This window comes from Octopus sinensis, linkage group LG30 (genome assembly GCF_006345805.1).
Source record: "Octopus sinensis linkage group LG30, ASM634580v1, whole genome shotgun sequence".
Lineage (NCBI taxonomy): Eukaryota > Metazoa > Mollusca > Cephalopoda > Octopoda > Octopodidae > Octopus > Octopus sinensis.
In genome coordinates, this window is record NC_043026.1 from 8803931 (window position 1) to 9092288 (window position 288358).

The 288358-nt window shown below is 39.0% G+C and overlaps 18 protein-coding genes and 1 long non-coding RNA gene across 28 annotated transcripts; 10 read left to right on the top strand and 9 right to left on the bottom strand.

Moving 5' to 3' along the window:
• Positions 1–22455: 22455 nt before the first annotated feature.
• On the bottom strand, positions 22456–50056 carry LOC115226713 (zinc finger protein 708-like). Of its 6 annotated transcripts, none has more exons than XM_036515301.1 (4): positions 49173–49394; positions 46607–47137; positions 34882–35301; positions 32190–34713 (listed from the first exon to the last, which is right to left on the bottom strand). In XM_036515301.1, the coding sequence occupies exons 2-4, from the start codon at positions 46779–46781 to the stop codon at positions 34472–34474; spliced, it is 837 nt and encodes a 278-aa protein (XP_036371194.1). In that variant the 5' UTR covers positions 46782–47137; positions 49173–49394; the 3' UTR covers positions 32190–34471. The 6 variants fall into 6 exon arrangements, with proteins under 6 accessions (XP_029653593.2, XP_036371194.1, XP_036371193.1 ...); XM_036515300.1 differs by having other exon boundaries at positions 32190–34659; positions 34828–35301; positions 49173–49393; XM_029797733.2 differs by lacking the exons at positions 32190–34713; positions 34882–35301 and adding an exon at positions 22456–22704 and having other exon boundaries at positions 45849–47137; positions 49173–49389.
• Positions 50057–50685: 629 nt separating this feature from the next.
• On the top strand, positions 50686–53022 carry LOC118768554 (zinc finger protein 32-like). Its single transcript, XM_036515322.1, has 2 exons — positions 50686–50967; positions 52227–53022. Exon 2 carries the CDS (start codon positions 52590–52592, stop codon positions 52953–52955), a length of 366 nt encoding a protein of 121 aa, XP_036371215.1. The 5' UTR covers positions 50686–50967; positions 52227–52589; the 3' UTR covers positions 52956–53022.
• A 51-nt stretch (positions 53023–53073) lies between these two features.
• Positions 53074–54540, top strand: LOC115226776 (zinc finger protein 253-like). Its single transcript, XM_036515123.1, has 3 exons — positions 53074–53081; positions 53116–53135; positions 53238–54540. The coding sequence occupies exons 1-3, from the start codon at positions 53074–53076 to the stop codon at positions 54089–54091; spliced, it is 882 nt and encodes a 293-aa protein (XP_036371016.1). The 3' UTR covers positions 54092–54540.
• Positions 54541–57576: 3036 nt separating this feature from the next.
• On the bottom strand, positions 57577–71425 carry LOC115226711 (zinc finger protein 665-like). The gene is made up of 2 exons (XM_036515265.1): positions 70723–71425; positions 57577–58974 (listed from the first exon to the last, which is right to left on the bottom strand). The coding sequence occupies exons 1-2, from the start codon at positions 71315–71317 to the stop codon at positions 58145–58147; spliced, it is 1425 nt and encodes a 474-aa protein (XP_036371158.1). The 5' UTR covers positions 71318–71425; the 3' UTR covers positions 57577–58144.
• Positions 71426–77997: 6572 nt separating this feature from the next.
• LOC118768497 (zinc finger protein 239-like) lies at positions 77998–79979 on the top strand. Its single transcript, XM_036515124.1, has 3 exons — positions 77998–78012; positions 78309–79076; positions 79161–79979. The coding sequence occupies exons 1-3, from the start codon at positions 77998–78000 to the stop codon at positions 79179–79181; spliced, it is 804 nt and encodes a 267-aa protein (XP_036371017.1). The 3' UTR covers positions 79182–79979.
• A 1328-nt stretch (positions 79980–81307) lies between these two features.
• LOC115226768 (zinc finger protein 479-like) lies at positions 81308–85990 on the bottom strand. The gene is made up of 2 exons (XM_036515303.1): positions 85416–85990; positions 81308–83281 (listed from the first exon to the last, which is right to left on the bottom strand). The coding sequence occupies exon 2, from the start codon at positions 82923–82925 to the stop codon at positions 81921–81923; it is 1005 nt and encodes a 334-aa protein (XP_036371196.1). The 5' UTR covers positions 82926–83281; positions 85416–85990; the 3' UTR covers positions 81308–81920.
• Positions 85991–93174: 7184 nt separating this feature from the next.
• On the bottom strand, positions 93175–97887 carry LOC115226714 (zinc finger protein 479-like). Of its 3 annotated transcripts, XM_036515304.1 has the most exons (3): positions 97379–97887; positions 97137–97231; positions 93175–95103 (listed from the first exon to the last, which is right to left on the bottom strand). In XM_036515304.1, the coding sequence occupies exon 3, from the start codon at positions 94745–94747 to the stop codon at positions 93743–93745; it is 1005 nt and encodes a 334-aa protein (XP_036371197.1). In that variant the 5' UTR covers positions 94748–95103; positions 97137–97231; positions 97379–97887; the 3' UTR covers positions 93175–93742. The 3 variants fall into 3 exon arrangements, with proteins under 3 accessions (XP_036371197.1, XP_029653594.1, XP_029653595.1); XM_029797734.2 differs by lacking the exon at positions 97137–97231; XM_029797735.2 differs by lacking the exon at positions 97379–97887 and having other exon boundaries at positions 97137–97235.
• A 7873-nt stretch (positions 97888–105760) lies between these two features.
• On the bottom strand, positions 105761–142123 carry LOC115226715 (zinc finger protein 271-like). The gene is made up of 5 exons (XM_036515125.1): positions 142062–142123; positions 137695–138096; positions 136822–136985; positions 118111–118278; positions 105761–107224 (listed from the first exon to the last, which is right to left on the bottom strand). Exons 1-5 carry the CDS (start codon positions 142121–142123, stop codon positions 106395–106397), a joined length of 1626 nt encoding a protein of 541 aa, XP_036371018.1. The 3' UTR covers positions 105761–106394.
• LOC118768547 (zinc finger protein 678-like) lies at positions 122606–127430 on the top strand. Its single transcript, XM_036515313.1, has 3 exons — positions 122606–122702; positions 124953–125655; positions 126746–127430. Exons 2-3 carry the CDS (start codon positions 125308–125310, stop codon positions 126896–126898), a joined length of 501 nt encoding a protein of 166 aa, XP_036371206.1. The 5' UTR covers positions 122606–122702; positions 124953–125307; the 3' UTR covers positions 126899–127430.
• A 596-nt stretch (positions 142124–142719) lies between the features above and the next one.
• On the bottom strand, positions 142720–169350 carry LOC115226781 (zinc finger protein 208-like). The gene is made up of 6 exons (XM_036515126.1): positions 169214–169350; positions 165439–166092; positions 152683–153801; positions 145785–145849; positions 143244–144894; positions 142720–142751 (listed from the first exon to the last, which is right to left on the bottom strand). Exons 2-6 carry the CDS (start codon positions 165734–165736, stop codon positions 142720–142722), a joined length of 3165 nt encoding a protein of 1054 aa, XP_036371019.1. The 5' UTR covers positions 165737–166092; positions 169214–169350.
• A 2415-nt stretch (positions 169351–171765) lies between these two features.
• On the top strand, positions 171766–174210 carry LOC115226705 (zinc finger protein 271-like). Of its 2 annotated transcripts, XM_036515261.1 has the most exons (2): positions 171766–172371; positions 172540–174210. In XM_036515261.1, the coding sequence occupies exons 1-2, from the start codon at positions 171868–171870 to the stop codon at positions 173359–173361; spliced, it is 1326 nt and encodes a 441-aa protein (XP_036371154.1). In that variant the 5' UTR covers positions 171766–171867; the 3' UTR covers positions 173362–174210. The 2 variants fall into 2 exon arrangements, with proteins under 2 accessions (XP_036371154.1, XP_029653583.1); XM_029797723.2 differs by having other exon boundaries at positions 171766–174210.
• Positions 174211–176988: 2778 nt separating this feature from the next.
• Positions 176989–181776, bottom strand: LOC118768537. Its single transcript, XM_036515215.1, has 2 exons — positions 179718–181776; positions 176989–179672 (listed from the first exon to the last, which is right to left on the bottom strand). Exons 1-2 carry the CDS (start codon positions 181738–181740, stop codon positions 177007–177009), a joined length of 4689 nt encoding a protein of 1562 aa, XP_036371108.1. The 5' UTR covers positions 181741–181776; the 3' UTR covers positions 176989–177006.
• A 25835-nt stretch (positions 181777–207611) lies between these two features.
• LOC115226784 (zinc finger protein 665-like) lies at positions 207612–226742 on the bottom strand. The gene is made up of 6 exons (XM_036515254.1): positions 226608–226742; positions 223537–224112; positions 223151–223200; positions 222513–222646; positions 208425–209325; positions 207612–208256 (listed from the first exon to the last, which is right to left on the bottom strand). Exons 2-6 carry the CDS (start codon positions 223741–223743, stop codon positions 208046–208048), a joined length of 1503 nt encoding a protein of 500 aa, XP_036371147.1. The 5' UTR covers positions 223744–224112; positions 226608–226742; the 3' UTR covers positions 207612–208045.
• Positions 212043–219216, top strand: LOC115226300 (zinc finger protein 724-like). 2 transcript variants are annotated; one of them, XM_029797294.2, is made up of 2 exons: positions 212043–212196; positions 216494–219216. In XM_029797294.2, the coding sequence occupies exon 2, from the start codon at positions 216847–216849 to the stop codon at positions 217849–217851; it is 1005 nt and encodes a 334-aa protein (XP_029653154.1). In that variant the 5' UTR covers positions 212043–212196; positions 216494–216846; the 3' UTR covers positions 217852–219216. The 2 variants fall into 2 exon arrangements, with proteins under 2 accessions (XP_029653154.1, XP_029653153.1); XM_029797293.2 differs by lacking the exon at positions 212043–212196 and adding an exon at positions 214572–214840.
• Positions 220457–239194, bottom strand: LOC118768544 (zinc finger protein 239-like). Its single transcript, XM_036515289.1, has 3 exons — positions 238678–239194; positions 237650–238425; positions 220457–220934 (listed from the first exon to the last, which is right to left on the bottom strand). The coding sequence occupies exons 1-2, from the start codon at positions 239177–239179 to the stop codon at positions 237839–237841; spliced, it is 1089 nt and encodes a 362-aa protein (XP_036371182.1). The 5' UTR covers positions 239180–239194; the 3' UTR covers positions 220457–220934; positions 237650–237838.
• Positions 228231–263562, top strand: LOC115226785 (zinc finger protein 845-like). The gene is made up of 3 exons (XM_036515127.1): positions 228231–229559; positions 247310–247800; positions 262890–263562. The coding sequence occupies exons 1-3, from the start codon at positions 228568–228570 to the stop codon at positions 263507–263509; spliced, it is 2103 nt and encodes a 700-aa protein (XP_036371020.1). The 5' UTR covers positions 228231–228567; the 3' UTR covers positions 263510–263562.
• Positions 263563–268758: 5196 nt separating this feature from the next.
• Positions 268759–274993, top strand: LOC115226787 (zinc finger protein 98-like). The gene is made up of 2 exons (XM_029797808.2): positions 268759–269705; positions 274079–274993. The coding sequence occupies exon 2, from the start codon at positions 274397–274399 to the stop codon at positions 274991–274993; it is 597 nt and encodes a 198-aa protein (XP_029653668.1). The 5' UTR covers positions 268759–269705; positions 274079–274396.
• Positions 274994–275051: 58 nt separating this feature from the next.
• On the top strand, positions 275052–276067 carry LOC118768548 (gastrula zinc finger protein XlCGF49.1-like). The gene has a single exon (XM_036515314.1). The coding sequence runs from the start codon at positions 275079–275081 to the stop codon at positions 275568–275570; it is 492 nt and encodes a 163-aa protein (XP_036371207.1). The 5' UTR covers positions 275052–275078; the 3' UTR covers positions 275571–276067.
• A 129-nt stretch (positions 276068–276196) lies between these two features.
• Positions 276197–277775, top strand: LOC118768571. The gene is made up of 2 exons (XR_005004381.1): positions 276197–276587; positions 276632–277775. It is a non-coding gene; the product is annotated as an uncharacterized LOC118768571 (long non-coding RNA).
• The last annotated feature ends 10583 nt before the right edge of the window (positions 277776–288358 follow it).

Below are 288358 nucleotides of genomic sequence, written 5' to 3' on the forward strand. Positions count from 1 at the left end.
CTATAATCTTTTAAAGTTTAATAGGATGTTTAACTTTTATAATGTCAGAATACAATTTATAAAGTTGAAATAAAAAAATTATTTTTATAAAAATTATATTTGAAATGTAACAAATATATTTGTTTAAAATCAATTAAAATTATGGCTTCTGTTGATGAAAGTTAATTCTTATCTAGTCACCCTATAGTCAGACATTCTAGCCATGACCTCACCAATGTGTTATTATCTAATATGTTTTTAAGGGCATTTTTGGGGGACTTTGTTGTTGGTTTGTAATAGAGTTTATATTAAATGCAGACAATGTGAAATATTTCCCAGAAGCCATCCATCTGATAAATAATATCGAAGATGGTGAGAAAACATATTTAATGCATTGCACATTAAAATGTTGATGTAGGATAAAGATGTGCTGAGAGAGAAAATATATGTTGTCACCAAATTGTTTAATATTTAAACAATTCTTCTTGTTTGCTTCAAGATATAAAATAGAAATGAAATCACCAGAACAATTCCATTTATATACAAAGTTTAATATTAAAATCAAAAAATCAGTTTAAAAAAATTTCATTGATTGAAAAAAGAAAATGATCAATTAGTAGAGTCGTTAGAACATATGGACTTAATACCTTGTGGTATTTATTCTCTTTGTCTGCTGAATTCAAATCCTGCTGAGATTAATTTTGATTTTTATTATGCTAGTGTCAATAATTAAAATGCCAATCTGAGGTGGTGGTCTGATGGAATTATATATTTGACAGGATTCCTTGTATTATTTAACCCCTTCGCTACTGTATTTATTTTGAGATGATCTGTGTTTCTTTTAATTACTTTGGATAAAACAAAGAAGTTAGTAAAATAAATTCGTTATTATGAAGTTAGAGTTAGGAACATAAATTGTGACTAAGTTTTGGTGGAAGATTTTAATTTAAAACTTATGAAAATAAGACATTTGTACTCAGAGCCAGTTTCAGCTGGGTTGTTAATGAAAGGGTTTATGTGGTTCTGTGTGATCTGAGTTCAAATCCTTATGTTGCCGCCCTGGGTTTCACACTTAATCTATAACATTTTTCAACACCATCACCTGGCCCTTTTAGCGGAGGATTTCTCTGATGTATATTAGGTCTCTTGTTTTGAGAATGTCTTTCTTCCATTCCCCACTCTTGAAGACCCTGGAAATATAAAGGGCCATCAGCAAGGCCCTTCTCCCTTGACTAAACTTTGAAAAAATTAAATTTACTAAAAACAATTTAACATCCATAAAATTGATTTACAAACTTTAAATTTCACTTGAGAATTAGAAATCTACTGGAAACAACTTAAAATGCTGTATCCTTAGATGAACATTTCCATTCCCTTAATTTCCATCAAATAGTTTTGACCTTGTCATAACCAAACTATCCTTTATATTATATTCTGGAAATGAAATGTTTTGCTTATAATGTAACTCTGTGAAATGTTTGAACAGTTCCTAGTATGAAAAATACTGCCTGAAAATAAAACAATTTTCAACATAACAGCATAATTATGTTTGAAATAGTTGTAAGGAATATTGTAAAGACTGTAAATGTGTTAATGAAGTTGTTAATGAAGATAATTATCATAAAAGTACTTACTTGAGTCAATAATTGCGTTTGAATTTCAGCCTGAAGTCTTTCTGTCTGTGAGTTCAGTTGAAAGAACTGGCAAAAATGTGATAATCCCTACTAGTGAGGCTTATTTATAAATAGCAGGAAGAAGTGGGCGTTAACGCCTCCTGTGTGTGTGTGTGTAGTGTGAAATTTGCACACAAGCTGTTATGTATTTGATCACGTAGACAAATGATAAAGCCTAGACATGTCCTACATGTGTGTCTCTATATTATGTCTATATATATATATATATATATATATATATACTCATATATATGGATGTGTGTGTGCTAGGTTCCCACTACAGGGAAAAAGAGATAATTACTTGCAAACACACACACACACACATATATAAATGTATATACAATTATTTCTGTGTGCATAGATAGATGCGTATTTACATATATATATAAATATAATACATACACATATATACTTTGATACTTTGATAGGTTTCGGCCATTATTGGCCCAGGCCATGTCTAACTTAATAGCACCACCTGGTGAAGTCTTTCAAGTCAGAATTTGGGCACTATGGCCCACTCAAGTAGAGAGTTATTGTTTACAGAGACATATCCGGGTGTAGGGTGTTTATCCGGGATTTCTTGAAGGAATCTGTCCAAAGACTTCTTGAACCCTATAGGGTCAGTTTCTGTTTTAATGTGTTTTGGTGTAATGTTAAAGAGAGCGGGGCCAATTGAGGTGAAATAATTGTGCCGTATTGTTGTTATGAGATGAGAGTGCGATTTTTGTTTTGGGCGGATATAATATATTTAGTGTGTGTGTGTGTGTGTGTATTGTATCTGCCTCCAGTCTAGTGATTAAGCAACTGCTATAATTAACAGTATTACTAATTACGGCATACAAAGCAAATACACTGAGTAACTATTTATATATATATATATATATAATATATATATATATATATATATATATATATATATATATATACGATGGGCTTCTTTCAGTTTCCATCTACTAAATCCACTCACAAGTCTTTGCTCGGCCCAAAGACACTTGCCCAAGGTGCCATGCAATGGGACTGAACCCACAACCATGTGGTTGGGAAGCAAGCTTCTTACTACAAAGGCACTCATGCCTATATATATATATATATGCAGACGTGTGTGTGCATACTTACATATACATAGATAGTCACACACACACACACACACACATGTACTGAAGAGCCTTGTGGTTTGCTAGAAGCCTTGTCATTGGAGACTGACAGCTTCTTACGATGTAGAAAGGCAAAAGTCATCTTTTTATATTTCGGGAAAGATGTAAATGTTACTTAACTGACCCTTTCCACATTGGAAGGGGCTCTCCATCTTCATCATTTTATTAGTTTCATATGTGTGCGTGTGTGTTCAGCTTCATTTATATATCATCATCATCATCATCTTCATCACTGTACATATTTGTTTTGTCCACTTGTATGGATTGGAGGGTCAGCGGTTCTCTCCCAGATGGGTCTCAGGATGTCATTTAGCCTTTAATATTTATTTTGGGTTTCGTTTCTATGGTGTGTTGTCCTTCACAACATCAACTGTCTTACAGTGTCCTTGGTGCCTTCTTGTTCTGGATCCAGCCCTGGAGGGGATTAGAAGTGAGAAAGAGCGAGATATAAGGCATCTCAATAAATGATGAGAGTGAATGGTTGATGTCAATATCAAATGGACATTGGTGGGAGCGAGTGTATGGGGTACATGTACATCTGATGAGCTCCCTTATATGTGGACCCCAAACAGTAGCAGAAGACTGATGTGCATGAGAGGGGTGTTGGGTGGGGGTGATATATGTCTCTTGGCTCTCTTGTTACAAGGGAATTGATGTAGAGGGAGCCATCGGAAAGATCCAGTGCTATCGTTAGTCACATCAATATGAGAGAAGAGGAGAGTGGCAGAAATGGAGATGAATAGGGGTATGTGATTGGAGAGGGGAGTGGTAGAAGGGGTAGTAGACCACTGATGGGGTGGGGGTATCTATATATGTGTATAAATTACATATACTTGCATACATTGTTCAATTTATTGTTTTGGTTTTCCATTTCTGATTTATATTTATATGTATGTATCTATCTATCTATATATATATATATATATATATATATATATATATATTGTGCCCATGCTGGGGCACTGCCTTGAAACGGTTTAAACACATAAATTGACCCCATTTAAAAAAAATCTTGATATTTATTTTATTGATTTTTTTTTTGATGAACCACTAGGTTACAGGAATGTAAACACACACCAGTTGTCAAGCGATTGTGTGGAAGAAATACTCACAAAGATCTATGCATTTAGATGTATGTATACATATGATGGGCTTCTTTCAGTTTCCATCTACAAAATCCTCTCACAAAATTTTGGTGGGCGTGAGACTGTAGTAGAAGACACTTGCCCATGGTGGCACACTGTGGGACTGAAACCAGAACCATGTGGCTGGGAAGCAGACTTCTTACCACCAACCCACGTCTGCACCTAAGTACTCTCTCACACACACATATCTATATATATATATATATATATATATATATATATCTATATATATATATATATATATGGCTGTATCATCCTTTGCCTTTGCCATGGACAACATTGGTGACATGGAGAGCAGAGGCTGGAATGCATGGGCAACTGCTGGACTTGTACCTCAGAGGGGAACTTTCTAAGTGCAATCCCATGGTCATTCATGACCGGGAGGGAGCCTTTATACTTTTACCCCCTTTCTCTCTTTCTCCCCCTTTCTCTCTCTCTCTCACTCTCTCTCTCTCTTTCTCTCTCTCTTTCTCTCTCTCTCTCTCTCTCTCTCTCTCTCTTCTCTCTCTCTCTGATTGGGATTCATGATCAAAAGCATTCCATCCATGACCATCCCAAAATTTTACATCTATTTTCAACTGCACTGTCTAAGGGGTCTTATGATATAAGACAAGGGTGTGATTAACAGCAAAATTGGCTGCTATTTCTTGTGTGTTGATTTACCACGTACATAGCCCCTCATTAGCTGAGAGTGTATGTTCTGTTTTGCTGATAAGAGAAGACTTTGGTCAACATTGTTAATCTAATCTGCTAAAAACAACAAAGAGAGAAGAGCATTTTATCAGGAGATAATGTCATGCGTTGGTAACATTGCTCATGTGTTGCAAGGTTGCTTAGTGATTGAGTTGGCGAGGGTGGGCATGGATGGCCCCATTGTCACTGCTTAACTCAGGACATAATGGGAACAAAGTCATTCCAAAGAACATATTTCAATATCTGAAGTGGTATTTAAAGTGGTGTGTGTCATATGGAGAGGTGTCTGATAAACAAGTACAAGAAAACTGTGTGTATGTACGTGTGTGTACATGTGTATGTATGTTGTATCCATGTGAATGCATATATGTGGGTATATATGTGTATGTATAGATATATATATATGTACATGTGTGTGTGTATACACACACACACACACACACACACATATATACATATATAGATAGATGTATGAGCTTACGATCGAGAGATTGTGAGCTCAAATCCCGGACTGGGCTGTGTGTTGTGTACTTGAGTAAGACACTTTATTTCACGTTGCTCCAGTTCACTCAGCCTTAGAAATGAGTTACAGTGTCACAGGTGGCAAGCTGTATCGGCCCCTTTGCCTTTCCCTTGGATAACACTGGTGGTGTAGAGTGGGGAGGCTGGTATGCATGGGTGACTGCTGGTCTTCCATAAACAACCTTGCCTGGACTTGTGCCTGGGAGGGTAACTTTCTAGGTGCAATCCCATGGTCAGTGTCGTGACCGAAGGGGGTCTCTCAGATATATATATGCATGTACGTGAAGGGATTCATGATGTGTCTGACTTCTATTTACTAAGATTTTGGTAGGTTAACTCTAAGGCCCTTCTATTCTAGACCTTGCTTCCATACCTGAAACTTTTTCTCTAGTTCTCGAAGTGATTCATCTATTATAGCAAAGACATCAGCTTAGAGGAGCTCCCAGGCACAGTCTGTCATACATTCCTCTGTTATTGCCTGGAGAACTCTGATGAACAAGAGGGTGCTGGGAACCGATCCTTGGTGAATACCTACTTATACCCTGAATTCTTCACTGTACTCCTGGCCAACGATCACCTTGCTGATTGTGTCCCTGTACACTGCTTGAACGGCTCACCAACAACTCGTCTAACCCTAGTTTCAGCATTGACGCCGAGATAAGGGATCGGGGGCCCCTGTCAAAGGCTTTCTCCAAGTCAACAAAAGCCAAGTACAGAGGTTTATTTTTGGTTACATATTTCTCTTTGTTGTGGAGATCACTAGCATCTAAATCTGTCCAATAGAATCGAATGGATAGTTGTAGAACTCTCTAGAATATTCTATTGGACAGATTTAGATGCTAGAACTCTCCATAATACTCCTGAAGCTTCCCTTCCAGAAATATAGCATCAGAGGTGCTTCTTCCTGGCACCACAAAACCAAAGTGCATCTCTTCTAGACTAACTCTCTCCCTAATTTGTTTGGTTAGGACCCTCTCTGCAACTTTCATCATTTGATTCAACAATTTGATACCTCTGCAATTATTCCTATCTAAAGCATCACCTTCCCATTTGTAGCAGTTCACTATGGTGCTGCTACACCAGTCATTGGGTATGACTCCTTCGTGAACAACTTGATATGAGTGAGTAGACCATTACCCACACACGCCAAGATATTTTAAGGATCTCAGCAGTGATTCCTGATGGGCTGGGGCCTTTCCCTGTTTACATATTCTTAATTGCTTTATCTATCAAGATACTGTCGCTTTGGATAGCTGGTCCCTCACTTGGGTCAACATTTGGCAGACTCTCCTCCCATTCATTCTCCACGTCCAGCAGTCTTTCATAATGGAATTTCTAAGCCTCTTTCCTTGCCAAATCCTTAAATGCTAGTGAACCATCATCCATGTGGACACATTTCTCTCCTATGACATCACAAATCTCTCTCATACACTGTCTTGCATTCAAAAACACTTCAAGACTCTGGTTCTCATGTCGCTAAACATAGGCAAACTTCTTCTCTTCTCTCTGGCTAGATAGACCTGTCCCCTAGCTTTCCTTCTGGTTATCTGATACGGTTTCCTCCTACCCCCAATCTTCTTTGCTCTAATGGCCTTGTCAACAGCATTGTTCCTCTACCATGTCACCCTAGGTCTGGATGGGACTTTGCACCAGCTGCAGATTTGGCACGTACATATGTAAACATATATGTTTATGTATGTATGTATATGTATATGTACAAATATACGTATGTATGTGTATATGTGTGTGTATTAAATTACTGGACCAGGTTATAAATGTCCCTGCAAGAGCCGTAGCCCAGTTAATGAAGGAGACAGTTAACAATGAGTCCAGCGAGATGAATTTAGTGTGCGAGTGGGAGTTCAATCATGGGTCAGTCATGAGACCTCTCTTATTTTTCATAGTCGTCAAGGCCATAACGGAGGAATTTAAGACTGGTTACCCATGGGAACTCCTCTATGATGAAGATCTTGTTCTTACAGCTGAAACTTAGGAGAATTAATTTGAGAATTCCAAATGTGAAAACAAAACCAGGAATGAAAGGGTCTTAAAGTTAAGTTGGCAAAGACCCAAGTTCAAGTTAGCAGAAAAATAGGGCAGTAATCCGTTTGGGTAAATGACCCTGTTCCATGTATAGAGAAGGTGTAGGCAGAAATTGCTTACAATGTCCTCAGTGCAAATCATGGATGCATAAGAGGTGTAGTGGTATGAGAAGAATGTAAAGAGAGAGAGAACAGAAGTTGTTTGTGGCAGATGTGCAGGAGCAATAAGTAATAAGAGAACATGGGAAATAGATGTTGTGGAATACCTAGGCAGCTCCCTAGAAATAGTAGGCAGATTCTGTTATCTAGGTGAGCTAATTAACAGTGGAGGAGGATAGACTGAACAGATAGTTACTGGAATAAGATGTGAGTGGAGAAAGCTTAGAGAACTTTTACGTAAGTTGGTAATGAAAGACTTTTCTCTCAGAGTGAAAGGTAGGTTGTACGATGCCTATATACAAACAGCAAAGCTACACAGTTGTGAAAGTTAGGAGTTGAATGCAGAAGATATAGAAAGAGAAGAAACTAGCATGCTCCACTGGATGTGCAATACCAGGGTGCTTTTAGGACAAAGAAATGTGCTGAGAAAATTGGAGACATCGGATGTGGTGTACAAGATAGATGACTGCGCTGGCATGGTCATGTAAGGTGGACAGAGGTGGAGGAAATGGTCTGATGACATTTTGGCACCTTGGACTGGCAGGTTCTAAGGATCGAGGAGCTCATTCTGTGAACCATATTGACTTTAGTGTTGATGAGAACACTCCAGTCGAGACTGTTTCCAACAGCTACTCCTAAGTCTCTACTTTTGGATGCTGTGAGTAGTTCCTCTGATGGAAGAGAATATGGTCGGCTGAGGGCATTCTCTTTTGCAAACTGCACGTGTTCAGTTTGGTCTTCTTTGCTGCTTCAGTGTGTGAGACAGTTATGGTCGAGATAATATGCTGAGGGTTGACCTCGTTCACATCCCTTGCATCAATATCAGTGGGATCGCTAAAGGCAGGACAGTATTGTTTCTGTAGTACTTGAGCCATGTCTTTAGCGTTGTGGTGGAGAATCCTGTTATTGTCTCTCAATGGACCTACGGGTGGGGCAGCGGTCTTATGCTTGCTATGCATCAACAATGAAGTCAATGTAGCTTGCAGGACGAGCTCCTGGATCCTCGGAACTTTCCAGTCTGGAGAGCAAGATGCAATTGTTCCCCTACTCTCCTCTTTTGAGCAGCCACTCCTAAAATGATGCTGCCCCTACGGTTCCCCTGCCCCACACCAAACAAAACATTGAGAGAAATGAGTCACTCCAGAGAGCAATCATTAAAGAAATACAAAGTATGACTCGTCTTGATTATTGGGACCACATTAAAGCATTGAAACTTTATTCTCTCCAAAGCCATCTTGCACGATGTGGCGAATACATGACCAGCATTGCTGAAACAACATTAATATTTGATTCAGAATACATCCAGGGCTAGGGTGGCCACGTGCCACATGGCCCCTACACAATTCAGGATCACAACACATAAATCCATAGCAATATAATTCTTTTCCTCAACAGGACCCTATTCCATATAATGTTATCCAAAAACAATTAAAAAAAAAGAAAATACTATCCCATTCCCTTTAAATGAAACCTGGACAAATTTTCTTAGGGGATACCAGAGAAACCCCCAATACCTGGGTACATCTCACTCAACAGCTCCCTACGTAAATGGGCCCTGATACCACAAAATATGACTTGAAAACGATTTAATAGATCCTATGAGGGGATGCTATTAAGTCAGACATGGTTGGGGCTAGTCTTTGGCCAAAATGTATTTCAGTTTTTAAATTGATACATACATATATAGACATACGTACGTACATATGTATGTATGTATCATAATCATCATCTAACATAGCTTGTTTCTAGTTTATGTGTGTGTGTGTACTATACTAGTTTCAGTCATTAAACTACGCCCATGATGGAGCAATGCCCTGATGACATTTAGTCAAACGAATCAACTCCTGTACTTACTATGTTTTAAGACTGGAACCTATTCTGTCGATCTCGTTTTGCCAAGTCGCTAAGTTACAGGAACATGAACACACCAACACTGGTTGTCAAGCAGTGGGAGGGGACAGACTTGGAGATGAAACACACACTTGGAGATGATGGGCTTCTTTCAGTTTCCGTTTACCCTATCCTCTCACAAGGTTTTTCTCAGCCTGTGGCTGTAGTCGATGACAACTGCCCAAGGTGCCATGCAATGGGACTGAACCCAGAACCATGTGGCTTTACAAAGTGATACTACACACACACATACACAGTTATCATAGCTGTTGCTCTTGTATACACACACCGTACACCCATTAACGGCCCCTTACCTACCCCCAACTCCTCTTTATATATCTTCTGTGATATTGCACCCCTATCAGCTCTTATCCTGTTTGCAGACCCTCCTCCCTGCCACCTGCCATCATTTATTGTGAAATTCTCTTCAACTTTGAGATTTGCCAAAGAAATAAGAGATTGCAATATCAGAGGAAACAATGACTCCTTGCCATTATCTCCTTCACCTCAACTGCCAACACCACTGCATTGCACACACGCCCTTGCCTACACATCCATCTAGCTAATAGTCTCTTTCTGTCTGTCTCTCTTTCACTCCCCCTCTCTCTCTCTCTCTCTCTCTCTGTCTCTCTCTCTCTGTATATATATATATTATATATATATATATATATATATATATATATATATATGTGTGGTTAGGGAGCTTGCTTCCTAGCTACATGGTTTCGGGTTCAGTCCCCCTGCGTGGCACATTGGGCAGGTGTCTTCCACTATGGCCCCGAGCCAACCGAAGCTTTGTGATTGAATTCGGTAGGCGGGAGTTACTGCCATGTGTGTATGTGTGTGTATAGCTGCTCAGTGCCTCTGAGCAAGGTATGAACTGTAACTGCACAACATTGTGTAGTATATTTGCCACCTAAATGTGGCTAACCCTTAAGGGTTGATGCTACTGTAGCTTGTAGCCCCAGGAAAACATCTCCTCCAGCTGGCTATTGACAAACTTTCAGTGCCTATCAGTATTTGCAAAGGGAAGCCATCCATCCCATCTTCAACCTGACGTGATACACACGGACCCGAGTTTCTGGACATTGACCTGTCCAGAAACTCCGGTCCATGTGTATAATGTCAGACTGGAGAAGGGAAGGATGGCTTCCCTTTGCAAATACTGATAGGGCACAGAAAGTGTGTCAATAGCCAGCTGGAGGAGATGTCGTCCTGGGGCTACAAGCTACAGTAGCATCAACCCTTAAGGGTTAGCCACATTTAGGTGGCAAATATACCTCACGGTATATATATATATGTATATTTATATATATTTTAGTGGGGTAGGTCGACTTCATTGACCCTGCTGCCTCACTGGTACTTTCTTTATCGACCCTGAAAGAATTAAAAGCAATGTCAACTTTGGCAGAATGTGAACTGAGAGTGCAAAGATGGACGGAATGGCGCTAAGCATCTTGTCCGATTTGCTCACGACTCTCCAAGCTTGCCACGGCAGAATCGCTAGCACAGCGGGAGAAATGATTAGCAGTATTTCGTTCACCTTCACATTCTGAGTTCAAATTCCGTCTACCAAATCCACTCAAAAGGCTTTGGTTGGCCCGAGGCTATGGTACAAGACACTTACCCAAGGTGCCATGCAGTGGGATTGAACCCAGAACCACACAGTTGGGAAGCAATCTATACAGATATACACATGTATTCTTTTATTCTTTTATTCTTTTACTTGTTTCAGTCATTTGACTGCGGCCATGCTGGGGCTTCACCTTGAAGCGTTTTTGTCAAACAATTCGACCCCCTCCCCAGGTAAGTATTTTATGGGTTCCCATTGCCGAACCGCTAAGTTATGCAGACATCAATACACCGACTCCTGTTCTCAAGCGCTGATGAGTGGACACACACACACACACACACACACGTTTATATTTGTGTGTGTGTCTGTGTTTGTCCTCTGACCAGCGCTTGATAGCCGATGTTGGTTTGTTTATATCCCCATAACTTAGCGGCTCTGCCTGTAAGCATTCAGTGATGCTCTACATATCACCAATAGCTTACCGGCTGCTATTTCTAGCAATGATCGTACTTCGTGTACGCCTGCTTTCTATATTTATAATTCTACCTTTTATGGTGCTTTATTCTTGCTGAGCAATAAAATTATTTTCAATAATATTTATATTTGTATATATATACACACACGTGTATGCATACCACTTCTACATACACTCATTTATGTGTGTAAGCATATATACATATATGCATTTACGCGTGTAGAATCATACATCTCCCTCTCTCTGTATCTATCAACTCACTGAAAATGTTCAACACTTGATATTTCCTTTATAGTGAATTCTTGTGTAGTAAATACACACACACGCACACACACACTTTATCGGTCGCATATTGATAGTGTATGTGTTTTGTTTATCCGCCAGTTTGTTGCGGGATAGCATTCTGGGGAGACTCCCTACATAACGACAGGTGTTAAAGAACACTGAATGCATGGTACCTGGGAACTACAATAATGGGGAAATATCGATATCTACCATTCTAGCTCATGTAGGGGACAGTTGTCTGGCCTGTTCGGAGACATTCAGTGTTCTTTAACACTCGGGGTCGCGTAGGGAGATTTCCCTCAATGCTATTCCGTGATAAATGTGTGTATAAAGATAATATATACACTATGCATGTACAGCCGAGACTGCTTGTATATACAAGAACCTGGATGTCTGGGTTATATTTGACGATCTGCTATGTCTTGTTTCTTAAGGAACCACTTGATATGTTGGCGAACAGTGAAAGGTATCATTGAGAAAAACAAAGTTAGCTGAGATGGAGGTGTGGCTGGCATCTGCATATTAGAAACGAGTTACCTGTATCATGATGATCCAACCCAGGTACCCAAATGCCAACATCCTGACTGGTGCTCAACGCTTTGTGAACATTTTTAAGGCTGTAACACGTGACATGGAGAACTGCAATGGAGACTATGACACCATGGCCAGAAGGAAAGGGTACATCAGTGGTCCTGACTGGATCTGAATGCCAAGGTTCATCCCACAACGGCAAGGGAAGGGGATGTAAGACCCAAACAAAGGAATGTGGGCTTTGGTGAGCGAGGTGGGTGTCAGAGTTGCCACTGTGAAGCTGATCCTGAAGAAGGACCTGTGCTACCACTACACGACTGGTAGCAAAGGACAAATTCTGATAGCCAAGTTCAAGGAGGACCTCCTGACCAAGGCCAAAAGATCTCCTGAACAAGGTAAGGCATCCCGTTGAACCAAGAATTGTCTGGTTATTCACAGTCGTAAGAAAACAAATCCACGTGATGTGCTGTGTATCATGAAAAACAAAGTTGCCCAAAACAGTGATTGTCTTTGAGGGTATCTTGAGTGAGGGTGACATCGTGCTACCCCTCAGGGCTTTTGGGTCAATTCAAACGGTTATGTGGAGACTCTGTTGAAACCCTGGCTGGAGAAATTTCTGCTGGAATGCCATATGTGTGGAAGCAGGATTACTATGTCCCCATACTTCCAGAAATAATCAAAAGTGGTTGTCGGAGAATTTATTTAACTTCACCAGCCCCCATTTCTTAATTTCTAAACCCCCTGATAGCAAATCCATGGATTATTATTGTGCAGTGCAGTTGGGAAAGACATGAACCTCTCTCTCTGCAACACAAAGTCTGAGCTGATGGCCAAGATGAAGAAGGCATTCGAAGATCATCTGAGAAACTCAACGAGGAACACAAGGGCTAGGTTCCAGAGACACCTTGAGGCCCTGGTGGCTACTTTGATTAAACACACACACACACACATATATATATATTCTACGTTGCTTTTTCATATGCTAGTCTGTGGCCATGCTGGGGCACTGCCTTCATTAATTTAAATAATCAAATTGACTGCAGTATTATTATTATTTCCTTATTTGGACTGAAAGTCTGACAGTTATTCTATTGCCCTGGTTCGCCAAACTGCAAGGTTACATGGACGTAAACAAACCAACACCTGCTTCCAAATAGTGCAAAGGAACAGACAAAAACTCATCAGCCTTCTTTTTAGTTTCCAACAAAGAAATCCCTTCTTGAGGATTTGGTTGGATTGGGGCTATAGTAGAAGACAATTATTCTATTGCTCTGGTTCGCCAAACTGCAAGGTTACATGGACGTAAACAAACCAACACCTGCTTCCAAATAGTGCAAAGGAACAGACAAAAACTCAACTCATCAGCCTTCTTTTTAGCTTCCAACAAAGAAATCCCTTCTTGAGGATTTGGTTTGATTGGGGCTATAGTAGAAGACACTTCCCCAAGGTGCCACTTCGTGGGACTGAACCCAGCAACGTGCGGTTGGGAAATAAGCTTCTTACCAAGTAGCCATTACTGGAAGCAGCCCAACACTGATTGGGATTCATGATCAAAAGCATTCCATCAATGACCGTCCCAAAATTTTACATCTATTTTGAACTGCACTATCTAAGGGGTCTTATGATATAAGACAAGGGTGTGATTAACGGCAAAATTGGCTGCTATTTCTTGTCTGTTGATTTACCACGTACCACAAGAAAACCATCCGAACGTGGCCGTAGCCAGTACCGCATCGACTGGCCTCCGTGCTGTGGGCACGTAACAAACACCATCCGATCGTGGCCGTTTGCCAGCCTCGTCTGGCACCTGTGTCGGTGGCACATAAAGAAACACCATCCGAGCGTGGCCGTTTGCCAGCCTCGTCTGGCACCTGTGTCGGTGGCACATAAAAAAACACCATCCGAGCGTGGCCGTTTGCCAGCCTCGTCTGGCACCTGTGTCGGTGGCACATAAAATCACCCACTACACTCTCGGAGTGGTTGGCGTTAGGAAGGGCATCCAGCTGTAGAAACACTGCCAGATCTGACTGGACTGGTGCAGCTTTCGGGCTCCCCAGACCCCAGTTGAACCGTCCAACCCATGCTAGCATGGAAAGCGGACGTTAAATGATGATGATGATGATGATGATAGCCCCTCATTAGCTGAGAGTGTATGTTCTGTTTTGCTGATAAGAGAAGACTTTGGTCAACATTGTTAATCTAATCTGCTAAAAACAACAAAGAGAGAAGAGCATTTTATCAGGAGATAATGTCATGCGTTGGTAACATTCCTCGTGTGTTGTAAGGTTGCTTAGTGATTGAGTTGGCGAGGGTGGGCATGGATGGCCCCATTGTCATTGCTTAACACAGGACGTAATGGGAACAAAGTCATTCCAAAGAACATATTTCAATATCTGAAGTGGTATTTAAAGTGGTGTGTGTCATATGGAGAGGTGTCTGATAAACAAGTACAAGAAAACTGTGTGTATGTATGTTGTATCCATGTGAATGCATATATGTGGGTATATATGTGTATGTATAGATAGATATATGTGTGTGTGTGTGTGTGTGTGTATGTATATATACACACACAGAACGCAAAGATGGACGGAATGGCGCTAAGCATCTTGTCCGATTTGCTCACGACTCTCCAAGCTTGCCCCGGCAGAATCGTTAGCACACCGGGAGAAATGATTAGCAGTATTTCGTTTGCCTTCACATTCTGAGTTCAAATTCCGTCTACCAAATCCACTCAGAAGGCTTTGGTTGGCCCGAGGCTATGGTACAAGACACTTACCCAAGGTGCCATGCAGTGGGATTGAACCCAGAACCATACAGTTGGGAAGCAATCTATACAGTTATACACATGTATTCTTTTATTCTTTTACTTGTTTCAGTCATTTGACTGCGGCCATGCTGGGGCTTCACCTTGAAGCGTTTTTGTCAAACAATTTGCACACACCCCCCCCCCCCCCCCCCCCCTCCACCCCACCCTCACCCTGGGTACTTCACCAAAGCAGTGGCAGAAGCAAGTGAAGTCCTGGGGCTGAGGAGAGAGAAGAGGAGGAGGAGGAGGAACGTCAGCTCTGCAGACCCAAAAGTGTGTCCCTTGATCCCTTATCTGGTGGTCATTCTGGAAACTAGGGATAGATGAATTGTTGGTGAGAGCTGTACAAGCCATGTACAGCGATGCTGTCAGTAAGGTGAGGGTTGGCAATGAGTATAGTGAAGAATTCCAGGTGGATGTAGGGGTTCACCCTCAACCCCCTCTTGTTCATCATAGCCCTCCAGGCAATAACAGAGACATTCAAGACAGGATGACCCTGGGAGTTCCTCTATGCTGGTGACCTTGCTCTAATAGCTGAGTCACTGTGAGAACTAGAGAAGTTTCAAGTGTAAAAGCAAGGTCTAGAATCGAAGGGCCTTAGAGTCAACCTAGCAAAAACCGAAGTCTTAGTAAGTGGGAAGGCAGACAAACCACAAAATCTCTTCAGGTAGATGGCCCTGCTCGATCTGTAGGAAAGGCATAGGTAGAAACTCCATACGATGTACCTGGTGTAAGCTATGGACACACAAGAGGTGCAGCAATATCAAAGGTATGTTAATAGGGAAGATAAATTTTGTGTCACAGATGCACAGAGACAATAAACACTGAAGATGTACAGAAAACAGATTCCATCATATGCCAGGGGGAGAAACTAGAAGTAGTTGATAGCTTCTGTTACCTAGGTGACCAAGGGAATAGCAGGGGGCGGGGATGCTCTGAGCGCATAGCTGCTAGGATAAGAATAACTCCTACCCCTGCTGGTAAAAAAGATCTCTCACTCAGAGTGAAAGGTAGACTGTATGACGCATGTATGTGAACAGCTATGTTACATGTCAGTGAAACATGGGCTGTGACTGCTGAAGACATGCTCAGGCTTCAAAGAAATGAAATTATTAGGTTGTCACCCATGAAATGTTGTATTTGAAAGGTAATAATAAAATGTTTCAGAAGTGTCAGAGAACCGATTTATTTAATCAAAGTATGATCCATTTTCATTTGTGATGTTTACCCAACGTTTCTCTGTCATATGGATGGAAGCACTCCATCGGTTACGACGATGAGGGTTCCGGTTGATCCGAATCAACGGAACAGCCTGCTCGTGAAATTAACGTGTAAGTGGCTGAGCACTCCACAGACACGTGTACCCTTAACGTAGTTCTCGGGGATATTCAGCATGACACAGAGAGTGACAAGGCCGGCCCCTTGAAATGGATGGAAGCACTCCGTCGGTTACGACGACGACGAGGGTTCCGGTTGATCCGAATCAACGGAACAGCCTGCTCGTGAAATTAACGTGTAAGTGGCTGAGCACTCCACAGACACGTGTACCCTTAACGTAGTTCTCGGGGATATTCAGCGTGACACAGAGAGTGACAAGGCCGGCCCCTTGAAATGGATGGAAGCACTCCGTCGGTTACGACGACGACGAGGGTTCCGGTTGATCCGAATCAACGGAACAGCCTGCTCGTGAAATTATCGTGTAAGTGGCTGAGTACTCCACAGACACGTGCACCCTTAACGTAGTTCTCGGGGATATTCAGCGTGACACAGAGAGTGACAAGGCCGGCCCTTTGAAATACAGGTACAACAGAAACAGGAAGTAAGAGTGAGAGAAAGTTGTGGTGAAAGAGTACAGCAGGGATCACTACCATCCCCTGCCAGAGCCTCGTGGAGCTTTAGATGTTTTCGCTGAATAAACACTCACAACGCCCGGTCTGGGAATCGAAACCGCGAGACCGCTGCCCTAACCACTGGGCCATTGCACCTCCACCTATGTCATATATTCCATCTTTAAAAAAAAAAATTTCTTCTTTTGCTGTGATAAACTGTCCGAATGCTTCAATTACCTCTTCTCTATTTAACAATGTTTTATTGCTTATGAAAAGCTCAAAATGCTTAAAGAAGTGATGATCCGTAGGAGAGATATCAGGGCAATAGGAACTGTGCAGCGGTTTGTAAGGCATCTTTCCATGCCAGCATGGAAAGCGGATGTTGATGATATACACATACATACATACATATATACATACACACATATATATGCACATACATACACACATATACACATACATACATGAATAGGCTTTCGATACAACAGCTGCACCCACAAAGCAAATTAAATAAAATTTGGGATTTTTCAGAGGGTCAAAATTAGTAAGAAAAACAGGACTCTTTTACTCGTTTTAGTCATTTGACTGTGGCCATGCTGGAGCACCGCCTTTAATCGAGCAACTCAACCCTGGGACTTATTCTTTTGTAAGCCCAGTACTTATTCTATCGGTCTCTTTTGCCGAACCGCTAAGTAACGGGGACATAAACACACCAGCATCGGTTGTCAAGTAATGTTAGGGGGACAAACACAGACACACAAACATACACGCACATACATATATACATACATATATACATATATATGACAGGCTTCTTTCAGTTTCCGTCTACCAAATCCACTCACAAGGCATTGGTTGGTCCGAGGCTATAGTAGAAGACACTTGCCCAAGGTGCCACGCAATGGGACTGAACCCAGAACCATGTGGTTGGTAAACAAGCTAATTACCACACAGCCACTAAATAAAAAAAAGGAAGGGCTGCTAAGCCTAAACAAGGTTGTGGTGGCAAACGCATAAATCAAGTTTGGACAGGAGACAAAATCCCTAATTTTATTAAATTTGCTTTAATAAAATTTGCGGGAGCAACTGTTTCGTCGAAAGCGGATCTTGTTGTGAAATGCTCGAAATATGAGAGTAGAAAAAACAGCCAACGACTGATGAAGGGTCGTTCTTTTGTGTTGCTTGTCTTGTTTTCCATTTGTGTCTTTTCGCTGTTTGAAAAAATACTTCGTATTCCATGTACTCGTACTTCCTGTTTTTTTTTTTAACGTTTCATGATGTCCTGTGCTTCACATATGCATCATCATCATCATCATCACCATCATCATCATCATCATCGTCACCATCATCATAATAATAATAATCGTCACCATCATTATCATTGTCATCATCATCGTCACCATCATTATCATCGTCACCATCATTATCATCGTCATCATCGTCACCATCATTATCATCATCATCATCACTATCATCGTCACCATCATCACCATCATCATCATCATCGTCACCATCATCATAATAATAATCGTCACCATCATTATCATTGTCATCATCATCGTCACCATCATTATCATCATTATCATCATCATCATCATCACCATCATCATCATCGTCACCATCATCATAATAATAATCATCACCATCATTATCATCGTCACCATCATCACCATCATCATCGTCACCATTATCATAATAATAATCGTCACCATCATTATCGTCATCATCGTCACCATCATTATCATCATCATCATCATCACCATCATCATCATCGTCACCATCATCATAATAATAATCATCACCATCATTATCATCGTCACCATCATCACCATCATCATCATCATCGTCACCATCATCATAATAATAATCATCGTCACCATCATTATCATCATCATCACCATCATCATCATCATCGTCACCATCATTATCATCGTCACCATCATAATAATAATCATCGTTACTATCACTATCATCGTCATCATCATCACCATCATCATCATCGTCATCATAATCATCATCGTTATCATCATCTTTGTCATCATCATCACCATAATAATCATCATCATCATCATCATCATCGTTTAACGTCCGTTTTCCATGCTGTCATGGGTTGGACGGTTCAACTGGGGTCTGGGAAGCCAGAAGGCTGCACCAGGCTCCAGTTTGATCTGGCAGTGTTTATACAAATGGATACCCTTCCTAACGCTAACCACTCCGTGAGTGTACTGGGTGCTTTTTACGTCCCACAGGCACAGGTGCCGGACGAGGCTGGCAAACGGCCACGATCGGATGGTGCATTTTACATGCCACCGGCACGGGGGCCAGGTGATGCTGGCAACGGCCACGAACGGATGGTGCTTTTTACGTGTCACCGGCATGGAGGCCAGTCGGGGCGGTGCTGGCAACGGCCACGTTCGGAATGGTTCTCTTACGTGCCATCGGCACTGGTATCTCAGCTACAATTTCCATTGATGTTGATCGATTTTGATTTTCATTTTCACTATATATATATAGGCGCAGGAGTGGCTGTGTGGTAAGTAGCTTGCTTACAAACCACATGGTTCCGGGTTCAGTCCCACTACGTGGCATCTTGGGAAAGTGTCTTCTGCTATAGCCCTGGGCCAACCAATTCCTTGTGAGTGGATTTAGTAGACGGAAACTGAAAGAAGCCCGTCGTATGTATGTATATATATATATGTGTGTGTATGTTTGTGTCTGTGTTTGTCCCCCTAGCATTGCTTGACAACCGATGCTGGTGTGTTTACGTCCCCGTAACTTGGCGGTTCGGCAAAAAGAGACCGATAGAATAAGTACTGGGCTTACAAAGAATAATTCCCGGGGTCGATTTGCTCGGCTAAAGGCGGTGCTCCAGCATGGCCAGTCAAATGACTGAAACAAGTAAAAGAGTATAGATGTAAGTATGTACATATATGTATGTATATATGCATATATATATCTATATATATATTATTTATATGATACACACATATACATTAACCTCAACCAGTCGCTCTTAATAATCTTGAATCATCTAACAATGGCCAGTGTTTCGTGTATGTTTGTGTCGGTATCTTTTATTTTGTACTTGTTTCAGTCATTTGGCTGTGGCCATGCTGGGGCACCACCTTGAAGAACTTTTAGTTGAATGAATCAACCCCTGAACTTAGGTTTCTGTGAAGCCTGGTACTTATTCCATCAGTCTCTTTGCTGAACTGCTAGGTTACAGTGACATAAACCCATCAGCATTCGTTGTCAAGCGATAGTAGGGGTCAAAACACAGACACACACACAAATATATATACATACATATATATATATATATATATATGACACATAAAAGCACCCTCCGTTCGTGGCCGTTTGCCAGCTCTGTCTGGCCCCCGTGTCGGTGGCACGTAAAAGCACCATCCGTTCGTGTCCGTTGCCAGCCTCGCCTGGGCCCCGTGCCGGTGACACGTAAAAGCACCCTCCGTTCGTGGCTGTTTGCCAGCTCTGTCTGGCCCCCGTGTCGGTGGCACGTAAAAGCACCATCCGTTCGTGTCCGTTGCCAGCCTCGCCTGGGCCCCGTGCTGGTGACACGTAAAAGCACCATCCGTTCATGGCCGTTTGCCAGCTCTGTCTGGCACTTGTGCAGGTGGCATGTAAAAAGCACCCACTACACTCACGGAGTGGTTCGCGTTAGGAAGGGCATCCAGCCGTAGAAACACTGCCAGATCTGACTGGGCCTGATGAAGCCTTCCAGCTTCACAGACCCCAGCTGAACCGTCCAACCCATGCTAGCATGGAAAGCGGAAGCTAAATGATGATGATGATATATATATACACACACACACAGATGAGCTTCTTTCAGTTTCTGCGTTCCAAATCCACTCACCACGCTTTGGTCGACCCAAGGCTATAGTAGAAGACACTTGCCCAAGCTGCCATGCAGTGGGATTGAACCCAGATCCATGCAGTGGGGAAGCAAGCTTCTTACCACACAGCCACACCTTTCATAACAAAATTCATGCAAAACAAATTCAAAATCTGGAAGAAATTGCTTTCATTAAAAAAAAGTATCCCACAGGTAAGTTACCTGAGATGTGGTGACATAAACTATAGAGTTGGGAGGTTGTTATCACACACTGCTCTACTTCCTCTCCTGTGCGAATACATTTATAGTTAAAGAGTGCCCCTTTTCTTTCTTTGGCCTAAAAGGAGCTTTGACAATTACAGCAATTCCCTGATGAGTAGCTTGGTTATTGCCATGGAGAAAGCCCACAACACTATCACCAATTTAGGAGGAGCTCAAAATGCTTATTGTTCTTATGAATTGTCACATTGATAGTCATACATCTATATGAATAGATACACATTTAGTTAACACCAGAAGTACCGAGCGGTCATTTATCACCAATTCTGCTTATTACATTTTAATTTCTACAACTGTATTGAATGTGCTATCATGAACATCATATCAAGTATATGTGCATAGATATATATTTTTATGGAGAAAGCCCACAACACTACCATTTTAGGAGGAGCTCATGTTTTTAAAAAGCATATCCCACAGGTAAGTTATTTTACAAACTATAGAGGTGGGAAGTTGTTACCACACACAGTTCTTTCTCCATTCCTGTGTGAATATACAGTTGTAGAAAGTGTCCCTTATTTATTTACTTTTTTGTCATAGAAGGAACTTCCACAATTACATCAATTCCCTGATGAGTAGCTTGGTTACTGCCATGGAGAAAGCCCAGAACACTATCACCAATTTAGGAGGAGCTCAAAATGCTTATTGTTCTTATGAATTGTCACATTGATAGTCACACATCTATATGAATAGATACACATTTAGTGAACACTACAAATGCCGAGGGGTCATTTATCACCAATTCTGCTTATTACTTTTTAATTTCTACAACTGTATTGAATGGTGCAATCATGAGCATCATTTCATGTGTATAGATATATAATTTTTGCATGCAAATAAATGCTAAAAGAATGCATTTTCAAATCCTTTATTCACTGCATTTGTTTATATTTAAAATAAATTCTATTACATAAAAATTTTCATTGGCAATCAAAAATGATTGCCATGGTCCTTGCACTAAGAAATATTGGTATTTCCTGTGTTAATCTTTTAGAATTTAAATCAGCCATATCCGGCCCAAATTCTCTACTTATTTTTTAATCAAACTAGCCAGACTTGGCCTCTTATGCCTACCCGACAATGTCATTCTAAAAATAAACACTCCATTCAAATTTGAAAGCTGTCAGATAATGCCCGATGAATTCAAAATAATGTGAATACGTTTGTGTATAGTTAAGCAACTACGTCAGGAGAACAATTTACCACAGGTATCACAGTGATAAGGCTTCTCACCTGTATGGAAACGTTTGTGAGAAGCAAAGTGGCTACCTTGAGAGAATGATTTACACAAGAATATGGCTTCTCTCCAGTATGAATACGTTTGTCAACTTATATACTTCAGGAAAACAATTTGTCACAGACATCACAGTGATATCGCTTCTCACCTGTATGGAGATGTCTGAGTTTAGATAAATTACAACTCACAGGGAATGATTTAACACAGATATCACAGTAATATGGCTTCTCTGCTTTATGGTCACGTTTGGCCACAGACATCACAGTGATAAGGCTTCTCTCCTGTATGAATACGTTTGTGTCTAGATAAGTCACATTTTTGAGAGAATGATTTACCACAAATATCACAGTGAAATGGCTTCTCCCCTGTATGAATACGTTTGTGTGTAGTGAAGAGACTGGCTGAAGAGAATGATTTACTACAGACTCCACAATGATCTGGTTTCTCTCCTGTATAGATATGTCAGTGACTAATTAAGTACTTATAGGAAATGATTCACCACAGATATCAGTCATATGGCTTCTCTCCTATATGGAAACGTTTGTGAGTAGCTAAGCTGTCACTTTGGCAGAATGATTTACCACAGACATCACAGTGACAAGGCTTCTCCCCAGTATGAATACGTTTGTGTACAGTCAAGTTATAATTTCGAGAGAATGATTTACCACAGATGTCACAGTCAAATGGTTTCTGCCCTGTATGAATACATTTGTGTTTAGTTAGGGTAATACTTTTAGAGAAAGACTTGCCACAGATGTTGCAGTGATATGGCTTCTCCCCTGTATGAACACGTATGTGAGTAGTTAAAACACTACTTTGAGAGAATGATTTACCACAGATGTTACAGTGAAATGGCTTCTCTCCTGTATGAACGCGTATGTGAGTAGTTAAGATACTTTGGTCAGAGAATGATGTACCACAGACATCACAGTGATAAGGCTTCTCTCCTGTATGAAGACGTTTGTGTGAAGTCAAGCTACCTTTCTGAAAGAATGATTTACCACAAATGTCACAGTGAAATGGCTTCTCTCCTGTATGAACACGCTTGTGATAATTTAAGGCACTTCGGTTGGAGAATGACATACTACAGACATCACAGGGATATGGCTTCTCCCCTGTATGCAGACGTTTGTGTCTAGTCAAGTTATGTTTTTGAAAGAATGATTTACCACAGATGTCACAGTGAAATGGCTTCTCCACTGTATGAATACGCTTGTGTTTAGTTACATGAAGTTTTTGAGAGAATGATTTACCACAGATGTCGCAGTAAAATGGTTTCTCTACTGTATGAATAAGTTTGTGCTTATTTAAGTAAGCCTTTTGAGAGAAGGACTTTTTACACACATCACAGTCATGTGACAATTTTTGTTTCCCTTTTTCTTCTGGAAAAATCAGTTCCTTTAATTTCCCACTCTTTTCCATTATTTTTCTTCGAAAATCACAATATATATATATATATATATATATATATATATATATATTTTCTTCTTTTCTGCTTCTAGAGTTTTTTTTTGGTTTTTTTTACAAATATTTCATTTACTGTATTTCAGTCCATTGTTACTTTTGTCTCAAAACTCTTTAGTGAATTTATCCAAGAGACACATCTTGTAGACACTCTGGCCAGTGATGTCCAGAAGGTTTACTAATAACACATTTCAGAGTAAATATATCAGAGGAATTCTGCCATAGATTTATAGAAACAATCTTATATATCTGTTCTGTACAATATTTCCATTTTGGTCTTTAAAAGATGATAAATAATGAGAATGTATCTTCAGTTATGCCAATGTCATCTGATATTCTGAAATAATAAAGAAACAACAGTGTAAGATATAGAGGCTACTTAAAAAAATACAGATTCAACATTTCCATAAAGGTAAGTTCTAGAAATAAACATTTACCTGAACAACAGAACTTTTTAATTTATTAAAATTGACATGAGAAAATCTTGTGTGTAGCTAATGTGTTTGTAAACTCCAGCTACACATTCACATTTATATATATATATGTAAAGTTGAAGTTGTCTGTGTATGGCAGGTTTGGTAGCCTTCAACTAACACTATCTCCTCTGAGACCCTGCAGCGCAAGTTGACCAAAATTGAGAGTATGATAGAAGAAGACTTGCTCTTCCTTCCCACCAAAAATTATTTACATCAAAAAGGTGCTTTTTTTCTATGAAACGAAAGATTGCCAAAATCGATATTTTAATCTGCAATCTCAATTACAATCGGGTTGAAAGTTGGGGAAAATTTTCTTGAAAATAAAAAAATGGACCTGCAACCTATTTTCAGTCCTAAACATAATGTAGCAATACCCACAGTATAACAATTGGGGAGGCACATGGCCTAGTGGTTAGAGCAGCGGACTAGCGGTCGACGGATCGCGGGTTCGAATCACAGACCGAACGATGTGTGTGTTTATGAGCGAAAACACCTCGGCTCCGGCAGAAGGTAATGGTGAAACTTCTGCTGACTCTTTCGCCACAACTTTCTCTCACTCTTTCCTCCTGCATATTGCAGCTCACCTGCGACGGACTGGCGTCCAGTCCAGGTGGGGAACCTATACGCCAGGGAAACCGGCCCTTATGAGCAAGGCATGGCTCGGGAAGGAACGAACAACACAGTATAACAATTACGAACACGTTGGGAGAAATAGGAAATTACTCATTTTGCCCCGCTTACTAATTTCGTCCCCTTCCCCATATCAAGTGACAAGCATTCGATCAATTATAATAAAGCATTGGATTCTCAGCATTTCTGTGGTTGGAGTTTATTTGGGAATATTTCCTCAACTAAAACACACAACAAACAAACGCGGAAAAATGATGGAGCGTGTAGGAGGTTGCCGCCATAGCTAGAAATAGCAGCCAAATTACGCACACATCAAAGGACATCTGAGATACGAATTATTAAAAGATTAAATGTTTTTATTGTTTAATACTCACGAAAATGTTTTTACAAAGGATGGTGTTGTCGTTGTTATGAGTGCTTCAGGTGGTTGAGAAATCTATTATAAATGTGTTTGGGAGTGAATTGAGAGAAATTCTGGCACCAGACACGTGTGTCAAGACGTAATGAATGGAGACGGAAGTACGTTTCGTGCGCATGCGTATAAAATACTGGCTTCAAATTTTAGCACAAGGCCAGCAATTTTGGGGGGGGGGGTGAAATATTGGTTTCAAATTTTGGCACTAGGCCAGCAATTTTGGCAGAGGGGTGGTGCGTAATTTGATTCCATGGACCTCAGTTGTCGAATTCCAGAAAAAAAAGGATATTTTCTAATGAAATTTTCAACAAATTCGCTTCAGATGCTGTAGATTACGACTGTGAAAAAGTCGTTTTGTCTTCTGCTATAGCCTCGGGCCGACCAAAGCCTTGCGAGTGGATTTGGTAGACGGAAACTGAAAGAAGCCCGTCGTATATATATGTATATATATATATATATATATATATATATATATATATATATATATATATACTAGCAGTATCGCCCGGCGTTGCTCTGGTTTGTAAGGGAAATAACACACATACACACACACATATATATATACATACATACGACAGGCTTCTTTCAGTTTCCGTCTACTAAATCCACTCACAAGGCATTGGTCAGCCCGGGGCTATAGCAGAAGACACTTGCCCAAGATGCCACGCAGTGGGACTGAACCCAGAACCATGTGGTTGGTTAGCAAGCTACTTACCACACAGCCACACCTGCGCCTATATATATATATGTATATATACGACGGGCTTCTTTCAGTTTCCGTCTACTAAATCCACTCACAAGGCATTGGTCGGCCCGGGGCTATAGTAGACAACACTTGCCCAAGATGCCACGCAGTGGGACTGAACCCGCAACCATGTGGTTGGTTAGCAAGCTACTTACCACACAGCCACTCCTGCGCCTATATATAAAAAAAATACAAATTTTACGGAAAGTGACGATGTTCTTCAAATGTAAACAAATACACATGATGTAAACGGGACTAATATCGAAAGAATACCCTATAGTAGAAGACACTTGCCCAGTGTCATATAGTGGGATTGAACCTAGAACCATGAGGTTGAGAAGCAAATTATTTACCACATAGCCACTCTTGCACCTATGTATATACACCATCATCATCATCGTTTAACGTCCATTTTCCATGCTAGCATGGGTTGGACGGTTCAACTGGGGTCTGGGAAGCCAGAAGGCTGCACCAGGCTCCAGTCTGATCTGGCAGTGTTTCTACGGCTGAATGCCCTTCCTAACGTCAACCACTCCGTGAGTGTAGTGGGTGCTTTTTACGTACCACCGGCACAGATGTCAGACGAGGCTGGCAAACGGCCACGATCGGATGGTGCTTTTTACGTACCACCGGCACAGGTGCCAGACGAGGCTGGCAAACGGCCACGATCGGATGGTGCTTTTTACGTACCACCGGCACAGGTGCCAGACGAGGCTGGCAAACGGCCACGATCGGAGGGTGCTTTTTACGTGCCACCGACACAGGTGCCAGATGAGTCTGGCAAACGGCCACGATCGGATGGTACTTTTTACGTACCACCGGCACAGGTGCCAGACAAGGCTGGCAAATGGCCACGTTCGGATGGTGCTTTTTACGTACCACCGGCACAGGTGCCAGACGAGGCTGGCAAACGGCCACGATCGGATGGTGCTTTTTACGTACCACCGGCACAGGTGCCAGACGAGGCTGGCAAACGGCCACGATCGGATGGTGCTTTTTACGTGCCACCGACACGGAGGCCAGACAAGGCTGGCAAACAGCCACGATCAGTTGGTGCTTTATACGTGCCACCGGCACAGGTGCCAGACGAGGCTGGCAAACGGCCACGATCGGATGGTTCTTTTTACGTACCACCGGCACAGGTGCCAGACGAGGCTGGCAAACAGCCACGATCGGATGGTACTTTTTACGTACCACCGGCACAGGTGCCAGACGAGGCTGGCAAACGGCCACGATCGGATGGTGCTTTTTACGTGCCACCGGCACGGAGGCCAGACAAGGCTGGCAAACAGCCACGATCAGTTGGTGCTTTATACGTGCCACCGGCACAGGTGCCAGACGAGGCTGGCAAACGGCCACGATCGGATGGTTCTTTTTACGTACCACCGGCACAGGTGCCAGACGAGGCTGGCAAACAGCCACGATCGGATGGTACTTTTTACGTACCACCGGCACAGGTGCCAGACGAGGCTGGCAAACGGCCACGATCGGATGGTGCTTTTTACGTGCCACCGGCACGGAGGCCAGACAAGGCTGGCAAACAGCCACGATCAGTTGGTGCTTTATACGTGCCACCGGCACAGGTGCCAGACGAGGCTGGCAAACGGCCACGATCGGATGGTTCTTTTTACGTACCACCGGCACAGGTGCCAGACGAGGCTGGCAAACAGCCACGATCGGATGGTACTTTTTACGTACCACCGGCACAGGTGCCAGACGAGGCTGGCAAACGGCCACGATCGGATGGTGCTTTTTACGTGCCACCGGCACGGAGGCCAGACAGGGCTGGCAAACAGCCACGATCAGATGGTGCTTTATACGTGCCACCGGCACAGGTGCCAGACGAGGCTGGCAAACGGCCACGATCGGATGGTTCTTTTTACGTACTACCAGCACAGATGCCAGATGAGGCTGGCAAACAGCCACGATCGGATGGTGCTTTTTACGTGCCACTGGCACGGAGGCCAATTGGGGCGGTGCTGGCAACGGTCACGTTCGGATGGTTCTCTTATGTGCCACCGGCACTGGTATCACTTTTATTCATTCACTTGTTTGTCATTTTTGACAGTGGTCATGCTGGAGCACCGCCTTTAGTAGAACAAGTCAATTCCAGAATTTATTCTTTGAAAGCTTAGCACTTATTCTATCAGTCTGTTTTGTTAAACCGCTAATACTGTAATTCTTTTGTGTGTGTGTGTCTAGGTGTGAGTATATACAAACAATAGCTTCTTTCAAATTTCATATACCAAATCGACAAGGTTTGGGTCAACCTCAGACTATATAAGAAGACATTTGACCAAGGTGCCATGCAGTGGGACTGACCCCAGAACAATGTATTTGGGAGCAGGGTTTTTACCACACATTTATGCTAATTGGTTTTGACACTTAGTGAACTGGCAGAATCGTTAGCACGCCGGCAAAATGCTTAGCGGTATTTCGTCTGCCGCTAAGTTCCGAGTTCAAATTCCGCTGAGGTTGACTTTGCCTTTCGTCCCTTCGGGGTCGATTAAATAAGTACCAGTTACGCACTGGGGTTGATATAATCAACTTAATCCCTTTGTTTGTCCCTTCTGTGTTTAGCCCCTTGTGGGTAGTAAAGAAATAGGTATTTCGTCAGCCGCTACGTTCTGAGTTCAAATTCCGCCGAGGTCGACTTTGCCTTTCGTCCTTTCAGGGTCAATTAAATAAGTACCAGTTACGCACTGGGGGTCGATATAATCGACTTAATCCGTTTGTCTGTCCTTGTTTGTCCCCTCTGTGTTTAGCCCCTTGTGGGTAGTAAAGAAATAGGTATTTCGTCTGCCGCTTAGTTCTGAGTTCAAATTCTGCCGAGGTCGACTTTGCCTTTTGTGGTCGCTTAAGTAAGTACCAGTTACGCACTGGGGTCGATATAATCGACTTAATCCGTTTGTCTGTCCCCTCTGTATGTAGCCCCTTGTGGGTAGTAAAGAAATAGGTTTTGGCACTTTTGTAACAAAACTCATGGAAAACAAAATTTTGCGATCTGAGAAAAATTGCCTTTATTAAAAAAATATCCCACAGGAAAATTGTCTTAGCTGTGGCGACATAAAACCCTGATTGGGAGGCAGTTACCACACACACTTGAACCACATCTCCTGTGTGAATACATTTATAGTTAGACAGTGTGTCACCTTTTTTCCTTTTCTGTTCTGGCATAGAATGAACTTTGACAAATCCAGCAATTCCCTGATGAACAGCCTGGTTTTTGCCATGGAGAATGCCTGCAGCACTACCACCAATTTAGGAATTTAAAATGGTTATTTTTCTCATGAATTGTCACGTTGATAGTCACACATAGGCGCAGGAGTGGCTGTGTGGTAAGTAGCTTGCTAACCAACCACATGGTTCCAGGTTCAGTCCCACTGCATGGCATCTGGGGCAAGTGTCTTCTGCTATAGCCCCGGGCCAACCAATGCCTTGTGAGTGGATTTGGTAGATGGTAACTGAAAGAAGCCTGTCGTATATGTGTATATATATATATATATATGTGTGTGTGTGTATGCGTTTGTGTCTGTGTTTGTCCCCCTAGCATTGCTTGACAACCGATGCTGGTGTGTTTACATCCCCGTTACTTAGCGGTTCGGCAAAAGAGACTGATAGAATAAGTACTGGGCTTACAAAGAATAAGTCCCGGGGTCGATTTGCTCGACAAAAAGGCGGCGCTCCAGGATGGCCATAGTCAAATGACTGAAACGAGTAAAAGAGTAGAGTACATCTCCCTCAACCTATGTCTTCCACCCACATGTAACAAGAAAACTTTTTACACACCCTACCCCCAACAAACCAATCTACATCTCTTCTTCACATTCCTTCCATACACTATGCCTACCTCTCACTCCCCCAATCCTGTCCTCATGGTGCTGTTCCTCTTTATCATTGCTATCCGGTAGCCCCCTGACCCTATATAATACCCAGCTTGTCATCACTCAACGCCCCCTACACTCTAATCATGCTTCCTTTGCAGTATCCTATTCCTTTATTACCCACAAGGGGCTAAACACAGAGGGGAGACAAACAAGGACAGACAAAGGGATTAAGTCAATTACATCGACCCCAGTGCATAACTGGTACTTATTTAATCGACCCCGAAAGGATGAAAAGCAAAGTCGACCTCAGCGGAATTTGAACTCAGAGCCTAACGTTTCTGCCAGCTCACCACCTTTGCAGTATCCTGTCCCTTATATTATGACGTTTAAACCTCAAGGGTATGCCCTGGCCCTTGCCACCATCTATATCTCTTTCTTCCCTTACTCAACCATCCTCATCTATGCTCTAATCCCCTCCCTAGTGAATACGCCCATCATTTTGCCACTATCTCCATCGTGTTGTCTCCCACCCTCTATCTCCTTCTCCTGCATTTCCCTCAGGCTGGGTAACCATGTATCTCCTTTGTGGCAGCACACCCGTTTCTGTCTTCATTCCACATCTCTCTCTCTCTCTCTCTCTCTCTCTGGCCTGGTAAACTTGTACTTCCTCTACAGCAACGGACAGATCACAACAACAGATGCTGCCCAACACACAGAACCAAACCATGAAGATGCTACAGAATTTCAACTATGATACAACTCCCACTGTTCCAGATAGAGTTCGTTAAAACTTGCCAAACCTGTTACTTCACAATATGTAAGACATTTGCCATGTATTTTTATAAGGGGTTGTAATAAATAATAGTTGCATTGAATTTACCTGGTTCTTCTTGTCATTCTTTTATATAAAGGTAACTCCAGGCACACAAACTAGACCAGCCACAGTTAACTCGCCAGCAAAACTCATAACCAATGCTACAGAATTTCAACTGTGATACAACTTCCACTGTTCCAGATAGAGTTCGTTAAAATTTCTGATGGTTCAACTGGGGTCTGGGAAGCCAGAAGGCTGCACTAGGCCCAGTCTGATCTGACAAAGTTTCTATGGCTGGATGCCCTTCCTAATGCCAACCACTCCGTGAGTGTCATGGGTTGCTTTTTATGTGCCACCGCATGGGGGCCAGGCGAGGCTGGCAACAGCCATGATCGGATGGTGCTTTTTACGTGCAACCTGCACGGAGGACAGACGGGCTGCGCTGGCAGCGGCCACATTCGGATGGTTCCTTTGTCTGTGTATATGTCTATAAACTACTCGTAGTAATACCTGTCATTAATTGGGTAATTGCTTTTATTCTTTCTTGAGAGCCCCATTCAGAGTATTATTATATGTATAGTTTACCCCTCCTGTATGTGTGTATTTTATAAGAGAAAAATGAAATAACTGAAGTAGGAAAAAGACCAGTTTCATACACAGGCTTCTGTTTTATTTATCAAAACACTAATGGCAATTATATACTCTTTACTCTTTTACTTGTTTCAGTCATTGACTTTGAGTAAGTCCTCAACACCACCGTCTTCCTTTCAAGCTCTTTTAACCATTTTTTGGGAGCTGTCAAGTCCCACACAAGAAATTCCTTTGCCATTTCAACACAAAGTTCAATTACAGTTCAAAATGTAAGAAAATAAAACAAGACACAAAAAAAGAAGGGAAGAAATAAAATAAAAAATAACAGTTCAAAAAAGAGTTCTTTTATTTTTTTAAATAAACGAAAGCTTTGAAGAAGAGAGTTCAAATCCAGGCGAAGAAATAAATTAATTTTCGGCTGAAAAGGTTCTCCTGGCCAAATGTACATAGGTTCCTTGGTATGAATCGTCTTTACCCGTAATTGGTAAAAGAAATCCAAACACAATACTGGCTACAGCCAACGGTAACTGTACCAGGTTCTAATCATTCGGGCGAGGATACGTCCCTCCACTGCTTTTTTTTTTTTTAATGAATCCAAAATATTCACACTAAATTCACAAAACAGCAGCCACCGAGAGCAGGCGAAATTTGTTAACAAAAAAGAACAATATAACAAATTACACCCAGCTCAGATAAAACAAAATCACTGGCCTCGACAACCTTCTCTGTTTTTGTCCTTTTTTCTTGTAATTGGCCAGAGCCAAAACACTCACGTCCACCTTGCAAAAACAGTCCTTCCTGCCTTGTACTCCTTGGTAATCCACAGACACTAAGATAATTTTCGCAAAGAAATTAATCTTTGCAGAGGGGCTACGCCTCCTCGAAAACACAATTCTCACTGCAAAGTGAGTCTTTATAGGCGGCCACAGGCAGGCAAATGTCTGGAGCAGACTGGAGTCTATTACTCACCAAAAAATATTAAATACAGGGCAACAAACTCCACTAAGCCCTCAAAAAATACGACAAACGCCTACCTGTAGTCAAGCCTCAAAGTTCAATATTTCACGACGAAAGACGTGACATCAAGCAGCAAGAACTCGCGGGCTGGACATAGACATTAATTAATGATGGTGATGGAACGAAGATGGTGATGGGAGAAGACGAAAGCGCCCGCCGACCCCTGCTTCTCTAAGACAATGTCCTTTTTTCAATAAGTTCAAAAATGTTCAAAATTTTACAAATGTCACAAGAGGCAACGAACCTCTTTTTCAATATGATGCACAGCATCCACAGGTTTCAGTTACCCGGCCGACCAGCGCTCTTGCTTCCTTGAAACACTCACCCGCTTCCAACCAGGCCGCACAAGTAGAAATGTAAAGGTATTCGCGATCCTGCACAGATCATTTTCCAATAGGAGCTCCGCAGCTACCTGCGAAGGCCACTTAGGGTCCTCTGTGCAGGACCGGAGACCCTTCCATTGGCCTCTCCATTTCATTTTCCTTATCTTGTTCTCCATGGTCCCTCCTTTGTGGAAGAGGACCACATAATTGACCTCCGACGGTTCATCCACCTGAGGAGGCTCGGGAGAGGCCGTCTGTGTGTCAAAATCTGCACGGCGGCGTCCCGTTTCTTTTCTTTTTTCCTTGGGCCGCGGGAGGTTTAGGTTCTGGTGTTGCACACAACGGATCCTCTTTTTCTCTCACAGCTTCCGGGTCTTTTGGTGGGTCACCATTGTTTCCCACTTTTCTTTTTCTCGTTGAGGAAGTTATTGCTTCCTCGTTCTGTTTCTCTCCCTCCTTTGAGGAGACAGGAAGAGGCTCCAACATCAACTGCTCTAGCATCCTACTTTGGTCCTTGGGGCAGTTCTTCTTAATGTGGCCGGTCTCCAGGCACAGGTGACACCTGGGGGGGGGGGGGGCGTCCCTCAAGCATCACCGGATACCTGGACACGGCCATCCTCAAGAAATCTGGGAAAACCAGACTTTTGGCTGATTGGGTCCACAGGGTCAACACAGCTTTTGCCCCTTCCCAATCAGCCGCAGGCAACACTTTTACATTCAGCAGCTTGGAACTGCTACCATCCAGACCCCAGCGGATAGAATCCTCTATCCACTCGGGTTCAACGCCGGGTGGTAAGCCGCAGATCCAGGCTCTCAATAATTTTTCTCCCTTGTAATTTGGGAGAAACAACACTTCTTTGCCCTCAAGGGGCTGGCTTGCAAAATCGCAAGCTTCTTTTGGGGAGTCAAACAGCAACCAGACCGTTGCGTATTTCACTCCCCGTGCGATAAATTTAAGGGCTGGCATGTAATCCGCCAGCTCGTTCAGTATGGTGGCCTTCGGGAAGACGGCTGTGGTGTGGAGCGACTTCGAGTAAGTCCTCAACACCACAGCCTCCTCCTCCAGCTCTTTTAAGTACTTTTTGGGAGGTGTCAATTCCCACACCGTAAATTCCTTTGCCATGGTAACACAAAGTTCAATAACAGTTCGAAGTATAAAGATATAAAAATAGACACAAAAAGGAGAATGAAAAATACAACAGAAGGGAAGAAACAAAATTAGAAATAGCAGGTCAAAAAAGTTCTTTTTCAAAAAATAAATGAGAGCTCGAAGAAGAGAGTTCAAATCCAGACAAAGGAATTAAATTTTTTCTTTTTTCTCTTTTCTCTTTTTTAGGCCAAAAAAGGTACTCCAGGCCAAATGTCCAGCTGGTAAAACACCTTGCAAAAAGAATCCATGGTACTCCGTGGTAAATCCGGTGGAAAACACAAAGACAATTTCAAAACACATTAATTTTTGCGGAGGGGCTACGCCTCCTCGCAAACACAATTCTCACTGCAAAGTGAGTCTGTAAAGGCGGCCACAGGCAGGAAAATGTCTGGAGCAGACTGGAGTCTATTACTCACCAAAATATATTAAATACAGGGCAACAAACTTCACTAAGCCCTCAAAAAATACGACAAACGCCTACCTGTAGTCGAGCCTCAAAGTTCAATATTTCACAACGAAAGATGTGACATCAAGCACCAAGAACTCTCCGCCAAAAACAAACACGTCCGTCTCCGACAAAGATAACCAAGCTACTTACCACACAACTACTCCTGTTTACTCAATTTGAAAACTCTTTGTATTGTCTTTTGTCTCTTGTGTCTGTGTGTGTGCGCCTAAGTTCATATATGAGTAGTGTCCATTTAATATCACGCAAAAATTGATAAAAATTTGAGAATTAAAATTAAATATCTTTTTTCTAATTGATAGAATTTTACTAAACCTTTGGATGGCAAATTGAAAATAATGTGAATAAATAAACATCACATTCGACAGAATAACCTGCATGGTAAAGAGTTTCAGTAACCCCTTAGAGATTATGATTTAGTTTAAATATCAGTGGGATTGCTTCTTCCCCTTATGAACACATTTGTGAGAAGTTAAGCTGCTATGTTGAGTGAATGACCTACCACAGATATCACAAGGAAATAGCTTCTCTCCTGTATGGATACGTTTATGGGTCATTAGGTTACTACTGGTAGAGAAAGATTTATTACAGACATCACAAGAATATGGTGTCTCTCCTGTATGAATACGTTTATGAGTAGTTAGGTGGCCACTTTGAGAGAATGATTTACCACAGATTTCACAGTGAAATGGTGTCTCTCCTGTATGAATACGTTTGTGTAAAGTCAAATAAATTTCTTCAGTGAATAATTTACCACAGATATCACAAGAATATGGTGTTTCTCCTGTATGAATACGTCTGTGTCCAGTTAAGTTAGAACTCACGGTGAATGATTTACCACAGATATCACAATGATAGTGTGACTCTCCTGTATGAATACGTTTATGATAAGTTAGAGCACTTTTACCAGGAAATAATTTACCACAGATATTACAGGAATATGGCTTCTTTCCTGTATGAATAGGTTTGTGATTAGTTAAAGCACTTCTTTGAGAGAATGATTTACCACAAATATCACACTGAAATGACTTCTCTCCTATATGAAGACGTTTATGATAAGTTAGAGCACTTTTACCAGGAAATAATTTACCACAGATATTACAGGAATATGGCTTCTTTCCTGTATGAATAGGTTTGTGTTTAGTTAAAGCACTTCTTTGAGAGAATGATTTACCACAGGTTTCACAGTGAAATGGCTTCTCTCCAGTATGAACACGTATGTGAGAATTTAAATGATTTCGGTCAGAGAATGATTTACCACAGATTTCACAGTGAAATAGCTTCTCTCCTGTATGAATACGTTTGTGCTTATTTAAGTTACCTTTACTTGAGAAAGACTTTTTACACACATCACAGTCATGTGACAATTTTTGTCTCTCTTTTTTGCTATCTTCTGGTAAAATCTGTTCCTTCACTTTCTCACTCTTTTCCATTATTTTTCCTTCAACTTCACCATATACCTTCTTTTTTTATTCTTTTTGCTTCTGTAGTCTTTTGTTTACAAATATTTCAACTGTTGTATTTCTGGCCACTGTTACCTTTGTCACAAAACAACTAAATTTATCCACATTCAATCTGCAAACAGGCTCATCTTGTAGACACTCCAGCCAGTGATGTCCAGAAGGTTTGCTAATAACACAATTCAGAGTAAATATATCAGAGGAATTCCACCAAAGATTTATAGAAACAATCTTATATATATGTTCTGTACAATATTTTCATTTTGGTCTTTAAAAGATGATAAATAATGAGAATGTATCTTCAGTTATGCCAATGTCATCTGATATTCTGAAACAATAAAGAAACAACAATGTAAGATATAGAGGCTACTTAAAAAAATACAGATTCAACATTTCCATAAAGATAAACTCTAGAAACAAACATTTAACTGAACAACAGAACTTTCTAATTTATTAATATTGACATCACAAAATCCTGTTTGAAGCTAACATATTTCTAAACTCCCGCTCCACATTCATAAATACACACACACACTTTTTTACTGGTTTCAGTTGTTTTCACTGTGGTCATGCTGGAGCACCAACTTTAAAGGCTTCAGTCAATAGAATCAATGCTAGGACTTATTTTTTGAGCTTAGCACTTATTCTATCAGCCACTTTTGCCAAACCACAGGTTTATGGGGACATAAACACACCAACACTGTTTGTCAAGTGTTGAATAGGTGGGAGGACAACACACCCACCCACACACAAATATATTGGGCTTCCTTCAGCTTCCATCTCCCAAATCCATTCACAAGGCCAGAGGATATTGTAGAAAATGTATGTCTGTGACTAGTTACCTAACAGCTCACAATTTCTTCTCTTTAACTCCATAAAGGGAAAAAATTACTGGAAATAGTCATTACTCATTTTGCCCCATGAGGAGATTTCACGAATGATTACAAAATGTTTATCAGCTAAGCAAATGGCCTTCCCTGAATGCATTGAAATCATTATAACAGAATCACTATTTCAGGAAATTATCATTGTTCTCTTTGAGTGTGTAGAAAGAGAAATTTGGCAGAGGCAAGAAAAGGTGAAATTGTCTCTTCAAATTATCCAGAATTACATTTGAAAACAAAGACTCAAACATCAATATCTATCCTTCGACATCTTAAAGATCAGAAATGCAAAAAGCTATTTAAGTATCGAATTCAAATGAAAGAGAATCAGAGAAAAATTGCAAATGATGTGAAATTAATGAATATCGAATAAATGGGGGGAAAAAAATCAACATAAAATATCATCAACAGTTTCTTCAAGATCTCTTCGTGGTTAGGGCAGCAGACTCGCGGTCGTAGGATTGCGGTTTCGATTCCCAGACCGGGCGTTGTGAGTGTTTATTGAGCGAAAACACCAAAAAGCTCCACGAGGCCCCGGCAGGGGATGGTGGTGATCCCTGCTGTACTCTTTCACCACAACTTTCTCTCACTCTTACTTCCTGTTCTGTTGTACCTGTATTTCAAAGGGCCGGCCTTGTCACTCTGTGTCACGCTGAATGTCCCCGAGAACTACGTTAAGGGTACACGTGTTTGTGGAGTGCTCATCGTCGTAACCGACGGAGTGCTTCCATCCACTAACAAGAGATTATTGAAAGTAGTCATTACTCATTTTGCCCCATCTTAGTCATGATTTTGATAATTGAAAATTACCAAATTAGACACTAAACGGGGGGTAAAAATTGATCTGGAATCTAAGAGAGAGAAGAATATTGATGGTTAAACACCGAACATCATCCAGATAATTTATTAGTAACCTCGATTATTATCGGATTGAGAGTTGAGGGAAAATTTCTTGATAATAAAAAGGACCTGCAACTCCAACAACTATAAGGACAAATTCCCAGTCCTAAATATATATTTCTTTACTCACCACAAGGGGCTACACACTGAGGGGACAAACAAGGCCAGAAAAACGGATTAAGTCGATTATATCGACTCCGAAAGGATGAAAGGCAAAGTCGGCCTCGGCGGAATCTGAACTCAGAACGTAACGGCAGACGAAATATCTATTTTTTTACTGCCCACAAGGGGCTAAACACAGAGGGGAGAAACAAGGACAGACATAGGTATTAAGTCGATTACATCGACCCCAGTGCGTAACTGGTACTTTATTTATCGACCCCGAAAGGATGAGAGGCAAAGTCGACCCCGGCGGAATTTGAACTCAGAACGTAACGGCAGACGAAATATGTCCACGCATTTCTGCCAGCTCGCCGCCATCCCCAGTCCTAAAATATAATGTAGCAATACTCACAAAAATCATAAATCCAAACAAATTAGGAGAAACGGGAAAATACTCATTTTGCCCCGCTTACTAATTATGTCCCTTACCTTATATCAAGAAACAAGGGTTCGATAAATTATAATAAAGCATTGGATTCTCAGCATTTCTGTGGTTGGAGTTTATTTTAAGAACATTTCTCCACCTAAAACACACAACAAACAAACTTAAAGAAGAAACGATGGAGCGTGTAGGAGGTTGCCGCCATAGCTAGAAATAGCAGCCAAATGTGGAACAGATCAAAGGACATCTGAGACACCAAAGTATTAAAAGATTAAATGTTTTCGTTGTTTAATACTTACGAAAATGTCTTTATAAAGGATGGTGTTGTTGTTAGATGTGCGTCAGGTGGTTGAGAAATCTATTACAAATGTGTTTCGGAGTTAATTGAGAGAAATTCTGGCACCAGACATCAAATGTTTGTCGTAACGTAATGAATGGGGGCGTACGTACGTTTCGTGCGCATGCGTATGAAATATTGGTTTCAAATTTTGGCACAACGCCAGCAATATCGGCGGAGGTGTTGGGGGGGGGCCTAAGTCGCTTACCTTGACCTCAGTAGACAACTAGTATTTATTTTATTGTGTCCCGCCCCAGCAAAGATATTAAAGGCAAAGTCGACCTCGTCGTAATTTACGCATATATACATAAATATCGATGTAGGCACAACACGTGCACCCCACCGATGTCTGGGTGTTTTTTTTTTAGGGGGGGGGGGTCCCAAAAATGTTTTCGGATTCTGATATCATCGATATAGAATACGATTTTGGCAAACTATCGCGTTTTCGTAGAACACCTATTTACTGTATCTGTAGAAAAAACGGCCGTTGAAGAAAATATCTTACAAATATCTTACAAATATCTTACAAACTACAGAATTTTCTCAATAAAGCCAAAAGGAAAAGGTGTTTTATGTAACACATTCTACCAGTATACGAAGTTTAAAATTTTTTAGTTACCTAGAAATTATGTTAAAAACTGCCGTTCAAACAGAAAAGATCCCCAATCTTTTTCTTAAACGAGGGACATATTCATACGGCACAGAATGTTTTTTTTACCTCAATAGACGTGAGTGATTGGTTGAAATTGCCGAAATGCTTGAAATTAAAGACGAAATATCTTACAAACTACAGAATTTTCTCAATAAAGCCAAGAGGAAAAGATGTTTTATGTAACACATTCTACCAGTATACGAAGTTTAAAACTTTTTAGTTACCTAGAAATTATGTTAAAAACTGCCGTTCAAACAGAAAAGATCCCCAATCTGTTTCTTAAACAAGGGACATATTCATACGGCACAGAATGTTTTTTTACCTCAATAGACGTGAGTGATTGGTTGAAATTGCCGAAATGCTTGAAATTAAAGACGAAATATCTTACAAACTACAGAATTTTCTCAATAAAGCCAACAGGAAAAGATGTTTTATGTAACACATTCTACCAGTATACGAAGTTTAAAACTTTTTAGTTACCTAGAAATTATGTTAAAAACTGCCGTTCAAACAGAAAAGATCCATTAAACTTTGCCTTTCACCTTTTTCTGCTAGGGTTCAATAAAATAAATACCAGTTGACTACTCGGGTCCATGAAATCGACTGACACTTGACCCTCCCCGAAATTTCTGGTTTTCTACCAAAATCTTTAAAAAACAAAAGAAAAAAAGAAGAAAAACCAGTATTTCATACGCATGCGCACTAAGCGTATTTCCGCCTAAATTCCTTCATTTTAACAAACTTGATTTCAGTCGGAATTTCTCTCAATTCACTCCCAAACACATTTATAATACATTTCTCAACCACCTGACGCACTTCTAACAACAACACCATCCTTTTTAAAACCATTTCCGTAAGTATTAAACTATTTAATTTCTAAATACTTCGTGTCTCAGATGTCCTTTGATTTGTGCGACATTTGGCTGCTATTTCTAGCTATGGAGGCTACCTTCTACACTTTCCATCATTTTCCCACGTTTCTTGTGTTTTCACTGTGGATAAATGCCAGAAACGGCCTCAGACTCACCGATATCTTAAATCGTAAACAGAAGCAACCAGGGGCGAAGAATAGGGTTGAAAAAAAATCATAAATGTGTTTATGAAGAGAAAAACTTCAAAAGATGGGAAAGTGAAACGAGGAGGGTTGTCTTAGGATGTGCTAGAAACAACAGCCAAATCTCCCTTAAATCACACTTTTTCCTTTGAAAATATTTACAATATTTTATTTTTTTGTTACCGAAAAGGTTTCTCCCATCGTTTTTAAGGGCAAAAATATGTTTGTTTTTTTTTTTTCAAGTGAAAAGTGAAGGGGCTGGTGGTAAATATATATATATACACACACACACACATATGAATGTTGTGCAGTAAGAATGTGTAACTGGAATTTAGAAATATGTTAACTTCACACAAGATTTTCTGATGTAAATTTTAATAAATTAAAAAAGTTCTGTTGTTCAGGTAAATGTTTATTTCTAGAGTTTATCTTTATGGAAACGTTGAATCTGTATTTTTTTCAGTAGCCTCTATATCTTACACTGTTGTTTCTTTATTATTTCAGAATATCAGATGACATTGGCATAACTGAAGATACATTCTCATTATTTATCATCTTTTAAAGACCAAAATGAAAATATTGTACAGAACAGATATATAAGATTGTTTCTACAAATCTGTGGTGGAATTCCTCTGATATATTTACTCTGAAATGTGTTATTAGCAAATCTTCTGGACATCACTGGCTGGAGTGTCTACAAGATGTGTCTCTTTGCAAATTAAACTTGGGTAAATTTACTAACGAGTTTTGGGACAAAGGTAACAGTGGACAGAAATACAGCAGTCGAAATACTTGCAAACAAAAGACTATAGAAGTACAAAGAAGAAAACATATATATATATATATATATATATATATATATATATATATATATATTGTGAGAAACTAAAGGATCTGACTTTTCCAGAAGAAAAAGGGAAACAAAAATTGTCACATGACTGTGATGTGTGTAAAAAGTCCTTCTCTGAAAAGGGTAACTTGTATAAGCACAAACGTATTCATACGGTAGAGAAGCCATTTCATTGTGACAACTGTGGTAAATCATTCTCTCAAAAGGGTCGCTTGAATATGCACAAGCGTATTCATACAGGGGAGAAACCATTTCACTGTGACACCTGTGGTAAATCATTCTCTCAAAATAATAACTTGACTAAACACAAACGTATTCATACTGGAGAGAAGCCTTATCGTTGTGATGTCTGTGGTAAATCATTCTCTGACCGAAGTGATTTAAATTCTCACAAGCGTATTCATACAGGAGAGACACCGTATTCTTGTGATATCTGTGGTAAATCATTCACTCAAAGTGGGAACTTAGCTAAACACAAACGTTTCCATACAGGAGAGAAGCTATATCAGTGCAACATCTGTGGCAAATCTTTCTCTGCCAGTAGGAACCTAACTACTCATAAACGTATTCATACAGGAGAGAAGCCATATCAGTGCAACATCTGTGGCAAATCTTTCTCTTCCTGTAGTAACATAACTAAACACAGACGTATTCATACAGGAGAGACACCACATTCTTGTGACATCTGTGGTACATCATTCTCTCAAAGTGGGAGTTTAAATGCTCACAAACGTATTCATACAGGAGAGAAGCTGTATTACTGCGACATCTGTGGCAAATCTTTCTCTCTTAGTAGTAACCTAACTACACATAAGCGTATTCATACAGGAGAGAAGCCCTATCACTGTGATGTCTGTGGTACATCATTCTCTCAAAGTGGGAACTTAACTGCTCACAAACGTATTCATACAGGAGAGAAGCTGTATCAGTGCGACATCTGTGGCAAATCTTTCTCTCTTAGTACGAACCTAACTAGACATAAGCGTATTCATACAGGAGAGAAGCCCTATCACTGTGATGTCTGTGGTACATCATTCTCTGTCCAAAGTGTTTTAAAATCTCACAAACATGATCATAGAGGAGAGAAGCCATTTCACTGTGATGTCTGTGGTAAATCATTCTTTCAAAAAGGTAACTTGACTACACACAAACGTATTCATACAGGGGAGAGACCATATTCTTGTGATATCTGTGGTAAATCATTCTCTGAAAGTGGCAGCCTAACTACTCATAAACGTATTCATACAGGAGAGACACCATATCACTGTGATATCTGTGGTAAATCATTCTCTGACCAAAGTGCTTCCATTTCTCACAAACGTATTCATACAGGAGAGACACCATATTCTTGTGATATCTGTGGTAGGTCATTCACTCAACATGGCAGCTTAACTTCTCACAAACGTATCCATACAGGAGAGAAGCCATATCCTTGTGATATCTGTGGAAGGTCATTCACTCAACGTGGCAACTTAACTTCTCACAAACGTGTTCATCAGGGGAAGAAGCAATCCCACTGATATTTGTGCTAAATCATAATCTGTAAGGGGTGACTGAACCCTTTACCATGCAGATTATTCTGTCGAATGTGAGGGTTATTTATTCACATAATTTTCAATTTGTCCTGCATTAACCCACAGCTTTCAAATTTTGATGATATGATTGTGTATTTTCACAATGACATTGTAGGGTAGGTGTAAGAAGCCAACTCTGACTACTTTGATCATAAAATAGGCAGAATATTTGGGCCAGATATGGCTGGTTTAAATTCTAAAGAGTGGACAGTAGATGTACCAACACTTCTTACTTCTCACAAGGACCATAAGGGGCCATTATTGACTGCCATTGAAAATATTTCATCATCATCATTTAACGTCCGTTTTCCATGCTAGCATGGGTTGGACGGTTCAACTGGGGTCTGGGAAGCCCGAAGGCTGCACCAGGTTGTCTGATCTGGCAGTGTTTCTACAGCTGGATGCCCTTCCTAATGCCAACCACTCCATGAGTGTAGTGGGTGCTTTTTACGTGCCACCTGCACAGGTGCCAGACGAGGCTGGCAAATGGCCACGATCGGATATTTTAAATACAGTCCTGCCCTGTCTCACTGTAGCATTGCTCTCCGCTAGTCCTGACCTGTATGTTCCACCCCCATTCCCTGTCTTACTGTATTATTGCTACTGGCTTGCCCTCAACCTATGTCTTCCACCCACATGTAACAAGAAAACTTTTTACACACCCTGCCCCCAACAAACCAATCTACATCTCTTCTTCACATTCCTTCCATACACTATGCCTACCTCTCACTCCCCCAATCCTGTCCTCATGGTGCTGTTCCTCTGTATCATTGCTATCCGGTAGCCCCCTGACCCTATATAATACCCAGGTTGTCATCACTCAACACACCCTACACTCTAATCATGCTTCCTTTGCAGTATCCTATTCCTTTACTCCCCACAAGGGGCTAAACACAGAGGGGACAAACGGATTAAGTCGATTACATCGACCCCAGTGCATAACTGGTACTTATTTAATGGACCTCGGCGGAATTTGAACTCAGAGCCCAACGGCAGGCGAAATACCGCCTTTGCAGTATCCTGTCCCTTATATTATGACGTTTAAACCCCAAGGTTGTGCCCTGGCACTTGCCACCATCTATATCTCTTTCTTCCTTTACTCAAGGATCCCCATTTATGTTCTGATCCCCTCCCTAGTGAATACGCCCATCATTTAGCCACTATATCCATCGTGTTGTCTCCCACCCTCTATCACCTTCTCCTGCTTTTCCCTCGGGCTGGGTAACCATGTATCTCCTTTGTGGCGGCACACCCGTTTCTGTCTTCATCCTGATCTCTCTCTCTGGCCTGGTAAACTTGTACTTCCTCTACAGCAACGGACAGATCTCAACAACAGATGCTGCCCAACAAACAGAACCAAGCCATGAAGATGCTACAGAATTTCAACTGTGATACAACTCCCACTGTTCCAGATAGAGTTTGTTAAAACTTGCCAAACCTGTTACTTCACAATTTGTAAGAAATTTGCCATGTATTTTTATAAAGAGTTGTAATAAATAATAGTTGCCTTCAATTTACCTGGTTCTTCTTGTCATTCTTTTATATAAAGGTAACTCCAGGCACACAAACTAGACCAGCCACAGTTAACTCGCCAGCAAAACTCATAACCAATGCTACAGAATTTCAACTGTGATACAACTTCCACTATTCCAGATCGAGTTTGTTAAAATTTCTGACGGTTCAACTGGGGTCTGGGAAACCAGAAGGCTGCACTAGGCCCAGTCTGATCTGACAAAGTTTCTACAGCTGGATGCCCTTCCTAATGCCAACCACTCCGTTAGTGTAGTGGTTGCTTTCACGTGCCACTGGCACGGAGGCCAAACGATGCTGGCAACAGCTACAATCGGATGGTGCTTTTTACGTGCAACCTGCACGGAGGACAGACGGGCTGCGCTGGCAGCGGCCACGTTCAGATGGTTCCTTTGTGTGTGTATATGTATATATACTACTCGTAGTAATACCTGTCATTAATTGGGTAATTGCTTTTATTCTTTCTTGAGAGCCCCATTCAAAGTATTATTATATGTATAGTTTACCCCTCCTGTATGTGTGTATTTTATAAGAGAAAAATGAAATAACTGAAGTAGGAAAAAGACCAGTTTCATACACAGGCTTCTGTTTTATTTATCAAAACACTAATGGCAATTATATACTCCTTACTCTTTTACTTGTTTCAGTCATTGACTTTGAGTAAGTCCTCAACACCACCGTCTTCCTTTCAAGCTCTTTTAACCATTTTTTGGGAGCTGTCAAGTCCCACACAAGAAATTCCTTTGCCATTTCAACACAAAGTTCAATTACAGTTCAAAATGTAAGAAAATAAAACAAGACACAAAAAAAGAAGGGAAGAAATAAAATAAAAAATAACAGTTCAAAAAAGAGTTCTTTTATTTTTTTAAATAAACGAAAGCTTTGAAGAAGAGAGTTCAAATCCAGGCAAAGAAATAAATTAATTTTCGGCCGAAAAGGTACTCCTGGCCAAATGTACATAGGTTCCTTGGTATGAATCGTCTTTACCGTAATTGGTAAAAGAAATCCAAACACAATACTGGCTACAGCCAACGGTAACTGTACCAGGTTCTAATCATTCGGGCGAGGATACGTCCCTCCACTGCTTTTTTTTTTTTTAATGAATCCAAAATATTCCCACTAAATTCACAAAACAGCAGCAGGCGAAATTTGTTAACAAAAAATAACAATATAACAAATTACACCCAGCTCAGATAAAACAAAATCACTGGCCTCGACAACCTTCTCTGTTTTTGTTCTTTTTTCTTGTAATTGTCCAGAGCCAAAACACTCACGTCCACCTTGCAAAAACAGTCCTTCCTGCCTTGTACTCCTTGGTAATCCACAGACACGAAGATAATTTTCGCAAAGAAATTAATTTTTGCGGAGGGGCTATGCCTCCTCGAAAACACAATTCTCACTGCAAAGTGAGTCTTTATAGGCGGCCACAGGCAGGCAAATGTCTGGAGCAGATTGGAGTCTATTACTCACCAAAAAATATTAAATACAGGGCAACAAACTCCACTAAACCCTCAAAATATACGACAAACGCCTACCTGTAGTCGAGCCTCAAAGTTCAATATTTCACGACGAAAGACGTGACATCAAGCAGCAAGAACTCTCTGCCAAAAACAAACACATCTGTCTCCGACAAAGGTAAGCAAGCTACTTACCACACAACTACTCCTGTTTACTCAATTTGAAAACTCTTTGTATTGTCTTTTGTCTCCTGTGTCTGTGTGTGTGCGCCTAAGTTCATATATGAGTAGTGTCCCTTTAATATCACGCAAAAATTGATAAAAATTTGAGAATTAAAATTAAATATCTTTTTTCTAATTGATAGAATTTTACTAAACCTTTGGATGGCAAATTGAAAATAATGTGAATATATAAACATCGCATTCGACAGAATAACGTACATGGTAAAGGGTTTCAGTAACCCCTTAGAGATTATGATTTAGTTTAAATATTAGTGGGATTGCTTCTTCCCCTTATGAACACATTTGTGAGAAGTTAAGCTGCTATGTTGAGTAAATGACCTTCCACAGATATCACAAGAATATGGTGTCTCTCCTGTATGAATACGTTTATGGGTCATTAGGTTACTACTGGTAGAGAAAGATTTATTACAGACATCACAAGAATATGGTGTCTCTCCTGTATGAATACGTTTATGTTTAGCTAAGTTGCCACTTTGAGAGAATGATTTACCACAGATTTCACAGTGAAATAGTGTCTCTCCTGTATGAATACGTTTGTGTAAAGTCAAATAAATATTTTGAGAGAATAATTTACCACAGATATCACAAGAATATGGTGTTTCTCCTGTATGAATACGTCTGTGTCCAGTTAAGTTAGAACTCATGGTGAATGATTTACCACAGATATCACAAGGATATGGTGACTCTCCTGTATGAATACGTTTATGATAAGTTAGAGCACTTTTACCAGGAAATAATTTACCACAGATATTACAGGAATATGGCTTCTTTCCTGTATGAATACGCTTGTGATTAGTTAAAGCACTTCTATGAGAGAATGATTTACCACAGATGTCACATTGAAATGGCTTCTCTCCTGTATGACAATGCTGGTGATTATTTAAAACACTTTGGTCAGAGAATCTTGTACCACAGACACTACAATGATATGGTGACTCTCCTGTATGAATACGTTTATGTTGAGTTAGAGCACTGTTATCAGAAAATAATTTGCCACAGATATTACAGGAATATGGCTTCTCTCCTGTATGAATACGTTTATGTTTAGCTAAGCTGCCACTTTGAGAGAATGATTTACCACAGATTTCACAGTGAAATGGCTTCTCTCCTGTATGAATACGTTTGTGACTATTTAAGTTACATTTACTTGAGAAAGACTTTTTACACACATCACAGTCATGTGACAATTTTTGTCTCTCTTTTTTGCTAACTTCTGGTAAAATCTGTTCCTTCACTTTCTCACTCTTTTCCATTATTTTTCCTTCAACTTCACAATATACCTTCTTTTTTTATTCTTTTTGCTTCTATAGTCTTTTGTTTACAAATATTTCAACTGTTGTATTTCTGGCCACTGTTACCTTTGTCACAAAACAACTAAATTTATCCACATTCAATCTGCAAACAGGCTCATCTTGTAGACACTCCAGCCAGTGATGTCCAGAAGGTTTGCTAATAACACATTTCAGAGTAAATATATCAGAGGAATTCCACCACAGATTTATAGAAACAATCTTATATATCTGTTCTGTACAATATTTCCATTTTGGTCTTTAAAAAGCTGATAAATAATGAGAATGTATCTTCAGTTATGCCAATGTCATCTGATATTCTGAAATAATAAAGAAACAACAGTGTAAGATATGGAGGCTACTTAAAAAAATACAGATTCAACATTTCCATAAAGATAAACTCTAGAAATAAACATTTAACTGAACAACAGAACTTTCTAATTTATTAATATTTACATCACAAAATCCTGTTTGAAGCTAAAATATTTCTAAACTCCAGCTCCACATTCATAAAAACACACACATACACTTTTTTACTGGTTTCAGTTGTTTTGACTGTGGTCATGCTGGAGCACCAACTTTAAAGGCTTCAGTCAATAGAATCAATGCTAGGACTTATTTTTTGAGCTTAGCACTTATTCTATCAGCCACTTTTGCCAAACCACAGGTTTATGGGGACATAAACACACCAACACTGTTTGTCAAGTGTTGAAGGGGTGGGAGGACAACACACCCACATATATATTGGGCTTCCTTCAGTTTCCATCTCCCAAATCCATTCACAAGGCCAGAGGATATTGTAGAAAATGTATGTCTGTGACTAGTTACCTAACAGCTCACAATTTCTTCTCTTTAATTCCATAAAGGGAAAAAATTACTGGAAATAGTCATTACTCATTTTGCCCCATGAGGAGATTCCACGAATGATTACAAAAAGTTTATCAGCCAAGCAAATGGCCTTCCCTGAATGCATTGAAAACATTATAACAGAATCACTCTTTCAGGAAATTATCATTGTTCTCTTTGAGTGTGTAGAAAGAGAAATTTGGCAGAGGCAAGAAAAGGTGAAATTGTCTCTTCAAATTATCCAGAATTACATTTGAAAACAAAGACTCAAACATCAATATCTATCCTTCGACATCTTAAAGATCAGAAATGCAAAAAGCTATTTAAGTATCGAATTCAAATGAAAGAGAATCAGAGAAAAATTGCAAATGATGTGAAATTAATGAATATCGAATAAATGGGGGGAAAAAATCAACATAAAATATCATCAACAGTTTCTTCAAGATCTCTTCGTGGTTAGGGCAGCGGACTCGCGGTCGTAGGATTGCGGTTTCGATTCCCAGACCGGGCGTTGTGAGTGTTTATTGAGCGAAAACACCAAAAAGCTCCACGAGGCCCCGGCAGGGGATGGTGGTGATCCCTGCTGTACTCTTTCACCACAACTTTCTCTCACTCTTACTTCCTGTTTCTGTTGTACCTGTATTTCAAAGGGCCGGCCTTGTCACTCTGTGTCACGCTGAATGTCCCCGAGAACTACGTTAAGGGTACACGTGTTTGTGGAGTGCTCATCGTCGTAACCGACGGAGTGCTTCCATCCACTAACAAGAGATTATTGAAAGTAGTCATTACTCATTTTGCCCCATCTTAGTCATAATTTTTGATAATTGAAAATTACCAAATTAGACACTAAACGGGGGTTAAAAATTGATCTGGAATCTAAGAGAGAGAAGAATATTGATGGTTAAACACCGAACATCATCCAGATAATTTATTAGTAACCTCGATTATTATCGGATTGAGAGTTGAGGGAAAATTTCTTGATATTAAAAAGGACCTGCAACTCCAACAACTATAAGGACAAATTCCCAGTCCTAAATATATATTTCTTTACTCACCACAAGGGGCTACACACTGAGGGGACAAACAAGGCCAGAAAAACGGATTAAGTCGATTATATCGACCCCGAAAGGATGAAAGGCAAAGTCGACCCCGGCGGAATTTGAACTCAGAACGTAACGGCAGACGAAATATCTATTTTTTTACTGCCCACAAGGGGCTAAACACAGAGGGAAGAAACAAGGACAGACATAGGTATTAAGTCGATTACATCGACCCCAGTGCGTAACTGGTACTTTATTTATCGACCCCGCCGGAATTTAAACTCAGAACGTAACGGCAGACGAAATACGTCCACGCATTTCGCCCGGGGTGTTAACCCTTCTGCCAGCTCGCCGCCATCCCCAGTCCTAAAATATAATGTAGCAATACTCACAAAAATCATAAATCCAAACAAATTAGGAGAAACGGGAAAATACTCATTTTGCCCCGCTTACTAATTATGTCCCTTACCTTATATCAAGAAACAAGGGTTCGATAAATTATAATAAAGCATTGGATTCTCAGCATTTCTGTGGTTGGAGTTTATTTTAAGAACATTTCTCCACCTAAAACACACAACAAACAAACTTAAAGAAGAAACGATGGAGCGTGTAGGAGGTTGCCGCCATAGCTAGAAATAGCAGCCAAATGTGGAACAGATCAAAGGACATCTGAGACACCAAAGTATTAAAAGATTAAATGTTTTCGTTGTTTAATACTTACGGAAATGTCTTTATAAAGGATGGTGTTGTTGTTGTTATGAGTGCTTCAGGTGGTTGAGAAATCTATTACAAATGTGTTTAGGAGTGAATTGAGAGAAATTCTGGCACCAGACATCAAATGTTTGTCGTAACGTAATGAATGGGGGCGTACGTACGTTTCGTGCGCATGCGTATGAAATATTGGTTTCAAATTTTGACACAACGCCAGCAATATCGGCGGAGGTGTTGGGGGGGGGGGCCTAAGTCGCTTACCTTGACCTCAGTAGACAACTAGTATTTATTTTATTGTGTCCCGCCCCAGCAAAGATATTAAAGGCAAAGTCGACCTCGTCGTAATTTACGCATATATACATAAATATCGATGTAGGCACAACACGTGCACCCCACCGATGTCTGGGGTTTTTTTTTTGGGGGGGGGGTCCAAAAAATGTTTTCGGATTCTGATATCATCGATATAGAATACGATTTTGCCAAAATATCGCGTTTTCGTAGAACACCTATTTACTGTATCTGTAGAAAAAACGGCCGTTGAAGAAAATATCTTACAAATATCTTACAAACATGTTACAAACTACAGAATTTTCTCAATAAAGCCAACAGGAAAAGATGTTTTATGTAACACATTCTACCAGTATACGAAGTTTAAAACTTTTTAGTTACCTAGAAATTATGTTAAAAACTGCCGTTCAAACAGAAAAGATCCCCAATCTGTTTCTTAAACAAGGGACATATTCATACGGCACAGAATGTTTTTTTACCTCAATAGACGTGAGTGATTGGTTGAAATTGCCGAAATGCTTGAAATTAAAGACGAAATATCTTACAAACTACACAATTTTCTCAATAAAGCCAAGAGGAAAATATGTTTTATGTAACACATTCTACCAGTATACGAAGTTTAAAACTTTTTAGTTACCTAGAAATTATGTTAAAAACTGCCGTTCAAACAGAAAAGATCCCCAATCTGTTTCTTAAACAAGGGACATATTCATACGGCACAGAATGTTTTTTTACCTCAATAGACGTGAGTGATTGGTTGAAATTGCCGAAATGCTTGAAATTAAAGACGAAATATCTTACAAACTACACAATTTTCTCAATGAAGCCAACAGGAAAAGATGTTTTATGTAACACATTCTACCAGTATACGAAGTTTAAAACTTTTTAGTTACCTAGAAATTATGTTAAAAACTGCCGTTCAAACAGAAAAGATCCATAAACTTTGCCTTTCACTTTTTTCTGCTGGGGTTCAATAAAATAAATACCAGTTGACTACTCGGGTCCATGAAATCGACTGACACTTGACCCTCCCCGAAATTTCTGGTTTTCTACCAAAATCTTTAAAAAACAAAAGAAAAAAAGAAGAAAAACCAGTTTTTCATACGCATGCGCACTAAGCGTATTTCCGCCTCCATTCATTCATTTTAACAAACTTGATTCAAGTCGGAATTTCTCTCAATTCACTCCCAAACACATTTATAATACATTTCTCAACCACCTGACGCACTTCTAACAACAACACCATCCTTTATAAAGACATTTCCGTAAGTATTAAACTATTTAATTTCTAAATACTTCCTGTCTCAGATGTCCTTTGATTTGTGCGACATTTGGCTGCTATTTCTAGCTATGGAGGCTACCTTCTACACTTTCCATCATTTTCCCACGTTTCTTGTGTTTTCACTGTGGATAAATGCCAGAAACGGCCTCAGACTCACCGATATTTTAAATCGTAAACAGAAGCAACCAGGGGCGAAGAATAGGGTTGAAAAAAAATCATAAATGTGTTTATGAAGAGAAAAACTTCAAAAGATGGGAAAGTGAAACGAGGAGGGTTGTCTTAGGACGTGCTAGAAACAACAGCCAAATCTCCCTTAAATCACACTTTTTCCTTTGAAAATATTTACAATATTTTATTTTTTTGTTACCGAAAAGGTTTCTCCCATCGTTTTTAAGGGCAAAAATATGTTTGTTTTTTTTTTTTTTTCATTTTCGTTTTCTACATAGTTACGGACAAAACCCTTTGTAACTTTCGTCCTGTGTTTTGTCCCTTTATGTTTTAATTGATTTTTGTTAGCCCTTGTGGCCAATAAACGAACGAATTATTATTATTATTATTATTTTGTTGTCTTTGAACGACGATAATTTCCTGAAACAGTGATTCTGTTATAATGGTTTCAATGCATTTAGGGAAGGCCATTTGCTTAGCTGATGTACTTTTTGTAGGCATTTAAACAAGAGGTCTATAAGTCCCCTATTCATCAAGCAAAGTATAAACTCAACCACATTTCAAACTTCACTTTCATAAATTTCACAATATCATCATCATCATCGTTTAGCATCCGTTTTCCATGCTAGCATGGGTTGGACGGTTCAACCGGGGTCTGGGAAGCCAGAAGGCTGCACCAGGCCCAGTCTGATCTGGCAAAGTTTCTACGGCTGGATGCCTTTCCTAACGCCAACCACTCCGTGAGTGTAGTGGGTGCTTTTTACGTGTCAGACGAGTCTGGCGACCGGCCATGCTCGGATGGTGCTTTTTACGTGATATATATATATATATATATATATATATATATATATATATACACACACATATATAAATGTTGTGCAGTAGGTATGTGTAACTGGAATTTAGAAATATGTTAACTTCACACAAGATTTTCTGATGTAAATTTTAATAAATTAAAAAGTTCTGTTGTTCAGGTAAATGTTTGTTTCTAGAGTTTATCTCTATGGAAATGTTGAATCTGTATTTTTTTAAGTAGCCTCTATATCTTACACTGTTGTTTCTTTATTATTTCAGAATATCAGATGACATTGGCATAACTGAAGATACATTCTCATTATTTATCATCTTTTAAAGACCAAAATAGAAATATTGTACAGAACAGATATATAAGATTGTTTCTATAAATCTATGGCAGAATTCCTCTGATATATTTACTCTGAAATGTGTTATTAGCAAATCTTCTGGACATCACTGGCTGGAGTGTCTACAAGATGTGTCTCTTTGCAAATTAAACTTGGGTAAATTTACTAACGAGTTTTGGGACAAAAGTAACACTGGACAGAAATACAGCAGTCAAAATACTTGCAAACAAAAGACTATAGAAGTACAAAGAAGAAAACATATATATATATATTTTGTGATTTTCAAAGAAAAATAATGGAAAAGAGTGGGAAACTAAAGGATTTGACTTTTCCAGGAGAAAAAGGGAAACAAAAATTGTCACATGACTGTGATGTGTGTAAAAAGTCCTTCTCTGAAAAGGGTAACTTGAATAAGCATAAACGTATTCATACGTTAGAGAAGCCATTTCATTGTGACATCTGTGGTAAATCATTCTCTCAAAAGGGTCGCTTAAATATGCACAAGCGTATTCATACAGGGGAGAAACCATTTCACTGTGAGATCTGTGGTAAATCATTCTCTCAAAAGGTTCACTTCAATATGCACAAGCGTGTTCATACAGAAGAGAAGCCATATCAGTGTAACATTTGTGGTAGACCATTCTCTCAGAAAAAGACTTGACTACACACAAACATATTCATACAGGAGAGAAACCGTACTCCTGTAATATCTGTGGTTATTCATTCTCTCACAGGAGTTCTTTAACTTCTCACAAACGAATTCATACAGGTGAGATCCCATGTTCCTGTGACGTCTGCGGTAAATCATTCTCTCGCAACAGTGCTCTTGCTTCTCACAATCGTACACATACAGGAGAGAAACCATATTCTTGTAATATCTGTGGTAAATCATTCTCTCGCAATAGTGCTTTAACTTCTCATAAACGTATTCATACAGGAGAGAAGCCATATCAGTGCAGCATCTGTGGCAAATCTTTCTCTCTTAGTAGGAACCTAACTTCTCATAAATATATTCATACAGGAGAGACACCATATTCTTGTGATATCTGTGGTAAATCATTCACTCATAGTGGGAACTTAACTGCTCACAAACGTTTCCATACAGGAGAGAAGCCATATCAGTGCAACATCTGTGGCAAATCTTTCTCTGCCAGTAGGAACCTAACTACTCATAAATATATTCATACAGGAGAGACACCATATTCTTGTGATATCTGTGGTAAATCATTCACTCAAATTGGGAACTTAACTGCTCACAAAAATATTCATACAGGAGAGAAGCTGTATCACTGCGACATCTGTGGCAAATCTTTCTCTCTTAGTAGGAACCTAACTATACATAAGCGTATTCATACAGGAGAGAAGCCATATCAGTGCAACATCTGTGGCAAATCTTTCTCTCTTAGTAGGAACCTAACTATACATAAGCGTATTCATACAGGAGAGAAGCCATATCAGTGCAACATCTGTGGCAAATCTTTCTCTCTTAGTAGGAACCTAACTACACATAAGCGTATTCATACAGGAGAGAAGCCCTATCACTGTGATATCTGTGGTAAATCATTCTCTCAAAATGGGTGTTTAACTGCTCACAAACGTATTCATACAGGAGAGAAGCCATATCAGTGCAACATCTGTGGCAAATCTTTCTCTGTCAGTAGTACCCTAACTACTCATAAACGTATTCATACAGGAGAGACACCATATTCTTGTGATATCTGTGGAAGGTCATTCACTCAACATGGCAGCTTAACTTCTCACAAACGTGTTCATCAGGGGAAGAAGCAATCCCACTGATATTTGTGCTAAATCATAATCTGTAAGGGGTGACTGAACCCTTTACCATGCAGATTATTCTGTCGAATGTGAGGGTTATTTATTCCCATTATTTTCAATTTGTCCTGCATTAACCCACAGCTTTCAAATTTTGATGATATGATTGTGTATTTTCACAATGACATTGTAGGGTAGGTGTTAGAAGCCGACTCTGACTAGTTTGATCATAAAATAGGTAGAATATTTGGGCCAGATATGGCTGGTTTAAATTCTAAAGAGTGGACACTAGATGTACCAACACTTCTTACTTCTCACAAGGACCATAAGGGGCCATTATTGACTGCCATTGAAAATATTTCATCATCATCATTTAACGTCCGTTTTCCATGCTAGCATGGGTTGGACGGTTCAACTGGGGTCTGGGAAGCCAGTCATTATCATCATTGTTCGACCGTGGTCGAGACAATGGAATTTACCATGCTACGCCAGACTTCACGGTCCATCATGGCATTACGGAGGTCCTGTTGCTGGATGCCTGTATCCCTGGAGATTACATCAGGGTAGGAGAGTGTGCGCCCTCTGGTATCGCGAGCAGATGGCTTCCAGAGGAGAAGAGCAGAAATTGCCTTATTTTCAGCTCTACAACAATATCCAGCCAACTGGACTCTCCTACCTTTCACAAGAGATGACACAGGTAGTAGTTTCCCATTTATTTGTACTTTGGTTGGATGACGCTTCCACGAGAGATTTTGAGTTCTCATAAGGAGGCGAGTGTAGGTTCCATCCAACCGCCTCTCAAGCTTCTTTGATAACGTCCAGGTTTCTGAGCCATAGAGTAGAATTGGTTAGTCTCTGCTTAGATTTGATGACCAGATGCCAGGCCGTCTGATCTGGCAGTGTTTCTACAGCTGGATGCCCTTCCTAATGCCAACCACTCTGTGAGTGTAGTGGGTGCTTTTTATGTGCCACCTGCACAGGTGCCAGACGAGGCTGGCAAACGGCCACGATCGGATATTTTAAATACAGTCCTGCCCTGTCTCACTGTAGCATTGCGCTTTGCTATTCCTGACCTGTATGTTCCACCCCCATTCCCTGTCTTACTATATTATTGCTATTGGCTTGCCCTCAACTTATGTCTTCCACCCACATGTAACAAGAAAACTTTTTACACACCCTACCCCCAACAAACCAATCTACATCTCTTCTTCACATTCCTTCCATACACTATGCCTACCTCTCACTCCCCCAATCCTGTCCTCATGGTGCTGTTCATCTGTATCATTGCTATCCGGTAGCCCCCTGACCCTATATAATACCCAGGTTGTCATCACTCAACACACCCTACACTCTAATCATGCTTCCTTTGCAGTATCCTATTCCTTTACTACCCACAAGGGGCTACACACAGAGAGGAGACAAACAAGGACAGATAAAGGGATTAAGTTGATTACATCGACACCAGTGCGTAACTGGTACTTATTTAATCGACCCCGAAAGGATGAAAAGCAAAGTCGACCTCGGCGGAATTTGAACACAGAGCCTAACTTTTCTGCCAGCTCGCCGCCTATGCAGTATCCTGTCCCTTATATTATGACGTTTGAACATCAAGGGTATGCCCTGGCACTTGCCACCATCTATATCTCCCTCTTCCTTTACTCAACCATCCTCATCTATGCTCTAATCCCCTCCCTAGTGAATACGCCCATCATTTTGCCACAATGTCCATCGTGTTGTCTCCCACCCTTATCTCCTCCTGCATTTCCCTCAGGCTGGGTAACCATGTATCTCCTTTGTGGCGGCACACCCTTTCCTGATCTCTCTCTCTCTCTGGCCTGGTATACTTGTACTTCCTCTACAGCAACAGACAGATCACAACAAAAGATGCTGCCCAACACACAGAACCAAGCCATGAACATGCTACAGAATTTCAACTGTGATACAACTTCCACTGTTCCAGATAGAGTTACTTAAAACTTGCCAAACCTGTTACTTCACCATTTGTAAGACATTTGCCATGTATTTTTATAAGGGGTTGTAATAAATAACAGTTGCTTTGAATTTACCTGGTTCTTCTTGTCATTCTTTTGTATTCGGTAACTCCAGGCAGACAGAATAGACCAGTGAATGCATAACCAACACACAGCTACATCAAGATGAACCAGCCACAGTTAACTCGCAAGCAAAACTCATAACCAATGCTACGGAATTTCAACTGTGATACAACTTCCACTGTTCCAGATAGAGTTCATTAAAATTTGTGATGGTTCAACTGGGGTCTGGGAAACCAGAAGGCTGCACCAGGCCCAGTCTGATCTGACAAAGTTTCTACGGCTGGATGCCCTTCCTAATGCCAACCACTCCGTTAGTGTAGTGGTTGCTTTCACGTGCCACTGGCACGGAGGCCAAAGGATGCTGGAAACAGCTACGATCGGATGGTGCTTTTTACGTGCAACCTGCATGGAGGACAGTCGGGCTGCGCTGGCAGCGGCCACATTCGGATGGTTCCTTTGTGTGTGTATATGTATATATACTACTCGTAGTAATACCTGTCATTAATTGGGTAATTGCTTTTATTCTTTCTTGAGAGCCCCATTCAGAGTATTATTATATGTATAGTTTACCCCTCCTGTATGTGTGTATTTTATAAGAGAAAAATGAAATAACTGAAGTAGGAAAAAGACCAGTTTCATACACAGGCTTCTGTTTTATTTATCAGAACACTAATGGCAATTATATACTCTTTACTCTTTTACTTGTTTCAGTCAGTGACTTTGAGTAAGTCCTCAACACCACCGTCTTCCTTTCAAGCTCTTTTAACCATTTTTTGGGAGCTGTCAAGTCCCACACAAGAAATTCCTTTGCCATTTCAACACAAAGTTCAATTACAGTTCAAAATGTAAGAAAATAAAACAAGACACAAAAAAAGAAGGGAAGAAATAAAATAAAAAATAACAGTTCAAAAAAGAGTTCTTTTATTTTTTTAAATAAACGAAAGCTTTGAAGAAGAGAGTTCAAATCCAGGCAAAGAAATAAATTAATTTTCGGCCGAAAAGGTACTCCTGGCCAAATGTACATAGGTTCCTTGGTATGAATCGTCTTTACCCGTAATTGGTAAAAGAAATCCAAACGCAATACTGGCTACAGCCAACGGTAACTGTAACAGGTTCTAATCATTCGGGTGAGGATACGTCCCTCCACTGTTTTTGTTTTTTTTATGAATCCAAAATATTCCCACTAAATTCACAAAACAGCAGCCACCGAGAGCAGGCGAAATTTGTTAACAAAGAATAACAATATAACAAATTACACCCAGCTCAGATAAAACAAAATCACTGGCCTCGACAACCTTCTCTGTTTTTGTTCTTTTTTCTTGTAATTGGCCAGAGCCAAAACACTCACGTCCACCTTGCAAAAACAGTCCTTCCTGCCTCGGTACTCCTTGGTAATCCACAGACACGAAGATAATTTTCGCAAAGAAATTAATTTTTGCGGAGGGGCTATGCCTCCTCGAAAACACAATTCTCACTGCAAAGTGAGTCTTTATAGGCGGCCACAGGCAGGCAAATGTCTGGAGCAGATTGGAGTCTATTACTCACCAAAAAATATTAAATACAGGGCAACAAACTCCACTAAAGCCTCAAAATATACGACAAACGCCTACCTGTAGTCGAGCCTCAAAGTTCAATATTTCACGACGAAAGACGTGACATCAAGCAGCAAGAACTCTCTGCCAAAAACAAACACGTCCGTCTCCGACAAAGGTAAGCAAGCTACTTACCACACAACTACTCCTGTTTACTCAATTTGAAAACTCTTTGTATTGTCTTTTGTCTCCTGTGTCTGTGTGTGTGCGCCTAAGTTCATATATGAGTAGTGTCCCTTTAATATCACGCAAAAATTGATAAAAATTTGAGAATTAAAATTAAATATCTTTTTTCTAATTGATAGAATTTTACTAAACCTTTGGATGGCAAATTGAAAATAATGTGAATATATAAACATCGCATTCGACAGAATAACGTACATGGTAAAGGGTTTCAGTAACCCCTTAGAGATTATGATTTAGTTTAAATATTAGTGGGATTGCTTCTTCCCCTTATGAACACATTTGTGAGAAGTTAAGCTGCTATGTTGAGTAAATGACCTTCCACAGATATCACAAGAATATGGTGTCTCTCCTGTATGAATACGTTTATGGGTCATTAGGTTACTACTGGTAGAGAAAGATTTATTACAGACATCACAAGAATATGGTGTCTCTCCTGTATGAATACGTTTATGTTTAGCTAAGTTGCCACTTTGAGAGAATGATTTACCACAGATTTCACAGTGAAATAGTGTCTCTCCTGTATGAATACGTTTGTGTAAAGTCAAATAAATATTTTGAGAGAATAATTTACCACAGATATCACAAGAATATGGTGTTTCTCCTGTATGAATACGTCTGTGTCCAGTTAAGTTAGAACTCATGGTGAATGATTTACCACAGATATCACAAGGATATGGTGACTCTCCTGTATGAATACGTTTATGATAAGTTAGAGCACTTTTACCAGGAAATAATTTACCACAGATATTACAGGAATATGGCTTCTTTCCTGTATGAATACGCTTGTGATTAGTTAAAGCACTTCTATGAGAGAATGATTTACCACAGATGTCACATTGAAATGGCTTCTCTCCTGTATGACAATGCTGGTGATTATTTAAAACACTTTGGTCAGAGAATCTTGTACCACAGACACTACAATGATATGGTGACTCTCCTGTATGAATACGTTTATGTTGAGTTAGAGCACTGTTATCAGAAAATAATTTGCCACAGATATTACAGGAATATGGCTTCTCTCCTGTATGAATACGTTTATGTTTAGCTAAGCTGCCACTTTGAGAGAATGATTTACCACAGATTTCACAGTGAAATGGCTTCTCTCCTGTATGAATACGTTTGTGACTATTTAAGTTACATTTACTTGAGAAAGACTTTTTACACACATCACAGTCATGTGACAATTTTTGTCTCTCTTTTTTGCTAACTTCTGGTAAAATCTGTTCCTTCACTTTCTCACTCTTTTCCATTATTTTTCCTTCAACTTCACAATATACCTTCTTTTTTTATTCTTTTTGCTTCTATAGTCTTTTGTTTACAAATATTTCAACTGTTGTATTTCTGGCCACTGTTACCTTTGTCACAAAACAACTAAATTTATCCACATTCAATCTGCAAACAGGCTCATCTTGTAGACACTCCAGCCAGTGATGTCCAGAAGGTTTGCTAATAACACATTTCAGAGTAAATATATCAGAGGAATTCCACCACAGATTTATAGAAACAATCTTATATATCTGTTCTGTACAATATTTCCAATTTGGTCTTTGAAAAGCTGATAAATAATGAGAATGTATCTTCAGTTATGCCAATGTCATCTGATATTCTGAAATAATAAAGAAACAACAGTGTAAGATATAGAGGCTACTTAAAAAAATACAGATTCAACATTTCCATAAAGATAAACTCTAGAAATAAACATTTAACTGAACAACAGAACTTTCTAATTTATTAATATTTACATCACAAAATCCTGTTTGAAGCTAAAATATTTCTAAACTCCAGCTCCACATTCATAAAAACACACACATACACTTTTTTACTGGTTTCAGTTGTTTTGACTGTGGTCATGCTGGAGCACCAACTTTAAAGGCTTCAGTCAATAGAATCAATGCTAGGACTTATTTTTGAGCTTAGCACTTATTCTATCAGCCACTTTTGCCAAACCACAGGTTTATGGGGACATAAACACACCAACACTGTTTGTCAAGTGTTGAAGGGGTGGGAGGACGACACACCCACATATATATTGGGCTTCCTTCAGTTTCCATCTCCCAAATCCATTCACAAGGCCAGAGGATATTGTAGAAAATGTATGTCTGTGACTAGTTACCTAACAGCTCACAATTTCTTCTCTTTAATTCCATAAAGGGAAAAAATTACTGGAAATAGTCATTACTCATTTTGCCCCATGAGGAGATTCCACGAATGATTACAAAAAGTCTATCAGCCAAGCAAATGGCCTTCCCTGAATGCATTGAAAACATTATAACAGAATCACTATTTCAGGAAATTATCATTGTTCTCTTTGAGTGTGTAGAAAGAGAAATTTGGCAGAGGCAAGAAAAGGTGAAATTGTCTCTTCAAATTATCCAGAATTACATTTGAAAACAAAGACTCAAACACATCAATATCTATCCTTCGACATCTTAAAGATCAGAAATGCAAAAAGCTATTTAAGTATCGAATTCAAATGAAAGAGAATCAGAGAAAAATTGCAAATGATGTGAAATTAATGAATATCGAATAAATGGGGGGAAAAAATCAACATAAAATATCATCAACAGTTTCTTCAAGATCTCTTCGTGGTTAGGGCAGCGGACTCGCGGTCGTAGGATTGCGGTTTCGATTCCCAGACCGGGCGTTGTGAGTGTTTATTGAGCGAAAACACCAAAAAGCTCCACGAGGCCCCGGCAGGGGATGGTGGTGATCCCTGCTGTACTCTTTCACCACAACTTTCTCTCACTCTTACTTCCTGTTTCTGTTGTACCTGCATTTCAAAGGGCCGGCCTTGTCACTCTGTGTCACGCTGAATGTCCCCGAGAACTACGTTAAGGGTACACGTGTTTGTGGAGTGCTCATCGTCGTAACCGACGGAGTGCTTCCATCCACTAACAAGAGATTATTGAAAGTAGTCATTACTCATTTTGCCCCATCTTAGTCATGATTTTTGATAATTGAAAATTACCAAATTAGACACTAAACGGGGGTTAAAAATTGATCTGGAATCTAAGAGAGAGAAGAATATTGATGGTTAAACACCGAACATTATCCAGATAATTTATTAGTAACCTCGATTATTATCGGATTGAGAGTTGAGGGAAAATTTCTTGATATTAAAAAGGACCTGCAACTCCAACAACTATAAGGACAAATTCCCAGTCCTAAATATATATTTCTTTACTCACCACAAGGGGCTAGACACTGAGGGGACAAACAAGGCCAGAAAAACGGATTAAGTCGATTATATCGACCCCAAAAGGATGAAAGGCAAAGTCGACCCCGGCGGAATTTGAACTCAGAACGTAACGGCAGACGAAATATGTCCACGCATTTCGCCCGGGGTGTTAACCCTTCTGCCAGCTCGCCGCCATCCCCAGTCCTAAAATATAATGTAGCAATACTCACAAAAATCATAAATCCAAACAAATTAGGAGAAACGGGAAAATACTCATTTTGCCCCGCTTACTAATTATGTCCCTTACCTTATATCAAGAAACAAGGGTTCGATAAATTATAATAAAGCATTGGATTCTCAGCATTTCTGTGGTTGGAGTTTATTTTAAGAACATTTCTCCACCTAAAACACACAACAAACAAACTTAAAGAAGAAACGATGGAGCGTGTAGGAGGTTGCCGCCATAGCTAGAAATAGCAGCCAAATGTGGAACAGATCAAAGGACATCTGAGACACCAAAGTATTAAAAGATTAAATGCTTTCGTTGTTTAATACTTACGGAAATGTCTTTATAAAGGATGGTGTTGTTGTTGGAAGTGCGTCAGGTGGTTGAGAAATCTATTACAAATGTGTTTAGGAGTGAATTGAGAGAAATTCAGGCACCAGACATCAAATGTTTGTCGTAACGTAATGAATGGGGGCGTACGTACGTTTAGTGCGCATGCGTATGAAATATTGGTTTCAAATTTTGGCACAACGCCAGCAATATCGGCGGAGGTGTTGGGGGGGGGGGCTAAGTCGCTTACCTTGACCTCAGTAGACAACTAGTATTTATTTTATTGTGTCCCGCCCCAGCAAAGATATTAAAGGCAAAGTCGACCTCGTCGTAATTTACGCATATATACATAAATATCGATGTAGGCACAACACGTGCACCCCACCGATGTCTGGGTGTTTTTTTTTGGGGGGGGGGGTCCCAAAAATGTTTTCGGATTCTGATATCATCGATATAGAATACGATTTTGCCAAAATATCGCGTTTTCGTAGAACACCTATTTACTGTATCTGTAGAAAAAACGGCCGTTGAAGAAAATATCTTACAAACATGTTACAAACTACAGAATTTTCTCAATAAAGCCAAGAGGAAAAGATGTTTTATGTAACACATTCTACCAGTATACGAAGTTTAAAACTTTTTAGTTACCTAGAAATTATGTTAAAAACTGCCGTTCAAACAGAAAAGATCCCCAATCTTTTTCTTAAACGAGGGACATATTCATACGGCACAGAATGTTTTTTTACCTCAATAGACGTGAGTGATTGGTTGAAATTGCCGAAATGCTTGAAATTAAAGACGAAATATCTTACAAACTACAGAATTTTCTCAATAAAGCCAAGAGGAAAAGATGTTTTATGTAACACATTCTACCAGTATACGAAGTTTAAAACTTTTTAGTTACCTAGAAATTATGTTAAAAACTGCCGTTCAAACAGAAAAGATCCCCAATCTGTTTCTTAAACAAGGGACATATTCATACGGCACAGAATGTTTTTTTACCTCAATAGACGTGAGTGATTGGTTGAAATTGCCGAAATGCTTGAAATTAAAGACGAAATATCTTACAAACTACAGAATTTTCTCAATAAAGCCAAAAGGAAAAGGTGTTTTATGTAACACATTCTACCAGTATACGAAGTTTAAAATTTTTTAGTTACCTAGAAATTATGTTAAAAACTGCCGTTCAAACAGAAAAGATCCCCAATCTTTTTCTTAAACGAGGGACATATTCATACGGCACAGAATGTTTTTTTACCTCAATAGACGTGAGTGATTGGTTGAAATTGCCGAAATGCTTGAAATTAAAGACGAAATATCTTACAAACTACAGAATTTTCTCAATAAAGCCAAGAGGAAAAGATGTTTTATGTAACACATTCTACCAGTATACGAAGTTTAAAACTTTTTAGTTACCTAGAAATTATGTTAAAAACTGCCGTTCAAACAGAAAAGATCCCCAATCTGTTTCTTAAACAAGGGACATATTCATACGGCACAGAATGTTTTTTTACCTCAATAGACGTGAGTGATTGGTTGAAATTGCCGAAATGCTTGAAATTAAAGACGAAATATCTTACAAACTACAGAATTTTCTCAATAAAGCCAAAAGGAAAAGGTGTTTTATGTAACACATTCTACCAGTATACGAAGTTTAAAATTTTTTAGTTACCTAGAAATTATGTTAAAAACTGCCGTTCAAACAGAAAAGATCCCCAATCTTTTTCTTAAACGAGGGACATATTCATACGGCACAGAATGTTTTTTTACCTCAATAGACGTGAGTGATTGGTTGAAATTGCCGAAATGCTTGAAATTAAAGACGAAATATCTTACAAACTACAGAATTTTCTCAATAAAGCCAAGAGGAAAAGATGTTTTATGTAACACATTCTACCAGTATACGAAGTTTAAAACTTTTTAGTTACCTAGAAATTATGTTAAAAACTGCCGTTCAAACAGAAAAGATCCCCAATCTGTTTCTTAAACAAGGGACATATTCATACGGCACAGAATGTTTTTTTACCTCAATAGACGTGAGTGATTGGTTGAAATTGCCGAAATGCTTGAAATTAAAGACGAAATATCTTACAAACTACAGAATTTTCTCAATAAAGCCAAAAGGAAAAGGTGTTTTATGTAACACATTCTACCAGTATACGAAGTTTAAAATTTTTAGTTACCTAGAAATTATGTTAAAAACTGCCGTTCAAACAGAAAAGATCCCCAATCTTTTTCTTAAACGAGGGACATATTCATACGGCACAGAATGTTTTTTTACCTCAATAGACGTGAGTGATTGGTTGAAATTGCCGAAATGCTTGAAATTAAAGACGAAATATCTTACAAACTACAGAATTTTCTCAATAAAGCCAAGAGGAAAAGATGTTTTATGTAACACATTCTACCAGTATACGAAGTTTAAAACTTTTTAGTTACCTAGAAATTATGTTAAAAACTGCCGTTCAAACAGAAAAGATCCATAAACTTTGCCTTTCACCTTTTTCTGCTAGGGTTCAATAAAATAAATACCAGTTGACTACTCGGGTCCATGAAATCGACTGACACTTGACCCTCCCCGAAATTTCTGGATTTCTACCAAAATCTTTAAAAAACAAAAGAAAAAAAGAAGAAAAACCAGTATTTCATACGCATGCGCACTAAGCGTATTTCCGCCTCCATTCATTCATTTTAACAAACTTGATTTCAGTCGGAATTTCTCTCAATTCACTCCCAAACACATTTATAATACATTTCTCAACCACCTGGCGCACTTCTAACAACAACACCATCCTTTTTTAAACCATTTCCGTAAGTATTAAACTATTTAATTTCTAAATACTTCCTGTCTCAGATGTCCTTTGATTTGTGCGACATTTGGCTGCTATTTCTAGCTATGGAGGCTACCTTCTACACTTTCCATCATTTTCCCACGTTTCTTGTGTTTTCATTGTGGATAAATGCCAGAAACGGCCTCAGACTCACCGATATTTTAAATCGTAAACAGAAGCAACCAGGGGCGAAGAATAGGGTTGAAAAAAATCATAAATGTGTTTATGAAGAGAAAAACTTCAAAAGATGGGAAAGTGAAACGAGGAGGGTTGTCTTAGGATGTGCTAGAAACAACAGCCAAATCTCCCTTAAATCACACTTTTTCCTTTGAAAATATTTACAATATTTTATTTTTTTGTTACCGAAAAGGTTTCTCCCATCGTTTTTAAGGGCAAAAATATGTTTGTTTTTTTTTTTTTTCAAGTGAAAAGTGAAGGGGCTGGTGGTAAATGAAATTTTGAGAATGCGATTTTTCAAAAAAGTTTTTTCAGAATCGGATCCTCCATAACCAAAAAGTGGGATTCCGTAAAAAAAAACAGAAATATATATATATATATATATATATATATATATATATATATATAAAATACAAAATGGGACAAGAACGCAAAACATCCAAATAGACGATACAAAAAACACGGACGGGTCATTGGAAGCCTTCTTCAGTCAAGAACCGGATCATCCTCGCAATCCATTTTACCCTAACTTATGACGGAAAAATCGGATCTTGTAAATTTTCCGAAAGTCCCCCACCCCCGGGTCGTTAGCACAGTTTTTTTTTTTTTTTTTTCATTTTCGTTTTCTACATAGTTACGGACAAAACCCTTTGTAACTTTCGTCCTGTGTTTTGTCCCTTTATGTTTTAATTGATTTTTGTTAGCCCTTGTGGCCAATAAACGAACGAATTATTATTATTATTATTATTATTTTGTTGTCTTTGAACGACGATAATTTCCTGAAACAGTGATTCTGTTATAATGGTTTCAATGCATTTCGGGAAGGCCATTTGCTTAGCTGATGTACTTTTTGTAGGCATTTAAACAAGAGGTCTATAAGTCCCCTATTCATCAATTTCACAATATCATCATCATCATCATCGTTTAGCATCCGTTTTCCATGCTAGCATGGGTTGGACGGTTCAACTGGGGTCTGGGAAGCCAGAAGGCTGCACCAGGCCCAGTCTGATCTGGCAAGGTTTCTATGGCTGGATGCCCTTCCTAACGCCAACCACTCCATGAGTGTAGTGGGTGCTTTTTATGTGCCAGACGAGTCTGGCAAACAGCCATGCCCGGATGGTGCTTTTTACGTGATATATATATATATATATATATATACACACACACACACATATGAATGTTGTGCAGTAAGAATGTGTAACTGGAATTTAGAAATATGTTAACTTCACACAAGATTTTCTGATGTAAATTTTAATAAATTAAAAAGTTCTGTTGTTCAGTTAAATGTTTGTTTCTAGAGTTTATCTTTATGGAAATGTTGAATCTGTATTTTTTTAAGTAGCCTCTATATCTTACACTGTTGTTTCTTTATTATTTCAGAATATCAGATGACATTGGCATAACTGAAGATACATTCTCATTATTTATCATCTTTTAAAGACCAAAATGAAAATATTGTACAGAACAGATATATAAGATTGTTTCTACAAATCTGTGGTGGAATTCCTCTGAAATGTGTTATTAGCAAATCTTCTGGACATCACTGGCTGGAGTGTCTACAAGATGTGTCTCTTTGCAAATTAAACTTGGGTAAATTTACTAACGAGTTTTGGGACAAAGGTAACAGTGGACAGAAATACAGCAGTCGAAATACTTGCAAACAAAAGACTATAGAAGTACAAAGAAGAAAACATATATATATATATATATTGTGAGAAACTAAAGGATCTGACTTTTCCAGAAGAAAAAGGGAAACAAAAATTGTCACATGACTGTGATGTGTGTAAAAAGTCCTTCTCTGAAAAGGGTAACTTGTATAAGCACAAACGTATTCATACGGTAGAGAAGCCATTTCATTGTGACAACTGTGGTAAATCATTCTCTCAAAAGGGTCGCTTGAATATGCACAAGCGTATTCATACAGGGGAGAAACCATTTCACTGTGACATCTGTGGTAAATCATTCTCTCAAAATAATAACTTGACTAGACACAAACGTATTCATACTGGAGAGAAGCCTTATCGTTGTGATGTCTGTGGTAAATCATTCTCTGACCGAAGTAATTTAAATTCTCACAAGCGTATTCATACAGTAGAGACACCATATTCTTGTGATATCTATGGTAAATCATTCACTCAAAGTGGGAACTTAGCTAAACACAAACGTTTCCATACAGGAGAGAAGCTATATCAGTGCAACATCTGTGGCAAATCTTTCTCTGCCAGTAGGAACCTAACTACTCATAAACGTATTCATACAGGAGAGAAGCCATATCAGTGCAACATCTGTGGCAAATCTTTCTCTTCCAGTAGTAACATAACTAACACACAGACGTATTCATACAGGAGAAACACCACATTCTTGTGACATCTGTGGTACATCATTCTCTCAAAGTGGGAGTTTAAATGCTCACAAACGTATTCATACAGGAGAGAAGCTGTATTACTGCGACATCTGTGGCAAATCTTTCTCTCTTAGTAGTAACCTAACTACACATAAGCGTATTCATACAGGAGAGAAGCCCTATCACTGTGATGTCTGTGGTACATCATTCTCTCAAAGTGGGAACTTAACTGCTCACAAACGTATTCATACAGGAGAGAAGCTGTATCAGTGCGACATCTGTGGCAAATCTTTCTCTCTTAGTACGAACCTAACTAGACATAAGCGTATTCATACAGGAGAGAAGCCCTATCACTGTGATGTCTGTGGTACATCATTCTCCTACCAAAGTGCTTTCATTTCTCACAAACATATTCATACAGGAGAGACACCATATTCTTGTGATATCTGTGGAAGGTCATTCACTCAACATGGCAACTTAACTTCTCACAAACGTATTCATACAGGAGAGACACCATATTCTTGTGATATCTGTGGAAGGTCATTCACTCAACGTGGCAACTTAACTTCTCACAAACGTGTTCATCAGGGGAAGAAGCAATCCCACTGATATTTGTGCTAAATCATAATCTGTAAGGGGTGACTGAACCCTTTACCATGCAGATTATTCTGTCGAATGTGAGGGTTATTTATTCCCATTATTTTCAATTTGTCCTGCATTAACCCACAGCTTTCAAATTTTGATGATATGATTGTGTATTTTCACAATGACATTGTAGGGTAGGTGTAAGAAGCCGACTCTGACTAGTTTGATCATAAAATAGGTAGAATATTTGGGCCAGATATGGCTGGTTTAAATTCTAAAGAGTGGACACTAGATGCACCAAGTTGTCTGATCTGGCAGTGTTTCTACAGCTGGATGCCCTTCCTAATGCCAACCTGTCTGTGAGTGTAGTGGGTGCTTTTTACGTGCCACCTGCACAGGTGCCAGACGAGGCTGGCAAACGGCCACGATCGGATATTTTAAATACAGTCCTGCCCTGTCTCACTGTAGCATTGCTCTCCGCTAGTCCTGACCTGTATGTTCCACCCCCATTCCCTGTCTTACTGTATTATTGCTACTGGCTTGCCCTCAACCTATGTCTTCCACCCACATGTAACAAGAAAACTTTTTACACACCCTGCCCCCAACAAACCAATCTACATCTCTTTTTCACATTCCTTCCATACACTATGCCTACCTCTCACTCCCCCAATCCTGTCCTCATGGTGCTGTTCATCTGTATCATTGCTATCCGGTAGCCCCCTGACCCTATATAATACCCAGGTTGTCATCACTCAACACCCCCTACACTCTAATCATGCTTCCTTTGCAGTATCCTATTCCTTTACTACCCACAAGGGGCTACACACAGAGAGGAGACAAACAAGGACAGATAAAGGGATTAAGTTGATTACATCGACCCCAGTGCGTAACTGGTACTTATTTAATCGACCCCGAAAGGATGAAAAGCAAAGTCGACCTCGGCGGAATTTGAACACAGAGCCTAACTTTTCTGCCAGCTCGCCGCCTATGCAGTATCCTGTCCCTTATATTATGACGTTTGAACATCAAGGGTATGCCCTGGCACTTGCCACCATCTATATCTCCCTCTTCCTTTACTCAACCATCCTCATCTATGCTCTAATCCCCTCCCTAGTGAATACGCCCATCATTTTGCCACAATGTCCATCGTGTTGTCTCCCACCCTTATCTCCGCCTGCATTTCCCTCAGGCTGGGTAACCATGTATCTCCTTTGTGGCGGCACACCCTTTCCTGATCTCTCTCTCTCTCTCTCTCTGGCCTGGTAAACTTGTACTTCCTCTACAGCAACAGACAGATCACAACAAAAGATGCTGCCCAACACACAAAACCAAGCCATGAACATGCTACAGAATTTCAACTGTGATACAACTTCCACTGTTCCAGATAGAGTTACTTAAAACTTGCCAAACCTGTTACTTCACAATTTGTAAGACATTTATATACTCTTTACTCTTTTACTTGTTTCAGTCATTGACTTTGAGTAAGTCCTCAACACCACCGTCTTCCTTTCAAGCTCTTTTAACCATTTTTTGGGAGCTGTCAAGTCCCACACAAGAAATTCCTTTGCCATTTCAACACAAAGTTCAATTACAGTTCAAAATGTAAGAAAATAAAACAAGACACAAAAAAAGAAGGGAAGAAATAAAATAAAAAATAACAGTTCAAAAAAGAGTTCTTTTATTCTTTTAAATAAACGAAAGCTTTGAAGAAGAGAGTTCAAATCCAGGCAAAGAAATAAATTAATTTTCGGCCGTAAAGGTACTCCTGGCCAAATGTACATAGGTTCCTTGGTATGAATCATTTTTACCTGTAATTGGTAAAAGAAATCCAAACAAAATACTGGCTACAGCCAACGGTAACTGTACCAGGTTCTAATCATTAGGGCGAGGATACGTCCCTCCACTGTTTTTGTTTTTTTTATGAATCCACAATATTCCCACTAAATTCACAAAACAGCAGCAGGCGAAATTTGTTAACAAAAAAGAACAATATAACAAATTACACCCAGCTCAGATAAAACAAAATCACTGGCCTCGACAACCTTCTCTGTTTTTGTTCTTTTTTCTTGTAATTGGCCAGAGCCAAAACACTCACGTCCACCTTGCAAAAACAGTCCTTCCTGCCTTGGTAATCCACAGACACGAAGATAATTTTTGCGGAGGGGCTACGCCTCCTCGAAAACACAATTCTCACTGCAAAGTGAGTCTTTATAGGCGGCCACAGGCAGGCAAATGTCTGGAGCAGATTGGAGTCTATTACTCACCAAAAAATATTAAATACAGGGCAACAAACTCCACTAAACCCTCAAAATATACGACAAACGCCTACCTGTAGTCGAGCCTCAAAGTTCAATATTTCACGACGAAAGACGTGACATCAAGCAGCAAGAACTCTCTGCCAAAAACAAACACGTCCGTCTCCGACAAAGGTAAGCAAGCTACTTACCACACAACTACTCCTGTTTACTCAATTTGAAAACTCTTTGTATTGTCTTTTGTCTCCTGTGTCTGTGTGTGTGCGCCTAAGTTCATATATGAGTAGTGTCCCTTTAATATCACGCAAAAATTGATAAAAATTTGAGAATTAAAATTAAATATCTTTTTTCTAATTGATAGAATTTTACTAAACCTTTGGATGGCAAATTGAAAATAATGTGAATATATAAACATCGCATTCGACAGAATAACGTACATGGTAAAGGGTTTCAGTAACCCCTTAGAGATTATGATTTAGTTTAAATATTAGTGGGATTGCTTCTTCCCCTTATGAACACATTTGTGAGAAGTTAAGCTGCTATGTTGAGTAAATAACCTTCCACAGATATCACAAGAATATGGTGTCTCTCCTGTATGAATACGTTTATGGGTCATTAGGTTACTACTGGTAGAGAAAGATTTATTACAGACATCACAAGAATATGGTGTCTCTCCTGTATGAATACGTTTATGTTTATCTAAGTTGCCACTTTGAGAGAATGATTTACCACAGATTTCACAGTGAAATAGTGTCTCTCCTGTATGAATACGTTTGTGTAAAGTCAAATAAATATTTTGAGAGAATAATTTACCACAGATATCACAAGAATATGGTGTTTCTCCTGTATGAATACGTCTGTGTCCAGTTAAGTTAGAACTCACGGTGAATGATTTACCACAGATATCACAAGGATATGGTGACTCTCCTGTATGAATACGTTTATGATAAGTTAGAGCACTTTTACCAGGAAATAATTTACCACAGATATTACAGGAATATGGCTTCTTCCCTGTATGAATACGCTTGTGATTAGTTAAAGCACTTCTTTGAGAGAATGATTTACCACAGATGTCACATTGAAATGGCTTCTCTCCTGTATGACAATGCTGGTGATTACTTAAAACACTTTGGTCAGAGAATCTTGTACCACAGACACTACAATGATATGGTGACTCTCCTGTATGAATACGTTTATGTTGAGTTAGAGCACTTTTATCAGAAAATGATTTACCACAGATATTACAGGAATATGGCTTCTCTCCTGTATGAATACGTTTATGTTTAGCTAAGTTGCCACTTTGAGAGAATGATTTACCACAGATATCACAGTGAAATGGCTTCTCTCCTGTATGAATACGTTTGTGACTATTTAAGTTACATTTACTTGAGAAAGACTTTTTACACACATCACAGTCATGTGACAATTTTTGTCTCTCTTTTTTGCTAACTTCTGGTAAAATCTGTTCCTTCACTTTCTCACTCTTTTCCATTATTTTTCCTTCAACTTCACAATATACGTTCTTTTTTTATTCTTTTTGCTCCTATAGTCTTCTGTTTACAAATATTTCAACTGTTGTATTTCTGGCCACTGTTACCTTTGTCACAAAACAACTAAATTTATCCACATTCAATCTGCAAACAGGCTCATCTTGTAGACACTCCAGCCAATGATGTCCAGAAGGTTTGCTAATAACACATTTCAGAGTAAATATATCAGAGGAATTCCACCACAGATTTATAGAAACAATCTTATATATCTGTTCTGTACAATATTTCCATTTTGGTCTTTAAAAAGCTGATAAATAATGAGAATGTATCTTCAGTTATGCCAATGTCATCTGATATTCTGAAATAATAAAGAAACAACAGTGTAAGATATAGAGGCTACTTAAAAAAATACAGATTCAACATTTCCATGAAGATAAACTTTAGAAATAAACATTTAACTGAACAACAGAACTTTCTAATTTATTAATATTTATATCAGCTTAGCACTTATTCTATCAGCCACTTTTGCCAAACCACAGGTTTATGGGGACATAAACACACCAACACTGTTTGTCAAGTGTTGAAGGGGTGGGAGGACAACACCCACACCCACACATATATATATATTGGGCTTCCTTCAGTTTCCATCTCCCAAATCCATTCACAAAGCCAGAGGATATTGTAGAAAATGCATGTCTGTGACTAGTTACCTAACAGCTCACAATTTCTTCTCTTTAACTCCATATAGGGAAAAAATTATTGGAAATAGTCATTACTCACTTTGCCCCATGAGGAGATTTCACGAATGATTACAAAAAGTTTATCAGCCAAGCAAATGGCCTTCCCTGAATGCATTGAAAACATTATAACAGAATCACTATTTCAGGAAATTATCATTGTTCTCTTTGAGTGTGTAGAAAGAGAAATTTGGCAGAGGCAAGAAAAGGTGAAATTGTCTCTTCAAATTATCCAGAATTACATTTGAAAACAAAGACTCAAACACATCAATATCTATCCTTCGACATCTTAAAGATCAGAAATGCAAAAAGCTATTCAAGTATCGAATTCAAATGAAAGAGAATCAGAGAAAAATTGCAAATGATGTGAAATTAATGAATATCGAATAAATGGGGGTAAAAAAATCAATATAAAATATCATCAACAGTTTCTTCAAGATCTCTTCGTGGTTAGGGCAGCGGACACGCGGTCGTAGAATTGCGGTTTCGATTCCCAGACCGGGCGTTGTGAGTGTTTATTGAGCGAAAACACCTAAAAGCTCCACGAGGCCCCGGCAGGGGATGGTGGTGATCCCTGCTGTACTCTTTCACCACAACTTTCTCTCACTCTTACTTCCTGTTTCTGTTGTACCTGTATTTCAAAGGGCCGGCCTTGTCACTCTGTGTCACGCTGAATGTCCCCGAGAACTACGTTAAGGGTACACGTGTTTGTGGAGTGCTCATCGTCGTAACCGACGGAGTGCTTCCATCCACTAACAAGAGATTATTGAAAGTAGTCATTACTCATTTTGCCCCATCTTAGTCATGATTTTTGATAATTGAAAATTACCAAATTAGACACTAAACGGGGGGTAAAAATTGATCTGGAATCTAAGAGGAGAAGAATATTGATGGTTAAACACCGAACATCATCCAGATAATTTATTAGTAACCTCGATTATTATCGGATTGAGAGTTGAGGGAAAATTTCTTGATAATAAAAAGGACCTGCAACTCCAACAACTATAAGGACAAATTCCCAGTCCTAAATATATATTTATTTACTCACCACAAGGGGCTACACACTGAGGGGACAAACAAGGCCAGAAAAACGGATTAAGTCGATTATATCGACCCCGAAAGGATGAAAGGCAAAGTCGACCCCGGCGGAATTTGAACTCAGAACGTAACGGCAGACGAAATACGTCCACGCATTTCGCCCGGGGTGTTAACCCTTCTGCCAGCTCGCCGCCATCCCCAGTCCTAAAATATAATGTAGCAATACTCACAAAAATCATAAATCCAAACAAAATAGGAGAAACGGGAAAATACTCATTTTGCCCCGCTTACTAATTATGTCCCTTACCTTATATCAAGAAACAAGGGTTCGATAAATTATAATAAAGCATTGGATTCTCAGCATTTCTGTGGTTGGAGTTTATTTTAAGAACATTTCTCCACCTAAAACACACAACAAACAAACTTAAAGAAGAAACGATGGAGCGTGTAGGAGGTTGCCGCCATAGCTAGAAATAGCAGCCAAATGTGGAACAGATCAAAGGACATCTGAGACACCAAAGTATTAAAAGATTAAATGTTTTCGTTGTTTAATACTTACGGAAATGTCTTTATAAAGGATGGTGTTGTTGTTGGAAGTGCGTCAGGTGGTTGAGAAATGTATAATAAATGTGTTTGGGAGTGAATTGAGAGAAATTCTGGCACCAGACATCAAATGTTTGTCGTAACGTAATGAATGGGGGCGTACGTACGTTTAGTGCGCATGCGTATGAAATATTGGTTTCAAATTTTGGCACAACGCCAGCAATATCGGCGGAGGTGTTGGGGGGGGGGCCTAAGTCGCTTACCTGGACCTCAGTAGACAACTAGTATTTATTTTATTGTGTCCCGCCCCAGCAAAGATATTAAAGGCAAAGTCGACCTCGTCGTAATTTACGCATATATACATAAATATCGATGTAGGCACAACACGTGCACCCCACCGATGTCTGGGTGTTTTTTTTTGGGGGGGGGGGGGGGGTCCCAAAAATGTTTTCGGATTCTGATATCATCGATATAGAATACGATTTTGCCAAACTATCGCGTTTTCGTAGAACACCTATTTACTGTATCTGTAGAAAAAACGGCCGTTGAAGAAAATATCTTACAAATATCTTACAAACTACAGAATTTTCTCAATAAAGCCAAGAGGAAAAGATGTTTTATGTAACACATTCTACCAGTATACGAAGTTTAAAACTTTTTAGTTACCTAGAAATTATGTTAAAAACTGCCGTTCAAACAGAAAAGATCCCCAATCTTTTTCTTAAACGAGGGACATATTCATACGGCACAGAATGTTTTTTTACCTCAATAGACGTGAGTGATTGGTTGAAATTGCCGAAATGCTTGAAATTAAAGACGAAATATCTTACAAACTACACAATTTTCTCAATAAAGCCAAGAGGAAAAGATGTTTTATGTAACACATTCTACCAGTATACGAAGTTTAAAACTTTTTAGTTACCTAGAAATTATGTTAAAAACTGCCGTTCAAACAGAAAAGATCCCCAATCTGTTTCTTAAACAAGGGACATATTCATACGGCACAGAATGTTTTTTTACCTCAATAGACGTGAGTGATTGGTTGAAAATGCCGAAATGCTTGAAATTAAAGACGAAATATCTTACAAACTACAGAATTTTCTCAATAAAGCCAAGAGGAAAAGATGTTTTATGTAACACATTCTACCAGTATACGAAGTTTAAAACTTTTTAGTTACCTAGAAATTATGTTAAAAACTGCCGTTCAAACAGAAAAGATCCCCAATCTTTTTCTTAAACGAGGGACATATTCATACGGCACAGAATGTTTTTTTACCTCAATAGACGTGAGTGATTGGTTGAAATTGCCGAAATGCTTGAAATTAAAGACGAAATATCTTACAAACTACACAATTTTCTCAATAAAGCCAAGAGGAAAAGATGTTTTATGTAACACATTCTACCAGTATACGAAGTTTAAAACTTTTTAGTTACCTAGAAATTATGTTAAAAACTGCCGTTCAAACAGAAAAGATCCCCAATCTTTTTCTTAAACGAGGGACATATTCATACGGCACAGAATGTTTTTTTACCTCAATAGACGTGAGTGATTGGTTGAAATTGCCGAAATGCTTGAAATTAAAGACGAAATATCTTACAAACTACACAATTTTCTCAATAAAGCCAAGAGGAAAAGATGTTTTATGTAACACATTCTACCAGTATACGAAGTTTAAAACTTTTTAGTTACCTAGAAATTATGTTAAAAACTGCCGTTCAAACAGAAAAGATCCCCAATCTGTTTCTTAAACAAGGGACATATTCATACGGCACAGAATGTTTTTTTTACCTCAATAGACGTGAGTGATTGGTTGAAAATGCCGAAATGCTTGAAATTAAAGACGAAATATCTTACAAACTACAGAATTTTCTCAATAAAGCCAAGAGGAAAAGATGTTTTATGTAACACATTCTACCAGTATACGAAGTTTAAAACTTTTTAGTTACCTAGAAATTATGTTAAAAACTGCCGTTCAAACAGAAAAGATCCATAAACTTTGCCTTTCACATTTTTCTGCTGGGGTTCAATAAAATAAATACCAGTTGACTACTCGGGTCCATGAAATCGACTGACACTTGACCCTCCCCGAAATTTCTGGTTTTCTACCAAAATCTTTAAAAAACAAAAGAAAAAAAGAAGAAAAACCAGTATTTCATACGCATGCGCACTAAGCGTATTTCCGCCTCCATTCATTCATTTGAAAAAACTTGATTTAAGTCGGAATTTCTCTCAATTCACTCCCAAACACATTTATAATACATTTCTCAACCACCTGACGCACTTCTAACAACAACACCATCCTTTTTTAAACCATTTCCGTAAGTATTAAACTATTTAATTTCTAAATACTTCCTGTCTCAGATGTCCTTTGATTTGTGCGACATTTGGCTGCTATTTCTAGCTATGGAGGCTACCTTCTACACTTTCCATCATTTTCCCACGTTTCTTGTGTTTTCACTGTGGATAAATGCCAGAAACGGCCTCAGACTCACCGATATTTTAAATCGTAAACAGAAGCAACCAGGGGCGAAGAATAGGGTTGAAAAAAAATCATAAATGTGTTTATGAAGAGAAAAACTTCAAAAGATGGGAAAGTGAAACGAGGAGGGTTGTCTTAGGATGTGCTAGAAACAACAGCCAAATCTCCCTTAAATCACACTTTTTCCTTTGAAAATATTTACAATATTTTATTTTTTTGTTACCGAAAAGGTTTCTCCCATCGTTTTTAAGGGCAAAAATATGTTTGTTTTTTTTTTTTTTCAAGTGAAAAGTGAAGAGGCTGGTGGTAAATGAAATTTTGAAAATGCGATTTTTCAAAAAAGTTTTTTCAGAATCGGATCCTCCATAACCAAAAAGTGGGATTCCGTAAAAACAAAAGAAATATATATATATATATATATATATATATATATATATATATATATATATATATATATATATATATATATATATATATATATATATATAAAATACAAAATGGGACAAGAACGCAAAACATCCAAATAGACGATACAAAAAACACGGACGGGTCATTGGAAGCCTTCTTCAGTCAAGAACCGGATCATCCTCGCAATCCATTTTACCCTAACTTATGACGGAAAAATCGGATCTTGTAAATTTTCCGAATGTCCCCCACCCCCCGGGTCGTTAGCACAGTTTTTTTTTTTTTTTCATTTTCGTTTTCTACATAGTTACGGACAAAACCCTTTGTAACTTTCGTCCTGTGTTTTGTCCCTTTATGTTTTAATTGATTTTTGTTAGCCCTTGTGGCCAATAAACGAACGAATTATTATTATTATTTTGTTGTCTTTGAACGACGATAATTTCCTGAAACAGTGATTCTGTTATAATGGTTTCAATGCATTTAGGGAAGGCCATTTGCTTAGCTGATGTACTTTTTGTAGGCATTTAAACAAGAGGTCTATAATTCCCCTATTCATCAATTTCACAATATCATCATCATCATCATCGTTTAGCATCCGTTTTCCATGCTAGCATGGGTTGGACGGTTCAACTGGGGTCTGGGAAGCCAGAAGGCTGCACCAGGCCCAGTCTGATATGGTAAAGTTTCTACGGCTGGATGCCTTTCCTAACGCCAACCACTCCATGAGTGTAGTGGGTGCTTTTTACGTGCCAGACGAATCTGGCAAACAGCCATGCCCGGATGGTGCTTTTTACGTGATATATATATATATATATATATATATATATATATATATATATATATACACACACACATATATAATGTTGTGCAGTAGGAATGTGTAACTGGAATTTAGAAATATGTTAACTTCACACAAGATTTTCTGATGTAAATTTTAATAAATTAAAAAGTTCTGTTGTTCAGGTAAATGTTTGTTTCTAGAGTTTATCTCTATGGAAATGTTGAATCTGTATTTTTTTAAGTAGCCTCTATATCTTACACTGTTGTTTCTTTATTATTTCAGAATATCAGATGACATTGGCATAACTGAAGATACATTCTCATTATTTATCATCTTTTAAAGACCAAAATGAAAATATTGTACAGAACAGATATATAAGATTGTTTCTATAAATCTGTGGTGGAATTCCTCTGATATATTTACTCTGAATTGTGTTATTAGCAAACCTTCTGGACATCACTGGCTGGAGTGTCTACAAGATGTGTCTCTTTGCAAATTAAACTTGGGTAAATTTACTAACGAGTTTTGGGACAAAGGTAACAGTGGACAGAAATACAGCAGTGAAAATACTTGCAAACAAAAGACTATAGAAGTACAAAGAAGAAAACATATATATATATATATATATATATATATATATTGTGAGAAACTAAAGGATCTGACTTTTCCAGAAGAAAAAGGGAAACAAAAATTGTCACATGACTGTGATGTGTGTAAAAAGTCCTTCTCTGAAAAGGGTCACTTGTATAAGCACAAACGTATTCATACGGTAGAGAAGCCATTTCATTGTGACAACTGTGGTAAATCATTCTCTCAAAAGGGTCGCTTGAATATGCACAAGCGTATTCATACAGGGGAGAAACCATTTCACTGTGACATCTGTGGTAAATCATTCTCTCAAAATAATAACTTGACTAAACACAAACGTATTCATACTGGAGAGAAGCCTTATCGTTGTGATGTCTGTGGTAAATCATTCTCTGACCGAAGTAATTTAAATTCTCACAAGCGTATTCATACAGTAGAGACACCATATTCTTGTGATATCTATGGTAAATCATTCACTCAAAGTGGGAACTTAGCTAAACACAAACGTTTCCATACAGGAGAGAAGCTATATCAGTGCAACATCTGTGGCAAATCTTTCTCTGCCAGTAGGAACCTAACTACTCATAAACGTATTCATACAGGAGAGAAGCCATATCAGTGCAACATCTGTGGCAAATCTTTCTCTTCCAGTAGTAACATAACTAAACACAGACGTATTCATACAGGAGAAACACCACATTCTTGTGACATCTGTGGTACATCATTCTCTCAAAGTGGGAGTTTAAATGCTCACAAACGTATTCATACAGGAGAGAAGCTGTATTACTGCGACATCTGTGGCAAATCTTTCTCTCTTAGTAGTAACCTAACTACACATAAGCGTATTCATACAGGAGAGAAGCCCTATCACTGTGATGTCTGTGGTACATCATTCTCTCAAAGTGGGAACTTAACTGCTCACAAACGTATTCATACAGGAGAGAAGCTGTATCAGTGCGACATCTGTGGCAAATCTTTCTCTCTTAGTACGAACCTAACTAGACATAAGCGTATTCATACAGGAGAGAAGCCCTATCACTGTGATGTCTGTGGTACATCATTCTCCTACCAAAGTGCTTTCATTTCTCACAAACATATTCATACAGGAGAGACACCATATTCTTGTGATATCTGTGGAAGGTCATTCACTCAACATGGCAACTTAACTTCTCACAAACGTATTCATACAGGAGAGACACCATATTCTTGTGATATCTGTGGAAGGTCATTCACTCAACGTGGCAACTTAACTTCTCACAAACGTGTTCATCAGGGGAAGAAGCAATCCCACTGATATTTGTGCTAAATCATAATCTGTAAGGGGTGACTGAACCCTTTACCATGCAGATTATTCTGTCGAATGTGAGGGTTATTTATTCCCATTATTTTCAATTTGTCCTGCATTAACCCACAGCTTTCAAATTTTGATGATATGATTGTGTATTTTCACAATGACATTGTAGGGTAGGTGTAAGAAGCCGACTCTGACTACTTTGATCATAAAATAGGTAGAATATTTGGGCCAGATATGGCTGGTTTAAATTCTAAAGAGTGGACACTAGATGCACCAAGTTGTCTGATCTGGCAGTGTTTCTACAGCTGGATGCCCTTCCTAATGCCAACCTGTCTGTGAGTGTAGTGGGTGCTTTTTACGTGCCACCTGCACAGGTGCCAGACGAGGCTGGCAAACGGCCACGATCGGATATTTTAAATACAGTCCTGCCCTGTCTCACTGTAGCATTGCTCTCCGCTAGTCCTGACCTGTATGTTCGACCCCCATTCCCTGTCTTACTGTATTATTGCTACTGGCTTGCCCTCAACCTATGTCTTCCACCCACATGTAACAAGAAAACTTTTTACACACCCTGCCCCCAACAAACCAATCTACATCTCTTTTTCACATTCCTTCCATACACTATGCCTACCTCTCACTCCCCCAATCCTGTCCTCATGGTGCTGTTCATCTGTATCATTGCTATCCGGTAGCCCCCTGACCCTATATAATACCCAGGTTGTCATCACTCAACACCCCCTACACTCTAATCATGCTTCCTTTGCAGTATCCTATTCCTTTACTACCCACAAGGGGCTACACACAGAGAGGAGACAAACAAGGACAGATAAAGGGATTAAGTTGATTACATCGACACCAGTGCGTAACTGGTACTTATTTAATCGACCCCGAAAGGATGAAAAGCAAAGTCGACCTCGGCGGAATTTGAACACAGAGCCTAAATTTTCTGCCAGCTCGCCGCCTATGCAGTATCCTGTCCCTTATATTATGACGTTTGAACATCAAGTGTATGCCCTGGCACTTGCCACCATCTATATCTCCCTCTTCCTTTACTCAACCATCCTCATCTATGCTCTAATCCCCTCCCTAGTGAATACGCCCATCATTTTGCCACAATGTCCATCGTGTTGTCTCCCACCCTTATCTCCGCCTGCATTTCCCTCAGGCTGGGTAACCATGTATCTCCTTTGTGGCGGCACACCCTTTCCTGATCTCTCTCTCTCTCTCTCTCTCTGGCCTGGTAAACTTGTACTTCCTCTACAGCAACAGACAGATCACAACAAAAGATGCTGCCCAACACACAAAACCAAGCCATGAACATGCTACAGAATTTCAACTGTGATACAACTTCCACTGTTCCAGATAGAGTTACTTAAAACTTGCCAAACCTGTTACTTCACAATTTGTAAGACATTTATATACTCTTTACTCTTTTACTTGTTTCAGTCATTGACTTTGAGTAAGTCCTCAACACCACCGTCTTCCTTTCAAGCTCTTTTAACCATTTTTTGGGAGCTGTCAAGTCCCACACAAGAAATTCCTTTGCCATTTCAACACAAAGTTCAATTACAGTTCAAAATGTAAGAAAATAAAACAAGACACAAAAAAAGAAGGGAAGAAATAAAATAAAAAATAACAGTTCAAAAAAGAGTTCTTTTATTCTTTTAAATAAACGAAAGCTTTGAAGAAGAGAGTTCAAATCCAGGCAAAGAAATAAATTAATTTTCAGCCGTAAAGGTACTCCTGGCCAAATGTACATAGGTTCCTTGGTATGAATCATTTTTACCTGTAATTGGTAAAAGAAATCCAAACAAAATACTGGCTACAGCCAACGGTAACTGTAACAGGTTCTAATCATTCGGGCGAGGATACGTCCCTCCACTGTTTTTGTTTTTTTTATGAATCCAAAATATTCCCACTAAATTCACAAAACAGCAGCCACCGAGAGCAGGCGAAATTTGTTAACAAAAAATAACAATATAACAAATTACACCCAGCTCAGATAAAACAAAATCACTGGCCTCGACAACCTTCTCTGTTTTTGTTCTTTTTTCTTGTAATTGGCCAGAGCCAAAACACTCACGTCCACCTTGCAAAAACAGTCCTTCCTGCCTTGTACTCCTTGGTAATCCACAGACACGAAGATAATTTTTGCGGAGGGGCTACGCCTCCTCGAAAACACAATTCTCACTGCAAAGTGAGTCTTTATAGGCGGCCACAGGCAGGCAAATGTCTGGAGCAGATTGGAGTCTATTACTCACCAAAAAATATTAAATACAGGGCAACAAACTCCACTAAACCCTCAAAATATACGACAAACGCCTACCTGTAGTCGAGCCTCAAAGTTCAATATTTCACGACGAAAGACGTGACATCAAGCAGCAAGAACTCTCCGCCAAAAACAAACACGTCCGTCTCCGACAAAGGTAAGCAAGCTACTTACCACACAACTACTCCTGTTTACTCAATTTGAAAACTCTTTGTATTGTCTTTTGTCTCCTGTGTCTGTGTGTGTGCGCCTAAGTTCATATATGAGTAGTGTCCCTTTAATATCACGCAAAAATTGATAAAAATTTGAGAATTAAAATTAAATATCTTTTTTCTAATTGATAGAATTTTACTAAACCTTTGGATGGCAAATTGAAAATAATGTGAATATATAAACATCACATTCGACAGAATAACGTGCATGGTAAAGGGTTTCAGTAACCCCTTAGAGATTATGATTTAGTTTAAATATTAGTGGGATTGCTTCTTCCCCTTATGAACACATTTGTGAGAAGTTAAGCTGCTATGTTGAGTAAATAACCTTCCACAGATATCACAAGAATATGGTGTCTCTCCTGTATGAATACGTTTATGGGTCATTAGGTTACTACTGGTAGAGAAAGATTTATTACAGACATCACAAGAATATGGTGTCTCTCCTGTATGAATACGTTTATGTTTATCTAAGTTGCCACTTTGAGAGAATGATTTACCACAGATTTCACAGTGAAATAGTGTCTCTCCTGTATGAATACGTTTGTGTAAAGTCAAATAAATATTTTGAGAGAATAATTTACCACAGATATCACAAGAATATGGTGTTTCTCCTGTATGAATACGTCTGTGTCCAGTTAAGTTAGAACTCACGGTGAATGATTTACCACAGATATCACAAGGATATGGTGACTCTCCTGTATGAATACGTTTATGATAAGTTAGAGCACTTTTACCAGGAAATAATTTACCACAGATATTACAGGAATATGGCTTCTTCCCTGTATGAATACGCTTGTGATTAGTTAAAGCACTTCTTTGAGAGAATGATTTACCACAGATGTCACATTGAAATGGCTTCTCTCCTGTATGACAATGCTGGTGATTACTTAAAACACTTTGGTCAGAGAATCTTGTACCACAGACACTACAATGATATGGTGACTCTCCTGTATGAATACGTTTATGTTGAGTTAGAGCACTTTTATCAGAAAATGATTTACCACAGATATTACAGGAATATGGCTTCTCTCCTGTATGAATACGTTTATGTTTAGCTAAGTTGCCACTTTGAGAGAATGATTTACCACAGATATCACAGTGAAATGGCTTCTCTCCTGTATGAATACGTTTGTGACTATTTAAGTTACATTTACTTGAGAAAGACTTTTTACACACATCACAGTCATGTGACAATTTTTGTCTCTCTTTTTTGCTAACTTCTGGTAAAATCTGTTCCTTCACTTTCTCACTCTTTTCCATTATTTTTCCTTCAACTTCACAATATACCTTCTTTTTTTATTCTTTTTGCTTCTATAGTCTTTTGTTTACAAATATTTCAACTGTTGTATTTCTGGCCACTGTTACCTTTGTCACAAAACAACTAAATTTATCCACATTCAATCTGCAAACAGGCTCATCTTGTAGACACTCCAGCCAGTGATGTCCAGAAGGTTTGCTAATAACACATTTCAGAGTAAATATATCAGAGGAATTCCACCACAGATTTATAGAAACAATCTTATATATCTGTTCTGTACAATATTTCCATTTTGGTCTTTAAAAAGCTGATAAATAATGAGAATGTATCTTCAGTTATGCCAATGTCATCTGATATTCTGAAATAATAAAGAAACAACAGTGTAAGATATAGAGGCTACTTAAAAAAATACAGATTCAACATTTCCATGAAGATAAACTTTAGAAATAAACATTTAACTGAACAACAGAACTTTCTAATTTATTAATATTTATATCAGCTTAGCACTTATTCTATCAGCCACTTTTGCCAAACCACAGGTTTATGGGGACATAAACACACCAACACTGTTTGTCAAGTGTTGAAGGGGTGGGAGGACAACACCCACACCCACACATATATATATATTGGGCTTCCTTCAGTTTCCATCTCCCAAATCCATTCACAAAGCCAGAGGATATTGTAGAAAATGCATGTCTGTGACTAGTTACCTAACAGCTCACAATTTCTTCTCTTTAACTCCATATAGGGAAAAAATTATTGGAAATAGTCATTACTCACTTTGCCCCATGAGGAGATTTCACGAATGATTACAAAAAGTTTATCAGCCAAGCAAATGGCCTTCCCTGAATGCATTGAAAACATTATAACAGAATCACTATTTCAGGAAATTATCATTGTTCTCTTTGAGTGTGTAGAAAGAGAAATTTGGCAGAGGCAAGAAAAGGTGAAATTGTCTCTTCAAATTATCCAGAATTACATTTGAAAACAAAGACTCAAACACATCAATATCTATCCTTCGACATCTTAAAGATCAGAAATGCAAAAAGCTATTCAAGTATCGAATTCAAATGAAAGAGAATCAGAGAAAAATTGCAAATGATGTGAAATTAATGAATATCGAATAAATGGGGGTAAAAAAATCAATATAAAATATCATCAACAGTTTCTTCAAGATCTCTTCGTGGTTAGGGCAGCGGACACGCGGTCGTAGGATTGCGGTTTCGATTCCCAGACCGGGCGTTGTGAGTGTTTATTGAGCGAAAACACCTAAAAGCTCCACGAGGCCCCGGCAGGGGATGGTGGTGATCCCTGCTGTACTCTTTCACCACAACTTTCTCTCACTCTTACTTCCTGTTTCTGTTGTACCTGTATTTCAAAGGGCCGGCCTTGTCACTCTGTGTCACGCTGAATGTCCCCGAGAACTACGTTAAGGGTACACGTGTTTGTGGAGTGCTCATCGTCGTAACCGACGGAGTGCTTCCATCCACTAACAAGAGATTATTGAAAGTAGTCATTACTCATTTTGCCCCATCTTAGTCATGATTTTTGATAATTGAAAATTACCAAATTAGACACTAAACGGGGGGTAAAAATTGATCTGGAATCTAAGAGGGAGAAGAATATTGATGGTTAAACACCGAACATCATCCAGATAATTTATTAGTAACCTCGATTATTATCGGATTGAGAGTTGAGGGAAAATTTCTTGATAATAAAAAGGACCTGCAACTCCAACAACTATAAGGACAAATTCCCAGTCCTAAATATATATTTCTTTACTCACCACAAGGGGCTAGACACTGAGGGGACAAACAAGGCCAGAAAAACGGATTAAGTCGATTATATCGACCCCGAAAGGATGAAAGGCAAAGTCGACCCCGGCGGAATTTGAACTCAGAACGTAACGGCAGACGAAATATCTATTTTTTTACTGCCCACAAGGGGCTAAACACAGAGGGAAGAAACAAGGACAGACATAGGTATTAAGTCGATTACATCGACCCCAGTGCGTAACTGGTACTTTATTTATCGACCCCGCCGGAATTTAAACTCAGAACGTAACGGCAGACGAAATACGTCCACGCATTTCGCCCGGGGTGTTAACCCTTCTGCCAGCTCGCCGCCATCCCCAGTCCTAAAATATAATGTAGCAATACTCACAAAAATCATAAATCCAAACAAATTAGGAGAAACGGGAAAATACTCATTTTGCCCCGCTTACTAATTATGTCCCTTACCTTATATCAAGAAACAAGGGTTCGATAAATTATAATAAAGCATTGGATTCTCAACATTTCTGTGGTTGGAGTTTATTTTAAGAACATTTCTCCACCTAAAACACACAACAAACAAACTTAAAGAAGAAACGATGGAGCGTGTAGGAGGCTGCCGCCATAGCTAGAAATAGCAGCCAAATGTGGAACAGATCAAAGGACATCTGAGACACCAAAGTATTAAAAGATTAAATGTTTTCGTTGTTTAATACTTACGGAAATGTCTTTATAAAGGATGTTGTTGTTGTTGTTAGATGTGCGTCAGGTGGTTGAGAAATCTATTACAAATGTGTTTGGGAGTGAATTGAGAGAAATTCTGGCACCAGACATCAAATGTTTGTCGTAACGTAATGAATGGAGACGGACGTACGTTTCGTGCGCATGCGTATGAAATATTGGTTTCAAATTTTGACACAACGCCAGCAATATCGGCGGAGGTGTTGGGGGGGGGGCCTAAGTCGCTTACCTGGACCCCAGTAGACAACTAGTATTTATTTTATTGTGTCCCGCCCCAGCAAAGATATTAAAGGCAAAGTCGACCTCGTCGTAATTTACGCATATATACATAAATATCGATGTAGGCACAACACGTGCACCCCACCGATGTCTGGGTGTTTTTTTTTGGGGGGGGGGGTTCCAAAAATGTTTTCGGATTCTGATATCATCGATATAGAATACGATTTTGGCAAACTATCGCGTTTTCGTAGAACACCTATTTACTGTATCTGTAGAAAAAACGGCCGTTGAAGAAAATATCTTACAAATATCTTACAAACTACAGAATTTTCTCAATAAAGCCAAGAGGAAAAGATGTTTTATGTAACACATTCTACCAGTATACGAAGTTTAAAACTTTTTAGTTACCTAGAAATTATGTTAAAAACTGCCGTTCAAACAGAAAAGATCCCCAATCTGTTTCTTAAACAAGGGACATATTCATACGGCACAGAATGTTTTTTTACCTCAATAGACGTGAGTGATTGGTTGAAATTGCCGAAATGCTTGAAATTAAAGACGAAATATCTTACAAACTACACAATTTTCTCAATGAAGCCAACAGGAAAAGATGTTTTATGTAACACATTCTACCAGTATACGAAGTTTAAAAGTTTTTAGTTACCTAGAAATCATGTTAAAAACTGCCGTTCAAACAGAAAAGATCCATAAACTTTGCCTTTCACTTTTTTTCTGCTGGGGTTCAATAAAATAAATACCAGTTGACTACTCGGGTCCATGAAATCGACTGACACTTGACCCTCCCCGAAATTTCTGGATTTCTACCAAAATCTTTAAAAAACAAAAGAAAAAAAGAAGAAAAACCAGTATTTCATACGCATGCGCACTAAGCGTATTTCCGCCTAAATTCCTTCATTTTAACAAACTTTATTTTAGTCGGAATTTCTCTCAATTCACTCCCAAACACATTTATAATACATTTCTCAACCACCTGACGCACTTCTAACAACAACACCATCCTTTTTTAAACCATTTCCGTAAGTATTAAACTATTTAATTTCTAAATACTTCGTGTCTCAGATGTCCTTTGATTCGTGCGACATTTGGCTGCTATTTCTAGCTATGGAGGCTACCTTCTACACTTTCCATCATTTTCCCACGTTTCTTGTGTTTTCACTGTGGATAAATGCCAGAAACGGCCTCAGACTCACCGATATTTTAAATCGTAAACAGAAGCAACCAGGGGCGAAGAATAGGGTTGAAAAAAGATCATAAATGTGTTTATGAAGAGAAAAACTTCAAAAGATGGGAAAGTGAAACGAGGAGGGTTGTCTTAGGATGTGCTAGAAACAACAGCCAAATCTCCCTTAAATCACACTTTTCCTTTGAAAATATTTACAATATTTTATTTTTTTGTTACCGAAAAGGTTTCTCCCATCGTTTTTAAGGGCAAAAATGTTTTTTTGTTTTTTTTTTCAAGTGAAAAGTGAAGAGGCTGGTGGTAAATGAAATTTTGAAAATGCGATTTTTCGAAAAAAGTTTTTTCAGGATCGGATCCTCCATAACCAAAAAGTGGGATTCCGTGAAAAAAAACAGAAATATATATATATATATATATATATATATATTAAGGTATGTAGAAAAATACAACATGGACAAGAACGTATAACTCATAGAAGACGATACAATAAACATATATATATATATATATATATATATATATATATATATATATAAAATACAAAATGGGACAAGAACGCAAAACATCCAAATAGACGATACAAAAAACACGGACGGGTCATTGGAAGCCTTCTTCAGTCAAGAACCGGATCATCCTCGCAATCCATTTTACCCTAACTTATGACGGAAAAATCGGATCTTGTAATTTTCCGAAAGTCCCCCACCCCCGGGTCGTTAGCACAGTTTTTTTTTTTTTTTTCATTTTCGTTTTCTACATAGTTACGGACAAAACCCTTTGTAACTTTGTCCTCTGTTTTGTCCCTTTATGTTTTAATTGATTTTTGTTAGCCCTTGTGGCCAATAAACGAACGAATTATTATTATTATTATTATTTTGTTGTCTTTGAACGACGATAATTTCCTGAAACAGTGATTCTGTTATAATGGTTTCAATGCATTTCGGGAAGGCCATTTGCTTAGCTGATGTACTTTTTGTAGGCATTTAAACAAGAGGTCTATAAGTCCCCTATTCATCAATTTCACAATATCATCATCATCATCATCGTTTAGCATCCGTTTTCCATGCTAGCATGGGTTGGACGGTTCAACTGGGGTCTGGGAAGCCAGAAGGCTGCACCAGGCCCAGTCTGATCTCGCAAAGTTTCTACGGCTGGATGCCCTTCCTAACGCCAACCACTCCGTGAGTGTAGTGGGTGCTTTTTACGTGCCAGACGAGTCTGGCAAACGGCCATGCTCGGATGGTGCTTTTTACGTGATATATATATATATATATATATATATATATACACACACACACACATATGAATGTTGTGCAGTAAGAATGTGTAACTGGAATTTAGAAATATGTTAACTTCACACAAGATTTTCTGATGTAAATTTTAATAAATTAAAAAAGTTCTGTTGTTCAGGTAAATGTTTATTTCTAGAGTTTATCTTTATGGAAACGTTGAATCTGTATTTTTTTCAGTAGCCTCTATATCTTACACTGTTGTTTCTTTATTATTTCAGAATATCAGATGACATTGGCATAACTGAAGATACATTCTCATTATTTATCATCTTTTAAAGACCAAAATGAAAATATTGTACAGAACAGATATATAAGATTGTTTCTACAAATCTGTGGTGGAATTCCTCTGATATATTTACTCTGAAATGTGTTATTAGCAAATCTTCTGGACATCACTGGCTGGAGTGTCTACAAGATGTGTCTCTTTGCAAATTAAACTTGGGTAAATTTACTAACGAGTTTTGGGACAAAGGTAACAGTGGACAGAAATACAGCAGTCGAAATACTTGCAAACAAAAGACTATAGAAGTACAAAGAAGAAAATATATATATATATATATATATATATATTGTGAGAAACTAAAGGATCTGACTTTTCCAGAAGAAAAAGGGAAACAAAAATTGTCACATGACTGTGATGTGTGTAAAAAGTCCTTCTCTGAAAAGGGTAACTTGTATAAGCACAAACGTATTCATACGGTAGAGAAGCCATTTCATTGTGACAACTGTGGTAAATCATTCTCTCAAAAGGGTCGCTTGAATATGCACAAGCGTATTCATACAGGGGAGAAACCATTTCACTGTGACACCTGTGGTAAATCATTCTCTCAAAATAATAACTTGACTAAACACAAACGTATTCATACTGGAGAGAAGCCTTATCGTTGTGATGTCTGTGGTAAATCATTCTCTGACCGAAGTGATTTAAATTCTCACAAGCGTATTCATACAGGAGAGACACCGTATTCTTGTGATATCTGTGGTAAATCATTCACTCAAAGTGGGAACTTAGCTAAACACAAACGTTTCCATACAGGAGAGAAGCTATATCAGTGCAACATCTGTGGCAAATCTTTCTCTGCCAGTAGGAACCTAACTACTCATAAACGTATTCATACAGGAGAGAAGCCATATCAGTGCAACATCTGTGGCAAATCTTTCTCTTCCTGTAGTAACATAACTAAACACAGACGTATTCATACAGGAGAGACACCACATTCTTGTGACATCTGTGGTACATCATTCTCTCAAAGTGGGAGTTTAAATGCTCACAAACGTATTCATACAGGAGAGAAGCTGTATTACTGCGACATCTGTGGCAAATCTTTCTCTCTTAGTAGTAACCTAACTACACATAAGCGTATTCATACAGGAGAGAAGCCCTATCACTGTGATGTCTGTGGTACATCATTCTCTCAAAGTGGGAACTTAACTGCTCACAAACGTATTCATACAGGAGAGAAGCTGTATCAGTGCGACATCTGTGGCAAATCTTTCTCTCTTAGTACGAACCTAACTAGACATAAGCGTATTCATACAGGAGAGAAGCCCTATCACTGTGATGTCTGTGGTACATCATTCTCTGTCCAAAGTGTTTTAAAATCTCACAAACATGATCATAGAGGAGAGAAGCCATTTCACTGTGATGTCTGTGGTAAATCATTCTTTCAAAAAGGTAACTTGACTACACACAAACGTATTCATACAGGGGAGAGACCATATTTTTGTGATATCTGTGGTAAATCATTCTCTGAAAGTGGCAGCCTAACTACTCATAAACGTATTCATACAGGAGAGACACCATATCACTGTGATATCTGTGGTAAATCATTCTCTGACCAAAGTGCTTCCATTTCTCACAAACGTATTCATACAGGAGAGACACCATATTCTTGTGATATCTGTGGTAGGTCATTCACTCAACATGGCAGCTTAACTTCTCACAAACGTATCCATACAGGAGAGAAGCCATATCCTTGTGATATCTGTGGAAGGTCATTCACTCAACGTGGCAACTTAACTTCTCACAAACGTGTTCATCAGGGGAAGAAGCAATCCCACTGATATTTGTGCTAAATCATAATCTGTAAGGGGTGACTGAACCCTTTACCATGCAGATTATTGTGTCGAATGTGAGGGTTATTTATTCACATTATTTTCAATTTGTCATGCATTAACCCACAGCTTTCAAATTTTGATGATATGATTGTGTATTTTCACAATGACATTGTAGGGTAGGTGTAAGAAGCCGACTCTGACTAGTTTGATCATAAAATAGGCAGAATATTTGGGCCAGATATGGCTGGTTTAAATTCTAAAGAGTGGACAGTAGATGTACCAACACTTCTTACTTCTCACAAGGACCATAAGGAGCCATTATTGACTGCCATTGAAAATATTTCATCATCATCATTTAACGTCCGTTTTCCATGCTAGCATGGGTTGGACGGTTCAACTGGGGTCTGGGAAGCCCGAAGGCTGCACCAGGTTGTCTGATCTGGCAGTGTTTCTACAGCTGGATGCCCTTCCTAATGCCAACCACTCCATGAGTGTAGTGGGTGCTTTTTACGTGCCACCTGCACAGGTGCCAGACGAGGCTGGCAAACGGCCACGATCGGATATTTTAAATACAGTCCTGCCCTGTCTCACTGTAGCATTGCTCTCCGCTAGTCCTGACCTGTATGTTCCACCCCCATTCCCTGTCTTACTGTATTATTGCTACTGGCTTGCCCTCAACCTATGTCTTCCACCCACATGTAACAAGAAAACTTTTTACACACCCTGCCCCCAACAAACCAATCTACATCTCTTTTTCACATTCCTTCCATACACTATGCCTACCTCTCACTCCCCCAATCCTGTCCTCATGGTGCTGTTCCTCTGTATCATTGCTATCCGGTAGCCCCCTGACCCTATATAATACCCAGGTTGTCATCACTCAACACACCCTACACTCTAATCATGCTTCCTTTGCAGTATCCTATTCCTTTACTCCCCACAAGGGGCTAAACACAGAGGGGACAAACGGATTAAGTCGATTACATCGACCCCAGTGCATAACTGGTACTTATTTAATGGACCTCGGCGGAATTTGAACTCAGAGCCCAACGGCAGGCGAAATACCGCCTTTGCAGTATCCTGTCCCTTATATTATGACGTTTAAACCCCAAGGTTGTGCCCTGGCACTTGCCACCATCTATATCTCTTTCTTCCTTTACTCAAGGATCCCCATTTATGTTCTGATCCCCTCCCTAGTGAATACGCCCATCATTTAGCCACTATATCCATCGTGTTGTCTCCCACCCTCTATCACCTTCTCCTGCTTTTCCCTCGGGCTGGGTAACCATGTATCTCCTTTGTGGCGGCACACCCGTTTCTGTCTTCATCCTGATCTCTCTCTCTGGCCTGGTAAACTTGTACTTCCTCTACAGCAACGGACAGATCTCAACAACAGATGCTGCCCAACAAACAGAACCAAGCCATGAAGATGCTACAGAATTTCAACTGTGATACAACTCCCACTGTTCCAGATAGAGTTTGTTAAAACTTGCCAAACCTGTTACTTCACAATTTGTAAGAAATTTGCCATGTATTTTTATAAAGAGTTGTAATAAATAATAGTTGCCTTCAATTTACCTGGTTCTTCTTGTCATTCTTTTATATAAAGGTAACTCCAGGCACACAAACTAGACCAGCCACAGTTAACTCGCCAGCAAAACTCATAACCAATGCTACAGAATTTCAACTGTGATACAACTTCCACTATTCCAGATCGAGTTTGTTAAAATTTCTGACGGTTCAACTGGGGTCTGGGAAACCAGAAGGCTGCACTAGGCCCAGTCTGATCTGACAAAGTTTCTACAGCTGGATGCCCTTCCTAATGCCAACCACTCCGTTAGTGTAGTGGTTGCTTTCACGTGCCACTGGCACGGAGGCCAAACGATGCTGGCAACAGCTACAATCGGATGGTGCTTTTTACGTGCAACCTGCACGGAGGACAGACGGGCTGCGCTGGCAGCGGCCACGTTCAGATGGTTCCTTTGTGTGTGTATATGTATATATACTACTCGTAGTAATACCTGTCATTAATTGGGTAATTGCTTTTATTCTTTCTTGAGAGCCCCATTCAAAGTATTATTATATGTATAGTTTACCCCTCCTGTATGTGTGTATTTTATAAGAGAAAAATGAAATAACTGAAGTAGGAAAAAGACCAGTTTCATACACAGGCTTCTGTTTTATTTATCAAAACACTAATGGCAATTATATACTCCTTACTCTTTTACTTGTTTCAGTCATTGACTTTGAGTAAGTCCTCAACACCACCGTCTTCCTTTCAAGCTCTTTTAACCATTTTTTGGGAGCTGTCAAGTCCCACACAAGAAATTCCTTTGCCATTTCAACACAAAGTTCAATTACAGTTCAAAATGTAAGAAAATAAAACAAGACACAAAAAAAGAAGGGAAGAAATAAAATAAAAAATAACAGTTCAAAAAAGAGTTCTTTTATTTTTTTAAATAAACGAAAGCTTTGAAGAAGAGAGTTCAAATCCAGGCAAAGAAATAAATTAATTTTCGGCCGAAAAGGTACTCCTGGCCAAATGTACATAGGTTCCTTGGTATGAATCGTCTTTACCCGTAATTGGTAAAAGAAATCCAAACACAATACTGGCTACAGCCAACGGTAACTGTACCAGGTTCTAATCATTCGGGCGAGGATACGTCCCTCCACTGCTTTTTTTTTTTTTAATGAATCCAAAATATTCCCACTAAATTCACAAAACAGCAGCAGGCGAAATTTGTTAACAAAAAATAACAATATAACAAATTACACCCAGCTCAGATAAAACAAAATCACTGGCCTCGACAACCTTCTCTGTTTTTGTTCTTTTTTCTTGTAATTGTCCAGAGCCAAAACACTCACGTCCACCTTGCAAAAACAGTCCTTCCTGCCTTGTACTCCTTGGTAATCCACAGACACGAAGATAATTTTCGCAAAGAAATTAATTTTTGCGGAGGGGCTATGCCTCCTCGAAAACACAATTCTCACTGCAAAGTGAGTCTTTATAGGCGGCCACAGGCAGGCAAATGTCTGGAGCAGATTGGAGTCTATTACTCACCAAAAAATATTAAATACAGGGCAACAAACTCCACTAAACCCTCAAAATATACGACAAACGCCTACCTGTAGTCGAGCCTCAAAGTTCAATATTTCACGACGAAAGACGTGACATCAAGCAGCAAGAACTCTCTGCCAAAAACAAACACATCTGTCTCCGACAAAGGTAAGCAAGCTACTTACCACACAACTACTCCTGTTTACTCAATTTGAAAACTCTTTGTATTGTCTTTTGTCTCCTGTGTCTGTGTGTGTGCGCCTAAGTTCATATATGAGTAGTGTCCCTTTAATATCACGCAAAAATTGATAAAAATTTGAGAATTAAAATTAAATATCTTTTTTCTAATTGATAGAATTTTACTAAACCTTTGGATGGCAAATTGAAAATAATGTGAATATATAAACATCGCATTCGACAGAATAACGTACATGGTAAAGGGTTTCAGTAACCCCTTAGAGATTATGATTTAGTTTAAATATTAGTGGGATTGCTTCTTCCCCTTATGAACACATTTGTGAGAAGTTAAGCTGCTATGTTGAGTAAATGACCTTCCACAGATATCACAAGAATATGGTGTCTCTCCTGTATGAATACGTTTATGGGTCATTAGGTTACTACTGGTAGAGAAAGATTTATTACAGACATCACAAGAATATGGTGTCTCTCCTGTATGAATACGTTTATGTTTAGCTAAGTTGCCACTTTGAGAGAATGATTTACCACAGATTTCACAGTGAAATAGTGTCTCTCCTGTATGAATACGTTTGTGTAAAGTCAAATAAATATTTTGAGAGAATAATTTACCACAGATATCACAAGAATATGGTGTTTCTCCTGTATGAATACGTCTGTGTCCAGTTAAGTTAGAACTCATGGTGAATGATTTACCACAGATATCACAAGGATATGGTGACTCTCCTGTATGAATACGTTTATGATAAGTTAGAGCACTTTTACCAGGAAATAATTTACCACAGATATTACAGGAATATGGCTTCTTTCCTGTATGAATACGCTTGTGATTAGTTAAAGCACTTCTATGAGAGAATGATTTACCACAGATGTCACATTGAAATGGCTTCTCTCCTGTATGACAATGCTGGTGATTATTTAAAACACTTTGGTCAGAGAATCTTGTACCACAGACACTACAATGATATGGTGACTCTCCTGTATGAATACGTTTATGTTGAGTTAGAGCACTGTTATCAGAAAATAATTTGCCACAGATATTACAGGAATATGGCTTCTCTCCTGTATGAATACGTTTATGTTTAGCTAAGCTGCCACTTTGAGAGAATGATTTACCACAGATTTCACAGTGAAATGGCTTCTCTCCTGTATGAATACGTTTGTGACTATTTAAGTTACATTTACTTGAGAAAGACTTTTTACACACATCACAGTCATGTGACAATTTTTGTCTCTCTTTTTTGCTAACTTCTGGTAAAATCTGTTCCTTCACTTTCTCACTCTTTTCCATTATTTTTCCTTCAACTTCACAATATACCTTCTTTTTTTATTCTTTTTGCTTCTATAGTCTTTTGTTTACAAATATTTCAACTGTTGTATTTCTGGCCACTGTTACCTTTGTCACAAAACAACTAAATTTATCCACATTCAATCTGCAAACAGGCTCATCTTGTAGACACTCCAGCCAGTGATGTCCAGAAGGTTTGCTAATAACACATTTCAGAGTAAATATATCAGAGGAATTCCACCACAGATTTATAGAAACAATCTTATATATCTGTTCTGTACAATATTTCCATTTTGGTCTTTAAAAAGCTGATAAATAATGAGAATGTATCTTCAGTTATGCCAATGTCATCTGATATTCTGAAATAATAAAGAAACAACAGTGTAAGATATGGAGGCTACTTAAAAAAATACAGATTCAACATTTCCATAAAGATAAACTCTAGAAATAAACATTTAACTGAACAACAGAACTTTCTAATTTATTAATATTTACATCACAAAATCCTGTTTGAAGCTAAAATATTTCTAAACTCCAGCTCCACATTCATAAAAACACACACATACACTTTTTTACTGGTTTCAGTTGTTTTGACTGTGGTCATGCTGGAGCACCAACTTTAAAGGCTTCAGTCAATAGAATCAATGCTAGGACTTATTTTTTGAGCTTAGCACTTATTCTATCAGCCACTTTTGCCAAACCACAGGTTTATGGGGACATAAACACACCAACACTGTTTGTCAAGTGTTGAAGGGGTGGGAGGACAACACACCCACATATATATTGGGCTTCCTTCAGTTTCCATCTCCCAAATCCATTCACAAGGCCAGAGGATATTGTAGAAAATGTATGTCTGTGACTAGTTACCTAACAGCTCACAATTTCTTCTCTTTAATTCCATAAAGGGAAAAAATTACTGGAAATAGTCATTACTCATTTTGCCCCATGAGGAGATTCCACGAATGATTACAAAAAGTTTATCAGCCAAGCAAATGGCCTTCCCTGAATGCATTGAAAACATTATAACAGAATCACTTTCAGGAAATTATCATTGTTCTCTTTGAGTGTGTAGAAAGAGAAATTTGGCAGAGGCAAGAAAAGGTGAAATTGTCTCTTCAAATTATCCAGAATTACATTTGAAAACAAAGACTCAAACATCAATATCTATCCTTCGACATCTTAAAGATCAGAAATGCAAAAAGCTATTTAAGTATCGAATTCAAATGAAAGAGAATCAGAGAAAAATTGCAAATGATGTGAAATTAATGAATATCGAATAAATGGGGGGAAAAAATCAACATAAAATATCATCAACAGTTTCTTCAAGATCTCTTCGTGGTTAGGGCAGCGGACTCGCGGTCGTAGGATTGCGGTTTCGATTCCCAGACCGGGCGTTGTGAGTGTTTATTGAGCGAAAACACCAAAAAGCTCCACGAGGCCCCGGCAGGGGATGGTGGTGATCCCTGCTGTACTCTTTCACCACAACTTTCTCTCACTCTTACTTCCTGTTTCTGTTGTACCTGTATTTCAAAGGGCCGGCCTTGTCACTCTGTGTCACGCTGAATGTCCCCGAGAACTACGTTAAGGGTACACGTGTTTGTGGAGTGCTCATCGTCGTAACCGACGGAGTGCTTCCATCCACTAACAAGAGATTATTGAAAGTAGTCATTACTCATTTTGCCCCATCTTAGTCATAATTTTTGATAATTGAAAATTACCAAATTAGACACTAAACGGGGGTTAAAAATTGATCTGGAATCTAAGAGAGAGAAGAATATTGATGGTTAAACACCGAACATCATCCAGATAATTTATTAGTAACCTCGATTATTATCGGATTGAGAGTTGAGGGAAAATTTCTTGATATTAAAAAGGACCTGCAACTCCAACAACTATAAGGACAAATTCCCAGTCCTAAATATATATTTCTTTACTCACCACAAGGGGCTAGACACTGAGGGGACAAACAAGGCCAGAAAAACGGATTAAGTCGATTATATCGACCCCGAAAGGATGAAAGGCAAAGTCGACCCCGGCGGAATTTGAACTCAGAACGTAACGGCAGACGAAATATCTATTTTTTTACTGCCCACAAGGGGCTAAACACAGAGGGAAGAAACAAGGACAGACATAGGTATTAAGTCGATTACATCGACCCCAGTGCGTAACTGGTACTTTATTTATCGACCCCGCCGGAATTTAAACTCAGAACGTAACGGCAGACGAAATACGTCCACGCATTTCGCCCGGGGTGTTAACCCTTCTGCCAGCTCGCCGCCATCCCCAGTCCTAAAATATAATGTAGCAATACTCACAAAAATCATAAATCCAAACAAATTAGGAGAAACGGGAAAATACTCATTTTGCCCCGCTTACTAATTATGTCCCTTACCTTATATCAAGAAACAAGGGTTCGATAAATTATAATAAAGCATTGGATTCTCAGCATTTCTGTGGTTGGAGTTTATTTTAAGAACATTTCTCCACCTAAAACACACAACAAACAAACTTAAAGAAGAAACGATGGAGCGTGTAGGAGGCTGCCGCCATAGCTAGAAATAGCAGCCAAATGTGGAACAAAATCTGATTCACAAAGTATTAAAAGATTAAATGCTTTCGTTGTTTAATACTTACGGAAATGTCTTTATAAAGGATGGTGTTGTTGTTGGAAGTGCGTCAGGTGGTTGAGAAATCTATTACAAATGTGTTTAGGAGTGAATTGAGAGAAATTCTGGCACCAGACTTCAAATGTTTGTCGTAACGTAATGAATGGAGACGGACGTACGTTTAGTGCGCATGCGTATGAAATATTGGTTTCAAATTTTGGCACAACGCCAGCAATATCGGCGGAGGTGTTGGGGGGGGGGCCTAAGTCGCTTACCTTGACCTCAGTAGACAACTAGTATTTATTTTATTGTGTCCCGCCCCAGCAAAGATATTAAAGGCAAAGTCGACCTCGTCGTAATTTACGCATATATACATAAATATCGATGTAGGCACAACACGTGCACCCCACCGATGTCTGGGTGTTTTTTTTTTAGGGGGGGGGGGGTCCCAAAAACGTTTTCGGATTCTGATATCATCGATATAGAATACGATTTTGCCAAAATATCGCGTTTTCGTAGAACACCTATTTACTGTATCTGTAGAAAAACGGCCGTTGAAGAAAATATCTTACAAATATCTTACAAATATCTTACAAACTATAGAATTTTCTCAATAAAGCCAAGAGGAAAAGATGTTTTATGTAACACATTCTACCAGTATACGAAGTTTAAAATTTTTTAGTTACCTAGAAATTATGTTAAAAACTGCCGTTCAAACAGAAAAGATCCCCAATCTTTTTCTTAAACGAGGGACATATTCATACGGCACAGAATGTTTTTTTTACCTCAATAGACGTGAGTGATTGGTTGAAATTGCCGAAATGCTTGAAATTAAAGACGAAATATCTTACAAACTACACAATTTTCTCAATAAAGCCAAGAGGAAAAGATGTTTTATGTAACACATTCTACCAGTATACGAAGTTTAAAACTTTTTAGTTACCTAGAAATTATGTTAAAAACTGCCGTTCAAACAGAAAAGATCCCCAATCTGTTTCTTAAACAAGGGACATATTCATACGGCACAGAATGTTTTTTTACCTCAATAGACGTGAGTGATTGGTTGAAATTGCCGAAATGCTTGAAATTAAAGACGAAATATCTTACAAACTACACAATTTTCTCAATAAAGCCAAGAGGAAAAGATGTTTTATGTAACACATTCTACCAGTATACGAAGTTTAAAACTTTTTAGTTACCTAGAAATTATGTTAAAAACTGCCGTTCAAACAGAAAAGATCCCCAATCTGTTTCTTAAACAAGGGACATATTCATACGGCACAGAATGTTTTTTTACCTCAATAGACGTGAGTGATTGGTTGAAATTGCCGAAATGCTTGAAATTAAAGACGAAATATCTTACAAACTACACAATTTTCTCAATAAAGCCAAGAGGAAAAGATGTTTTATGTAACACATTCTACCAGTATACGAAGTTTAAAACTTTTTAGTTACCTAGAAATTATGTTAAAAACTGCCGTTCAAACAGAAAAGATCCCCAATCTGTTTCTTAAACAAGGGACATATTCATACGGCACAGAATGTTTTTTTACCTCAATAGACGTGAGTGATTGGTTGAAATTGCCGAAATGCTTGAAATTAAAGACGAAATATCTTACAAACTACACAATTTTCTCAATAAAGCCAAGAGGAAAAGATGTTTTATGTAACACATTCTACCAGTATACGAAGTTTAAAACTTTTTAGTTACCTAGAAATTATGATAAAAACTGCCGTTCAAACAGAAAAGATCCATAAACTTTGCCTTTCACATTTTTCTGCTGGGGTTCAATAAAATAAATACCAGTTGACTACTCGGGTCCATGAAATCGACTGACACTTGACCCTCCCCGAAATTTCTGGTTTTCTACCAAAATCTTTAAAAAACAAAAGAAAAAAAGAAGAAAAACCAGTTTTTCATACGCATGCGCACTAAGCGTATTTCCGCCTCCATTCATTCATTTTAACAAACTTGATTTCAGTCGAAATTTCTCTCAATTCACTCCCAAACACATTTATAATACATTTCTCAACTACCTGACGCACTTCTAACAACAACACCATCCTTTTTTAAACCATTTCCGTAAGTATTAAACTATTTAATTTCTAAATACTTCCTGTCTCAGATGTCCTTTGATTCGTGCGACATTTGGCTGCTATTTCTAGCTATGGAGGCTACCTTCTACACTTTCCATCATTTTCCCACGTTTCTTGTGTTTTCACTGTGGATAAATGCCAGAAACGGCCTCAGACTCACCGATATTTTAAATCGTAAACAGAAGCAACCAGGGGCGAAGAATAGGGTTGAAAAAAATCATAAATGTGTTTATGAAGAGAAAAACTTCAAAAGATGGGAAAGTGAAACGAGGAGGGTTGTCTTAGGACGTGCTAGAAACAACAGCCAAATCTCCCTTAAATCACACTTTTTCCTTTGAAAATATTTACAATATTTTATTTTTTTGTTACCGAAAAGGTTTCTCCCATCGTTTTTAAGGGCAAAAATATGTTTTTTTGTTTTTTTTTCAAGTGAAAAGTGAAGGGGCTGGTGGTAAATGAAATTTTGAAAATGCGATTTTTCGAAAAAAGTTTTTTCAGGATCGGATCCTCCATAACCAAAAAGTGGGATTCCGTAAAAAACAAAAGAAATATATATATATATATATATATATATATATATATATATAAAATACAAAATGGGACAAGAACGCAAAACATCCAAATAGACGATACAAAAAACACGGACGGGTCATTGGAAGCCTTCTTCAGTCAAGAACCGGATCATCCTCGCAATCCATTTTACCCTAACTTATGACGGAAAAATCGGATCTTGTAAATTTTCCGAAAGTCCCCCACCCCCCGGGTCGTTAGCGCAGTTTTTTTTTCATTTTCGTTTTCTACATAGTTACGGACAAAACCCTTTGTAACTTTCGTCCTGTGTTTTGTCCCTTTATGTTTTAATTGATTTTTGTTAGCCCTTGTGGCCAATAAACGAACGAATTATTATTATTATTATTATTTTGTTGTCTTTGAACGACGATAATTTCCTGAAACAGTGATTCTGTTATAATGGTTTCAATGCATTTAGGGAAGGCCATTTGCTTAGCTGATGTACTTTTTGTAGGCATTTAAACAAGAGGTCTATAATTCCCCTATTCATCAATTTCACAATATCATCATCATCATCATCGTTTAGCATCCGTTTTCCATGCTAGCATGGGTTGGACGGTTCAACTGGGGTCTGGGAAGCCAGAAGGCTGCACCAGGCCCAGTCTGATATGGTAAAGTTTCTACGGCTGGATGCCCTTCCTAACGCCAACCACTCCGTGAGTGTAGTGGGTGCTTTTTATGTGCCAGACGAGTCTGGCAAACAGCCATGCCCGGATGGTGCTTTTTACGTGATATATATATATATATATATATATATATATACACACACACATATGAATGTTGTGCAGTAGGAATGTGTAACTGGAATTTAGAAATATGTTAACTTCACACAAGATTTTCTGATGTAAATTTTAATAAATTAAAAAAGTTCTGTTGTTCAGGGAAATGTTTATTTCTAGAGTTTATCTTTATGGAAACGTTGAATCTGTATTTTTTTCAGTAGCCTCTATATCTTACACTGTTGTTTCTTTATTATTTCAGAATATCAGATGACATTGGCATAACTGAAGATACATTCTCATTATTTATCATCTTTTAAAGACCAAAATGAAAATATTGTACAGAACAGATATATAAGATTGTTTCTACAAATCTGTGGTGGAATTCCTCTGATATATTTACTCTGAAATGTGTTATTAGCAAATCTTCTGGACATCACTGGCTGGAGTGTCTACAAGATGTGTCTCTTTGCAAATTAAACTTGGGTAAATTTACTAACGAGTTTTGGGACAAAGGTAACAGTGGACAGAAATACAGCAGTCGAAATACTTGCAAACAAAAGACTATAGAAGTACAAAGAAGAAAACATATATATATATATATATATATATATATATATATATATATATTGTGAGAAACTAAAGGATCTGACTTTTCCAGAAGAAAAAGGGAAACAAAAATTGTCACATGACTGTGATGTGTGTAAAAAGTCCTTCTCTGAAAAGGGTAACTTGTATAAGCACAAACGTATTCATACGGTAGAGAAGCCATTTCATTGTGACAACTGTGGTAAATCATTCTCTCAAAAGGGTCGCTTGAATATGCACAAGCGTATTCATACAGGGGAGAAACCATTTCACTGTGACACCTGTGGTAAATCATTCTCTCAAAATAATAACTTGACTAAACACAAACGTATTCATACTGGAGAGAAGCCTTATCGTTGTGATGTCTGTGGTAAATCATTCTCTGACCGAAGTGATTTAAATTCTCACAAGCGTATTCATACAGGAGAGACACCGTATTCTTGTGATATCTGTGGTAAATCATTCACTCAAAGTGGGAACTTAGCTAAACACAAACGTTTCCATACAGGAGAGAAGCTATATCAGTGCAACATCTGTGGCAAATCTTTCTCTGCCAGTAGGAACCTAACTACTCATAAACGTATTCATACAGGAGAGAAGCCATATCAGTGCAACATCTGTGGCAAATCTTTCTCTTCCTGTAGTAACATAACTAAACACAGACGTATTCATACAGGAGAGACACCACATTCTTGTGACATCTGTGGTACATCATTCTCTCAAAGTGGGAGTTTAAATGCTCACAAACGTATTCATACAGGAGAGAAGCTGTATTACTGCGACATCTGTGGCAAATCTTTCTCTCTTAGTAGTAACCTAACTACACATAAGCGTATTCATACAGGAGAGAAGCCCTATCACTGTGATGTCTGTGGTACATCATTCTCTCAAAGTGGGAACTTAACTGCTCACAAACGTATTCATACAGGAGAGAAGCTGTATCAGTGCGACATCTGTGGCAAATCTTTCTCTCTTAGTACGAACCTAACTAGACATAAGCGTATTCATACAGGAGAGAAGCCCTATCACTGTGATGTCTGTGGTACATCATTCTCTGTCCAAAGTGTTTTAAAATCTCACAAACATGATCATAGAGGAGAGAAGCCATTTCACTGTGATGTCTGTGGTAAATCATTCTTTCAAAAAGGTAACTTGACTACACACAAACGTATTCATACAGGGGAGAGACCATATTCTTGTGATATCTGTGGTAAATCATTCTCTGAAAGTGGCAGCCTAACTACTCATAAACGTATTCATACAGGAGAGACACCATATCACTGTGATATCTGTGGTAAATCATTCTCTGACCAAAGTGCTTCCATTTCTCACAAACGTATTCATACAGGAGAGACACCATATTCTTGTGATATCTGTGGTAGGTCATTCACTCAACATGGCAGCTTAACTTCTCACAAACGTATCCATACAGGAGAGAAGCCATATCCTTGTGATATCTGTGGAAGGTCATTCACTCAACGTGGCAACTTAACTTCTCACAAACGTGTTCATCAGGGGAAGAAGCAATCCCACTGATATTTGTGCTAAATCATAATCTGTAAGGGGTGACTGAACCCTTTACCATGCAGATTATTCTGTCGAATGTGAGGGTTATTTATTCACATAATTTTCAATTTGTCCTGCATTAACCCACAGCTTTCAAATTTTGATGATATGATTGTGTATTTTCACAATGACATTGTAGGGTAGGTGTAAGAAGCCGACTCTGACTAGTTTGATCATAAAATAGGTAGAACATTTATGCCAGATATGGCTGGTTTAAATTCTAAAGAGTGGACAGTAGATGTACCAACACTTCTTACTTCTCACAAGGACCATAAGGGGCCATTATTGACTGCCATTGAAAATATTTCATCATCATCATTTAACGTCCGTTTTCCATGCTAGCATGGGTTGGACGGTTCAACTGGGGTCTGGGAAGCCCGAAGGCTGCACCAGGTTGTCTGATCTGGCAGTGTTTCTACAGCTGGATGCCCTTCCTAATGCCAACCACTCCATGAGTGTAGTGGGTGCTTTTTACGTGCCACCTGCACAGGTGCCAGACGAGGCTGGCAAACGGCCACGATCGGATATTTTAAATACAGTCCTGCCCTGTCTCACTGTAGCATTGCTCTCCGCTAGTCCTGACCTGTATGTTCCACCCCCATTCCCTGTCTTACTGTATTATTGCTACTGGCTTGCCCTCAACCTATGTCTTCCACCCACATGTAACAAGAAAACTTTTTACACACCCTACCCCCAACAAACCAATCTACATCTCTTCTTCACATTCCTTCCATACACTATGCCTACCTCTCACTCCCCCAATCCTGTCCTCATGGTGCTGTTCCTCTGTATCATTGCTATCCGGTAGCACCCTGACCCTATATAATACCCAGGTTGTCATCACTCAACACACCCTACACTCTAATCATGCTTCCTTTGCAGTATCCTATTCCTTTACTCCCCACAAGGGGCTAAACACAGAGGGGACAAACGGATTAAGTCGATTACATCGACCCCAGTGCATAACTGGTACTTATTTAATGGACCTCGGCGGAATTTGAACTCAGAGCCCAACGGCAGGCGAAATACCGCCTTTGCAGTATCCTGTCCCTTATATTATGACGTTTAAACCCCAAGGTTGTGCCCTGGCACTTGCCACCATCTATATCTCTTTCTTCCTTTACTCAAGGATCCCCATTTATGTTCTGATCCCCTCCCTAGTGAATACGCCCATCATTTAGCCACTATATCCATCGTGTTGTCTCCCACCCTCTATCACCTTCTCCTGCTTTTCCCTCGGGCTGGGTAACCATGTATCTCCTTTGTGGCGGCACACCCGTTTCTGTCTTCATCCTGATCTCTCTCTCTGGCCTGGTAAACTTGTACTTCCTCTACAGCAACGGACAGATCTCAACAACAGATGCTGCCCAACAAACAGAACCAAGCCATGAAGATGCTACAGAATTTCAACTGTGATACAACTCCCACTGTTCCAGATAGAGTTTGTTAAAACTTGCCAAACCTGTTACTTCACAATTTGTAAGAAATTTGCCATGTATTTTTATAAAGAGTTGTAATAAATAATAGTTGCCTTCAATTTACCTGGTTCTTCTTGTCATTCTTTTATATAAAGGTAACTCCAGGCACACAAACTAGACCAGCCACAGTTAACTCGCCAGCAAAACTCATAACCAATGCTACAGAATTTCAACTGTGATACAACTTCCACTATTCCAGATCGAGTTTGTTAAAATTTCTGACGGTTCAACTGGGGTCTGGGAAACCAGAAGGCTGCACTAGGCCCAGTCTGATCTGACAAAGTTTCTACAGCTGGATGCCCTTCCTAATGCCAACCACTCCGTTAGTGTAGTGGTTGCTTTCACGTGCCACTGGCACGGAGGCCAAACGATGCTGGCAACAGCTACAATCGGATGGTGCTTTTTACGTGCAACCTGCACGGAGGACAGACGGGCTGCGCTGGCAGCGGCCACGTTCAGATGGTTCCTTTGTGTGTGTATATGTATATATACTACTCGTAGTAATACCTGTCATTAATTGGGTAATTGCTTTTATTCTTTCTTGAGAGCCCCATTCAAAGTATTATTATATGTATAGTTTACCCCTCCTGTATGTGTGTATTTTATAAGAGAAAAATGAAATAACTGAAGTAGGAAAAAGACCAGTTTCATACACAGGCTTCTGTTTTATTTATCAAAACACTAATGGCAATTATATACTCCTTACTCTTTTACTTGTTTCAGTCATTGACTTTGAGTAAGTCCTCAACACCACCGTCTTCCTTTCAAGCTCTTTTAACCATTTTTTGGGAGCTGTCAAGTCCCACACAAGAAATTCCTTTGCCATTTCAACACAAAGTTCAATTACAGTTCAAAATGTAAGAAAATAAAACAAGACACAAAAAAAGAAGGGAAGAAATAAAATAAAAAATAACAGTTCAAAAAAGAGTTCTTTTATTTTTTTAAATAAACGAAAGCTTTGAAGAAGAGAGTTCAAATCCAGGCAAAGAAATAAATTAATTTTCGGCCGAAAAGGTACTCCTGGCCAAATGTACATAGGTTCCTTGGTATGAATCGTCTTTACCCGTAATTGGTAAAAGAAATCCAAACACAATACTGGCTACAGCCAACGGTAACTGTACCAGGTTCTAATCATTCGGGCGAGGATACGTCCCTCCACTGCTTTTTTTTTTTTTTAATGAATCCAAAATATTCCCACTAAATTCACAAAACAGCAGCAGGCGAAATTTGTTAACAAAAAATAACAATATAACAAATTACACCCAGCTCAGATAAAACAAAATCACTGGCCTCGACAACCTTCTCTGTTTTTGTTCTTTTTTCTTGTAATTGTCCAGAGCCAAAACACTCACGTCCACCTTGCAAAAACAGTCCTTCCTGCCTTGTACTCCTTGGTAATCCACAGACACGAAGATAATTTTCGCAAAGAAATTAATTTTTGCGGAGGGGCTATGCCTCCTCGAAAACACAATTCTCACTGCAAAGTGAGTCTTTATAGGCGGCCACAGGCAGGCAAATGTCTGGAGCAGATTGGAGTCTATTACTCACCAAAAAATATTAAATACAGGGCAACAAACTCCACTAAACCCTCAAAATATACGACAAACGCCTACCTGTAGTCGAGCCTCAAAGTTCAATATTTCACGACGAAAGACGTGACATCAAGCAGCAAGAACTCTCTGCCAAAAACAAACACATCTGTCTCCGACAAAGGTAAGCAAGCTACTTACCACACAACTACTCCTGTTTACTCAATTTGAAAACTCTTTGTATTGTCTTTTGTCTCCTGTGTCTGTGTGTGTGCGCCTAAGTTCATATATGAGTAGTGTCCCTTTAATATCACGCAAAAATTGATAAAAATTTGAGAATTAAAATTAAATATCTTTTTTCTAATTGATAGAATTTTACTAAACCTTTGGATGGCAAATTGAAAATAATGTGAATATATAAACATCGCATTCGACAGAATAACGTACATGGTAAAGGGTTTCAGTAACCCCTTAGAGATTATGATTTAGTTTAAATATTAGTGGGATTGCTTCTTCCCCTTATGAACACATTTGTGAGAAGTTAAGCTGCTATGTTGAGTAAATGACCTTCCACAGATATCACAAGAATATGGTGTCTCTCCTGTATGAATACGTTTATGGGTCATTAGGTTACTACTGGTAGAGAAAGATTTATTACAGACATCACAAGAATATGGTGTCTCTCCTGTATGAATACGTTTATGTTTAGCTAAGTTGCCACTTTGAGAGAATGATTTACCACAGATTTCACAGTGAAATAGTGTCTCTCCTGTATGAATACGTTTGTGTAAAGTCAAATAAATATTTTGAGAGAATAATTTACCACAGATATCACAAGAATATGGTGTTTCTCCTGTATGAATACGTCTGTGTCCAGTTAAGTTAGAACTCATGGTGAATGATTTACCACAGATATCACAAGGATATGGTGACTCTCCTGTATGAATACGTTTATGATAAGTTAGAGCACTTTTACCAGGAAATAATTTACCACAGATATTACAGGAATATGGCTTCTTTCCTGTATGAATACGCTTGTGATTAGTTAAAGCACTTCTATGAGAGAATGATTTACCACAGATGTCACATTGAAATGGCTTCTCTCCTGTATGACAATGCTGGTGATTATTTAAAACACTTTGGTCAGAGAATCTTGTACCACAGACACTACAATGATATGGTGACTCTCCTGTATGAATACGTTTATGTTGAGTTAGAGCACTGTTATCAGAAAATAATTTGCCACAGATATTACAGGAATATGGCTTCTCTCCTGTATGAATACGTTTATGTTTAGCTAAGCTGCCACTTTGAGAGAATGATTTACCACAGATTTCACAGTGAAATGGCTTCTCTCCTGTATGAATACGTTTGTGACTATTTAAGTTACATTTACTTGAGAAAGACTTTTTACACACATCACAGTCATGTGACAATTTTTGTCTCTCTTTTTTGCTAACTTCTGGTAAAATCTGTTCCTTCACTTTCTCACTCTTTTCCATTATTTTTCCTTCAACTTCACAATATACCTTCTTTTTTTATTCTTTTTGCTTCTATAGTCTTTTGTTTACAAATATTTCAACTGTTGTATTTCTGGCCACTGTTACCTTTGTCACAAAACAACTAAATTTATCCACATTCAATCTGCAAACAGGCTCATCTTGTAGACACTCCAGCCAGTGATGTCCAGAAGGTTTGCTAATAACACATTTCAGAGTAAATATATCAGAGGAATTCCACCACAGATTTATAGAAACAATCTTATATATCTGTTCTGTACAATATTTCCATTTTGGTCTTTAAAAAGCTGATAAATAATGAGAATGTATCTTCAGTTATGCCAATGTCATCTGATATTCTGAAATAATAAAGAAACAACAGTGTAAGATATGGAGGCTACTTAAAAAAATACAGATTCAACATTTCCATAAAGATAAACTCTAGAAATAAACATTTAACTGAACAACAGAACTTTCTAATTTATTAATATTTACATCACAAAATCCTGTTTGAAGCTAAAATATTTCTAAACTCCAGCTCCACATTCATAAATACACACACATACACTTTTTTACTGGTTTCAGTTGTTTTGACTGTGGTCATGCTGGAGCACCAACTTTAAAGGCTTCAGTCAATAGAATCAATGCTAGGACTTATTTTTTGAGCTTAGCACTTATTCTATCAGCCACTTTTGCCAAACCACAGGTTTATGGGGACATAAACACACCAACACTGTTTGTCAAGTGTTGAAGGGGTGGGAGGACAACACACCCACATATATATTGGGCTTCCTTCAGTTTCCATCTCCCAAATCCATTCACAAGGCCAGAGGATATTGTAGAAAATGTATGTCTGTGACTAGTTACCTAACAGCTCACAATTTCTTCTCTTTAATTCCATAAAGGGAAAAAATTACTGGAAATAGTCATTACTCATTTTGCCCCATGAGGAGATTCCACGAATGATTACAAAAAGTTTATCAGCCAAGCAAATGGCCTTCCCTGAATGCATTGAAAACATTATAACAGAATCACTCTTTCAGGAAATTATCATTGTTCTCTTTGAGTGTGTAGAAAGAGAAATTTGGCAGAGGCAAGAAAAGGTGAAATTGTCTCTTCAAATTATCCAGAATTACATTTGAAAACAAAGACTCAAACATCAATATCTATCCTTCGACATCTTAAAGATCAGAAATGCAAAAAGCTATTTAAGTATCGAATTCAAATGAAAGAGAATCAGAGAAAAATTGCAAATGATGTGAAATTAATGAATATCGAATAAATGGGGGGAAAAAATCAACATAAAATATCATCAACAGTTTCTTCAAGATCTCTTCGTGGTTAGGGCAGCGGACTCGCGGTCGTAGGATTGCGGTTTCGATTCCCAGACCGGGCGTTGTGAGTGTTTATTGAGCGAAAACACCAAAAAGCTCCACGAGGCCCCGGCAGGGGATGGTGGTGATCCCTGCTGTACTCTTTCACCACAACTTTCTCTCACTCTTACTTCCTGTTTCTGTTGTACCTGTATTTCAAAGGGCCGGCCTTGTCACTCTGTGTCACGCTGAATGTCCCCGAGAACTACGTTAAGGGTACACGTGTTTGTGGAGTGCTCATCGTCGTAACCGACGGAGTGCTTCCATCCACTAACAAGAGATTATTGAAAGTAGTCATTACTCATTTTGCCCCATCTTAGTCATAATTTTTGATAATTGAAAATTACCAAATTAGACACTAAACGGGGGTTAAAAATTGATCTGGAATCTAAGAGAGAGAAGAATATTGATGGTTAAACACCGAACATCATCCAGATAATTTATTAGTAACCTCGATTATTATCGGATTGAGAGTTGAGGGAAAATTTCTTGATATTAAAAAGGACCTGCAACTCCAACAACTATAAGGACAAATTCCCAGTCCTAAATATATATTTCTTTACTCACCACAAGGGGCTAGACACTGAGGGGACAAACAAGGCCAGAAAAACGGATTAAGTCGATTATATCGACCCCGAAAGGATGAAAGGCAAAGTCGACCCCGGCGGAATTTGAACTCAGAACGTAACGGCAGACGAAATATCTATTTTTTTACTGCCCACAAGGGGCTAAACACAGAGGGAGAAACAAGGACAGACATAGGTATTAAGTCGATGACATCGACCCCAGTGCGTAACTGGTACTTTATTTATCGACCCCGCCGGAATTTAAACTCAGAACGTAACGGCAGACGAAATACGTCCACGCATTTCGCCCGGGGTGTTAACCCTTCTGCCAGCTCGCCGCCATCACCAGTCCTAAAATATAATGTAGCAATACTCACAAAAATCATAAATCCAAACAAATTAGGAGAAACGGGAAAATACTCATTTTGCCCCGCTTACTAATTATGTCCCTTACCTTATATCAAGAAACAAGGGTTCGATAAATTATGATAAAGCATTGGATTCTCAGCATTTCTGTGGTTGGAGTTTATTTTAAGAACATTTCTCCACCTAAAACACACAACAAACAAACTTAAAGAAGAAACGATGGAGCGTGTAGGAGGCTGCCGCCATAGCTAGAAATAGCAGCGAAATGTGGAACAGATCAAAGGACATCTGAGACACCAAAGTATTAAAAGATTAAATGTTTTCGTTGTTTAATACTTACGGAAATGTCTTTATAAAGGATGGTGTTGTTGTTAGATGTGCGTCAGGTGGTTGAGAAATCTATTACAAATGTGTTTGGGAGTGAATTGAGAGAAATTCTGGCACCAGACATCAAATGTTTGTCGTAACGTAATGAATGGAGACGGACGTACGTTTAGTGCGCATGCGTATGAAATATTGGTTTCAAATTTTGGCACAACGCCAGCAATATCGGCGGAAGTGTTGGGGGGGGGCTAAGTCGCTTACCTTGACCCAGTAGACAACTAGTATTTATTTTATTGTGTCCCGCCCCAGCAAAGATATTAAAGGCAAAGTCGACCTCGTCGTAATTTACGCATATATACATAAATATCGATGTAGGCACAACACGTGCACCCCACCGATGTCTGGGTGTTTTTTTTGGGGGGGCGGGGGTCCCAAAAATGTTTTCGGATTCTGATATCATCGATATAGAATACGATTTTGGCAAACTATCGCGTTTTCGTAGAACACCTATTTACTGTATCTGTAGAAAAACGGCCGTTGAAGAAAATATCTTACAAATATCTTACAAACTACAGAATTTTCTCAATAAAGCCAAAAGGAAAAGGTGTTTTATGTAACACATTCTACCAGTATACGAAGTTTAAAATTTTTTAGTTACCTAGAAATTATGTTAAAAACTGCCGTTCAAACAGAAAAGATCCCCAATCTTTTTCTTAAACGAGGGACATATTCATACGGCACAGAATGTTTTTTTACCTCAATAGACGTGAGTGATTGGTTGAAATTGCCGAAATGCTTGAAATTAAAGACGAAATATCTTACAAACTACAGAATTTTCTCAATAAAGCCAAGAGGAAAAGATGTTTTATGTAACACATTCTACCAGTATACGAAGTTTAAAACTTTTTAGTTACCTAGAAATTATGTTAAAAACTGCCGTTCAAACAGAAAAGATCCCCAATCTGTTTCTTAAACAAGGGACATATTCATACGGCACAGAATGTTTTTTTACCTCAATAGACGTGAGTGATTGGTTGAAATTGCCGAAATGCTTGAAATTAAAGACGAAATATCTTACAAACTACAGAATTTTCTCAATAAAGCCAAAAGGAAAAGGTGTTTTATGTAACACATTCTACCAGTATACGAAGTTTAAAATTTTTTAGTTACCTAGAAATTATGTTAAAAACTGCCGTTCAAACAGAAAAGATCCCCAATCTTTTTCTTAAACGAGGGACATATTCATACGGCACAGAATGTTTTTTTACCTCAATAGACGTGAGTGATTGGTTGAAATTGCCGAAATGCTTGAAATTAAAGACGAAATATCTTACAAACTACAGAATTTTCTCAATGAAGCCAACAAGAAAAGATGTTTTATGTAACACATTCTACCAGTATACGAAGTTTAAAACTTTTTAGTTACCTAGAAATTATGTTAAAAACTGCCGTTCAAACAGAAAAGATCCATAAACTTTGCCTTTCACCTTTTTCTGCTAGGGTTCAATAAAATAAATACCAGTTGACTACTCGGGTCCATGAAATCGACTGACACTTGACCCTCCCCGAAATTTCTGGATTTCTACCAAAATCTTTAAAAAACAAAAGAAAAAAAGAAGAAAAACCAGTATTTCATACGCATGCGCACTAAGCGTATTTCCGCCTCCATTCATTCATTTTAACAAACTTGATTTCAGTCGGAATTTCTCTCAATTCACTCCCAAACACATTTATAATACATTTCTCAACCACCTGGCGCACTTCTAACAACAACACCATCCTTTTTTAAACCATTTCCGTAAGTATTAAACTATTTAATTTCTAAATACTTCCTGTCTCAGATGTCCTTTGATTTGTGCGACATTTGGCTGCTATTTCTAGCTATGGAGGCTACCTTCTACACTTTCCATCATTTTCCCACGTTTCTTGTGTTTTCACTGTGGATAAATGCCAGAAACGGCCTCAGACTCACCGATATTTTAAATCGTAAACAGAAGCAACCAGGGGCGAAGAATAGGGTTGAAAAAAATCATAAATGTGTTTATGAAGAGAAAAACTTCAAAAGATGGGAAAGTGAAACGAGGAGGGTTGTCTTAGGATGTGCTAGAAACAACAGCCAAATCTCCCTTAAATCACACTTTTTCCTTTGAAAATATTTACAATATTTTATTTTTTTGTTACCGAAAAGGTTTCTCCCATCGTTTTTAAGGGCAAAAATATGTTTGTTTTTTTTTTTTTTCAAGTGAAAAGTGAAGGGGCTGGTGGTAAATGAAATTTTGAGAATGCGATTTTTCAAAAAAGTTTTTTCAGAATCGGATCCTCCATAACCAAAAAGTGGGATTCCGTAAAAAAAAACAGAAATATATATATATATATATATATATATATATATATATATAAAATACAAAATGGGACAAGAACGCAAAACATCCAAATAGACGATACAAAAAACACGGACGGGTCATTGGAAGCCTTCTTCAGTCAAGAACCGGATCATCCTCGCAATCCATTTTACCCTAACTTATGACGGAAAAATCGGATCTTGTAAATTTTCCGAAAGTCCCCCACCCCCCGGGTCGTTAGCACAGTTTTTTTTTTTTTTTCATTTTCGTTTTCTACATAGTTACGGACAAAACCCTTTGTAACTTTCGTCCTGTGTTTTGTCCCTTTATGTTTTAATTGATTTTTGTTAGCCCTTGTGGCCAATAAACGAACGAATTATTATTATTATTATTATTATTTTGTTGTCTTTGAACGACGATAATTTCCTGAAACAGTGATTCTGTTATAATGGTTTCAATGCATTTCGGGAAGGCCATTTGCTTAGCTGATGTACTTTTTGTAGGCATTTAAACAAGAGGTCTATAAGTCCCCTATTCATCAATTTCACAATATCATCATCATCATCATCGTTTAGCATCCGTTTTCCATGCTAGCATGGGTTGGACGGTTCAACTGGGGTCTGGGAAGCCAGAAGGCTGCACCAGGCCCAGTCTGATATGGTAAAGTTTCTACGGCTGGATGCCCTTCCTAACGCCAACCACTCCATGAGTGTAGTGGGTGCTTTTTATGTGCCAGACGAGTCTGGCAAACAGCCATGCCCGGATGGTGCTTTTTACGTGATATATATATATATATATATATATATACACACACACACACATATGAATGTTGTGCAGTAAGAATGTGTAACTGGAATTTAGAAATATGTTAACTTCACACAAGATTTTCTGATGTAAATTTTAATAAATTAAAAAGTTCTGTTGTTCAGTTAAATGTTTGTTTCTAGAGTTTATCTTTATGGAAATGTTGAATCTGTATTTTTTTAAGTAGCCTCTATATCTTACACTGTTGTTTCTTTATTATTTCAGAATATCAGATGACATTGGCATAACTGAAGATACATTCTCATTATTTATCATCTTTTAAAGACCAAAATGAAAATATTGTACAGAACAGATATATAAGATTGTTTCTACAAATCTGTGGTGGAATTCCTCTGAAATGTGTTATTAGCAAATCTTCTGGACATCACTGGCTGGAGTGTCTACAAGATGTGTCTCTTTGCAAATTAAACTTGGGTAAATTTACTAACGAGTTTTGGGACAAAGGTAACAGTGGACAGAAATACAGCAGTCGAAATACTTGCAAACAAAAGACTATAGAAGTACAAAGAAGAAAACATATATATATATATATATATATATTGTGAGAAACTAAAGGATCTGACTTTTCCAGAAGAAAAAGGGAAACAAAAATTGTCACATGACTGTGATGTGTGTAAAAAGTCCTTCTCTGAAAAGGGTAACTTGTATAAGCACAAACGTATTCATACGGTAGAGAAGCCATTTCATTGTGACAACTGTGGTAAATCATTCTCTCAAAAGGGTCGCTTGAATATGCACAAGCGTATTCATACAGGGGAGAAACCATTTCACTGTGACATCTGTGGTAAATCATTCTCTCAAAATAATAACTTGACTAGACACAAACGTATTCATACTGGAGAGAAGCCTTATCGTTGTGATGTCTGTGGTAAATCATTCTCTGACCGAAGTAATTTAAATTCTCACAAGCGTATTCATACAGTAGAGACACCATATTCTTGTGATATCTATGGTAAATCATTCACTCAAAGTGGGAACTTAGCTAAACACAAACGTTTCCATACAGGAGAGAAGCTATATCAGTGCAACATCTGTGGCAAATCTTTCTCTGCCAGTAGGAACCTAACTACTCATAAACGTATTCATACAGGAGAGAAGCCATATCAGTGCAACATCTGTGGCAAATCTTTCTCTTCCAGTAGTAACATAACTAAACACAGACGTATTCATACAGGAGAAACACCACATTCTTGTGACATCTGTGGTACATCATTCTCTCAAAGTGGGAGTTTAAATGCTCACAAACGTATTCATACAGGAGAGAAGCTGTATTACTGCGACATCTGTGGCAAATCTTTCTCTCTTAGTAGTAACCTAACTACACATAAGCGTATTCATACAGGAGAGAAGCCCTATCACTGTGATGTCTGTGGTACATCATTCTCTCAAAGTGGGAACTTAACTGCTCACAAACGTATTCATACAGGAGAGAAGCTGTATCAGTGCGACATCTGTGGCAAATCTTTCTCTCTTAGTACGAACCTAACTAGACATAAGCGTATTCATACAGGAGAGAAGCCCTATCACTGTGATGTCTGTGGTACATCATTCTCCTACCAAAGTGCTTTCATTTCTCACAAACATATTCATACAGGAGAGACACCATATTCTTGTGATATCTGTGGAAGGTCATTCACTCAACATGGCAACTTAACTTCTCACAAACGTATTCATACAGGAGAGACACCATATTCTTGTGATATCTGTGGAAGGTCATTCACTCAACGTGGCAACTTAACTTCTCACAAACGTGTTCATCAGGGGAAGAAGCAATCCCACTGATATTTGTGCTAAATCATAATCTGTAAGGGGTGACTGAACCCTTTACTATGCAGATTATTCTGTCGAATGTGAGGGTTATTTATTCCCATTATTTTCAATTTGTCCTGCATTAACCCACAGCTTTCAAATTTTGATGATATGATTGTGTATTTTCACAATGACATTGTAGGGTAGGTGTAAGAAGCCGACTCTGACTAGTTTGATCATAAAATAGGTAGAATATTTGGGCCAGATATGGCTGGTTTAAGTTCTAAAGAGTGGACACTAGATGCACCAAGTTGTCTGATCTGGCAGTGTTTCTACAGCTGGATGCCCTTCCTAATGCCAACCTGTCTGTGAGTGTAGTGGGTGCTTTTTACGTGCCACCTGCACAGGTGCCAGACGAGGCTGGCAAACGGCCACGATCGGATATTTTAAATACAGTCCTGCCCTGTCTCACTGTAGCATTGCTCTCCGCTAGTCCTGACCTGTATGTTCGACCCCCATTCCCTGTCTTACTGTATTATTGCTACTGGCTTGCCCTCAACCTATGTCTTCCACCCACATGTAACAAGAAAACTTTTTACACACCCTGCCCCCAACAAACCAATCTACATCTCTTTTTCACATTCCTTCCATACACTATGCCTACCTCTCACTCCCCCAATCCTGTCCTCATGGTGCTGTTCATCTGTATCATTGCTATCCGGTAGCCCCCTGACCCTATATAATACCCAGGTTGTCATCACTCAACACCCCCTACACTCTAATCATGCTTCCTTTGCAGTATCCTATTCCTTTACTACCCACAAGGGGCTACACACAGAGAGGAGACAAACAAGGACAGATAAAGGGATTAAGTTGATTACATCGACCCCAGTGCGTAACTGGTACTTATTTAATCGACCCCGAAAGGATGAAAAGCAAAGTCGACCTCGGCGGAATTTGAACACAGAGCCTAACTTTTCTGCCAGCTCGCCACCTATGCAGTATCCTGTCCCTTATATTATGACGTTTGAACATCAAGGGTATGCCCTGGCACTTGCCACCATCTATATCTCCCTCTTCCTTTACTCAACCATCCTCATCTATGCTCTAATCCCCTCCCTAGTGAATACGCCCATCATTTTGCCACAATGTCCATCGTGTTGTCTCCCACCCTTATCTCCGCCTGCATTTCCCTCAGGCTGGGTAACCATGTATCTCCTTTGTGGCGGCACACCCTTTCCTGATCTCTCTCTCTCTCTCTCTGGCCTGGTAAACTTGTACTTCCTCTACAGCAACAGACAGATCACAACAAAAGATGCTGCCCAACACACAAAACCAAGCCATGAACATGCTACAGAATTTCAACTGTGATACAACTTCCACTGTTCCAGATAGAGTTACTTAAAACTTGCCAAACCTGTTACTTCACAATTTGTAAGACATTTATATACTCTTTACTCTTTTACTTGTTTCAGTCATTGACTTTGAGTAAGTCCTCAACACCACCGTCTTCCTTTCAAGCTCTTTTAACCATTTTTTGGGAGCTGTCAAGTCCCACACAAGAAATTCCTTTGCCATTTCAACACAAAGTTCAATTACAGTTCAAAATGTAAGAAAATAAAACAAGACACAAAAAAAGAAGGGCAGAAATAAAATAAAAAATAACAGTTCAAAAAAGAGTTCTTTTATTCTTTTAAATAAACGAAAGCTTTGAAGAAGAGAGTTCAAATCCAGGCAAAGAAATAAATTAATTTTCGGCCGTAAAGGTACTCCTGGCCAAATGTACATAGGTTCCTTGGTATGAATCATTTTTACCTGTAATTGGTAAAAGAAATCCAAACAAAATACTGGCTACAGCCAACGGTAACTGTAACAGGTTCTAATCATTAGGGCGAGGATACGTCCCTCCACTGTTTTTGTTTTTTTTATGAATCCAAAATATTCCCACTAAATTCACAAAACAGCAGCCGCCGAGAGCAGGCGAAATTTGTTAACAAAAAAGAACAATATAACAAATTACACCCAGCTCAGATAAAACAAAATCACTGGCCTCGACAACCTTCTCTGTTTTTGTTCTTTTTTCTTGTAATTGGCCAGAGCCAAAACACTCACGTCCACCTTGCAAAAACAGTCCTTCCTGCCTTGGTAATCCACAGACACGAAGATAATTTTTGCGGAGGGGCTACGCCTACTCGAAAACACAATTCTCACTGCAAAGTGAGTCTTTATAGGCGGCCACAGGCAGGCAAATGTCTGGAGCAGATTGGAGTCTATTACTCACCAAAAAATATTAAATACAGGGCAACAAACTCCACTAAGCCCTCAAAAAATACGACAAACGCCTACCTGTAGTCGAGCCTCAAAGTTCAAAATTTCACGACGAAAGACGTGACATCAAGCAGCAAGAACTCTCCGCCAAAAACAAACACGTCCGTCTCCGACAAAGGTAAGCAAGCTACTTACCACACAACTACTCCTGTTTACTCAATTTGAAAACTCTTCGTATTGTCTTTTGTCTCCTGTGTCTGTGTGTGTGCGCCTAAGTTCATATATGAGTAGTGTCCCTTTAATATCACGCAAAAATTGATAAAAATTTGAGAATTAAAATTAAATATCTTTTTTCTAATTGATAGAATTTTACTAAACCTTTGGATGGCAAATTGAAAATAATGTGAATATATAAACATCACATTCGACAGAATAACGTGCATGGTAAAGGGTTTCAGTAACCCCTTAGAGATTATGATTTAGTTTAAATATTAGTGGGATTGCTTCTTCCCCTTATGAACACATTTGTGAGAAGTTAAGCTGCTATGTTGAGTAAATAACCTTCCACAGATATCACAAGAATATGGTGTCTCTCCTGTATGAATACGTTTATGGGTCATTAGGTTACTACTGGTAGAGAAAGATTTATTACAGACATCACAAGAATATGGTGTCTCTCCTGTATGAATACGTTTATGTTTATCTAAGTTGCCACTTTGAGAGAATGATTTACCACAGATTTCACAGTGAAATAGTGTCTCTCCTGTATGAATACGTTTGTGTAAAGTCAAATAAATATTTTGAGAGAATAATTTACCACAGATATCACAAGAATATGGTGTTTCTCCTGTATGAATACGTCTGTGTCCAGTTAAGTTAGAACTCACGGTGAATGATTTACCACAGATATCACAAGGATATGGTGACTCTCCTGTATGAATACGTTTATGATAAGTTAGAGCACTTTTACCAGGAAATAATTTACCACAGATATTACAGGAATATGGCTTCTTCCCTGTATGAATACGCTTGTGATTAGTTAAAGCACTTCTTTGAGAGAATGATTTACCACAGATGTCACATTGAAATGGCTTCTCTCCTGTATGACAATGCTGGTGATTACTTAAAACACTTTGGTCAGAGAATCTTGTACCACAGACACTACAATGATATGGTGACTCTCCTGTATGAATACGTTTATGTTGAGTTAGAGCACTTTTATCAGAAAATGATTTACCACAGATATTACAGGAATATGGCTTCTCTCCTGTATGAATACGTTTATGTTTAGCTAAGTTGCCACTTTGAGAGAATGATTTACCACAGATTTCACAGTGAAATGGCTTCTCTCCTGTATGAATACGTTTGTGACTATTTAAGTTACATTTACTTGAGAAAGACTTTTTACACACATCACAGTCATGTGACAATTTTTGTCTCTCCTTTTTGCTATCTTCTGGAAAAATATGTTCCTTCACTTTCTCACTCTTTTCCATTATTTTTCCTTCAACTTCACAATATACCTTCTTTTTTTATTCTTTTTGCTTCTGTAGTCTTTTGTTTACAAATATTTCAACTGTTGTATTTCTGGCCACTGTTACCTTTGTCACAAAACAACTAAATTTATCCACGTTCAATCTGCAAACAGGCTCATCTTGTAGACACTCCAGCCAATGATGTCCAGAAGGTTTGCTAATAACACATTTCAGAGTAAATATATCAGAGGAATTCCACCACAGATTTATAGAAACAATCTTATATATCTGTTCAGTAAAATATTTTCATTCTGGTCTTTAAAAAGCTGATAAATAATGAGAATGTATCTTCAGTTATGCCAATGTCATCTGATATTCTGAAATAATAAAGAAACAACAGTGTAAGATATAGAGGCTACTTAAAAAAATACAGATTCAACATTTCCATGAAGATAAACTTTAGAAATAAACATTTAACTGAACAACAGAACTTTCTAATTTATTAATATTTATATCAGCTTAGCACTTATTCTATCAGCCACTTTTGCCAAACCACAGGTTTATGGGGACATAAACACACCAACACTGTTTGTCAAGTGTTGAAGGGGTGGGAGGACAACACCCACACCCACACATATATATATATTGGGCTTCCTTCAGTTTCCATCTCCCAAATCCATTCACAAAGCCAGAGGATATTGTAGAAAATGCATGTCTGTGACTAGTTACCTAACAGCTCACAATTTCTTCTCTTTAACTCCATATAGGGAAAAAATTATTGGAAATAGTCATTACTCACTTTGCCCCATGAGGAGATTTCACGAATGATTACAAAAAGTTTATCAGCCAAGCAAATGGCCTTCCCTGAATGCATTGAAAACATTATAACAGAATCACTATTTCAGGAAATTATCATTGTTCTCTTTGAGTGTGTAGAAAGAGAAATTTGGCAGAGGCAAGAAAAGGTGAAATTGTCTCTTCAAATTATCCAGAATTACATTTGAAAACAAAGACTCAAACACATCAATATCTATCCTTCGACATCTTAAAGATCAGAAATGCAAAAAGCTATTCAAGTATCGAATTCAAATGAAAGAGAATCAGAGAAAAATTGCAAATGATGTGAAATTAATGAATATCGAATAAATGGGGGGAAAAAAATCAATATAAAATATCATCAACAGTTTCTTCAAGATCTCTTCGTGGTTAGGGCAGCGGACACGCGGTCGTAGAATTGCGGTTTCGATTCCCAGACCGGGCGTTGTGAGTGTTTATTGAGCGAAAACACCTAAAAGCTCCACGAGGCCCCGGCAGGGGATGGTGGTGATCCCTGCTGTACTCTTTCACCACAACTTTCTCTCACTCTTACTTCCTGTTTCTGTTGTACCTGTATTTCAAAGGGCCGGCCTTGTCACTCTGTGTCACGCTGAATGTCCCCGAGAACTACGTTAAGGGTACACGTGTTTGTGGAGTGCTCATCGTCGTAACCGACGGAGTGCTTCCATCCACTAACAAGAGATTATTGAAAGTAGTCATTACTCATTTTGCCCCATCTTAGTCATGATTTTTGATAATTGAAAATTACCAAATTAGACACTAAACGGGGGGTAAAAATTGATCTGGAATCTAAGAGAGAGAAGAATATTGATGGTTAAACACCGAACATCATCCAGATAATTTATTAGTAACCTCGATTATTATCGGATTGAGAGTTGAGGGAAAATTTCTTGATAATAAAAAGGACCTGCAACTCCAACAACTATAAGGACAAATTCCCAGTCCTAAATATATATTTATTTACTCACCACAAGGGGCTAGACACTGAGGGGACAAACAAGGCCAGAAAAACGGATTAAGTCGATTATATCGACCCCGAAAGGATGAAAGGCAAAGTCGACCCCGGCGGAATTTGAACTCAGAACGTAACGACAGACGAAATATCTATTTTTTTACTGCCCACAAGGGGCTAAACACAGAGGGAAGAAACAAGGACAGACATAGGTATTAAGTCGATTACATCGACCCCAGTGCGTAACTGGTACTTTATTTATCGACCCCGCCGGAATTTAAACTCAGAACGTAACGGCAGACGAAATACGTCCACGCATTTCGCCCGGGGTGTTAACCCTTCTGCCAGCTCGCCGCCATCCCCAGTCCTAAAATATAATGTAGCAATACTCACAAAAATCATAAATCCAAACAAATTAGGAGAAACGGGAAAATACTCATTTTGCCCCGCTTACTAATTATGTCCCTTACCTTATATCAAGAAACAAGGGTTCGATAAATTATAATAAAGCATTGGATTCTCAGCATTTCTGTGGTTGGAGTTTATTTTAAGAACATTTCTCCACCTAAAACACACAACAAACAAACTTAAAGAAGAAACGATGGAGCGTGTAGGAGGTTGCCGCCATAGCTAGAAATAGCAGCCAAATGTGGAACATCTGAGACACCAAAGTATTAAAAGATTAAATGCTTTCGTTGTTTAATACTTACGGAAATGTCTTTATAAAGGATGGTGTTGTTGTTAGATGTGCGTCAGGTGGTTGAGAAATCTATTACAAATGTGTTTAGGAGTGAATTGAGAGAAATTCTGGCACCAGACTTCAAATGTTTGTCGTAACGTAATGAATGGGGGCGTACGTACGTGTAGTGCGCATGCGTATGAAATATTGGTTTCAAATTTTGGCACAACGCCAGCAATATCGGCGGAGGTGTTGGGGGGGGGGCCTAAGTCGCTTACCTTGACCTCAGTAGACAACTAGTATTTATTTTATTGTGTCCCGCCCCAGCAAAGATATTAAAGGCAAAGTCGACCTCGTCGTAATTTACGCATATATACATAAATATCGATGTAGGCACAACACGTGCACCCCACCGATGTCTGGGTGTTTTTTTTTTGGGAGGGGGGGGTCCCAAAAATGTTTTCGGATTCTGATATCATCGATATAGAATACGATTTTGCCAAAATATCGCGTTTTCGTAGAACACCTATTTACTGTATCTGTAGAAAAAACGGCCGTTGAAGAAAATATCTTACAAACTACAGAATTTTCTCAATAAAGCCAACAGGAAAAGATGTTTTATGTAACACATTCTACCAGTATACGAAGTTTAAAACTTTTTAGTTACCTAGAAATTATGTTAAAAACTGCCGTTCAAACAGAAAAGATCCCCAATCTGTTTCTTAAACAAGGGACATATTCATACGGCACAGAATGTTTTTTTACCTCAATAGACGTGAGTGATTGGTTGAGATTGCCGAAATGCTTGAAATTAAAGACGAAATATCTTACAAACTACACAATTTTCTCAATGAAGCCAAGAGGAAAAGATGTTTTATGTAACACATTCTACCAGTATACGAAGTTTAAAACTTTTTAGTTACCTAGAAATTATGTTAAAACTGCCGTTCAAACAGAAAAGATCCCCAATCTGTTTCTTAAACAAGGGACATATTCATACGGCACAGAATGTTTTTTTTACCTCAATAGACGTGAGTGATTGGTTGAGATTGCCGAAATGCTTGAAATTAAAGACGAAATATCTTACAAACTACACAATTTTCTCAATGAAGCCAAGAGGAAAAGATGTTTTATGTAACACATTCTACCAGTATACGAAGTTTAAAACTTTTTAGTTACCTAGAAATTATGTTAAAAACTGCCGTTCAAACAGAAAAGATCCATAAACTTTGCCTTTCACTTTTTTCTGCTGGGGTTCAATAAAATAAATACCAGTTGACTACTCGGGTCCATGAAATCGACTGACACTTGACCCTCCCCGAAATTTCTGGTTTTCTACCAAAATCTTTAAAAAACAAAAGAAAAAAAGAAGAAAAACCAGTATTTCATACGCATGCGCACTAAGCGTATTTCCGCCTCCATTCATTCATTTTAACAAACTTGATTTAAGTCGGAATTTCTCTCAATTCACTCCCAAACACATTTATAATACATTTCTCAACCACCTGACGCACTTCTAACAACAACACCATCCTTTTTAAACCATTTCCGTAAGTATTAAACTATTTAATTTCTAAATACTTCGTGTCTCAGATGTCCTTTGATTCGTGCGACCTTTGGCTGCTATTTCTAGCTATGGAGGCTACCTTCTACACTTTCCATCATTTTCCCACGTTTCTTGTGTTTTCACTGTGGATAAATGCCAGAAACGGCCTCAGACTCACCGATATTTTAAATCGTAAACAGAAGCAACCAGGGGCGAAGAATAGGGTTGAAAAAAGATCATAAATGTGTTTATGAAGAGAAAAACTTCAAAAGATGGGAAAGTGAAACGAGGAGGGTTGTCTTAGGATGTGCTAGAAACAACAGCCAAATCTCCCTTAAATCACACTTTTTCCTTTGAAAATATTTACAATATTTTATGTTTTTGTTACCGAAAAGGTTTTTCCCATCGTTTTTAAGGGCAAAAATATGTTTGTTTGTTTTTTTTTTTTCAAGTGAAAAATGAAGAGGCTGGTGGTAAATGAAATTTTGAGAATGCGATTTTTCAAAAAACTTTTTTCAGAATCGGATCCTCCAGAACCAAAAAGTGGGATTCCGTAAAAAAAAAACAGAAATATATATATATATATATATATATATATATATATATATATATATACAATATGTTACATTACTCGGTAGTCAAGATAAAACTCTGAGTTTCAGATGCCGAAGTGGAAATCCACAACACCATCTCTTCGGTTATCTGGCTATTTGAAAACGTTATGAAAAAATACCGTTAAAAATGAAGGGAAATTACTCTGTTATAACTCTGCTTTGCTTGCGTACTTATACATCGCTCGCATTTTTCGTCATAAAAATTATAAAAATACATAAAAATATATAAAATTATATAAAAATATATAAATTCTTCTTGGGACATAACACAGAAAGCATGTTCTATCCGTTTTCTTTAGGGGACCAAAAACGTAACAGAAATTTAGTCACATGTGGGCATGATCCGAAAAGCTCTGTCCTTGTATTTAGACATGTGGTAGGGTCTAAGCTGCTTTTCCAGATAAGCCATCTCTCCATGTCGCATAAACCGCACCTTCCGCTGCCGTTAGTATAGGGCTTACATCTGGCCAAAATCTTCCATTGTATGTTATAATCGACACCTTTATCTCTTAAAGACCAAATATGATTGGATAATTGTGTCGCTTTTCTTTGTTCCAGTGCCTAAAGCTCAAAGTGTGGTTATTGAACCTGGCTTTGAAATTACCCTCTGTAAGCCCACGTATTTCTTCGTCGAAACGGTGTCTTTAGTGGTTATAGAGTTTACGGTAGCTTCATATATGATGGTCTTGGACATACAAGCTCCATTTAGCGGGCACAATTCTTTATTCCTGCATGAACAGCTGTTTTCTTCTCGTGGTTTTTGTATGTTATGATTGATTATGTTTTTAAAATTGGTAGTTGAACTAAAACTAATTTTTAAATTGTGTCTATTGAAGAGTTTCCTATAAGCATGGTTAACTGGAAAATGTCTATCTATCAGTGCTAGGAAATATTTACCTATATTGAAGGCCACCTCGGGTGAGTAAGGGGGCGTAAACCAGATGACCTTCCTATTTCTATTATTCCTTTTCCTTACTGTTGGGCTAGTGATAGGTGTATATTTTATTTTTTCGCTAAAACCACTATCTTTTAAAGCTTTATTATAAACTGGGGCAACGCTATTGAAGATGTCCTCATTAGATGAGAGGCTAGAAATCCTCTTACTAATATTTTTAACTAAATTTTTGAATACTATAGGGGGATGGCATGAACCTACATTAATATAACTTAGTCTATCATTGGGCTTCCTATAAGGCTTATAAATATTATTATTAAGATCTAAGGAAACGTCTAAGAAATTGACAACCGTCAGGTTAGTGTCTATAGTTATACTAAGTCCGAAGTGTTTCATTAACTGGATAATATCTATGGCTGATAGAATAAGTGCTAAGCTGAAAAAATAAATCCTAGCATTGATTCTATTGACTGAAGCCTTTAAAGCTGGTGCTCCAGCATGACCACAGTCAAAACAACTAAAACCAGTAAAAAAGTGTGTGTGTGTGTGTATTTATGAATGTGGAGCTGGAGTTTAGAAATATGTTAGCTTCAAACAGGATTTTGTGATGTAAATATTAATAAATTAGAAAGTTCTGTTGTTCAGTTAAATGTTTATTTCTAGAGTTTATCTTTATGGAAATGTTGAATCTGTATTTTTTTAAGTAGCCTCCATATCTTACACTGTTGTTTCTTTATTATTTCAGAATATCAGATGACATTGGCATAACCAAAGATACATTCTCATTATTTATCATCTTTTAAAGACCAGAATGAAAATATTTTACTGAACAGATATATAAGATTGTTTCTATGAATCTGTGGTGGAATTCCTCTGATATATTTACTCTGAATTGTGTTATTAGCAAACCTTCTGGACATCACTGGTTGGAGTGTCTACACGATGAGTCTGTTTGCAGATTGAACGTGGATAAATTTAGTTGTTTTGTGACAAAGGTAACAGTGGCCAGAAATATAACAGTTAAAATATTTGTAAACAAAAGACTATAGAAGCAAAAAGAATAAAAAAAGAAGGTATATTGTGAAGTTGAAGGAAAAATAATGGAAAAGAGTGAGAAAGTGAAGGAACATATTTTTCCAGAAGTTAGCAAAAAAGAGAGACAAAAATTGTTACATGACTGTGATGTGTGTAAAAAGTCTTTCTCACAAAAAGGTACCTTAAATAGTCACAAACGTATTCATACAGGAGAGACACCGTATTATTGTGATATCTGTGGTAAATCATTCTCTCAAAGTAGCAACTTAACTGCTCACAAACGTTCCCATACAGGAGAGAAGCCATTTCACTGTGAAATCTGTGGTAAATCATTCTCTCAAAAACAGAACTTGACTACACATAAACGTATTCATACAGGAGAGAAGCCATATCATTGTAGTGTCTGTGGTACAATATTCTCTCACCAAAGTGTTTTAAATAATCACCAGCATTGTCATACAGGAGAGAAGCCATATTCCTGTAATATCTGTGGTAAAATATTTCCTGGTAAAAGTGCTCTAACTAATCACAAACGTATTCATACAGGAGAGTCCCCATATCATTGTGATATCTGTGGTAAATCATTCTCTCAAAGTTGCAACTTAACTACTCACAAACGTTCCCATACAGGAGAGAAGCCATACCACTGTGATATCTGTGGTAAATCATTCTCTCAAAAAATTACCTTGACTACCCACAAATGTATTCATACAGGAGAGAAGCCATATCATTGTAGTGTCTGTGGTACGAGTTTCTCTCACCAAAGTGTTTTAAATTATCACCAGCATTGTCATACAGGAGAGAAGCCATATTCCTGTAATATCTGTGGTAAATTATTTCCTGGTAAAAGTGCTCTAACTAATCACAAACGTATTCATACAGGAGAGTCCCCATATCATTGTGATATCTGTGGTAAATCATTCTCTCAAAGTTGCAACTTAACTACTCACAAACGTTCCCATACAGGAGAGAAGCCATACCACTGTGATATCTGTGGTAAATCATTCTCCGTGAGTTCTGACTTAACTGGACACAGACGTATTCATACAGGAGAAACACCATATTCTTGTGATATCTGTGGTAAATTATTCTCTCAAAAAAAGTATTTGACTTTACACAAACGTATTCATACAGGAGAGACACCATATTCTTGTGATATCTGTGGTAAATCATTCTCTCAAAAAAATAATTTGACTTTACACAAACGTATTCATACAGGAGAGACACCATATTCTTGTGATATCTGTGGTAAATCATTCTCTCAAAAACAGTATTTGACTTTACACAAACGTATTCATACAGGAGAGACACCATTTCACTGTGAAATCTGTGGTAAATCATTCTCTCAAAGTGGCAACTTAGCTGCTCACAAACGTATTCATACAGGAGAGAAGCCATACCACTGATATCTGTGGTAAATCATTCACCGTGAGTTCTAACTTAACTGGACACAGACGTATTCATACAGGAGTAACACCATATCACTGTGATATCTGTGATAAATCATTCTCTCACCAAAGTGCTTTCATTTCTCACAAACGTATCCATACAGGAGAGAAGCCATATTCTTGTGATATCTGTGGAAGGTCATTCACTCAACATAGCAGCTTAACTTCTCACAAACGTGTTCATCAGGGGAAGAAGCAATCCCACTGATATTTGCGCTAAATCATAATCTCTAAGGGGTTACTGAAACCCTTTACCATGCAGGTTATTCTGTCGAATGTGAGGGTTATTTATTCACATTAATTTCAATTTCTCATCCATTAACTCACAGTTTTCAAGTTTTGATGATGTGGTTGTGTATTTTCAGAATGGCATCGTATGGTAGGTGCAAGAGGCTGAGTCTGTCTATGTGCTATGTTAAAGGGATGTTTTGATAAAGGTTTAGTAAAATTCTATGAATTAGAAAAAAGATATTTAATTTTAATTCTCAAATTTTTATCAATTTTTGCGTGATATTAAAGGGACTCTACTCATATATGAACTTAGGCGCACACACACACACAGACACAAGAGATAAAAGACAATACAAAGAGTTTTCAAATTGAGTAAACAGGAAATAACATTGGTATGTAGCTTGCTTACCAACCACATGGTTCCGGGTTCAGTCACACTGCGTGGCACCTTAGGCAAGTGTCTTCTACTATAGCCTCAAGCCGACCACAGCCTTGTGAGTGGATTTGGTAGACGGAAACTAAAAGAAGCCTGTCGTATATATATATATATGTATATAAATATATATATATATATATATATATATATATATATATATATAGGTGCAGGAGTGGCTGTGTGGTAAGTAGCTTGCTTACCAACCACATGGTTCCGGGTTCAGTCCCACTGCGTGGCACCTTAGGCAAGTGTCTTCTACTATAGCCTCGGGCCGACCAAAGCCTTGTGAGTGGATTTGGTAGACAGGAACTGAAAGAAGCCCATCATATATATATATAGAGAGATGTAGGCGCAGGAGTGGCTGTGTGGTAAGTAGTCGAAGTCGGACGTGTTTTTTTGGCGGTGAGTCACACGTGTTATTGCACGTGGATAATTTTTCTGCTGTTGAACGTTTATTGTTAAATATTTTCGTGAACTTTGTGAATTTTTGTGCTTTCTTCCCGGTGACGGGAAAAAGTAATTATTGAAACATTGAAGTCATTAATATTGAATTTATTAATATTGTTGATATTGAGCTTGTTAAAGCCGTTGTATGTTTTATTGTCGCCCCCACCTCCCGCGGGGGTGGCATTTGAACTGTTATCCTTATTAAATGGGAAAAAAATATTATAGGCTTCCCATTTTTGGGATAAGCAAATTGTTGTTGTGAAGGAAAAAAAAAATTTTAGCCATTGTAGGCTCTAATGTGGCATCCGCCCGTAGCACGGGCGAGATTTGAACTGTTGTCGTCGCTGTGAGAAAAATAAAATATAGGTTTCCCATTTGGGGATTTCGTTGTTGTGTGAAAAATGAATTTCGAATCCCAGCGGTGTTGGGATTTGAACTTTGGACTGCGGATATAAAAATTATCTATTTTTGTTCTCTGTGAGAGGAAAATTCTTTCTAAAGGTCTCCCAGTCTTGTGGGAAACCAATTTCTCTTCAACCATGTCGGTTGAAATAATACATGAAAAATCTGCTCTTGTAGAGAGCAATGTTGATGTTGGCAATTGCGCCTACACTGTGAAAGAATTTTCAGCAGTTGCCGCAGTGGCACCAAAAATATTGATATATCTGCAGACATGTTGCAGGGATATTTTAAAAGGATGAAGGAAGAGGGAGGTGATGTTGTGATATCACACTCCTCCACCGTGTTAGAAACAGAGAAGAGGGCCGTGGTGTATAAAACCTTCTGCCGACAAGAGAAAAGGTTTAAACACTTCGTAAAAGAAACTATAGAAAAATACCTGGCCCCGATATGGACGGATATAGTGTATATCTCGAGGGGACAGGCATACAGTTCTGTTGAGGTCCAATTCTCAGAGGAAGAGGTGGCTCGCGGGCATTCCGTGTGTCCCCTGAAGACCAAAGAAGTGGTACTTCTGCCAACTTATATGGGATGAAGAACATCCCGTGTAAGAATCAACAAAGTCCCGCCTACAATAGACCGTAAAGAAGTGGTGGCTGCCCTGCTGTTTAATAGGATGGACCGTATAAACATACTACAATCTACTAGTTCCGTCCCACAGAATTGGTTAGGGCGGAACATCTCTGTTTTAATACAAGGGAAATAGGAGGACATTCAGGTCCTACCAGAGAGAGTGCTCATTGGGGAGAATGTGGCCCTTAGGATACAGGTGGAAGGCCGTAAGCCAACCTGTTACCAATGCGGAAAAAAGGGCCACATTCGAGCTGATTGTGAAGAAGAAAAAAAGTCGCAAACACCAGGCCCCTCAAATAACCCAAAAAAACCCAGCCCCTGCAAACACACCAACCCCCACAAACAAAAACTCCCAACCCCGTTGTTGAGGTGCTAGTCTCCAAACAAAGTATAGAAAAACCCAGCCCCGGCACGCACAAGTCCCTACAAAAATAAAATTACCCAACCCCCTTGGAAGATGCGGCACCAACAGAAAACACTGTGTCGGAAGAAATTGTCACCCACCCCTCAGATAATAACATGGAGGTTTCAGAGGGTGGATTTACACCAGTGGGAAAAAAACGTTCTCGTAGACCTTCCCCACCCACATCCCCCACACAAAACAGAAAAAACACACCACAGACAACGAAAAAGAAACCCTGCCCTACTGTCCCGGAAGAAAACCAAAATTTAATTTTAATAGAATATGATACAACGGACACGTACACTAATGACATCATTGTACAGCATAAAAAGACTATATTGTACCCCCTACTCCAAGAATGGAAGAACAGATGTGCAATGTTAGACGAATCCCTATACCGAGAATTAAGGGACAGGAAAATTGTGGACTTGCCAAACTGTGAAGAGAGACAAGAAGGGGACGGATCCACGTGTGGTGAGGTCAGCCCCCAAATCTCCAAAGAAATCTAAGTAGAGCTTTTACTTTTTGTAATGGCGTCTCTTAACCTTGGTTGTTTAATGTGCGTGGTCTGAGTTCAAAGTGGAAGCAGGCGTGTTTCCTCGACGATCTCAGATCACATGATATGCATGTGATGGTTTCTACAGAGACCAAGCTGGACAGTCTACAAACCTTCTCGCCTCTCCTGAATGGCTACGAGAAAATCATGTCTCCTGGCCAGACCGGAGGGCGAGGGGAAGTTGTGGTACTGATCCGTAAAGGCTTAGCTCTGCAGACAAGCACAGTCTATGTGGACCCTGAAGGTGGGCTGGTCGTCCTTGATGTGACATACAGCAGTAAGGCCTTCAGGTTGATCGGACTCTATGCACCTTGTGCTAGAGGCTTCCAAACTGAATTTTATCGTGACGTCGAAGACTTTAGTAGTATTAGGGGACTTTAATGCTATCGTTGACGTACACATTGATAGTGTTGGCTCGATCTATAGGAAAGTGAACTCACGTCTCGTGGATCTGCTTAAGCGGTTTCAGCTGGCAGATCGTTACAGACTTGACCATCTGAACGTCCCAGAGTAGACCTGGATGAGTGGTGACGGAAGCTTCAAGTCTTATCTAGACAGGATAGTGATAAGAACTAGAGATAAGTCTAGTTTTAGTTGTCCACAGCTCGTCCTGGTGCCCTATACTGACCATAGAATGGTCAAGTGTAGACTGGACATAGGTAGCACACTAAAGATAGGACCCGGCTACAAGTCTATTTTGACTTGTGAGGCATACCACAGTCGGATTAAGGAGTTAGTACAGAGGGCGTTAACCGGAGCCGTGGTTAATAACCGGTGGTGGTTCGCCCTGAAAAGAGCCATTCGATTCGAGTCCATTAGGTTTAGTAAGCAACTAAGATTAGACAGGGCTAGAATAGAAGGGCAATTAGTTAAGAACTTAGAGGAGGCGTTGAGGTTGGGCTCTGCATCTCGCGTTTTGGCGGCGAGAACGGCATTAGACCATCACCTCAAAACCAAACATGAGGGGTGTAGAGTTCTGGTTAAAGTGCGAGCATTGGGCCGGTAGAGAAGCTATTTCATTGTGATATCTGTGGTAAATCATTCTCTCAAAGGGTCACTTGAATATGCACAAGCGTATTCATACAGGAGAGAAGCCATATCACTGCAACATCTGTGGCAAATCTTTCTCTGCCAGTAGGAACCTAACTACTCATAAACGTATTCATACAGGAGAGACACCATATTCTTGTGATATCTGTGGTAAATTATTCTCTCAAAGTGACCACTTAACTGCTCACAAACGTTTCCATACAGGAGAGAAGCCATATCAGTGCAACATCTGTGGTAAATCTTTCTCTGCCAGTTGTAACCTAACTAAACAAACATATTCATACAGGAGAGACACCATATTCTTGTGATATCTGTGGTAAAACATACTCTAAAAGTGGGTACTTAACTGTTCACAAACGTATTCATACAGGAGAGAAGCTGTATCACTGCGACATCTGTGGCAAGTCTTTCTCTCTCAGTAGGAACCTAACTACACATAAGCGTATTCATACAGGAGAGAAGCCCTATCAATGTGATGTCTGTGGTAAATCATTCTCCTACCAAAGTGCTTTCATTTCTCACAAACATTTCCATACTGGAGAGAAGCTATATCCTTGTGATACCTGTGGAAGGTCATTCACTCAACGTGGCAACTTAACTTCTCACAAACGTGTTCATCAGGGGAAGAAGCAATCCCACTGATATTTGTGCTAAATCATAATCTGTAAGGGGTGACTGAACCCTTTACCATGCAGATTATTCTGTCGAATGTGAGGGTTATTTATTCACATTATTTTCAATTTGTCCTGCATTAACCCACAGCTTTCAAATTTTGATGATATGATTGTGTATTTCCACAATGACATTGTAGGGTAGGTGTAAGAAGCCGACTCTGACTAGTTTGATCATAAAATAGGTAGAATATTTGGGCCAGATATGGCTGGTTTAAATTCTAAAGAGTGGACACTAGATGTACCAACACTTCTTACTTCTCACAAGGACCATAAGGGGCCATTATTGACTGCCATTGAAAATATTTCATCATCATCATTTAACGTCCGTTTTCCATGCTAGCATGGGTTGGACAGTTCAACTGGGGTCTGGGAAGCCTGTAGGCTGCACCAGGCTCTTGTCTGATCTGGCAGTGTTTCTACAGCTGGATGCCCTTCCTAATGCCAACCACTCTGTGAGTGTAGTGGGTGCGTTTATGTGCCACCTGCACAGGTGCCAGACGAGGCTGGCAGACGGCCACGATCGGATATTTTAAATACAGTCCTGCCCTGTCTCACTGTAGCATTGCTCTCCGCTAGTCCTGACCTGTATGTTCCACCCCCATTCCCTGTCTTACTGTATTATTGCTACTGGCTTGCCCTCAACCTATGTCTTCCACCCACATGTAACAAGAAAACTTTTTACACACCCTACCCCCAACCAATCTACATCTCTTCTTCACATTCCTTCCATACACTATGCCTACCTCTCACTCCCCCAATCCTGCCCTCATGGTGCTGTTCCTCTGTATCATTGCTATCCGGTAGCACCCTGACCCTATATAATACCCAGGTTGTCATCACTCAACACCTCCTACACTCTAATCATGCTTCCTTTGCAGTACCCTATTCCTTTACTACCCACAAGGGGCTAAACACAGAGAGGACAAACAAGGACAGACAAAGGGATTAAGTCGATTACATTGACCCCAGTGCGTAACTTGTACTTAATTTATCGACCCCGAAAGGATGAAAGGCAAAGTCAACCTCGGCGGAATTTGAACTCAGAACGTCGCGGCAGACGAAATACCTATTTCTTTACTACCCACAAGGGGCTAAACACAGAGCGGACAAACAAACGGATTAAGTCAATTACATCGACCCCAGTGTGTAACTGGTACTTATTTAAACGACCCCGAAATGATGTAAGGCAAAGTCGACCTCGGCAGAATTTGAACTCAGAACGTAGCGTCTAATGTTTCTGCCAGCTCGTCGCCTTTGCAGTATCCTGTCCCTTATATTATGACGTTTGAACCTCAAGAGTATGGCCTAACCCTTGCCACCATCTATATCTCCCTCTTCCTTTACTCAACTATCCCCATTTACATTCTGATCCCCCTCCCTATTGAATACGCCCATCATTTTGCCACTATCTCCATCGTGTTGTCTCCCACCCTCTATCTCCTCCTGCATTTCCCTCAGGCTGGGTAACCATGTGTCTCCTTTGTGGCGGCACACCCGTTTCTGTCTTCATTCCTGATCTCTCTCTCTCTCTGGCCTGGTAAACTTGTACTTCCTCTACAGCAACGGACAGATCACAACAAAAGATGCTGCCCAACACACAGAAACAAACCAGGAAGATGCTACAGAATTTCAACTGTGATACAACTCCCACTGTTCCAGATAGAGTTCGTTAAAACTTGCCAAACCTGTTACTTCACAATATGTAAGACATTTGCCATGTATTTTTATAAGGGGTTGTAATAAATAACAGTTGCATTGAATTTACCTGGTTCTTCTTGTCATTCTTTTGTATTCGGTAACTCCAGGCAGACAGACTAGACCAGTGAATGCATAACCAACACACAGCTACATCAAGATGAACCAGCCACGGTTAACTCGCAAGCAAAACTCATAACCAACACTCTGTATATATAAGTGTGTATGTATATGTGTCTGTGTCTGTCTCCCAGTATTTCATGACAACTGGTGTTGGTGTGTTTACATCTTCATATCTTGGCTGTTCAGCAAAAGGGGCCATTAGAATAAGCACTAGATTTAATTAAAAAAGAAAAATAAGTATTGCGGTCGATTCATTCAACTGAAATTTCTTCTGGGCGGTGCCCCCCACTATGGATGCAATCAAATGACTGAAACAAGTAAAAGATGAAAGAAACACCAACACAGACACACATGAGACAATGGCCATTTTTAGACAATGCAAGATTAAGAGCAACTGGATGAGGCTGGATATAACCAACACTCATTATATGTATGTCTTCGATGTTGATCTCCCAGTATTGCTTGACGACTGATGCTGGTGCGTTTACGTCCCTGTAACTTAGCTGTTCAGCAAAAGAGACTGATAGAATAAGCACCAGGCTTAGCAAAAGAATAAGTACTGGGGTCGATTCATTTGACTAAAATTTCTTTGTGGCATTGCTCCAGGTCGGCCGCAATCATATCATTGAATTTGATAAAAGATGAGAGAAATACAAACAAAGATGATGCAAGATTAACCCTTTCGTTACAGTATTTATTTTGAGATGCTCTGTGTTTCTTTCAATTATTTTAAATATAACAAAGAAATCGAAATTGAACCAATCTTATGACTGGCACCCGGCAGTTGCCAGGACCGCTGGACTGACTCCTGTGCAGGTGGCAAGTGAAGAAACACCATTTAGACCCGGCCATCCTCAAAAAATCTGGAAAGACCAGACTTTCGGCTGATTGGGTCCATAGGGTCAAAACAGCTTTTGACCCCTCCCAATCAGCTGCAGGCAACACTTTCACATTAAGCAGCATGGTACTGCTACCACCCAGACCCCGGCGGATAGAGTCCTCTATCCACTCGGGCTCAACTCCGGCTGGCAAACCGCAGATCCAAGCTTTCAACAATTTCTTTCCACAGTAGCTTGGAAGAAACATTATTTCCTCGCCCTCGAGGAGCTGACTTGCAAAATCGCAAGCTTCTTGGGGGTAGTCAAACAGCAACCAGACCGTTGCATATTTGACACCCCGTGAAATAAATTTAATGGCTGGCATGTAATCTGCCAGCTCATTCAAAATTGTGGCCCTCGGGAAGACGGCTATGGTGTTGAGCGACTTTGAATAAGTCCTCAACACCACCGTCTTCCTTTCAAGCTCTTTTCACCATTTTTGGGGAGGTGTCAAGTCCAACACAAGAAATTCCTTTGCCATTTCAACACAAAGTTCAATTACAGTTCAAAATGTAAGAAAATAAAACAAGACACAAAAAAAGAAGGGAAGAAATAAAATAAAAAATAACAGTTCAAAAACGAGTTCTTTTATTCTTTTAAATAAACGAAAGCTTTGAAGAAGAGAGTTCAAATCCAGGCAAAGAAATAAATTAATTTTCGGCCGAAAAGGTACTCCTGGCCAAATGTACATAGGTTCCTTGGTATGAATCGTCTTTACCCGTAATTGGTAAAAGAAATCCAAACACAATACTGGCTACAGCCAACGGTAACTGTAACAGGTTCTAATCATTAGGGCGAGGATACGTCCCTCCACTGTTTTTGTTTTTTTTATGAATCCAAAATATTCACACTAAATTCACAAAACAGCAGCCACCGAGAGCAGGCGAAATTTGTTAACAAAAAATAACAATATAACAAATTACACCCAGCTCAGATAAAACAAAATCACTGGCCTCGACAACCTTCTCTGTTTTTGTTCTTTTTTCTTGTAATTGGCCAGAGCCAAAACACTCACCTCCACCTTGCAAAAACAGTCCTTCCTGCCTTGGTAATCCACAGACACGAAGATAATTTTTGCGGAGGGGCTACGCCTCCTCGAAAACACAATTCTCACTGCAAAGTGAGTCTTTATAGGCGGCCACAGGCAGGCAAATGTCTGGAGCAGAGTGGAGTCTATTACTCACCAAAAAATATTAAATACAGGGCAACAAACTCCACTAAACCCTCAAAAAATACGACAAACGCCTACCTGTAGTCGAGCCTCAAAGTTCAATATTTCACGACGAAAGACGTGACATCAAGCAGCAAGAACTCTCCGCCAAAAACAAACACGTCCGTCTCCGACAAAGGGAAGCAAGCTACTTACCACACAACTACTCCTGTTTACTCAATTTGAAAACTCTTTGTATTGTCTTTTGTCTCCTGTGTCTGTGTGTGCGCCTAAGTTCATATATGAGTAATGTCCCTTTAATGTCACGCAAAAATTGATAAAAATTTGAGAATTAAAATTAAATATCTTTTTTCTAATTGATAAAATTTTACTAAACCTTTATCAATACATCCCTTTAACATAGCACATAGCCAGACTCAGCCTCTTGCACCTACCATACGATGCCATTCTGAAAATACACAACCACATCATCAAAACTTGAAAGCTGTGAGTTAATGCATGACAAATTGAAAATAATGTGAGTAAATAAACATCACATTAGACAGAATAACCTGCATGGTAAAGGGTTCCGGTAATCCCTTAGAGATTATGATTTAGCGCAAATATTAGTGGGATTGCTTCTTCCCCTGATGAACACATTTGTGAGAAGTTAAGCTGCTATGTTGAGTAAATGACCTTCCACAGATATCACAAGGATATAGCTTCTCTCCTGTATGGATACGTTTGTGAGAAATGAAAGCACTTTGGTGAGAGAATGATTTACCACAGATATCACAGTGATATGGCTTCTCTCCTGTATGAAGACGTTTGTGAGTAGTTAAGTTGCAACTTTGAGAGAATGATTTACCACAGATTTCACAGTGAAATGGTGTCTCTCCTGTATGAATACGTTTGTGTAAAGTCAAATAAATTTTTTGAGAGAATAATTTACCACAGATATCACAAGAATATGGTGTTTCTCCTGTATGAATACGTCTGTGTCCAGTTAAGTTAGAACTCACGGTGAATGATTTACCACAGATATCACAGTGATATGGCTTCTCTCCAGTATGAAGACGTTTGTGAGTAGCTAAGTTGCAACTTTGAGAGAATGATTTACCACAGATTTCACAGTGAAATGGTGTCTCTCCTGTATGAATACGTTTATGAGTAGTTAGGTTCCTTCTATCAGAGAAAGATTTGTTACAGATGTTGCACTGATATGGTTTCTCTCCTGTATGAATATGTTTGTGTAAAGTCAAGTGATCTTTTCGAGAGAATGTTTTACCACAGATGTCACAGTGAAATGGCTTCTCTCCCGTATGAATACGCTTGTGTCTAGTGACGTGTATGGCTGAAAGGAATGATTTACCACAAATGCCACAATGATAAGGCTTCTCTTCTGCATGGATATGTCTGTGACGAGTTAAGAAACTGCTTACAGCAAATGATTTACCACAAATATCACACTGAAATGGGTTCTCTCCTGTATGAATACGTTTATGATAAGTTAGAGCACTTTTACCAGAAAATAATTTACCACAGATATTACAGGAATATGGTTTCTCTCCTGTATGAATACGTTTGTGAGGAGTTAAAGCACTTCTTTGAGAGAATGATTTACCACAGATTTCACAGTGAAATGGCTTCTCTCCTGTATGAATACGGTTGTGCCTATTTAAGTTACCTTTTTGTGAGAAAGACTTTTTACACACATCACAGTCATGTGACAATTTTTGTCTCTCTTTTTTGCTAACTTCTGGTAAAATCTGTTCCTTCACTTTCTGACTCTTTTCCATTATTTTTCCTTCAACTTCACAATATACCTTCTTTTATTATTCTTTTTGCTTCTGTAGTCTTTTGTTTACAAATATTTCAACTGTTGTATTTCTGGCCACTGTTACCTTTGTCACAAAACAACTAAATTTATCCACGTTCAATCTGCAGAATAACCTGCATGGTAAAGGGTTTCAGTAACCCCTTAGAGATTATGATTTAGCGCAAATATTAGTGGGATTGCTTCTTCCCCTGATGAACACGTTTGTGAGAAGTTAAGCTGCTACGTTGAGTGAATGACCTTCCACAGATATCACAAGGATATAGCTTCTCTCCTGTATGAATACGTTTGTGAGAAATGAAAGCACTTTGGCGAGAGAATGATTTATCACAGATATCACAGTGATATGGTGTCTCTCCTGTATGAATACGTTTGTGAGAAGCTAAGTTGCCACTTTGAGAGAATGATTTACCACAGATTTCACAAGAATATGGTGTTTCTCTTGTATGAATACGTTTATGGCTAATTAGGTTACTACTGTCAGAGAAAGATTTGTTACAGACATCACAGGGATATGGCTTCTCTCCTGTATGGAGACGTTTATGAGCAGTTAAGTTGCCACTTTGAGAGAATGATTTACCACAAATGCCACAATGATAAGGCTTCTCTTCTGCATGGATATGTCTGTGACTAGTTAAGAAACTCCTTACAGCAAATGATTTACCACAAATATCACAGTGAAATGGCTTCTCTCCTGTATGAATAAGTTTATGATAAGTTAGAGCACTTTTACCAGAAAATGATTTACCACAGATATTACAGGAATATGGTGTTTCTCCTGTATGAATACGTTTGTGATGAGTTAAAGCACTTCGTTGAGAGAATGATTTACCACAATTATCACACTGAAATGGCGTCTCACCTGTATGAATACGTTTATGATAAGTTAGAGCACTTTTACCAGAAAATGATTTACCACAAATATCACAGGGAAATGGCTTCTCTCCTGTATGAATACGTTTGTGCCTATTTAAGTTATCTTTTCTTGAGAAAGACTTTTTACACACATCACAATCATGTGACAATTTTTGTCTCTCTTTTTTGCTATCTTCTGGTAAAATCTGTTCCTTCACTTTCTCACTCTTTTCCATTATTTTTCCTTCAACTTCACAATATACCTCCTTTTTTTATTCTTTTTGCTTCTATAGTCTTTTGTTTACAAATATTTCAACTGTTGTATTTCTGGCCACTGTTACCTTTGTCACAAAACAACTAAATTTATCCACGTTCAATCTGCAAACAGGCTCATCTTGTAGACACTCCAGCCAGTGATGTCCAGAAGGTTTGCTAATAACACATTTCAGAGTAAATATATCAGAGGAATTCCACCACAGATTTATAGAAACAATCTTATATATCTGTTCTGTACGATATTTCCATTTTGGTCTTTAAAAAATTGATAAATAATGAGAATGTATCTTCAGTTATGCCAATGTCATCTGATATTCTGAAATAATAAAGAAACAACAGTGTAAGATATAGAGGCTACTTAAAAAAATACAGATTCAACATTTCCATAAAGATAAACTCTAGAAATAAACATTTAACTGAACAACAGAACTTTCTAATTTATTAGTATTTACATCACAAAATCCTGTTTGAAGCTAAAATATTTCTAAACTCCAGCTCCACATTCATAAATACACACACACTTTTTTACTGGTTTCAGTTGTTTTGACTGTGGTCATGCTGGAGCACCAACTTTAAAGGCTTCAGTCAATAGAATCAATGCTAGGACTTATTTTTTCAGCTTAGCACTTATTCTATCAGCCACTTTTGCCAAACCACAAGTTTATGGGGACATAAACACACCAACACTGTTTGTCAAGTGTTGAAGGGGTGGGAGGACAACACACCCACCCACTCACACATATATATTGGGCTTCCTTCAGTTTCCATCTCCCAAATCCATTCACAAGGCCAGAGGATATTGAAGAAAATGTATGTCTGTGACTAGTTACCTAACAGCTCACAATTTCTTCTCTTTAACTCCATAAAGAGAAAAAATTATTGGAAATAGTCATTACTCATTTTGCCCCATGAGGAGATTCCACGAATGATTACAAAAAGTTTATCAGCTCAGCAAATGGCCTTCCCTGAATGCATTGAAAACATTATAACAGAATCACTCTTTCAGGAAATTATCATTGTTCTCTTTGAGTGTGTAGAAAGAGAAATTTGGCAGAGGCAAGAAAAGGTGAAATTGTCTCTTCAAATTATCCAGAATTACATTTGAAAACAAAGACTCAAACACATCAATATCTATCCTTCGACATCTTAAAGATCAGAAATGCAAAAAGCTATTCAAGTATCGAATTCAAATGAAAGAGAATCAGAGAAAATTGCAAATGATGTGAAATTAATGAATATCGAATAAATGGGGTGAAAAAATCAACATAAAATATCATCAACAGTTTCTTCAAGATCTCTTCGTGGTTAGGGCAGCGGACTCGCGGTCGTAGGATTACGGTTTCGATTCCCAGACCGGGCGTTGTGAGTGTTTATTGAGCGAAAACACCTAAAGTTCCACGAGGCTCCGGCAGGGGATGGTGGTGATCCCTGCTGTACTCTTTCACCACAACGTTCTCTTACTCTTACTTCCTGTTTCTGTTGTACCTGTATTTCAAAGGGCCGGCCTTGTCACTCTCTGTGTCACGCTGAATGTCCCCGAGAACTAAGTTAAGGGTACACGTGTTTGTGGAGTGCTCATCGTCGTTACAGACGGAGAGCTTCCATCCACTAACAAGAGATTATTGAAAGTAGTCATTACTCATTTTGCCCCATCTTAGTCATGATTTGTGATAATTGAAAATTACCAAATTAGACACTAAACGGGGGGTAAAAATTGATCCGGAATCTAAGAGAGAGAAGAATATTGATGGTTAAACACCGAACATCATCCAGATAATTTATTAGTAACCTCGATTATTATCGGGTTGAGAGTTGAGGGAAAATTTCTTGACAATAAAAAGGACCTGCAACTCCAACAACTATAAGGACAAATTCCCAGTCCTAAATATATATTTCTTTACTCACCACAAGGGGCTACACACTGAGGGGACAAACAAGGCCAGAAAAACGGATTAAGTCGATTATATCGACTCCGAAAGGATGAAAGGCAAAGTCGACCTCGGCGGAATTTGAACTCAGAACGTAACGGCAGACGAAATACGTCCACGCATTTCGCCCGGGGTGTTAACCCTTCTGCCAGCTCGCCGCCATCCCCAGTCCTAAAATATAATGCAGCAATACTCACAAAAATAAGAAATTCAAACAAATTATAAGAAACGGGAAAATACTCATTTTGCCCCGCTTACTAATTATGTCCTCTTACCTTATATCAAGAAACAAGGGTTCGATAAATTATAATAAAGCATTGGATTCTCAGCATTTCTGTGGTTGGAGTTTATTTTAAGAACATTTCTCCACCTAAAACACACAACAAACAAACTTAAAGAAGAAACGATGGAGCGTGTAGGAGGTTGCCGCCATAGCTAGAAATAGCAGCCAAATGTGGAACAAAATCTGATTCACAAAGTATTGAAAGATTAAATGTTTTCGTTGTTTAATACTTACGGAAATGTCTTTATAAAGGATGGTGTTGTTGTTAGATGTGCGTCAGGTGGTTGAGAAATCTATTACAAATGTGTTTAGGAGTGAATTGAGAGAAATTCTGGCACCAGACATCAAATGTTTGTCGTAACGTAATGAATGGAGACGGACGTACGTTTAGTGCGCATGCGTATGAAATATTGGTTTCAAATTTTGGCACAACGCCAGCAATATCGGCGGAGGTGTTGGGGGGGGGGGCTAAGTCGCTTACCTGGACCCCAGTAGACAACTAGTATTTATTTTATTGTGTCCCGCCCCAGCAAAGATATTAAAGGCAAAGTCGACCTCGTCGTAATTTACGCATATATACATAAATATCGATGTAGGCACAACACGTGCACCCCACCGATGTCTGGGTGTTTTTTTTTTGGGGGGGGGGGTCCCAAAAATGTTTTCGGATTCTGATATCATCGATATAGAATACGATTTTGGCAAACTATTGCGTTTTCGTAGAACACCTATTTACTGTATCTGTAGAAAAACGGCCGTTGAAGAAAATATCTTACAAATATCTTACAAACTACAGAATTTTCTCAATAAAGCCAAGAGGAAAAGATGTTTTATGTAACACATTCTACCAGTATACGAAGTTTAAAACTTTTTAGTTACCTAGAAATTATGTTAAAAACTGCCGTTCAAACAAAAGATCCCCAATCTGTTTCTTAAACGAGGGACATATTCATACGGCACAGAATGTTTTTTTACCTCAATAGACGTGAGTGATTGGTTGAAATTGCCGAAATGCTTGAAATTAAAGACGAAATATCTTACAAACTACAGAATTTTCTCAATAAAGCCAAGAGGAAAAGATGCTTTATGTAACACATTCTACCAGTATACGAAGTTTAAAACTTTTTAGTTACCTAGAAATTATGTTAAAAACTGCCGTTCAAACAGAAAAGATCCATAAACTTTGCCTTTCACATTTTTCTGCTAGGGTTCAATAAAATAAATACCAGTTGACTACTCGGGTCCATGAAATCGACTGACACTTGACCCTCCCCGAAATTTCTGGTTTTCTACCAAAATCTTTAAAAAACAATACTGGCTACAGCCAATGGTAACTGTACCAGGTTCTAATCATTTGGGCGAGGATACGTCCCTCCACTGCTTTTTTTTTTTTAATGAATCCAAAATATTCACACTAAATTCACAAAACAGCAGCCGCCGAGAGCAGGCGAAATTTGTTAACAAAAAATAACAATATAACAAATTACACCCAGCTCAGATAAAACAAAATCACTTGCCTCGACAACCTTCTCTGTTTTTGTTCTTTTTTCTTGTAATTGGCCAGAGCCAAAACACTCATGTCCACCTTGCAAAAACAGTCCTTCCTGCCTTGGTAGTCCTCAGACACAAAGATAATTTTCGCAAAGAAATTAATTGTTGCGGACGGGCTACGCCTCCTCAAAAACACAATTCTCACTGCAAAATGAGTCTTTATAGGCGGCCACAGGCAGGCAAATGTCTGGAGCAGATTGGAGTCTATTACTCACCAAAAATTATTAAATACAGGGCAACAAACTTCACTAAGCCCTCAAAAAATACGACAAACGCCTACCTGTAGTCAAGCCTCAAAGTTCAATATTTCACAACGAAAGATGTGACATCAAGCACCAAGAACTCTCCGCCAAAAACAAACACGTCCGTCTCCGACAAAGGGAAGCAAGCTACTTACCACACAACTACTCCTGTTTACTCAATTTGAAAACTCTTTGTATTGTCTTTTATCCGTTGTGTCTGTGTGTGTGTGTGCGCCTAAGTTCATATATGAGTAATGTCCCTTTAATGTCACGCAAAAATTGATAAAAATTTGAGAATTAAAATTAAATATCTTTTTTCTAATTCATAGAATTTTACTAAACTTTTATCAATACATCCCTTTAACATAGCACATAGCCAGACTCAGCCTCTTGCACCTACCATACGATGCCATTCTGAAAATACACAACCACATCATCAAAACTTGAAAACTGTGAGCTAATGGATGGCAAATTGAAAATAATGTGAGTAAATAAACATCACGTTCGACAGAATAACCTGCATGGTAAAGGGTTCCGGTAATCCCTTAGAGATTATGATTTAGCGCAAATATTAGTGGGATTGCTTCTTCCCCTGATGAACATGTTTGTGAGAAGTTAAGCTGCTATGTTGAGTGAATGACCTACCACAGATATCACAAGAATATGGCTTCTCTCCTGTATGGATACGTTTGTGAGAAATGAAAGCACTTTGGTGAGAGAATGATTTACCACAGATATCACAGTGATATGGTGTCTCTCCTGTATGAATACGTTTATGAGTAGTTAGGTGGCCACTTTGAGAGAATGATTTACCACAGATATCACAGTGATATGGTGTCTCTCCTGTATGAATACGTTTATGAGTAGTTAGGTGGCCATTTTGAGAGAATGATTTACCACAGATTTCACAGTGAAATGGTGTCTCTCCTGTATGAATACGTTTGTGTAAAGTCAAATAAATTTTTTGAGAGAATAATTTACCACAAATATCACAAGAATATGGTGTTTCTCCTGTATGAATACGTCTGTGTCCAGTTAAGTTACAACTCACGGTGAATGATTTACCACAGATATCACAGTGGTATGGCTTCTCTCCTGTATGAAGACGTTCATGAGTAGTTAAGTTGCCACTTTTAGAGAATGATTTACCACAGATTTCACAGTGAAATGGTGTCTCTCCTGTATGAATACGTTTATGAGTAGTTAGGTTCCTTCTATCAGAGAAAGATTTGTTACAGATGTCGCACTGATATGGCTTCTCTCCTGTATGAATACGTTTATGGGTCATTAGGTTACAACTGGTAGAGAAAGATTTGTTACAGACATCACAGGGATATGGCATCTCTCCTGTATGGAAACGTTTATGTTTAGCTAAGTCGCCACTTTGAGAGAATGATTTACCACAGATATCACAAGAATATGGTGTTTCACCTGTATGAATACGTTTGTGTCCAGTTAAGTTAGAACTCACGGAGAATGATTTACCACAGATATCACAGTGGTATGGCTTCTCTCCTGTATGGGAACGTTTGTGAGTAGTTAAGTTGCAACTTTGAGAGAATGATTTACCACAGATATCACAAGAATATGGTGACTCTCCTGTATGAATACCTTTATGAGTAGTTAGGTTCCTTCTATCAGAGAAAGATTTGTTACAGATGTTGCACTGATATGGCTTCTCTCCTGTATGGGAACGTTTATGAGTAGTTAAGTTGCAACTTTGAGAGAATGATTTACCACAGATATCACAATGATATGGTGACTCTCCTGTATGAATACGTTTATGAGTAGTTAGGTCCCTACTGGCAGGGAAAGATTTGTTACAGATGTTGCACTGATATGGCTTCTCTCCTGTATGAATACGTTTGTGTAAAGTCAAGACATCTTTTCGAGAGAATGATTTACCACAGATGACACAGTGAAATGGCTTCTCTCCTGTATGAATACGCTCGTGTCTAGTGACGTGTATGGCTGAAAGGAATGATTTACCACAAATGCCACAATGATAAGGCTTCTCATCTGCATGGATATGTCTGTGAGTAGTTAAGAAACTGCTTACAGCAAATGATTTACCACAAATATCACACTGAAATGGCTTCTCTCCTGTATGAATACGTTTATGATAAGTTAGAGCACTTTTACCAGAAAATGATTTACCACAGATATTACAGGAATATGGTGTCTCTCCTGTATGAAGAAGTTTGTGTTTAGTCAATGTACCACTTGCAGAGAATGATTTACCACAGATGTTACAGTGAAATGGCTTCTCTCCAGTATGAACACGTATGTGAGAATTTAAAGCACTTCGGTCAGAGAATGATTTACCACAGATTCCACAGTGAAATGGCTTCTCTCCTGTATGAATACGTTTGTGCTTATTTAAGTTACCTTTTTGAGAGAAAGACTTTTTACACACATCACAGTCATGTGACAATTTTTGTCTCTCTTTTTTGCTATCTTCTGGAAAAATCTGTTCCTTCACTTTCTCACTCTTTTCCATTATTTTTCCTTCAACTTCACAATATACCTTCTTTTTTATTCTTTTTGCTTCTATAGTCTTCTGTTTACAAATATTTCAACTGTTGTATTTCTGGCCACTGTTACCTTTGTCACAAAACAACTAAATTTATCCACGTTCAATCTGCAAACAGACTCATCTTGTAGACACTCCAGCCAGTGATGTCCAGAAGGTTTGCTAATAACACATTTCAGAGTAAATATATCAGAGGAATTCCGCCACAGATTTATAGAAACAATCTTATATATCTGTTCTGTATAATATTTCCAATTTGGTCTTTAAAAAGCTGATAAATAATGAGAATGTATCTTCAGTTATGCCAATGTCATCTGATATTCTGAAATAATAAAGAAACAACAGTGTAAGATATAGAGGCTACTTAAAAAAATACAGATTCAACATTTCCATAAAGATAAACTCTAGAAATAAACATTTAACTGAACAACAGAACTTTCTAATTTATAAATATTTACATCACAAAATCCTGTTTGAAGCTAACATATTTCTAAACTCCAGCTCCACATTCATAAATACACACACACACACACACTTTTTTACTGGTTTCAGTTGTTTTGACTGTGGTCATGCTGGAGCACCAACTTTAAAGGCTTCAGTCAATAGAATCAATGCTAGGACTTATTTTTTCAGCTTAGCACTTATTCTATCAGCCACTTTTGCCAAACCACAAGTTTATGGGGACATAAACACACCAACACTGTTTGTCAAGTGTTGAAGGGGTGGGAGGACAACACCCACACCCACACATATATATATATTGGGCTTCCTTCAGTTTTCATCTCCCAAATCCATTCACAAAGCCAGAGGATATTGTAGAAAATGCATGTCTGTGACTAGTTACCTAACAGCTCACAATTTCTTCTCTTTAACTCCATATAGGGAAAAAATTATTGGAAATAGTCATTACTCACTTTGCCCCATGAGGAGATTTCACGAATGATTACAAAAAGTTTATCAGCCAAGCAAATGGCCTTCCCTGAATGCATTGAAAACATTATAACAGAATCACTCTTTCAGGAAATTATCATTGTTCTCTTTGAGTGTGTAGAAAGAGAAATTTGGCAGAGGCAAGAAAAGGTGAAATTGTCTCTTCAATTTATCCAGAATTACATTTGAAAACAAAGACTCAAACACATCAATATCTATCCTTCGACATCTTAAAGATCAGAAATGCAAAAAGCTATTCAAGTATCGAATTCAAATGAAAGAGAATCAGAGAAAAATTGCAAATGATGTGAAATTAATGAATATCGAATAAATGGGGGAAAAAAATCAACATAAAATATCATCAACAGTTTCTTCAAGATCTCTTCGTGGTTAGGGCAGCGGACTCGCGGTCGTAGGATTGCGGTTTCGATTCCCAGACCGGGCGTTGTGAGTGTTTATTGAGCGAAAACACCTAAAAGCTCCACGAGGCCCCGGCAGGGGATGGTGGTGATCCCTGCTGTACTCTTTCACCACAACTTTCTCTCACTCTTACTTCCTGTTTCTGTTGTACCTGTATTTCAAAGGGCCGGCCTTGTCACTCTCTGTGTCACGCAAAATATCCCCGAGAACTACGTTAAGGGTACACGTGTTTGTGGAGTGCTCATCGTCGTAACCGACGGAGTGCTTCCATCCACTAACAAGAGATTATTGAAAGTAGTCATTACTCATTTTGCCCCATCTTAGTCATGATTTTTGATAATTGAAAATTACCAAATTAGACACTAAACGGGGGGTAAAAATGGATCTGGAATCTAAGAGAGAGAAGAATATTGATGGTTAAACACCGAACATCATCCAGATAATTTATTAGTAACCTCGATTATTATCGGGTTGAGAGTTGAGGGAAAATTTCTTGACAATAAAAAGGACCTGCAACTCCAACAACTATAAGGACAAATTCCCAGTCCTAAATATATATTTCTTTACTCACCACAAGGGGCTAGACACAGAGGGGACAAACAAGGACAGAAAAACGGATTAAGTCGATCATATCGACCCCGAAAGGATGAAAGGCAAAGTCGCCCTCGCGGAATTTGAACTCAGAACGTAACGGCAGACGAAATATCTATTTTTTTACTGCCCACAAGGGGCTAAACACAAAGGGGAGAAACAAGGACAGACATAGGTATTAAGTCGATTACATCGACCCCAGTGCGTAACTGGTACTTTATTTATCGACCCCGCCGGAATTTAAACTCAGAACGTAACGGCAGACGAAATACGTCCACGCATTTCGCCCGGGGTGTTAACCCTTCTGCCAGCTCTCCGCCATCCCCAGTCCTAAAATAAAATGTAGCAATACTCACAAAAATAAGAAATTCAAACAAATTAGGAGAAACGGGAAAATACTCATTTTGCCCCGCTTACTAATTATGTCCCTTACCTTATATCAAGAAACAAGGGTTCGATAAATTATAATAAAGCATTGGATTCTCAGCATTTCTGTGGTTGGAGTTTATTTTAAGAACATTTCTCCACCTAAAACACACAACAAACAAACTTGAAGAAGAAACGATGGAGCGTGTAGGAGGTTGCCGCCATAGCTAGAAATAGCAGCCAAATGTGGAACAGATCAAAGGACATCTGAGACACCAAAGTATTAAAAGATTAAATGCTTTCGTTGTTTAATACTTACGAAATGTCTTTATAAAGGATGGTGTTGTTGTTAGATGTGCGTCAGGTGGTTGAGAAATCTATTACAAATGTGTTTGGGAGTGAATTGAGAGAAATTCTGGCACCAGACTTCAAATGTTTGTCGTAACGTAATGAATGGAGACGGACGTACGTTTAGTGCGCATGCGTATGAAATATTGGTTTCAAATTTTGGCACAACGCCAGCAATATCGGCGGAAGTGTTGGGGGGGGGGGCTAAGTCGCTTACCTGGACCCCAGTAGACAACTAGTATTTATTTTATTGTGTCCCGCCCCAGCAAAAATATTAAAGGCAAAGTCGACTTCGTCGTAATTTACGCATATATACATAAATATCGATGTAGGCACAACACGTGCACCCCACCGATGTCTGGGTGTTTTTTTTTTGGGGGGGGGTTCCAAAAATGTTTTCGGATTCTGATATCATCGATTTTGAATGGTTTAATGGAGAGAGAGGTATATCCCACACGGGGATGTATTCAGTTACTCCAGCGTTGCCTTACTGGCTCTTGTGCCCCGTGCTAGTAGGGTGCTAAGACCACCATCGGAACGTGATCTTTGCCAGAGTGGCTAACTGCCTACCGTGCCGGTGGTACTTGAAAGGCTCCATTCGAGCGTGATCTTTGCCATTGTAGCTAACTGCCTACCGTGCCGCTGGCACATAAAAGGCTCCATTCGAGCGTGATCTTTGCCAGAGTGGCTAACTGCCTACCGTGCCGCTGGCACATAAAAGGCTCCATTCGAGCGTGATCTTTGCCAGAGTGGCTAACTGCCTACCGTTCCGCTGGCACATAAAAGGCTCCATTCGAGCGTGATCTTTGCCAGAGTGGCTAACTGCCTACCGTGCCGCTGGCACATAAAAGGCTCCATTCGAGCGTGATCTTTGCCAGAGTGGCTAACTGCCTACCGTGCCGCTGGCACATAAAAGGCTCCATTCGAGCGTGATCTTTGCCAGAGTGGATAACTGCCTACCGTGCCGCTGGCACATAAAAGGCTCCATTCGAGCGTGATCTTTGCCAGAGTGGCTAACTGCCTACCGTGCCGCTGGCACATAAAAGGCTCCATTCGAGCGTGATCTTTGCCAGAGTGGCTAACTGCCTACCGTGCCGGTGGTACATAAAAGGCTCCATTCGAGCGTGATCTTTGCCAGAGTGGCTAACTGGCTTCTGTGCCGCTGGCACATAAAAGGCTCCATTCGAGCGTGATCTTTGCCAGAGTGGATAACTGCCTACCGTGCCGGTGGCACATAAAAGGCTCCATTCGAGCGTGATCTTTGCCAGAGTGGCTAACTGGCTTCCGTGCCGGTGGCACATAAAAGGTACCATTCGAGCTTGATCGTTACCAGTGTTGTCTTACTGGCACCTGTGCCGGTGGCACGTGTAAAAAGATTTGAGCGAGGTCGTTGCCAGTACCACCTAACTGGCCCCCGTACCGGTGGCCCGTAAATGCACCCACTACACTCACAGAGTGGTTGGCATTAGGAAGGGCATCCAGCTGTAGAAACTGTGCCAGATCAGATTGGAGCGTGGTGCAGCCATCTGGTTCGCCCGTCCTCAGTCAAATCATCCAACCCATGCCAGCATGGAAAGCGGACGTTAAACGATGATGATGATGATGATGATTTATATCCAGCATGTTTAAGGGCACAATTGTAATATTCAGCAGATTGATTGGATAAATCCTTATTGGCAGACGGTGAGGAAATCCGGGAGGAAGTGCCTTCCACAATAGACTTTAGGATGGTGGTGGGGTCTGTATTACTGTGCGTGTGCAAGTGTATGTGTATACTCTCTACTCTCTCTTTTACTTGTTTCAGTCATGTGACTGTGGCCATGCTGGAGCACCGCCTTTTAGTCGATCAAATCGACCCCAGGACTTATTCTTTGTAAGCCTAGTACTTACTTTATTGGTCTGTTTTTGCTGAACCGCTAAGTTACGGGGATGTAAACACACCAGCATCGGTTGTCAAGCAATGTTGGGGGGACAGACACATACATACAAACATATACATACATATATATATATATATATATACATATATACGACAGGCTTCTTTCAGTTTCAAACAATACTGGGAAACAAATACAGACACAAACACATAGATTTATATCATCATCATCATTTAACGTCCCTTTTCCATGCTAGCATGGGTTGGATGGTTCGACCGGGGTCTGGGAAGCCAGGAGGCTGCACCAGGCTCCAGTCTGATCTGGCAGTGTTTCTATAGCTGGATGCCCTTCCTAACGCCAACCACTCCATGAGTGTAGTGGGTGCTTTTTATGTGCCAGACGAGGCTAGCAAACGGCCACGATCAGATGGTGCTTTTTACGTGTCACCGGCACGGAAGGTAGTCGGGGCAGCGCTGGCAACGGCCACGTTCGGATGGTTCTCTTATGTACCACCGGCACTGGTATCACAGCTACAATTTCCATTGATGTTGATCGATTTTGATTTTTGATTTTGATTTTCACTTGCCTCAACAGGTCTTCACAAGTAAGAGTTTTGTGTCCCAAGAAAGAAAGGTATGCATAAGTGGACTGAGGCCATGGGTTATGGTCTCACTTGTCCTGCTAGGTCTTCTCACGCACAGCATACTTCCAAAGGTCTCGGTCTCTAGTGATTTCCTTGGTGAGACCTAAAGTTCAAAGGTCGTGCTTCACCACCTCGTCCCAGGTCTTCCTTGGTCTACCTCCTCTACAGGTTCCCTCAACAGCTAGGGTGCGGCACTTATTCACACAACTATCTTCATCCATGCTCGCCACATGGCCATACCAGCGCAAACGTCTCTCTTGCACACCACAACTGATGCTTCTTAGGTCCAACTTCTCTCTCAAGGTACTTACACTCTGTCGAGTATGAACACTGACATTATAATATATATATATATATATCACGTGATCACTTGACTGACCAGATCGTCAGATGTTGCTACACATCGCTGGTCACAATGCATTCGCATTGTTTTAGCCTTCGAATGACGCCACCCCACTGGCTAAGCGAGCAGGCCAACAAAAGAAAGAGTGGTGAAAGAGTACAGCAGGGATCACCACCATCCCCTGCCGGAGCCTCGTGGAGCTTTTAGGCGTTTTCGCTCAATAAACACACACAGCGCCCGGTCTGGGAATCAAAACCGCGAGTCCGCTGCCCTAACCACTGGGCCACTGCGCCTCCACAATATATATATATATATATTGGTAAAAACAGCAAGATAACAAAAGAAAGAGGCCTCAATATTATGTAAATAGAGGAATTATCACCAAATAATTGTCACATATTACATTTACAGATAAATTCCTCTATTAACATAATATTGAGGTCTCTTTCTTTTGTTATCTTACCGTTATTACCCATAAATTACCTCCCGAACGACGCTATTCTTCACTAAGAGCTAATATGGCTTTTTTGGATAATCGTCAAACATCGGTTGAGGACTCTAACACACAGAAGAATTTAATATGGACGCCTATTACATAGATTATTCTATGAAAAAGTTTTTCCAATGGCCGGATGACTGAAGAGATGGTGGTGTGGAGATCCACCTCAGCATCCGAAACTCAGAGTTTTATCTTGGCTACCGAATAATTGTCACATGTTATATTTACAGATATATATATAAGTTCAGCAAAAATTTAGATTCAAATGAATATGGTACTTAATTTAAATGCACCAGAATTCTGTATGGTGTTATCCATAAAAATCTGTGGGGGTGATTATAATCAAAATAAGCAACAAGAATGACTCCGGTAATTTGGTACGATCGTTTCGTGGGCTCCACTACCTCAAATGTTCTTAAAATTTGAATCCACATCTTTGTCTATATATCTACCTTCTCTATAATGTTGCCACTTGATATGAAAATTTTTGTATTAATGGAAAACCTCTGTAATTGACTGATGAGTGCTCAGCATTTTAAAACTGTTGTAATACTTCCAACATTTAATAAAATGATGTAGTACGAAACGATCGTACCAAATTACCGGAGTCATTCTTGTTGCTTATTTTGATTATATATATATGAGTGATGATTATGCATTAAATGGTTTAGTCTGTGTGCCTGGAATGACAAGAACAAGATAAATTCATGCAAAACAAATTAATAATCTGGATGAAATTGCTTTTATTAAAAAAATACCCCATAGGCAAGTTAACTTAGATGTGGTAACAAACTATAGAGTTGGGAAGCTGTTATTACATGCAGTTCTATTTCCTTTCCTGTGTAAATACATTTACAGTTACAGAGTGTCACCTTTTTTTTTTCATTTTGGCATACTAGGAACTTTGACAATTACAGCAATTCCCTGATGAGTAGCTTGGTTATTGCCATGGAGAAAGCCCAGAACACTACCACCAATTTAGGAGGAGCTCAAAATGCTTATTGTTCTTATGAATTGTCACATTGATAGTCATACATCTATATGAATAGATACACATTTAGTTAACACCAGAAGTGCCGAGCGGTCATTTATCACCAATTCTGCTTATTACTTTTTAATTTCTACAACTGTATTGAATGTGCAATCATGAGCATCATTTCATAAGTGTATAGCTATGTGTTCTCTCCAGCATGGAAACATTTGCGTGTAGCTAAGTTGCCACTTTGAGAGGATGACTTTCCACAGGTATCACATTAATGTGGTGAATTCCGCCAAGGTCGACTTTGCCTTTCATCCTTACAGGGTCGATAAATTAAGTACCAGTTGCGCACTGGGGTTGATGTAATCGACTTAATACTTATGTCTGTCCTTGTTTGACCCCTCTATGTTTAGCCCCTTGTGGGTAATAAAGAAATAGGTATTTCGTCTGCCGTTATGGTCTGAGTTCAAATTCCACCGAGGTCGACTTTGCCTTTCATCCTTACAGGGTCGATAAATTAAGTACCAGTTGCGCACTGGGGTCGATGTAATTGACTTAATACTTATGTCTGTCCTTGTTTGACCCCTCTGTGTTTAGCCCCTTGTGGGTAATAAAGAAATAGGTATTTCATCTGCCGTTATGGTCTGAGTTCAAATTCCACCGAGGTCGACTTTGCCTTTCATCCTTACAGGGTCGATAAATTAAGTACCAGTTGCGCACTGGGGTCGATGTAATCGACTTAATACCTATATCTGTCCTTGTTTGTCCCCTCTATATTTAGCCCCTTGTGGGTAGTAAAGAAATAGGTATTACATTAATGTGGTGTTTCTCCTGCATGAATACGTTTGTGATGACTTAGAGTAGTACTGGCGGAGAATGATTTACTACAAATAACACAGTGATATGGCTTCTCTCCTGTATGGATATGTTTATGATCAGTTAAAGACCTTTTGCGTGAGAATGATTTACCGCAGATATTACAGGAATATGGTGTCTCTCCTGTGTGAACACGTATGTGAAAAAGTAAAACGCTTCGATCAGAGAATGATTTACCGCAGATATCACAGTGATGAGGCTTCTCCCCTGTATGAATACGCTTATGTGTAGTCAAGCTATATTTTTGAGAGAATGATTTGCTACAGATGTCACAGTGAAACGGCTTCTCTCCTGTATGAACACGTATGTGAGAAAGTAAAACACTTCGATCAGAGAATGCGGTACTGCAGATGTCACAGTGATAAGGCTTCTCCCCTGTATGAATACGTTTGTGTAAAGTCAAGTTATATTTTCTAGGGAATGTTTTACCACAGATGTCACAGTGGAATGGCTTCTCCACTGTATGAACACGTATGTGATAATTTAAAGCACTTTGGTAACAGAATGATGTACCACAGATATCACAGTGATAAGGCTTCTCTCCAGTATGAAGACGTTTGTGTGTGGTCAAGTTACCTTTTCGTGAGAATGATTTACCACAGATGTCACAGTGAAATAACTTTTCCCCTGTATGAAGACGTACGTGAGAATTTAAAGCACTTTGGTCAGAGAATGACCTTCCACAGACATCACAATGATAAGGCTTCTCTCCAGTATGACGACGTTTGTGTGCAGTCAAGCCGATTTTTTGAAAGAATGATTTACCACAGATGTTACACTGATGTGGCTTCTCTCCTGTATGAATACGTTTGTGTGTAGTTAAGTAACTTTTTTGATAGAATGATTTACCACAGATGTCACAGTGAAATGGCTTCTCCCCTGTATGAATACGCTTATGTGAAGTCAAATTACTGGCTGCAGAGAATGATTTACCACAGACATTACAATGATACGGTTTCTCTCCAGTATGGCTATGTCTGTGACTAATTAAGTTACTACTTACAGAAAACGATTTACCACAGGTGTCACAGTGAAATGGCTTCTCCCCTGTATGAATACCTTTGTGCCTTTCCAAGTCACCCTTTTGAGAGAAGGACATTTTACACACATCACACTCATGTGACAATTTTTGTCTCCCTTTTTCACTATCTTCTGGAAAAATCAGTTCCTTTGGTTTCTCACTCTTTTCCATTGTTTTTCTTCAAAATCACAAATTTTTTTTCTTCTTTTTGATTTTATGGTCTTTTCTTTACAAATATTTCAACTGCTGAATTTCTGTCCATTGTTACCTTTGTCCCAAAACTCTTTAATGAATTTATCCAAGTTTAATTTGCAAAGAGACACATCTTGTAGACACTCCAGCCAGTGATGTCCAGAAGGTTTGCTAATAACACAATTCAGAGTAAATATATCAGAGGAATTCCGCCACAGACTTATAGAAACAATCTTATATATCTGTTCTGTACAATATTTCCATTTTGGTCTTTAAAAAGCTGATAAATAATGAGAATGTATCTTCAGTTATGCCAATGTCATCTGATATTCTGAAAGAATAAAGAAACAACAGTGTAAGATATAGAGGCTACTTAAAAAAATACAGATTCAACATTTCCATAAAGATAAACTCTAGAAACAAACATTTACTGAACAACAGAACTTTTTAATTCATTAAATTTACATCAGAAAAATTTTGTGTGAAGCTAACAGATTTGTAAACTCCAGCTCCACATTCACATTTTTAAATACATATTATAAAAATAAACAGAACACCATGTTGAATCGTTAGCTCCTACACACATTTTTTTTCTCTCCTTGTCTTTTTTTTCTGTGTATCTTTCTGTCGAAGAGCGTAGGCTCGAAACGTAAAAGACTTGTTTCATTTCTATTCCTGAGCGCCATACTAATACATCTGTTTCTTTGTACTCCACCTGCCTTCATCTTTTGTTTATTTTCGTAAACCTTCCCATTATAAAAATAAAGATGTGACAATCCATCTGTAACGAGAAAAGCTACTTCATCCATATTAAAATTAAAAGTTAATTCTTGTGTAAAATTTTACACCGAAGACAATGGAAGCGGTCCCCAACTCTATGTGCCCTGTTAACGAAGCTGCCTGCCATTTTCCAACAGCTTTTACCCATGGTAGATCCGAAATAATAATAATAATAATAATGAAATTATTGTATACAGTGCTCAGGTGCACCACAACTTGTCAAAAGTGCATATAAAGCATATGCAGTAATGTAAAAATGCCTGGAAAGCGAACAATGTATGAGTCAGACACATGCTTGCGTGTGTATGGAGGGGAGAAAATCAGGTGTAGTGTTGGCGAATCTCAGGAAGCATGGAAGTTTTGAAGGATGCAGTGCTCCGACAACTAACAACTGATGCCGGCAGTTTGTTCCATGCTTCACCGTGTGTATGGAGGGGAGAAAATCAGGTGTAGTGTTGGCGAATCTCAGGAAGCATGGAAGTTTTGAAGAATGCAGTGCTCCGACAACTAACAACTGATGCCGGCAGTTTGTTCCATGCTTCACCGTGTGTATGGAGGGGAGAAAATCAGGTGTAGTGTTGGCGAATCTCAGGAAGCATGGAAGTTTTGAAGGATGCAGTGCTCCGACAACTAACAACTGATGCCGGCAGTTTGTTCCATGCTTCAGCGTGTGTATGGAGGGGAGAAAATCAGGTGTAGTGTTGGCGAATCTCAGGAAGCATGGAAGTTTTGAAGGATGCAGTGCTCCGACAACTAACAACTGATGCCGGCAGTTTGTTCCATGCTTCAGCGTGTGTATGGAGGGGAGAAAATCAGGTGTAGTGTTGGCGAATCTCAGGAAGCATGGAAGTTTTGAAGGATGCAGTGCTCCGACAACTAACAACTGATGCCGGCAGTTTGTTCCATGCTTCAGCGTGTGTATGGAGGGGAGAAAATCAGGTGTAGTGTTGGCGAATCTCAGGAAGCATGGAAGTTTTGAAGGATGCAGTGATCTAACAATAGTAATTTATAATAATGATAACAACCCTCCCTTTCCTATTTCATATCCTTCATATGTCCTTCTCTTTCACTTTCTTCTCTCTTTACCTGTCTCCTTTTAAATGCCAACTTTAACATTTCCCTTCTTTTATATAAACATATATTATGTATGTGTGTGTGTGTTATATATTGTGTTCATGTATACGTATATTATGTATGTGTATATATGTATATACTTTTATTCTTGTACTTGTTTCACTCATAAAAAAATAATGAAATTATTGTATACAGTGCTCAGGTGCACCACAACTTGTCAGAAAGTGCGTATAAAGCATATGCAGCAATGTACAAATGTCTAGGAAGTGAACAGTGTATGAGTCAGATACATGCTTGCGTGTGTATGGAGGGGAGAAAATCAGGTGTAGTGTTGGCGAATCTCAGGAAGCATGGAAGTTTTGAAGGATGCAGTGCTCCGACAACTAACAACTGATGCCGGCAGTTTGTTCCATGCTTCAGCGTGTGTATGGAGGGGAGAAAATCAGGTGTAGTATTGGCGAATCTCAGGAAGCATGGAAGTTTTGAAGGATGCAGTGCTCCGACAACTAACAACTGATGCCGGCAGTCTGTCCCATGCTTCAGCAACTCTCAGCGTGAAAAAATGTTTCCTGAAGTCATGGGAGCTGTGCTGTTTTCTGACTTTGTAAATATGTCCACGGGTGTTAGACGGGTGGAGTTTGAAAAGGTGCTCAGAGTTATTGTTAGTAAGATGGTTAATAATTTTATGGGTGTCTGCCAAGTCAGCTGCCAGACGTCGGAGTTTCAATGTGTCCATGCCCAGGGAAGTAAGGCGTTCAGGATAGATCACTAAGGAAGATAATTTTTATGGGATCAACATATACGAGTTGAAAATACATGATCTGTCTAAAGGAGACCATTCTTATAAGATTATTATATTTCTTTTTGTTACAAACAAACTTTGCTTTCAATGACACAGACAATAACATGAGTGTGTGTGTGTGTGTGTAAAAGCACCCACTACACTCTCGGAGTGGTTGGCGTTAGGAAGGGCATCCAGCTGTAGAAACTCTGCCAGAGCAGATTGGAGCCTGGTGCAGCCATCTGGTTTGCCAGACCTCAGTCAAATCGTCCAACCCATGCCAGCATGGAAAGCGGACGTTAAACGATGATGTAATAAACTCTATTACTTATTTTACATTTGTTTTGGGATCTTTTCCGTTTGAACGGCAGATTTCAACACAATTTCTAGTTAACTAAAAAATTTTAAACTTCGTATACTGGTAGAATGTGTTACATAAAACATCTTTTTCTCTTGGCTTTCTTGAGAAAATTCTATAGTTTGTAAGATATTTTAAACTTCGTATACTGGTAGATTGTTTTTATAAAACATTTTTTTCTCTTGGCTTTCTTGAGAAAATTGTAATTCGTTTGTTTAACGTAGTTTAATTTTTCGAATTAATTCCGTCGAGGTCGTCTTTGCTTTTCATCCTTTCGGGGTCGGTAAATAAAGTACCAGTTACGCACTGGGGTCGATGTAATCGACTTAATCCCTTTGTCTGTCCTTGTTTGTCCCTTCTAAGTTTAGCCCCTTGTGTGTAGTAAAGAAATATATATCAGTTAACTAGTCACGGACTAGTTAACTAATTACCTAATTTCCCTTCAACACCATAAAGAAGAAACAATTGCGAATAGTCGTTACTCATTTTGCCCCATCTTAGACATGATTTTTGATAATTGAAAATTACCAAATCAGACACTAAACGGGGGGGGGGAAATGGATCTGGAATCTAAGAGAGAGAAGAATATTGATGGTTAAACACCGAACATCATCCAGATAATTTATTAGTAACCTCGATTACAATCGGGTTGAAAGTAGAGGAAAATAAATAGGACCCGACACCTGACTATGTTTCGGACTGCAACTTCGACAACTATGATCACCAATTTTCACTCATAAATATAATAAACTTTTTAAAATAGGGAAAACTAGGAAATTACTCATTTTGCCCCGCTTACTAATTTCGTCCCCTTCTTTTTATCACGAAATAAACATTCGATAAATTATAATAAAACATTCATTTCTCAACAGTTCTGTGGTTGGAGATTATTTGGGAACATTTCTCAAGCTAAAACACAACAAACGAACGTGGAAACGAGGAAAATGTAGGAAGAAATTAGGAATTACTCATTTTGCCCCACTTACTAATTTCATCTACTTCCTTTTATCAAGAAACAAACATTCGATAAATTATAATAAAGCATTGGTTTCTCAACATTTCTGTGGTTGGAGTTTATTTGAGGATATTTCTCCAACTAAAACACACAACAAACTAACGTGGAAAAACGATGGAGCGTGTAGAAGGTTGCCGCCATAGCTAGAAATAGCAGCCAAATGTCGCACACATCAAAGGACATCTGAGACACCAAAGTATTAAAAGATTAAATGTTTTCATTGTTTAATACTTACGGAAATGTCTTTATAAAGGATGGTGTTGTTGTTGTTATGAGTGCATCAGGTGGTAGAGAAATGTATAATAAATGTGTTTGGGAGTGAATTGAGAGAAATTCTTGAATAAGACGTTTGTCAAGAAGTAATGAAATGAGGCGGAAGTAGATTTAGTGCGCATGCGTATAAAATATTGGTTTCAAATTTTCGCACAACGCCGGCAAATTCGGTGTAGGAGTGAGACGGGGGGGGGCTTCAGTCGATTACTTGGACCTCAGTAGTCAACTGGTATTTATTTTATGTTCTGAGCTGGCGAGCTGGCAGAATCGTTAGCACGCCGGGCGAAATGCTTAGCGGTATTTCGTCTGCGGTTACGTTGTGAGTTCAAATTCCGCCGAGGTCGACTTTGCCTTTCATCCTTTCGGGGTCGATGTAATCGACTTAATACCTGTCTGTCCTTGTTTGTCCCCTCTATGTTTAGCCCCTTGTATGTAATAAAGAAATAGGTATTTATTTTATTGAACTCCAGCAAAACGATTAAAGGCAAAGTGGACCTCACTGGAATTTCCGCATGCATGCATGCATAAATGTGGGCCTACGTAAAAACGTGCACCCGTCCCACGATTTCTTCGGATTTTCTTGTTTTCGCCTTAGGAGAAAACGATTTTGCCGAAATGTCGCATTTTCAAAATTTTACTTCCAACCCCAAATCCAATTTCTTAATTTCGGTGCTACTAGGCGCAGGAGTGGCTGTGTGGTAAGTAGCTTGCTTACCAACCACATGGTTCCGGGTTCAGTCCCACTGCATGGCACCTTGGGCAAGTGCCTTCTACTATAGCCTCGGGCCGACCAAAGCCTTGTGAGTGGATTTGGTAGACGGAAACTGAAAGAAGCCTGTCGTATATATGTATATATAGGCGCAGGAATGGCTGTGTGGTAAGTAGCTTGCTTACCAACCACATGGTTCCGGGTTCAGTCCCACTGCATGGCACCTTGGGCAAGTGCCTTCTACTATAGCCTCGGGCCGACCAAAGCCTTGTGAGTGGATTTGGTAGACGGAAACTGAAAGAAGCCTGTCGTATATATGTATATATATATATGTCTGTGTGTGTATGTTTGTGCGTCTGTGTTTGTCCCCCTAGCATTGCTTGACAACCGATGCTGGTGTGTTTACGTCCCCGTCACATAGCGGTTCGGCAAAAGGTGACTGATAGAATAAGTACTGGGCTTACAAAGAATAAGTCCCGGGGTCGATTTTCTCGACTAAAGGCGGTGCTCCAGCATGGCCGCAGTCAAATGACTGAAACAAGTAAAAGAGTAGAGTGCTAGCGAAGACTGGACCTGCTGCGCGCACACGCACAGTGGCGCGTCCGCGCTAGCTAGTCGTAAGTAGTCGATCCTACAACGACTTGCGCGTATGCAAATGAGTTGATTTTACAGAATAAAATAAAAGAATTTTTTAAAGAAAGTAAATAAATTATTTCTTAGAACAATGTATATGATTTTTTAACACAAATCAAATAAAATGTGTGTGATATATTCTTTTAGTTTTCATATTCTTTAGTTTTTAATCATGTGTGTGTGTGTATATATATATACACACCGATACAAATAGATATTATATATGTGTTTATGTGTGATATATTCTTTTACTAGTTTTTAGTTTTTGGACGTGTGCGTGTGTGTATATGTGTGTGTATGTTACGACTAGCTAGCGCGTGCGCGCGCACCGGGTCCAGTCTTCGCTAGTAGTACCCTTAATTTCTAACTATTTACTCTTTTACTTGTTTCAGTCATTTTGACTGCGGCCATGCTGGAGCACCACCTTTAATCGAGCAACTCGACCCCGGGACTTATTCTTTTGTAAGCCCAGTACTTATTCTATCGGTCGCTTTTGCCGAACCGCTAAGTAACGGGGACATAAACACACCAGCATCGGTTGTCAAGCAATGCTAGGGGGACAAACACAGACACACACACACATATATATATACATTTATACGACGGGCTTCTTTCAGTTTCCGTCTACCAAATCCATTCACAAGGCTTTGGTCAGCCCGAGGCTATAGTAGAAGACACTTGCCGAAGGTGCCACGCAGTGGGACTGAACCTGGAACCATGTGGTTGATAAACAAGCTACTTACCACACAGCCACTCCTGCGTATCTATTTTAAATACATTATAATACGTACTGATTCCAACAGATGGTTTCAATTTTAATTCAAATTCAGTATTGTCTTTTCATTGGACATTTCTACTACTCATTCGCTCTACGCTCCTTATATGGAGCTAAAACTCCAATTTCCAAACTCATCTATAAAGGGAATGTCTCCGATACCTCTTTACTTATATCTTCAAATAACCATTGAAGCCGTTATGATTAAATATCCGACATGACACCCCATTGTTTAACGTCCGCTTTCCATGCTGGCATGGGTTGGACGGCTTCACTGAGGACTGGTGCGCCAGACTCAATCTGGACTGGCAGAGTTTCTACAGCTGGATGCCCTTCCTAACGGCAACCACTCCGAGAGTGTAGTGGGTGCTTTTTTCATATGCCACCGGCGCGAGGGCCAGTCAGGCAGCCCGGGTTCGATTCCCGGCATGGGAACGCTTATTTTGAAGGCAGCGAGCTGGCAGAAACATTAGCACGCCGGGCGAAATGCTTTGCGATATTTCGTCCGCCGCTGCATTCTGAGTTCAAATTCCGCTGAGGTCAACTTTGCCCTTCATCCTTTCGGGGTCGATAAATTAAGTACCAGTTACGCACTGGGGTCGATGTGATCAACTTAATCCGTTTGTCCCCTCTGTATGTAGCCCCTTGTGGATAGTAAAGAAATAGGTATTTCGTCTGCCGTTACATTCTGAGTTCAAATTCCGCTGAGATTGACTTTGCCTTTCATCCTTTCGGGGTCAATATAATCGACTTAATCCGTTTGTCTGTCCTTGTTTGTTCCCTCTGTATGTAGCCCCTTGTGGGTAGTAAAGAAATAGGTATTTCGCCTGCCGCTACGTTCTGAGTTCAAATTCCGCCAAGGTCAACTTTGCCTTTCATCCTTTCGGGGTCGATAAATTAAGTACCAGTTACGCACTGGGGTCGATGTAATCGACTTAATCCGTTTGTCTGTCCTTGTTTGTCCTCTCTGTGTTTAGTCCCTTGTGGGTAGTAAAGAAATAGGTATTTTGTCCGCCGCTGCGTTCTGAGTTCAAATTCCGCCGAGGTCAACTTTGCCTTTCATCCTTTCGGGGTCGATAAATTAAGTACCAGTTATGCACTGGGGTTGATGTAATCGACTTAATACTTATGTCTGTCCTTGTTTGTCCTCTCTGTGTTTAGTCCCTTGTGGGTAGTAAAGAAATAGGTATTTTGTCCGCCGCTGCGTTCTGAGTTCAAATTCCGCCGAGGTCAACTTTGCCTTTCATCCTTTCGGGGTCGATAAATTAAGTACCAGTTACGCACTGGAATCGATATAATCGACTTAATCCTTGTGTCTGTCCTTGTTTGTCCTCTCTGTGCTTAGCCCCTTGTTGATAGTAAAGAAATAGGTACTGGCAACGACCACACACACAATTACCAATATGACTCTCCTACATCCATTTTTTCTATATTTCCTTCTGTTCCTTGGATTACATTTTCTTTCTTTCCTACACTGAAGTGTACACTGATATTTAGTTAATTTCAATCAATCATGAATTTCTATGATGATGATGATTATATCACTGTACGAAACGGTTGTCTGCAAGAATTATATTTCTTATAAATTTTAACAACTTGTCTCCTCCACTTTTAAGAAAATTGATGGGATATATGGAACTTTATTCCATAAATTCATCATACATTATATATATATATCTGAGACCGCCTTCAGTCACGACACTGACAATGGGATTGCACCTAGAAAGTTACCCTCCCAGGCACAAGTCCAGGCAAGGTTGTTTATGGAAGACCAGCAGTCGCCCATGCATACCGGCCTCCCCTCTCCATGCCACCAGTGTTATCGAAGGGAAAGGCAAAGGGGCTAATACAGCTTGGCACCTGTGACATCGCAACTCATTTCTAAGGCTGAGTGAACAGGAGCAACATGAAATAAAGTGTCTTGCTCAAGTACACAACACGCAGCCCGGTCTGGGATTCGAGCTCACAACCTCACGATCGTAAGCTCAATGCTCTAACCACTGAGCCATATATATATATATATATATATATATATATATATATATATATGCATGCATATATGTGATGTGAGATAATAGTTTCACTATTATCTCAGTTTACAATAGAGATGTTATTGTTTCACTTTTGACATGTAATACCAAAACAGTGTAGGAAATAAGAGATTGCTCCGGGCTCGCAGTAGGCAAGAAGTTGAAAAGTTTTTCGATCCACGACACTCCATGGACCCTAAGTAGTGCATATGTAAAACTTGAATGAAATCAGTTGGGTATTTCTCGAGTTTTAGTGACACACTTTCTCAGTTTCATATATACACATACAATGAGTTTCTTTCAAATTCCATCCACCAAATCAATTTAGGTCGGTCAGCTTCAGGTGATATTAGAAGATAGCTGACCAAGGTGCCACGCAGTGGGAGTGAACCCAGAACCATGTAGTTGGGAAGCAAGCTTCTTACCACACAGCCACACTAATTGGTTTTAAGTTTCATAATAAAATTCATGCAAAACAAATTTAAAATCTGGAAGAAATTGCTTTTATTGAAAAATAATATCCCACAGGTAAGTTACCTGAGATGTGGTGACATAAACTATAGAGTTGGGAGGTTGTTATCACACTGTTCTACCTCCTCTCCTGTGCGAATACATTTATAGTTAAAGAGTGTCCCTTTTCTTTCTTTGGCCTAAAAGGAGCTTTGACAATTACAGCAATTCCCTGATGAGTAGCTTAGTTAATGCCATGGAGAAAGTCCAGAACACTATCACCAATTTAGGAGGAGCTCAAAATGCTTATTGTTCTTATGAATTGTCACATTGATAGTCATACATCTATATGAATAGATACACATTTAGTGAACACCAGAAGTACCGAGTGGTCATTTTTCACCAATTCTGCTTATTACTTTTTAATTTCTACAACTGTATTGAATGTGCAATCATGAGCATCATATCAAGTATATGTGCATAGATATATATTTTTCACATGTAAATAAATGCTAAAAGAATGTATTTTCAAATCCTTTATTCACTGCATTTGCTGATATTTAAAATAAATTGTATTAAATAAATATTTTCAATTACACTTAAAAATGACCGCTATGGTCTTTGTAAAAAGTAAGGAATTTTGGTACTTCTAAACCACCCATATTTGATCTAATACTCTACCTATTTTATGTTCAAACTGGCCAGAGTCGGCCTCTTACACCTACCCTACAATGTCATTCTGAAAATAAACAATCACATCATCAAAACTCGAGAGCTATGAGATAATGCAAAACAAATTGAAAATAATGTGAATAAATAACCCTCACATTCGACAGAATACTCTGCATGGTAAAGGGTTCAGTCACCCCTTACAGGGAAGGGTTTACTACAAATATCAGTGGGATTGCTTCTTCCCCTTATGAACACATTTGTGATAAGCCAAGTTGTTATGTTGGGCGAATGATCTTCCACAGATATCACAAAGATATGGCTTCTCTCCTGTATGGATAAGTCTGTGTTTAGATAATTGCAATTCATAGAGAATGATTTACCACAGATATCACACTGATACAGTTTCTCTCTTGTATGGAGAAGTTTGTGAGTAGTTAAGTTGCCACCATGAGAGAATGGCTTACCACAGATATCACAGTGATATGGCTTCTCTCCTGTATGGGAACGTTTATGAGTAGCTAAGCCACTACTTGTGGAGAACAATTTACCACAGACATCTCAGCGATATGGCTTCTTTCCTGTATGGAAACGTCTGTGAGAAGCTAAGCTGCTATTGCGGGAGAATGATTTACTACAGATATCACAAGAATATGGTGTCTCCCCTGTACGAATATGTTTGTGGTTAGTGAAGTTATATTGTATAGAGAATGATTTACCACAGATGTCACAGTGAAATCGCTTTTTCCCTGTATGAATACACTTATGTGTAGTCAAGTTTCTGGCTGAAGAGAATGATTTACCACAGACATGACACTGATATGGCTTCTCTCATGTATGGGAACGTTTGTGAGATTTTAAATCACTTTGGTTAGAGAATGATTTACTACAGATGAGACATTGAAATGGCTTCTCCCCTGTATGAATACGTTTATGAGTAATTAGGCTATTACTCTGAGAGAATGATATACTACAGATGTTGCACTGATATGGCTTCTCACCTGTATGAATACGTTTATGCTTAGCTAAAGTACTTCGGTCAGAGAATGATTTACCACAGATGTCACAGTGATAAGGCTTCTCTCCTGTATGAATACGTATGTGTGCAGTCAGGCTACCTTTCTGAAAGAATGATTTACCACAGATGTCACAGTGAAATGGCTTCTCCCCTGTATGAATACGCTGGTGTATAGTGAAGTTTATGGCTAAAGTGAATGATTTACCACAGACATCACAATGGTATGGTTTCTCTCCTGTATGGATATGTCTGTGACTAATTAAGTAACCCTTTATAGAAAATGATTTACCACAGATGTCACAGTAATAAGGCTTTTCCACTGTATGAATACGTTCATGTACAGTTAGGTTACTATTTACAGAGAAAGATTTGCCACAGATATTGCACTGATATGGCTTTTCCAATGTATGGATACGTTTATGGTAAGTTAAAGAACTGTGGCCAGAAAATGATTTGCCACAGATGTTACACTGATATGGCTTCTCTCCTGTATGAATACATTTATGATAAGTTAAAGCACTACTTTGAGAGAATGATTTACCACAGATATTACAGGAGTACGGTTTCTCTCCTGTATGAACACGTTTGTGAGATTTTAAAACACTTTGGACAGAGAATGATGTACCACAGACATCACAGCGATAGGGTTTCTCTCCTGTATGAAGACGTTTGTGGTTAGATAAGGTAAACTTTCGAGAGAATGATTTACCACAGATATCACAGTGAAACGGCTTTTCCCCTGTATGAACACGTTTGTGAGAATTCAAAGTACTTCGGTCAGAGAATGAATTACCACAGACATCACAGTGAAATGGTGTCTCTCCAGTATGAACACGTTTGTGTCTAGTTAAGTTATTTTTTGAGAGAATGATTTACCACAGATTTCACAATGATATGGTGTCTCTCCAGTATGAATACGTTTGTGTGTAGTTAAGTTACTGGCTGCAGAGAATGATTTACCACAGACACCACAATGATATGGCTTCTTCCCTGTATGGATATGTCGGTGACTAATTAAGTCACTACTTATAGAAAATGATTTACCACAGATTTCACATTGAAATGGCTTCTCTTCCATATGAATACGTTTGTGCCTATTCAAGTGACCCTTTTGTGAGAAAGACTTTTTACACACATCAGTCACGTGATAATTTCGCCTCTCTTTTTTGTTATCTTCTGGAAAAATCTGTTCCTTTAGTTTCTCACTTTTTTCCATTATTTTTCCTTCAACTTCACAATATACCTTCTTTTTTTATTCTTTTTGCTTCTATAGTCTTTTGTTTACAAATATTTCAACTGCTGTATTTCTGGCCACTGTTACCTTTGTCACAAAACAACTAAATTTATCCACATTCAATCTGCAAACAGGCTCATCTTGTAGACACTCCAGCCAGTGATGTCCAGAAGGTTTGCTACTAACACAATTCAGAGTAAATATATCAGAGGAATTCCACCAAAGATTTATAGAAACAATCTTATACATCTGTTCTGTACAATATTTTCCATTTTGGTCATTAAAAGATGAAAAATAATGAGAATGTATCTTCAGTTATGCCAATGTCATCTGATATTCTGAAATAATAAAGAAACAACAGTGTAAGATATGGAGGCTACTTAAAAAAATACAGATTCAACATTTCCATAAAGATAAACTCTAGAAATAAACATTTACCTGAACAACAGAACTTTCTAATTTACTAAAATTTACATCAGAAAATCTTGTGTGAAGCTAACATATTTCTAAACTCCAGCTACACATTCATATTGTGTAACATTTATATGTATGTGTGTATGTACACTCATACACATACTTCAAACTACCAGTACCTTCCACTGACCATTCTCCTATGCACATGTGTAGGTAGACACACAACAGGAGCCACTCCTACTATAAATTCTTCTGATGACCTTAAAGGATACTAAGCCCAACCACACATATAGATAAACAGCCACAACCACACACAGACACACTTGCTATCATTACACACACACAGAGACACACGTGCTATCATTACACACACACACAGACACACGTGCTATCATTACACACACACACAGACACACGTGCTATCATTACACACACACAAAGACACACGTGCTATCATTACACACACACACAGACACACGTGCTATCATTACACACACACACAGACCTGTGCGCATGACATGACCGCGTGTGTACTGTTGGAGATTTTCTTTCTCTGTCTTCCCTTCCTTCCTTGGACCTTTCCTTTTACTATGTTTCTGACAAAGAGCTCCGCTCGAAACGTTAAATCCTCCTTTTTTCTTTCCTTTCCTGAGCGTCCAATAACACTATGCTTGTTCCATGTCCTCGCGTTGTTGTGTTTTCTCTTTGTTCATGTTTGGATTAACTATATATATATACATATATGTATATGTACATACATATATATATATAATAATAGTTATCGCCATACTAATATGGCATTCTTATAAAAATAAGAATAAAGCTGTCCGCTTATTAGCTCCATGAGGCCATCGCCTTAAGTTAGCTATTTGATACACAAACTGTATCCATATAACCTTCGAACAAGGGAGGTCAGACGCTCCACACTACTTGACCGGCAGCTACAGACGCGTTTCGGGGTATTGCCCCTTTTCAATGCATTGAAAAGGGGCAATACCCCGAAACGCGTCTGTAGCTGCCGGTCAAGTAGTGTGGAGCGTCTGACCTCCCTTGTTCGAAGGTTATATGGATACAGTTTGTGTATCAAATAGCTAACTTAAGGCGATGGCCTCATGGAGCTAATAAGCGGACAGCTTTATTCTTATTTTTATAAGAATGCCATATTAGTATGGCGATAACTATTATTTTCCGGGAACGCTGCCGCTGTTCTCTTTTAGAGAGACTTAGTAATTTTAATATTTCTATTATATATATATATATATATATATATATATATACACACACATATATATATATATATTCTTTAACTTTTTTCAGATGTTTTGACTGCGGTCATGCTGGAGCACCACATAGAAAGTTTTCAGTCAATCAAATCAACCCTAGGACTTATTTTTTGAGCCTAGCATTTATCCTATCAGCCACATTTGCCAAACTGCTAGGTTACAGAGACATAAACAAACCAACACTGTTTGTCAAGTGTTGATGGTAGACAAACACACACACAGTATATATCATCATCATCGTTTAACATCCATTTTCCGTGCTGGCACGGGTTGGACGATTTGACCGGGGTCTGGGAAGCCAGGAGGTTGCACCAGGCTCCAGTCTGATCTGGCAATGTTTCTACGGCTGGATGCCCTTCCTAACGCCAACCACTCCATGAGTGTAGTGGGTGCTTTTTACGTGTCACCGGCATAGGGGCCAGACGATGCAGGCAAATGGCCACGAACGGATGGTGCTTTTTATATATATGATAGTTTTAGATATACATCAGTGAAGTGGACAGGATACTGGGTTGCAACTGGATTCAGGCTTCTTGGTATTGGGACAGCAGCTATCTATTTCCACCCCTCAGAGGCGGAGTGGAAATAGATCTGTAGTGGGGGTGGGGAACAATTAGATTTTACAACTGATTACAAAATCTTTATCAGCCAAGCAAATGGCCTTCCCTGAATGCATTGAAAACATTATAACAGAATCACTATTTCAGGAAATTATCATTGTTCTCTTTGAGTGTGTAGAAAGAGAAATTTGGCAGAGGCAAGAAAAGGTGAAATTGTCTCTTCAAATTATCCAGAATTACATTTGAAAACAAAGACTCAAACACATCAATATCTATCCTTCGACATCTTAAAGATCAGAAATGCAAAAAGCTATTTAAGTATCGAATTCAAATGAAAGAGAATCAGAGAAAAATTGCAAATGATGTGAAATTAATGAATATCGAATAAATGGGGGGAAAAAAATCAACATAAAATATTTGAAGCTTCTTCACAATCCCTTTGTAGTAAATCTATGTCTGTGACTAGTTACCTAACAACTCACAAACACTTAATAATATGGATTTAAAACAACAGAAAGAGAGAAAAATTAGTGGAAATGGTCATTACTCATTTTGCCCCACGTGAGCCATCACTTTGATAACTGAAAATTACCAAATTCGACACTAAATGGTGGGGGGGGGGAAATTGATCTGGGATCCAACACAGAAAAGAATATTCATTGTTAAACATGATGAGCAATTCCCAGTCTTAAATATAATGTAGCAATACTCACAAAACAATAACTTCAAACAGATAAGAAGAAATGAGGAATTACTCATTTTGCCCCGCCTATTTATTTTGTCCCCGTCCCTATATCAAGAAGCAAACATTCGATAAATTATAATAAAGCATTGGATTCTCAACATTTCTGTGGTTGGAGTTTATTTTAAGAACATTTCTCCAACTAAAACACACAACAAACTTAAAAGGGAAAACTAGGAAATTACTCATTTTGCCCCGCTTACTAATTTCGTCCCCTTCCCCATATCAAGTGACAAGCATTCGATCAATTATAATAAAGCATTGGTTTCTCAACATTTCTGTGGTTGGAGTTTATTTGAGGATATTTCTCCAACTAAAACACACAACAAACAAACTTAAAGAAGAAACGATGGAGCGTGTAGGAGGTTGCCGCCATAGCTAGAAATAGCAGCCAAATGTGGAACAAAATCTGATTCACAAAGTATTAAAAGATTAAATGCTTTCATTGTTTAATACTTACGGAAATGTCTTTATAAAGGATGGTGTTGTTGTTGTTATGAGTGCATCAGGTGGAAGAGAAATGTATAATAAATGTGTTTGGGAGTGAATTGAGAGAAATTCTGGCAAGAGACGTGTCTGTCTGGATGTGGAAAATGAAGACTGAATACGTTTAAAGCGCATGCGTATGACAGTTTGGCACAACGCCAGCAATTTCGGGGAGCGATGGTGCGTAAGTCAATTCCATGGACCTCAGTAGTTAACTGGTACTTATTTTGTTGAACCCCAGCAAAAAGATTAAAGGCAATAGACGTCAATGATTGGTTGAAATTGCAGAAATTGAAGAAAAAAAACAACAAATATCAGATCTTTTCGGTTTGAACGGCAGTTTTTTTCTAGCGGTGTCATATGAAATTGTCACCCATAATTATGACCCTAGAATCGATCTATTGCATTTCAATCTGTTTTAGGGTTAGGGTTAGGGGAAGGGTATCTTTTTTTTTCTTCAGAAATGTAAATAAACCCAATCTGTTTCTTAAACGTGGGACATATTCATACGGTACAGAATGATTTTTTTTTTACCTCAATAGACGTCAGTGATTGGTTGAAATTGCAGAAATTGAAGAAAAAAACCCAAAAAAATATCAGATCTTTTCTGTTTGAACGGCAGTTTTTAACCTAATTTCTAGGTAACTAAAAAATTTTAAACTTCGTATACTGGTAGAATGTGTTTATAAAACATCTTTTCCTCTTGGATTTATTGAGAAAATTCTATAGTTTGTAAGATATTATTTCATACGCATGCGCACTAAACGTACTTCCGCCTTCATTCATTACATCTTAATAAATATCTCTGGTTCCATAATTTCTCTCAATTCACTCCTAAACACATTTGTAATAGATTTCTCAACCACCTGACGCACTTCCAACAACAACACCATCCTTTATAAAGACATTTCCGTAAGTATTAAACAACGAAAACATTTAATCTTTCAATACTTTGTGAATCAGATTTTGTTCCACATTTGGCTGCTATTTCTAGCTATGGCGGCAACCTCCTACACGCTCCATCGTTTCTTCTTTAAGTTTGTTTGTTGTGTGTTTTAGGTGGAGAAATGTTCTTAAAATAAACTCCAACCACAGAAATGCTGAGAATCCAATGCTTTATTATAATTGATCGAATGCTTGTCACTTGATATAGGGAAGGTGTCGAAATTAGTAAGCGGGGCAAAATGAGTAATTGCCAATTTCTCCCAATTTGTTTGAGATAATTGTATTGTGAGTATTATACATAAATAAATGCACCCTTTTATAGCCTGACCAGGTTCTTGGGCCCGTTTTCCCGGTTTCAATGTCGTATGTGTTCCCCAGCTGAGTGGACTGGAGCAACGTGAAATGAAGTGTTTTGCTCAAGAACACAACACGTCACCCGGTCCAGGAATCGAAACCACGGTACTACTAGTGAACAGTGGTCCCGGTGCGCGCACTCGCGCTAGCTAGTCGTAAGTAGTCGTTCCTAAGACGACTTTTTAACCCTAACCCTAATTTTTTAGCCCTAACCCTAACCTTTGTTTGTTTATAAAAATAATTTATTTACTTTGTTCGAAAAATATTATTTAATTTTCGGCGATCTTTCGTCTCTAGTAGACCTTTTCGTCGAATTCCGTAAAAATATTTATTTTTTTTACATATGGGCTTGCGGGAACTTTTGAAGTAATATACATACATATACACATACACCGAGTAAAAAATTTCAGTTATCTCTCTCTTTCACACATTACTCTCTCTGTCTCTTCACACACACTAACAGAAGCACTTCACTTACACAACATACTGTCTGTCTCCCACACCCCATCAAACACACACACACACACACATGTACATCAATGCTTCCCATGCACGGTAACTTCAAAAGAACTTCCCTCGTCATACAATCGCTTTCTCTTAGTCTCTTTCGCTCTCATTACTTCAAAAGTTCCCGCAAGCCCATATGTAAAAAAAAGAATTTTTTTACGGAAATCGACGGAAAGGTCTACTAGAGACGAAAGATTGCCTAATTTTCTTTGATATGTAATCAGCCTTTAAATACAAACATACGCGCAAGTTGTTGTAGGATCGACTACTTACGACTAGCTAGTGACTGTTCGCTAGTAGTACCGAAACAAATATCTTGTCTTTTACGTGCTCAAAGAGAATGGCGATAGTTTTCTAAAACAGTAATCAAATTTTGTTATAATGTTTTGAATGCAGTTTGGAAATGTTGAATCTGTATTTTTTTAAGTAGCCTCTCTATCTTACACTGTTGTTTCTTTATTCTTTCAGAATATCAGATGACATTGGCGTAACTGAAGATACATTCTCATTATTTATCAGCTTTTTAAAGACCAAATTGGAAATATTGTACAGAACAGATATATACGATTCTCTACATAGATTTCTCTAAATCTATGGCAGAATTCCTCCGATATATTTACTCTGAATTGTATTATTAGCAAACTTTCAGGACCTCACTGGCTGGAGTGTCTACAAGATGAGTCTCTTTGCAAATTAAACTTGGATAAATTTACCAAGGTAACAATGAACTGAAATGCAGCAGACGAAATATATGTAAACAAAAGACTAAATAAACAAAAAGAAGAAAAAAAATATCTATATTGTGTTTTTCGAAGAAAAATAATGGAAAAAGGTGAAAAATTAAAGGAAGTGGTTTTTCCTGAGGATAGAGAAAAAGGGAGCAGAAAATTGTCACATGACTGTGATGTGTGTAAAAAGTCCTTCTCTCAAAAAGGATATTTGAATAAGCACAAACGTATTCATACAGTAGAGAAGCCATTTAAATGTGACATCTGTGGTAAATCATTTTCTATAAGTAGCCAATTAATCAGTCACAGCCATAGCCATACTGGAGAGAAGCCATTTCATTGTGGTGTCTGTGGTAAATCATTCTCTTCATCCAGTGTCTTTGCTACACACAAGCGTATTCATACAGGGGAGAAGCCATTTCACTGTGACATCTGTGGTAAATCATTCTTTCAAAAACACAACTTGACTAGACACAAACGTCTACATACTAGGGAGAAACCCTATCCCTGTGATGTCTGTAGTACATCATTCTCTGACCGAAGTGCTTTAAATTATCACAAGCGTGTTCATACAGGGGAGAAGCCATTTCACTGCGACATTTGTGGTAAATCATTCTCTCAAAAATGTGACTTATCTAGACACAAACGTATTCATACAGGAGAGAAGCCTTATCCCTGTGATGTCTGTGGTACATCATTCTCAGACCATAGTATTTTAACCACTCACATACGCGTTCATACAGGAGAGAAGCCATATCAGTGTAATATCTGCGGTAAATCATTCTCTCAAAGTAGTGTTTTAACTTCGCATAAACGTATTCACACAGGAGAGAAGCCATATCAATGCAACATCTGTGGCAAGTCTTTTTCTAGAAGTAGCACCCTAACTAAGCACAAACGTGTTCATACAGGAGAGACACCATATTTATGTGATATCTGTGGTAAATCATTCTCCCAAAGTGATAGCTTAGCTACTCACAAGCGTTTTCATACAGGGGAGAAGCCATATGGCTGTGATATCTGTGGTGAATCATTTTCTGTAAGTACTTACTTAATCAATCACAGACATATCCATACAGGGGAGAAGCCATATCACTGTGATACTTGTGGTAAATCATTCTCTTCAGCCAGTGTCTTCGCTACCCACAAACGTATTCATACAGGTGAGAAGCCATTTGACTGTGACGTTTGTGGTAAATCATTCTATCAAAAATATAAATTGACTACACACAAACGTATTCATACAGGAGAGAGGCCGTATCACTGTGATGTCTGCGGTACATCATTCTCTGGCCAAAGTGCTTTAAATTCTCACATGCATCTCCATACGGGAGAAAAGCAATTTCACTGTGACATCTGTGGTAAATCATTCTCTCAAAAATATAACTTGACTAGACACAAACGTATTCATACCAGGGAAAAGCCTTATCACTGTGATGTCTGTGGTACATCATTCTGTGACCAGAGTGCTTTAAATACTCATATACGTGTTCATACAGGGGAAAAATTATTTCACTGTGACATCTGTGGTAAGTCATTCTCACAAAAAAATAACTTAACTAGACACAAACATATTCATACTGGTTAGAAGTCATTTCAATGTCAGGAGTACATAGTTCTCTAACTGAAGTGGTTCAAATTCTCATGTTTGCATACAAGGGAAAAGCAATTTCTCTGTGACATCTGTGGTAAATCATTCTCTCAAAAATATAACTTGACTAACCACAAATATGTTTATACTGGGAAGCCATATCACTGTGATATCTGTGATACATCATTCTTTGGCTGAAGTGCTTTAAATTCTCACAAACGTGATCATACGGGAGAGAAGCCATATTACTGTGATATCTGAGGTACATCATTCCCTGTGAGTTGTAATTTATCTAAACTCAGACATCTCCATACAGGTGAGAAGCAATATCACTGTGATGTCTGTGACAAATTGTTTTCCTGAAGTATATAAGTTGACAAACGTATTCATACTGGAGAGAAGCCATATTCTTGTGTAAATCATTCTCTCAAGGTAGCCACTTTGCTTCTCACAAACGTTTCCATACAGGTGAGAAGCCTTATCACTGATACCTGTGGTAAATTGTTCTCCTGACGTAGTTGCTTAACTATACACAAACGTATTCACATTATTTTGAATTCGTCGAGCATTATCTGACAGCTTTCAAATTTGAATGGAGTGTTTATTTTTAGAATGACATTGTCGGGTAGGCGTAAGAGGCCAAGTCTGGCTAGTTTGATTAAAAAATAAGTAGAAAATTTGGGCCGGATATTGCTGATTTAAATTCTAAAAGATTAACACAAGAAATGCCAATATTTCTTAGTGCAAGGACCATAGGGGGCCATTTTTGATTGCCAATGAAAATTTTTATGTAATAGAATTTATTTTAAATATAAACAAATGCATTGAATAAAGGATTTGAAAATACATTCTTTTAGCATTTATTTACATGTGAAAAATATATATCTATGCACATATACTTGATATGATGTTCATGATTGCACATTCAATACAGTTAAGGAAATTGAAAAGTTATAAGCAGAATTGGTGATAAATGACCACTCGGTACTTCTGGTGTTCACTAAATGTGTATCTATTCATATAGATGTATGACTATCAATGTGACAATTCATAAGAACAATAAGCATTTTGAGCTCCTCCTAAATTGGTGATAGTGTTCTGGGCTTTCTCCATGGCATTAACTAAGCTACTCATCAGGGAATTGATGTAATTGTGGAAGTTCCTTCTATGACAAAAAAGTAAATAAATAAGGGACACTCTCTACAACTGTATATTCACACAGGAATGGAGAAAGAACTGTGTGTGGTAACAACTTCCCACCTCTATAGTTTGTAAGATAACTTACCTGTGGGATATGCTTTTTAAAAACATGAGCTCCTCCTAAAATGGTAGTGTTGTGGGCTTTCTCCATAAAAATATATATCTATGCACATATACTTGATATGATGCTCATGATTGCACATTCAATACAGTTGTAGAAATTAAAAAGTAATAAGCAGAATTGGTGAATAATGACCGCTCGGTACTTCTGGTGTTAACTAAATGTGTATCTATTCATATAGATGTATGACTATCAATGTGACAATTCATAAGAACAATAAGCATTTTGAGCTCCTCCTAAATTGGTGATAGTGTTCTGGGCTTTCTCCATGGCAATAACCAAACTACTCATCAGGGAATTGCTGTAATTGTCAAAGCTTCTTCAAGGCCAAAGAAAGAAAAAGGGACACTCTGTAACTGTAAATGTATTCACACAGGAGAGGAGGTAGAGCAGTGTGTGATAACAGCCTCCCAACTCTATAGTTTATGTCACCACATCTCAGGTAACTTACCTGTGGGTTATTTTTTTCAATAAAAGCAATTTCCTCCAGATTTTGAATAAGAGTTGTTTAAGGATGTTGAACAAAACACCCATGTTTCCAGAGGTGAATTATTTAAACTCCAAAGAATCCCTCTCAACACATGGCTCTGATGCTCCCCCTCTACTTCTTTCTGGAATTGAGAATTCAAATTTCAGAAGATTAGTACTTAGTCCCTGTCACTTAGCGGTTTGGCAAAAGAGACCGATAGAATAAGTACTGGGCTTACAAAAGGATAAGTCCCGGGGTCGAGTTGCCGGATTAAAGGCGGTGCTCCAGCATGGCCGCAGTCAAATGACCGAAACGAGTAAAAGAGACCGATAGAATAAGTACTGGGCTTACAAAGAATAAGTCCCGGGGTCGAGTTGCCGGATTAAAGGCGGTGCTCCAGCATGGCCGCAGTCAAATGACTGAAACAAGTAAAAGAGACCGATAGAATAAGTACTGGGCTTACAAAGAATAAGTCCCGGGGTCGAGTTGCCCGATTAAAAGCGGTGCTCCAGCATGGCCGCAGTCAAGTGACTGAAACCAGTAAAAGAGACCGATAGAATAAGTACTGGGCTTACAAAGAATAAGTCCCGGGGTCGAGTTGCCCGATTAAAAGCGGTGCTCCAGCATGGCCGCAGTCAAATGACTGAAACAAGTAAAAGAGACCGATAGAATAAGTACTGGGCTTACAAAGAATAAGTCCCGGGGTCAAGTTGCCCGATTAAAAGCGGTGCTCCAGCATGGCCGCAGTCAAATGACTGAAACCAGTAAAAGAGACCGATAGAATAAGTACTGGGCTTACAAAGAATAAGTCCCGGGGTCGAGTTGGCCGATTAAAAGCGGTGCTCCAGCATGGCCGCAGTCAAGTGACTGAAACAAGTAAAAGAGACCGATAGAATAAGTACTGGGCTTACAAAGAATAAGTCCCGGGGTCGAGTTGCCGGATTAAAGGCGGTGCTCCAGCATGGCCGCAGTCAAATGACCGAAACGAGTAAAAGAGACCGATAGAATAAGTACTGGGCTTACAAAGAATAAGTCCCGGGGTCGAGTTGCCGGATTAAAGGCGGTGCTCCAGCATGGCCGCAGTCAAATGACTGAAACCAGTAAAAGAGACCGATAGAATAAGTACTGGGCTTACAAAGAATAAGTCCCGGGGTCGAGTTGCCCGATTAAAAGCGGTGCTCCAGCATGGCCGCAGTCAAATGACTGAAACAAGTAAAAGAGACCGATAGAATAAGTACTGGGCTTACGAAGAATAAGTCCCGGGGTCGAGTTGCCGGATTAAAGGCGGTGCTCCAGCATGGCCGCAGTCAAATGACCGAAACGAGTAAAAGAGACCGATAGAATAAGTACTGGGCTTACAAAGAATAAGTCCCGGGGTCGAGTTGCCGGATTAAAGGCGGTGCTCCAGCATGGCCGCAGTCAAATGACTGAAACAAGTAAAAGAGACCGATAGAATAAGTACTGGGCTTACAAAGAATAAGTCCCGGGGTCGAGTTGCCGGATTAAAGGCGGTGCTCCAGCATGGCCACAGTCAAATGACCGAAACGAGTAAAAGAGACCGATAGAATAAGTACTGGGCTTACAAAGAATAAGTCCCGGGGTCGAGTTGCCGGATTAAAGGCGGTGCTCCAGCATGGCCGCAGTCAAATGACCGAAACGAGTAAAAGAGACCGATAGAATAAGTACTGGGCTTACAAAGAATAAGTCCCGGGGTCGAGTTGCCGGATTAAAGGCGGTGCTCCAGCATGGCCGTAGTCAAATGACTGGAACAAGTAAAAAGAGTAAATGATGCTGGTTCAACAACAATAACAATAATAATAGAAACATCGAAGAGTAATATTTCTGAAAATATTTATTTGTCATAATGAAAGAAAGCAAAAGATTGTCGTCCTATGGTAATCCCAAAAACCACGAACGAAACGTCTGTAATATCAAAACCAAGAACTGTAAAGACATCATTATCATCCCATCTGAGGAGTAAATATTCTTGAATATTTTCAGATGTTTGGTGTTCAATATGTCCAGGTATTTGGTAAATATTGCTGTATTTATCTGTTATATAAACACAGTCGCCACGTGTGGTTAGATACGGTCTGTACATATTATACTCAATATCTCCTGATAGTTTCATCTTCCTGATCAGATGTTCCCTATACCAACAGACAACATACTGATACCCACCATTCATATCTGCTGGCTCAACCATTTCCCAATTCATAACAACAATATCACCATCAGATGTCGCTATTACGTCACAAAATACCATCTCCAATTCCAGCACTTCGTTCACCTCTCCTGAACAAATTTCCCGATTGAATTTACACGTCTCACCATTGATATCAACTAAATCTACATAGGTATGATAGTATCTTCCAGCCTCAGTTACGGCTCTAATATAATGACCACCACACACGAGTTGATTGTCGTTGTATTTATAAATACTGTTGTAGTATTTACCCGTGTTGATGGTTTTTAAACGACGGAGATCCCTGTTGAAGAACATCAGTTGTTCACCAAAGACGATTATGAAACACTGATCTGTCCACCGACATATGTCTAATGATTTTTGTTGTGGTAGTTGTTCATGTTGAAGTATGTCTCCCGTTGTTGTATTAATTAATGTAACCGTGTCTCTAAACATCAACACACTCACGTTCTCATCCAACTTAATTAGTTTACTGTTATAATCTCTATTGTCCACATAAAAATAATTAACAGGTTCCTCGAATGCAGGAATGGAAAAAGGGACCATTGCTGTCCTATATGGAAGTCTCCTCACTGATATTTCATCAGTTCCTGACATACTCTCTGCTATGTAATTACCACATCTCACCTTTACTCTACCTTTACTAATTATTTCACCTGATTTATCTCTTCCTCTCCTCCCATCTCCTCTACTGTATTTCAGTTCATTAATTAATTCATTACTGAATATTCTATTATCCCACTGAGATGTAATGGAAGGGAAATGAAGACCAGAATCAAGATTTAATAACGACACAGATTCCAGAATGTTCACTTGGTCCCCATCAATCTTTATGCAATGACATTCAATCAATTCAGTATGTGCGCACCAGTAAATATTCCCCACTTTTCTCCATATTACACCATAAGGGATGAGACTCGACCAAACTTTATGGTTCACCAAATCTTGTTTCAGTTGAAATATTTCTTGTCTGTTTGGAAGTGTGACCATTATCTCTCTTTCTCCTGTAAAACACACACCACCAACTAAACTTCCAACATTTCTGTGACATAACAACTTCCCGTCTTCATCGAATATTTTAACATTTCCATTATTGGCTTTTTCACACACAACTGTCTTTCCTTCCTCAGAGACATCAATATCTTTCACTTGAACAGGAAATTTGTCTGTTTGCAAACAACAGGTAGGGAATCTCTCCCTATTAACATCAAACAAACCTTCAACATACAATTTATCTCTGTGACTTCCAACAAACCTTGGTCCTTTACAGTCTATACTGTAGAAATTTACTTCACCTTTATAAATTCTTTCATTTAAAAATATTCTGTCATATTCACCTGTGTATGTCAAGCACGTAATGGTTTCGTACAAACCGTAAACATCATATCTTTCCCACCATGCATTAATATACATATAACAGTCATCAATTGTCATGGGCTTAATGTTACTGTTATATTCCTTGTAGTGTCTAACTGAATATAAATACTGACCATCACTACTGAGGAAATTGATGAAATTGTCATTGCTGACAACAATATCATCATTAGCAGTAACTGTAATATTGCATATGCCTGCAACATAATCAATAACCTCACCACCTCTCATCAATAATGTCTCAGGTATGTCTATTTGCTTCATTATACTCACAGTCGAATGGATTTCATCAAAATCAATGACATACAAAGTACGTTCATCTCCATCCCAACTACATAACAGTAGATTGTCCGAAAAAGAAGTAATATGTTTATATTTATCTCTCGTTTGGTAATTTACTAATGACAATGGAAATTCCACTTTTAATGTCAACAATCGGTATTTATCATCCTCAGTCGTAATGACCAGTGTGTTTGACTGCCATCGACACATATTGATGGGAGAGACATTCAATTTGATAGAATCCATGAGTTGACCATCAAATGTGAATAACTTAACATTTTCATTTTTCCTGTCATATCCTGCAATCAGGTTATTTTCAGTAACAACCAAACGATCAATCTTCACTCGCAATTTGTCTCCCAAATGTTGAGGGAGATGAATATGTCTGGCTTTGTCAGAAACTGTCAGGTCCTGTAGATATAAAGTGGAAGACAACATTTCACTGACAGAAATGTTTCTGGAAAATACATCCACCAGGTCGATGTAATAATTAAGTTGATTATTAGTAACGAGATCTCTCAACACCAAATTATGATCATTTATGGCAAACATACGAGTGTTGTCTATCAGATAGATAAACATTTTATCTATACAACCACCATAGAGATTGGGGGCAGGTTTCATTTGGGATAGTAAAACACTGGGGACCGTCTTACCACTACTACTACTACTGCTGCTACTACTGCTGCTACTACTGCTACTACTACTACTACTACCACTACCACCACTACTACTTCTACGACGACGTCTACTATCATGACCACCACCACCAACACTAGTGCAGCATTGAAATACTCTTCTCTTAGTAACAATTAATAACTTTTGTGTTTCATTTTCTATTGCTAATGCTTTCACTAGAAAAGGGATATTAATTATCTTAATTACTTCAACTTGATTAAAGTTTTTAATGGCCAAAACATCTAAATGTGATGGTTTATCACAATAACAAACAATTTCACATTCACCCATCTTACACACCCGTACATAAGGCTGTCTTAATGATATACTTCTCACTGTCTTTGATAGGTTTCCAATGACCCTTAATTGTTTCTGTAGGGGTAATGTGACACCTATATGATTAGAATCCCATCGACATATATCTGTGGCTGTAGATGGCAGAGATAATCTGGACACAATGTCTCCTTCCTGAGAAATGTACAACAAGCAATCATGGTTGATGTCAGACACCACCAACTGTCCATTGGACAGATTACATATTTCGCCAATGACAAGTTTTTTGTCTTTCTCCTTTTCTTTGAGTCGTAGATTTAGATTTCTGATATAAGGATTTTCCGGGTGTAAACAACAGCCAGAAGACCGGTCATGATTCTTGTATAGAAGAATCCTGTTGAGTTGAGTGTCCGGGACATAAAGAGTTCCTTGGAAAACAGCAATGTGAGGGTGAACAGGGAAAGGCAGTTCCCACTGCCATTTCATTTCTCCATATAGATCGTAGCATCTGAGAATAGAGTGTCTCCTGAAGAGGACATAGAAATAAACATTATCAGAGTAGATGTGATGAGGGTAGCCATAGAATGGAAGGTATTTTTGAAAAAGTTCTTCACCACATGTGGAATAAAATACCATTTTATTTTCGCTTCCATCTACGACTACAAAATTAACTGGAGTTGCAGCAATGCTGACATTATGATGTCTCAGAGAAATTCTTTCTATAATGTCAACTTTATCATCCTTGATCAAGAGGATATGGACCTCGTGTTTGTTTCCATTTGTGGTTAGAGCTAAATACTTATTTGATACAACATGACATAGTTTAATGTAATCAGTATGGACTTTCATTAAAGGGCCTTTCATTAGCCTAGGACATGTGATACACTGAAATGCTTTGTTTTCACGATAAAACACCAGAAATCCTTTAGAATTCATTCTACAAAAGCAAGAAGGAATCTCAAGGAAAGTTGAATTATTTTGGTTAATTATTTGTCCAGTCTCAGTGAATAATATAGCTTTATTATTCCTGTAGAATATTAATATAGAAGATGTAGACATAGGTAGAATATTAGTAACGTTGTAGCAATCCTCAATATAAATATAGTTGTTCAATCTTGGGGTCCATAGCTGGGAGTTATATGACTGCCTGGGCCAAAAGTCTTCATTTGTTCCAATGATATGAAGGACATCAAAATAATCGGTTACAAAAATGTTTTTTTTGCCAACAGAAATATGGCGGCATTTCATGCCAATTTCTCTTGTTGTCACAGCACCCGTACCTGAAATCCGATAAATAATATGTCCCTGGAGGACATAAAAATGGTTTTGATACACAGAGATGTGGCTTGGAATGTCCAGAGAATTGGTATCCACCTCAAATAACTGCTGGCCATCCACATTGTAACAGGTAACCCTGTTAATATTGGAAAAGGATACTAAGAGTTTATTTTGTGCTCCTACAGCAATATCTGTTGGTATTTCTTGTGTTATGAATTCGTATTTTATTCTATTCTCTTCCCAGTCAATGACGTATATGGTTCGACCAAACAGTTCTACACCCATAAGCGTAGAATGTTCCAAATAAGAAACCAAGATTAATCCTAGCTGAATTCTTTTGATTCTCAAACTTAAAGGGTTGATAATAAGAATCATTTTTTGAAATGGTAGGGTGGCCAGGACTGTGTCTTCACTGATTCTGGTAAAGTCAGTAACAGAAGATGAGCAATGAACATCGTTTCTGTTGCCGTCTCTTGTTACACAACATATTGACATGCAGTGGCGGGAATATGTTACAATTCCCCTTGTATGACAACAATATTGGATATTGGGTTGCTTAAGTCTTCTCCAGATTCCTCAATCTTTGCTTCTCTGTTTACAACCGAAGAATGTGGCCGAAATTTGTTGATTATTTTTGGTGCTTCAATTGTTTTGTGTTTGTCTTGAAAAACATTTGTCTTAACGTATTGTTCCAGAAAACATTCAAGATTCGCAAAAATGACAAAATCTTGGCTGTAATTATACTTCTTAATGTCTTTCTGCAAAATTTCTATTCTCTGTGTAAAATCTTTTAGAAAAGTATTTTCATCCATTCCTATACTTTTTTAAAAAGTACATATTTCTTCCCGAGAATTTATCAACAAATTAATTTTGTCCTCATAGGCATTGAATCTTGTATAAAATATGTGTTTGTCCAAAATATCTCGTTTTCTAATTATTTCCCAGTTTTTATCGTCTCCTTTATGTCTTTTTTGTTTTGTTGTTGGCTGTGATGAAGATCGTTTCTGTGATACTTCTCGCCTTGATCCATCATCTCTCCAGTATCGGCACTTTTTATGATAGACATCTTCTTCTCTTTCTGATGTTGAGCCCCAGGAGGATCTTTTCAGGGATGCAAGTCTTCTTGAAGTATTTCCTGATTTGTCTTCCATAGTGAATCTATGAAGAAAAATAAGAAAAACAATTAGCTTAGTGAAAGCGTCAAAGTTTCAGGGACATAATGATTCCTTCCTTATTTCAAATACTCAAAGGCCGCGAGCTGGCAGAATCGTTAGCACGCCGGGTGAAATGCTTAGCGGTATTTCGTCTGTCGCAACATTCTGAGTTCAAATTCTGCTGAGGTCGACTTTGCCATTCATCTTTTTGGGGTCAATAAATTAGGTACCAGTTGGGTGCTGGGGTTGATGTCATTGACTGTTCCCCTCCCCACAAAATCCAGGCCTTGTGCCTATAGTAGAAAGGATTATTTTTAATACACAAACATGTACGCATTTCTATCAAAGGTAGTCGAGTTGACATTTATTCAACTTTTCCCATGTAATCCTTTCTACTAAAGGCCTAAAGTTTGGTGGGAGGGCACAAGTCGATTACATCGACTCCAGTGCATAACTGGTACTTAATTTATAGACAACAAAAGGATGAAAGGCAAAGTCGACCTTGGCAGAATTTGAACTCAGAACGTAGCAACAGGTGAAATACCATTAAGCATCTTGCCCAGTGTGCTAACAATTCTGCCATCTTGCTGCCTTATTTTCCCAGTAAAAGGATTAGCAACAAACAACTTGTCACATCATCATCATCATCATCATTTAGCGTCCGTTTTCCATGCTAGCATGGGTTGGACGGTTCAACTGGGGTCTGTGAAGCTGGAAGGCTTCGTCAGGCCCAGTCAGATCTGGCAGTGTTTCTACGGCTGGATGCCCTTCCTAACGCCAACCACTCCGTGAGTGTAGTGGGTGCTTTTTACGTGCCACCCGCACAGGTGCCAGACAGAGCTGGCAAATGGCCACGAACGGATGGTGCTTTTACGTGCCACCGGCACGGGAGCCAGGCGAGGCTGGCAACGGACACGAACGGATGGTGCTTTTACGTGCCACCAACACAGGTGCCAGACAGAGCTGGCAAATGGCCACGAACGGATGGTGCTTTTACGTGCCACCGGCACGGGAGCCAGGCGAGGCTGGCAACGGACACGAACGGATGGTGCTTTTACGTGTCACCGGCACGGGGGCCAGGCGAGGCTGGCAACGGCCACGAATGGATGGTGCTCTTACGTGTCACCGGCACGGGAGCCAGGCGAGGCTGGCAACGGACACGAACGGATGGTGCTTTTACGTGCTTTCACATTCTATTGTATTACTACAACAGGGGCCAAGTTGATTTCATTGACCCCAGTATACAACTGGTACTTATTTCATCCTTTTGTTGTCTATAAATTAAGTACCAGTTATGCACTGGGGTCGATGTAATTGACTTGTCCCCTCTCACCAAACTTTAGGCCTTTACTAGAAAGGTTGAGTACTGTTGTAGTAATACAATAGAATGTGATAAGTTGTTTGTTGCTTTAAAGAGTAAAACTCATGACCCATATAATACAGACATAGCCTGAAACGTCTCTGCCAACACTGCTTTTCAGTCTGTTAACCTATTTCTGTCTATAAACGACACACCCAATCGTCAATCATTATTCACTGTTTTCTCAACCATGAATCTACACTTTTCAAAAGCCTTTCTTGCTCAATACATACTCTCTTTTACTTGTTTCTGTCATTTGACCGCGGCCATGCTGGAGCACTGCCTTTAGTCGAGCAAATCGACCCCAGGACTTATTCTTTTGTAAGCCCAGTACTTATTCTATCGGTCTCTTTTACTTGTTTCAGTCATTTGACTGTGGCCATGCTGGAGCACTGCCTTTAGTCGAGCAAATCGACCCCAGGACTTATTCTTTTGTAAGCCCAGTACTTATTCTATCAGTCTCTTTTACTTGTTTCAGTCATTTGACTGTGACCATGCTGGAGCACTGCCTTTAGTCGAGCAAATCGACCCCAGGACTTATTCTTTTGTAAGCCCAGTACTTATTCTATCGGTCTCTTTTACTTGTTTCTGTCATTTGACCGCGGCCATGCTGGAGCACTGCCTTTAGTCGAGCAAATCGACCCCAGGACTTATTCTTTTGTAAGCCCAGTACTTATTCTATCAGTCTCTTTTACTTGTTTCAGTCATTTAACTGCGGCCATGCTGGAGCAACGCCTTTAGTCGAGCAAATCGACCCCAGGACTTATTCTTTTGTAAGCCCAGTACTTATTCTATCGGTCTCTTTTACTTGTTTCAGTCATTTAACTGCGGCCATGCTGGAGCACTGCCTTTAGTCGAGCAAATCGACCCCAGGACTTATTCTTTTGTAAGCCCAGTACTTATTCTATCGGTCTCTTTTACTTGTTTCAGTCATTTAACTGCGGCCATGCTGGAGCAACGCCTTTAGTCGAGCAAATCGACCCCAGGACTTATTCTTTTGTAAGCCCAGTACTTATTCTATCGGTCTCTTTTACTTGTTTCAGTCATTTAACTGCGGCCATGCTGGAGCACTGCCTTTAGTCGAGCAAATCGACCCCAGGACTTATTCTTTTGTAAGTCCAGTACTTATTCTATCGGTCTCTTTTACTTGTTTCAGTCATTTGACTGTGGCCATGCTGGAGCACTGCCTTTAGTCGAGCAAATCGACCCCAGGACTTATTCTTTTGTAAGCCCAGTACTTATTCTATCGGTCTCTTTTACTTGTTTCAGTCATTTAACTGCGGCCATGCTGGAGCACTGCCTTTAGTCGAGCAAATCGACCCCAGGACTTATTCTTTTGTAAGCCCAGTACTTATTCTATCGGTCTCTTTTACTTGTTTCAGTCATTTGACTGTGGCCATGCTGGAGCACTGCCTTTAGTCGAGCAAATCGACCCCAGGACTTATTCTTTTGTAAGCCCAGTACTTATTCTATCGGTCTCTTTTACTTGTTTCAGTCATTTAACTGCGGCCATGCTGGAGCAACGCCTTTAGTCGAGCAAATCGACCCCAGGACTTATTCTTTTGTAAGCCCAGTACTTATTCTATCGGTCTCTTTTACTTGTTTCAGTCATTTAACTGCGGCCATGCTGGAGCAACGCCTTTAGTTGAGCAAATCGATCCCAGGACTTATTCTTTGTAAGCCTAGTACTTATTCTATCGGTCTCTTTTGCAGGGATGTAAACACACCACCATCGATTGTCAAGCGACGTTGGGGGAACAAAGACAGACAAACAAACATACACACATGCACACAGACACACATATATATACATATATACGACAGGCTTCTTTCAGTTTCTGTCTACCAAATCCACTCACAAGGCTTTGGTCAGCCCGAGGCTATAGTAGAAGACACTTGCCCAAGGTGCCACACAGTATAGGAATGAACCCGGAACCATGTGGTTGGTAAGCAAGCTACTTACCACACAGTCACTTCTGCGCCTATAATTCCACAGAACTCACCAATAATTTTTCTAAATTAAACAAATTTTAAGATAGATTGTTGTTTAAAACAAATAATTAAATGTAATTTACAAAATTATATTTAAAATATAATCCTTTTAGATTTAATAAGATATTAAAGTTTTATAATGTAAAAGGAACAATCTATAAAATTAAAATCATACTTTCAAAATTTGGCACAAGGCCAGCAATTTTGGGGGAGGTGTTAAATCGATTAGATTCACCCCAGTATTCAACTGGTACTTATTTTATCTACTCTGAAAAAACGAAAGGCAAATTTGACCCCAGCAGAATTTGAACTCAGAACATAAACACATATGAAATTTTTTCTGGGCATTTTGCCTGCAGAATAAAGTCAAAATATTAAAACATTTCAATTGTTATTATACCATAAACCCTCGAGTATAATCTGCATTTTTTTCCCAAAATTTAAAGGTCAAAATCCTTAGTGCGTACTATAAACGAGGTAAAAAATGAAAAATATTTTCTAGGCAATGTCCGAGTCTCTATTTGCTGTCCAGCAATGTTTATTCAGACGCATTTAGTGATGTCGGGCGCGAAAATACCTTAAGCTAATCCTAAAAGCAATGAAGTCACAAAAGAATTATCCATAACTTGCAGTAAGCAAAATTTATTAAATGTTATTTCTTTATTTTCTGCCAACAAAATGCACAAAAAAGCTACACGTTTGCATTATGTTATATATACAATAATAATAATAAAGGACGTTACCGTATAAATTTTTACAAACCATGGACGTTATATAGACCTCCTTGACTCAAGTTAGAGAAGGGGTGTGTATTATACACAAGGTTTAGGCTTTTCAGAGGTACAGCCCCTTATAACTCCCCTGCGTATTATACTCAAGGGCAGACTATACTCAAGGATTTACAGTTAATAGTAAATGTAAAATGTAGCATATATATTAGTATTTAAACTAGTCATGCCCAGCGCTAATATTTTATGTTTTATACTCAAACCGACCAGATCTGGTCCCTCGTACCTGCCCTTTTATGTCATTCTAAAAGTGCAACAATCATATTATTGAACTCCCAAAGCTACAAGATAGTGCATGATCACTTTAAAGTAATCCTTACTACTAAAGGCACAGGCCCTGAAGTTTTGGGTGAGGGGACTCGTTGATTACATCAACCCCAGTGTTTCACCAGTACTTAATTTATCAACCCCGAAAGGACAAAAGGCAAAGTTGACCTTGGCAGAATTTGAACTAAGGAAGTAAGCGAACCATCCAAATGTGGCTGTTGCCAGTGCCACCCCAACGGGCCTCCGTGCCGGTGACACGTGAAAAGCACCATCCGATCGTGGTCGTTTGCCAGCCTCGCCTGGCACGTAAAAAGCACCATCCGATCATGGCCGTTGCCAGCCTCGCCTGGCCCCTATGCCGGTGGCACGTAAAAAGCACCATCTGACCGTGGCCATTGCCAGCCTTGCCTGGCCCCCGTGCAGGTAGCACATAAAAAGCACCCACTACACTCTCGGAGTGGTTGGCGTTAGGAAGGGCATCCAGCTGTAGAAACCTTGCCAGATCAAACTGGGCCTGATGCAGCCTTCTGGCTTCCCAGACCCCAGTTGAACCGTCCAACTCATGCCAGCATAGAAAACGGACGTTAAACGATGATGATGATGATGATGATGATGAACGTAATACAGACAAAAGCTGCAAAACATTTTGTCCCGTATTTTAATGATCCAGTCAGCTTGCCACGATCATTGATTCAAAATAATATGAAGAAAAAAGCTTTATATTTGATAGGAAAAATCTGAATGTTAAAGAGTTAAAATATACTAAAATTATGGTTTCTAACATTGGTGATTAGATCAAAGTTAACTCATTAGCAAGGAAACTTATAGTTAAGGAGTGACCTTAGGTCATTTAGATCATTTGGCAGTGGTTATCTTGTATGTAATTAGGTTACATAGCAGTTATAATGTTTACCTTGTATATAATTTTTTTTGGTAATTTTATTCATATACATACATACATATATGTGTGTGTGTGTGTGTGTGTGAATAAAATTATCAGGAAAATTACGTTTTTATTGAAAATTTAATATTAAAATAAAAATCAGTTTAAAAAAAAAAAACTATGTTGCTCGAAAGGGAAAAAAAACCCGATCCCTTGGCAAAATTGACTAAACATTAGATGAAATAACTTGTGATATTTATTCTGAGTCTCTGCTTTCTGAGTTCAAATCCTGGCATGGTCAACTTTGCTTTTTATCCTTTTGGGGTTGATAAATAAAATAACAGACTAAGGTGTTGGTTAAGCGGAACCATTAGACATAGGATGAGATGTCTTGTAGTATTTGTTCTGGCTCTTTGTAATTTGAGTTCAAATCCCACGGTGACCTACCTGGGCAGTAGATTTAATCTATTGAACTAGAGGGTGTCCTTTTAGCAGTGTAATTCTCTGTTTTATGCATTTCTGTTAGGTCACCTGTCTGGAGGAAATCTACCTGCCACCCTGGAAATCTACCTCAGAGACCCTGGAAAAATAAAGGGTCATAGGCAGGGCCCTTCTCTCCTTGATTAAGTGTATAAATATATGAAGTTTAGGATAAAATAACTAATTAATTTTTTAGCTGTAAAATTGATTTAGAAATCATAAAATTTCACTCGAGAATTAGAAATCCACTGCAAGCTACCAAAAATAGGGTTTCATTTGATATAAACATCTTAATTTCCTTAATTTTCATCAGTTTTAAAATAGTTATAACCAAACTATACTTTATATGGCGATCTTTCGTCTCTAGTAGACCTTTCCATCGATTTCCGTAAAAAAATTTTTTTTTTTACATATGGGCTTGCGGGAACTTTTGAAGTAATATACATACATATACACATACACCGAGTAAAAAATTTCAGTTATCTCTCTCTTTCACACATTACTCTGTCTCTTCACACACACACTAACAGAAGCACTTCACTTACACAACATACTGTCTGTCTCCCACACCCCATCAAACACACACACACACACACACAAATGTACATCAACAGTCCCCCTGAACGGTAACTTCAAAAGAACTTCCCTCGTCATACAATCGCTTTCTCTTAGTCTCTTTCGCTCTCATTACTTCAAAAGTTCCCACAAGCCCATACGTAAAAAAAAAAATTTTTTTACGGAAATCGACGGAAAGGTCTACTAGAGACGAAAGATTGCTCTTTATGTTATATTCTGTAAATGTAAATAAAATGATTTATTTGGTAATATAACAGTCTAAAATGTTTTAACAGTTTCTAGTCTTATAGAATATTATCTGAAAATAAACAAATTTGTATATAACAGTACAGGGATATTATTAATAAATATCCTAGAAACAGCTGTCAGACCTTCTAACTATAAATGTTCTAATATCTATACAGCCTTAGTTTTTTTATCTCATTACGCAAAAAATTCTTATATACACACGCTGACATAGAACCAACGTTGAACCCTTTATTCGCAAAATTACAGAATCTGGAACTTAACTATGGTCTGTCTACAGCACTTATTCAGCATAACCTGACACCTTTGGGTCTCAGTGACACCATTATCTCTATATAACAGTTATATTCATTTTTGAAATAGTTCTAATGAATCTTCAGTGAGGTAAAAGTATTAGTAAATTGTCTGTTAATTAAAACAATTATCGCAATAAGATTTATATTTACCTGCCTCAGCTATTATGTTTCAGTTTCAACCTGAAGTTTCTTTATTTCTCAGCAAAATCTTGTCAAACCACTTCAGTCCAACAGTCACATAGATATGACTTCTGCAGCAGTTGACATGGGAGTGATAGCATTCCAGGAAAAAGTTTATAGGCGTGTGTGGGCACGTTACCATGACAACTTTTCTGTATTTGTTTAAATGTATGGTATGTGTATATTTGTAACATATATATATATAGGCGCAAGAGTGGCTGTGTGGTAAGTAGCTTGCTAACCAACCACATGGTTCCGGGTTCAGTCCCACTGCGTGGCATCTTGGGCAAGTGTTTTCTGCTATAGCCTCGGGCCAACCAATGCCTTGTGAGTGGATTTGGTAGACGGAAACTGAAAGAAGCCTGCCGTATATATGTATATATATATATATGTATGTGTCTGTGTTTGTCACTCTAGCATTGCTTGACAACCGAAGCTGGTGTGTTTACATCCCCGTCACTTAGCGGTTCGGCAAAAGAGACCGATAGAATAAGTACTGGGCTTACAAAGAATAAGTCCCGGGGTCGATTTGCTCAACTAAAGGCGGTGCTCCAGCATGGCCGCAGTCAAATGACTGAAACAAGTGAAAGAGTAAAGAGTATATATATATCTATATATATATATATCTCTCTCTCTCTCTCTCTCTCTCTATATATATATATATATATATATATATATATAGAGAGAGAGAGAGAGAGAGAGCAATAAGAAAATGGAGGGGATCAATAGTTGGTATTCATCAACTTTTAGACATTATATTATGTCAATTTATTTATTTACTAAAAGGACAATTATAACAATATACATACATAAAAATAACGAAGAAATAAATATATCACATGTTTATATGAAAATATATATAAGTTTGTGTATTATTGTTATAATTATATAATATAATTATAACGAGACAAACTACTGCATTAACCCTTCCTTCTAAACACATCTAATACGTATGTACCTATGAATATGTTTCTATGGAAATATATATATATATCATCATCATTGTTTAACGTCCGCTTTCCATGCTAGCATGGGTTGGACAGTTCAACTGGGGTCTGGGAAGCCCGAAGGCTGCACCAGGCCAGTCAGATCTGGCAGTGTTTCTACAGCTGGATGCCCTTCCTAATGCCAACCACTCTGTGAGTGTAGTGGGTGCTTTTTATGTGCCACCGGCACTGGTGCCAGGCGGAGCTGGCAAACGGCCACAATCGGATGGTACTCTTTACGTGCCACCGGCACTGGTGCCAGATGAGGCTAGCAAACGGCCATAATCGGATGGTGCTCTTTACGTGACACCGGCACAGGTGCCAGACGAAGCTGGCAAACGGCCACGCTCGGATGGTGCTTTTTACGTGCCACCGGCATGGATGCCAGGCGTGGGTGGCAACAGCCACAATCGGTTGGTGTTTGTTATGTGTCACTGGCATGGAGGCCAGTCCATGCGGCACTGGCTACGACCACGTTCGGATGGTTCTCTTACGTGCCACCGGCCCACGGCGCTGGCTACGGCCACATTCGGATGCTTCTCTTACGTGCCACCGGCACTCGGCGCTGGCTACGGCCACGTTCGGATGGTTCTCTTACGTTCCACCGGCTCACGGCGCTGGCTACGGCCACATTCGGATGGTTCTCTTACGTGCCACCGGCCCACGGCGCTGGCTACGGCCACATTCGGATGGTTCTCTTACGTGCCACCGGCCCACGGCGCTGGCTACGGCCACATTCGGATGCTTCTCTTACGTGCCACCGGCACTCGGCACTGGCTACGGCCACATTCAGATGGTTCTCTTACGTGCCACTGGCACTGGTATGACAACTACAAATTCCATTGATGTTGATATGTATACATGTGTGTGTGTGTGTATACAGGTGTATTCCTCACATATATACAGTTTCGTTCTTACGTAACTAAAATAACCTAAAGATATATGGATTTTGATACTCCTCTTATAATAATTTTCTCATACCTGTTTATATTTTATCTACTATGAGTAATATAATACATATAATAATAATAATAACAATAATAATAACTAATTCATTTGTATGCATATACATGTACATTTAAGTGTAGGTATATGTATTTATGTATATGTGTGTGTATTTATATTTATAACTTAACCTTATTTACTTTCTAAAATCTCTGATGAAGTTAGAGAAACACCCAAGTACCTCAATTTCATCTACTAATTACTTCAGTCTGCTGGAGGGATAAAGGTAGAATGAGGTATTTTTACCTCTTGGCTGAAACAGCTGCAAGAGAGTATGTATTGAGCAAGAAAGGCTTTTGAAAAGTGTAGATTCATGGTTGAGAAAACAGTGAATAATGATTGACGATTGGGTGTGTCGTTTATAGACAGAAATAGGTTAACAGACTGAAAAGCAGTGTTGGCAGAGACATTTCAGGCTATGTCTGTATTATGTGGGTCATGAGTTTTACTCTTTAAAGCGACAAACAACTTATCACAGGAGTGGCTGTGTGGTAAGTAGCTTGCTAATCAACCACATGGTTCCGGGTTCATTCCTATACTGGGTGGCACCTTGGGCAAGTGTCTTCTGCTATAGCCTCGGGCTGACTAAAGCCTTGTGAGTGGATTTGGTAGACGGAAACTGAAAGAAGCCTGTTGTATATATGTATATGTATATATATATATATATATGTGTGCGTGTGTGTATGTTTGTGTGTCTGTGTTTGTTCCCCCAACTTCGCTTCACAACCGATGGTGGTGTGTTTACATCCCTGTAAAAGAGACCGATAGAATAAGTACTGGGCTTACAAAGAATAAGTCCTGGGGTCGATTTGCTCGACTAAAGGCAGTGCTCCAGCATGGTCACAGTCAAATGACTGAAACAAGTAAAAGAGACTGATAGAATAAGTACTGGGCTTACAAAAGAATAAGTCCTGGGGTCGATTTGCTCGACTAAAGGCAGTGCTCCAGCATGGCCACAGTCAAATGACTGAAACAAGTAAAAGAGACCGATAGAATAAGTACTGGGCTTACAAAAGAATAAGTCCTGGGGTCGATTTGCTCGACTAAAGGCAGTGCTCCAGCATGGCCGCGGTCAAATGACAGAAACAAGTAAAAGAGAGTATGTATTGAGCAAGAAAGGCTTTTGAAAAGTGTAGATTCATGGTTGAGAAAACAGTGAATAATGATTGACGATTGGGTGTGTCGTTTATAGACAGAAATAGGTTAACAGACTGAAAAGCAGTGTTGGCAGAGACGTTTCAGGCTATGTCTGTATTATGTGGGTCATGAGTTTTACTCTTTAAAGCAACAAACAACTTATCACAGGAGTGGCTGTGTGGTAAGTAGCTTGCTAATCAACCACATGGTTCCGGGTTCATTCCTATACTGGGTGGCACCTTGGGCAAGTGTCTTCTGCTATAGCCTCGGGCTGACTAAAGCCTTGTGAGTGGATTTGGTAGACGGAAACTGAAAGAAGCCTGTTGTATATATGTATATGTATATATATATATATATGTGTGCGTGTGTGTATGTTTGTGTGTCTGTGTTTGTTCCCCCAACTTCGCTTCACAACCGATGGTGGTGTGTTTACATCCCTGTAAAAGAGACCGATAGAATAAGTACTGGGCTTACAAAGAATAAGTCCTGGGGTCGATTTGCTCGACTAAAGGCAGTGCTCCAGTATGGCCGCAGTCAAATGACTGAAACAAGTAAAAGAGAGTAAAGAGTATACCAGTTCATATTTTATCTACTATGAGTAATATAATACATATAATAATAATAACTAATTCATTTGTATGCATATACATGTATATTTAAGTGTAGGTATATGTATTTATGTATATGTGTGTGTATTTATATTTATAACTTAACCTTATATACTTTCTAAAATCTCCGATGAAGCCTAGAGAAACACCCAAGTACCTCAATTTCATCTACTAATTACTTCAGTCTACTGGAGGAATAAAGGTAGAATGAGGTATTTTTACCTCTTGGCTGAAACAGCTGTAAGATATTTTCCCAATTCATATTCATGTATGTTATATATTTTAATAATTACTGATATTTTTATATTCTATATATTATATATGTAAAGCATAATATGTCATACATATCGATCAACATCAATGGAATTTGTAGTTGTGATACCAGTGCCAGTGGCACGTAAGAGAACCATCCGCACTTGGCCATAGCCAGCGCTGCCCTGACTGGCCTCTGTGCCGGTGGCATGTAAAAAGCACCATCCGATCATGGCCGTTTGCCAGCCTTGCCTGGCACCTGTGCCAGTGGCACGCAGAAGCACCCACTACACTCACGGAGTGGTTGGCGTTAGGAAGGGCATCCAGCCGTAGAAACATTGCCTGATCAGACTGGGCCTGGTGCAGCCTTCTGGCTTCCCAGACCCCAGTTGAACCGTCCAACCCATGCTAGCATGGAAAATGGATGCTAAACGATGATGATTGGTATATTGTTATAATTGTCTTTTTAAAAAATAAATAAATTGACATAGTATAATGTCTAAAAGTTGATGAATACCACCTATTGATCCCCTCCATTTTCTTATTGCTCTATAAATCAATGGTAAAATATCTCTTTACCCTCACCCATTTAGTACACTCAGTAATATAATTGCAATGCAATAAAAAACACTTGGGTATTAATAATTGGGTGTTCTACCAGCTGTGTATTGGATAGATATTATCCCTTAGTTGGTTGGATTCACAACCTCTAACTTTCTTGGAATTAATATATATATACACTAGCAGTATCACCCGGCGTTGCTCGGGTTTGTAAGGGAAATAACTATATAAGCATTTTTAGAGAGTTACTTATATAATAGCAAAAAAAATGCATTAAAAATGGGAAAAAATGATGGTAAATTTTTTTTTTAATCGTAGACTCATTGTAGATGCGCGCTAATACCCAGAAGGGCTCGATATGATTGACGACTATAAGATACCCGCTTTTGGTTAAACTGCACCGCAAAATGTGAGAGAAGTTGGGAATCTAAATCGGAGGAGACAGAGAGTCTCACACACACAACTTCCATTTTATATATAAAGATTATATATATATATATATGTGTGTGTATATACATCTATACTATAATGGAGAAAGTTACTTATTAATTAACTATGTAACTATTATTAAAAGTACTAAAAGAAAGCAATATTAAAAGCCTGTGGCCGATGCCAGTGCCGCCTCCGCTGGCACGTAAAATACACCAATCTGACCGTACAACAGGCACCCATGCCAACCCCCTTGCTTGCGAAGACATGTTGGGGCAAGCGAAATCGAAATCGAATTGAACCAGCCAGGATCCCTGGTCTGGTGGTATGTAAAAAGCACCATCCGACTCGTGGCCGATGCCAGCACCGCCTCGTCTGGCTTCCGTGCCGGTGGCACATAAAATACACCAATCTGACCGTGGCCGTTGCCAGCCTCGCCTGGCACCTGTGCAGGTGGCACGTAAAAAGCACCCACTACACTCACGGAGTGGTTGGCGTTAGGAAGGGCATCCAGCTGTAGAAACACTGCCAGATAAGACTGGAGCCTGGTGCAGCCTTCTGGCTTCCCAGATCCCCGGTCGAACCGTCCAACCCATGCTAGCATGGAGAACGGACGTTAAACGACGATGATGATGATGATGACTGTCTGGAAATATTTTTATAAATCTGTGTTTCAATCATTTGACTGTGGCCATACTGGGGCACCACCCAGAAGAAATTTTAGTTGAATGAATCAACCCCAATACTTATTTTTTTGTAATTAAATCTAGTGCTTATTCTAATGGCCCCTTTTGCTGAACAGCCAAGATATGAAGATGTAAACACACCAACACCAGTTGTCATGAAATACTGGGAGACAGACACAGACACATATACATACACACTTATATATACAGAGTGTTGGTTATGAGTTTTGCTTGCGAGTTAACTGTGGCTGGTTCATCTCGATGTAGCTGTGTGTTGGTTATGCATTCACTGGTCTGGTCTGTCTGCCTGGAGTTACCGAATACAAAAGAATGACAAGAAGAACCACGTAAATTCAATGCAACTGTTATTTATTACAACTCCTTATAAAAATACATGGCAAATGTCTTACAAATTGTGAAGTAACAGGTTTGGCAAGTTTTAACAAACTCTATCTGGAACAGTGGAAGTTGTATCATAGTTGAAATTCTGTAGCATGTTCATGGTTTGGTTCTGTGTGTTGGGCAGCATCTGTTGTTGTGATCTGTCCGTTGCTGTAGAGGAAGTACAAGTTTACCAGGCCAGAGAGAGAGAGATCAGGAATGAAGACAGAAACGGGTGTGCTGCCACAAAGGAGATACATGGTTACCCAGCCTGAGGGAAATGCAGGAGAAGGAGATAGAGGGTGGGAGACAACACGATGGAGATAGTGGCAAAATGATGGGCGTATTCACTAGGGAGGGGATCAGAACATAAATGGGGATGGTTGAGTAAAGGAAGAAAGAGATATAGATGGTGCCAAGTGCCAGGCCATACCCTTGATGTTCAAACGTCATAATATAAGGGACAGGATACTGCATAGGAGGCGAGCTGGCAGAAACGTTAGGCTCTGAGTTCAAATTCCGCCGAGGTCGACTTTGCCTTTCATCCTTTCAGGGTCGATTGAATAAGTACCAGTTACGCACTGGGGTCAATGTAATCGACTTAATCCCTTTGTCTCCTCTCTGTGTTTAGCCCCTTGTGGGTAGTAAAGGAATAGGATACTGCAAAGGAAGCATGATTAGAGTGTAGGGGGTGTTGAGTGATGACAACCAGGGTATTATATAGGGTCAGGGGGCGACCAGAGAGCAATGATACAGAGGAACAGCACCATGAGGGCAGGATTGGGGGAGTGAGAGGTAGGCATAGTGTATGGAAGGAATGTGAAGAGATGTAGATTTGTTTGTTGGGGGTAGGGTGTGTAAAAAGTTTTCTTGTTACATGTTAGATGATGATGATGATGAAATATTTTCAATGGCAGTCAATAATGGCCCCTTATGGTCCTTGTGAGAAGTAAGAAGTGTTGGTACATCTAGTGTCCACTCTATAGAATTTAAACCAGCCATATCTGGCCCAAATATTCTACCTATTTTATGATCAAAGTAGTCAGAGTTGGCTTCTTACACCTACCCTACAATGTCATTGTGAAAATACACAATCATATCATCAAAATTTGAAAGCTGTGGGTTAATGCAGGACAACTTGAAAATAATGTGAATAAATAACCCTCACATTCGACAGAATAATCTGCATGGTAAAGGGTTCAGTCACCCCTTACAGATTATGATTTAGCACAAATATCAGTGGGATTGCTTCTTCCCCTGATGAACACGTTTGTGAGAAGTTAAGTTGCCATGTTGAGTGAATGACCTGCCACAGATATCACAAGAATATGGCTTCTCTCCAGTATGAATGCGTTTGTGTACAATCAAGCTACCTTTTTGAAAGAATGATTTACCACAAATGTCACAGTGAAATGGTGTCTCTCCTGTATGAATACGTTTGTGAGATTTTAAAACACTTTGGACAGAGAATGATTTACCACAGATGTCACAAGAATATGGTCTCTCCCCTGTATGAATGCGTTTGTGTGCAGTCAAGCTACCTTTTTGAAAGAATGATTTACCACAAATGTCACAGTAAAATGGCTTATCTCGTGTATGAACACGTTTGTGAGATTTTAAAACACTTTGGACAGAGAATGATTTACCACAGATATCACAAGAATATGGTCTCTCCCCTGTATGAATACGTTTATGTGCAGTCAAGCTACCTTTTTGAAAGAATGATTTACCACAAATGTCGCAAGAATATGGTGTTTCTCCTGTATGAACACGTCTGTGTTTAGTTAAGCTACTACCGGCAGAGAAAGATTTGCCACAGATGTTGCACTTATATGGCTTCTCTCCTGTATGGAAACGTTTGTGAACAGTTAAGTTCCCACTGTGAGAGAATGATTTACCACAGACATGACAGTGACAGGGCTTCTCTCCTGTATGAATACGTTTATGAGTAGTTAAACACCCACTTTGAGAGAATGATTTACCACAGACATCACAGTGATAGGGCTTCTCTCCTGTATGAATACGTTTATGAGTAGTTAAACACCCACTTTGAGAGAATGATTTACCACAGATATCACAAGAATATGGTGTCTCTCCTGTATGAATACGTTTATGAATAGTTAACTTCCTACTGGTAGAGAGAGATTTGCCACAAATATCACAGTGGCATGGCTTCTCTCCTGTATGAATACGTTTATGAGAAGTTAAAGCACTGTTGCGAGAGAATGATTTACCACAGACGTCACAGGAACATGGGATCTCACTTGTATGAATTCGTTTGTGAGAAGTTAAAGCACTCCTTTGAGAGAATGAATAACCACAGATATTACAGGAGTACGGTTTCTCTCCTGTATGAAGACGTTTGTGTCTTGTCAAGTCATTTTTCTGAGAGAATGGTTTACCACAAATGTTACACTGATGTGGCTTCTCCCCTGTATGAACACGTTTGTGATAATTTAAAGCACTTCTATCAGAGAATGGTGTACCACAGATAACACAGTGATAAGGCTTTTCACCAGTATGAATACGTTTGTGTATAGTCAAGTTATTCCTGTGATGGAATGATTTACCACAGATGTCACAGTGAAATGGCTTCTCTCCTGTATGAATATGTTTGTGAGAATTTAAATGACTTCGGTCAGAGAATGATTTACCACAGACATCACAACGATAAGGCTTCTCTCCAGTATGAATACGTTTGTGTGTAGTCAAGTTATTATTTTGAGAGAATGATTTACCACAGATGTCACAGTGAAATGGTTTCTCCCCTGTATGAATACGCTTGTGCATATTCAAGTGAGCCTTTTGAGAGAATGATTTACCACAGATGTCACAATGAAATGGCTTCTCTACCGTATGAATACGTTTGTGCTTATACAAGTTACCCTTTTCAGAGAAGGACTTTTTACACACATCACCGTCATGTGACAATTTTTGTTTCCCTTTTTCTCCTGGAAAAGTCAGATCCTTTAGTTTCTCACTCTTTTCCATTATTTTTCTTTGAAAATCACAAAATATATATATATATATATATATATATATATATATATGTTTTCTTCTTTGTACTTCTATAGTCTTTGTTTACATATATTTCGACTGCTGTATTTCTGTCCAGTGTTACCTTTGTCCCAAAACTCGTTAGTAAATTTATCCAAGTTTAATTTGCAAAGAGACACATCTTGTAGACACTCCAGCCAGTGATGTCCAGAAGATTTGCTAATAACATATTTCAGAGTAAATATATCAGAGGAATTCCACCATAGATTTATAGAAACAATCTTATATATCTGTTCTGTACAATATTTTCAATTTGATCTTTAAAAGATGATAAATAATGAGAATGTATCTTCAGTTATGCCAATGTCATCTGATATTCTGAAATAATAAAGAAACAAGTGTAAGATATAGAGGCTACTTAAAAAAATACAGATTCAACATTTCCATAAAGATAAACTCTAGAAATAAACATTTAACTGAACAACAGAACTTTCTAATTTATTAATATTTACATCAGAAAATCTTGTGTGAAGTTAACATATTTCTAAATTCCAGTTACACATTCCTACTGCACAACATTTATATATGTGTGTGTGTATATATATATATATATATATCACGTAAAAAGCACCATCCGGGCATGGCTGTTTGCCAGACTCGTCTGGCACATAAAAAGCACCCACTACACTCATGGAGAGGTTGGCGTTAGGAAAGGCATCCAGCCGTAGAAACTTTGCCAGATCAGACTGGGCCTGGTGCAGCCTTCTGGCTTCCCAGACCCCAGTTGAACCGTCCAACCCATGCTAGCATGGAAAACGGATGCTAAACGATGATGATGATGATGATATTGTGAAATTGATGAATAGGGGACTTATAGACCTCTTGTTTAAATGCCTACAAAAAGTACATCAGCTAAGCAAATGGCCTTCCCTAAATGCATTGAAACCATTATAACAGAATCACTGTTTCAGGAAATTATCGTCGTTCAAAGACAACAAAATAATAATAATAATAATTCGTTCGTTTATTGGCCACAAGGGCTAACAAAAATCAATTAAAACATAAAGGGACAAAACACAGGACGAAAGTTACAAAGGGTTTTGTCCGTAACTATGTAGAAAACGAAAATGAAAAAAAAAAAAAAAACTGCGCTAACGACCCGGGGGGTGGGGGACTTTCGGAAAATTTACAAGATCCGATTTTTCCGTCATAAGTTAGGGTAAAATGGATTGCGAGGATGATCCGGTTCTTGACTGAAGAAGGCTTCCAATGACCCGTCCGTGTTTTTTGTATCGTCTATTTGGATGTTTTGCGTTCTTGTCCCATTTTGTATTTTATATATATATATATATATATATATATATATTTCTTTTGTTTTTTACGGAATCCCACTTTTTGGTTCTGGAGAATCCGATTCTGAAAAAAAGTATTTTGAAAAATCGCATTCTCAAAATTTCATTTACCACCAGCCCCTTCACTTTTCACTTGAAAAAAAAAAAAAACAAACATATTTTTACCCTTAAAAACGATGGGAGAAACCTTTTCGGTAACAAAAAAATAAAATATTGTAAATATTTTCAAAGGAAAAAGTGTGATTTAAGGGAGATTTGGCTGTTGTTTCTAGCACATCCTAAGACAACCCTCCTCGTTTCACTTTCCCATCTTTTGAAGTTTTTCTCTTCATAAACACATTTATGATTTTTTTTCAACCCTATTCTTCGCCCCTGGTTGCTTCTGTTTACGATTTAAAATATCGGTGAGTCTGAGGCCGTTTCTGGCATTTATCCACAGTGAAAACACAAGAAACGTGGGAAAATGATGGAAAGTGTAGAAGGTAGCCTCCATAGCTAGAAATAGCAGCCAAATGTCGCACAAATCAAAGGACATCTGAGACAGGAAGTATTTAGAAATTAAATAGTTTAATACTTACGGAAATGGTTTAAAAAAGGATGGTGTTGTTGTTAGAAGTGCGCCAGGTGGTTGAGAAATGTATTATAAATGTGTTTGGGAGTGAATTGAGAGAAATTCCGACTTAAATCAAGTTTGTTAAAATGAATGAATGGAGGCGGAAATACGCTTAGTGCGCATGCGTATGAAATACTGGTTTTTCTTCTTTTTTTCTTTTGTTTTTTAAAGATTTTGGTAGAAAACCAGAAATTTCGGGGAGGGTCAAGTGTCAGTCGATTTCATGGACCCGAGTAGTCAACTGGTATTTATTTTATTGAACCCCAGCAGAAAAAAAGTGAAAGGCAAAGTTTATGGATCTTTTCTGTTTGAACGGCAGTTTTTATCATAATTTCTAGGTAACTAAAAAGTTTTAAACTTCGTATACTGGTAGAATGTGTTACATAAAACATCTTTTCCTCTTGGCTTTATTGAGAAAATTGTGTAGTTTGTGGATTGGAAGCACTCAGTCGGTTACGACGATGAGGGTTCCGGTTGATCCGAATCAACGGAACAGCCTGCTCGTGAAATTAACGTGTAAGTGGCTGAGCACTCCACAGACACGTGCACCCTTAACTTAGTTCTCGGGGACATTCAGCGTGACACAGAGAGTGACAAGGCCGGCCCTTTGAAATACAGGTACAACAGAAACAGGAAGTAAGAGTGGGAGAAAGTTGTGGTGAAAGAGTACAGCAGGGATCACCACCATCCCCTGCCGGGGCCTCGTGGAGCTTTTTGGTGTTTTCGCTCAATAAACACTCACAACGCCCGGTCTGGGAATCGAAACCGCAATTCTACGACCGCGTGTCCGCTGCCCTAACCACGAAGAGATCTTGAAGAAACTGTTGATGATATTTTATGTTGATTTTTTTCCCCCATTTATTCGATATTCATTAATTTCACATCATTTGCAATTTTTCTCTGATTCTCTTTCATTTGAATTCGATACTTGAATAGCTTTTTGCATTTCTGATCTTTAAGATGTCGAAGGATAGATATTGATGTGTTTGAGTCTTTGTTTTCAAATGTAATTCTGGATAATTTGAAGAGACAATTTCACCTTTTCTTGCCTCTGCCAAATTTCTCTTTCTACACACTCAAAGAGAACAATGATAATTTCCTGAAATAGTGATTCTGTTATAATGTTTTCAATGCATTCAGGGAAGGCCATTTGCTTAGCTGATAAACTTTTTGTAATCAATCGTGAAATCTCCTCATGGGGCAAAATGAGTAATGACTATTTCCAATAATTTTTTCTCTTTATGGAGTTAAAGAGAAGAAATTGTGAGCTGTTAGGTTACTAGTCACAGACATACATTTTCTACAATATCCTCTGGCCTTGTGAATGGATTTGGGAGATGGAAACTGAAGGAAGCCCAATATATATATATGTGTGTGTGGGTGGGTGTGTTGTCCTCCCACCCCTTCAACACTTGACAAACAGTGTTGGTGTGTTTATGTCCCCATAAACTTGTGGTTTGGCAAAAGTGGCTGATAGAATAAGTGCTAAGCTCAAAAAATAAGTCCTAGCATTGATTCTATTGACTGAAGCCTTTAAAGTTGGTGCTCCAGCATGACCACAGTCAAAACAACTGAAACCAGTAAAAAAGTGTGTGTGTGTGTATTTATGAATGTGGAGCGGGAGTTTAGAAATATGTTAGCTTCAAACAGGATTTTGTGATGTAAATATTAATAAATTAGAAAGTTCTGTTGTTCAGTTAAATGTTTGTTTCTAGAGTTTATCTTTATGGAAATGTTGAATCTGTATTTTTTTAAGTAGCCTCTATATCTTACATTGTTGTTTCTTTATTCTTTCAGAATATCAGATGACATTGGCATAACTGAAGATACATTCTCATTATTTATCAGCTTTTTAAAGACCAAAATGGAAATATTGTACAGAACAGATATATAAGATTGTTTCTATAAATCTGTGGTGGAATTCCTCTGATATATTTACTCTGAATTGTGTTATTAGCAAACCTTCTGGACATCACTGGCTGGAGTGTCTACAAGATGAGCCTGTTTGCAGATTGAACGTGGATAAATTTAGTTGTTTTGTGACAAAGGTAACAGTGGCCAGAAATATAACAGTTGAAATATTTGTAAACAAAAGACTATAGAAGCAAAAAGAATAAAAAAAGAACGTATATTGTGAAGTTGAAGGAAAAATAATGGAAAAGAGTGAGAAAGTGAAGGAACATATTTTTCCAGAAGATAGCAAAAAGGAGAGACAAAAATTGTCACATGACTGTGATGTGTGTAAAAAGTCTTTCTCAAAAAAAGGTACCTTAAATAGTCACAAACGTATTCATACAGGAGAGAAGCCATTTCACTGTGAAATCTGTGGTAAATCATTCTCTCAAAAAATTACCTTGACTACCCACAAACGTATTCATACAGGAGAGAAGCCATATCATTGTAGTGTCTGTGGTACAAGTTTCTCTTACCAAAGTGTTTTAAATAATCACCAGTATTGTCATACAGGAGAGAAGCCATTTCACTGTGAAGTCTGTGGTAAATCATTCTCTCAAAGAAGTGCTTTAACTAATCACAAACGTATTCATACAGGAGAGACACCATATTCCTGTAATATCTGTGGTAAATTATTTTCTGGTAAAAGTGCTCTAACTTATCATAAACGTATTCATACAGGAGAGTCACCATATCATTGTGATATCTGTGGTAAATCATTCTCTCAAAGTTGCAGCTTAACTACTCACAAACGTTCCCATACAGGAGAGAAGCCATACCACTGTGATATCTGTGGTAAATCATTCTCCGTGAGTTGTAACTTAACTGGACACAGACGTATTCATACAGGAGAAACACCATATTCTTGTGATATCTGTGGTAAATTATTCTCTCAAAAACTTTATTTGACTTTACACAAACGTATTCATACAGGAGAGACACCATTTCACTGTGAAATCTGTGGTAAATCATTCTCTCAAAGTGGCCACCTAACTATTCATAAACGTATTCATACAGGAGAAACACCATATTCTTGTGAAATCTGTGGTAAATCATTCTCTCAAAGTGGCAACTTAGCTTCTCACAAACGTATCCATACAGGAGAGAAGCTATATCCTTGTGATATCTGTGGAAGGTCATTTACTCAACGTGGCAACTTAACTTCTCACAAACGTGTTCATAAGGGGAAGAAGCAATCCCACTAATACTTGCGCTAAATCATAATCTGTAAGGGGTTATTGAAACCCTTTACCATGCAGGTTATTCTGTCAAATGTGATGTTTATTTATTCACATTATTTTCAATTTGCCATCCAAAGGTTTAGTAAAATTCTATGAATTAGAAAAAAGATATTTAATTTTAATTCTCAAATTTTTATCAATTTTTGCGTGATATTAAAGGGACTCTACTCATATATGAACTTAGGCGCACACACACACAGACACAAGAGATAAAAGATAATACAAAGAGTTTTCAAATTGAGTAAACAGGAGTAGTTGTGTGGTAAGTAGCTTGCTTACCTTTGTCGGAGACAGATGTGTTTGTTTTTGGCGGAGAGTTCTTGCTGCTTGATGTCACGTCTTTCGTCGTGAAATTTTGAACTTTGAGGCTCGACTACAGGTAGGCGTTTGTCGTATTTTTGAGGGCTTAGTGGAGTTTGTTGCCCTGTATTTAATATTTTTTGTGAGTAATAGACTCCACTCTGCTCCAGACATTTGCCTGTCTGTGGCCGCCTATAAAGACTCACTTTGCAGTGAGAATTGTGTTTTCGAGGAGGCGTAGCCCCTCCGCAAAAATTAATTTCTTTGCGTAAATTATCTTTGTGTCTGAGGATTAACCAAGGCAGGAAGGACTGTTTTTGCAAGGTGGACGTGAGTGTTTTGGCTCTGGCCAATTACAAGAAAAAAGAACAAAAACAGAGAAGGTTGTCGAGGCAAGTGATTTTGTTTTATCTGAGCTGGGTGTAATTTGTTATATTGTTCTTTTTTGTTAACAAATTTCGCCTGCTCTCGGCGGCTGCTGTTTTGTGAATTTAGTGTGAATATTTTGGATTCATTAAAAAAAAAAAAGACAGTGGAGGGACGTATCCTCGCCTGAATTATTAGAACCTGGTACAGTTACCGTTGGCTGTAGCCAGTATTGTGTTTGGATTTCTTTTACCAATTACGGGTAAAGACGATTCATACCAAGGAACCTATGTACATTTGGCCAGGAGTACCTTTTCGGCCGAAAATTAATTTATTTCTTTGCCTGGATTTGAACTCTCTTCTTCAAAGCTTTCGTTTATTTAAAAGAATAAAAGAACTCTTTTTTGAACTGTTATTTTTTATTTTATTTCTTCCCTTCTTTTTTGTGTCTTGTTTTATTTTCTTACATTTTGAACTGTAATTGAACTTTGTGTTGAAATGGCAAAGGAATTTCTTGTGTTGGACTTGACACCTCCCCAAAAATGGTGAAAAGAGCTTGAAAGGAAGACGGTGGTGTTGAGGACTTATTCAAAGTCGCTCGACACCATAGCCGTCTTCCCGAGGGCCACAATTTTGAATGAGCTGGCAGATTACATGCCAGCCATTAAATTTATTTCACGGGGAGTCAAATATGCAACGGTCTGGTTGCTGTTTGACTCCCCCTAAGAAGCTTGCGATTTTGCAAGTCAGCTCCTCGAGGGCGAGGAAATAATCTTTCTTCCAAGCTATTGTGGAAAGAAATTGTTGAAAGCTTGGATCTGCGGTTTGCCAGCCGGAGTTGAGCCCGAGTGGATAGAGGACTCTATCCGCTGGGGTCTGGGTGGTAGCAGTACCATGCTGCTTAATGTGAAAGTGTTGCCTGCAGCTGATTGGGAGGGATCAAAAGCTGTTTTGACCCTATGGACCCAATCAGCCGAAAGTCTGGTCTTTCCAGATTTTTTGAGGATGGCCGGGTCTAAATGGTGTTTCTTCACTTGCCACCTGCACAGGAGTCAGTCCAGCGGTCCTGGCAACTGCCGGGTGCCAGTCATAAGATTGGTTCAATTTCGATTTCTTTGTTATATTTAAAATAATTGAAAGAAACACAGAGCATCTCAAAATAAATACAGTAACGAAAGGGTTAATCTTGCATCATCTTTGTTTGTATTTCTCTCATCTTTTATCAAATTCAATGATATGATTGCGGCCGACCTGGAGCAATGCCACAAAGAAATTTTAGTCAAATGAATCGACCCCAGTACTTATTCTTTTGCTAAGCCTGGTGCTTATTCTATCGGTCTCTTTTGCTAAACAGCTAAGTTACAGGGACGTAAACGCACCAGCATCAGTCGTCAAGCAATACTGGGAGATCAACATCGAAGACATACATATAATGAGTGTTGGTTATATCCAGCCTCATCCAGTTGCTCTTAATCTTGCATCGTCTAAAAATGGCCATTGTCTCATGTGTGTCTGTGTTGGTGTTTCTTTCATCTTTTACTTGTTTCAGTCATTTGATTGTATACATAGTGGGGGGCACCGCCCAGAAGAAATTTCAGTTGAATGAATCGATTGCAATACTTATTTTTCTTTTTTAATTAAATCTAGTGCTTATTCTAATGGCCCCTTTTGCTGAACAGCCAAGATATGAAGATGTAAACACACCAACACCAGTTGTCATGAAATACTTGGAGACAGACACAGACACATATACATACACACTTATATATACAGAGTGTTGGTTATGAGTTTTGCTTGCGAGTTAACCGTGGCTGGTTCATCTCGATGTAGCTGTGTGTTAGTTATGCATTCACTGGTCTAGTCTGTCTGCCTGGAGTTACCGAATACAAAAGAATGACAAGAAGAACCAGGTAAATTCAAGGCAACTGTTATTTATTACAACCCCTTATAAAAATACATGGCAAATGTCTTACATATTGTGAAGTAACAGGTTTGGCAAGTTTTAACGAACTCTATCTGGAACAGTGGGAGTTGTATCACAGTTGAAATTCTGTAGCATGTTCATGGTTTGGTTCCGTGTGTTGGGCAGCATCTGTTGTTGTGATCTGTCTTTTGCTGTAGAGGAAGTACAAGTTTACCAGGCCAGAGAGAGAGAGAGATCAGGAATGAAGACAGAAACGGGTGTGCCGCCACAAAGGAGACACATGGTTACCCAGCCTTACGGAAACGCAGGAGAAGGAGATAGAGGGTGGGAGACAACATGATGGAGATAGTGGCAAAATGATGGGCGTATTCAATAGGGAGGGGATCAGAATGTAAATGGGGATAGTTGAGTAAAGGAAGAGGGAGATATAGATGGTGGCAAGGGTTAGGCCATACTCTTGAGGTTCAAACGTCATAATATAAGGGACAGGATACTGCAAAGGCAACGAGCTGGCAGAAACGTTAGGCGCTATGTACTGAGTTCAAATTCTGCCGAGGTCGACTTTGCCTTACATCATTTCGGGGTCGTTTAAATAAGTACCAGTTACACACTGGGGTCGATGTAATTGACTTAATCCGTTTGTTTGTCCGCTCTGTGTTTAGCCCCTTGTGGGTAGTAAAGAAATAGGTATTTCGTCTGCCGCTACGTTCTGAGTTCAAATTCCGCCGAGGTTGACTTTGCCTTTCATCCTTTCGGGGTCGATAAATTAAGTACAAGTTACGCACTGGGGTCGATGTAATCGACTTAATCCCTTTGACTGTCCTTGTTTGTCCTCTCTGTGTTTAGCTTCTTGTGGGTAGTAAAGGAATAGGGTACTGCAAAGGAAGCATGATTAGAGTGTAGGGGGTGTTGAGTGATGACAACCTGGGTATTATATAGAGTCAGGGGGCTACTGGATAGCAATGATTCAGAGGAACAGCACCATGAGGGAAGGATTGGGGGAGTGAGAGGTAGGCATAGTGTATGGAAGGAATGTGAAGAAGAGATGTAGATTGGTTTGTTGGGGGCAGGGTGTGCAAAAAGTTTTCTTGTTACATGTGGGTGGAAGACATAGGTTGAGGGCAAGCCAATAGCAATAATACAGTAAGACAGGGAATGGGGGTGGAACATACAGGTCAGGACTAGCGGAGAGCAATGCTACAGTGAGACAGGGCAGGACTGTATTTAAAATATCCGATCGTGGCCGTCTGCCAGCCTCGTCTGGCACCTGTGCAGGTGGCACGTAAAAGGCACCCACTACACTCATGGAGTGGTTGGCATTAGGAAGGGCATCCAGCTGTAGAAACACTGCCAGATCAGACAACCTGGTGCAGCCTACAGGCTTCCCAGACCCCAGTTGAACCGTCCAACCCATGCTAGCATGGAAAACGGACGTTAGATGATGATGATGAAATATTTTCAATGGCAGTCAATAATGGCCCCTTATGGTCCTTGTGAGAAGTAAGAAGTGTTGGTACATCTACTGTCCACTCTTTAGAATTTAAACCAGCCATATCTGGCCCAAATATTCTGCCTATTTTATGATCAAACTAGTCAGAGTCGGCTTCTTACACCTACCCTACAATGTCATTGTGAAAATACACAATCATATCATCAAAATTTGAAAGCTGTGGGTTAATGCAGGACAAATTGAAAATAATGTGAATAAATAACCCTCACATTCGACAGAATAATCTGCATGGTAAAGGGTTCAGTCACCCCTTACAGATTATGATTTAGCACAAATATCAGTGGGATTGCTTCTTCCCCTGATGAACACGTTTGTGAGAAGTTAAGTTGCCACGTTGAGTGAATGACCTTCCACAGATATCACAAGAATATGGCTTCTCTCCTGTATGAATGCGTTTATGTGCAGTCAAGCTACCTTTCTGAAAGAATGATTTACCACAAATGTCACAGTGAAATGGCTTCTCTCCTGTATGAATACGTTTGTGAGATTTTAAAACACTTTGGAAAGAGAATGATTTACCACAGATATCACAAGAATATGGTCTCTCCCCTGTATGAATACGTTTATGTGCAGTCAAGCTACCTTTCTGAAAGAATGATTTACCACAAATGTCGCAGCGAAATGGCTTCTCTCTTGTATGAACACGTTTGTGAGATTTTAAAACACTTTGGACATTGAATGATTTACCACAGACATTACAGTGATATGGCTTCTCTCCCCTATGGAAACGTTTGTGAGAAACTAAGTTGCCACTTTGAGAGAATGATTTACCACAAATGTCACAAGAATATGGTGTTTCTCCTGTATGAATACGTCTGTGTTTAGTTAAGCTACTACCGGCTGAGAAATATTTGCCACAGATGTTGCACTTATATGGCTTCTCTCCTGTATGGAAACGTTTGTGAACAGTTAAGTTCCCACTGTGAGAGAATGATTTACCACAGACATGACAGTGATAGGGCTTCTCTCCTGTATGAATACGTTTGTGAGCAGTTAAATACCCACTTTGAGAGAATGATTTACCACAGATTTCACAGTGAAATGGTGTCTCTCCTGTATGAACACGTTTATGAATAGTTAACTTACTACTAGTAGAGAAAGATTTGCCACAAATATCACAGTGAAATGGCTTCTCTCCTGTATGAATACGTTTGTGAGCAGCGAAGTTCCCACTTTGAGTGAATGACTTACCACAGATATCACAAGAATATGGTGTCTCTCCTGTATGGATACGTTTATGAATAGTTAGCTTCCAATTGGCAGAGAAAGATTTGCCACAAATACCACAGTGAAATGGCTTCTCTCCTGTATGAATACGTTTATGAGGAGTTAAAGCACTGTTGCGAGAGAATGATTTACCACCGATGTCACAGGAACATGCGATCTCACCTGTATGAATCCGTTTGTGAGAAGTTAAAGCACTCCTTTGAGAGAATGAATAACCACAGATATTACAGGAGTACGGTTTCTCTCCTGTATGAAGACGTATGTGAGATTTTAAAATGCTTTGGTGAGAGAATGATGTACCACAGACATCACAGTGATAAGGCTTCTCTCCTGTATGAAGACATTTGTGTCTTATCAAGTCATTTTTCTGAGAGAATGGTTTACCACAAATGTTACACTGATGTGGCTTCTGCCCTGTATGGACACGTTTGTGATAATTTAAAGCACTTCTATAAGAGAATGGTGTACCACAGATAACACAGTGATAAGGCTTTTCTCCAGTATGAATACGTTTGTGTGTAGTTAAGCTATTCCTGTGATGGAATGATTTACCACAAATGTCACAGTGAAATGGCTTCTCTCCTGTATGAATATATTTGTGTGAATTTAAATCACTTCGGTCAGAGAATGATTTACCACAGACATTACATTGATAAGGCTTCTCTCCAGTATGAATACGTTTGTGTGTAGTCAAGTTATTATTTTGAGAGAATGATTTACCACAGATGTCACAGTGAAATGGTTTCTCCCCTGTATGAATACGCTTGTGTATATACAAGTGAGCCTTTTGAGAGAAGGACTTTTTACACACATCACAGTCATGTGACAATTTTGTTTTCCCTTTTCTTCTGGAAAAGTCAGATCCTTTAGTTTCTCACTCTTTTCCATTATTTATCTTTGAAAATCACAATATATATATATATATATGTTTCTTCTTTGTACTTCTATAGTCTTTTGTTTGCAAGTATTTCGACTGCTGTATTTCTGTCAAGTGTTACCTTTGTCCCAAAACTGGTTAGTAAATTTATCCAAGTTTAATTTGCAAAGAGACACATCTTGTAGACACTCCAGCCAGTGATGTCCAGAAGGTTTACTAATAACACATTTCAGAGTAAATATATCAGAGGAATTCCACCACAGATTTATAGAAACAATCTTATATATCTCTTCTGTACAATATTTTCATTTTGGTCTTTAAAAGATGATAAATAATGAGAATGTATCTTGAGTTATGCCAACGTCATCTGATATTCTGAAATAATAAAGAAACAACAGTGTAAGATATAGAGGCTACTTAAAAAATACAGATTCAACATTTCCATAGAGATAAACTCTAGAAACAAACATTTACCTGAACAACAGAACTTTTTAATTTATTAAAGTTTACATCAGAAAATCTTGTGTGAAGTTAACATATTTCTAAATTCCAGTTACACATTCTTACTGCACAACATTTATATATGTGTGTGTATATATATATATATATATATCACGTAAAAAGCACCATCCGATTGTGGCCATTTGCCAGCCTCTTCTGGCACGTAAAAAGCACCCACTACACTCACGGAGTGGTTGGCGTTAGGAAGGGCATCCAGCCGTAGAAACTTTGCCAGATCAGACTGGGCCTGGTGCAGCCTTCTGGCTTCCCAGACCCCAGTTGAACCGTCCAACCCATGCTAGCATGGAAAACGGATGCTAAACGATGATGATGATGATGATATTGTGAAATTGATGAATAGGGGACTTATAGACCTCTTGTTTAAATGCCTACAAAAAGTACATCAGCTAAGCAAATGGCCTTCCCTAAATGCATTGAAACCATTATAACAGAATCACTGTTTCAGGAAATTATCGTCGTTCAAAGACAACAAAATAATAATAATAATAATAATTCGTTCGTTTATTGGCCACAAGGGCTAACAAAAATCAATTAAAACATAAAGGGACAAAACACAGGACGAAAGTTACAAAGGGTTTTGTCCGTAACTATGAAGAAAACGAAAATGAAAAAAAAAAAAAAATTGCGCTAACGACCCGGGGGGTGGGGGACTTTCGGAAAATTTACAAGATCCGATTTTTCCGTCATAAGTTAGGGTAAAATGGATTGCGAGGATGATCCGGTTCTTGACTGAAGAAGGCTTCCAATGACCCGTCCGTGTTTTTTGTATCGTCTATTTGGATGTTTTGCGTTCTTGTCCCATTTTGTATTTTATATATATATATATATATATATATATATATATATATATATATATATATATATATTTCTGTTTTTTTTACGGAATCCCACTTTTTGGTTATGGAGGATCCGATTATGAAAAACATTTTTTTGAAAAATCGCATTTTCAAAATTTCATTTACCACCAGCCCCTTCACTTTTCACTTGAAAAAAAAAACAAACAAACATATTTTTGCCCTTAAAAACGATGGGAGAAACCTTTTCGGTAACAAAAACATAAAATATTGTAAATATTTTCAAAGGAAAAAGTGTGATTTAAGGGAGATTTGGCTGTTGTTTCTAGCACGTCCTAAGACAACCCTCCTCGTTTCACTTTCCCATCTTTTGAAGTTTTTCTCTTCATAAACACATTTATGATTTTTTTTCAACCCTATTCTTCGCCCCTGGTTGCTTCTGTTTACGATTTAAAATATCGGTGAGTCTGAGGCCGTTTCTGGCATTTATCCACAGTGAAAACACAAGAAACGTGGGAAAATGATGGAAAGTGTAGAAGGTAGCCTCCATAGCTAGAAATAGCAGCCAAATGTCGCACAAATCAAAGGACATCTGAGACAGGAAGTATTTAGAAATTAAATAGTTTAATACTTACGGAAATGGTTTAAAAAAGGATGGTGTTGTTGTTAGAAGTGCGCCAGGTGGTTGAGAAATGTATTATAAATGTGTTTGGGAGTGAATTGAGAGAAATTCCGACTTAAATCAAGTTTTTTCAAATGAATGAATGGAGGCGGAAATACGCTTAGTGCGCATGCGTATGAAAAACTGGTTTTTCTTCTTTTTTTCTTTTGTTTTTTAAAGATTTTAGTAGAAAACCAGAAATTTCGGGGAGGGTCAAGTGTCAGTCGATTTCATGGACCCGAGTAGTCAACTGGTATTTATTTTATTGAACCCCAGCAGAAAAAAAGTGAAAGGCAAAGTTTATGGATCTTTTCTGTTTGAACGGCAGTTTTTAACATAATTTCTAGGTAACTAAAAAGTTTTAAACTTCGTATACTGGTAGAATGTGTTACATAAAACATCTTTTCCTGTTGGCTTCATTGAGAAAATTCTGTAGTTTGTAAGCTATTTCCACTTTAATTTCAAGCATTTCGGCAATTTCAACCAATCACTCTCGTCTATTGCGGTAAAAAAAATATTCTGTGCCGTATGAATATGTCCCTCGTTTAAGAAACAGATTGGGTTTTGTTGTTGTTATATATATATATATATAATGTGTTGAGTATTAAAGGAAGTAGTGAGTACTTAGTATGAAAGATTAAGAAAGTGGGAGAGACTGAAAAAACGTGTTAACGATACGAGATACTTTATTAGACTGCGCGTTGTTGTACAAGGTATATCTTTGTTGTGGCGGGAAACTGACTGATTGTCCTCGTATCAAGGGAGACAATAGGCAACGTTAATTGTTCATGTTCCTTTTTTTTTTATTTATCTGTATCTACAGGGAATAATTATTCGTCGTCCACTTTTTGTGGTTTTATTATTTTGTAGTGTTGAATTCCGTAGTTGTGCTGTTTTTGTTTTTTCATGCGTGTTTGTTGACTTTGGAAATATATTTTCATAATCTAATTCTTCTGTTATGCGAACGTGTTCGTTTGTTTTAAGAATATGTTGTCTATCTCGTTTGACTGTATTTCCTTCCTCTGTTATTACTAAGTATGAACGAGGTTGCTCTAGTTTTTTTAATTATTTTGCCCCTTCTAAACCAATTGTTGTTAAACTTAATTCTAACCGTGTCGTGTGGTTTTAACTCTGGGAGTTCTGTTGTAATGTTTGATTTCTTCTTTTCGTGAGGCCTGATACCAATTTTGTCGTGTAGTATGTTTGGGAGATTTGTTCGCAATGTTCTATTCATTATTTGATTTGCAGGGGATGGTGCACCATTTTGTAATTTAGTCGTGCGTAATGCTAAGAGCGCTAATTGAGGTTCTTCCCCACTTTTGAATGCCTTTTTTAGCGTCTTTTTTATTGTCTGTATATTTCTCTCAACCATGCCATTCGCTTGATGACAATGCGGGCTTGTCTTCGTGTGATGAAAATGCCAATTTTTTGCAAATATTTTGAAATTCAGCCGAATTGAATTCAGGACCGTTGTCACTTACAACTGTTTGCGGAATTCCGAATTTAGCAAAAGTTTCTTTTAATTTTTTGATTACGGTTTTTGAATGGCAATCATTTACTTCGTGTAGATCAAAAAATCTTGTTGTATAGTCAATAATTGTGACATACGAATTTCCAGACAGGTGAAATACGTCTGTACCCACTTTGGTCCATGGTGTAGTAGGTATTTCATGATTTATTAGTGGTTCGGCTGGTTGTTGGTTTTTGTAGTCGATGCAGTATGAGCATGTGTTAATCATGTCTTTGATTTGAGCGTTAATGCCGGGCCAGTATATACATTCCTTCGCTCTCTCTATGCATTTTTCCATACCCATGTGTCCGGTATGTATTTCCTGTAGAGCTTCTCTACGTAATGACTTAGGTACAATTATTCTTGAACCTTTTAGAACAAGACCATTGACGATTGATATTTCATCACGAACGGAGACGAATGGTTTGATGTTTATTGCTATTTTGTGTTTTAGGGGCCATTCTGTTCTTGTATATGTGATGAGTGTCTGTAGTGACGGGTCGTCTGCAGTGGCTTCTTTATACTCGTTTAATTTAGTGTCGGTTATGGGGTAATTTTTTATTACTGCATGTATGTGCGATTTCATATCTTCGTCTGATACTTCTGGAGTATTTTGCTTAAGGTATGCACGTGATAGGGTATCTGCAACAACTGATTCTTCACATTTTTCTATTATGTCGTTTGTGTTGGACGAATTTATTTTTGAAATTCTCTGAATTAGGTTCAGATCTTTAGCTGTCTTTGCATCTACAACTGCGTGTGAGTTTGTTTTTGCAACAATGAATTTTATTTGCTTTGATAATTCTTTGTATTTAATGACTGCTGTGCATTTTCCTAGCACTTTTATAGCTGTGTTATTGTAAGCTGATAATCGAGTTGAGGTTTTTTGCAGTTGTGGTTTTGGAATTATAGTTTTATATTCTCTGAATGGCAGTACGGTTACGTCTGCTCCTGTATCTATTTTGAATGTTACATTCGAGTTGTTCACTTTTAGTTCGACCGTCCAAATGTCTTTTGGAGTCTTGAACTTTTCGATTTTGTGCACGCGGGAATTATTTGCAGTGATCATTTCGAGTGCATGTGTATCGTCATCTGATTCATCGTCGGTATGTATCTCTACTTTATGTACACATTTTCTTGATTTGCCCATTTTTGCATAGTGTCCTTTTTTTCTTGCATTTTTCACATGTCTTGTGAAATGCTGGGCATTTATTTCTTTTGTGATTATAACCACAATAGTGACAGTTAGTGACGTAGTGTTGACTTGGCGCTTGAAACTTCGCAGGCTTTCTGTCACTTCCGCCTTGTTCGTTTTGATGTCTGGATTGCATATGGCGAGTTATTTGAGTTTTGACGCCTTTTCTGTCGTGTTGACTATATAACCCTCGAGATTTCGTTATCTCTTGTTTCGGATGTGGCATTTAGCATCCTTGACTGGAGTCGTGTTTGCTCTGCACTCTGACCTGCTTGAATTGTTTTTTGTAAGTCTAAATTTGGTTCTCTCAATAATCTTTCTCTTAATCTCATGTCTCTGATTGCACATATCAGAATATCTCTGGTGAGACTGTCTGTGAGGTTGCCGAATTCGCACTGTTGTGCCTTTTGGCGCAACTCTACCACGTACTCATCGAATTTTTGATGTTCCGCTTGTTCACATGTGAAGAATTTGTGTCTCGGGAAAGTTATGTATTTCCTGGGTTCACAATATGTATCGAATTTTTCGATTACTGTTTGAAGGTTCATTTCTTCGTCGGGTGAATCGAAATCCAGAGTGGAATGGATGTCTCGGCCTTTGGAACCGATGCAAGTTAAAAACATTGAAGTTTTTACTTTGTCTGGCTTTATGTCACTTTCTGTTGCTATCAAAAAGAGATTGAATTCTTTTTTCCACTTTTTCCATGCTGCGGCTAGATTTTCCTGATTAAAGTCTGGGTCTTTTGGATGCGGTAAATTTTCCATTTCCTCTTTGAAGTATGATTTCAACTTCTTTTTTCTTTTGGTTTCTGTATTTTGGGTTCTTTTAGTATTCTGACACCATGTTGTTGTTGTTATATATATATATATATATATAATGTATTGAGTATTAAAGGAAGTAGTGAGTACTTAGTATGAAAGATTAAGAAAGTGAGAGAGACTGAAAAAACGTGTTAACGATACGAGATACTTTATTAGACTGCACGTTGTTGTACAAGGTATTTCTTGTTCATGTTTGTTTTGTGAGGAAAAAAAGATACCCTTCCCCTAAACCTAACCCTAAAACAGATTGAAATGCAATAGATCGATTCTAGGGTTATAATTATGGGTGACAATTTCATATGACACCGCTAGAAAAAAACTGCCGTTGAAGAAAATATCTTACAAATATGTTAGAAACTACAGAATTTTCTCAAGAAAGCCAAGAGAAAACGATGTTTTATAAACAAGTTTAAAAGTGTCTAGTTACTTGGAAATTATTTCAAAATCTGTTGTTCAAACCGAAAAGATCCAAATTGTTTACTTTCTTTTAAAAAAATTATTTATTTTGTGTTTTATTTCCTTTGCTAGGTAGTCGTTGTAGGATCGACTAGTCACGACTAGCTAGCGCGGATGTGCGAGTGCGCACACCGGGACCACTCTTAAGTAGTACCCTGTGTTGGATTCAAAGTCAATTATCCCCCCATGCAATGTTTAATTTGGTAATTTTCAGTTATCAAAGTGATGTCTCACATGGGGCAAAATGAGTAACGACTATTTCCAATAATTTTTTCTCTTTATGGAGTTAAAGAGAAGAAATTGTGAGCTGTTAGGTTACTAGTCACAGACATACATTTTCTACAATATCCTCTGGCTTTGTGAATGGATTTGGGAGATGGAAACTGAAGGAAGCCCAATATGTGTGTGTGGGTGGGTGTGTTGTCCTCCCACCCCTTCAACACTTGACAAACAGTGTTGGTGTGTTTATGTCCCCATAAACCTGTGGTTTGGCAAAAGTGGCTGATAGAATAAGTGCTAAGCTGATGTAAATATTAATAAATTAGAAAGTTCTGTTGTTCAGTTAAATGTTTATTTCTAGAGTTAATCTTTATGGAAATGTTGAATCTGTATTTTTTTAAGTAGCCTCTATATCTTACACTGTTGTTTCTTTATTATTTCAGAATATCAGATGACATTGGCATAACTGAAGATACATTCTCATTATTTATCAGCTTTTTAAAGACCAAATTGGAAATATACAGAAGAGATATATAAGATTGTTTCTATAAATCTGTGGTGGAATTCCTCTGATATATTTACTCTGAATTGTGTTATTAGCAAACCTTCTGGACATCACTGGCTGGAGTGTCTACAAGATGAGCCTGTTTGCAGATTGAATGTGGATAAATTTAGTTGTTTTGTGACAAAGATAACAGTGGCCAGAAATACAACAGTTGAAATATTTGTAAACAAAAGACTATAGAAGCAAAAAGAATAAAAAAAGAAGGTATATTGTGAAGTTGAAGGAAAAATAATGGAAAAGAGTGAGAAAGTGAAGGAACAGATTTTACCAGAAGGTAGCAAAAAAACGAGACAAAAATTGTCACATGACTGTGATGTGTGTAAAAAGTCTTTCTCAAGTAAATGTAACTTAAATAGTCACAAACGTATTCATACAGGAGAGAAGCCATTTCACTGTGAAATCTGTGGTAAATCATTCTCTCAAAAAATTTCCTTGACTACCCACAAACGTATTCATACAGGAGAGAAGCCATATTCCTGTAATATCTGTGGTAAATTATTTTCTGATAAAAGTGCTCTAACTCAACATAAACGTATTCATACAGGAGAGGAGCCATATCATTGTAGTGTCTGTGGTAAATCATTTTCTGATAAAAGTGTTTTAAATAATCACCAGCATTGTCATACAGGAGAGAAGCCATTTCAATGTGACATCTGTGGTAAATCATTCTCTCAAAGAAGTGCTTTAACTAATCATGAACGTATTCATACAGGAAAGAAGCCATATTCCTGTAAAATCTGTGGTAAATTATATCCTGGTAAAAGTGCTCTAACTTATCATAAACGTATTCATACAGGAGAGTCACCATATCCTTGTGATATCTGTGGTAAATCATTCACCGTGAGTTCTAACTTAACTGGACACAGACGTATTCATACAGGAGAAACACCATATTCTTGTGATATCTGTGGTAAATTATTCTCTCAAAATATTTATTTGACTTTACACAAACGTATTCATACAGGAGAGACACTATTTCACTGTGAAATCTGTGGTAAATCATTCTCTCAATGTGGCAACTTAGCTAAACATAAACGTATTCATACAGGAGAGACACCATATTCTTGTGATGTCTGTAATAAATCTTTCTCTACCAGTAGTAACCTAATGACCCATAAACGTATTCATACAGGAGAGACACCATATTCTTGTGATATCTGTGGAAGGTCATTTACTCAACATAGCAGCTTAACTTCTCACAAATGTGTTCATAAGGGGAAGAAGCAATCCCACTAATATTTAAACTAAATCATAATCTCTAAGGGGTTACTGAAACCCTTTACCTTGCAGGTTATTCTGTCGAATGTGATGTTTAGTTATTCACATTATTTTCAATTTGCCATCCAAAGGTTTAGTAAAATTCTATCAATTAGAAAAAAGATATTTAATTTTAATTCTCAAATTTTTATCAATTTTTGCGTGATATTAAAGGGACACTACTCATATATGAACTTAGGCGCACACACACAGACACAGGAGACAAAAGACAATACAAAGAGTTTTCAAATTGAGTAAACAGGAGTAGTTGTGTGGTAAGTAGCTTGCTTCCCTTTGTCGGAGACGGACGTGTTTGTTTTTGGCGGAGAGTTCTTGCTGCTTGATGTCACGTCTTTCGTCGTGAAATATTGAACTTTGAGGCTCGACTACAGGTAGGCGTTTGTCGTATTTTTTGAGGGTTTAGTGGAGTTTGTTGCCCTGTATTTAATAATTTTTGGTGAGTAATAGACTCCACTCTGCTCCAGACATTTGCCTGCCTGTGGCCGCCTATAAAGACTCACTTTGCAGTGAGAATTGTGTTTTCGAGGAGGCGTAGCCCCTCCGCAAAAATTATCTTCGTGTCTGTGGATTACCAAGGCAGGAAGGACTGTTTTTGCAAGGTGGACGTGAGTGTTTTGGCTCTGGCCAATTACAAGAAAAAAGAACAAAAACAGAGAAGGTTGTCGAGGCCAGTGATTTTGTTTTATCTGAGCTGGGTGTAATTTGTTATATTGTTATTTTTTGTTAACAAATTTCGCCTGCTCTCGGTGGCTGCTGTTTTGTGAATTTAGTGTGAATATTTTGGATTCATTAAAAAAAAAAAAGCAGTGGAGGGACGTATCCTCGCCCGAATGATTAGAACCTGGTACAGTTACCGTTGGCTGTAGCCAGTATTGTGTTTGGATTTCTTTTACCAATTACGGGTAAAGACGATTCATACCAAGGAACCTATGTACATTTGGCCAGGAGTACCTTTTCGGCCGAAAATTAATTTATTTCTTCGCCTGGATTTGAACTCTCTTCTTCAAAGCTTTCGTTTATTTTAAAAAATAAAAGAACTCGTTTTTGAACTGTTATTTTTTATTTTATTTCTTCCCTTCTTCTTTTTTTGTGTCTTGTTTTATTTTCTTACATTTTGAACTGTAATTGAACTTTGTATTGAAATGGCAAAGGAATTTCTTGTGTGGGACTTGACAGCTCCCAAAAAATGGTTAAAAGAGCTTGAAAGGAAGACGGTGGTGTTGAGGACTTACTCAAAGTCAATGACTGAAACAAGTAAAAGAGTAAAGAGTATATAATTGCCATTAGTGTTCTGATAAATAAAACAGAAGCCTGTGTATGAAACTGGTCTTTTTCCTACTTCAGTTATTTCATTTTTCTCTTATAAAATACACACATACAGGAGGGGTAAACTATACCAATCATAATACTCTGAATGTGGCTCTCAAGAATGAATAAAAGCAATTACCCAATTAATGACAGGTATTACTACGAGTAGTTTATAGACATATACACAGCCAAAGGAACCATCTGAACGTGGCCGCTGCCAGCGCAGCCCGTCTGTCCTCCGTGCAGGTTGCACGTAAAAAGCACCATCCGATCGTAGCTGTTGCCAGCATCGTTTGGCCTCCGTGCCAGTGGCACGTGAAAGCAACCACTACACTAATGGAGTGGTTGGCATTAGGAAGGGCATCCAGCTGTAGAAACTTTGTCAGATCAGACTGGGCCTAGTGCAGCCTTCTGGTTTCCCAGACCCCAGTTGAACCATCAGAAATTTTAACGAACTCGATCTGGAATAGTGGAAGTTGTATCATAGTTGAAATTCTGTAGCATTGGTTATGAGTTTTGCTGGCGAGTTAACTGTGGCTGGTCTAGTTTGTGTGCCTGGAGTTACCTTTATATAAAAGAATGACAAGAAGAACCAGGTAAATTCAATGCAACTATTATTTATTACAACCCCTTATAAAAATACATGGCAAATGTCTTACATATTGTGAAGTAACAGGTTTGGCAAGTTTTAACGAACTCTATCTGGAACAGTGGGAGTTGTATCACAGTTGAAATTCTGTAGCATCTTCCTGGTTTGGTTCTGTGTGTTGGGCAGCATCGGTTGTTGTGATCTGTCCGTCGCTGTAGAGGAAGTACAAGTTTACCAGGCCAGAGAGAGAGAGATCAGGAATGAAGACAGAAACAGGAGTGCCGCCACAAAGGAGATACATGGTTACCCAGCCTGAGGGAAATGCAGGAGAAGGAGATAGAGGGTGGGAGACAACACGATGGAGATAGTGGCAAAATGATGGGCGTATTTACTAGGGAGGGGATTAGAGCATAGATGAGGATGGTTGAGTAAGGGAAGAAAGAGATATAGATGGTGGCAAGGGCCAGGCCATACCCTTGAGGTTCAAACATCATAATATAAGGGACAGGATACTGCAAAGGCGGCGAGCTAGCAGAAACGTTAGGCTCTGTGTTCAAATTCCGCCGAGGTCGAATTTGCCTTACATCCTTTCGGGGTAGATTATATAAGTACCAGTTACGCACTGTCAGGGTGCTACCGGATAGCAATGATACAGAGGAACAGCACCATGAGGACAGGATTGGGGGAGTGAGAGGTAGGCATAGTGTATGGAAGGAATGTGAAGAAGAGATGTAGATTGGTTTGTTGGGGGTAGGGTGTGTAAAAAGTTTTCTTGTTACATGTGGGTGGAAGACATAGGTTGAGGGCAAGCCAGTAGCAATAATACAGTAAGACAGGAAATGGGGGTGGAACATACAGGTCAGGACTAGTGGAGAGCAATGCTACAGTGAGACAGGGCAGGACTGTATTTAAAATATCCGATCGTGGCCGTTTGCCAGCCTCGTCTGGCACCTGTGCAGGTGGCACGTAAAAAGCACCCACTACACTCACAGAGTGGTTGGCATTAGGAAGGGCATCCAGCTGTAGAAACACTGCCAGATCAGCCAACTTGGTGCATCTAGTGTCCACTCTTTAGAATTTAAACCAGCCATATCTGGCCCAAATATTCTACCTATTTTATGATCAAACTAGTCAGAGTCGGCTTCTTACACCTACCCTGCAATGTCATTGTGAAAATACACAATCATATTGTTACGAGGGGGGGGGATCCTCCGTCGAACGAAAGCTGTTACGGAATCCCTCACACAGGCCCGTTCGATCAGCGAATAATTGCCACGGAAACTCGGAGAGGAGAGAGAGATACAACAACAACAACAACAGCAGCAGCAGCACAGAGGCAATCGAGAGAGACACAATGAAGGCAAGGCAATTGGCTACGTTAACGTACTAGTTTATATGACTATTCAATTGTTACAGCATCAAATACATTTCAGATACACTTAAAAGAGGATATGCAAGTAACAACTCAATACATCATACAGGTATACCACAGATCAAAGCATTTAAACTGTCCAGTAACAACACATCTAGTTCAATGACAACAGCAATTCAAGAGTACACGTCCGGAGACAACAGTTCTATTTCAAATCACATTAAAGGCATATACAATGTTCATTACACAGTTCTCTCTTCAACAACTCTGTACACAATGTCTTTACACAGTTCACATCGTTCTTTTCACAGTCTCATTTCTTTTCAACATTTCAATACATCGATTCTTTTTCCTTCTTTTTCTTCACATATCAATACACAATTCACGTACCTTGGTTCCTACTAGAATAGCCAATGTCCCATATTGCACCTCATCTCTCTCAGTGCTGCTAACTCCAACTTGCCAAACTCTTGCCCCGAATCCCAAATCCTCGCTCCTAAATCCAACCGCTCGCTTTGACGACCAAATACCGACTGCCAAAACCTCTTGCTCTCTCACCACCCCCAATCTCCCTTAGCACTGCTAATATTCTCTCTATCGCCGCTTGGTCCTATCTGCCTGTCTTCATCGACGCTGTCACTGTCATTCTCTCATGACAGGCTCCTCAGATTCCTTACTCTGTCTTCCTCGGCCCTCACATTTCTCTGACCCTTTCTTGACCGGCAAAGAGTAGGGGTCCCTCCAAAAGCCATCAGTCTTCCGTAAACAAAGGACTATAATTTTGTACTGTAGACTTTCAGACTCCACTCCTAACAAAGTAGGTCAAGAAGTACTGCACCAGCCCAACCACAACAATATCATCAAAATTTGAAAGCTGTGGATTAATGCAGGACAAATTGAAAATAATGTGAATAAATAACCCTCACATTCGATAGAATAATCTGCATGATAAAGGGGTCAGTCACCCCTTACAGATTATGATTTAGCACAAATATCAGTGGGATTGCTTCTTCCCCTGATGAACACGTTTGTGAGAAGTTAAGTTGCCATGTTGAGTGAATGACCTTCCAGAGATATCACAAGAATATGGTGTTTCTGCTGTATGAATACGTTTGTGTGCAGTCAAGCTACCTTTTTGAAAGAATGATTTACCACAAATGTCACAGTGAAATGGCTTCTCTCCTGTATGAATACTTTTGTGAGAAATGAAAGCACTTTGGTCAGAGAATGATTTACCACAAATATCACAGCGATATGGTGTCTCTCCAGTATGAATACGTTTATGAGTAGTTAGGCTGCCACTTTCAGAGAATGATTTACCACAGATATCACAAGAATATGGTCTCTGCCCTGTATGAATACGTTTGTGTGTAGTCAAGCTACCTTTTTGAAAGAATGATTTACCACAAATGTCGCAGTGAAATGGCTTCTCTCCTGTATGAACATGTTTGTGAGATTTTAAAACACTTTGGACAGAGAATGATGTGCCACAGACATCACAGTGATAGGGCTTCTCTCCTGTATGAATACGCTTATGTGTAGTTAGGTTACTACTGGCAGAGAAAGATTTGCCACAGATGTTGCACTGATATGGCTTCTCTCCTGTATGAATACGTTTGTGAGAAGTTAAATACCCACTTTGAGAGAATGATGTACCACAGACATCACAGTGATAGGGCTTCCCTCCTGTATGAATACGCTTATGTCTAGTTAGGTTCCTACTGAGAGAGAAAGATTTGCCACAGATGTCGCAGTGATACAGCTTCTCTCCTGTATGAATACGTTTGTGAGCATTTAAACTCCCACTTTGAGAAAATGATGTACCACAGATGTCACAAGAATATGGTGTTTCTCCTGTATGAATACGTCGGTGTTTAGTTAAGTTACTACCGGCAGAGAAAGATTTGCCACAAATGTTGCACTGATATGGCTTCTCTCCTGTATGGAAACGTTTGTGAGCAGTTAAGTTCCCACTTTGAGAGAATGATTTACCACAGATATCACAAGAATATGGTGTCTCTCCCGTATGAATATGTTTATGAGTATTTAAGTTCCTATTGGCAGAGAAAGATTTGCCACAGATGTCGCAGTGATATGGCTTCTCTCCTGTATGGAAACGTTTGTGAGCAGTCAAGTTATTCCTGTGATGGAATGATTTACCACAGATGTCACAGTGAAATGGTTTCTCTCCTGTATGAATACGTTTGTGAGAATTTAAATCACTTCGGTCAGAGAATGATTTACCACAGACATCACAACGATAAGGCTTCTCTCCAGTATGAATACGTTTGTGTGTAGTCAAGTGACCCTTTTGAGAGAATGATTTACCACAGATGTCACAGTGAAATGGTTTCTCCCCTGTATGTATACGCTTGTGCATATTCAAGTGGGCCTTTTGAGAGAATGATTTACCACAGATGTCACAATGAAATGGCTTCTCTACCGTATGAATACGTTTATGCTTATTCAAGTTAACCTTTTCAGAGAAGGACTTTTTACACACATCACTGTCATGTGACAATTTTTGTTTCCCTTTTTCTTCTGGAAAAGTCAGATCCTTTAGTTTCTCACTGTTTTCCATTATTTTTCTTTGAAAATCACAAATATATATATATATATATATGTTTTCTTCTTTGTACTTCTATAGTCTTTTGTTTGCAAGTATTTCGACTGCTGTATTTCTGTCCAGTGTTACTTTTGTCCCAAAACTCGTTTGTAAATTTATCCAAGTTTAATTTGCAAAGAGACACATCTTGTAGACACTCCAGCCAGTGATGTCCAGAAGGTTTGCTAATAACACAATTCAGAGTAAATATATCAGAGGAATTCCACCACAGATTTATAGAAACAATCTTATATATCTGTTCTGTACAATATTTTCATTTTCGTCTTTAAAAAGCTGATAAATAATGAGAATGTATCTTCAGTTATGCCAATGTCATCTGATATTCTGAAATAATAAAGAAACAACAGTGTAAGATATAGAGGCTACTGAAAAAAATACAGATTCAACATTTCCATAAAGATAAACTCTAGAAGCAAACATTTACCTGAACAACAGAACTTTTTAATTTATTAAAATTTACATCAGAAAATCTTGTGTGAAGTTAACATATTTCTAAATTCCAGTTACACATTCGTACTGCACAACATTTATATATGTGTGTGTATATATATATATATATATATATATATATATATATATATATATCACGTAAAAAGCACCATCCGATCGTGGCCGTTTGCCAGCCCCACCTGGGACGAGGTGGTGAAGCACGACCTTCGGACGTTAGGTCTCACCATGGAAATGACTAGAGACCGAGACCTATGGAAGTATGCTGTGCGTGAGAAGACCCGGCAAGACTAGTGAAGCCATAATCCGTGGCCCCTACCTGGGACGTAGTCAGTCCACCTGTGCATACCTTCCTTCTTGTGACACTTGTGAAGACCTGTTGAGGCAAGTGAGAATCGAATCGTATCAAATCAAATCGAACCAAATCAAAATAGATGAACATCAATGGAATTTGTATCCTTGTGGTACCAGTGCCGGTGGCACATAAGAAAACCATCCGAACGTGACCGTAGCCAGTACCGCAATGACTGGCCTCCGTGCTGAGGGCACGTAACAAACACCATCCGAGCGTGGCCGTCCGCCAGCCTCGTCTAGCACCTGTGTCGGTGACACATAAGAAAACACCATCCGAGCGTGGCCGTCTGCCAGCCTCGTCTGGCACCTGTGTCGGTGGCACATAAAAAACACCATCCGAGCGTGGCCGTCTGCCAGCCTCGTCTGGCACCTGTGTCGGTGGCACATAAAAAACACCATCCGAGCGTGGCCGTCTGCCAGCCTCGTCTGGCACCTGTGTCGGTGGCACATAAAAAACACCATCCGAGCGTGGCCGTCTGCCAGCCTCGTCTGGCACCTGTGTCGGTGGCACATAAAATCACCCACTACACTCTCGGAGTGGTTGGCGTTAGGAAGGGCATCCAGCTGTAGAAACACTGCCACATCTGACTGGCCTGGTGCAGCCTTCGGGTTTCCCAGACCCCAGTTGAACCGTCCAACCCATGCTAGCATGGAAAGCGGACGTTAAACGATGATGATGATGATGATGATCTGGCACGTAAAAAGCGCCCACTACACTCACGGAGAGGTTGGCGTTAGGAAAGGCATCCAGCCGTAGAAACTTTGCGAGATCAGACTGGGCCTGGTGCAGCCTTCTGGCTTCCCAGACCCCAGTTGAACCGTCCAACCCATGCTAGCATAGAAAACGGATGCTAAATGATGATGATGATGATGATAGTGTGAAATTTATGAAAGTGAAGTTTGAAATGTGGTTGAGATTATACTTTGCTTGATGAATAGGGGAATTATAGACCTCTTGTTTAAATGCCTACAAAAAGTACATCAGCTAAGCAAATGGCCTTCCCTAAATGCATTGAAACCATTATAACAGAATCACTGTTTCAGGAAATTATCGTCGTTCAAAGACAACAAAATAATAATAATAATAATAATTCGTTCGTTTATTGGCCACAAGGGCTAACAAAAATCAATTAAAACATAAAGGGACAAAACACAGGACGAAAGTTACAAACGGTTTTGTCCGTAACTATGTAGAAAACGAAAATGAAAAAAAAAAAAAAACTGCGCTAACGACCCGGGGGTGGGGGACTTTCGGAAAATTTACAAGATCCGATTTTTCCTTCATAAGTTAGGGTAAAATGGATTGCGAGGATGATCCGGTTCTTGACTGAAGAAGGCTTCCAATGACCCGTCCGTGTTTTTTGTATCGTCTATTTGGATGTTTTGCGTTCTTGTCCCATTTTGTATTTTATATATATATATATATATATATATATATATATATATATATATATTTCTTTTGTTTTTTACGGAATCCCACTTTTTGCTTATGGAGGATCCGATTCTGAAAAAACTTTTTTTGAAAAATCGCATTTTCAAAATTTCATTTACCACCAGCCCCTTCACTTTTCACTTGAAAAAAAAAACAAAAAAACATATTTTTGCCCTTAAAAACGATGGGAGAAACCTTTTCGGTAACAAAAAAATAAAATATTGTAAATATTTTCAAAGGAAAAAGTGTGATTTAAGGGAGATTTGGCTGTTGTTTCTAGCACGTCCTAAGACAACCCTCCTCGTTTCACTTTCCCATCTTTTGAAGTTTTTCTCTTCATAAACACATTTATGATTTTTTTTCAACCCTATTCTTCGCCCCTGGTTGCTTCTGTTTACGATTTAAGATATCGGTGAGTCTGAGGCCGTTTCTGGCATTTATCCACAGTGAAAACACAAGAAACGTGGGAAAATGATGGAAAGTGTAGAAGGTAGCCTCCATAGCTAGAAATAGCAGCCAAATGTCGCACAAATCAAAGGACATCTGAGACACGAAGTATTTAGAAATTAAATAGTTTAATACTTACGGAAATGTCTTTATAAAGGATGGTGTTGTTGTTAGAAGTGCGTCAGGTGGTTGAGAAATGTATTATAAATGTGTTTGGGAGTGAATTGAGAGAAATTCCGACTGAAATCAAGTTTGTTAAAATGAAGGAATTTAGGCGGAAATACGCTTAGTGCGCATGCGTATGAAAACTGGTTTTTCTTCTTTTTTTCTTTTGTTTTTTAAAGATTTTGGTAGAAAACCAGAAATTTCGGGGAGGGTCAAGTGTCAGTCGATTTCATGGACCCGAGTAGTCAACTGGTATTTATTTTATTGAACCCCAGCAGAAAAAAAGTGAAAGGCAAAGTTTATGGATCTTTTCTGTTTGAACGGCAGTTTTTAACATAATTTCTAGGTAACTAAAAAGTTTTAAACTTCGTATACTGGTAGAATGTGTTACATAAAACATATTTTCCTCTTGGCTTCATTGAGAAAATTGTGTATTGTGGTGAAAGAGTACAGCAGGGATCACCACCATCCCCTGCCGGAGCCTCGTGGAGCTTTTAGGTGTTTTCGCTCAATAAACACTCACAACGCCCGGTCTGGGAATCGAAACCGCAATCCTACGACCGCGAGTCCGCTGCCCTAACCACGAAGAGATCTTGAAGAAACTGTTGATGATATTTTATGTTGATTTTTTCCCCCCATTTATTCGATATTCATTAATTTCACATCATTTGCAATTTTTCTCTGATTCTCTTTCATTTGAATTCGATACTTGAATAGCTTTTTGCATTTCTGATCTTTAAGATGTCGAAGGATAGATATTGATGTGTTTGAGTCTTTGTTTTCAAATGTAAGTCTGGATAATTTGAAGAGACAATTTCACCTTTTCTTGCCTCTGCCAAATTTCTCTTTCTACACACTCAAAGAGAACAATGATAATTTCCTGAAATAGTGATTCTGTTATAATGTTTTCAATGCATTCAGGGAAGGCCATTTGCTTAGCTGATAAACATTTTGTAATCATTCGTGAAATCTCCTCATGGGGCAAAATGAGTAATGACTATTTCCAATAATTTTTTCTCTTTATGGAGTTAAAGAGAAGAAATTGTGAGCTGTTAGGTTACTAGTCACAGACATACATTTTCTACAATATCCTCTGGCCTTGTGAATGGATTTGGGAGATGGAAACTGAAGGAAGCCCAATATATATATATGTGTGTGTGGGTGGGTGTGTTGTCCTCCCACCCCTTCAACACTTGACAAACAGTGTTGGTGTGTTTATGTCCCCATAAACTTGTGGTTTGGCAAAAGTGGCTGATAGAATAAGTGCTAAGCTGAAAAATTAAGTCCTAGCATTGATTCTATTGACTGAAGCCTTTAAAGTTGGTGCTCCAGCATGACCACAGTCAAAACAACTGAAACCAGTAAAAAAGTGTATGTGTGTGTATTTATGAATGTGGAGCTGGAGTTTAGAAATATGTTAGCTTCAAACAGGATTTTGTGATGTAAATATTAATAAATTAGAAAGTTCTGTTGTTCAGTTAAATGTTTGTTTCTAGAGTTTATCATTATGGAAATGTTGAATCTGTATTTTTTTAAGTAGCCTCTCTATCTTACACTGTTGTTTCTTTATTATTTCAGAATATCAGATGACATTGGCATAACTGAAGATACATTCTCATTATTTATCAGCTTTTTAAAGACCAAAATGGAAATATTGTACAGAACAGATATATAAGATTGTTTCTATAAATCTGTGGTGGAATTCCTCTGATATATTTACTCTGAATTGTGTTATTAGCAAACCTTCTGGACATCACTGGCTGGAGTGTCTACAAGATGAGCCTGTTTGCAGATTGAACGTGGATAAATTTAGTTGTTTTGTGACAAAGGTAACAGTGGCCAGAAATACAAGAGTTGAAATATTTGTAAACAAAAGACTACAGAAGCAAAAAGAATAAAAAAAGAAGGTATATTGTGAAGTTGAAGGAAAAATAATGGAAAAGAGTGAGAAAGTGAAGGAACATATTTTTCCAGAAGATAGCAAAAAGGAGAGACAAAAATTGTCACATGACTGTGATGTGTGTAAAAAGTCTTTCTCAAAAAAAGGTAACTTAAATAAGCACAAACGTATTCATACAGGAGAGAAGCCATTTCACTGTGATATCTGTGGTAAATCATTCTCTCAAAAAATTACCTTGACTACCCACAAACGTATTCATACAGGAGAGAAGCCATATCATTGTAGTGTCTGTGGTACAAGATTCTCTCACCAAAGTGTTTTAAATAATCACCAGCATTGTCATACAGGAGAGAAGCCATTTCACTGTGAAATCTGTGGTAAATCATTCTCTCAAAGAAGTGCTTTAACTAATCACAAACGTATTCATACAGGAGAGACACCATATTCCTGTAATATCTGTGGTAAATTATTTTCTGCTAAAAGTGCTCTAACTTATCATAAACGTATTCATACAGGAGAGTCACCATATCATTGTGATATCTGTGGTAAATCATTCTCTCAAAGTTGCAGCTTAACTACTCACAAACGTTCCCATACAGGAGAGAAGCCATACCACTGTGATATCTGTGGTAAATCATTCTCTGTGAGTTGTAACTTAACTGGACACAGACGTATTCATACAGGAGAAACACCATATTCTTGTGATATCTGTGGTAAATTATTCTCTCAAAAACTTTATTTGACTTTACACAAACGTATTCATACAGGAGAGACACCATTTCACTGTGAAATCTGTGGTAAATCATTCTCTCAAAGTGGCCACCTAACTATTCATAAACGTATTCATACAGGAGAAACACCATATTCTTGTGAAATCTGTGGTAAATCATTCTCTCAAAGTGGCACCTTAGCTTCTCACAAACGTATCCATACAGGAGAGAAGCTATATCCTTGTGATATCTGTGGAAGGTCATTTACTCAACATGGCAACTTAACTTCTCACAAACGTGTTCATAAGGGGAAGAAGCAATCCCACTAATATTTGCGCTAAATCATAATCTCTAAGGGGTTACTGAAACCCTTTACCATGCAGGTTATTCTATCAAATGTGATGTTTATTTATTCACATTATTTTCAATTTGCCATCCAAAGGTTTAGTAAAATTCTATGAATTAGAAAAAAGATATTTAATTTTAATTCTCAAATTTTTATCAATTTTTGCGTGATATTAAAGGGACTCTACTCATATATGAACTTAGGCGCACACACACACACACACACACAAGAGATAAAAGACAATACAAAGAGTTTTGAAATTGAGTAAACAGGAGTAGTTGTGTGGTAAGTAGCTTGCTTACCTTTTTCGGAGACAGACGTGTTTGTTTTTGGCGGAGAGTTCTTGCTGCTTGATGTCACGTCTTTCGTCGTGAAATATTGAACTTTGAGGCTCGACTACAGGTAGGCGTTTGTCGTATTTTTTGACAGCTTAGTGGAGTTTGTTGCCCTGTATTTAATATTTTTTGGTGAGTAATAGACTCCACTCTGCTCCAGACATTTGCCTGCCTGTGGCCGCCTATAAAGACTCACTTTGCAGTGAGAATTGTGTTTTCGAGGAGGCGTAGCCCCCCCGCAAAAATTATCTTCGTGTCTGTGGATTACCAAGGCAGGAAGGACTGTTTTTGCAAGGTGGACGTGAGTGTTTTGGCTCTGGCCAATTACAAGAAAAAAGAACAAAAACAGAGAAGGTTGTCGAGGCCAGTGATTTTGTTTTATCTGAGCTGGGTGTAATTTGTTATATTGTTCTTTTTTGTTAACAAATTTCGCCTGCTCTCGGCGGCTGCTGTTTTGTGAATTTAGTGTGAATATTTTGGATTCATTAAAAAAAAAAAAAGCAGTGGAGGGACGTATCCTCGCCCGAATGATTAGAACCTGGTACAGTTACCGTTGGCTGTAGCCAGTATTTTGTTTGGATTTCTTTTACCAATTACGGGTAAAGACGATTCATACCAAGGAACCTATGTACATTTGGCCAGGAGAACCTTTTCGGCCGAAAATTAATTTATTTCTTTGCCTGGATTTGAACTCTCTTCTTCAAAGCTTTCGTTTATTTAAAAAAATAAAAGAACTCTTTTTTGAACTGTTATTTTTTATTTTATTTCTTCCCTTCTTTTTTGTGTTTTGTTTTATTTTCTTACATTTTGAACTGTAATTGAACTTTGTGTTGAAATGGCAAAGGAATTTCTTGTGTTGGACTTGACACCTCCCCAAAAATGGTTAAAAGAGCTTGAAAGGAAGACGGTGGTGTTGAGGACTTACTCAAAGTCACTGACTGAAACAAGTAAAAGAGTAAAGAGTATATAATTGCCATTAGTGTTCTGATAAATAAAACAGAAGCCTGTGTATGAAACTGGTCTTTTTCCTACTTCAGTTATTTCATTTTTCTCTTATAAAATACACACATACAGGAGGGGTAAACTATACATATAATAATACTCTGAATGGGGCTCTCAAGAAAGAATAAAAGCAATTACCCAATTAATGACAGGTATTACTACGAGTAGTATATAGACATATACACACACAAAGGAACCATCCAAACGTGGCTGCTGCCAGCGCAGCCCGTCTGTCCTCTGTGCAGGTTGCACGTAAAAAGCACCATCCAATTGTGGCCATTGCCAGCCTCGTCTGGCCTCCGTGCCGGTGGCACGTAAAAGCACCCACTACACTAACCGATTGGTTGGCATTAGGAAGGGCATCCAGCTGTAGAAACTTTGTCAGATCAGACTGGGCCTGGTGCAGCCTTCTGGTTTCCCAGACCCCAGTTGAACCGTCACAAATTTTAATGAACTCTATTTGGAACAGTGGAAGTTGAAATTCTGTAGCATTGGTTGTGAGTCAACTGTGGCTGGTTCATCTTGATGTAGCTGTGTGTTGGTTATGCATTCACTGGTCTATTCTGTCTGCCTGGAGTTACCGAAACAAAAGAATGACAAGAAGAACCATGAAAATTCAATGCAACTGTTATTTATTGCAACCCCTTATAAAAATACACGGCAAATGTCTTACATATTGTGAAGTAACAGGTTTGGCAAGTTTTAACAAACTCTATCTGGAACAGTGGGAGTTGTATCATAGTTGAAATTCTGTAGCATGTTCATGGTTTGGTTCTGTGTTTTGGGCAGCATCTTTTGTTGTGATCTGTCTGTTGCTGTAGAGGAAGTACAAGTTTACCAGGCCAGAGAGAGAGAGATCAGGAAAGGGTGTGCCGCCACAAAGGAGATACATGGTTACCCAGCCTGAGGGAAATGCAGGAGAAGGAGATAGAGGGTGGGAGACAACACGATGGAGATACTGGCAAAATGATGGGCGTATTCAATAGGGAGGGGATCAGAATGTAAATGGGGATAGTTGAGTAAAGGAAGAGGGAGATATAGATGGTGGCAAGGGTTAGGCCATACTCTTGAGGTTCAAACGTCATAATATAAGGGACAGGATACTGCAAAGGCAACGAGCTGGCAGAAACGTTAGGCTCTGAGTTCAAATTCCGCCGAGGTCGACTTTGCCTTACATCATTTCGGGGTCGTTTAAATAAGTACCAGTTACACACTGGGGTCGATGTAATTGACTTAATCCGTTTGTTTGTTCCCTCTGTGTTTAGCCCCTTGTGGTTAGTAAAGAAATAGGTATTTCATCTGCCGCTATGTTCTGAGTTCAAATTCCGCCGAGGTTGACTTTGCCTTTCATCCTTTCGGGGTCGATAAATTAAGTACAAGTTACGCACTGGGGTCGATGTAATCGACTTAATCCCTTTGACCGTCCTTGTTTGTCCTCTCTGTGTTTAGCTTCTTGTGGGTAGTAAAGGAATAGGGTACTGCAAAGGAAGCATGATTAGAGTGTAGGGGGTGTTGAGTGATGACAACCTGGGTATTATATAGAGTCAGGGGGCTACCAGATAGCAATGGTACAGAGGAACAGCACCATGAGGGAAGGATTGGGGGAGTGAGAGGTAGGCATAGTGTATGGAAGGAATGTGAAGAAGAGATGTAGATTGGTTTGTTGGGGGTAGGGTGTGTAAAAAGTTTTCTTGTTACATGTGGGTGGAAGACATAGGTTGAGGGCAAGCCAGTAGCAATAATACAGTAAGACAGGGAATGGGGGTGGAACATACAGGTCAGGACTAGCGGAGAGCAATGCTACAGTGAGACAGGGCAGGACTGTATTTAAAATATCCGATCGTGGCCGTTTGCCAGCCTCGTCTGGCACCTGTGCAGGTGACACGTAAAAAGCACCCACTAAACTCATGGAGTGGTTGGCATTAGGAAGGGCAACCAGCTGTAGAAACACTGCCAGATCAGACAAGAGCCTGGTGCAGCCTACAGGCTTCCCAGACCCCAGTTGAACCATCCAACCCATGCTAGCATGGAAAACGGACGTTAAATGATGATGATGAAATATTTTCAATGGCAGTCAATAATGGCCCCTTATGGTCCTTGTGAGAAGTAAGAAGTGTTGGTACATCTAGTGTCCACTCTTTAGAATTTAAACCAGCCATATCTGGCCCTTACACCTACCCTACAATGTCATTGTGAAAATACACAATCATATCATCAAAATTTGAAAGCTGTGGGTTAATGCATGACAAATTGAAAATTATGTGAATAAATAACCCTCACATTCGACAGAATAATCTGCATGGTAAAGGGTTCAGTCACCCCTTACAGATTATGATTTAGCACAAATATCAGTGGGATTGCTTCTTCCCCTGATGAACACGTTTGTGAGAAGTTAAGTTGCCATGTTGAGTAAATGACCTTCCACAGATATCACAAGGATATGGTTTCTCTCCAGTATGAATACGTTTATGTGTAGTCAAGCTACCTTTTTGAAAGAATGATTTACCACAAATGTCACAGTGAAATAGCTTCTCTCCTGTATGAATACGCTTATGTGTAGTCAGGTTCCTACTGAGAGAGAAAGATTTCCCACAGATGTCGCAGTGATGCAGCTTCTCTCCTGTATGAATACGTTTGTGAACAGTTAAGTACCCACTTTTAGAGTATGTTTTACCACAGATATCACAAGAATATGGTGTCTCTCCTGTATGAATATGTTTGTTTAGTTAGGTTACAACTGGCAGAGAAAGATTTACCACAGATGTTGCACTGATATGGCTTCTCTCCTGTATGGAAACGTTTGTGAGCAGTTAAGTGGCCACTTTGAGAGAATAATTTACCACAGATATCACAAGAATATGGTGTCTCTCCTCTATGAATACGTTTATGAGTAGTTAGGTTCCTACTGGCAGAGAAAGATTTGCCACAGATGTTGCAGTGATATGGCTTCTCTCCTGTATGAATACGCTTGTGCATATTCAAGTGACCCTTTGAGAGAATGTTTTACCACAGATATCACAATGAAATAGCTTCTCTACCGGCCCAATGCTCGCACTTTAACCAGAACTCTACACCCCTCATGTTTGGTTTTGAGGTGATGGTCTAATGCCGTTCTCGCCGCCAAAACGTGAGATGCAGATCCCAACCTCAACGCCTCCTCTAAGTTCTTAGCTAATTGCCCTGTCTAATCTTAGTTGCTTACTAAACCTAATGGACTCGAATCGAATGGCTCTTTTCAGGGCGAACCACCACCGGTTATTAACCACGGCTCTGGTTAACGCCCTCTGTACTAACTCCTTAATCCGACTGTGGTATGCCTCACAAGTCAAAATAGACTTGTAGCCGGGTCCTATCTTTAGTGTGCTACCTATGTCCAGTCTACACTTGACCATTCTATGGTCAGTATAGGGCACCTGGACGAGCTGTGGACAACTAAAACTAGACTTATCTCTAGTTCTTATCACTATCCTGTCTAGATAAGACTTGAAGCTTCCGTCACCACTCATCCAGGTCTACTCTGGGACGTTCAGATGGTCAAGTCTGTAACGATCTGCCAGCTGAAACCGCTTAAGCAGATCCACGAGACGTGAGTTCACTTTCCTATAGATCGAGCCAACACTATCAATGTGTATGTCAACGATAGCATTAAAGTCCCCTAATACTACTAAAGTCTTCGACGTCACGATAAAATTCAGTTTGGAAGCCTCTAGCACAAGGTGCATAGAGTCCGATCAACCTGAAGGCCTTACTGCTGTATGTCACATCAAGGACGACCAGCCCACCTTCAGGGTCCACATAGACTGTACTTGTCTGCAGAGCTAAGCCTTTACGGATCAGTACCACAACTTCCCCTCGCCCTCCGGTCTGGCCAGGAGACATGATTTTCTCGTAGCCATTCAGGAGAGGCGAGAAGGTTTGTAGACTGTCCAGCTTGGTCTCTGTAGCAACCATCACATGCATATCATGTGATCTGAGATCGTCGAGGAAACACGCCTGCTTCCACTTTGAACTCAGACCACGCACATTAAACAACCAAGGTTAAGAGACGCCATTACAAAAAGTAAAAGCTCTACTTAGATTTCTTTGGAGATTTGGGGGCTGACCTCACCACACGTGGATCCGTCCCCTTCTTCTTGTCTCTCTTCACATAGTTTGGCAAGTCCACAATTTTCCTGTCCCTTAATTCTCGGTATAGGGATTCGTCTAACATTGCACATCTGTTCTTCCATTCTTGGAGTAGGGGGTACAATATAGTCTTTTTATGCTGTACAATGATGTCATTAGTGTACGTGTCCGTTGTATCATATTCTATTAAAATTAAATTTTGGTTTTCTTCCGGGACAGTAGGGCAGGGTTTCTTTTTCGTTGTCTGTGGTGTGTTTTTTCTGTTTTGTGTGCGGGATGTGGGTGGGGAAGGTCTACGAGAACGTTTTTTTCCCACTGGTGTAAATCCACCCTCTGAAACCTCCATGTTATTATCTGAGGGGTGGGTGACAATTTCTTCCGACACAGTGTTTTCTGTTGGTGCCGCATCTTCCAAGGGGGTTGGGTAATTTTATTTTTGTAGGGACTTGTGCGTGCCGGGGCTGGGTTTTTCTATACTTTGTTTGGAGACTAGCACCTCAACAACGGGGTTGGGAGTTTTTGTTTGTGGGGGTTGGTGTGTTTGCGGGGGCTGGGTTTTTTGGGTTATTTGAGGGGCCTGGTGTTTGCGACTTTTTTTTTTCTTCACAATCAGCTCGAATGTGGCCCTTTTTTCCGCATTGGTAACAGGTTGGCTTACGGCCTTCCACCTGTATCCTAAGGGCCACATTCTCGTCAACGAGCACTCTCTCTGGTAGGACCTGAATGTCCTCCTATTTCCCTTGTATTAAAACAGAGATGTTCCGCCCTAACCAATTCTGTGGGACGGAACTAGTAGATTGTAGTATGTTTATACGGTCCATCCTATTAAACAGCAGGGCAGCCACCACTTCTTTACGGTCTATTGTAGGTGGGACTTTGTTGATTCTTACACGGGATGTTCTTCGTCCCATATAAGTTGGCAGAAGTACCACTTCTTTGGTCTTCAGGGGACACACGGAATGCCCGCGAGCCACCTCTTCCTCTGAGAATTGGACCTCAACAGAACTGTATGCCTGTCCCCTCGAGATATACACTATATCCGTCCATATCGGGGCCAGGTATTTTTCTATAGTTTCTTTTACGAAGTGTTTAAACCTTTTCTCTTGTCAGCAGAAGGTTTTATACACCACGGCCCTCTTCTCTGTTTCTAACATGGTGGAGGAGCGTGATATCACATCACCTCCCTCTTCCTTCATCCTTTTAAAATATCCCTGCAACATGTCTGCAGATATATCAATATTTTTGGTGCCACTGCGGCAACTGCTGAAAATTCTTTCACAGTGTAGGCGCAATTGCCAACATCAACATTGCTCTCTACAAGAGCAGATTTTTCATGTATTATTTCAACTGACATGGTTGAAGAGAAATTGGTTTCCCACAAGACTGGGAGACCTTTAGAAAGAATTTTCCTCTCACAGAGAACAAAAATAAATAATTTTTATATCCGCAGTCCAAAGTTCAAATCCCACCACCGCTGGGATTCGAAATTCATTTTTCACACAACAACGAAATCCCCAAAAGGGAAACCTATATTTTATTTTTCTCACAGCGACGACAACAGTTCAAATCTCGCCCGTGCTACGGGCGGATGCCACATTAGAGCCTACAATGGCTAAAATTTTTTTTTTCCTTCACAACAACAATTTGCTTATCCCAAAAATGGGAAGCCTATAATATTTTTTTCCCTTTTAATAAGGATAACAGTTCAAATGCCACCCCCGCGGGAGGTGGGGGCGACAATAAAACATACAACGGCTTTAACAAGCTCAATATCAACAATATTAATAAATTCAATATTAATGACTTCAATGTTTCAATAATTACTTTTTCCCGTCACCGGGAACAAAGCACAAAAATTCACAAAGTTCACGAAAATATTTAACAATAAACGTTCAACAGCAGAAAAATTATCCACGTGCGATAACACGTGTGACTCACCGCCAAAAAAACACGTCCGACTTCGACTACTTACCACACAGCCACTCCTGCGCCTACATATATATATATATATATATGATGGGCTTCTTTCAGTTCCCGTCTACCTAATCCACTCACAAGGCTTTGGTCGGCCCGAGGCTATAGTAGAAGACACTTGCCTAAGATGCCACGCAGTGGGACTGAACCCGGAACCATGTGGTTGGTAAGCAAGTTACTTACCACACAGCCACTCCTGCACCTATATATATATATATATATATATATATATATATATTTATATACATATATATATACGACAGGCTTCTTTTAGTTTCCGTCTACCAAATCCACTCACAAAGCTGTGGTCGGCTTGAGGCTATAGTAGAAGACACTTGCCTAAGGTGCCACGCAGTGGGACTGAACCCGGAACCATGTGGTTGGTAAGCAAGCTACATACCAATGTTATTTCCTGTTTACTCAATTTGAAAACTCTTTGTATTGTCTTTTATCTCTTGTCTGTGTGTGTGTGTGCGCCTAAGTTCATATATGAGTAGAGTCCCTTTAATATCACGCAAAAGTTGATAAAAATTTGAGAATTAAAATTAAATATCTTTTTCCTAATTCATAGAATTTTACTAAACTTTTATCAATACATCCCTTTAACATAGCACATAGCCAGACTCAGCCTCTTGCACCTACCATACGATGCCATTCTGAAAATACACAACCACATCATCAAAACTTGAAAACTGTGAGTTAATGGATGACAAATTGAAAATAATGTGAATAAATAAACATCACATTCGACAGAATAACCTGCATGGTAAAGGGTTTCAGTAACCCCTTAGAGATTATGATTTTGCGCAAATATTAGTGGGATTGCTTCTTCCCCTGATGAACATGTTTGTGAGAAGCTAAGTTGCCACTTTGAGAGAATGATTTACCACAGATTTCACAGTGAAATGGTGTCTCTCCTGTATGAATACGTTTGTGTAAAGTCAAATGAATTTTTTGAGAGAATGATTTACCACAGATATCACAAGAATATGGTGTTTCTCCTGTATGAATACGTCTGTGTCCAGTTAAGTTACAACTCATGGTGAATGATTTACCACAGATATCACAGTGGTATGGCTTCTCTCCTGTATGAATACGTTTGTGAGCAGCTAAGTTGCCACTTTGAGAGAATGATTTACCACAGATATCACAGTGAAATGGTGTCTCTCCTGTATGAATACTTTTGTGTAAAGTCAAATACTGTTTTTGAGAGAATGATTTACCACAGATATCACAAGAATATGGTGTCTCTCCTGTATGAATACGTCTGTGTCCAGTTAAGTTAGAACTCATGGTGAATGATTTACCACAGATATCACAAGAATATGGTGTCTCTCCTGTATGAATACGTTTGTGTAAAGTCAAATACTTTTTTTGAGAGAATAATTTACCACAGATATCACAAGAATATGGTGTTTCTCCTGTATGAATACGTCTGTGTCCAGTTAAGTCAGAACTCCCGGAGAATGATTTACCACAGATATCACAGTGGTATGGCTTCTCTCCTGTATGGGAACGTTTGTGAGTAGTTAAGTTGCAACTTTGAGAGAATGATTTACCACAGATATCACAAGGATATGGTGACTCTCCTGTATGAATACGTTTATGAGTAGTTAGGTTCCTTCTATCAGAGAAAGATTTGTTACAGATATTACAGGAATATGGCTTCTCTCCAGTATGAATACGTTCGTGATTAGTTAAAGCACTTCTTTGAGTGAATGATTTACCACAGATTTCACAGTGAAATGGCTTCTCTCCTGTATGAAAATGCTGGTGATAATTTAAAACACTTTGGTGAGAGAAACTTGTACCACAGACACTACAATGATATGGCTTCTCTCCTGTATGAATACGTTTGTGGGTAGTCAAGGTAATTTTTTGAGAGAATGATTTACCACAGATATCACAGTGGTATGGCTTCTCTCCTGTATGGGAACGTTTGTGAGCAGTTAAGTTGCAACTTTGAGAGAATGATTTACCACAGATATCACAATAATACGGTGTCTCTCCTGTATGAATACGTTTGTGCTTATTTAAGTTACCTTTTTTTGAGAAAGACTTTTTACACACATCACAGTCATGTGACAATTTTTGTCTCTCCTTTTTGCTATCTTCTGGAAAAATATGTTCCTTCACTTTCTCACTCTTTCCCATTATTTTTCCTTCAACTTCACAATATACCTTCTTTTTTTATTCTTTTTGCTTCTATAGTCTTTTGTTTACAAATATTTTAACTGTTATATTTCTGGCCACTGTTACCTTTGTCACAAAACAACTAAATTTATCCACGTTCAATCTGCAAACAGACTCATCTTGTAGACACTCCAGCCAATGATGTCCAGAAGGTTTGCTAATAACACAATTCAGAGTAAATATATCAGAGGAATTCCACCACAGATTCATAGAAACAATCTTATATATCTGTTCAGTAAAATATTTTCATTCTGGTCTTTAAAAGATGATAAATAATGAGAATGTATCTTCAGTTATGCCAATGTCATCTGATATTCTGAAATAATAAAGAAACAACAGTGTAAGATATAGAGGCTACTTAAAAAAATACAGATTCAACATTTCCATAAAGATAAACTCTAGAAACAAACATTTAACTGAGCAACAGAACTTTCTAATTTATTAATATTTACATCAGAAAATCTTGTGTGAAGTTAACATATTTCTAAATTCCAGTTACACATTCTTACAGCACAACATTCATATGGGTGTGCGTATATATATATATATATATATATATATATATATATATATATATGAATACAAAATGGAATTAACGCAGGTTTCAACAAGTATTTTTACTTTCTACATATGTTTCGAAAATTCCACTGATACTATTCAAAAGAGAATAGTATGTTGAATCTGTATTATATGTAGAAAGTAAAAATACTTGTTTAAACCTGCGTTAACTCCATTTTTTATTCATATTATTCAAAATATTCAACGTAAACACAAAGTTTCAACCTTTATAAACAAGGAGTTACAACATCTTTACTTGTGAGATTTTTGCTGCCCTGGTAACTATATATTTATTTTTCCGTGTTAATTGTTAACAAGGTAAAATACACTCATCTATTCTTATATATATATATATATATATATCACATAAAAAGCACCATCCGATCTTGGCCGTTTGCCAGCCTCGTCTGGCACGTAAAAAGCACCCACTACACTCACGGAGTGGTTGGCATTAGGAAGGGCATCCAGCTGTAGAAACACTGCCAGATCTGACTGGCCTGGTGCAGCCTTCTGGCTTCCCAGGCCCCAGTTGAACCGTCCAACCCATGCTAGCATGGAAAACGGATGCTAAACGATGATGATGATGATATTGTGAAATTTATGAAAGTGAAGTTTGAAATGTGGTTGAGTTTTTACTTTGCTTGATGAATAGGGGACTTATAGACCTCTTGTTTAAATGCCTACAAAAAGTACATCAGCTAAGCAAATGGCCTTCCCTAAATGCATTGAAACCATTATAACAGAATCACTGTTTCAGGAAATTATCGTCGTTCAAAGACAACAAAATAATAATAATAATAATAATTCGTTCGTTTATTGGCCACAAGGGCTAACAAAAATCAATTAAAACATAAAGGGACAAAACACAGGACGAAAGTTACAAAGGGTTTTGTCCGTAACTATGAAGAAAACGAATATGAAAAAAAAAAAAATTGCGCTAACGACCCGGGGGGTGGGGGACTTTCGGAAAATTTACAAGATCCGATTTTTCCGTCATAAGTTAGGGTAAAATGGATTGCGAGGATGATCCGGTTCTTGACTGAAGAAGGCTTCCAATGACCCGTCCGTGTTTTTTGTATCGTCTATTTGGATGTTTTGCGTTCTTGTCCCATTTTGTATTTCATATATATATATATATATATATATATATATATTGATAAAACGGTAAGATAACAAAAGAAAGAAAGAGACCTCAATATTATGTAAATAGAGGAAATTTATCTATACAATATGTTACATTACTCGGTAGTCAAGATAAAACTCTGAGTTTCAGATGCCGAAGTGGAAATCCACAACACCATCTCTTCGGTTATCTGGCTATTTGAAAACGTTATGAAAAAATACCGTTAAAAATGAAGGGAAATTACTCTGTTATAACTCTGCTTTGCTTGCGTACTTATACATCGCTCGCATTTTTCGTCATAAAAATTATATAAAAATACATAAAAATATATAAAAATATATAAATTCTTCTTGGGACATAACACAGAAAGCATGTTCTATCCGTTTTCTTTAGGGGACCAAAAACGTAACAGAAATTTAGTCACATGTGGGCATGATCCGAAAAGCTCTGTCCTTGTATTTAGACATGTGGTAGGGTCTAAGCTGCTTTTCCAGATAAGCCATCTCTCCATGTCGCATAAACCGCACCTTCCGCTGCCGTTAGTATAGGGCTTACATCTGGCCAAAATCTTCCATTGTATGTTATAATCGACACCTTTATCTCTTAAAGACCAAATATGATTGGATAATTGTGTCGCTTTTCTTTTGTTCCAGTGCCTAAAGCTCAAAGTGTGGTTATTGAACCTGGCTTTGAAATTACCCTCTGTAAGGCCCACGTATTTCTTCGTCGAAACGGTGTCTTTAGTGGTTATAGAGTTTACGGTAGCTTCATATATGATGGTCTTGGACATACAAGCTCCATTTAGCGGGCACAATTCTTTATTCCTGTATGAACAGCTGTTTTCTTCTTGTGGTTTTTGTATGTTATGATTGATTATGTTTTTAAAATTGGTAGTTGAACTAAAACTAATTTTTAAATTGTGTCTATTGAAGAGTTTCCTATAAGCATGGTTAACTGGAAAATGTCTATCTATCAGTGCTAAGAAATATTTACCTATATTGAAGGCCACCTCGGGTGAGTAAGGGGGCGTAAACCAGATGACCTTCCTATTTCTATTATTCCTTTTCCTTACTGTTGGGCTAGTGATAGGTGTATATTTTATTTTTTCGCTAAAACCACTATCTTTTAAAGCTTTATTATAAATTGGGGCAACGCTATTGAAGATGTCCTCATTAGATGAGAGGCTAGAAATCCTCTTACTAATATTTTTAACTAAATTTTTGAATACTATAGGGGGATGGCATGAACCTACATTAATATAACTTAGTCTATCATTGGGCTTCCTATAAGGCTTATAAATATTATTATTAAGATCTAAGGAAACGTCTAAGAAATTGACAACCGTCAGGTTAGTGTCTATAGTTATACTAAGTCCAAAGTGGAAGATTTTGGCCAGATGTAAGCCCTATACTAACGGCAGCGGAAGGTGCGGTTTATGCGACATAGAGAGATGGCTTATCTGGAAAAGCAGCTTAGACCCTACCACATGTCTAAATACAAGGACAGAGCTTTTCGGATCATGCCCACATGTGACTAAATTTCTGTTACGTTTTTGGTCCCCTAAAGAAAACGGATAGAACATGCTTTCTGTGTTATGTCCCAAGAAGAATTTATATATTTTTATATATTTTTTTATATAATTTTTATGACGAAAAATGCGAGCGATGTATAAGTACGCAAGCAAAGCAGAGTTATAACAGAGTAATTTCCCTTCATTTTTAACGGTATTTTTTCATAACGTTTTCAAATAGCCAGATAACCGAAGAGATGGTGTTGTGGATTTCCACTTCGGCATCTGAAACTCAGAGTTTTATCTTGACTACCGAGTAATGTAACATATTGTATATATATATATATATATATATTATATATATATATATTTCTGTTTTTTTTACGGAATCCCACTTTTTGGTTATGGAGGATCCGATTCTGGAAAAAAGTTTTTTGAAAAATCGCATTTTCAAAATTTCATTTACCACCAGCCCCTTCATTTTTCACTTGAAAAAAAAACAAACAAACATATTTTTGCCCTTAAAAACGATGGGAGAAACCTTTTCGGTAACAAAAAAATAAAATATTGTAAATATTTTCAAAGGAAAAAGTGTGATTTAAGGGAGATTTGGCTGTTGTTTCTAGCACATCCTAAGACAACCCTCCTCGTTTCACTTTCCCATCTTTTGAAGTTTTTCTCTTCATAAACACATTTATGATTTTTTTTCAACCCTATTCTTCGCCCCTGGTTGCTTCTGTTTACGATTTAAGATATCGGTGAGTCTGAGGCCGTTTCTGGCATTTATCCACAGTGAAAACACAAGAAACGTGGGAAAATGATGGAAAGTGTAGAAGGTAGCCTCCATAGCTAGAAATAGCAGCCAAATGTCGCACGAATCAAAGGACATCTGAGACACGAAGTATTTAGAAATTAAATAGTTTAATACTTACGGAAATGGTTTAAAAAAGGATGGTGTTGTTGTTAGAAGTGCGTCAGGTAGTTGAGAAATGTATTATAAATGTGTTTGGGAGTGAATTGAGAGAAATTCCGACTTAAATCAAGTTTGTTAAAATGAAGGAATGGAGGCGGAAATACGCTTAGTGCGCATGCGTATGAAATACTGGTTTTTCTTCTTTTTTTCTTTTGTTTTTTAAAGATTTTGGTAGAAAACCAGAAATTTCGGGGAGGGTCAAGTGTCAGTCGATTTCATGGACCCGAGTAGTCAACTGGTATTTATTTTATTGAACCCCAGCAGAAAAATGTGAAAGGCAAAGTTTAATGGATCTTTTCTGTTTGAACGGCAGTTTTTAACATAATTTCTAGGTAACTAAAAAGTTTTAAACTTCGTATACTGGTAGAATGTGTTACATAAAACATCTTTTCCTGTTGGCTTCATTGAGAAAATTCTGTAGTTTGTAAGATATTTCGTCTTTAATTTCTTGCATTTCGGCAATTTTAACCAATCACTCACGTCTATTGAGGTAAAAAAATATTCTGTGCCGTATGAATATGTCCCCCGTTTAAGAAACAGATTGGGGATCTTTTGTTTGAACGGCAGTTTTTAACATAATTTCTAGGTAACTAAAAAGTTTTAAACTTCGTATACTGGTAGAATGTGTTACATAAAACATCTTTTCCTGTTGGCTTCATTGAGAAAATTCTGTAGTTTGTAAGATATTTCGTCTTTAATTTCTTGCATTTCGGCAATTTTAACCAATCACTCACGTCTATTGAGGTAAAAAAATATTCTGTGCCGTATGAATATGTCCCCCGTTTAAGAAACAGATTGGGGATCTTTTGTTTGAACGGCAGTTTTTAACATAATTTCTAGGTAACTAAAAACTTTTAAACTTCGTATACTGGTAGAATGTGTTACATAAAACATCTTTTCCTCTTGGCTTCATTGAGAAAATTCTAGAGTTTGTAACATGTTTGTAAGATATTCTCTTCAACGGCCGTTTTTTCTACAGATAGAGAAAATAGGGGTTCTACGAAATTGTCATATCTGCCCCCAATATGAAGAGTATCAGTACCAGTGCTCAATACCAAGAAGCCTGAATCCAGTTGCAACCCAGTATCCTGTCCACTTGACCAAAGATGTATGACTAAATCTATCGTATATAAGACAGACGTTACTGCAACCCTAAATAATAATACAACTAATAAGAAGGCCTCTGTTGGATTACGTGGAGGAGAATTTAAAAATCGCTCTTCCAATCACATAGGGACAAAAATAAAGTTGACGAACTTCATATGGACCCTGAAAGATAACGAAACATTGCATGTGATTAAATGGAAAGTAATCGAGAAATCCCTACCTTATGTGAAGGGATTGCATAATTGTAGACATTGTTCAGCTGAAAGGGCACCGATTCTTATTTCTTTATTGCCCACAAGGAGCTAAACATAGAGGGGACAAACAAGGACAGACAAAGGGATTAAGTTGATTACATCGACCCCCAGTGTATAACTGGTACTTAATTTATCCACCCCGAAAGGATGAAAGGCAAAGTTGACCTTGGCGGAATTTGAACTCAGAACGTAACGGCAGACAAAGTACCGCTAAGCATTTTGCCCGGCGTGCTAACGTTTCTGCCAGCTCGCCGCCTTAAAGGGCACAGATTCTGTTAAGCTCTACGATCTGTACCCCTCTATTGAACTCCAGGTCAGAAATTTTCAGTGATCGCAAGCATATGTATAAATATATTTTGAAGAATTGGAAAATTCTGCCTATTCCTGACTCACTTGACATTTTCCCATCCTTATCGTTTAAGGAGGATAGCTCTTTTACCTTTTTACATTTTGGTTTCTGTTTTTCAATTTCCATTGTTTACTGCCTGCATTTTCTGTATGCTCCCTCCACAGATTTTCCCGTTTCTTCTCTTATTCAATTCCTTTAGTTTGTTATGATACATGGTTTATGCCTGAAGAATATGTTTCAGTTTTCTAAAGCATATGGAGCTGTTAGTAGCGCTTCAATACATGTATTGTGACCTTTAAATATTAAATATATATCTACATTGATACAGAGAGAAAGAGATAACTCTAGGTTCAGTCCCACTGTATTCCACCTTAGGCAAGTATTTTCTTGTGAATGCATTTGAAGGTAGCCAATATACATTTGTGTGTGTGTGTGTGTGTGTGTCTGTATGTATATATATATATATATATATATATATATATATATATATATATATGTATATATACACTAGCAGTATCGCTCGGCGTTGCTCGAGTTTCTAAGGGAAATAACTATATAAGCAGTTTTAGAGAGTTACTTCCCTTATATAATAGCAAAAAAAATGCGTTAAAAATGGGAAAGAATGATGGTAAATTTTTTTTTAATCGTAGACTCATCGTAGACGCGCGCTAATACCCAGAAGGGCTCGATATGAATCACGACTATAAGCTACCCGCTTTTGGTTACACTGCACCGCAAAATGTGGGAGTAGTTAGGAATCTAAATCATAGGAGACAGACACACAACTTCACTTTTATATATAAAGACTAGCAGTATCGCCCGGCGTTGCTCGGGTTTGTAAGGGAAATAACTATATAAGCATTTTTAGAGAGTTACTTCCCTTATAAATTCGGGCTTTCTTAGCCATTTTTGTTTTGGTGTCTTCAAGCCATGAAGTCGTTGTTCTAAAAGAACGCTGGTTTCCTTCACAACGCATTACGACGTTGATTTCTTTACACTCCCTTCCCCACAGCTTCACGAGGGAGGGAAGGGGGAGAAGCAAACAGGTGCAGCTGTGAGCGTGGACGCCAACTCCGCCGCCATCGACACACGATGCATTTTATGCATTAAAATGGAATAAAAAATGATGTTAAATTATTTTTAAAATCGTAGACTCATCGTTGACGCGCGCTAATAGTCAGACGGGCTCGATATGAATCACGACTATAAGATACCCGAATTTGGTTAAACTGCACCGCAAAATGTGGAAGGAGTTAGGAATCTAAATCGAAGGGGACAGACACTCACACAACTACAGTTTTATATATATATATATATATATATATATATATATACAAAGAGCAATAAAGATTCAAGTTAATTTAAAAATTTACTTGAATATGGTACCTAACTTAGATGCACCAAAAAAAACTATACTGATTTAACAATACAGTAATGTGGGGTGATTATAAGCGAGAAAGAAGCAACAAGAATGGATATATATATATATATATATATATATATATATATATATATATATATATATATATGAATAAATAATGTGTGTTTCTTCCCCCATCAACACTTGCTGTGTGTTAATGTCCTTGTAACTTAGTGGTTTGGCAAAAGAGACTGATAGAATAAGTACTAGGCTCAAAAAATAAGTCCTGGGTTGATTTAATTGCCTGAAAAAGTAAAGAATATATATGCATGTGTGTGTATATATATATATATATGTATGGTGGCTTCACACAAGATTTTCTGATGTAAATTTTAATAAATTAAAAAGTTCTGTTGTTCAGTTAAATGTTTATTTCTAGAATTTATCTTCATGGAAATGTTGAATCTGTATTTTTTTAAGTAGCCTCTATATCTTACACTGTTGTTTCTTTATTATTTCAGAATATCAGATGACATTGGCATAACTGTAGATACATTCTCATTATTTATCACCTTTTTAAAGACCAAAATGGAAATATTGTACAGAACAGATATATAAGATTGTTTCTATAAATCTGTGGCGGAATTCCTCTGATATATTTACTCTGAAATGCGTTATTAGCAAACCTTCTGGACATCACTGGATGGAGTGTCTACAAGATGAGTCTGGTTGCAAATTAAACTTGGATTATTTTACTAACGAGTTTGGGGTTAAAGGTAACACTTGATTGAAATACAGCAGTCGAAATACTTGCAAACAAAAGACTACAGAAGGAAAAAGAAGAAAACATATATTTAACGGGATTTTCGAAGAAAAATTATGGAAAAGTGTGAGAAACTAAAGGAACTGATTTTTCCAGAAGACAGAGAAAATGGAAGAGGAAAATTGTCACATGACTGTGATGTTTGTAAGAAGTCCTTCTTTCAAAAGGGCAGCTTGAATAGGCACAAGCGCATTCATACAGGTGAAAAGCCATTTCACTGTGAAATCTGTGGTAAATCATTTTCTGAAAACAGTGCTTTAACTTCTCACAAACGCATTCATACAGGAGAGAAGTCATTTGATTGTGACATTTGTGGTAAATCATTCTTTCAGAGTAGTAACTTGACTACACACAAACGTATTCATACAGGGGAGAAGCCTTATCAATGTGATATCTGTGGTAAATCATTCTCTGATCGAAGTGTTTTAAATCGTCACAAACGTATTCATACCCGGGAGAAGCCATTTCGGTGTGAAATCTGTGGTACATCATTCTCTGACCGAAGTACTTTAAATTCTCACAAACATATCCATACAGGGGAGAAGCCATATCTTTGTGGTGTCTGTGGCAAATCATGTTCTTCAGCCAGTAACTTCACCACACACAAGCGTATTCATACTGGGGAGAAGCCATTTCATTGTAACATCTGTGGTAAATCATTTTCTGACAACAGCGCTTTAAATACTCATAAACGTATTCATACAGGAGAGAAGCCCTATCAATGCAACATCTGTAACAAATCATTCTCTGTAAATAGTAGCCTAACAAATCACAAACGTATTCATACAGGAGAGACACCATATCGCTGTGAGATCTGTGGCAAATCATTCTTTCAAAGTGGCCACTTAGTTTCTCACAAACGTTTCCATACAGGAGAGACACCATATCACTGTGGCATCTGTAACAAATCTTTCTCTGCCAGTAGTAACCTAATTACCCATAACGTATTCATACAGGAGAGACACCATATCACTGTGATATTTGTGGTCTGTCATTTTCTGTAAGTAGTACTTTAAAAAGTCACAAGCGTATTCATACAAGCGAGAAGCCATATCAGTGTGATGTCTGTAACAAATCTTTCTCTGCCAGCAGTAACCTAACTCAACACAGACGTATTCATACAGGAGAGACACCATATTATTGTGATATCTGTGGTAAATCATTCTCTCAAGGTAGCAACTTAGCTTCTCACAAACGTATTCATACAGGAGAGAAACCATATCACTGCGACATCTGTGGTAAATCTTTCTCTCAAAGTAGCAACTTAGCTGCTCATAAACATGTTCATACTGTAAAGAAGCAATCCCATTAATATTTGTGATAAATTATTCTGTATAACTGGTGACTTAAGCCTTTACCATGCAGATTATCCTGTCAAATGTGACGCTTATTTCTTTACAACATTGTCAGTTTATTACATATTATCTCAAAGCTTTCAAATTTTGTCAATGTGGTTCTCTTTCTCCTTTCTCCTTTCCTTGTTTCAGTCATTTGACTGTGGCCATGCTGGAGCACCACCTTTAATCGAGCAACTCGACCCTGGGACTTATTCTTTTGTAAGCCCAGTACTTATTCTATCGGTGTCTTTTGCCGAACTGCTAAGTGACGGGGACATAAGCACACCAGCATCGGTTGTCAAGCAATGCTAGGGGGACAAACACAGACACATAAACACAGACATACATATATACATATATATGATGGACTTCTTTCAGTTTCCGTCTACCAAATCCACTCACAAGGCATTGGTCGGCCCGAGGCTATAGTAGAAGGCACTTGCCCAAGGTTCCACGCAGTGGGACTGAACCCAGAACCATATGGCTGGTAAGCAAGCTACTTACCACACAGCCACTCCTGGTTGTTCATTTTCAGAATGACATTGTAGGGTAGGTGTGAGAGGCTGAATCTGGCTAGATTGAACATAAAATAGGTAGAATATTTGGGCCAGATATGGCTAGTAACACTAGAAGTACCAATATTTCTTACAAGGACCATAGGGGGCCATTTTTGACCCCCTTTGAAAATCGTTATTCAATCCAGTTTATTTTAAATTGGCTGTGTGGTAAGTAGCTTGCTTACGAACCACATGGTTCCGGGTTCAGTCCCACTGCATGGCACCTTGGGCAGGTGTCTTCTACTGTAGCCTCGGGCCAACCAAAGCCTTGTGCGTGGATTTGGAAGATGGAGACTGAAAGAAGCCTATTACCGGAGTAAGCACATAAATGTGAAACAAGGTGGAAAAAAGAGTACTCAAATACCAGGGGTAGAGTAATATGCTTTATTTAAAAGCAGCAGAAATATAACAAAAGCTGTTACTCGGAGTTTCACGTTCCCGTTCGTCGGATAGTTTTGTTAAATAGGTTCTATTTTAACAAACCTGTCCGATGAATGGGAACGTGAAACTCCGAGTAACAGCTTTTGTTATATTTCCACTGCTTTTAAATAAAGTATATATATATATATATATATAAAGGGAAAGTTTACGAAAATAAACAAAAGACGAAGACAGGTGGTGTACAAAACAAACAGATGTATTAGTATAACGCTCAGGAATTGAAAAAGTCTTTTACATTTCGAGCCTACGCTCCTCTACAGAAAGATACACAGAAAAAAACAAGGAGAGAAAAAAATGTGTATAGTAGCTAACACACACATATAATATATACACTGGTAGAGACACCTGGTGTTGCCCGGGAATGATATTGCTTGTCATATATTGTAAGAAATAAGCAAAATATGTTGTATAGAAATTTATTCTAAATTCAATTTATTTTTTCAATTGGGAAATCAATTCTGAATTCATAATATAAAAAATAAAATAAAATGATAAAAATAAAAAAAAGGGAAATACAAAATTTACCGCTTTTACGAAAGGAGATAAATTTTATAACATGTTGAAGGAAATTATGTAAGAGCTCCTGGGTAAACCTTCTGTGTTTTCTGGTTCGGAGCATAAACAAATGAGTCCTGCAAACTGCTAGCCCTGGTCCCACCAACATAAAGTTGACCATGAGAAAAGCAAGGCTCAGTTAAGTGCAAGCCAGTAGATTCCAAAGTCTGATCTTGAGCTTTATTAATTAGACATTGCAAAGCAAGGTCACACTGGGAGTTGTGTTCGTTTGAACTGAAAGGACATGTCTGTTGATTTGATTGGAATTCTTGGAGTGAAAACCTCTTCCCCAGAAGTACATCCAGTGATGATGGTAGCTCCCATCAAATTGGGTGATAATGTCTTCACAATCAACCTTGTCCCATTGCGTAATTTAGGAGGATCTCAATTTGTCAGCAGTATTTTGGGGACTCCTACCTTCAGAAAAAGTTTACGTGGAGGAGTTCCAGGTGGTTCAAGAGAATTAAGGAATTCTGTTGGGTAATGGACAGCTTGATTTCCATCAAGGACTGAATCAACTGATTCGTACTCCTTAAAGACTGTTGGAATCTTATTCATGAATTCATGGTTAATCCTTGCTACTGTCTCGTTTTGGAGAGTAAGAATTGTCCTTTCACTCAACCATTTCTATGAATTATAATTATTACTTAAGTCTGGAAATACCCTGTTCTTCAATTCAGCTGGGGAATTCCCCACGATAGCAATATGAGCCAAATTGAGCTCACCATTCCTATCAAATGGTACTTTACCATTTTCTTATTGGAGGAGAAAACTGTTCTGCACATTGGTCCCCGTCTAATAAAGCCCACACGTTAGTAATTGAAGGAGAATTTCTGTACTTTATTCCATAGGTGTGAAGACTTAAAGCATGCTTTTATTTCATCAGATCTTGTTTGTCTCAGAATGACTGGTAATGTCTGTCTGAAGTCTCCCGATGAAAATAATGTAAATCCTTCCCGTAGAGTTATTGTTGCCTCTTATGTCCTGTAAGGTCTTATAAAGATCTGCCATTGCACCTCCATGTGACACGGTGCATTCATCCCACATGATCAGGTGGCATTGGTGCAACACTTGTGCTGAGCCTGAACCTTTGCTTATGTTCCAAATTGGTCTGTCGTTGGGAACTGGGTTTAGCAGTAATTTAAAAGCAGAATGAGTAGTTTGCCCTCCTGGGAGAATGGTGGCATCAATGCCAGACAATGCTACAGCAACTGCAATTCTTTTTTGCTGCCTTAACCTTGGAGAGAAGCAATGTTGCAAATGTTTTACCTGTGCCAGCAGCAGCATCAAGAAGGAAAATTCCTCCTCTTTTTCTCTGACTCACGAAATTATTTTATTGTATGCACAACGTTATTCTGGAAGAAGTTTTGCTTCATGTTCATTCACAAATGCAGCCAAGTCTGTGATGTCACAATCTATCTCTCTTGCTATGTTTCTGGCAGTGTTTCTACAGCTGGATGCCCTTCCTAACGCCAACTGCTCCGTGAGTGTAGTGGGTGCTTTTTACGTGTCACCGGCACAGGTGCCAGGCGAGGCTGGCAGACGGCCATGATTGGATGGTGCTTTTTACGTGTCACCGGCACAGGTGCCAGGTGAGGCTGGCAAACGGCCACGATTGGATGGTGCTTTTTACGTGCCACTGGCAAGGGAACCAGGCGAGGCTGGCAAACGACCACGATCGGATGGTGCTTTTTACGTGCCACTGGCAAGGGAACCAGGCGAGGCTGGCAAACAACCACGATCGGATGGTGCTTTTTACGTGCCACTGGCAAGGGAACCAGGCGAGGCTGGCAAACGGCCACGATTGGATGGTGCTTTTTACGTGTCACCGGCACAGGTGCCAGGGGAGGCTGGCAAACGACCACGATCGGATGGTGCTTTTTACATGCCACTGCCATGGGGGCCAGGCGAGGCTGGCAACAGCCACGATCAGACTGGTGCATTTTACGTGTCACCAGCACGGAAGTTAAATCACTATTTTGATAGTTTGCATTTGGCAACCCTGAGAATTAAGTTTCGTGATACAATCTACATCATCTGGAGGATATTCAAAGAAAATTTCATTCAGAAATATGTTTTTGCTGAAAACTAAGATGCAACATGGCCAACTTATTTATATCTTGCAAATTTCTTTACTCCGACCCTCGGAAAATTTTTTTGTATAAACACATTCTGAGATAATCAGAATCTATACCATCTCCATCTGAATCATATTCGTAGAAAATTACATTAAAAAATATCAATTTTTATGGAAGTTGTGAAGAAATACAGTAGGGCAGGACATTCATGTGTAAGTATGCTGGGATTCGAACTCAAAACCCAAAGACCGACAAAATGATGCTCTCTCTCTCTCTCTCTCTTTTACTTGTTTCAGTCATTTGACTGTGGCCATGCTGGAGCACCGCCTTTACTCGAGAAAATGTACTGCGGGACTTATTCTTTGTAAGCCCAGTACTTATTCTATCGGTCTCTTTTTGCTGAACTGCTAAGTGACGGGGATATAAACACACCATCATTGGTTATCAAGCAATGCTAGGGGGACAAACACAGACATGCACACACATACATATATACGACGAGCTTCTTTCAGTTTCCGTCTACCAAATCAACTCACAAGGCTTTGGTTGGCCCAGGGCTATAGTAGAAGACACCTGCCCAAGGTGCCACGCAGTGGGACTGAACCCGGAACCATGTGGTTGGTTAGCAAGTAAGGCGACGTGGGTACCATGAAATAAAACAAATAAACATTGTTTATAAAGAAATATTCACTCTTAATGCAACATGAATACTTCAATAAATGAATTTGCCATTACTATCACTACATTCAAGAAAGAATAAATTATTTAAATAAAGTGTATTATAGGCGTAGGAGTGTCTGTGTGGTAAGTAGCTTGCTTACCAACCACATGGTTCCGGGTTCAGTCCCACTGCGTGGCATCTTGGGCAAGTGTCTTCTACTATAGCCTCGGGCCGACCAAAGCCTTGTCAGTGGATTTGGTAGACAGAAACTGAAAGAAGCCCGTCATATATATATATGTGTGTGTTTGTCCCCTTAGCATTGCTTGACAACCGATGCTGGTGTGTTTACGTCTCCGTTACTTAGAGGTTCAGCAAAAAGAGACCGATAGAATAAGTACTGAGCTTACAAAGAATAAGTCCCGGGGTTGATTTGCTCGACTAAAGGCGGTGCTCCTGCATGGCCGCAGTCAAATGACTGAAACGAGTAAAGAGTATATAATTGCCATTAGTGTTTTGATAAATAAAACAGAAGCCTGTGTATGAAACTGGTCTTTTTCCTACTTCAGTTATTTCATTTTTCTCTTATAAAATACACACATACAGGAGGGGTAAACTATACATATAATAATACTCTGAATGGGGCTCTCAAGAATGAATAAAAGCAATTACCCAATTAATGACAGGTATTACTACGAGTAGTTTATAGACATATACACACACAAAGGAACCATCCAAACGTGGCTGCTGCCAGCGCAGCCCGTCTGTCCTCTGTGCAGGTTGCACGTAAAAAGCACCATCCGATTGTAGCCATTGCCAGCCTCGTCTGGCCTCCGTGCTGGTGGCACGTAAAAGCACCCACTACACTAACGGAGTGGTTGGCATTAGGAAGGGTATCCAGCCGTAGAAACTTTGTCAGATCAGACTGGGCCTGGTGCAGCCTTCTGACTTCCCAGACCCCAGTTGAACCGTCACAAATTTTAATGAACTCTATTTGGAACAGTGGAAGTTGAAATTCTGTAGCATTGGTTGTGAGTCAACTGTGGCTGGTTCATCTTGATGTAGCTGTGTGTTGGTTATGCATTCACTGGTCTAGTCTGTCTGCCTGGAGTTACCGAATACAAAAGAATGACAAGAAGAACCAGGTAAATTCAATGCAACTATTATTTATTACAACCCCTTATAAAAATACATGGCAAATGTCTTACATATTGTGAAGTAACAGGTTTGGCAAGTTTTAACGAACTCTAACTGGAACAGTGGGAGTTGTATCATAGTTGAAATTCTGTAGCATGTTCATGGTTTGGTTCTGTGTTTTGGGCAGCATCAGTTGTTGTGATCTGTCCGTGGCTGTAGAGGAAGTACAAGTTTACCAGGCCAGAGAGAGAGAGAGATCAGGAATGAAGACAGAAACGGGTGTGCTGGCACAAAGGAGATACATGGTTACACAGCCTGAGGGAAATGCAGGAGAAGGAGATAGAGGGTGGGAGACAACACGATGGAGATAGTGGCAAAATGATGGGCGTATTCACTAGGGGGGGGGATCAGAACATAAATGGGGATGGTTGAGTAAAGGAAGAAAGAGATATAGATGGTGCCAAGTGCCAGGCCATACCCTTCAGGTTCAAACGTCATAATATAAGGGACAGGATACTGCATAGGTGGCGAGCTGGCAGAAACGTTAGGCTCTGAGTTCAAATTCCGCCGAGTTCGACTTTGCCTTACATCCTTTTGGGGTCGATTAAATAAGTACCAGTTACGCACTGGGGTCGATGTAATCGATTTGATCCGTTTGTCCCCTCTGTGTTTAGCCCCTTGTAGGTAGTAAAGAAATAGGTATTTCGTCTGCCATTACATTCTGAGTTCAAATTCCGCCGAGGTCGACTTTGCTTTTCATCCTTACGGGGTCGATTAAATAAGTACCAGTTACGCACTGGAGTCGATGTAATCGACTTAATCCCTTTGTCTGTCCTTGTTTGTCTCCTCTGTGTTTAGCCCCTGGTGGGTAGTAAAGGAATAGGATACTGCAAAGGAAGCATGATTAGAGTGTAGGGTGTGTTGAGTGATGACAACCTGGGTATTATAAAGGGTCAGGGGGCGACCGCAGAGCAATGATAGAGAGGAACAGCACCATGAGGGAAGGATTGGGGGAGTGAGAGGTAGGCATAGTCTATGGAAGGAATGTGAAGAAGAGATGTAGATTGGTTTGTTGGGGGTAGGGTGTGTAAAAAGTTTTCTTGTTACATGTGGGTGGAACACATAGGTTGAGGGCAAGCCAATAGCAATAATACAGTAAGACAGGGAATGGGGGTGGAACAGACAGGTCAGGACTAGCGGAGAGCAATGCTACAGTGAGACAGGGCAGGACTGTATTTAAAATATCCGATCGTGGCCGTTTGCCAGCCTCGTGTGGCACCTGTGCAGGTGGCACGTAAAAAGCACCCACTACACTCACAGAGTGGTTGGCATTAGGAAGGGCATCAAGCTGTAGAAACACTGCCAGATCAGAGGGCCTGGTGCAGCCAACTGGCTTCCCAGACCCCAGTTGAACCGTCCAACCCATGCTAGCATGTAAAGCGGACGTTAGATGATGATGATGAAATATTTTCAATGGCAGTCAATAATGGCCCCTTATGGTCCTTGTGAGAAGTAAGAAGTGTTGGTACATCTAGTGTCCACTCTTTAGAATTTAAACCAGCCATATCTGGCCCAAATATTCTACCTATTTTATGATCAAGGTAGTTAGAGTCGGCTTCTTACACCTACCCTACAATGTCATTGTGAAAATACACAATCATATCATCAAAACTTGAAAGCTGTGGGTGAATGTATGACAAATTGAAAATAATGGGAATAAATAACCCTCACATTCGACAGAATAATCTGCATGGTAAAGGGTTCAGTCACCCCTTACAGATTATGATTTAGCACAAATATCAGTGGGATTGCTTCTTCCCCTGATGAACACGTTTGTGAGAAGTTAAGTTGCCATGTTGAGTGAATGACCTTCCACAGATATCACAAGAATATGGCTTCTCTCCAGTATGAATACGTTTATGTGTAGTCAAGCTACCTTTTTGAAAGAATGATTTACCACAAATGTCACAGTGAAATGGCTTCTCTCCTGTATGAACACGTTTGTGAGATTTTAAAACACTTTGGACATAGAATGATGTACCACAGACATTAGAGTGATATGGCTTCTCTCCCCTATGGAAACATTTGTGAGAAACTAAGTGGCCACTTTGAGAGAATGATTTACCACAAATGTCACAAGAATATGGTGTTTCTCCTGTATGAATACGTCTGTGATTAGTTAAGTTACAACCGGCAGAGAAAGATTTGCCACAGATGTTGCACTGATATGGCTTCTCTCCTGTATGGAAACGTTTGTGAATAGTTAAGTACCCACTTTGAGAGAATGATTTACCACAGACATCACAGTGATAGGGCTTCTCTCCTGTATGAATACGTTTGTGAGCAGTTAAATACCGACTTTAAGAGAATGATTTACCACAGATTTCACAGTGAAATGGTGTCTCTCCTGTATGAATACGTTTGTGAGCAGTTAAACACCCACTTTGAGTGAATGATTTACCACAGATTTCACAGTGAAATGGTGTCTCTCCTGTATGAATACGTTTATGAATAGTTAACTTCCTACTGGTAGAGAAAGATTTGCCACAAATATCACAGTGAAATGGCTTCTCTCCTGTATGAATACGTTTATGAGAAGTTAAAGCACTGTTGCGAGAGAATGATTTACCACAGACGTCACAGGAACATGGGATCTCACCTGTATGAATTCGTTTGTGAGAAGTTAAAGCACTCCTTTGAGAGAATGAATAACCACAGATATTACAGGAGTACGGTTTCTCTCCTGTATGAAGACGTATGTGAGATTTTAAAATGCTTTGGTGAGAGAATGATGTACCACAGACATCACAGTGATAAGGCTTCTCTCCTGTATGAAGACGTTTGTGTCTTGTCAAGTCATTTTTCTGAGAGAATGGTTTACCACAAATGTTACACTGATGTGGCTTCTCCCCTGTATGAACACGTTTGTGATAATTTAAAGCACTTCTATCAGAGAATGGTGTACCACAGATAACACAGTGATAAGGCTTTTCACCAGTATGAATACGTTTGTGTATAGTCAAGTTATTCCTGTGATGGAATGATTTACCACAGATGTCACAGTGAAATGGCTTCTCTCCTGTATGAATATGTTTGTGAGAATTTAAATCACTTCGGTCAGAGAATGATTTACCACAGACATCACAACGGTAAGGCTTCTCTCCAGTATGAATACGTTTGTGTGTAGTCAAGTTATTATTTTGAGAGAATGATTTACCACAAATGTTACAGTGAAATGGTTTCTCCCCTGTATGAATACGCTTGTGCATATTCAAGTGAGCCTTTTGAGAGAATGATTTACCACAGATGTCACAATGAAATGGCTTCTCTACCGTATGAAGACGTTTGTGCTTATTCAAGTTACCCTTTTCAGAGAAGGACCTTTTACACACATCACAGTCATGTGACAATTTTTGTTTTCCTTTTTCTTCTGGAAAAGTCAGATCCTTTAGTTTCTCACTCTTTTCCATTATTTTTCTTTGAAAATCACAAAATATATATATATATATATATATATATATTTATATTATATATATATATGTTTTCTTCTGTTCTTTAGTACTTTGTTTGCAAGTATTTCGACTCTTGTAGACACTCCAGTCAGTGATGTCCAAAAGGTTTGCTAATAACACATTTCAGAGTAAATATATCAGAGGAATTCCACCACAGATTCATAGAAACAATCTTATATATCTGTTCTGTACAATATTTCCATTTTGGTCTTTAAAAGATGATAAATAATGAGAATGTATCTTCAGTTATGCCAATGTCATCTGATATTCTGAAATAATAAAGAAACAACAGTGTAAGATATAGAGGCTACTTAAAAAAATACAGATTCAACATTTCCATAAAGATAAACTCTAGAAATAAACATTTACCTGAACAACAGAACTTTTTAATTTATTAAGATTTACATCAGAAAATCTTGTGTGAAGTTAACATATTTCTAAATTCCAGTTACACATTCTTATTGCACAACATTTATAAATGTGTGTGTGTATATATATATATATATATATATATATATATATATATATATATATATATATATATATATCACGTAAAAAGTACCATCCGAGCATGGCTGTTTGCCAGAACCGTCTGGCACGTAAAAAGCACCCACTACACTCACGGAGAGGTTGGCGTTAGGAAGGGCATCCAGCCATAGAAACTTTGCCAGATCAGACTGGGCCTGGTGCAGCCTTCTGGCTTCCCAGACCCCAGTTGAACCGTCCAACCCATGCTAGCATGGAAAACGGATGCTAAATGATGATGATGATGATGATAGTGTGAAATTTATGAAAGTGAAGTTTGAAATGTGGTTGAGTTTATACTTTGCTTGATGAATAGGGGAATTATAGACCTCTTGTTTAAATGCCTACAAAAAGTACATCAGCTAAGCAAATGGACTTCCCTAAATGCATTGAAACCATTATAACAGAATCACTGTTTCAGGAAATTATCGTCGTTCAAAGACAACAAAATAATAATAATTCGTTCGTTTAATGGCCACAAGAGCTAACAAAAATCAATTAAAACATAAAGGGACAAAACACAGGACGAAAGTTACAAAGGGTTTTGTCCGTAACTATGTAGAAAACGAAAATGAAAAAAAAAAAAAAACTGCGCTAACGACCCGGGGGTGGGGGACTTTCGGAAAATTTACAAGATCCGATTTTTCCGTCATAAGTTAGGGTAAAATGGATTGCGAGGATGATCCGGTTCTTGACTGAAGAAGGCTTCCAATGACCCGTCCGTGTTTTTTGTATCGTCTATTTGGATGTTTTGCGTTCTTGTCCCATTTTGTATTTTATATATATATATATATATATATATATATATATATATATATTTCTTTTGTTTTTTACGGAATCCCACTTTTTGGTTATGGAGGATCCGATTCTGAAAAAACTTTTTTTGAAAAATCGCATTTTCAAAATTTCATTTACCACCAGCCTCTTCACTTTTCACTTGAAAAAAAAACAAAACAAACAAACATATTTTTGCCCTTAAAAACGATGGGAGAAACCTTTTCGGTAACAAAAACATAAAATATTGTAAATATTTTCAAAGGAAAAAGTGTGATTTAAGGGAGATTTGGCTGTTGTTTCTAGCACGTCCTAAGACAACCCTCCTCGTTTCACTTTCCCATCTTTTGAAGTTTTTCTCTTCATAAACACATTTATGATTTTTTTTCAACCCTATTCTTCGCCCCTGGTTGCTTCTGTTTGCGATTTAAGATATCGGTGAGTCTGAGGCCGTTTCTGGCATTTATCCACAATGAAAACACAAGAAACGTGGGAAAATGATGGAAAGTGTAGAAGGTAGCCTCCATAGCTAGAAATAGCAGCCAAAGGTCGCACGAATCAAAGGACATCTGAGACAGGAAGTATTTAGAAATTAAATAGTTTAATACTTACGGAAATGGTCTTAAAAAGGATGGTGTTGTTGTTAGAAGTGCGCCAGGTGGTTGAGAAATGTATTATAAATGTGTTTGGGAGTGAATTGAGAGAAATTCCGACTGAAATCAAGTTTGTTAAAATGAATGAATGGAGGCGGAAATACGCTTAGTGCGCATGCGTATGAAATACTGGTTTTTCTTCTTTTTTTCTTTTGTTTTTTAAAGATTTTGGTAGAAAACCAGAAATTTCGGGGAGGGTCAAGTGTCAGTCGATTTCATGGACCCGAGTAGTCAACTGGTATTTATTTTATTGAACCCTAGCAGAAAAAGGTGAAAGGCAAAGTTTATGGATCTTTTCTGTTTGAACGGCAGTTTTTAACATAATTTCTAGGTAACTAAAAAGTTTTAAACTTCGTATACTGGTAGAATGTGTTACATAAAACATCTTTTCTTGTTGGCTTCATTGAGAAAATTCTGTAGTTTGTAAGATATTTCGTCTTTAATTTCTTGCATTTCGACAATTTTAACCAATCACTCACGTCTATTGAGGTAAAAAAATATTCTGTGCCGTATGAATATGTCCCCCGTTTAAGAAACAGATTGGGGATCTTTTGTTTGAACGGCAGTTTTTAACATAATTTCTAGGTAACTAAAAACTTTTAAACTTCGTATACTGGTAGAATGTGTTACATAAAACATCTTTTCCTCTTGGCTTCATTGAGAAAATTCTGTAGTTTGTAAGATATTTCGTCTTTAATTTCTTGCATTTCGGCAATTTTAACCAATCACTCACGTCTATTGAGGTAAAAAAATATTCTGTGCCGTATGAATATGTCCCCCGTTTAAGAAACAGATTGGGGATCTTTTGTTTGAACGGCAGTTTTTAACATAATTTCTAGGTAACTAAAAAGTTTTAAACTTCGTATACTGGTAGAATGTGTTACATAAAACATCTTTTCCTCTTGGCTTCATTGAGAAAATTCTGTAGTTTGTAAGATATTTCGTCTTTAATTTCTTGCATTTCGGCAATTTTAACCAATCACTCACGTCTATTGAGGTAAAAAAATATTCTGTGCCGTATGAATATGTCCCCCGTTTAAGAAACAGATTGGGGATCTTTTGTTTGAACGGCAGTTTTTAACATAATTTCTAGGTAACTAAAAACTTTTAAACTTCGTATACTGGTAGAATGTGTTACATAAAACATCTTTTCCTCTTGGCTTCATTGAGAAAATTCTAGAGTTTGTAACATGTTTGTAAGATATTCTCTTCAACGGCCGTTTTTTCTACAGATAGAGAAAATAGGGGGTCTACGAAATTGTCATATCTGCCCCCAATATGAAGAGTATCAGTACCAGTGCTCAATACCAAGAAGCCTGAATCCAGTTGCAACCCAGTATCCTGTCCACTTGACCAAAGATGTATGACTAAATCTATCGTATATAAGACAGACGTTACTGCAACCCTAAATAATAATACAACTAATAAGAAGGCCTCTGTTGGATTACGTGGAGGAGAATTTAAAAATCGCTCTTCCAATCACATAGGGACAAAAATAAAGTTGACGAACTTCATATGGACCCTGAAAGATAACGAAACATTGCATGTGATTAAATGGAAAGTAATTGAGAAATCCCTACCTTATGTGAAGGGATTGCATAATTGTAGACATTGTTCAGCTGAAAGGGCACCGATTCTTATTTCTTTATTGCCCACAAGGAGCTAAACATAGTGGGGACAAACAAGGACAAAGGGATTAAGTTGATTACATCGACCCCAGTGCATAACTGGTACTTAATTTATCGACCCCCAAAAGGATGAAAGGCAAAGTTGACCTTGGCGGAATTTGAACTCAGAACGTAGTGGCAGACAAAGTACCGCTAAGCATTTTGCCTGGCGTGCTAACGTTTCTGCCAGCTCGCCGCCTTAAAGGGCACAGATTCTGTTAAGCTCTACGATCTGTACCCCTCTATTGAACTCCAGGTGAGAAATTTTCAGTGATCGCAAGCATATGTATAAATATATTTTGAAGAATTGGAAAATTCTGCCTATTCCTGACTCACTTGACATTTTCCCATCCTTATCGTTTAAGGAGGATAGCTCTTTTACCTTTTTACATTTTGGTTTCTGTTTTTCAATTTCCATTGTTTACTGCCTGCATTTTCTGTATGCTCCCTCCACAGATTTTCCCGTTTCTTCTCTTATTCAATTTCTTTAGTTTGTTATGATACATGGTTTATGCCTGAAGAATATGTTTCAGGTTTCTAAAGCATATGGAGCTGTTAGTAGCGCTTTAATACGTATACTGTGACCTTTAAATAAATTATATACACACGCAAACACAGATATGGCTCTAGGCTCAATCACAAGTATTTTCTACAATAGCTTCTGGCTGACCAAAGCCTTGTGAATGGATTTGGGAGATGGAAACTGAAGGAAGCCCAATGTATATGTGTGTGTGGGTATGTTGTCCTCCCACCCCTTCAACACTTGACAAGCAGTGTTGGTGTGTTTATGTCCCCATACCTGTGGTTTGGCAAAAGTGGCTGATTGAATAAGTGCTAAGCTCAAAAAATAAGTCCTAGCATTGATTCTAGTGACTGAAGCCTTTAAAGTTGGTGCTCCAGCATGACCGCAGTCAAAACAACTGAAACCAGTAAAAAAGTGTGTGTGTGTGTGTATTTACGAATGTGGAGCTGGAGTTTAGAAATATGTTAGCTTCAAACAGGATTTTGTGATGTAAATATTAATAAATTAAAAAGTTCTGTTGTTCAGTTAAATGTTTATTTCTAGAGTTTATCTCTATGGAAATGTTGAATCTGTATTTTTTTAAGTAGCCTCTATATCTTACACTGTTGTTTCTTTATTATTTCAGAATATCAGATGACATTGGCATAACTGAAGATACATTCTCATTATTTATCATCTTTTAAAGACCAAAATGAAAATATTGTACAGAAGAGATATATAAGATTGTTTCTATAAATCTGTGGTGGAATTCCTCTGATATATTTACTCTGAAATGTGTTATTAGCAAACCTTCTGGACATCACTGGCTGGAGTGTCTACAAGATGAGTCTGTTTGCAGATTGAACGTGGATAAATTTAGTTGTTTTGTGACAAAGGTAACAGTGGCCAGAAATACAACAGTTGAAATATTTGTAAACAAAAGACTATAGAAGCAAAAAGAATAATAAAAGAAGGTATATTGTGAAGTTGAAGGAAAAATAATGGAAAAGAGTGAGAAAGTGAAGGAACATATTTTTCCAGAAGATAACAAAAAAGGGAGAGAAAAATTGTCACATGACTGTGATGTCTGTAAAAAATCCTTCTCTCGAAAGGGTAACTTGAATAGGCACAAATGTATTCATACCGGGGAGACGCCATTTCAATGTGATATCTGTGGTAAATCATTCTCTCGAAAATATAACTTGTCTTTACACAAACGTATTCATACAGGAGAGACACCATATCAGTGCAACATCTGTGGCAAATCTTTCTCTGTCTGTATTAACCTAACTAATCACAAACGTATTCATACAGGAGAGTCACCATATCACTGTGAAATCTGTGGTAAATCCTTCTCTCAAAGTGGCAACTTAGCTTCTCATAAACGTTTCCATACAGGAGAGAAGCCACATCCCTGTGATGTCTGTAACAAATCTTTCTCTAACAGTAGTAACCTAATTACCCATAAGCGTATTCATACAGGAGAAACACCATATTCTTGTGATATCTGTGGTAAATCATTCTCTCAAAAAAATAATTTGACTTTACACAAACGTATTCATACAGGAGAGACACCATTTCACTGTGAAATCTGTGGTAAATTATTCTCTCAAAGTGGCAACGTAGCTAAACATAAACGTATTCATACAGGAGAGACACCATATTCTTGTGATGTCTGTAATAAATCTTTCTCTACCAGTAGTAACCTAATGACCCATAAACATATCCATACAGGAGAGAAGCTATATCCTTGTGATATCTGTGGAAGGTCATTTACTCAACATGGCAACTTAACTTCTCACAAACGTGTTCATCAGGGGAAGAAGCAATCCCACTGATATTTGTGCTAAATCATAATCTCTAAGGGGTTACTGAAACCCTTTACCATGCAGGTTATTCTGTGAATGTGAGGGTTATTTATTCACATTATTTTCAATTTGCCATCCATTAGCTTACAGTTTTCAAGTTTTGATGATGTGTGGTTGTGTATTTTCAGAATGGCATCGTATGGTAGGTGCAAGAGGCTGAGTCTGGCTATGTGCTATGTTAAAGGGATGTATTGATAAAGGTTTAGTAAAATTCTATCAATTAGAAAAAAGATATTTAATTTTAATTCTCAAATTTTTATCAATTTTTGCGTGACATTAAAGGGACACTACTCATATATGAACTTAGGCGCGCACACACAGACACAAGAGACAAAAGACAATACAAAGAGTTTTCAAATTGAGTAAACAGGAAATAACATTAAAAGAAGAAGAAATTGTTTGTAGGCGCAGGAGTGGCTGTGTGGTAAGTAGCTTGCTTACCAACCACATGGTTCCGGGTTCATTCCAACTGCGTGGCACTTTGTGCAACTGTCTTCTACTATAGCCTCAGGCATACCACAGCCTTGTGAGTGGATTTGGTAGACGGAAACTGAAAGAAGCCCGTCGTATATATGTATATATAGATAGGTCCTACTAGCGAACAGTGGTCCCGATGCACGCATCCACGCTCGCTAGTCCTAAGTAGTTGATCCTAAATAATTTTTTAAACTAATGAATTATTTTTAGAAACAAACTAAGGTTGGGGTTATGGTTAAAAAGTCGTTGTAGGATCGACTACTTACGACTAGCTAGCGCGTGTGCACGCACCGGGACCACTGTTCGCTAGTAGTACCTATATATATGTTTGTGTGTCTGTGTTTGTCTCCTCAACATCGCTTGACAACCGATGGTAGTGTGTTTACGTTCCCGTAACTTAGCGGATCGATAGAATAAGTCCTAGGCTTACAAAGAATACGTCCTGGGGTTGATTTGCTCGACTAAAGGCGGTGCTCCAGCATGGCCGCAGTCAAATGACTGAAACAAGTAAAAGAGTAAGAGTATATTTGAATCAACAACTGCTATAAACGACCTCCCTCTAAATTAATTAACAATATCACCAGCGGCGCCTCCCTGGCACTTGTGCCGGTGGTCCGTGAAAAGAACATTCGAGCGAGGGCGTTGCCAGGGCCGCTGGACTGACACCTATGTAGGTGACACGTAAAAACACCATTTGAGCGTGGCCGTTGCTAGTACCTATTTCTTTACTACCCACAAGGGGCTAAAGACAGAGAGGACAAACGGATTAAGTTGATTACATCGACCCCAGTGTGTAACTGGTACTTAATTTATCGGCCCCAAAAGGATGAAAGGCAAAGTCGACCTCGACGGAATTTGAACTCAGAACGTAACGGCAGATGAAATACCTATTTCTTTATTACCCACAAGGGGCTAAACACAGAGGGGACAAACAAGGACAGACATGGGTATTAAGTCGATTACATCGACTCCAGTGCGTAACTGGTACTTATTAATCGACCCCGAAAGGATGAAAGGCAAAGTCGACCTCGGCGGAATTTGAACTCAGAACGTAATGGCAGATGAAATACCTATTTCTTTATTACCCACAAGGGGCTAAACACAGAGGGGACAAACAAGGACAGACATGGGTATTAAGTCGATTACATCGACTCCAGTGCGTAACTGGTACTTAATTTATCGACCCCGAAAGGATGAAAGGCAAAGTCGACCTCGGCGGAATTTGAACTCAGAACGTAACGGCAGATGAAATACCTATTTCTTTATTACCCACAAGGGGCTAAACACAGAGGGGACAAACAAGGACAGACATGGGTATTAAGTCGATTACATCGACTCCAGTGCGTAACTGGTACTTAATTTATCGACCCCGAAAGGATGAAAGGCAAAGTCGACCTCGGCGGAATTTGAACTCAGAACGTAACGGCAGATGAAATACCTATTTCTTTATTACCCACAAGGGGCTAAACACAGAGGGGACAAACAAGGACAGACATGGGTATTAAGTCGATTACATCGACTCCAGTGCGTAACTGGTACTTAATTTATCGATCCCGAAAGGATGAAAGGCAAAGTCGACCTCGACGGAATTTGAACTCAGAACGTAACGGCAGCGAAATACCGCTAAGCATTTCCCCCGGCGTGCTAACGATTCTGCCAGCTCGCCACCTGACATGCACATATATATACCATCTTACACGCAGACGCGCACATAGATGCAAATAATTAAACACCCCGCCGAATTTGAACTCAAAACGTAACCCCTGACGAAATACGGCCAACGTGAAACCAATATTTCATACGCATGCGCACTAAACCTATTTCCACTTCCATTCATTACGTCTTGACAAGCGTGTCGGGCCCCGGAATTTCTCTCAATTCACTCCCAAACACATTTATAATACATTTCTCAACCACCTGACGCACTTCTAACAACAACACCATCCTTTATAAAGACATTCCCGTAAGTATTAAACTATTTAATTTCTAAATACTTCCTGTCTCAGATGTCCTTTGATTTGTGCGACATTTGGCTGCTATTTCTAGCTATGGAGGCTACATTCTACACTTTCCATCATTTTCCCACGTTTCTTGTGTTTTCACTGTGGATAAATGCCAGAAACGGCCTCAGACTCACCGATATCTTAAATCGTAAACAGAAGCAACCAGGGGCGAAGAATAGGGTTGAAAAAAAGATCATAAATGTGTTTATGAAGAGAAAAACTTCAAAAGATGGGAAAGTGAAACGAGGAGGGTTGTCTTAGGACGTGCTAGAAACAACAGCCAAATCTCCCTTAAATCACACTTTTTCCTTTGAAAATATTTAATCTTTTAATACTTTGTGTCTCATGTGTCCTTTGATCTGTTCGACATTTGGCTGCTATTTCTAGCTGTGGAGTCTACCTTCTACACCAGGGTGGGGGAAACCTCACTTCCGGCCAATAAACTTTGGCGATCTTTCGTTTTGACTCGGAATAAAGTAAGCATTGAATTCGGCCGTTTCTGTGACCCCGTGTGTGTGTGTGTGTGAGTGCTTCTTCTGTATATGTTTGTGTCCTGTTTTTTTTTTTTTCTTAATTATTATTACGACTTATGAACAGTGGTCCCAGGGCGCGCACTCGCGGACCCGCGCTAGCTAGTCATGACTAGTCGAGCTTTACTTTGTGCTGTGCTTTTATGTGTTATTTACTCTGTTTAAAAAATTATTTGGGTATTCGGCGATCTTTCGGTATAAGTACCGGATACATTAAAAAAAAAAAAGTGTATTTTTTATATATTTTACGAACTGCACATTTTCACTAGTACTAATCTGCTACTAAAATGAAAGGGACAATAATAGGGAATCTTTATATATAAAAGTAAGGTTGTGTGTCTGTCTCCTACGATTTAGATTCCTAACTACTCCCACATTTTGCGGTGCAGTGTAACCAAAACCGGGTATCTTATAGTCATGATTCATATCGAGCCCGTCTGGGTATTAGCGCGCGTCTACGATGAGTCTACGATTTTAAAAAAATTTACCATCATTTTTTCCCATTTTAAATGCATTTTTTCGCTATTATATAAGGGAGGTAACTCTCTAAAAATGTCTACGATGAGTCAACGATTTAAAAAAAAATTACCATCATTTTTTTTCATTTTAATGCATTTTTTCGCTATTATATAAGGGAAGTAACTCTCTAAAAATGTCTACGATGAGTCAACGATTCAAAAAAAATTTACCATCATTTTTTCCCATTTTTTTTTGCTATAACTCTCTAAGAATGCTTATATAGTTATTTCCCTTAGAAATCCGAGCAACGCCGGGCGATACTGCTAGTTGTAAATAAAAGGGAGTTGTAAGAATTTGCTCCTAAAAGCCTGTAAAGGAACTGGTTGTGTCTTTACACTGTTCGGGTGCAACACAATTTCCATTTTTGTTTCCAGAAACTACCAGCCAGGAACAAGAAAGCAACCTTGAAAAATATATGACTCTTTATTTTCTTATTTACAAAAAGAAGGCACGTTGGTAAATTAGTAACCTCTTGGTGTCGGTGCAGCAATGCTGAAGTTTAACACTTGTAAGATAAACCTCACAACAAATTCAGGAGCAACAGAGCAGGTCAAATCCCAAGCGTCTGGGACAGGAGAATACATTTCTTTACTACCCACAAGGGCTAAACACAGAGGGGACAAACAAGGACAGACATAGGTATTAATTCGATTATACCGACCCCAGTGCGTAACTGGTACTTAATTTATTGACCCTGGAGGGATGAAAGGCAAAGTCGACCTCGGCGGAATTTGAACTCACAACGTAACGACGTACGAAATACCTATTTCTTTATTACCCACAAGGGGCTAAACACAGAAGGGACAAACAAGGACAGACAAAGGGATTAAGTCGATTACATCGACCCTGAAAGGATGAAAGGCCAAGTCGACCTCGGCGGAATTTGAACTCGCAACGTAACGACATACGAAATACCTATTTCTTTATTACCCACAAGGGGCTAAACACAGAAGGGACAAACAAGGACAGACAAAGGGATTAAGTCGATTACATTGACCCTGAAAGGATGAAAGGCCAAGTCGACCTCGGCGGAATTTGAACTCACAACGTAACGACATACGAAATACCTATTTCTTTATTACCCACAAGGGGCTAAACACAGAAGGGACAAACAAGGACAGACAAAGGGATTAAGTCGATTACATCGACCTGAAAGGATGAAAGGCCAAGTCGACCTCGGCGGAATTTGAACTCAACGTAACGACATACGAAATACCTTTCTTTATACCCACAAGGGGCTAAACACAGAAGGGACAAACAAGGACAGACAAAGGGATTAAGTCGATTATATCGACCCCAGTGCGTAACTGGTACTTAATTTATCGACCCCCCGAAAAGGCAAAGTCGACCTCAGCGGAATTTGAACTCGGAACGTTACGGCAGACGAAATACGACTACGCAATTCACCCGGCGTGCTAACGATTCTGCCAGCTCACCGCCAATACTGGGACAGGAGAATAGGCTCATCACACGTTTAAGACACGTCCTCTCCCTTCAAAAGCCGTGTCTCAAGTGACCGACGCTAATAAGGAACGCTATAGAAATTTTTTTTTTTACCCAGTTTTTAGCGCATGTGCATGAGGGAACTTCCTTAGGCCTTTCCAGAAGGTTGCAGCCCCGCACGCGCACCCTGAAGAATGACGTCACTACAAGCTAACCAATCAGAGCTAACTAAATTCTTACCACGTGGTCTTGTAAATTTTTATTCTCCCGCACTTTTTAGTAGCACAGATTATTACTCGTGTGAAGATGTTGTCTGAATTCCTGCCTCTTCTTAGAGACTTTGAAACGACGTATTCGTTTCTGAAGGAGAAGAAAGTGCTCAATAGTGTTCATCCCCGATGTGTACAATGCCACAAAGAGATGACGCTGATAAAGTACAACGATGAGAAGATATTCCGCTGCCCGACGCACAAAGGTGTGAAGGTGTCCATCCGGAAGAATTCCTACCTTGAAAAGTCCAGGCTAAAGCTACGTGATTTCCTCACATTAACATTTTCATGGAGTCTCAACATAGCGATTCCAGCAGCAACAGCACTAACCGGTTTGTCCAAAAGCACCGTGATCCAGTGGTATTACTATATCCGCGATATTACGAGCAACCACCTTCACAAGAACCCATACCAAATTGGTGGAGTCGGGCACATCGTTGAAATTGGTGAATGGAAATATAACAGAGGTGGGATGCCACAAGAGAGGTTTGTTTTCGGAGGATGGGATAGAGAAGACAAGAATGGTTTTCTAGCCGTCGTACCTGACCATTCCTCCGAAAGTCTGCTACCCGTCATCGAGAAATTTATAAGACCAGGCACTACGGTTTATTCGGATAGTTGGGGTGCTTACAATGGGATTGCTGAAATGGATGTGACACCCAAATACATCCATTTCACAGTCAACCATTCCAAGAATTTCGTTGATCCAGTGACACACGTACACACGAATTCTGTGGCGTGTTACTGGAAGAATGCGAAAAGGCGCTTTAAGACGATGATGGGGGCACACTCCAACATGATGGAGCTGTATCTGGACGAATTCCTTTGGAAGAACCGATATGGGAAGTGTGGGAAAGAGTGTTTTGAGAATATTCTCAAACACCTTTCCGAATGGTACACATTCGAAGAAGCGTGATGAACAAATGTGAGATATTAATTTTTTTATTTACTTTGTTTAATTTGTGTAAAAAAAGATATATATACATCTGTGTGAAGTTCAGTTTAAAGTTTATAAATAAATGTATTCTTGCATTATTCATTATTGTTTTTAAAAAAGAAATCACACCAAATGACCACCACCACCGCGATCACATACAACAATCATACGTGTGTATGTGTATATATATATGGCTATATGTCTGACTAATGTCTGTGTGTCTGTATAAGTAGTTATATGCTTATATTATCCATTATAGTAATATTTGTCTTAAGGCGGTCAATAGTTTAATTAAAGATGTGTCTATACATGTATATATATTTATACATGTGTATACATTACACATGTATATATATATATATGTATACACATGTATATATACATATGTATATATATACATGTATAGACACATCTTTAATTAAACTATTGACTGCCTTAAAACGGATTTCAACAGACAAATATTACTATAATGGATAATATAAGCATATAACTATTTATACAGACACACAGACATTAGTCAGACATATAGCCACATATACACACACACACACACGTGTGTATGATTGGTGTATGTGATCGCGGTGGGGGGTGGTGGTGGTGGTCATTGGTGGGACGTAAATGAACGGCGTAAATTAACGAAGGTACAAACCTGACGTAAATACACGAAGTTGACGACTTTCACTTCTGACAGCTAAAAGCACGACAGTGCCAAAAAAAAATAATAATTAAGTTTAAAAAATTGGCAATCTTTCGATTACCAAAAAATTATTTACTTTGTTCAAAAAATATGTAAAAAAAAAAAAAAAGAAAAAAATTTACGGAAATCGACGGAAAGGTCTACTAGAGACGAAAGATTGCCTTAATGGCAATTAATTTTCAAGAATTATTTACTTGCGTTTTATTTAATTTGTTCGATACAGTTCTGATTTGCGCATGCGCAAATGAGCTCATTTGCATACGCCCTAGTCGTAGTATCGACTACGTGCGTCGCCGCGCAACGGGACCTGTATACGCCAGTAGTACCCTCAAGTTCTAACTCTTATACCTGTGTCAAATCTATATTTATAAAGCTTAGTACCGAAGGGTACTTGTATCGCAGAGTGGTCCCGGTTTGCGCACACACGCAGACGCGCGTCCGCGCTAGCCAGACGTAGCCAGTCGATCCTACGAGCTGGCTGGCGCATGCACGATATATATGATATATACTTGTATCGATATATACGTATTTACTTGTATACATACGATATATCGGGTACTTGTCTATTGTTGTGGTCCCGGTTTCGCACACGCGAATTCGCGCGCGCGCCAGACGTAGGTACTCTATAGTCGAGATCCTACTAGGTGACTTGCGCATGCGCAGTGCAGAATTCGCGCATGCGCGTTAATCCCCCCCCCCAAAGAAAAGGTGTTGGATTTCACTAAAAATATATATGTGTGTGTGTGTATATATATATAACATTTTCAATTTTACACAAAAAAATTACATAGTCGCTTTCCTCGCGGATTTACAGATAAATGAATTAATTACTATTTTACAGAATAAAATTAATGAATTAATTATATAAATTAAATAATTCTTGAAAATTAATTAATATTAATAATATTTTTGAACAAAGTAAATAATTTATAAAACTTGTTAATAATTTTTTTACACAAACGCGAACGTATATAATTTGTGAACCTTTTTTTTTTTTTACAGACGTATATAATTTGGTAAACTTAATGAATTAATTTCTTCTCATCATCATCATCGTTTAACGTCCGTTCTCCATGCCAGCATGGGTTGGACGGTTCGACCGGGGATCTGGGAAGCCAGAAGGCTGCACCAGACTCCAGTCTTATCTGGCAATGTTTCTACAGCTGGATGCCCTTCCTAACGCCAACCACTCCGAGAGTGTAGTGGGTGCTTTTTACATGCCACCCGCACAGGTGCCAGGCGAGGCTGGCAACGGCCACGGTCGGATTGGTGCCAGTCGAGGCGGCTCTGGCATCGGCCACGATTCGGATAGTGCTTTTTACGTACCACCAGTCCAGGGGTCCTGGCATCTGCCAGGTGCCACACTTGCCCCAACATGTCTTCGCAAGCAAAGGGGTTGGCATGGGTGCCTGTCGTGGGATGAGGTCGATATCAACTTCGCTTGCCTCAACAGGTCTTTGTGTATAAATGTATAAATTTTTCGCACTAATTCTTTCCGTAGAATTTATCAAAAAACGCGCAAAATTATTCCGTAGAATTTATCAAATTAAAAAACGCAAATTAATATATTTTTTGAAATTGCAATTATTTAGAATATAAACAAATGAAGTTAAATTTTAAAAAAAATGTCATATACTTATACTCTGTAAGTGCTGTGTTCACACTTCAATTTACTATTTTCTAGAAATGTTGCTTTTCTAATTGAAACAATTTTTCTCATCTCCATTTAAAGTCCATCATGTCTCTTGAGACATATCAAAATGAACAATTTGAATTACGCGGCGCGGTGGTGGTGTGAGGTTCTAATTTTTTTTTCTGATCTCTCTTTGCCCCCTTTGATCTCTCTGCCCCCCTCTGCTGGCATGGAGAACGACGTTAAACGATGATGATGATAAGAAATTAATTCATTAAGTTTACCAAATTATATACGTCTGTAAAAAAAAAAAAAGGTTCACAAATTATATACGTTCGCGTTTGTGTAAAAAAAATTATTAACCAAGTTTTATAAATATTTACTTTGTTCAAAAATATTATTAATATTAATTAATTTTCAAGAATTATTTAATTTATATAATTAATTCATTAATTTTATTCTGTAAAATAGTAATTAATTCATTTATCTGTAAATCCGCGAGGAAAGCGACTATGTAATTTTTTTGTGTAAAATTGAAAATGTTATATATACACACACACACATATTTTTAGTGAAATCCAACACCTTTTCTTTTAGGGGGGGTTAACGCGCATGCGCGAATTCTGCACTGCGCATGCGCAAGTCACCTCGTAGGATCTCGAGTATCGAGTACCTACGTCTGGCGCGCGAATTCGCGTGTGCGAAACCGGGACCACGACAATAGACAAGTACCCGATATATACTTGTATCGCACGTCCCCGATTCGCAGTGGGACTGAACCCGGTACCATGTGGTTGGTAAGCAAGCTACATCACCACACAGCCACTCCTACGTCTATTATGTAAGATAAATATAGAGACTCTGGGTTAAAGGACATCGTCCACAGCCAGTTCGAGGGTACAGTAAGTGTACAAATGGCATTTTAAGTATTCCATGTGCAAAGACATAATGCCCTGCCCCACCCTCATGATGATGGTTTCGTTTGTGATGATGTCCTCCATGATTATAATCAAACTGAGAAGACCCACCCACATCAGTGAAACTGAGTTCTAGAAGTGCTGTGTGTCCCACCCACACTTAACAAGAGAGCTTCTCACCCCCACCCCCCATCACCACAACAAACCAAACTACTTTAGCACATCCTTTGGTACTACTAGCGAACAGCGGTCCTGGTGCGCGCACTCGCGCTAGCTAGTCATGAGTATTCGAACCTACAACGACTTGCGCGTATGGTTGTATTTCGTTTGGTTTCCTTGTATGCCTCCACTGTCCTAGTTTTGTTCCCAACTTTGACTCTCTATAAATCCAAAATTTTATTTTGGAATTTATGAGAGCAACTGTCTACAAAGGGTTAACCCTTTCGTTACCAACCCGGCTGAAACCGGCTCTGGATCTGAGTATAAATGTCATGTTTTCATAAGTTCTGAATAAAATTATCCACCAAACCTTAGTCACAATTTATGTTCCTGACACTAGTTATTTTTACTAAATTCTTTGTTATATTTAAAGTAATTGAAAGAAACACAGAGCATCTCAAAAGAAATATGGTAACGAAAGGGTTACTGAGGAGTAGATGGACAGGCAGCAACTGATGGAGGGTTGTTCTCTGTATTGCCCTCATTTTCCATTTTTATTTCTCTTGTTTGCATATTTAACTTGTTTGTCTTCGTATTTCATGTTGTTTACACAGTAGGTGATGTCCTGTAGCCATATATGCATCACTAAGTCTTTCTTTACTAAACCTGAGTGTTATACTAATACATCTGTTTGTTTTGTACACCACCTGTCTTCGTCTTTTGTTTTTTTCATAAACTCTCCCTATACATATGTATAATCAAATGTGAATGTGTAGTCAGAGTTCAGGAATATGTTGGTTTCAAACAAGATTTTCTGATGTGAATTTTAATAAATTAAAAAGTTCTTTTGTTCAGTTAAATGTTTCTATCTAGAGTTTATCTTTATAGAAATGATGAATCTGTATTTTTTTAAGTAGCCGCTATATCTTACACTGTTGTTTCTTTATTATTTCAGAATATCAGATGACATTGGCATAACCAAAGATACATTCTCATTATTTATCATCTTTTAAAGACCAGAATGAAAATATTTTACTGAACAGATATATAAGATTGTTTCTATAAATCTGTGGTGGAATTCCTCTGAATTGTGTTATTAGCAAATCTTCTGGACATCACTGGCTGGAGTGTCTACAAGATGAGCCTGTTTGCAAATTATACTGGGAAAAAATTTACCAAAGAGTTTGGTGACAAGGATAACACTGGACAGCAATACAGCAGTTAAAATATTTGGAAACAAAAGACTACTAAAGCAAGAAGTAGAATAAAAATAATGGAAAAGAGTGAGAAAATAAAGGAACTGATTTTTCCTGAAGATAAAGAAAAAGGGACACAAAAATTGTCGCATAAGTGTGATGTGTGTAAAAAGTATTTCTCTCAAAAGAGCAGCTTGAATGCGCACAAACGTATTCATAGAGGAGAGAAGCCCCATCACTGTGACATTTGTGGTAACTCATTCCGTCGAAATTATACCTTGACTGTACACAAACGTAATCATAGAGGAGAGAAGCCTTATCATTGTGACATCTGTGGTAAATCATTCTCTCGAAATTATAACTTGACTATTCACAAACGTATTCATACAGGGGAGAAGCCTTTTCACTGTGATGTCTGTGGTAAATCATTCTCTCGCAGTGGCATCTTAGTTTCTCACAAGCGTTTCCATACGGGGGAGAAGCCATTTCGCTGTGACATCTGTGGTAAATCATTCTTTCGGGAAAGTAGCTTGACCACACACAAATATATTCATACAGGAGAGAAGCCATATCCCTGTGATGTCTGTGGTATACCATTCTCTGGTCGAAGGGCTTCGTATTCTCACATATGTGTTCATACAAAGGAAAAAACGATTTCGCTGTGGCATCTGTGATAAATCATTCTTCGAAAAAGGTAACTTGAATACACACAAACGTATTCATACAGGAGAGAGGCCATATCACTGTGATATCTGTGGTATGTCATTCTCTGTCCAAAGTATTTTAAAATCTCACAAACGTGTTCATACAGGAGAGAAGCCTTTTCACTGTGATGTCTGTAGTAAATCATTCTCTCAGAGGAGTGCTTTAACTACCCACGTACGTGTTCATACAGGAGAGAAACCATATTGCTGTGACATTTGTAACAAATCTTTCTCATTCAAAAATAGCGTGATTAATCACAAACGCATTCATACAGGAGAAACACCATATCACTGTGACTTTTGTGACAAATCATTCTCTCAAAAGGGTGTCTTAACTGGACACAAACGTATTCATACAGGAGAGAAGCCCTATCGCTGTGATATCTGTGGCAAATTGTTCTCCAGAACTAGTTCTTTGACTACACACAAACGTATTCATACTGGAGAGAAGCCATATTCTTGTGATATCTGTGGTAAATCATTCACTCAACGTGGCAACTTAACTTCTCACAAACGTGTTCATCAGGGGAAGAAGCAATCCCACTGATATTTGCGCTAAATCATAATCTGTAAGGGGTGACTGAGCCCTTTACCATGCAGATTATTCTGTCGAATGTGAGGGTTATTTATTCACATAATTTTCAATTTGTCATGCATTCACCCACAGCTTTCAAGTTTTGATGATTGTAGGGTAGGTATGAGAGGCTGTGTCTAACTTGTTTGAACTAAAATTGGTAGAATGTTTAAGCCAGATACGGCAAGTTTAAATGCTGAAGGGTTAACACTAGAAGTACCAAGATTTCTTATTACTTACAAGAACCATAGTGATCATTTTTGACTGTCATTGAAAATCTTATTTAATAGAATTTTTTTAAATATAAACAAATGCAGTGAATAAAGGATTTGAAAATGCATTCTTTTAGCATTCATTTACATGCAAAAAATATATACCTATATATATGTGGAGGCGCAATGGCCCGGTGGTATGGGCAGCAGACTCGTGGTTTTGATTCCCAGACCGGGTGTTGTGAGTGTTTATTGAGCGAAAACACCTAAAAGCTCCATGAGGCTCCGACAGGGTGTGGTGATCCCTGCTGTATTCTTTTACCACTCTTTCTTCTGTTGGCCTGCTCGCTTAGCCAGCGGGGTGGCATCATTCGAAGGCTAAAACAATGCGGATGCATTGTGACCAGCGATGTGTAACTACATCTGATGGACTGGTCGGATTTTTAAACGGCGGTGCATCAGCATGGCTGCAGCTTTGAGCTGAAACTAGGAAAAAAAAATGAAATGATGCTTTCAATTGCATATTCAATACAGTTGTAGAAATTAAAAAGTAATAAGCAGAATTGGTGATAAATGACCGCTCGGTACTTCTGGTGTTCACTAAATGTGTATCTATTCATATAGATGTGTGACTATCAATGTGACAATTCATAAGAACAATAAGCATTTTGAGATCCTCCTAAATTGGTGATAGTGTTCTGGGCTTTCTCCATGGCATTAACTAAGCTACTCATCAGGGAATTGCTGTAATTGTCAAAGCTCCTTCTATGACAAAACAGTAAATAAATAAGGGACACTTTCTACAACTGTATATTCACACAGGAATGGAGAAAGAACTGTGTGTGGTAACAACTTCCCACCTCTATAGTTTGTAAGATAACTTACCTGTGGGATATGCTTTTTAAAAACATGAGCTCCTCCTAAAATGGTAGTGTTGTGGGCTTTCTCCATAAAAATATATATCTATGCACATATACTTGATATGATGTTCATGATAGCACATTTAAAACAGTTGTAGAAATTAAAATGTAATAAGCAGAATTGGTGATAAATGACCGCTTGGTACTTCTGGTGTTAACTAAATGTGTATCTATTCATATAGATGTGTGACTATCAATGTGACAATTCATAAGAACAATAAGCATTTTGAGCTCCTCCTAAATTGGTGATAGTGTTCTGGGTTTTCTCCATTACATTAACCAAGCTACTCATCAGGGAATTGCTGTAATTGTCAAAGCTCCTTCAAGGCCAAAGAAAGAAAAAGGGACACTCTGTAACTAAATGTATTCACACAGGAGAGGAGGTAGAGCAGTGTGTGATAACAGCCTCCCAACTCTAACCTGTTGGGTAGTTTTCCTTTATAAAAGCACTTTCTTCCGGATTATTAATCCCTTTTGCTTGAATCTTGTTATGAAACTGTTAAACCCAATAGGTGTGGCTGTGTGATGAGAAGCTTGTAAGTGGATTTTGAAGATGGAAACTAAAAGAAGCCCATCATTTATATATATATATATGTGTAGGAAGCCTATTGTCTACCTTGCTATTCAGCTCTAAATTTTTAGTGTTCAGATTAATTTGTCAAATGTAATGCTTATTTGTTCATGTTATTTTCAACTATTCAGGTGTCACAGGTGTCTCCGAAATATTTACCTGTAATTTTGTTAATTTTTTTTTTTTTACAAACAGATTTAAAATTTTGTTTGTGGGTGCTAATATAACAGTGGATTATAGTTATGAAACTTCAGCTGATCTTGCTGCTTAAAATTTGACTTTAATGGGCAGGTTAATTTAATTAACAGGTGTGAAAGCAATAACATGGTTAAACACTAAAATTGAAATTCTTAATACATCTCAACCATTTGATTTGTTACTAGAATTATCCCAGGTGTCAACTGCCAAAAATTTTGCCACTTTTCAAGATGAGGTACATTAATTTGAATTAATAAAAATACAGGTGTAATCGGTACAAGATTTTAATCTTTCTCATTCAAACATTTTCATTGAAAATAAAGTACTATGTACTCTTATACCATTTAATGAATACATTTACATAACAGAATGCACCTAATAGAAAAAGCTCATTAATAGGTGAATACAGGTGTGTAACACTGAAAATTGATAAGTATTTCTCTCTTTCACATATCTCTATATATAAATAAGCGGCAAAATGTCTGCGTGTGTGTCCTTTATACAAATCCACAATTTTTCAGTTAGAGGGCTTGCACTTTCTATGGTGATTCAAAACCATCCAAGGGTGGTGGTGCACATCTTTACATTTCCCCAGTCACCCCACAAAGCCATTAAAAACGGGACAAACAAGGACAGACAAACGGATTGAGTTGATTACACCGACCCCAATGCGTAACTGGTACTTATTTAATCGACCCCCGAAAGGATGAAAGGCAAAATCGACCTTGGCGGAATTGGAACTCAGAATGTAACGGCAGATGAAATACTGCTAAGCATCTCGCCGCCTTGTTGCAGTTTAGTCCTAGTTTCCTCATCCTTTATCTATCTACACAAACCTTACTGAAACCAGCTATCACCATATAAACCAGACAACCTCCACCATTGAACATGGCCATTTCAACTCATAACTTCATCAAGGAAGGCCCTTAGCTCAAGACTCACTGTTTGACGCATAATTTTGTAGCAAGGCCTATCTTCCAGCCGAAAGTTCAAGATATAAATCCTCCCTTCCAATAGGACCCGGTCATCATCATCGTTTAACATCCGTTTTCCGTGCTAGCATGAGTTGGACAGTTCAACTGGGGTCTGGGAAGCCAGAGGGCTGCACTAGGCCCAGTCTGATCTGGCGATGTTTCTATGGCTGGATGCCCTTCCTAATGCCAACCACTCCATGAGTGTAGTGGGTGCTTTTTATTTGCCAGCGGCACAGGTGCCAGGGGAGGTTGGCAGCAGCCACGATCAGTTGGTGCATTTTACGTGCCGCCAGCACAGAAGCCAGTCAGGGTCCATAACACATTTTGATAGCCGTGTACCTGTGAGTGTTCCCACCCCTGCCAGTGCACTTATTCCTAGTACAACACCTGAGTAGTGGAGTTTGCATCTTCCATCAAAATCTACATAATCAGAACCACGGAGCTTTGTCAAGGAAGTCCCCGACAACATCTAACAAGTAGCATCTGGCCTCCTCCATTAGTTCCTGCTTCTTACCTATAGGGGTCGTGGCATCACAGTTACCAGCTGTCAGGATTTGCTCCCTTTTGGATCCTGTTTGGGGTTCCGAAGTACGTAAACTTCGTACATCCATCCCACACCTCCCAGGGTAGGTCGCAGGCCCATAGCCAGTTTTCGCAGCATTGGATGGAGACTGCAGTACACATTATGGACAGGCCTTGCTACCTAAGGTCTGAACGGACCCTTTGTTAACCCACGCAGAGAACGATGCTGTATGAATGATTGTATTGCCTCCAGCCATACTGCAGGGGCTCTCTGGTCTTATTCGCACTGGTCACAAACTTTCTCAAACCCGTGAAGACTGGACTTTTTTGAAGTGGGCCTTTACTTACCTCGTCCTAACTACATCGCTGAGTTAAGAGTCTTCGGATCTTTTCCTTTTGAACGGCAGACAATTTCTAGTTAACTAAACACTTTAGAACTTCGTATACTGGTAGAATGTGTCAAAATAAAACATTTTTTTCTCTTGGCTTTCTTGAGAGAATTGTAATTCGTTTGTTTAATGTAGTTTAATTTTTCGAATTTTAACCAATCCTATGCTCCCTTTTGAGCTAAAATCATTTGCTGCATCTAAAACTGAGACAACATCCTGTAACTAACCCTAATTGTTTTTTTCTTAATTGTTAAATTAATTTAATTGTTGCGTGTGTAAAAAAAACTAAAGCAATGGAATTAAATTAATTTAACAATTACGAAACAAAAATTTAGGGTTAGGGTTAGGGGGAGGTTTAGGGTTAGTTACAGGATGTTGTCTCAGTTTTAGACACAGCAAATGATTTTAGTTGAATGGAGGTAATCGGTTGGTTAAAATTGCTGAAATGCTCGGATTTTCAGACAAAATATCTTAGAAACTACAGAATTTTCTCGATAAAACCAACTGAAAATGATGTTTTATAAGCACATTCTACCAGTATACGAAGTTTGAAAGTGTTTAGTTAACAAGAAATTGTGTTGACATCTGCCGTTCGAAAGGAAAAGATCCGAGACTTGTGAGCTTACAGGATCGCCCATTACTGCATCTCCCTAAGTATGTTACCGCTGTTTAGTCTGGGGTTGCTTATTCGCCCGGCAGGAGCCCACTTATCTCGCAACAAACAATCCTATCTCCCGGCTGTATCGCTATCAGCCACTCACAAGTTAAGCTCCTGTAAACATTTCACATAAGACATGTGCTGGCTGTGTGGTAAGTAGCTTGCTAACCAGCCACATGGTTCCAGGCTCAGTCCCACTGCGTGGCATCTTGGGCAAATGTCTTCTGCTATAGCCCCGGGCCGACCAATGCCTTGTGAGTGGATTTGGTACACGGAAACTGAAAGAAGCCTGTCGTATATATATATGTCTGTGTTTACGTCCCCGTCACTTAGCGGTTCGGCAAAAGAGACCGATTGACTAAGTACTGGGCTTGCAAAGAATATGTCCCAGGGTCGATTTGCTCAACTAAAGGCGGTGCTCCAGCATGGCCGCAGTCAAACGACTGAAGCGAGAAGATACCCATTAAATTCACTTCTCTTTCCATTCATTACTTCTGGACAGACATTTCGGGTTCTAGGATTTCTCTTAACTCTGACAAATTTATAATACATTTCTTAACCTTTATAAAAACATTTCCGCATGGGTTATGGTCTCACTTGGCTTATCAGGTCTTCTCAAGCCCAGCATATCTCCAAGGGTCTCCGTCAGTAATCAGTGCCTCACCACCACCTCATCCCAGGTCTTTCTGGGTCAACCTCTTCCACAGATTCCCTAAACTGCTAGAGTGTGACACTTTTTCACACGGCTGTCCTCATCCATTCACAACACATGACCATACCAGCGCAGTCGCCTCTCTTGCACATCACATCTGATGCTTCTTGAATCCAGCTTAATAAAACGTATAAACACAGTGGCCTGTTGTTGTTGTCTCTATATGTCATATAGTTTTTCTCTTGTTTATTTTTTCTTTCTTGTTAATAAGCAGATGATGTGTGTTTATGTACCCAAAATTATTATTTCTTGACATAAATCTGTAGACTTCTGAGAGGTGAAAAAGATAATTTTGCAAAGGTGTAGAGAAATATAAACAGCTTTTGAAAAGGAATAAAAGAAATAGGGGCTACCACTAAGTACCTTTAGAGGCTTCATTCGTTCTCCTTCTGGAATTTAAGAAGCTTTTGTTTTGTTTTTCCTTCAGAAGATGTAATATATATTCCGTATAGCCTCGCCTGGCCCCCGTGCCGGTGGCATGTAAAAAGCTCCGTCCAATCGTGGCCGTTGCCAGCCTCGCCTGGCCTCCGTGCCGGTGGCACGTAAAAAGCACCCGCTACACTCGAAGAGTGGTTGACGTTAGGAAGGGTATCCAGCCGTAGAAACATTGCCAGATCAGACTGGGCCTGGTGCAGCCTTCTGGCTTCCCAGACTCCAGTTGAACCGTCCAACCCATGCTAGCATGGAAAGCTGACCCTAAACGATGATGATGATACTGTGAGAGAGAAGTATTCTGAAAGGTCAGTGACAATATCACGGGACAATTATCGTTTGAATTAATGCAGAAATTATTAAAGAACATGTTTCTTCTTAACATGATACACTACGTATTTCTTTATTTGTGCCCCACAAGGAAAGACCAAAAATATTTATCAAGAAGCTGCAATTATTATGCACCAACCTAATATATACTCACATACATATATATATGTATAACACGTGATCACTTGCCCGACCAGGTTATCAGATGCTGCTACACATCGCTGGTCACAATGCGCTTTGCATTGCTTTAGCCATCAAATGATGCCACCCCGCTGGCTAAGCGAGCAGGCCAACAAAAGAAAGGGTGAGAGAAAGTTGTGCCGAAAGAGTACAGCAGGGATCACCACCACCCCTGCCAGAGCGTCGTGGTGCTTCTAGGTGTTTTCGCTCAATAAGCACTCACAATGCCCGGTCTGGGAATCGAAGCCGCGAGTCCGCTGCCCTAACCACTAGGCCATTGCGCCTCCACACACATATATATATATATATATCAGCCGAAATTACTAGGATGATCCGGTTCTTGACTGAAGATTGAGGGCTTCGTATGTCCCGTCCGTGTTTTTTGTATCGTCTTCTAAATGTTTTACGTTCTTGTCCCAGTTTGTATTTTTCTGCATATAATATATTTATATATATATAGTAGAAATATGTTATATACACATATATTCATACGCCCTTCCACTCACGTATACATAGATAGTAACATACATGCGTGCGCATATACATACAGTCTAAGTACCAAACTTCTGACATTAGAATTCTCAGTTCCAGGAAGAAGAAAGTTCATTCGAAGACTACAGATCCCGAGGCGTCACTGGAACTGTAAGAATTCGCCAAAGTTTATCATCTAAATATATATGCGCGTATCTAGACATACAGATCAACACCTGCATATATATACGTGCGTACGAATAGACACACACACACATTCAACTATGTGTGTGTGTGTGTGATACGATCACATCGTCAGTTACCAAGTTATTTTTGTGGTTCTCTATTGATCTTTTCGGTTTGACCGGCAGTTTTTTTAAATAATTTCCACGTAACTAAACGCTTTTAAACTTCGTATACTGGTAGAATGTGTTACATAAAACATCTTTTCCTCTTGGCTTTATTGAGAAAATGCTATAGTTTGTAAGATATTTGTTGTTTTTTTTCTGCAATTTCAACCAATCACTGACGTCTATTGAGGTAAAAAAAAATATTCTGTGCTGTATGAATATGTCCCTCGTTTAAGAAACAGATTGGGTTTATTTACATTTCTGAAGAAAAAATGATACCCTCCCACTACCCCTAAAACATTGAAATGCAATAGATCGATTCTAGGGTCATAATTATGGGTGACAATTTCATACGACACCGCTAGAAAAAACTGTCATTCAAACTGAAAAGATCCCAATTTTGAATAATTAGATATTTTATATGGACATTCGCAAAATTCTGGTCATTAAATAATTTGAAGGTTAGTATGAGAATGGATGTGACAAGAACTTCGAAAGCGCACCGTCATACTTTGTATATGAGATGAAATTCAGAAAATAAACATAGAGAGAAACGGATCACATTCTTTTATTTGTTGAATTGGATTAATTTTAGATTTCACAGAATGAAAGTTATAAAATATGAAATTTCATAGCAATTTTATAAGCGAATACTGCAATTCGTATATAGGCGCAGGAGTGGCTGTGTGGTAAGTAGCTTGCTCACCAACCACATGGTTCCGGATTCAGTCCCACTGCGTGGCACCTTAGGTAACCGTCTTCAACTATAGCCTCGGGCCGACCAAAGCCTTGTGAGTGGATTTGGTAGATGGAAACTGAAAGAAGCCCGTCGTATATACATATATATGTAGGCGCAGGAGTGGCTGTGTGGTAAGTAGCTTGTTTACCAACCACATGGTTCCGGGTTCAGTCCCACTGCATGGCACCTTAGGTAACTGTCTTCAACTATAGCCTCGGGCCGACCAAAGCCTTGTGAGTGGATTTGGTAGATGGAAACTGAAAGAAGCCCGTCGTATATATATATATATGTAGGCGCAGGAGTGGATGTGTGGTAAGTAGCTTGTTTACCAACCACATGGTTCTGGGTTCAGTCCCACTGCATGGCACCTTAGGTAACTGTCTTCAACTATAGCCTCGGGCCGACCAAAGCCTTGTGAGTGGATTTGGTAGATGGAAACTGAAAGAAGCCCGTCGTATATATATATATATATATGTAGGCGCAGGAGTGGCTGTGTGGTAAGTAGCTTGTTTACCAACCACATGGTTCTGGGTTCAGTCCCACTGCATGGCACCTTAGGTAACTGTCTTCTACTATAGCCTCGGGCCAACCAAAGCCTTGTGAGGAGATTTGGTAGACGGAAACTGAAAGAAAACCGTCGTATATGTGTGCGTGTGTGTCTATATATCCTCCTAGCATTGAAGGACAACCGATGCTGGTGTGTTTATGACCCAGTCACTTAGCGATTCGGCAAAAAAGACCGATAGAATAATTACTGGGCTTATAATGAATAAGTCCTGGGGTCGATATGCTCGATTAAAGGCGGTCAGATGACTGAAACAAGTAAAAGAAAAAGAGAGACTAAATTCCTACCTAAGGATACCGTCGTATCTCCAACATGATATAAAACAACAAAGAATTGAAGAACCAAGCAAATGTAAGAGAAATACTTGACAAAGGGAAGAAATTTCAACAAAAACGCACTTTACAGAAAAGATTTATCTTCAACAAAACTGCGGTTATGAAATGTTGCAGTAAAAATTACGAGTAGGAGTTTTAGGAAAAAATTTATTTAAGGGAGATAATTAGAAAATTTCAGGTCACCAAGGGAAACAACTGCGGATAGAATATTTCATCGAAAACTTGCATTTCTCACTCACTTAAAGGCTAAGTTGATAAGCGTGCGATGCAAGGGAGACAACTGCGGATAGCTTTAACAAAACAACGATTTGCTCCTCTCACTCGCAGGGAACAACGATTTGCTCCTCTCACTTGCAGGGAACAACGATTTGCTCCTCTCACTCGCAGGGAACAACGATTTGCTCCTCTCACTCGCAGGGAACAACGATTTGCTCCTCTCACTTGCAGGGAAGGACGATTTGCTCCTCTCACTTGCAGGGAACAACGATTTGCTCCTCTCACTTGCAGGGAAGGACGATTTGCTCCTCTCACTCGCAGGGAAGGACGATTTGCTCCTCTCACTTGCAGGGAAGGACGATTTGCTCCTCTCACTTGCAGGGAACAACGATTTGCTCCTCTCACTTGCAGGGAACAACGATTTGCTCCTCTCACTTGCAGGGAACAACGATTTGCTCCTCTCACTTGCAGGGAACAACGATTTGCTCCTCTCACTTGCAGGGAACAACGATTTGCTCCTCTCACTTGCAGGGAACAACGATTTGCTCCTCTCACTTGCAGGGAACAACGATTTGCTCCTCTCACTTGCAGGGACCAACGATTTGCTCCTCTCACTTGCAGGGAACAACGATTTGCCCCTTTCACTTGCAGGGAAGGACGATTTGATCCTCTCACTTGCAGGGAAGAACGATTTGCTCCTCTCACTTGCAGGGAACAACGATTTGCTCCTCTCACTCGCAGGGAACAACGATTTGCTCCTCTCACTCGCAGGGAAGGACGATTTGCTCCTCTCACTCGCAGGGAAGGACGATTTGCTCCTCTCACTCGCAGGGAACAACGATTTGCTCCTCTCACTCGCAGGGAACAACGATTTGCTCCTCTCACTCGCAGGGAAGAACGATTTGCTCCTCTCAGTTGCAGGGAAGGACGATTTGCTCCTCTCACTTGCAGCGAACAACGATTTGCTCTCTCACTTGCAGGGAACAACGATTTGCTCCTCTCACTTGCAGGGAACAACGATTTGCTCCTCTCACTTGCAGGGAACAACGATTTGCTCCTCTCACTCGCAGGGAAGGACGATTTGCTCCTCTCACTCGCAGGGAAGGACGATTTGCTCCTCTCACTTGCAGGGAACAACGATTTGCTCCTCTCACTTGCAGGGAACAACGATTTGCTCCTCTCACTTGCAGGGAACAACGATTTGCTCCTCTCACTTGCAGGGAAGGACGATTTGCTCCTCTCACTTGCAGGGAAGGACGATTTGCTCCTCTCACTTGCAGGGAACAACGATTTGCTCCTCTCACTTGCAGGGAACAACGATTTGCTCCTCTCACTTGCAGGGAACAACGATTTGCTCCTCTCACTTGCAGGGAACAACGATTTGCTCCTCTCACTTGCAGGGAACAACGATTTGCTCCTCTCACTTGCAGGGAACAACGATTTGCTCCTCTCACTTGCAGGGAACAACGATTTGCTCCTCTCACTTGCAGGGAACAACGATTTGCTCCTCTCACTTGCAGGGAAGAACGATTTGCTCCTCTCACTTGCAGGGAACAACGATTTGCTCCTCTCACTCGCAGGGAAGGACGATTTGCTCCTCTCACTCGCAGGGAAGGACGATTTGCTCCTCTCACTTGCAGGGAACAACGATTTGCTCCTCTCACTTGCAGGGAACAACGATTTGCTCCTCTCACTTGCAGGGAAGGACGATTTGCTCCTCTCACTCGCAGGGAACAACGATTTGCTCCTCTCACTTGCAGGGACCAACGATTTGCTCCTCTCACTTGCAGGGAACAACGATTTGCTCCTCTCACTCGCAGGGAAGGACGATTTGCTCCTCTCACTTGCAGGGACCAACGATTTGCTCCTCTCACTTGCAGGGAAGGACGATTTGCTCCTCTCACTTGCAGGGAAGGACGATTTGCTCCTCTCACTTGCAGGGAACAACGATTTGCTCCTCTCACTTGCAGGGACCAACGATTTGCTCCTCTCACTTGCAGGGAACAACGATTTGCTCCTCTCACTTGCAGGGACCAACGATTTGCTCCTCTCACTTGCAGGGAACAACGATTTGCTCCTCTCACTTGCAGGGAACAACGATTTGCTCCTCTCACTTGCAGGGACCAACGATTTGCTCCTCTCACTTGCAGGTAATGACGATTTGCTCCTCTCACTCGCAGGGAAGGACGATTTGCTCCTCTCACTCGCAGGGAAGGACGATTTGCTCCTCTCACTTGCAGGGAACAACGATTTGCTCCTCTCACTTGCAGGGAACAACGATTTGCTCCTCTCACTTGCAGGGAAGGACGATTTGCTCCTCTCACTCGCAGGGAAGGACGATTTGCTCCTCTCACTTGCAGGGACCAACGATTTGCTCCTCTCACTTGCAGGGAACAACGATTTGCTCCTCTCACTTGCAGGGAACAACGATTTGCTCCTCTCACTTGCAGGGACCAACGATTTGCTCCTCTCACTTGCAGGGAACAACGATTTGCTCCTCTCACTTGCAGGGACCAACGATTTGCTCCTCTCACTTGCAGGGAACAACGATTTGCTCCTCTCACTTGCAGGGAACAACGATTTGCTCCTCTCACTTGCAGGGAACAACGATTTGCTCCTCTCACTTGCAGGGACCAACGATTTGCTCCTCTCACTTGCAGGGACCAACGATTTGCTCCTCTCACTTGCAGGGAACAACGATTTGCTCCTCTCACTTGCAGGGACCAACGATTTGCTCCTCTCACTTGCAGGGAACAACGATTTGCTCCTCTCACTTGCAGGGACAACGATTTGCTCCTCTCACTTGCAGGAAGAACGATTTGCTCCTCTCACTCGCAGGGACAACGATTTGCTCCTCTCACTTGCAGGGAACAACGATTTGCTCCTCTCACTTGCAGGGAACAACGATTTGCTCCTCTCACTTGCAGGGAACAACGATTTGCTCCTCTCACTTGCAGGGACCAACGATTTGCTCCTCTCACTTGCAGGGAACAACGATTTGCTCCTCTCACTTGCAGGGAACAACGATTTGCTCCTCTCACTTGCAGGGAACAACGATTTGCTCCTCTCACTTGCAGGGAACAACGATTTGCTCCTCTCACTTGCAGGGAACAACGATTTGCTCCTCTCACTTGCAGGGAAGGACGATTTGCTCCTCTCACTTGCAGGGAACAACGATTTGCTCCTCTCACTCGCAGGGAATAACGATTTGCTCCTCTCACTCGCAGGGAACAACGATTTGCTCCTCTCACTTGCAGGGAACAACGATTTGCTCCTCTCACTTGCAGGGAACAACGATTTGCTCCTCTCACTCGCAGGGAATAACGATTTGCTCCTCTCACTCGCAGGGAACAACGATTTGCTCCTCTCACTTGCAGGGACCAACGATTTGCTCCTCTCACTCGCAGGGAACAACGATTTGCTCCTCTCACTTGCAGGGAACAACGATTTGCTCCTCTCACTTGCAGGGAACAACGATTTGCTCCTCTCACTTGCAGGTAATGACGATTTGCTCCTCTCACTCGCAGGGAACAACGATTTGCTCCTCTCACTCGCAGGGAACAACGATTTGCTCCTCTCACTTGCAGGGAACAACGATTTGCTCCTCTCACTTGCAGGGAACAACGATTTGCTCCTCTCACTTGCAGGTAATGACGATTTGCTCCTCTCACTCGCAGGGAACAACGATTTGCTCCTCTCACTCGCAGGGAACAACGATTTGCTCCTCTCACTTGCAGGTAATGACGATTTGCTCCTCTCACTTGCAGGGAACAACGATTTGCTCCTCTCACTCGCAGGGAACAACGATTTGCTCCTCTCACTTGCAGGTAATGACGATTTGCTCCTCTCACTTGCAGGGAACAACGATTTGCTCCTCTCACTTGCAGGGAAGGACGATTTGCTCCTCTCACTCGCAGGGAACAACGATTTGCTCCTCTCACTCGCAGGGAACAACGATTTGCTCCTCTCACTCGCAGGGAACAACGA

Bases quoted from the DNA above. Each gene is read 5' to 3' on its own strand.
- LOC115226713 (XM_029797733.2), bottom strand. From the start codon at position 46,781: ATGGAAAAGAGTGAGAAAGTGAAGGAACAGATTTTACCAGAAGTTAGC. The intron at 22,705-45,848 runs AGGTCATTTACT...GATGTCTGTGGT, and splicing joins ATTCTTGTGATATCTGTGGA to AAATCATTCTGCCAAAGTGA.
- LOC118768554 (XM_036515322.1), top strand. From the start codon at position 52,590: ATGGAAAAGAGTGGGAAACTAAAGGATTTGACTTTTCCAGGAGAAAAA.
- LOC115226776 (XM_036515123.1), top strand. The intron at 53,136-53,237 runs GTACACATACAG...ATACAGGAGAGA, and splicing joins TGCTCTTGCTTCTCACAATC to AGCCATATCAGTGCAGCATC.
- LOC115226711 (XM_036515265.1), bottom strand. From the start codon at position 71,317: ATGGAAAAGAGTGAGAAAGTGAAGGAACAGATTTTACCAGAAGTTAGC. The intron at 58,975-70,722 runs GTAAATCATTCA...GTGAAATCTGTG, and splicing joins ATATCCTTGTGATATCTGTG to GTAAATCATTCTCTCAAAGT.
- LOC118768497 (XM_036515124.1), top strand. The intron at 79,077-79,160 runs GGAGAGACACCA...CGTGTTCATCAG, and splicing joins CTCACAAACGTATTCATACA to GGGAAGAAGCAATCCCACTG.
- LOC115226768 (XM_036515303.1), bottom strand. From the start codon at position 82,925: ATGGAAAAGAGTGAGAAAGTGAAGGAACAGATTTTACCAGAAGTTAGC.
- LOC115226714 (XM_029797734.2), bottom strand. From the start codon at position 94,747: ATGGAAAAGAGTGAGAAAGTGAAGGAACAGATTTTACCAGAAGTTAGC.
- LOC118768547 (XM_036515313.1), top strand. From the start codon at position 125,308: ATGGAAAAGAGTGAGAAAGTGAAGGAACATATTTTTCCAGAAGTTAGC. The intron at 125,656-126,745 runs ATATTCTCTCAC...ATCTGTGATAAA, and splicing joins ATTGTAGTGTCTGTGGTACA to TCATTCTCTCACCAAAGTGC.
- LOC115226715 (XM_036515125.1), bottom strand. From the start codon at position 142,123: ATGAGTGTTTTGGCTCTGGCCAATTACAAGAAAAAAGAACAAAAACAG. The intron at 138,097-142,061 runs GCAAGTGATTTT...TTCTGGTAAAAG, and splicing joins AAACAGAGAAGGTTGTCGAG to TGCTCTAACTTATCATAAAC. The intron at 107,225-118,110 runs GTAAATCATTCA...GTGAAATCTGTG, and splicing joins ATATCCTTGTGATATCTGTG to GTAAATCATTCTCTCAAAGT.
- LOC115226781 (XM_036515126.1), bottom strand. From the start codon at position 165,736: ATGGAAAAAAGTGAGAAACTAAAGGAACAGATTTTTCCAGAAGATAAC. The intron at 145,850-152,682 runs AATGTAATACCT...CAATGCATTCAG, and splicing joins TGCAGGAGAAACACCACATT to GGAAGGCCATTTGCTTGGCT. The intron at 144,895-145,784 runs GTGAGTAATGAC...TGTAAACAGAAG, and splicing joins AAATCTCCTCATGGGGCAAA to ACTATAGAAGCAAAAAGAAT.
- LOC115226705 (XM_029797723.2), top strand. From the start codon at position 171,868: ATGGAAAAAGGTGAAAAATTAAAGGAAGTGGTTTTTCCTGAGGATAGA.
- LOC118768537 (XM_036515215.1), bottom strand. From the start codon at position 181,740: ATGTCAATATGTTGTGTAACAAGAGACGGCAACAGAAACGATGTTCAT. The intron at 179,673-179,717 runs GTAGCAGTAGTA...GTAGTAGTAGTG, and splicing joins TAGTGGTAGTAGTAGTAGTA to GTAAGACGGTCCCCAGTGTT.
- LOC115226300 (XM_029797294.2), top strand. From the start codon at position 216,847: ATGGAAAAGAGTGAGAAAGTGAAGGAACAGATTTTACCAGAAGGTAGC.
- LOC115226784 (XM_036515254.1), bottom strand. From the start codon at position 223,743: ATGGAAAACAGTGAGAAACTAAAGGATCTGACTTTTCCAGAAGAAAAA. The intron at 222,647-223,150 runs ATCATTCTCTCA...TGTCTGTGGCAC, and splicing joins TCTTGTGATATCTGTGGTAA to ATCATTCTCTGTCCAAAGTG. The intron at 208,257-208,424 runs ATCTCACAAACG...AAGTGTTTTAAA, and splicing joins AATGTCCAAAGTGTTTTAAA to ATCTCACAAACGTATTCATA.
- LOC115226785 (XM_036515127.1), top strand. From the start codon at position 228,568: ATGGAAAAGAGTGAGAAAGTGAAGGAACATATTTTTCCAGAAGATAGC. The intron at 229,560-247,309 runs GCAATCCCACTA...AACATATATTTA, and splicing joins CGTGTTCATAAGGGGAAGAA to ACGGGATTTTCGAAGAAAAA. The intron at 247,801-262,889 runs ATATCCATACAG...CTTTACACAAAC, and splicing joins TACTTTAAATTCTCACAAAC to GTATTCATACAGGAGAGACA.
- LOC118768544 (XM_036515289.1), bottom strand. From the start codon at position 239,179: ATGGGAAAGAGTGAGAAAGTGAAGGAACATATTTTTCCAGAAGATAGC. The intron at 238,426-238,677 runs ATATCTGTAACA...CATATTCTTGTG, and splicing joins AGAGAAGCCATATTCCTGTA to ATATCTGTGGTAAATTATTC.
- LOC115226787 (XM_029797808.2), top strand. From the start codon at position 274,397: ATGGAAAAGAGTGAGAAAATAAAGGAACTGATTTTTCCTGAAGATAAA.
- LOC118768548 (XM_036515314.1), top strand. From the start codon at position 275,079: ATGTCATTCTCTGTCCAAAGTATTTTAAAATCTCACAAACGTGTTCAT.